This window comes from Mobula hypostoma, chromosome 2 (assembly GCF_963921235.1).
Source record: "Mobula hypostoma chromosome 2, sMobHyp1.1, whole genome shotgun sequence".
NCBI classification, from domain to species: Eukaryota; Metazoa; Chordata; class Chondrichthyes; order Myliobatiformes; family Myliobatidae; genus Mobula; species Mobula hypostoma.
In genome coordinates, this window is record NC_086098.1 from 172,738,448 (window position 1) to 172,962,412 (window position 223,965).

The window sequence follows — 223,965 nt, forward strand, 5'->3', positions numbered from 1 at the left end:
CCTGCTCCGATATCTCATGGTCCTATGTAGGTAGAGGAGGGAGACATAGATGTTTCAGACGTCTCACACCCACAGTCTTTTGCTTCCATTAGGGAGAGAATCAGTGACCCTTTTATGGCTTTCACACTCTACCTCATCAAGGCCTCGTACCTGCACACAGCACTGTGTTTGGGATGGGCAACATCTAGGGCCAGAGGTCACAGCTTCACGGTAGAAGAACATCCCTTTAGGACTGAGATGAGGTGGAATTTCTTTGGCCGGAGGGTAGTGAACTGTGGAATCCATTGGCACAGATGACTGTGGAGGCCAAGTTATTCAAATATTTAAAGGGGAGAGTGATAGGTTCTTGATTAGTAAGGGCATCAAAGTTTATCAGCAGAAGGCAGGAGAATGGGGTTGACTGTAAGACATAGGAGAAGGCTAATAAATCAGCCATGATTGAATCGTCTAAATGCCCTAAATCTGCTCCAATGTCTTATGACCTTATGGTCTTAACTGAATCCTCCTTTGTGATACACAAGTGTGTGGAATATCTTTGGGAACTATTTAAAATGTGCTCATTATGTGTGACATGCTTTGTTATTGGACTTGTCCAGTTAAAATTATACTTTGTTCATGTACATTGTACTCAACCCATGGATTTTAAAAGACAGTGACTACTGACTACTTGCGAAATCTGGGTCAAAGCGCTGATACTGTGATTCAGTGTCAGTTCAATAAGTGTTCATGCCTTGTTCCCATATGATGTCATTTCCGTTTCCTTAACCCCTGGCTTGGTTTGTAATCCTTTCAAATGGACACACAAGTACTCTGGAACAAATCTCCAGTGATGTATTGCTACCATTCTCTGAGGGGGTGATTCTGTGCGCTGTTCACCATCTCCCCCTCTTTTCAGAAGGTGGGTGAGCTGGAGTGAGAGGGAAGTTTTCAATCTGATCCCGTTGTTTAGCTTCTCTCGGGTTAGATGCTCCAACGGGAATCGGTGCCTTTGAGTGATGTGGGGTAAAGTTGTTTTGTGACCAGCTCCTCCTTCATCCTGACCTCACCAGCCCTTGCCCCTGATCATTACCCGTTCTGATATGCAGGGATAATAGGACGATCAGGTTTAGCTCTGCAACCAGCTATGAAGGAGATTTAAAGTACAAATCATAAACAGGAGAAAATCTGCAGATGCTGGAAATCCAAAGCAACACACAGAAAATGCTGGAGGAACTCAGCAAGCTAGGCAGCATCTATGGAAAAGAATAGAGAGCTGACTTTTCAGGCCGAGACCCTTCTTCGGAAATGAGAAGGAAGGGGAAGATACCAGAATAAAAAAGTGGGGGGATGGGAAGGTGATAGGTGAAGCCAGGTTGGTGAGAAAGGTCAAGAGCTGGAGAGGAAGGAATCTGACAGGAGAGGAGAGTGGACCGGGGGAGAACGGGAAGGAGGAAGGGACCCAAGGGGAAGGTAATAGGCAAGTGAGAAGCGGTAAAAGATCAGAGTGGGAAATGGTGGGGGGGGGGCGTGGGGGAGTGGGAATTTGTTCTCTGGAAGGAGAAATCAATATTCAAATGATAGTTAGGTTGCAAAGCAATGGGGATAAATTATAAAGTGAAAATTACAGACAAAAAATGCAAGATGAGACCATGCAGTAAACTCTTCACCAAAGACTGTGACGATTTTTGTCATTGGGCCAAGCCAAGACTACTTCTCTCATCTGTAGGGTATGGGTGCCCCCTGTTGGCGCATCCCTGCCACTGCAATGAGAAAAACTGCGTAACAGCAATCACGTTCACAAAACGCTAGAGGAACTCAGCAATGCAGGCAGCATCTATGGAGGGAAATAAACAGTGGACATTTCGGATCCAGTCAACTCAAAACGTCGACTGTTTACTTCCCTCCAAAGATGCTGCCTGACCTGCTGAGTTCCTCCAGCATTTTGCATATGTTGTTCAAAATTTCTAGCAACCGCAGAATTTCTTGTGTGTCTCAATTACAAACGTAGATTTGACCAAAGCATTCTATATTGAGCGTGGGTGAACGTTTTTGATGTTGTACCCTTCAGTGATGTACAGCTACAGTGTCTACTATATAAGTTGCATTAAAGCAACCCAACTAAGCATCTACCATGACCTCTGTTACCCAGGACAAGTGCAGAGAGGTCGTAGAGTCATAGAGCACTACAGTTCAAACCCACACACTTCAGCCCATCTAGTCTGTGCCAAACTGTTATTCTTTCTAGTTTATTTACCCACACCTGAACAATAGACCTTTATTACCCCTCCCATCCATGTACTATACAAAGTTCTCCCTAGTCCCATCGACCCACACCCACCCCTTCTGCTGACAGCTTGTTCCGCACTTGTACCACTCTGTGAGTCAAGACCTTCCTCCTCCGGTTACCCTTAAATATTTCATCTTTCACTCTAAATCCATGACCTCTACTTATAGTTTCACCCAACCTCAGTGGAAAAAGCCTGCTTGCACTTACCCTGTCTATACCTGTCATAAGTTTGTCTACCTCTATCAAATCTCCCCTTATTCTGCTACGTTCAAGGGAATAAACCTATTCAAGATTTGAGTGCACAATACTCCAGATTTGACCTCATCAACATGGTGGAAGTGGTGCCTCTTGAAGGTGGCATCATCACTAAGCATCCTCACCACCCAGGACATGCCAGCTTCTACAGGAACCTGACGACCCACGCTCAATGGTTCAAAAATGGCTTCTTCCCATCCGCCATCAGATTTCTGAACATTCCATGAGCCCGTGATCACCACCATTCTATTCCTCTTTCATGCCTGTGATATTAAACCAGTGATACTTGGGCACCACGATAGAATAACGGGTTAGTGTGGCACTATTACTGCTCGGGCATTCTGGAGTCTCTGTACGTCTTCCCCGCGGAATGCATGGGTTTTCCTTGGGTACTCCGGTTTCCTCCCACAGGATGAAGGTGTACCGGGTAGGTTAATTGGTCATTGTAAATTGTCCCCTGATTAGGTTAGGGTTAATCAGGGTTGTGGGGTTGCTGGGGAAGTGGGGCTCAAAGGACCAGAAGGACATACTGTATCACTAAGTAAATAAACACGATTTTGATTTATTATTGTAATTTATAATAGTTTTATTTCTTTGCACTGTACTGCTGCTACAAAGCAACAAATTTCATGTCATCTAGGTTAGTGATAATAAACCTATTTCTAATTTAAAATCCTTGAAATGTATGGCACAGAAGGAATTTATTCAGTCTGCTTTCTGCATGCCAGCTGAAACCCTTATTCACCTCCAAGATCTTGGAGCTTAAACAGTTGATGTCAAGAGGAAATCCTTCATTTCCAAAAAGGAATATGGGTTTGCAGTTTTAAAGTGACAACTTTTGCCGGTGAAATGTCAGTCATGTGACCTGCGCTGGATGGATGAGCTAAGTTAAACAGTTGGATAATTTTCCCAATAGTAGCTCTCATGTGAAGCATTCAGCAAACAGTCACACGCCATCTGCTGTTACCCAGGGCCAACAGAACAAGCTGGATGTACAGCAGCCTCAGGTCCCACACCACCAGGTTCAAGACCAGTTATTAGCCTATAACCATCAGGCTCCTGAACCAGTGTGGATCACTTCATTCACCTCAACACTGAAATGATTCACAACCTATGGACTCACTTTCAAGGTCTCTACAACTCATGTTCTCAGTATTATTTATTTAATTTCTGTGTGTTTGCACAGTTTGGCGTCTTTTGTACATTGTCTGTCTGTCTGTTTTTGCTCATGTAGCTTTTCATTGATTCTAGTGTATTTCTTTGTTTTACTGTGAATACCTGTAAGAATCTCAGGTTAGAATATGGTGACATATATATACTTTGATAATAAATTTACTTTCAACTCAGTATCACATTTAGCATCCAAGTACATCAGAGCATCTCCCCTGATCTTTGTACCAGCAACATTTGAAGTATTGTGTGCCGTTCTGGTCCACTCTATCTATGTCACTTATCATCTTGTACATCTCTACCAAGTTGCCTTTCATGCTCCTTCAGTCCAAAGAGAAAAGCCCTAGCTCACTCTACCTATCCTCATAAGACATGCTCTGCAACCCAGGCAGAATCGTGGTGGATCTCCTCTGCATTCTCTCTGAAGCTCCTACATCCGTAACTGATCACCATGGTCCAAGTGTGGTCACCATGGTCCAAGTGTGATCACCATGGTCCAAGTGTGGTCATCATGGTCCAAGTGTGATCACCATGGTCCAAGTGTGATCACCATGGTCCAAGTGTGATCACCATGGTCCAAGTGTGGTCACCATGGTCCAAGTATGGTCTAACCAGAGTTTTATGGAGCTGCAACATTACTCATGGCTCTTCAACTCAATCCCTGGACTACTGAAGGTCAACGTATCATATGCTGCCTTAGCAAGAACTTTGAGGAATCTATGGACTTGGACCCCAAGATCCCTCTGCTACTCCATACTGGATGTGAATCCTGGCATTCCTTGTCCAACAGCATTTATGGAAGCAGCTTCCCCCGAAGGACTGAAAGAAAGCACTTCATTCCCCTGAGCGCAGGAAATTTGATAGAGGTATACAAAATTATGGAGGATATAGACAGGATAAACACAAGCAGGGTGGAGGTACGTCGATACCAAAGGAGGTGTAAGGTGCTCCTTCCCTCCGCTAGCCTGCAGGTCACCCTTGGGCAAGGTGTAGCACCTGCTTAGCCTCCCCAATCAGGGTCATGTGAAGCCATGGGAGCAGGTGGTGGATGGTCATGTGAGCAGCTGGTGCAGATCACAAGTCCTGGTTATGCGACCGCTGACGCCAGGCAGACAATCTCTGAAGAGTCACACTCACAAAATGCTGGAGGAGCTTAGCAGGCAGGCAGCATCTATGGAAAAGGGTCAAGACCCTTCATCAGGACCGGAAAGGAAGGGGAGAAGTCAGAGAGAGAAGGCGGCGGGAGGAGGGGAGGAAGAAGTACACGGTGGTAGGTGATAGTTGAAACTGGGAGAGGGGGAGGAGGTGAAGTAAAGAGCTGGGAAGTGATAGGCGAAAGAGGTAAAGGGCTGGAGGAGGGAGAATCTAATAGGAGAGGATAGAAGAGCATGGAAGAAAAGGAAGGAGGAGAAGGAGGACCAGAGCCAGGTGATAGGGAGGTAATGAGATAAGGTAAAAGAGGCAAACAGGAATGGGGAATAATGAATGGGGCCGGGGAATTACCAGAAGTTTGAGAAATTGATGTTCATTGCATCGGAGGCTATCCAGATAGAATATAAAGTGTTGCTCCTCCAGCCTGAGCATGGCCTCATCATGGCAGTAGAGGAGGCTGTGGACTGACGTGTCGGAATGAGAATGGGAAGTAGAATTAAAATGGGTGGCCACTGGGAGATCCCACTTTTTTTGGCAGATGAAGTATGGGTGCTTGGCAAAGCTGTCTCCCAGTCTATGGTGGGTAGAGTAGAAGACCCCAACAAACTCAGAGGTGAAGTGTTGCCTCACCTGGAAGGACTGATTGGGGTCCTGAATGGTAGTGAGGGAGGAGGTGTAGGGGCAGGTGTAGCGCTTGTTCTGCTTCTCAGGGTAAGTACCAGGAGGGAGATTAGTGGGGAAGAAGGAGTGGATAAGGGAATTGCATAGGGAGTGACCCCTGCGGAAAGTGGGGGGAAGAGAAAGGTGCGCTTGGTGGTGGGATCTCGTTGGAGATGGCAGAAGTTACGAGAATCATGTCTTGGATGCAGAGGTTGGTGGGGTGGTGGGGGAGGACAAGAGGAACCCTATCCCTGTTGTGGCACCAGGAGGATGGAGTAAAGGCAGACATGCGTAAAATGGCAGAGATGCGGTTGAGGGCAGCGTTGATGGTGGAGGAAGAAAAGCTTCTTTCTTTGAAGAAGGAGGATATCCCATTTGTTCCGGAATGAAAAACCTCGTCCTGAGAGCAAATGCAGCAGAGATGGTGGAACTGAGCGAGGGACAATAGACAATAGGTACAAGAGTAAGCCATCCGGCCCTTTGAGCCAACACCGCCATTCACTGTGATCATGGCTGATCATCCACAATCAGTACCCCGTTCCTGCCTTCTCCCCATATCCCTTGACTCCGCTATCATTAAGAGCTCTATGTAACTAAGAGGGAGGAACTAACTGAGAGGGAGATGGCATTTTTACAAGTGACAGTTTGGGAAGAGGTATAGTCCAGGTAACTGTGAGAATCAGTGGTTTATATAAGATATCAATTGATAAACTGTCTCCAGAGATAGAGACAGAGAGATTGAGAAAAGGGAGAGAGGTGTTGGAAATGGAACAGGTAAATTTGAGGCAGGGTGGAAGTTAGAGGCAAAGTTGTTGAAGTCGATGAGATCAGCATGGGTGCAGGAAGCAGCACCAATGCAGTCGTCGATGTAGTGTAGGAAGAGTTGGGGAGCGATACCGGTGTAGGCTTGGAACATGGACTATTCTACGTAACTGACAAAAAGAGCAAACATGGCTACACCTTTAGTCTGAGGGAAATTGGAGGAGCCAAAGAAGAAATTATTGAGAGTGGGGACCAGTTCTGACAGACAGAGGAGAGTGCTGATGGGGGTTCTGGTTTGGTCTGTTGTTCAGAAAGAAATGGAGAGCTTTAAGGCCCTCCTGATGGGAGATGGAGGTGTATAGGGACTGCACATCTCTGAAGAGTAATGATAATGGCTGGGGTCCACTGTCTTGTAAAGACACTGCTCAGAAGAAGGCAATGGCAAACCACTTATGTAGAAAAATTTGCCAATGGCAATCATGGTCATGGAAAGACAATGACCGCCCACGTCATACGAAATGGCACATAACAAACCAAGCTATCGAGCAAGCGTTTTCCACTGAGATTGGGTGAGACTAGAACTAGAAGTCATGTGTTAAGGTAGAAAGGTGAAAGGTGGAGGGAAGAACTTCTTCACTCAGAATAAGGAATGAGTTGCTAACAGAAGCAGTGCATGTGGTTCGATTTCAAATTTAAAGAGAGGTTTGGATAGGTTCACAAATGGGAGAAGTATGGAGGGCTATGGTCCAGGTGCAGATTGATGGGACTCGGCAGAACAATATTTTGACACCGACTAGATGGGCTGAAGGGCCTGTTTCTGTGCCATAGTGCTCCATAACTCTAAAGCATTTCGTCAATCCATCCTCCTTGACGAGAGTTCATGATGATTAGCAATTCCCACACCCTACAGTGAATAAACCGACCAGACTGTGCTTCTGACGTGGCAACTCTCCCGCATGCAGAAATTGTCAATGGCTGTTGGAAACTCTGCGAATCCAAGGCTCCAGCAAAATTTTCAATTAGAACTCAATGATCCAGACACAGGTTAGTCTCACAGCCATGTCTAATACAGAAGAAAAAACACACAATTTTATGGGTAATTTATTTTTAATGCGTTTGTGATTTTTAGCAGTGTACAAGGATGCAACCAAGCAGTAATCTTAATCCTATATTAGTTGCCTCCCACCATCTCTTTTCAGCAGAACGCTCTCCAACCGATTCTTACAATTGACATGATTTTTCATTCAATAAAAAAAAATCCTGTTGTTAGAGCACCTTTAAAATTGTAAAACTCGCAAGGGTTCAAAGAAGGATTATCAAAGTACAGTGCATCGACTCAAGTAGTGTTTCACAATCACACAACGCCTTGTAATCTGCTGCTGATCCCTATCCTAAATCATATGTCTCTGTTCCTTTGTAGTGGTTACTCAACCATTGGAAACAGCCTGCTTATCTGCAAACACCTCAGAGAGCAGTGAGTGCCCGTAAGCATCACGCTTAAGGAAGGGGCAATTTCAGAATGCAAATCCATAGTTCAAAGGCGGCAGATTAAAATCCACTTTCACTTCCCAGTGAATAAAATTAATAAATGCAAAACAAGGTGCCGGAACTATAGAGTAAAAATGGAAATTGCTGGAAATCCTCAGGGCTGATGGTATTTGCGGAGAGTGATGCAGTTAACATTCAGGGCCTTTAATCAAAACTGGAAGAAGTTAAAAAAAAAATTAAACCATTTTTAAAGTGAGTGAAAGCAATAGGAGGGAGGGGGATCAAGAAGATGGATTAGAAACTTATTGATGGTGAGAGGCCTCAAAAGAATGGATGTGGAGAGGAAGTTTACTATGGTGGTAGTGTCTAAGACCAGAGGACACAGTCTCAGAATAGAGGGACGTCCTTTTAGAACAGAGGTGAGGAGGAATTTCTTTAGCCAGAGTGTGGTGAATCTGTGGAATTCGTTGCCAAAGGCAGGTGTAGAGGTCAAGTCACTGGGTGTGTTCAAGGCAAAGGTTGATAGATTCTTGATTACAGGTACTCAGGGCATGAAGGGATACAGGGGGAAGGCAGGAGATTGGGGCTGGGAGGGAGAATGGATCAACCATGATGAAATGGCGGAGAAGATGATGAGCCTCTGCTCCTATATCTTATAGAACATAGATCAGTTCAGCATTGCAACGGCCCTTTCAGTCCACCATGATGCCCGGAACCAAATAAATTAGTAATCAAGTGATCAACCAAACTAATTCCTTCTGCCTGAAGAATATTCATACCCTTCCATTTTCCTCACATTCATGCGTTTATCTAAATGTTTCTTAAAAGTTCCTAATTTTTCTGCCTCCCCACCACCCCAGCCAGTGCTTTCCAAGCACACAACAATCCCTGTGTAAAAAAACTTGCTCTCATTATCTCCTTTGAACTGATCTCCTCTCACCTTCAATACATGCCCTCTGTTATTAGAAATTTCAACCCCGGGAAGAAGATACTGTCGGTCTACTCTATCTATGCCTGAGGTTAGCATGAGGATAAGGAGGAAATGACTGAAGGATAACTGTTTAAGAAGAGCTGGTTCAGCTCGCTGCTCCATGAAGTTTACTCATTTCTGAGCTGGACTGTACCCTCTTGCTAAGCTCTGGCATTGACAGAGTAGACAGACAGTATTTCTTGTCCCAGGGTTGAAATGTCTAATATCAGAGGTCATGTATTGAAGGTCTTTGGAATGTGGAAGGAAACCAGGGCACCCAGAGGAAAGCCATGTGATCATGGTGGGAACATGGTGGGAATTGAACCTCGATCAGTGATTGCTAGTGCTGTAGTAACATTACGCTAACTGCCATGCTGCTGTGCCACGAGCGTTTTGGAATGACCTGTATGGAAGGCATGCAAAGTAAGATTTTTCAGTGTATCGCAATATATGTAACAATAATAATTGACCAATGACATGTATGGTCCATTTCCCAGTCATCTCTCTCACCCTAAATGTGCAGACTATGTTCTAAACATAGAGAAAATCCAAAAATCTGAGATGCAAAGGGACTTGGGTGTCCTTGTGCAGTACACCCTAAAGGTTAACTTGCAGGTTGATTTGGTGGTGAGGAAGGCAAATGCAATGTTAACACTCATTTCAAGAGGTCTGGAATACAAGAGCAGGGATGTAATGCTGTGGCTTTATTAGGCACTGGTGAGGCCTCACTTTGAGTATTGAGAACAGTTTTGGGCTCTTCATCTAAAAAAGAATGTGCTGGTATTGGAGAGGGTTCAAGGAGGTTCACAAGGATGATTCCAGGAACGAAAGGGTTATCATACGAAGAACGTTTGATGGCTTTGGGTCTGTACTCGCTGGAATTCAGAAGGATGAGGGGGGATCTCATTGAAATTTTTTGAATATTAAAAGGCCTGGACAGAGTAGATGTGGAAAGGATGTTTCCCATGGTGGAAGAGTCTAGGACAAGAGGGCACAGCCTCAGGATAGAGGGGCGTCCATTTAAAACAGAAATGTGGAGAAATTTCTTTAGCCAAAGGGTGGTGAATTTGTGGAATTTGTTACCATAGGCAGCTGTGGAGGCCAGGTCATTGGGTGTATTTAAGGTGGAGATTGATAGGCTTTTGATTGGCCATGGCCTCAGAGGTTATGAGAAGAAGGCTGGAGAGAGGGACTGAGGAATCAGTCATGATTGAATGGTCGAGCAGACTCAATGGGCCAAATGGCCTAATTCTGCTCCTATATTTTATAGTATTATGGTACCTCTCCTCCCACACAGAAAAAGCACAGTGTTTTCCCTGACCTTGCCTTCCCACTCCACTGGACTACAAAGGATCCTCTTGCACAATTCCCGACAAGTCCTAAGTGACATCCTCCCTTCCCCGCTCCTTTCAGAAAAACTAAGAACTCTGTGATACTCTGGGTTATTCTGGCATCTCCATCAAAATCAATAGGTTTTGCATTTTGGAATCGGGCAGATGGGGCTTGTCAGGCATGGCTGGCAGCTCATCTAGGAGAAGGAAAACTCTAACCTCTGCTGCCTTGTGGCAATACCCACCCATGGGGAAGGCTTTGGGAGTAAACCCCCAGGAAAAATACAGAGCTGGAGTTCCCAAGGCAGTCTTACATTGAGTCCAACACTGACTGGCATCTGCTGCGATTCCGCTGGGGCCAAGCTATATCGGTCCCTGCCGTTCCTTTGGATTCACCGGCTGTGTGGAGAGGGGGAGCCTGCTGCGTGGGTAACAGCTTGCTCTCCATATCGTACCGCCGTGGCTTGTGAACTGGCTTGCGTATCATGTAGGCAGCCAGAGCACAACACCCATGGTCAACCACAAACAAGAGAGGGCCTTGGACTTTCATCTTGGAAGGTTGAATCCAGGTGAGACTTTCACAGTAAATGACAGGGCCCCGAGGAATATTGTAGAACAGAGCGACCTTGGAGTAGAAGAACATGGTTTGCTGAAGGTGGAGTTTCTGATAGACAGGGTGGTGGAGAAGACTAATTCCTTCTGCCTATACAACGTACATACCTCTCCATTCTCTGTACATTCACGTGTCTACCTAACAGCTTCTTAGATACCTGTTTCATATTTTCCACCAGTACCTCCCCTTGCTGTGCATTCCAAGCATTCACTGTAAAATAATCTGGCCTGCACATCTCCTTTGAACTTTCCCCCTTTATCTTAAATGCAGTTCTTCTTTTATTAGACATTTTGACCCTGGAAAAAGATGCTGGCTGTTTACTCTATCTGTATCTCTCATAGTTTTATAAACATCTCTCAACTCTCCCCTCAGCCTCTGACACTCCAGGGAAAACAACACAAGTTTGTCCAGTTTCTCCTGATAGCTCATGCCTTCTAGTCCAAGCAGCATCTTGGTAAACCTCTTCCGCACCCTCACCAAAGCCTCCACATCCTTCCTGTAAGGTGTGGCCATGACTATGTTGCCAGGCACAGCTCAAACACCATCTATTGTTGGCAGAATTTCAGATGGTAGCAAGGGGGTGTACAGGAGCGAGATAGATCTGCTGATTCAGTGGTGTTGCAGCAACAACCTGGCACTCACGGTCAGTAAGACCAAGGAGCCAATTATGGATTTCAGAATGAGGAAGTCAAGGGAACACACACCAGTCCTCATTGAGGGATCAGAAGTGGAAAGGTGAGCAGTTTCACGTTCTGGGTGACAACAGCTATGAGGATCTATTCTGCACCCAACATATTGATGCAATTACGAAGGAAGCACAACAGCAGCTATATTTCATGAGGAGTTTGAGGAGATTTGGTATGTCACCAAAGACTCTCACAAATGCCTACAGATGTACCGTGGAGAGCATTCTAACTGGTTGCATCACCATCTGGTATGGAGGGGCCACGCCATAGGATCAGAAAAAGCTGCAGGAAGTTGTAAACTCAGCCAGCTCCATCATGGGCACTAGTCTCCCCATTATCCAAGGCATCTATAAAAGGAGATGTCTCAGAAAGACGGCATCCATCAATAAGGACCCCCATCACCCAGGTCATGCCCTCTTCACATTGCTACCATCAAGGAGGAGGTACAGGAGCCTGAAGAGACACTCTCAACAGTTCAGGAACAGCTCTGTCCCTTCCACCAATAGATTTCTGAATGGACAGCAAACCCATGAACACTTCCTCTGTATTTTTCCCTCTCTTTTTTTTACTACTTATTTATTTTTTATATATATTTTTCAAAACATATGCCAGTGATATCAAACCTGATTCTGATTCTAATGGAACAAGAAGAACTAAATGGAATACTCCTGGTGTGATTGAAGCAGAGATTTATAAAGCTGCAGCATAACTTCTTGACTCTTTAATGCAATGCCTTGACTAATGAAGGCAAGCATGTCATCTGCTTTCTATAATACAAGACTAGCCTTCACCTCCCTGTCAGCCAGCACCACCACCACTTTGTCACCCATCACCCTCTTGATGTCCAACCAAGCACAGACCTCTCACTATGTGCTTCATTTGCTCTTACATTCCTAACCTCTTCTCCATTCTAACGAAAGGTCACCAATCTGAAATGTTAACTATGTTTCTCTCCTCACAGAAACTGCCTGGCCTTCTGAGTGTTTCCAGCATTTTATTCTAAAGTAAAATTAGCCTTTAAGTTGGAATCTGACAGGTGAAAGGACAATAGACAGGTCTGGAGGAGGTACATGTGAGACCGAGTTGTAAATTATTCAATGACTTGGAAAGAGTAAGTCCATTGCCACAGTTTAAGAATTAGGGGTAGGCCATTTAGAACAGAGTTGAGGAAAAACTTTTTCACCCAGAGAGTGGTGGATATATGGAATGCTCTGCCCCAGAAGGCTGTGGAGGGCAAGTCTCTGGATGCTTTCAAGAAAGAGATGGATAGAGCTCTTAAAGATAGCGGAATCAAAGGTTATGGGGATAAGGCAGGAACTGGATACTGACTGTGGATGATCAGCCATGATCACAGTGAATGGTGGTGCTGGCTCGAAGGGCTGAATGGCCTACTCCTGCACCTATTGTCTATTGTCTAAATCCATTCAAGTTTTGAACAGCAAGACTCCTTCCCCTCTCTTTCTTCACCACTGGAGTCGCCTTCGTTGCTTTTTGGTTAGAGGGAGCAGTTTGCACTGCAGCTGTCCCCAGTTTTGAAAATCTTAAGCACGTTTACAAGCGGAAACATAGTCAGTGCTCCAATCATGGAACCGAGCTGCACTGCTGCTCCACACCACACCAGGGCGCTGTGGCTCTCATCACGGAAAATGATTCCAATCATCACCTTGACATAAGACAAGGTCCCGGTAAATAAAATCCACGATAGGACCTGTACGAACAGGAATCACACCATGTTATACAAAAACACACAAAATAATCAAGAAAAATAGACATAATATACAATAGTTTTGTACTGAAAACAAACACGAGAAAATCTGCAGTTGTTGGAAATCCAAAGCAAGACATACAAAATACTGGAGGAACTGAACAGGCCAGGCAGCATCTATGGAAAAGACGTTTCAGGCCAAGACCCTTCATCAGGACTGGAAAGAATGAAGGGTCTCAGCCCAAAATGCTGAAAATTTACTTTTTTCCATAGATGCTACCTGGCCTGCTGAGTTCCTGCAGCATTTTGTGAGTCTTGTATTGGACCCAGCCTCCCCCGCTATGGACTCCGTCTGTACTTCTCACTGCCTCAGTAAAGCAGCCATCATAATCCACACGGAGACCCCCATCCACATAGGATGCTCTCTCTTCTCCCCTCGCCCGTCAGGCAGAAGGTACAAAAGCCTGAAAGCACGTAGCACCAGGTGCAGGGATAGCTTCTACCCTGTTGTTATAAGACTATTGACTGGTTCCCTAGTATGATAAGCTGGACTCGACCTGACAATCTACCTAGTCGTGACCTTGCACTTTTTTTCCTGCACTGCACTTTCTCTGTAGATGTTACACTTTATTCTGCATTCTCATATCGCTTTACCTTGCACAACCACAGTGCACTTTTGGAATGCATTGATCTGTGTGCACTGTGTAAAATATTCACCTGTACTTAGTGTACCTCAGCCTTGCTTGACCTCACTCATTACAGCAGAAATATTACTTAACAAAGGTCACCAAAAGCAGGCACAACAGTGACGCCACAAAAACGAGGAATTCAAATGTAAGTTGTTGCTGCAAGAAAAATTAGCACCTTGGGATTTTAAAAAAGGAACAATATTATTAAGGCAATCTCCATATTATGGTAAGTGTGATTATATAATTACAGCGTTACTTTACGATGAGAGGTAATATCTCTGTAAACCACAAAAATGCTGATATACTGTATAAATGCATTAAGCAGAAACTAATTAGAATGATGTTTTTATATTATACAAACTTAGCCTCAAGGGAGCAGGGAAGTGCTCAACCACAGCCACAGCGTTGATTTAAAAGTCTCTCTGGATCCAGTTTAACTCGCTATTAATCTATTGAGATACTTGGAAGGAATAGAGAAAGAGAACGCATTCTCACTGTGTCTGACTTTGTGGAACGAGAAAGCAGGGAAGGAGATAGGCACCTTGTCTGCTCTACCAATACCAGCTCTTGCTTGACTCCTCCCACCCCCTCCATTTTAGACCATAAGATCATATGATATAGAAGCAGAATTAGGCCACTTGGCCCATTGAATCTGCTCCACAATTTCATCATGGCTGATCCATTCCCTCTCAGCCCTCTCCCTGTAGTCCATCATGTCTTGATTAGTCAAAAATCTGCCTTACATATACCCAATGACTTGGCATCCACAGATGCCTGTGGCAATGAATTCCACAGATTCACCACTCTTTAGATAAAGAAATTCCTCCTCATCTCCATTCTAAATCAATGTCCCTCTCCTATCAAGGCCTTTCAACATTTGATAGGTTTCAATGAGATCCCCCCCTCATTCCTCTGAATTCGAGTGAGTACAGGCTCAGAGCCATCAAACGCTACTCGTATGATAACCCCCTCAATCCCGGAATAATTTTGTGAACCTCCTTTTCCCACACCCATGGAAATACCAGTGTCCAAGAACAGAAAAGCCTACAGAAAGTGGTTGGTAAGTTGATGAAGAAGATCCTGAGAAGCGGAATTTATGAACATTTGGAGAGGCTTAATATGATTAAGAATAGTCAGTATGGCTTTGTCAAAGGCAGGTCGTGCCTTATGAGCCTGATTGAATTTTTTGAGGATGTGACTAAACACATTGATGAAGGTAAAGCAGTAGATGTAGTGTATATGGATTTCAGCAAGACATTTGATGAGGTACCTCATGCAAGGCTTATTGAGAAAGTAAGGAGGCATGAGATCCAAGGGGATGTTGCTTTGTGGATCCAGAACTGGCTTGCCAACAGAAGGCAAAGAGCGGTTGTAGACGGGTCATATTCTGCATGGAGGTCAGTGACCAGTGGTGTGCCTCAGGGATCTGTCCTGAGACCCCTTCTCTTCGTGATATTTATAAATGACCTGGATGAGGAAGCGGAGGGATGGGTTAGTAAATTTACTGATGACACAAAGGTTGGGGGTGTTGTGGATAGTATGGAGGGCTGTGAGAGGTTACAGCGGGACATTGATAGGATGCAAAACTGGGCTGAGAAGTGGCAGATGGAGTTCAACCCAGATAAGTGTGAGGTGGTTCATTTTGGAAGGTCAAATATGATGGCAGAATATAGCATTAATGGTAAGACACTTGGCAGTGTGGAGGATCAGAGGGATCTTGGGGTCTGAGTCCATAGGACACTCAAAGCTGCTATGCAGGTTGACTCTGTGGTCAAGAAAGCATACGGTGTATTGGCCTTCATCAATTGTGGAATTGAATTTAGGAGCCGGGAGGTAATGTTGCAGCTATATAGGACCTTGGTCAGACCCCACTTGGAGTACTGTGCTCAGTTCTGATCACCTCACTACAGGAAGGATGTGGAAACCATAGAAAGGGTGCAGAGGAGATTTACAAGGATGTTGCCTGGATTGGGGAGCATGCCCTATGAGAATAGGTTGAGTGAACTCGGCCTTTTCTCCTTGGAGTGACGGAGGATGAGAGGTGACCTGATAGAGGTGTATAAGATGATGAGAGGCATTGATCGTGTGGATAGTCAGAGGCTTTTTCCCAGGGCTGGAATGGCTAGCAAGAAAAGGCACAGTTTTAAGGTGCTTGGAAGTAGGTACAGAGGAGATGTCAGGGTTAAGTTTTTTTCACGCAGAGAGTTGTGAGTATGTGGAATGCACTGCCAGCGACTGTGGTGGAGGCGGATACAATAGGGCCTTTTAAGAGACTCTTGGAGCTTAGAAGAATAGAGGGCTATTGGTAACCCTAGGAAATTTCTAAAGTAAGTACATGTTCGGCACAGCATTGTTGGCCAAAGGGCCTGTATTGTGCTGTAAGTTTTCTATGTTTCTGTGTTTTCTAAAGTGGTGGGTGCAATCCAGCTCATCACAAGAAATGCCCTCCCCACCGTTGAGCATGTCTACAAAGCTCGCTCCCACAAGAAAGCAGTGTACATCATCAAGAACCTCCATCTTCCAAGCCATGCTCTCTTCTCACTACCACCATTGGGCAGAAGGTACAGGAGCCTCAGGACCCACACTACCAGGTTCAGGAGCAGTTATTACCACTCAATCATCAGGCTCATGAACCAGAGGGGATAACTTCACTCATCTTCACTGAACCGATCACAGAACACAACCTATGACTCACTTTTTGAGGTCTCTACAGTTCATGTTCTCAGTATTATTTATTTATGTATGTATGTGTGTACGTATGTATGTATTTAGAAACATAGAAACATAGAAAACCTACAGCACAATACTGGCCCTCCGGCCCACAATGCTGTGCCGAACATGTATGTACTTTAGAAATTACCTAGGGTTACCCATAGCCCTCTATTTTTCTAAGCTCCATGTACCTATCCAGGAATCTCTTAAAAGATCCTATCATATCTGCCTCCACCACAGTTGCCGGCAGCCCATTCCATGCACTCACTCTGCGTAAAAAACTTACCCCTGACATCTCCTCTGTACCTACTTCCAAGCACCTTAAAACTGTGCCCTCGCGTGATAGCCATTTACACAGTTTGTCTTCTTTTGCACACTGGTTGTTTGTCAGTCTTTGTGTGTATTTTCACTGTTTCTATTGTATTTCTTTGTTCTATTGTGAATGCCTGCAAGAGAATGAATCTCAGGGTACCACATGGTGATATATCGGTACTTTGATGGTAAATTTACTTTGAACTTTAAAATACCTACATTGTATGAATTGACTGAATTCTCTCTTGAGAACTACCAGTGAACCTACTTCCAATGCCTTCTGGTGACAGCTCACAGCAAAACCAATATTTTTATTTTGGTTGCATTTCATTTGACAATTTCCTCGAATTTCCTTTATCACTGAAATGGGTGGTGGGGTGGAGATATGTCTCTACCAAAGGAGGTGTAAGGCACTCCTTCCCTCCACAAGCCTGCAGGTCACCCTTGGGCGAGGTGTAGCACCTGCTCAAACCCCATCCCCCACCGGTCAGGGTCATGTGAAGCCATGGGAGCAGGTGGTGGATGGTCGTATGAGCAGCTGGTGCATATCACAAGTCCTGGTTATGCGACCACTGACGCCAGGCAGGCAATCACTGAAGAGTGTTAATAATGGCTGGGGTCACCCGTCTTGTAAAGACACTGCCCAGAAGGCAATGGCAAACCACTTTTGTAGAAAAATTTGCCAAGAACAATCACGGTCATGGGATCAAGCTCGACTATGTCATATGATACGGCACAGAATGATAATGATGATCACTGGAAGTAGCTTTCTCCATTCAAAACATTTAAAGGTTTTATGTAATATTAATCCTCCCTTTAATTAACTCTCAGCAATGGAAAGCAAAAAAATTGCAGAAAAGAAGGAAATGATTGCAGGAATGTATGGGTTAATGTATGAGGAGCATTTGATGGCTCTGGGCCTATACTCGCTGCTGTTTGGAAGAACGAGGGGTGATCCCATTGAAACATATTGAATATTGAAAGGTCAGGGTAAAGTGGATGTGCAGAGGATGCTTCCTATGTGAGGAGTCTAGAACTAGGGTGCACAGCTTCAGAAGAGAAGGATGTCCTTTTAGAGCGGGGGTTCCCAATCTTTTTTATACTGTGGACCAAACCCATTAAGGAAGAGGTCCGTGGATACCAGGTTGGGAACTACTGCTTTAGAAGATGATGAGGAAGAACTTCTTCACCACAGGGTGGTGAATCTGTGAAATTCATTGCCACAGACAGCTGTGGCAACCACATCATTGAGTACGCTTAAAGCAGAGGTTCATAGGTTCTTGATTAGTAAGGGTGTCAAAGGTTACGGGAAGAAGTGGGAAGAGTTGGGGAGTGATGCTACTGTGAGCTTGGGACATGGACTGTTCCACGTAGCTGACAAAAATGCAAGCATAGCTTACCTTACACCATTTTTTAAAAATAATACATAAGACCCTTTGGTCTCCTTGCTTACTCTTTGCACCACCTTGAATTCAAGATTCAAAATTATTTGTCATGTGTACATTGAAACTTACAGTGAAATGCATCTTTTGAATTAACAGCCAACACACTCAGGGGTATGTTTGGGGCAGCCCGAATGTGTCGTCGCCATTGTCCCCTCTAATTTGTAATGAGCAATGTGCCCAAAAATCATGTGCTGTGCAATTTTTTGCTCAGTGACAACAACAGGTGTGCACTGAATTTTATGTACAGAGGTATTAATTTTATCAGCTCGCGAAACACTGACAATAACCCATCTCCTCTGGGTTTGATCATTTTCATCTCGTTCATCTGCACTCTCACAAAACACGCGTAGCAGGTAATGAAGGAATTTCTTGCTGGTGCTTTTGCACACCATCCATATGAGATTTGCTTGCTAAATGACGCTTTAAAAAGTCAAGTTTCCAAATATCACTCCATTTCTTCCCACTTGCAAATTTTCCAGCAACTTTTGCATCACGGCAACACCAGTTTCTGTATTGTACGTAAATATTTCTCATAGCTGTGTGTTCCTGACCTCATGAGCTTTCAGTGTAGCAGCTTCTACTGTTTCATTAAGACATTCCGCTTTAAATGAACTAGCAGTTCTTTTGTTTTACACGCTGTTTGGAATTCGACATACTAAATCAATAATTTCTTCTAAAAAAACAGTACAAATAATCTAGTTCTAAAATCTGCAGACAAGTCATAGAAACATAGAAAACCTACAGCACAATACAGGCCCTTCTGCCCACAAAGTTGTGCCAAACATGTCCTTACCTTAGAACTACCTTGGCTTACCCATAGCCCTCTATTTTTCAAAGCTCCATGTATCCATCCAGGAGTCTCTTAAAAGACCCTATCGTTTCCGCCACTGGCAGCCCATTCCACGCACTCACCGCTCTCTGCGTAAAATACTTCTGACATCTCCTCTGTATCTACTTCCAAGCACCTTAAAACTATGCCCTCTCATGCTAGCCATGTCAGTCCTGGGAAAAAGCCTCTGACTATCCACACAATCAATGCCTCTCATTATCTTGTACACCTCTATCAGGTCACCTCTCATCCTCTGTCGCTCCAAGGAGAAAAGGCTGAGTTCACTCAACCTATTCTCATAAGGCATGCGTTCCAATCCAGGCAATATCCTGGTAAATCTCCTCAGCACCCTTTCTATGGTTTCTACGTCCTTCCTGTAGTGAGGCGACCAGAACTGAGCACAGTACTCCAGGTGGGGTCTGACCAACGTCCTATATAGCTGCAACATTACCTCTCAGCTCTTAAACTGAATCCCATGATTGATGAGGGCCAATGCACCGTATGCCAAGTCATTGCAAACTCCATGTTGTCAACACCGTCCAGATCAGAAACTGGAAAAGGAAATGTGGTTGTGTTCGATCATGAAATATATTTAACATGCCAACGAGGTAGAGGGTGACAAGCTTGTGTGTGCAGTTGCGGGCTAGTAGCAAAAGATGTGTGTGTTCGCACATGCGCACACCCTAAAGGGAACACTGGTCGCCACACATTCTGGCACCAGAAAAGCATGTCCATAACACAGAACACCACAAGCAACAAAACAACAGCAAGAACCAGCCTAATTCCTCCTTGCCACCCACACACACACAGTCCTTCAACCCCAGGACAGGACTCCAGCCTGCAGCGGATATGGACTCAAGCATTCAAACACCGCGCTTCGATCTCCTCAGCAGGCTTGCAGAAGCCTGATGTCTGTGGGCCGCCTCAGTTAGCATGATACTATTACAGCTAAGGGTGTCGGAGTGTGAGGTTCAATTCTGGCATCCACTCTAATAAGTTTGTACGTCCTTCTCATGAGCACATGGGTTTCCCCCAGGTGCTCTGGTTTCCTCCCACAGTCCAAAGACATACCAGCACAGAAAAGAGTTAAAGTTCCACTTACAGTTTCTGAATTGAAGCAGGTGGTGCTGAAAGAACTAAGTAAGCTCATGATTGATTTACGAATTGTACTGAGAAATCCATCCTTGTGTGAAAAACTCAGGTCAATTCTCACGACCTCTAGCCTACATGAATCAAGGAAGTGGAGGAAGTGTTCAGATCTTTGACAACAGATGTTGGGTGGGAACGGTCCTGAATGGGAGTGAGTATGAGTGGGAATGAGGGACTCTGCATAATGGGCCATTGTAAAGTGGAGATTTTAACAGCTGAGTTCATCTGAATAAACTCGCAGCCTAGCAGGGTGGCATGGTATCGCAGTGGTCAGCGTGACACTTCACAGTGCTAGTAATCAGAAGTCTGCAGTTAAATTCCTGCTTCTATCTGTAATTTGTTCGGCTGGTAGTGCAGTGGCATCCACACTGGACTTTGAGGCGAGTGGTCACAGGTTCAAATCTGGCCGACTCCTTGCACACTTTCCATTCGCGCTCGGTCTAGTGTCAAGCATCTGATACACCACAAGGTGTGGAGAGGAACAACGACAATCTGTAATCTGTATGTTCTCCCTGTGACCATGCAGGATTCCTCCGGGTGCTCTGGTTTCCTCCCACTTTGCAAAGATTACAAGTTAGGGTTAGGGTTAGGGTTAGGAAGTTGTGGGGAGATGCTTTGTTGCTGTCCAAGTTGCATGCCATCTTGGACAATGTCTCCCATCCACTACATAATGTACTGGATAGGCACAGGAGTACATTCAGCCAGAGGCTCATTCCACCGAGATGCAACACAGAGCGTCATAGGAAGTCATTCCTGCCAGTGGCCATCAAACTTTACAACTGCTCCCTTGGAGGGTCAGACACCCTGAGCCAATAGGCTGGTCCTGGACTTATTTCCTGGCATAATTTACATATTATTATTTAATTATTTATATTGCTATATCTATACTCTATTCTTGGTTGGTGCAACTGTAACGAAACCCAATTTCCCTCGGGATCAATAAAGTATGACTATGACTATGACTATGATGCCGGAAGCATGGCAACATTTGCAGGCTGTCCCCAACGCATCCTCTGACTCTGTTGGCCTTTGATGTGAATCAACGCATTTCACTCTATGTTTCAATGTTTTCATGTTCATATGACAAATAAAGCTCATGTTTATCTTTAATCCAAGACAAGGATGTAATTATGAGGCCTTATAAGGCATTGGTCAGACTGCACTTGGAGTATTGTGAGCAGTTTTAGGCCCCTTATCTAAGAAAAGATGTGCTAGTGCTGGAGAGGGTCTAGAGGAGGTTCACAAGAATGAAAGGATTAATGTACGGGGAGTATTTGATAATACTTGCTGGAGTTTAGAAGAATGAGGGAAGATCTCATTGAAACCTATTAAAGATTGAAAGGCCTAGTTAGAGTGGTGTGGAGAGGACGTTTCCTATGGTTGAGGAGTCTTAAACCAGATTACATAGCCTTATAACAGAGGGACATCTATACAGAACAGATGAGAAGGAATATCTTTAGCCAGAGGGTAGTAAATCTGCAGAATTCATTGCCATATTCAGCTATGTAGGGCAAGGCACTGGATATATTTAAAGCAGGAGTTGATAGGTTCTTGATTAGTTGGTGTGTCAAAGGTTATGGGGAGAAGGCAGGAAAATGGGATTGAGTGGGATAATAATCAGCCATGATGGAATGGTGGAGCAGACTTGATGGACTGAATGGCCTAATTCTGCTCCTACAACTTACCTTTCTGTTCAACAGATGCACTCCTAGTCAGCTTTGCAATGAATAACTAATGCTCTTGTGGGGGGAGCCATTCATTGGAGACTCACCACAGACCTTTACAGCATGGAAATAGGCCCCTCGGCCTACATCATCCAGACCCATCCAGTTATGGCTGACTTTTTTCAACCTCTTTCTCCTGCTTTCTCCCTGTAATCCTTAACAGCCTTACCACTCAAGAACTTATCAATTGCTGACTTAAATGCACCCCCGATGACATGGCCTCCACAGGTATTTCCGGCAACAAGTTCTACCGATTCACCACCCTTTGGCTGGAGATATTCCTCCTCTTCTCTGTTCTAAAGAAACATTCCTTTATTCTGAGTCTGTGCCCTCAGATCCTAGCCTCTCCTACCAATGGAAACATCCTTTCCACATCCATTCTATCCAGGCCTTTCAATATCTGGTAGGTGTCAATGAAAATCCCACCTCATCTTCTGAACTCAACCAAATACAGGCCCAGAGCCATCAACCATGCCTGATATGTTTGAATAAAGGGGACAAACTATTTTTGGGGGACTCTTCTTGTTCCTCAGTATATTTGTTTGCACACTCTACCAATGGACTGTATCAGGAATCCACAGAAATTACACATCCCAAAACAGTGCAATGCACACAAAATGCTGGTGGAACTCAGCAGGTCAGGCAGCATCTGTGGAGAGGAATAAAGAGTCAATGTTTCAGACCAGGGCTCTTGGTGCTCATTGATGCCACATGGGGAGTGAGATGGAAGTGGGTGTGACATAGATTCATATAGCCCAGAGACAGACCACTCATCCCAAGCTGCCCACCTCAGCTAGTCAAAGTTCCAAGTAAGTTTATATTCAAAGTACATATATGTTTTGTGGGCACGTGGCCAAGTGGTTAAGGCATTGGACTAGCTCCCTGAAGGTTGTGAGTTCGAGCCCCAGCTGAGGGAACGTGTTGTGTCCTTGAGCAAGGCACTTAATCACACAGTGCTCTGCGACGACACTGGTGCCAAGCTGTATAGGTCCTAATGCCCTTCCCTTGGACAACATCAGTGTCGTGGAGAGGGGAGACTTGCAGCATGGGCAACTGCTGGTCTTCCATACAACCTTGCCCACTTCCCAGGCGCAGATCCGTGGTCTCGTAAGACTAACGGATGCCTTTACTTTACTTTACATATAAATCACCATATACAACCCTGAGATTCATTTTCTTGCGGGCATACTCAATAAATCCAATAATAGAATCAATGGAAGGCCGCACCAATCTGGGCATTCAACCAGCGTGCAAAAAGACCACAAACTGTGCAAATACAAAGAGAAAGAAAGGATAATAATAAATAAATAAGCAATAAATATCGAGATCTTACAAAGACTGAGTTGCTTACGGTCTGTATTCCTCTTTCCTATCCATATCCTTATCCAAATTGCTTTTAAATATGTTATTGCACCTACCTCAGCTGCTTTATTTATTTATTTAGCAATAAAGCACAGAATCGGCCCTTCCAACCCTTCGAACCAGTCTGACTAGCAACCTCCAACAACCCTGATTTCTGGCAGGAAGCTTGTTCCATAAATCCACCGCCCTTTGCGTGAAGGAGTTTTCCCTCTGATCCATTTTAAATCTCCCCCCCCACCTCATGTTAACCCCCATGCCCTCTAGTTTTTGGTTCCCCTTCCCTAGGAGTAAGACCCTATCTACAATACGCCCTTCATGATTTTATACAAGTCTATATACTTTCCAAGGAATAAAGGCCTACCCTGTCATTATCTCCCCATAACTCAGAATCTCAAGACCTGGTTACATTCTCATAAACTTTCTTCATGTGATGTCAGGAATCGTGCTTTTAACAGGCTCTTGAACTGCATGGACATGACTGCCCAATGTAGCATTATCTTCAGCAACACACACTAGTGCTGGAGGAGCTCAGGAAACATCTATGAAGGAGAATAAACATTCCACATTTCAAGCCAGACCCATCTCTTCTTGTCCCATACTCACAATCAGGGCAGAGCCAGTCCAAGAATGCAGCAGCAAGGGGCAGGGACTCAGGGCAGCTATGGCCATGTTATAGGCACCGAACATCGTCCCAAGCAGAGACAGGGATCCCAGCAGCACTAAGGACCTGCAGAAAGGAGAAGACAAAAGGCTTGGCAACTTTTTTTTGCAACATTTGCTAAAAAACTGCCTCTTTGATTGTAGGTCTAGGCATTCTGATGATCTGTGCTATGGATCTAGAACATTCTTTTGTGACAATATAATCTATGGATTGATAAGAGAAAGAGTTACATTAGTCACAATGTTAATGAGTGACCAGAAAGAATTGGAAATGGAATTGGGTGACTGTCATCACATGTACGAAGGTACAATGAAAATCTTTTTTATTTATATGACATTCATACAGATCATTTCTTTACAACAGTACATTGAGGAAGTACAAGGTAAAACTATAACAGAATGCAGAATGGAGTGTTCCAGTTACAGAGAAAATGCACTGCAAGCGAACAAGATGAAGCAAGGTCATAATGAGATAAATTGTGAGATCAAGAACACATAACACAGGACATTTCAGTACAGTACAGGTTCCTCAGCTTACAATGTTGTACCAGCCTTTAAACCTACTCCACAACCAACCTAACCCTTTCCTCCTACAGAGCACATGACCCTCCAATGTGCCTATCTAAGAGTCTCTTAAATGCCCCTAATGTATCTGTCTCTAACACCACCCGGTAGGGCATTTCTAGCATTCACTGCACTCCATGTAAAAAACCTACCCTCTGTCATCTCGCACCCCCCCACCAAACGTTCCGTTCCTCAGCTTAAAAGAGACCATATTATCATATGAAAGACCACTCAAGAATCTCATAACAGAAATCTTTATAACAATGAAAGTGCTTTATAATCTGGATATTTCCACTCACTTGAGAGTCTAGTGGACATGATAGTCAATAGCTTCAGGTGTGATTAGTGCATTATAATTGACCAGCCTGGAAGTTATTTGAAGCAAGTAATATTTGTGGCAGGGTGGTGGGGTGGAGCTATGTCTCTACCAAAGGAGGTGTAAGGTGCTCTTTCCCTCCGCCAGCCTGCAGGTCACCCTTGGGCAAGGTGTAGCACCTGCTTAGCCTCCGATCAGGATCACGTGAAGCCACGGGAGCAGGTGGTGGAGCATCCGGTGCAGATCACAAGTCCTGGTTATGCAACCACTGACACCAGGCAGACAATCTCTGAAGAGTATTGGTAATGGCTAGGGTCAGCCATCTTGTAAAAACACTGCCTAAAAGGCAATGGCAAACCACTTCTGTAGATAAGTTTGCAAAGAACAGTCATGGTCATGGAAAGACCATGATCGTCCATGTCATACGACACAGCACATGATGATGAGGATAATGGACTACTCAGGAGTCTCATAACAGAAATCTTTATAACTCTGGAAGTGTTTTGTAGTCTGGACGTAGAGCAGATATAATTCCACTTGCTAGAGAGTCCAGTCTAGTGGACATGAATATCAATAATCCTCAGGTGTGATTAGTGCAATGGAATTGACCAGTCTGGAAGTATTTTAAGTAAGTAGTGTTCATGGAACACAAATTCAGCTTCAGATTCATTTACTTATCACACGTACATTGAAACAGACCATGAAATACATCGCTTGCATTAACGACCGAGGATGTGCTGAGGAGCCGCCTGCTGGTGTCGTCACACATTCCAGCACCAACACAGCCTGCCCATGATGTCCAGCAGGACAACAACAGCATCACAAAACAACAAAAGAAAGCATCTGCAGCAAAGCGAGCTCCTTTCCTCCCCCGCACTCAGACTGTCCTCAATCCCAGCACAGGCTGCTTCTGGGTGTCCAGCTTCCAGCAGGCTCATGGACTTTCTGACATCAGGCTGCTAATTTCCCCATTAGACTCACAAACATTGGGTCTACAACTTCTGGACGCAGCAACCCAGGGTGCAAACCATCGCCACTCCACCTCTGACTCGCTGATTTCACTCCTCAGCCTTTGGACTTTCATCTTTGGTATTGACTCCTGAACTCGCTAATCATCTTGGATGCTAGCCTACAAAGTACCCAAGATATCTTTAGGGAATGGTGTCTCAGAAATTATTAAGGACCTCCAGCACCCAGGGCATGCTCTTTTCTCACTGTTACCATCAGGTAGGAGGTACAGGAGCCTGAAGGCACACACTCAGCGATTCAGGAACAGCTTCTTCCCCTCTGCCATCCCATTCCTAAATGGAGATTGAACCCTTGAACACTACCTCACTTTTTAAATATATATTTCTGTTTTTTTGCATGATTTTTAATCTATTCAATATATGTATACTGTAATTAATTTACTTATTTATTTGTTTATTTTTTCTAAATTATGTATTGCATTGAACTGCTGCTGCTGAGTTAACAAATTTTACAGCATATGCCGGTGATAATAAACCTGATTCTGATTCACAAGACTCCAGACTCCAGGCCTTGAACTCTGGACAGGCAAGGACCTCCAACCCCAGAATAAGGGGACGAATGTAATAGGAGGGCATGTAGATAACCGGGTGGAGGAGTGAGAGGAAACTGTTGTGGAGCACAAACACTGCCGATGACCAGCTGGGCCGGAGATAATGTGTCAGAGCCGTAAATTCAATGAATTCTGAGCCAGGCTCCCAATAGTTTTGTTGAGCTATTTGGCCTTTTCATGCCAGTTCTTTTAATGACAACCTTGCATTCTTGGTCAAGTTACAACCTGGCAACAGCACAGTACCAGGGTGGCATAGTGGCATGCGGTTGGAGATCGCGTTACAACACCAGAAGATCATCAGTCTGGGTTCTATTCCTACCACTGTCTATAATTTGTTCTCCCTGTGGCCCCCATGAGTTTCTTCTGGGGGTTCCAGACTCCTCCCGCTTGGCAAAGACATATGGGTAAGTTATGGGCGTGCTAGGTTGGCGCCAGGAGCATGGCAACGCTTACAGACTGCCCCACGCAATCCACTTTGATTTGACGCAAGACAATGCATTTTGCTGTATGTTTTAACATTTTGTTGTTCGCGTGACAAATCAAGCTAATCTTTATCTTTAATGTTCCTCCTTTAACCTTGGGCAATTCACTTCTACAAACCCAGTGCCAGCTCCATCCTGTGAATAGTTCCAGTACTGGCAATCATCCTGTGCTTACATCATCCTTCCAGTCGTAATGTGTTCTTTATACTTGATACTTTATTGTCGCCAAACAATTAGTACTAGAAGGTACAATCATCACAGCGATATTTGAATCTGCGCTTCACACTCCCTGGATTACAAATATTAAATACTAAAAATATTAAAGTAAATATTAAAAAATTAAATTATAAATCATAAATAGAAAATAGAAAAATAGGAAGAAAGGTAGTGCAAAAAAAAAACCGAGAGGCAGGTCGGGATATTTGGAGGGTATGGCCCAGATCCGGGTCAGGATCCGTTCAGCAGTCTTATCATAGTTGGAAAGAAGCTGTTCCCAAATCTGGCCATACGAGTCTTCAAGCTCCTGAGACTTCTCCCGGAGGGAAGAGGGACGAAAAGTCTGTTGGCTGGGTGGGTCGTGTCCTTGATTATCCTGGCAGCACTTCTCCGACAGCGTGTGGTGTAAAGTGAGTCCAAGGACGGAAGATTGGTTTGTGTGATGTGCTGCACCGTGTTCACGATCTTCTGCAGCTTCTTCCGGTCTTGGACAGGACAACTTCCATACCAGGTTGTGATACACCCTAGAAGAATGCTTTCTACGGTGCATCTATAAAAATTAGTGAGGGTTTTAGGGGACAGGCCAAATTTCTTTAGTTTTCTCAGGAAGTAAAGGCGCTGGTGGGCCTTCTTGGCAGTGAACTCTGCTTGGTTGGACCAAGTCAGGTCACTTGTGATATTGACCCCGAGGAACTTAAACTTTTTGACCTGTTCCACTTGCGCAGCACCGATGTAAATTGGGTCATGCGGTCCGCTACTCCTTCCGAAGTCAACAACCAATTCCTTCGTCTTGCTGACGTTGAGGGATAGGTTATTGTCTTCGCACCATGCCACCAGGTTCTTAATTTCCTCTCTGTACTCAAACTCATCATTACCCGAGATACGGCCTACAATTGTTGTGTCATCAGCAAACTTATATATTGAGTTTGATGGAAACTTGGCTACACAATCATGGGTGTACAGTGAGTACAGCAGGGGCCTGAGTACACAGCCTTGTGGGGCACCGGTGCTCACAGTGATTGTAGAGGAGAGCTTGTCCCCTTGTTCTCATATTGTATCTGTGAACCCTGCACCTTCACAGAAAAGGTGAGTCTCTACACTGATAGCAACCAGCAAGAATGGAAAGTACGTTCCTTATTCAGCTGTTTGTATGAAGGTGGAGTGAACCATGGTTTTAACATGGAGTTAACAGGTAACTTAAAACCCGACCAGCACCTGAAGGTTTATAATATCTTACATACAGTACATGACCCAAGTATAAATAGTACTATAAATATACTATTGTTAGCAGAAAGATCTTCAGATGGTGCAGAGAAGGCATATAGGAGCAAGGTAGATCAGCTGCTGGAGTGGTACTGCAGCAACAATCTTGCACTCAGCGTTATTGATTGTGGACTTCAGAAAAGCCAAGATGAGGGAACACACACCAGTCTTCATAGAGGAATCAGATGTGGAAAGGGGGAGCAGTTTCAGGTGTCAACATCTTTGAGGATCTGTCCTGGGCCCAACATATTGAGGCAGTTACAAAGAAGGCACAACCATGGCTATATTTCATTAGGAGTTTGGGGAGACTTGGTTTGTCACCAAAGACACTTGCAAATTTCTACAGATGTACTGTGGAGAGCATTCTCACTGGCTGAATCACTATCGGGGGGGGTCATGGGGGGAAGGGGTGTGAAGTTACTGCACAGAATCAAAATAAGCTGCAGAAAGTTGTGAACTCAGTCAGCTCCATCATGGGCACTGGTCTCCCCAGCACCCAGGACACCTTCAATCAGCGATGCCTTAAAAGGGCAGCATCCATCATTTAGGACTCCCACCACCCAGGACATGCCTTGTTCTCACTGCTACCATCAGCGAGGAGGTACAGGAGCCTGAAGGCACACACTCAATGATTCAGGAACAGCTTCTTCCCCTCTACCATCAGATTTCTGAATGGACATTGAACCTACGAACACTACCTCACTATTTTTTAATTTCTATTTTTGCACGACTTACTTAATTTAACATATATATATTTACTGTAATTTACAGTTTTTTTATTATTATGTATTGCAATGTACTACTGCTTGATAACAACAAATGTCACGATGTATGCCAGCAAGATTATATCTGATTCTGATTCTAAATGTATTAATTGTAAACAACAACTGGAGTATTAAACACCAAACATTGACCGAGAATAGAGAACATATGAAGCAATCCTGAGAAAGTCATCCCAACCTGATAAAGATCCATTCAATTCCAATCCAAATACCAAATGTTTCATCAGAATACACAGCCAGCCAGACCTGACTCTGACGCATGTAGTCAGGGTTAATCAGGATAGGGTCAGGTAGGCAGGCATTAAGTGAAAGTTCAAAGTTCAAATGTACTATCAAAGTACGAAGTATGTCACCATATACTACATTGAGTCTTGTTTTCTTGCAAGGATTTACTGGAAAATAAAGAAATACAATAGAATTTCTGAAAATCTATAAGTAACAAAAACAGACAAACAACCAATGTGCTAAAGAAGAGAAATTGTGCAAATAATGAAAAATAAATACATTATACTGCGTTGTAATGTCCTTGAAAGTGAAGTTGTGGAATCAGTTCAGGGTTGAGGTGAGCAAAGTTATCCACTTTGGTACAGGAGTCTGACGGTTGTACACACAGAGTGATAGGTGCCTGAAGTGGGCCGTCAAGTTGGTGATGGAAGCAGATGTGTTTAAAAAACTGTTAGATCAGGGGTTCCCAGCCTTTTTTTACCAATAGCATGAACCCCTGTGTTAGATAGACACATGAATATGCAGGGAATGGGGGGGATATAGATTGTGTTATTTAGTACAGACTCATATTTGGCACAGACATTGTGAGCATCAGGGCCTGTTCTGGTGCTGCACTTTTCACTTGCTTATTTAGAGAGAGAACGTGGTAACAGGCCCTTCTGGCACAACGAGCCCGCGCTGCCATCATCTTTGGGCTCTGGGAGGACACCAGAGCATCTGGAGGAAACCCTTGTGGGAGAACGTGCAAACTCCTGACGGGCAGAGACAGGAACTGAACCTGGATGGCTGGCACTGTAAAGCGCCACGCTACCGCACCAACCTGTTTTGTGTTACCAGTGCCGCCAGTATTTTTCTCCCAGGGTCAGACTGACTATTACAAAATGGAAGGCATTTAAGGTGAGAAAGTTCAAAAATGATGTGTGAGGCAAATAAGTTGCTTTAACAGCTTTAGAGTTTGGACCCTACCAGGGGTGGTAATGGAAGTAATATGATAGAGGTGTTTAAGAGGTTATTAGACTGGCACAGGAATATGCAGAGAATGGAGGGAACTAGAGATACAATGCAGAAAAGCTACTGTCCAGTAACCTACCTATTAAACCTAGCCTAATCACAGGGCAATTTACAATGACCAATTAACCTACTGACCGGTATGTTTTTTTGACTGTGGGATGTAACTGGAGCACCCAGAGGAGAGACCGTACAAACCCCCAACAGACAGCACCGGTATTGAGCTCTGAAATCCAAATCGCCTCGAGCTGTGATAATGTCACGCTAACTGCTACACTGCCATGGCGCCCATACGGACCTTGTCTAGGGAGTAGGAATTGGGCTTTTACTGACTAGTTTAATTTATCCAGCACAAAACAGTGGGCTGAAAGGGCTGTTCCCGTGCTGTTTATTTCTTTTTTTATTTAGAGATACAGTGTGGGGCAGCCCCTTCCAGCCACAGAACCGCACCACGCAGCAACCCACTTATTTAATACTAATGTAATCACACCTAATTTGTGCTGGGCACGTGGCCAAGTGATTAAGGCGTTCGTCTAGTGATCTGAAGGTCGCTAGTTCGAGCCTCAGGTGTGCCAGCGTGTCTGTGTCCTTGAGCAAGGCACTTAACCACACATTGCTCTAGTGTCTGTGCGAGGAGTGGTGCCCCACACAGACTCCCAATTTTCATGTAAGGCATGAAAATGCCCGACACAGGCCTCTCAAGGTGTGAGTCAACGTTCTCTCAATTTACAATGACCTATTAACCTACAAACCAGTCGGTCTTTGGGCGGTGGGAGGAAACCAGAGCACCCGGAGGAAACCCACGCATTCGCAGGAATAACAGAGGACACAGGAATTGAACTCCAGAGAGCCCCTTACTATAATAGTATTGTGCCAACCGCTACACACAGTGGTGCCCTTATTGGCCTTGTGTAGCTGCCGAAGGGGTTAGGATTTTAGTAACGAGTTTAATTTGTTTAGCACAACATAGTAGACTGAATAGCCCATACCTGAACTATGTTGTATGTTCTAAATCGGCCCTTGCTGAATGATGAAAACACAGAACGCGGCGAAGTGACCGTGACCTGCAGAGTAACAAGGAAGTGCTGACGGAAGAGAAAATCAGCAGCACGAAGGCAAAGAGCAGAGTGCAGCCAACAAAATGCTAATTAGTGCTTTCCACAGGGAAAGGAGAAAATATTATAAATGGTGATTGCTTCCCAATTTGAGACTGCTCTGCATTAATATAGACTTTAACTGTTGCAGCTCTTCTGAAGTGTAAGGGAGATTTGATAGAGGTATATAAAATAATGAGGGGTATAGATTTGGGTGGTGGGGAGGAGATATGTCTCTAACAAAGGAGGTGTAAGGCGCTCCTTCCCTCCGCTAACCTGTAGGCCAGCCTTGGGCAAGGGGTGGCACCAGCTGAGCCCCCGATCAGGGTCATGTGAAACCACGGAAGCAGGTGGTGGATGGTCGTATGAGCAGCTGGTGCATATCACAAGTCCTGGTTATGTGACCATCAGCACTAGACAGCCAATCCCTCAAGAGTATTGATAATGACTTGGGTCACCTGTCTTGTTAAAGACACTGTCCAGAAGAAGGCAATGGCAAAACACTTCTGTAGAAAAATTTGCCAAGAACAATCATTGTCATGGTTAGCAACTCACACAAAATGCTGGAGGAACTCAGCAAGACCTGCTGAAGTGTCTTAGCCTGAAATGTTTTTCCATAGATGCTGCCTGGCCTGGTGAGTTCCTCCAGCGTTTTATGTGTGTTGCTCGGATTTCTAGCATCTACAGTTTTTCTCTTGTTCGTGAATGGTCATGGTTAGACCATGATCGCCCAGGTCATACAATAGGGCACATAACGAACGAAAAACAAGGTAAATTGCATCAGGCTTTTCCCATTGAAACTATAACTAGAGGTTATAGGTTAAGGTTATTTAAGGGGAACATGAGGGGAAACTTCTTCACTCAGAAGGTGGTGAGAGGGTGGAATGAATGGCCAATGCAAGTGGTGAATGCAGGGTAGATTTCAACATTTAAGAGAAATTTGGATAGGTACTTGGATGGGAGGGGTGGGGCGCTCTGGTCCCGGTGCAGGTCAATGGGAGTAGGCAGAATAATAGATCAGCATATACTAGATGGGCCGAAGAGCCTGTTTCTATGATGTACTACTAGACAGGTATATGGAGGAATTTAAGGTGGGGGGTTATATGGGAAGCAGGGTTTAAGGGTCAGCACAACATTGTGGGCCGAAGGGCCTGTATTGTGCTGTGCTTTCTATGTTCTATGTAATGCTCTATGACTAAAACTCTATAGCATATTCAATCCATTGCAGAATCATTAGAGCACAGGAGGAGGTAACTCTGCCATGCATGGTTCCTTGCCTGACTGTGAAAGGATGAGGTTTTGGCATGAGGCTAACAACCCCATCCCATAAAAACCCAGAGCTACAAACACAAACAAGAGCTCCAAACAACTTAATCCTGAGGTAGGAAGGATCTTCAACAACTTGAAAAACTGACTCAGGACAGAGGACTACACCCCAGTAGGGGTGATGGGCTTACTGACTGACCGGAGGCCATTTGGCCCATTGCCAATCCTAGCAATGCAATCCCTTTACCTCCAATCCTTCACTAATTCCCCATCACCCTGCGAGTTATTCCCCCGAGTCCTATTCCAGTCCCTGCCATATGCAATGACAGAGTTTGTTTCTGTAGGCAGTCACTTCTACAGCTAGACTAGAGCCAGGTTAGGGTCACACAGCCCAGAAGAAGGCCCTTTGCCCATCGAGTGTGTGGTGGCCATTACTTTCATATTCAGATTCATTTATTTATCATATGCATATTGAAAAATACAGCAAAATGCATCGTTTGTATTAACAGTCAACACAACCTATGGGTGTACTGGGGGCAACATTCCCTCTAAGGTGAGTGCATGTATGCACGCACACACATATTTTGCTACTAGCACAGAAAGGAATTTAAACTGCGCACAAAAGGTTATCACCCTCTACCTCGTTGGCATGTCAAGTATATTTCACCATCGTACACAATCACATTTCCTTTTCTGGTATCTGATGCGGACGGTGTTGACAACATGGAGTTTGTGATGATTTGCCTGCAGATTTTAGAACTGGCTTATTTATACTGGTTTTATTGAAGGAATTATTCAGTGTGCACATGTAGTTGTCACTGGGCAAAAAATTGCACAGCAGAAGGTTTTGTGCACACTGGTCATTACAAATTAGAGACAGCATTGGCTGGGGGCACCCCACAAGCGTCGGTATGCATTCCGCACCAGCATAGCATGTCCACCATGTTCAGCAAAACAAGCCCATTTCCTCCCTCCCATCCTCCCACCCACCCACTCACACAGAGCCCTGCAAACCCAGGACAGGGTGCCTCCAGGCCTCCAACCTCCATTTGACATAAGGCCTCACAGACTCCAGGCTTCAAACTTCTCCAGTGGACTCACAGACTGACAGACCTACAGCTTGCCTTGACCTCCGGACCTCAAATCAAGCATTGGGCTCCCATTTGCAGGAACCCCTTGATTCTTCCCACCTTCTCATCAATCTCCCTATACTTCATTCACCTACTGTTGTCTGATTACCTCCATGGAGCTCCATGGGGGAACTGCAGCATCGAGAGGAATCTCACTCAGTCACAGGGAGAACGTGAGCAGATGCCAGCAGAGATTGGGATAGGACCTAGATGACTGGTGGCTCTACAGTGCTCACTGTTTACCTCTGAGTAAATATGTTTGTCCTCTCATTCCTTCTTGTGTCTTTCTGCCCAGAATTACACACTCAGTGGTCATTTCATCGGGTACACTGTACACCTGCTCATTAATGCAAATATCTAATCAGCCAATCATGTGGCAGCAACTCACTCTAAAAGCACGCAGACGCAGTAAAGCATGAAACACTGCTGTCTGCAGGGAGTCTGTGCGTTCTCCCCATGACCACATGGGTTTCCTCCGGGTGCTCTGGTTTCCTCCACAGTCCATAGACGTCCTGGTTTGTACTGGTTTTGTAGGTTAATTGGTCATTGTAAATTGTCCTGTGATTAGGCCAGGGTTAAATCAGGGGTAGGTGGGCAGTGCAGCTCGAAGGGCTGGAAAGGCCTAATTCACGCTGGTTTCCTCTACATTCCAAAGGTGGACTGGTTGGTAAGTTAATTGACCATATGGGTGTAATTGGGCGATGTGGGCTTGTTGGGCAGGAAGGGCCTCTTACCATGCTGTATCTTTAAATAAGTATTTCTCAATATAAATGTAAGCCATTCTAATAACAGCAGTCATCCTCTTTTTATTAAAGAGTTTATTCAATTATGAGATGTGAGCAAGGCCACTGCCATCCCCTGATTAAAATATTGTTAATAATATCTGTCCTCACAGTCAGACCAGTGTGGATCAAAACACTGGAAAGTACAAATGAAAAATGCAAGTGACGTTTGCTTTTAGGACATTGATGGTCGGGGACACAGCAGTAACCCTGCTGTTGAATCTCACACGCAGCTGCTTAGGGTTCGCCCTTCAAGTATGAGTTCAAGTTTGTTGTCATCAACCACATTCATGTATACTGTCAGACAAAACAATGTTCCTCCGGGCCAAATTGCACAACGCAGCACGTAACTCACACACAACGTGGTAAAGAAACATTGCCACAAATAAATTAACAAATAATGAAATATATTCCAGGAGATTGACATTTAGCATATGGTGCATTTATGTCTCAAGTCAAAGAGTAAATAGTAAAACTCCACTGACACTTCAGACGTGATGAGATCTGGGTGGTGGCGGGGAGTTCAGTAGGCTCACGGCCTGGGGGAAGAAGCTGTATCCAATCCTAACCGTCCTTGTCCTAATGCTATGGTAACTCCTGCCCGATGGTAGAGGATTGGGAAGGATGGGAGTGATCTGTGAAAATGCTGAAGGCCCTGAGGATGCAGTGTTCCTGACAAATATTTATTTATTTATTGAGATACAGCATGAATTAGACCTTTCCAGCCCTTCGAGCTGCACTGCCCACTGACCCCTGATTTAACCCTGGCCTAATCACAGGACAATTTACAATGACCAATTAACCTACAAACCAGTACAAACCGGGATGTCTATGGACTGTGGAAGGAAACTGGAGCACCCAGAGGAAACTCACACAGTCACAGGGAGCAGTAGGAATTGAATCCAAGTCTCTGGTACTGTAAAGCGTTGAGCTAACCACCATGCTACTGTGCTGCCCCGAAGGGTGGAAGAGAGTCTCTGACGATCCTCACAATCCTTTGTAGGGACTGTCCTTACCCTTGCTCTTGTCCTTAATAATAAAATTGTCAATCATACTTGCAGGCAGGTATTTACTGATCATAACACATCTTTCTAAGAGTGAAGAAATAGCAGGTCAGCAGATCTCTTTTTCAATAACAGGTCTATTATTAAGCTTTCTGCAAAACAGAACATTTTATTCTGATTAAAATGCATATTTGCTTGCAGGCAAATTCCACTGCGTTCCATTTCTGCCTTTCCTGGCAGATTATTGTTTGAAAATTACAGGCTCAGTAGATGCATTAAGACACAGGAGCAGAATTAGCCCATTCAGCACATCGAGTCTACTCCACCATTCAATCATGGCTGATTTATTATCCCTCTCGTCCCCAATTCCCTGTCTTCTCCCCATAACTTTTCATGTCCTTACTAATCAAGAACTTAGCAACCTTCACTTTAACTATACCCAATAACTTGGTCTCCACAGCCGCCTGTGGTGATGAATTCCACAGATTCATTTCCCTCTGGCTAAAGAAATTCCTTCACATCTCTGTTCTAAAGGGACATCCTTATATTCTCAATCTACTCTGATCGTAGGCTCCTCTGATATAGAAAACATCCTCTCCACTTCCACTCTATCTAGGCTTTTCAATATTCACTGGGTTTCAAAGAATCACCTCCTCGTTCTTTTAAACACCAGTGAGTACAAGCCCAGAGCCATCAAACAGTCCTCATACATTAACCCTTTCATTCCTGGGATCATACTCATGAACCTCTTCGGGACTCTTTTCAATACCAGCACATCTCTTCTCAGAGAAGAGACCCAAATCTTCTTACAATACTCGAAGTGTGGTCTGACCAGTGCCTTATAGAGCTTTAGTATTATACCCTTGCTTTTATATTCTCGTGCTCTTGAAATGAAGGCTAAATCTCAGCCACTATAGAGGCACTTCAAGTAATTAAAATTAATCTGTAATGTTTAGAAACTCATAGACAGTACACCTAAAATAGCACACTGGACAACAAAGATTTTACTTCCTGAGTACCTTTAGGTGTATCTTATGAATTTTAGGCTACTGGTCATGAAAATCACCATGAAATTTCCCTATCATGCACCATTTTTTTTAATAAACTTATGTTTTTTTTAGATTATGAGGACACTCAGTCCTCGTTTATTGTCATTTAGAAATGCGTGCATTAAAAAATGATACAATGTTCCTCCAGAACATTGTTCAATTCATAATTCAAGTCAATTAAAATGTTGCCTACAATGTAAGCTGGAAAGTTTCCTATCTTGTCCAGGCATGCTTGGGCATCCTGACCCAGGTTCAGTTCCCGCTGCTGCCTGTAAGGAGGTTGTATGTTCTCCCCCTGACTGATTGGGTTTCCTCCCACACTCCAAAGACCTCCCAATTGGTAGGTTAATTGGTCGTTGTAAATTGTCCTGTGATTAGGCTCGGGTTAGGTTGGGGGTTGCAGTGCAGGGTGACTCGAAGGTACTGGAAGTACCTATACCGCACTTCACCTCTAGAAAAGAAAGCTGCAGAGGATGTAGGCTCGGCCAGCTCCATCACAGGCACTATCTTCCCCACCAGCAAGGACAACTTCAAAATGCAGTGCCTCAAGAAGGTGGCATCCATCATTAAAGACCTTCATGATCTGGGCCATGCCCTCTTCTCGTTACTACCATCAACCAGGAGGAACAGGAGCCTAAAGACGGTGCTAGGAACAGATATTTCCCCTCTGCCATCAGATTTCTGAGTGATATTGAACCCAAAATCACTACTTCACTCTTCAACTTTTGCACTGTATTTATTTACAGTGTTTTTAAAAGTATTGCACTGTAGTGCCACCAGAAAACAACATCTTTCGTGACATAGGTCAGTAATAATAAAGCCAATTCTGATTCTATCATTTCAGTAAAACCCATGGATCGCCATTGTGACTTACCTGTTGGGCAGGAATAAAGCAATTATACAAGCGCCAGGGTTAGCAAAGGAACTCAAGACAGCAGAAAGATGGTAGGCAGTGTTTCCATAAGGCAAACATGAATAACTCTGCACTGGTGGTAGGAAGCCATTAGTCAGTGAATTCACCCAGACCATCAGAAGGTAAAGGAAGAGGAACTGATGCTTGGAATACCCCGCCAGCACTCTGATTGTCAGATTCTGTGCATCAGCTGCAAGCACAGAATTGGCCGTCTGCTTCTGCAGGTTGTTCATACCAGGGTTTTGGACGTCTGCTGGTCTCTTGGAGATGTATTTGCTCAGTTCTGATTCAGTGATGGAGACACAAACTACTTGATTGGAGACTCCTTCTTCGCTGGGATTCTTGTTTGGTAAGCAGGCGACTCGAGTGAGGAGAGCAAAAGCCACCAAGCAGAAGACCATCATGACCGTGAGGAAAACCAGGAAGGCTTCAATGGAGAACTTGGCAGGCAAGTAGCGGGCTTCAATCTGGTGGAGACTTGCCCCATCAGTGAGGTTCGCCATGGTCACATTGGCTGGTGTCGAGACATTCACACACATGATCATCCCTGCACCTTGGCCGATGGCCACTAGACCCGGGAGGAAGCCGCTCAGCCCTTCTCCGATGAAGTAGCTGGTGGTGTACTTGGTCTGGAGCCTCATCATGAATGGGAGGAATGTCACAGAAGAGGTGCAGTCCACCAATGATAAGAAAAATGTCAGGATCAGAAACGCTGTGCTGTGCAACCTGCCTGCCAGGAGTGTGGTTTCTTTCCAAAAGAACACCAGCAACAAGCTAGCCATTATCCCAATGCTGATGATGACATAGATGGTGATAATCTCCTTCATCTTCCCTGGTGCAAACTTGTGCATGAGAGTGACTGACAGAGGCCCCACATTGGCCAGCTGGATGATGACAGTGATGTACGAGGGGAGGTCCCAGCCCTCGGGAAGTACATTCACGATGAGCGGCAGCTCCACCCAGAGCCCGTTGATGGCGATCCACGCACCCGTGCCGAATATACAAGACAGGAGGTGCACACCGAGCGCCATGGTGCAGCCCCGGACTGGTCAGTAAAGGGGACGGCGAGCGCTTGCCTTCGAAGGTGGGCCACTGAAAGTCGCACACGTTTCCTGAAAGCATCAAAGGAAAACAGTTAGCATACAGGGCCTGCTTGGTGCTGCATGAACCAAAGTTTGACAGTTTTAAGGTGAACAGCTGTATCGGGGTGTGGCCGCTGTCACATACAGACAGCTACTTGGAGCCACAGGTGAGAGCTGAGTGTCTGGTGGGGACCAAAGCTTGGCGAGCTGCCCCAGAAGGGACACGAGCCCCTTCACCAGAGGTGCTACCCGTCCCTGGACACCCCATACATCCTACACTACTACACTTAGCAAATAAATAATTACTGCTGCAATGTATGGATCTATTTCATTTAGAGCAATCATTCCCCCCCCACAACCCACTTAGCACTACATACTGATCTGTTGTCTGTGCATGCAGTTTTGTCTATGCATGCACATTGTTTTCTCTCTCTCACTGCAATGTGAGTACACCAGTTAAAGCCATCTCCCACGTGCATGCTTTTATTTAATTGATATGTATTTGTGCACAGACACAACAAATGGGTAATGAGTATGAACCTAAATGTCAGAAAATATCAGGAACTGCACCAAAAGTTACGGAACAAAACAACAAGAGTTAAGCAACACGAGGAGGCCGTCGCAGACACAAACAAACATGTGAATAGAGTGTATAGAGTGAAAGACATGCTGGATTTGAAGTGAAAATAACATGGCATTAGTTTCAGTTGAGAAAGTTGACAAATAATATGGTGCTAATGAAGGCTGGGAGTCATATATTGAGAGGGTTGAGCTGTATTGTAATGCAAACAACGTGGAGGAACAAAAGAAGGTCTCTACACTTCTTAGCTTAATGGACCCAAGAACGTACAGTCTCTTATGCAACCTAGCAAAGCCAGCGAGCAAGACGTTCAATGAAATTGTTACAATTTTACAAAATTACTTGAGTGCTGGTAATAGCTGAGAGATTTAGATTTTATAAAAGGAACCAGTCAAAAGATGAAAGCATTTCTGAATACTTTGCAGAACTGCGCAAACTTTCCCAGTACTGTGACTTTAGAGATGGACTTTCTGATGCATTAAGGGACAGGTCTATATGTGGCATGCATAGTCAAAGCATTCAAAGGAGGCTACTATCCAAAAGAGACCTAACCTTAGAATGGACATTGACCATTGCAATATTGTTAGAAACTGCAGCAAAGGATGTAGCAGATCTACAGAAAAGAAGGTCAGAATGTGAAATGCACAAAATGTCCCTGAATTATGCAAAAAGTCAAAGATGTTATTGATGTGGCAAATCCTCCCATGATGCAAATGACTGTTAGTTCAAAGAAAAGGTCTGCAGAAAGTGTCACAGACAAGGTCACATAGAGAGAATGTGCAACTGAATGAAAAGTCTCAAACACAAAACTAAGCAATTGCATAAAGTTACTGAACGGAAAACAGATTCAGACAATGTAGAGTTTGACAAAGGTCAACTGTCATGCCTAGAACTGCATAGTATAACTGACGCAGATCACAAAATAATTTGGATCACAGTATATGTATCCGATGTAAAACTGCAAATGGAGCTGGATACGGTGTCAGCTTTGTCCATAATTCAGAGGCTGACTACAACAGACTGTTTTCTAAGATACCATTAGAGAAGACCTCTGAGATGCTAAAGACCTACACAGGTGAAAAAGTATCTCCCAAAGGTAAACTAAAGGTGAATATGATGTATGGAGGCCAAACACAGCAGCTAGAGCTTTATGTATTAAAAAGTGGAGCCAGCACTTTTCTGATGTGAATGGTTCAGAAAAATCCAACTAGTCTGGCATTCAATCAAACCCCTCAGTGTGGCATCAACAAGCAACGGGAGCCCAAACGGTAGCACTAACCAGAGACTGTCACAGCTGCTTAATGCTAATGAGAAAGTGTTTGAGAAGGGAATAGATAGACACACTGAAGACTTGGCTAAAAGCTGTTCGGGATGCCAAAAAGTTCAAATGCACCCCCACAGGCAGTGTTAAACCCATGGGAGTGGCCATTGTGGCAAAGGGTACATATTGACTTTGCTGGGCCATTCATATTCCAGATTGTTGTGTATGCTCACTCAAAGTGGCCGGAGGTTATACCAATGAAGTCAACCACCTCAGCAAAGACTGTCTCCACTCTGAGGACTATGTTCACCAGAAACAGCTTACCTGAACAAATTGTGATTGACAACGGACACAATACACGTCTGAAGAGTTCCGACTGTTCAGGAAGGAAAATGGCATCAGATATTTCAAGTCAGCTCCTCACCACCCAGCAATGAATGGATTAGCTGAAAGGTCTATCCAAATCTTCAAGAAGTCCATTGAAGTGATGGAGAAGGAGGAGATTTCTCTACAGCACAAGGTGGCCAACTTCCTTTTTGTGTATCACAACTCTGTTCATGCAACAACAAATCAAATACAGCAATGCTGTTCATGAACAGGAATCTGAGATCTTGCATAGATGTCCTGAAATCCTTTCTGCGGAGGGAAGTGCAGAATAAACAGTTCAGCCAGTTGCCAAGAGAAGACAAGAGAACACCTGGTAGGACAGCTACAAGACCTGGATCACTGATGTACTCAGTGGATGTTGGAGATCAGATATGGAGACATCCTGTGGAGCAGATACTGGATACTGAACCAAAGAACACATTCGAGTCGACTGCATCCAACAAGATTGACACATTCCAGTCACCGGACTGATCTCTCTGTGATGATTGTGTCACTGACAGCAACGTGACATGGGAAGCCGAAAATATTGTCCTAGACAAGACACCGACCAACCCAATGCCACTCCACAGGCCAGAGGTGTTATCCTGCAAGGTAAAGAGCGCCACCCAGTAGACTGATTCTTTAGAACAGTGAAGTTAGTTATGGATTGATATTGGGAAAGCATGTTTAAAAGGGAATATGGGTTTAATAAAGGGAAATTGAATGTTTTGTACCTATACAGTTTTATGTTGCATTAATCTAAAGAAGGAGGAATAACGTTTGGATCTATTTCTTTTACAGCAATGTCCCCTCCCCCACCCCCGCAGCACTAGATATTGATCTGTTGTCTGCACATACACTGTTGTCTACGTAAGTGCATTGTCTTGCTCTCTCTCTCATTACAGTGTGAATTCTGTCATTACATCAGGCTCTGGGACAGCTTCTTCCACCAGGCCATCAGACTGATGAACTCATGCTGATTTGAGTGTACTCTATATTACATTGACTGTTCTATCTACCATAAATCACTATGATTACACATTGCACATTTAGATGGAGACGTAATGTAAAGATTTTTACTCCTCATGTATGTGAAGAATGTAAGAAATAAAGTCAATTCAATACACCCAGCACCCATGTGCGTGCTTTTATTTAATTGTATGTAGTTGTGCACAGACACAACAATTAGTTCATTATTATTATTGTCTCATGTACTGGTGAAAAACTTGTCACACAGACAATTCATATGGATCAAATCATTACACAGTGCGTTGAGGAAGAACACGGCAAAAGTAATCAGAATCAAATCTGGTTTATTTTCACTGACATATGTCATGAAATTTGATGATTTTGTGACAGCTGTACAGTTCAACACAAAGTAAATGACTCTGTTACAATAAAAATAGATAAGTAGTGCAATAGAAGAATAGTGAGGTAGCGTTCATAGGTTCATTGACGGTTAAGAAATCTGATGGCAGAGGGGAAGAGACTGTTCCTAAAATATTGAGTGTGGGTCCTCAGGCTGCTGTACCTTCTCCCTGATGGTAATAATGAGAAGAATCAGAATCAGGTTTGGAAGGAATAATGGAAGAGCAGATTATTATTTAAATGGTGAAAGATTGCAGCATGCTGTTGTGCAGAGGGACTTGGGAGTGCTTGTGCATGAATTGCAAAAAGTTGGCTTGCAGGTACAACAGGTTATTAAGAAGGCAAATGGAATGTTGGCCTTTATTGCTGGAGGGATTGAATTCAAGAGCAGGGAGGTCATGCTGCAACTATACAGGGTACTGGTGAGGCCGCACCTGGAGTACTGTGTGCAGTTCTGGTCTCCATACTTGAGGAAGGATATACTGGCTTTGAAGGCAGTGCAGAGGAGGTTCACCAGGTTGATTCCAGAGATGAAGGAGTTAACCTGAGGAGAGATTGAGTCGCCTGGGACTATACTCTGGAATTCAGAAGAATGAGAGGGGATCTTATAGAAACATACAAAATTTTGACAGGGATAGATAAGATAGAAGTAGGAAAGTTGTTTCCATTGGTAGGTGAGATGAGAACTAGGGGACATTGCCTCAAGATTCAGGGGAGAAGATTTAGGACGGAGATGAGGAGAAACTGTTTTACCCAGAGAGTGGTGAACCTGTGGAATTCTCTGCCCAGGGAAGCAGTTGAGGCTTCTTCACTAAATATATTTAAGATACAGTTAGATAGATTTTTACATAGTAGGGTTATGGGGAAAAGGCAGGAAGATGGAGCTGAGTTTACAGAGAGATCAGCCGTGATCTTATTGAATGGCGGGGCAGGCTCGATGGGCCGGATGGCCTACTCCTGCTCCTATTTCTTACGTTCTTACGTTCTTATTATCACTGGCATGTGACATGAAATTTGTTACTTAGCAGCAGCAGTTCAATGCAACAGATAATCTAGCAGAGAAATAATAATAAATAAAATAAAAATAATAATAATAATCAATAAACAAGTGAATCAATTATGTATATTGAATAGATTTTAAAAAGTGCAAAAACAGAAATACTGTATATGAAAAAAAAGTGAGGTGATGTCCAAAGATTCAAAGTCCATTTAGGAAACGGATGGCAAAGGGGAAGAAGCTGTTCCTGAATCGCTGAGTGAGTGCTTTCAGGCTTCTATACCTCCTACCTGATGGTAACAGTGAGAAAAGGGCATGCCCTGGGTGCTGGAGGTCCTTAACAATGGACGCTGCCTTTCTCAGACACTGCTCCCTAAAGATGGAGCTGACTAGATTTACAACCTTCTGCAGCTTCTTTTGGTCCTGTGTAGTAGCCCCTCCATAAAAGACAGTGATGCAGCCTGTCAGAATGCTCTCCACGGTACAACAATAGAAATTTTTGAGTGTATTCGTTGACATGCCAAATCTCTTCAAACTCCTAATAAAGTATAGCTGCTGTCTTGCCTTCTTTATAACTACATCAATATGTTGGGACCAGGTTAGAACCTCAGAGATCTTGACACCCAGGAACTTGAAACTGCTCACTCTCTCCACTTCTGATCCCTCTATGAGGATTGGTATGTGTTCCTTCGTTTTACCCTTCCTGAAGTCCACAATCAGCTCTTTCGTCTTACTGACGTTGAGTGCCAGATTGTTGCTGCAGCACCACTCCACTAGCTGGTATATCTCACTCCTGTACGCCCTCTCATCACCACCTGAGATTCTAAGAACAATGGTTGTATTGTCAGTAAATTTATAGATGGTATTTGAGCTATGCCCAGCCACACAGTCACGTGTATATAGAGAGTAGAGCAGTGGGCTAAGCACACACCCTGAAGGTTCGCCAGTATTGATTGTCAGCATGGAGAATATGTTATCATCTATCCTCACAGATTGTGGTCTTCTGGTTAGGCAGTGGAGGATCCAATTGCAGAAGAAGGTATAGAGCCCCAGGTTCTTCAACTTCTCAATCAGGATTGTGGGAATGATGATATTAAATGCTGAGCTATAGTCGATGAACAGCATCCTGACGTAGGTGTTTGTGTTGTCCAGGTGGTCTGAATCCGTGTGGAGAGCCATTGAGATTGCGTCTGCCATTGACTTAATGCGGTGATAGGCAAATTGCAATGGATCCAAGTCCTTACTGAGGCAGGAGTTCAGTCTAGTCATAACCAACCTCTCAAAGCATTTCATCACTGTAGATGTGAGTGCTACCGGGCGATAGTCATTAAGGCAGCCTATTTTATTCTTCTTAGGCACTGGTATAATTGTTGCCTTTTTGAAGCAAGTGGGAACTTCTGCCTGTAGCAGTGAGAGGTTGAAAATGTCCTTGAATACTCCCGCCAGTTGGTTGGCACAGGTTTTCAGAGCTTTCGCAGCATCTCTAGGAAGAGGTACAGTCGACGTTTCAGGCCGAGACCCTTCGTCAGGACTAACTTAAGGAAGAGCTAGTAAGAGATTTGAAGATTAGTAAGATCCCTTACTAGCTCTTCCTTCAGTTAGTCCTGACGAAGGGTCTCGGCCTAAAACGTCGACTGTACCTCTTCCTAGAGATGCTGCCTGGCCTGCTGCGTTCACCAACAACTTTGATGTGTGTTGCTTGAATTTCCAGCATCTGCAGAATTCCTCGTGTTTGCGTTTTCAGAGCTTTACCAGGTACTCCAGCGGGACCTTCCACCTTGCCAGGGTTTGCCCTCTTTAAAAACAGTCTGACCTCGGCCTCTGAGATGGAGATCACGGGGTCATCAGGTGCAGCAGGGATCTTCACAGCTGTAGTTGTGTAATCCCTTAGAAAGCATGCATAGAAGGCGTTGAGTTCATCTGGTAGTGAATCATTGCTGCCATTCATACTATTGGGTTTCGCTTTGTAGGAAGTAATGTCTTGCAGACCCTGCCAGAGTTGCTGTGCATCTGATATTGCCTCCAACCTCATTCGAAATGGTCACTTTGCCCTTGAAGTAGCCGTCCACAAATCATACCTGGTTTTCTGGTATGGGCCTGGGTTGCCAGACTTGAATGCCACAGATCTAGCCTTCAGCAGATGATGTACCTCCTGGTTAATCCATGGCTTTTGGTTTGGGAATGTACCGTAAGTCTTTGTAGGCACACACTCATTCACACAGGTTTTAATGAAGTCGGTAACAACTGCAGCATACACATCCAGGTTCGAAGACAAATCCCTGAATACAGTCCAGTCCACCGATTCAAAGCAGTCCTGTAGGCACTCCCCTGCTTCCCTTGTCCGTACCTTCTTGGTCCTCACTGCTGGTGCTGCAGTCTTCAGTCTCTGCCTATACTCAGGGAGTAGTAGTACAGCCAGGTGATCAGACTTCCCAAAGTGAGGACATGTTCTGGGTGATAAAGGTCCTTAATTATGATCAAATAATAACAATGCAAAGTAAAATGTAACAGAACAAAGAACACTACCACAAAGTACCAGCCCTTTGGCCCATGATGATGTACTGACCTCTTAACCTACAATCTACCCCTTCCCTCCTACATAGCCCTCCATTTTTCTTTCACCCTTGTGTCTAAGAGTCTCTTAAATATTCCTAATGTATCTGCCACTACCATCACCCCTAGCAGGGTGTTCCACACACCCGCAACTCTCTCAGACATGCCCCAATTTCCTGTATTAGCCATTTCTGCCCTGGGAATAAATCTCTGCCTGCTCAATCTATCTTTGCCTTTTATTATCTTGTAATCAGAATCAGAATCAGGTTTAGTATCACTGGCATATGTCATGAATATTTTTTAGTTTACATTGCAATACATAATACATTGCTGAGGGAGGGAGGAGAAGATGACAGCACGCGCAGCCCTTCCGGATGAATTTCGATTATATGTAACTAGGGGGCCGTGCTCAATCTGGATTTGATGGAGACAGCCGTGAGAAGCACGGAGGAACACCTGGAGTAACTTCTGAAATGCCCGCTTCGCTGCCATTGCTACTGCACGATGGAGAATCTCTGGAGTCCCAAATCCTCGGCTTTGCCTATTGCCTGTTGCCGGGGCCGGGGTCGGAACGCTCGGTAGAGATGGTGCTCGGTGTCGGAGAGGTGGTCGGAGGCTCGGAGTTTTCGGACGGACTTGGAGTCGGACTGTGGTCGGATGCTTCCAGTATGCTGCATCGGCAAGTTGGCGGTGCTGGAGGTTTACCGTCTGCGTGAGATGATGGGACTTTCGAGAGACTTTGAGACTATCACCGTGCTATGGTCTGTTCTTATCAAATTACGGTATTGTTTGCACTGTTGTAACTATGTGTTATAGTTAAGTGGTTTTTGTTAGTTTTTAAGTTGGTTTGTCATGTGTTTCCCTGATATCATTCTGGAAAAACATGGCATCATTTCTTAATGCATGCATTACTAAATGACAATAAAAGGGGATTGTGTGTCGTCATAATCTAATCATAAAAACTCTAAATTACAATAAGAGGTATGTCCTCATCAGGGAATTAGAGGTGGAGAAGGTTAGCAACTTTAAATTTCCCTGTGTTATCATTTCAAGACAGTACCTTTACTTTCTTAGAACTTTGCGAAGATTCAGCAAGTCATCTAAAACTTTGACAAACTTCCACTGATGTGCAGTGCAGAGTATACTGACTGATTGCATCATGGCCTGGTATGGAAACATCAAAGCCTTATGGAAAAGCCTAGAAAAAGTAGTGTATACAGGCCAATTCATCACGGACAAAGCCTCCCCATCACTGAGCACCTCTACATGGAGTGTTACCACAGGAAAGCAGCCCCATCATCAGGGATCCCCATCACCCAGGCCATGCTCTCTTCTCACTGCTGCCATCAGGACTCACACCACCAGGTTCAGAAATAGCTATCACTCCTCAACCATCAGGCTCTTGAACCAGAGGACAAGTTTGGAGAAAATTAGAAGTCAAACCTTTGAACCTTTATTTGATTTTGAGAAAAGATGGGGCTCATTTGCTCGTTATTATCATTTGAGTTAATTGATATAATTTTTCCACGATCTAATTGTAACTTTTTTTTAGTATATTTTCTTTTCTTGCTGGCGGTTTGATGTTTATTTTTAGAAGATTTTTCGTATGACGCATGGCTCCGGGGTTGTACACCTAATGGGTACCTTTTCCCTCACTTTTCTGCTTAGTAGGTTTTTTTTGTTATCACAAATTTTTTTTTCACTCTTTAAGATAATGGTTTTTTTGAAGCATTGTAAGTGTTGTTACTTCAATGTACTCGTGTTATTTTTCCTGTATATACAACAAAAAGATTTGAAAAGAAAGAAAGAACCAGAGAGGATAACTTCACTCAACTTTACTTGCCCCATCGCTGAACTGTTCCCACAACCAATAGACTCATTTTCAAAATCTCATGTTCTCAAATTTTATTGCTTATATATTTATTTATTTATTACTATTTATTTTGCTTTCTAGCTTTTTCTATTTGCAGTCTGTTGTCTTTTGCACACTTGTTGTTGGAGTCTTTCATTGATTCTATTATGGTTATTGAGTATGCCTGAAAGAATACGAATCTGGAGAAGGCTGGAGAAACTCAGCAGGCCAAGCTGCATCTATGGAAAGGAATAAAGAGTCGACATTTCAGGCCAAGACATCTCAGTCCTGATGAAGGTTCTTTACCCGAAACGTCGACTCTTTATTCCTCTCCCTGATGCAGCCTGACCTGCTGAGTTCCTTCAGCATTTTGTGTGTGTTATGTCAGCATTATAAAAAGTGGCTTAGAGTGTCTACAGTGCATTGCCGTGATGGGGGTAATTTGAATGGTGGATCAGAATACTGTCTGGAGGAAGAAACTTTTAAGATGGGGTGAAGCTTTTGTTTTAATAGCCCTACAACGCCTTTCAAAAGGGAGATTTAGGAAAAGGCAGTTTGCTGAGTGAGTAGTGCCTACATTGGGTTTTTGTGTCCATTTCTTTATCCTGGACATATACAAGTCCTGCAGTGATGGAACACTGCAGCCAATGGCCTTTTCTGCTGATCTGACAGTTCGCTGTAGCTTTCAGATATTTTGTGAGGATGCTGCACCAAACCAGACAGTAATGGCTGATGTGAGGAAGCTCTCTGTGATGGCTGTGTAGAGTTGTACCAGAATGTTCTGGGGAGGATGGAATTCTGCATTCAATTCCATGCTTTTTAAAACTGTGGTAAACTTTTTATGTAAGTAAGAACTTGCTTTAACAAGTGTGTCACACACAAAATGTTGGAAGAACTCAGCAGGTCAGGCAGCATCTATGGAGAGCAATAAAAAGTCAATGTTTCAGGCTGAAAGTCCACTATACACTGCAAAAGGAGGAGGGTTGGGCATGGGGCTAGCAACCCCATCCCACAAGCCCAGAGCTACAGAAACTGCAAACATCTCAACCCTGATACACCAAAAAGATGGGCTCCACCTGGAGACAACATGAAAGACTGGCCCAGAACAGAGGACTCTGGCAAACTGCTGTTGGTGGCCTGTGTGCTCCAGCAGGGTTGAAGGCCTTAAGAAGTAGTAGATTTAGGTTGAGACCTTTCATCAGGACAGCAGGGCCTGATGAAGTCTCTCAGCCTGAAAAGTTGACCTGCTGAGTTCCTCCAGCATTTTGTGTGTGTTACTCTGGATTTGTAGCATCTGCAAAACCTCTTGTGTTTACCAAATATGCTGGTGGAGTGAGCAGACAGAGCTGGTGCTACATTGTACTTTCAGTTACTTAGGAAGCAATGCAGTCACACAAGACCCGGATCCCTTCATTTTAATTGCAAGATAAACTCTCCAGCACCGGCCACATATCCGTCAGCTCCTTCATTCCCCCAGCCTCCCTTTATTTATTTCTTTAGATTATTAGGACACTCAGTCCTTATTTATTGTCATTTAGAAATGCATGCATTAAAAAGTGTTCCTCCAGAAAGATATCGCAGAAACACAGGACAAACTAAGACTAAAACTGACAAAACACATTTCATTCCTCTGTCAACTCATTTATTCATTCATTCATTCATTGCGGTGTCCTATGACTTGGGCGATAATAGTCTTTCTGTGACCATGATTGCTCTTGGCAAATTTTTCTACACAAGTGGTTTGCCATTGCCTTCTTCTGGGCAGTGTCTTTACAAGATGGGTGACCCCAGCCATTATCAATACTCTTCAGAGATTGTCTGCCCGGCGTCAGTGGTCACATAACCAGGACTTGTGATCTGCACCGGCTGCTCATACGACCAGCCACCACCAGCTCCCATGACCCTGATCGGGGAGGTGGGGGATTGCTAAACAGGTGCTACACCTTGCCCAAAGATGAGCTGGGCGCCAGGCAATCAGTTACACATCATTTGGTAGAGATCCCGCCACTTACCTCCTTCAACATTCTCTTCTAAACCTACTACCTGTCCTGAAATCTGAGGCGTCCCAGTTTCATACTATGCATTTTACTGTCTTTCATTCACTATGTAAGTGCGAGATTTTTTTTTGCATTACTGAAAGTCTCTGACACACACATTCCAAGTTCCGACGGCAACGTGTTTGAAGAATGTCAAACCTAATGAAATTTAGCATTACTTTCCCGCTTCGTCCACGGTTACGAACCGGCATAAACCGGTACTCTGAACAATGGCCACTAACAGGAAAATCAAACACCGAAACAGGCTCAGATTTCCGCCGTAGACAAGTTATCAGAGTTTCCTACCTGCAGAAAGAAGTCAGCACTAAAATTCCTGCGCCCGTAGCTCAGAGTAAATTGTGATCGAGCTTTCAGCCTATTCTGTTCCCGTACTCAAGGGCATATCTCCAAAGTTCAGCCCCAAACACTGCCTTGTACAATAACATTCTCCACCTCCCCCCCCCACAGAATGTTGTACTTTGGTCTTCCTCCTACAGCCGTCCCACTTTGATCTGAGTAAGGTGTGTTTTATGAGCAGAACTGTCTTTGTCTTCATCTCACATTTGCACACACTATAAATCAAACTTTTATCTAAAACAATGGTGAATGAATTGCTTGTGAAGTGTGAATGAATCCCAGGGTACATATGGTGACATATATGTACTTTAACAATGACTTCACTTCGAACTTTGGTTGAACAGCAAAAACACCCGAGGCTACAACGTACAAACCCCCACCCCCCGACAATGCAGTTCCGATTTCATAGTTCAAACATCAGACTTCTGCTAAGAAATTGGAATCCATCTAACCATCTGATATTTTAAATGACATAGGTAGTTTAGGATTTAGTGCTTTAAACGTTTTTGAATTACCAGATAATTGAGATTCAGTAACTTTTAACACTTGTCGGTATTCTGTAGACTTCTCCCAGTTTACTGTTGATCAGTGGCCCCCTCTACTGCTCAAAGAGAGGATGTGCAATTATTTAGGCTGTAGTAGAACGCATTATTACAATATAAAATTATTTAATTTCACTATTTATTTATAAAACAAATAATATTATTCAACTTAAATAATTATTAAAAATAAAAATTGTATATTTTACTAAACATAAAAACTAAATAATAAATACAGCAAACAATTGCGGGCTGCCCCCTGCACATCCTCTATGTTGGCCATTGATGCAAAATAACACATTTCATTGTGCACGTGACAAATAATCTTTACATCATTATAATAAAACACTGATAATTCAGATGATTTAGGATATTGGTGGGTCTGGGATTGGCAGATTATCCGGGCTACTCGATGGGATGGATGGGAGGGCTATGGTACAGGTGCAAGTGATGTTAGGCAGAATAATATTTCAGCATGGACTGGATGGGCCAAAGGGACTTGCTTATGTGCTTTAGTACTCTGTTATCTTCATTAATACCTCAACACTACCTTTTCACCGTTTAGATGTTATACAGTATTAAATATATAACCATATAACAATTACAGCATGGAAACAGGCCATCTTGGCCCTTCTAGTCTGTGCCGAACTCCTACTCTCACCTAGTCCCACCGACCTGCACTCAGCCCATAACCCTCCATTCCTTTCCTGTCCATATAGCTATCCAATTTAACTTTAAACGACAACATCGAACCTGCCTCAACCACTTCTGCTGGAAGCTCATTCCACACAGCTACCATGCTCTGAATAGAGAAGTTCCCCCTCATGTTACCCCTAACTTTTGCCCTTTAACTCTTGACCCCTGTCCTCTTGTTTGAATCTCCCCCACTCTCAATGGAAAAAGCCTATCCATGTCAACACTATCAGTCCCCCTCATAATTTTAAATACCTCTATCAAGTCCTCGACATAGTTTTTAGTATAATAAATATTCCTGTGTAATAAATATTTCCAGTGCAGCAGTTAAGTTGAAAGGAAGGGCAGGAGAAGGAGCCTTGTTGTGTGGAAGGAGAGCACAGCAAACATTACATGGAGAGACAGATAACGAATATGGAAATCTCCGAACAGTTCGACATCAGATGACGGGCATTTGATTGCTGCCGCTGTACAATTGCACATTTTTTCTCTTGGATTGTGGAATCGGTTCAGAGTTGAGGTGAATAATAATGTATTCATTAAGGACTTATCACAGTATTTGTAGAATAGAGAACAGAGAAATCTACAGCACATTAGAGTACCGTTCAGCCCGCCATGTTGTGCTGACCACGTAAGCTAGTGTTTGTTAGGTTTATTATGGGTAGTGTAAAGGTGATGAAAGCATTAAGGCAAGTGTACGTAGAGTGAATCAACATGAGCAGATAGAAGTGACAGATGTTTCTAACTTACGGAGAAGTTACAGAAGTTAGCTCTCCTATCAGATTCTTTCTTCTCCAGCCCTTGCCCTTTGCCACCCACCTGGCTTCACCTATCTCTTTCCAGCTATCCTCCTTCCCCTCCCACTATCTTTTATTCTGGCATCTTACCCTCTTCCTTCTCGGTCTTGAAGAAGGACCTCGGCACTAAATGTCTATTCCTTGCCACTGGCGCTGCCTGACCTGCTGAGTTGCTCCAGCATTGTGTGTGTGTTGCTTTTGGAGAAATCAGCGTACGGGCAGTACTCAGGAATGCAACCATTATGTAACACGTACTCCCCTTGACAGGTGGTGTCTTCCATCAATCCCATGGCCAAGGAGCTGCCCAGACATGCAGCTAGGATAAATCAAGAAGAATGTGGCATTTGGTTATTTTACAAGACTAGGGATTCTGACAGTGAGCACTCCTGCCCCAGAAATCTGAAATTTACCAGTGCCTACATTCCTGCACTCCCTTTAAACTTACCAGTTTCACTGAATAATCTATTATTATCTACAGTATAATATCCAAAAGAAATTAAAGTGAGTGTAGGAGCCATGCATCTATTCTCTATCTGCTTTGCAATCTGTGTTGATCGATGGGACTCTCTTTGCAGACTTCAGTTCAGGATGGTATTTACTGTTTGCAAGATGTGTTTTTTTTCTCAGCACTTTGGGTGTTTGAAGGTCTTTTTTTAATCTGGCTGCTTTTGGTTACTTTGTTTTGTGGCTGCCTGTTAGGATATGTGTCTGAAGGATGTATAATGTATACATGCTTTGATAATAAATGTACTTTGAACTTTGTGCTGTGTTGATTATGTTTATTACGGTAGCTAGTCATGAGTGGGGTGTGGTAAAAGTGAAGGGAATAAGTTCCACCTTTGTGCTTTGTTCATGACAGTTTGTAGCTGGGGATCGATAGATGTATCTTTTGTTCACCACTCAATCACACTTAATTTCCCTTAAATTTCATCGCTTCAAGATTGTATGGTTCCTAATTGCTGACAAAGGATCAAATACATCTTTGACTTCTGGAACAATCATTATTGGAGCTGAGGGCACATCATACAAGTATAACAAATCCATGGGGGTTGCCAGCAGTGGCAATCTGGTTTGGTTCAAATTGCCCACTACAATGAGTTAAGGCTTTTCCCTTTGGAGTGAAGGAGGAAGAGAAATGACATGATTGAGGTATACAGGATGATGAGGCATAGTGAGAATGGATAGCCAGAGACTTTTTCCCAGGGTGGAAGTGGCTAACACCAGCGGACACAATCGTAAGGTGATTGGAGGAAAGTATAGATGGGATGTCAAAGTTAAGTTTTGTTTACAATGAGAAGGTGGGTGCATGGAATGCCCTGCCAGGGTGGTAGTAGAAGCAGATACAATAGGAGCATGTAACAGACCATTAGATAGGCACATGGATGATAGAAAAATGGAGCATTATATAGGAGGGAAAGGTTAGATTGATCTTGGAGTAGATTAAAAGGTTGGTACATCACGATCAGAATCAGGTTTATTATCACCAGCATGTGACGTGAAATTTGTTAATTTAGCAGCAGCAATTCAATACTCTGCTGTAATGCACTGTGTTCTAAAATTGTGATATTAATAATTATTATTAACACTTTTTTTAGAGATACAGAACAGTAACAGGCCCTTCCAAACCAACAAACCTGCACTGCCCAATTACACCCACGTGAGCAAATAACCTGCTAACTTGTATGTCATCGGAAAGTGGGAAGAAACCGGAGAATCCAGAGGAAACCCCAAATATGAATAGCATTAAATAGTCTGTAAAGTCTTAGTCTGACATGACCAGAGTGCTGAGTGTGCTGGATTATTGGAGTTTTACCAAACTAATTAATGAAAAATAACCTTTAAACAAACACACATCTCGAGGCAGGAAGTGTTCTCAGGCAGACAGCTGTAAAAGAATGTCTTTATTCAACAAATGCATAACTTCTAACATACAAAACTTCAAAGTTCAAAAGTTTAAAGTGAGTTTATTATATAAGTACACATATATCACCATATACAACTCTGAGATTCATTTCTTGCAGACATCCACAGCACATCCAAGAAACACAATAGGATTACTGAAGACCGCACCCAACAGGACAGACAAACAACCAATGTGCAAAAGACAACAAATTAAGCAAAACCAAAAAGAAAAGAACAAACAAAATAATATTAATAAACATCGAGAACATGAGATAAAGAGTCCTTTAAAATGAGTCCATAGGTTGTGGGAACAGATCAGTGGTGGGGTGAGTGAAGTTATCTCCTCTGGTTCAAGAGCCTGATGGTTGAGGGTAATAACCGTTTCTGAATCTGGTAGTGCAGATGTGGGTTCTGAGACTCCTGTACTGTATTGATGGCAGCAGTGAGAAGAGAGCCTGGATGTTGGGTGGGGGGAGGTCCTGATGAAAGCTGCTATCCTGTGACAGCACGCCATGTAATTGTGCTCAGTGGTGGGGAGGGCTTTACCTGGGATGGACTGAGCTGTAGCTATTTCCTTTTGGAGGCTCTTCCATTCAAGGGTATTGGTGTTTCCATACCCAGGCCGTGATGTAGGCAGTCAACATAATCTCCACCACATATCTGTAGAAATTTGTCAAAGTTTTAGATGACATGTCAAATCTTTGCAAACCTAAGAAAGTAGAGGTGCTGCTATGCTTTCTTTGTAAAAGCACTTATGAGCTAGACCCAGGACAGATCCTCTTACATATTAACACCAAGGAATTTAATGTTGCTGCCCCTCACCACCTCTGATCAGCCATTGAGGACTGGCTCATGGACCTCTGAGTTCCTCCACCTGAAGTCAATAATCAGCTCCTTGGTCTTGCTGACACTGAGTAAGTAGTTGTTGTTATGGCACCACTCAGCTGGATTTTCAATCTCCCTCCGATATGCTGATTCATCACCACATTTGATTTGGCCAATGACGTGATGTTGTGACTGCCTAGCCACACATCTATAAGCATAAAGGGAGTAGAGCAGAAGGCTAAGCACACAGCCTTGTGGTGCACCTGTGGAGGAGATATTGTTGCTAATCCAAACTGACTGGTGTCTGTAAGTGAGGAAATTGAGGATCCAATTATACAAGGAGGTATTGAGGCCAAGGTCTGGAAGCTTATTGATTAGTTTCAAGGGGATGATAGGATTGAATGCTAAGTTGTAGTCAATGAAGAATATCCTGATATATGCACCTTCACTGTCCAGATATTCCAGGATTGAGTGAAGAGTCAAAGAAATGAAATCTGCTGTGGACCTGTTGTGACGGTAGGCGAACTGGAATGGATCCAAGTCACTTCTCCGTTATTTATAATCCAATAATAGCTAGTCATGATATCTGAAAAATGGCCATAGGTTAGCCAATGAGAAAAGGCCCTTAGCATGAAGTCAAAAGAGACAGTTAATGCTGGAATCTGGAACAAACTGTAAGAACTCTCACTTCACCACACATCCCACCACCACTACTTTATCATCTCCTGTCAGTCACCTTATGTACAGACACTTTGTGGACATACAATTAATCAATGTATTAAAAGCTAATCTTATGTCTTTATATTCATTGAGCCCTTTATCCTTATTGTTTATTTATGCTGCATCAGATCTAGAGAAACAATCATTTTGTTCTCCTTTATATTCAAGTGGGTGGTGAGGTGGATATACATCACTACTAAAGGAGATGTAAGGTGCTCCATGCCTCCACTAGCCTGCAGGTCACCCTGGGGCAAGGGGTAGCACCTGCTTAGCCCCCGGTTCAAGGTCATGTGAAGCCATGGGACCAGGTGGTGGGTGGTCGTGTGAGCAGCCGGTGCAGATCACAGGTCCTGGTTATGTGACCACTGACGCCAGGCAGACAATCTCTGAATAGTATTGATAATGGCTGGGGTCACCACCTTGTAAAGACACTGCTCAGAGGCAATGGCAAACCACTCTGTAGAAAAATTGGCAAGAACAATCATGGTCACAAGACCATGATCACCCACATCATACGACACGGCACATAACAAATGAACGAATTGAGTTTCACTCAATTACTGAAGAATGACAAACAACTTTGAATCTTGAACTCAGTGGGTCAAGCAGTACCCATGGAGGTAAAAGATATAAGCTGACGCTTCAGATGCTGCGTGTCCTGCTGAGTTCTCCTGGTTTCCCGTTTGATCTACCAGACCTGTTCTGCCAAATCCGCAAGACGTGGCTGATCAAACCCAGACTTCAAGGTTTTAAAATGCAACCATGCAGACGCAGGTGAACGCATTGATGAAAGTCCCATTCCACAACAGTGTACTACAAGTTACAAACACATGCAGAAACTTGCGGAGAATCCCACTAGAAATGAATTAAGACTGAATTCCGAATTATCGCTACCCAACCCTCCTGCTAAATTACTAAACATATTTATTTATGGGAAGAACTCAGCAGATCAGGCAGCATCTATAGGGGGAGTAAACAGTCGATATTTTGAGCCTAGACCCTTCATCAGGGTTACTCTCCAAATTGTTGACTGTCTATTCCCTTCATAGATGCTGTCTGACCTGTTGAGTTCCTCCAGCATCTGCAGAATATCTTGTGTTCATGTTCATTTATGATTGTTTTAACCAGAAGGAAGAGGTCAATTTGAATAAAGACACATTTTCCAGGCAACATTCAAACAAAACTATACCCTGCCATCCTACATTGTACAAATTTCAGGGAGCAGCAATCCCTTTTTGCCACTCTGCTTTGAAGCAAGCCGTAAACACACAAAAAAGTACATTTTTTATCAAATTATGTATACTTCATACATACTTTGATCTCCTGGTGGCCACCTATTTCAATTCTACTATGTCCACACGTCAGTCCAAGGCCTCCTCTACTGTCGCGATGAGGCCACATTCAGGTTGGAGGAGCAACACCTTATATTCTGTCTGGGTAGCCTCCAACCTGATGGCATGAACATTGATTTCTCCAACTTCTGGTAATTACCCCCCAGTTCTCCTCTCCTTCACCATTCCCCATTCCTGTTGCCCTCTCTCACCTTATCTCCTTACCTGCCCATCACCTCCCTCTGGTGCTCCTCCTCTTCCCTTTCTTCCACTGTCTTCTGTCCTCTCTTACCAGATTCCCTTCTCCAGCCCCTTTCACCAATCAACTTACCAGCACTTAACTTTACCTTCTCCCCCACCTCTCGAGTTCACCTATCACCTACGACCTTATACTTCTTCCTCCCCTCCCCCACCTTCTTACTCCGACTTCTCCTCTTCCTCCAGCATTTTGTGTGTGTTGCTTTGGATTTCCAGCATCGACTGATGTTCTCATGTTTGTGATACTTTATACAACCAAGATTTATCTCCTTATAGACAGCCACAAAACAAAGAAACCCAATAGAACCCATTTTAAAAAAGGACCATTAAACACACAATGTGCAGAGAAAAAAAAACAAAACAAATCGTGCAAACGGTAGAAGTAAGCTAATAGCATTGAGAGCTGGAGTTTACGAAAGCAAGTCCGTCCACAGATATGAAGACAGGCATCACTACAACTGATCCAAGAACTGGCCACAGCCTCAGTTCTGCGAAGGCAGGGGCCAGTAAACATCGCGGAGCAATGAGCTAAACTGGCCCGTCCCTCACCTCCAGCCCCGACAAGCTGACCTTTTCAATTTGGCCTGTTCTCTTCTTCTATCTTTATCTCTGACACTCAGTGGAAAATCTGAAGCCCAAAGATAAAGTACATTACAAAATTCAAGGGGTCTACTCATAATTAGCAGCCTTTCTTTGCGTTGCGGCAGACTACTGGCTCAAATTTTCGAGACTTGGAATTATCTACCATGTCCAAAAAAAGGCAACAAGACATGGGAGCAGACCAGGCCATTCAGCCCATCAAGTCTGCTCGGCAATTCCATCTTGGCAGGTTTATTCTCTCTCTCAAACCCATTCCCCTGCCTTCTCCCCGTAACCTTTGACTAATCGAGAGCCTATCAACCTCCACTTTAAATACACCCAATGACTTGGCATCCACAGCGGTCTGTGGCAATGAATTCCGCCAATTCACCACTGGCTAAAGAAATCCATCTTCATCTTTGTTCTAAAGGGATGCCCTTGTAGTGGGAGGCTGTGCCCAGACATCCTCTCCAATTCCACTCTGTCCAGGCCTTTCAATATTCATTAGGTTCCAATGAGATCTCCCCTCTTTCTTCCAAACTCCAGTGAGTACAGGCCTAGAGCCACCAAAATCTCCTGATACATTAACCCTGTCATTCCTGGAACCATTCTTATGAACTCGTCTGGGCCCTCTACAATGCTAGCACATGTTTTCTCAGTTTCCATTAAGAAACTACTGACCAACAAATTTTTGGCATGTGTAAGGAAACTGGAGCGACACTGGAGTGAAGGGTCTCAGCCTGAAACATCAACCATTTATTCCTCTCCGTAGATGCTGCCTGACCTTCTGGGAGCTCCTCCAGCATTTTGTATATGTTACTCAAGAATGTATCTTCTGAGAGAACGATTAAGGCATTGAGATGCTAACTACACCACTTGCTGTGCTGACGGTTGGAATGAACACAAGTGAGTGCTGCCAGATATAAAATTCTCCAGACTAAATACTCATATTGAGCAGAGAGCAATTGACAGATACTTAAGCACGTTTTGGTGCAGACCTGATCAGATTGCTGAACAGTAGATGAATCTGACCTTGCCCCAGTATCACAGCTACAGTCAATCGTTACATAACTGTGCTCCAAATCATGATTGCAAAATTGTTGTAAACTGGTGAATGTATGCTCTTTATCACAGTATTGCACAAGGCATGAAAAATGAAAGATGTTTGCTTTTGTGCTAGTGGGAGAATGCTGAGGAAGAAAGAAGAAACACGTTAATAAGTTGTTTGCTGCAAAACTTCCACTGACATTTGTTCAGACCAAATTTTGGGTGCATGCAGAAGTTCTAGTTGCAATAGAAAATGAACAGGTAAGACACAACATAGATTCGTGGGGGTGATGTCAGAGCATAGAGGCTACAATTATTAATGAAGAGTAGAATTCCTTCTTTAAGAAAAGAACTGTTTAATAGAGTATCCACAGCAGAACAGGCCACTCAGCCCAACCTGTCTATACTAGCCACTGATACAGACAAACCTTTCACGCATAACATATCCTTCTATTAGTCCTGACGAAGGGTCTCAGCCTGAAACGTCGACTGCGCCTCTTCCTATAGATGCTGCTTGGCCTGCTGCGTTCACCAGCAACTTTGATGTGTGTTGCTTGAATTTCCAGCATCTGCAGAATTCCTGTTGTTTGCGTTTAAATATCCTTCTATTGCTTATTCTCTCGCCTACACAACTAGGTTTTTCCTTAAGCGGTATCTCCATTTCAGTGGCACTGGTAGCAAAACTAATCAACGCTAATTTATTTATTTTATTTAGAGATACAGCCCTTCCAGCCCAACGAGCAGCGCTGCCCAGCAACCCACCTACTTGACCCTAGCCTAACCACAAGGCAGTTTACAATGACCAATTAGCCTACTAACCGGTAGGTCTTTGGACTGTGAGAGGAAATGGGAGCACCCGGAAGAAACTTATGCATTCACGGGGAGGACGTACAAACTTTTTGAAGAGGACGCTGGAATTGAACTCCAAACTCAGACACCCTGAACTGTAATAGCGTAGCACTAACCACTATGTTACCGTGGCAACCAGCCATGGTAATAAGCCAATAAAAAGCATTCAATATGCTGAAGGGCCTTAATTCAGTAGATGTGGATGTTTTGATTGTGGGAAAAGGAAACCAAAACAAGAACTGAATGAAGAATTAATCCAGCTGGAAGAATTTATTTAACATAAGAATATCGGGTTTGCTACAAGCACCACTGAAATGGAGACACCATTTAAGGAAAAGCTAGTTATGTAGATGAGAGACTAAGACACAGAAGGATAAGTTCTGTGTGAAAGGAGGTTTGTGTGTATCAGAGACTAGTATAGACATGCTGGGCACAGCGGCCTGTTTTAACTGCTCTACTTACTGAATTCCAGCTCACTGAGTTGGCTACACTGAAGCCATCCACTAGTCTCATTTTCCAGATGTTCCCACATTGTTAGCACAAAACCGCTGGACTTAATGTCCAATCTATGGACATTTACAAGGATGCTTTATCTCATTCTCAATATTTATTTTTTTTAATATTTGCACATTGGTTGTTTGTCCATCCTGTTGGGTGTGGTTTTTCACTGATTCTATGATGGCTCTATATGATTTACTGAGTATGCCTGCAAGAAAAACAGATCTCAGGTTTGTTGCAACACACATCAAAGTTGCTGGTGAAGGCAGCAGGCCAGGCAGCATCTCTAGGAAGAGGTACAGTTGATGTTTCGGGCCGAGACCGAAACCGAAGGGTCTCGGCCCGAAACATCAACTGCACCTCTTCCTAGAGATGCTGCCTGGCCTGCTGCGTTCACCAGCAACTTTGATGTGTGTTGCTTGAATTTCCAGCATCTGCAGAATTCCTCGTGTCTCAGGTTTGTTTATGGTGATATTATATTTCTTTGAGTGGCCTGATGCAGTACTGCAAATTCGGCACAATGCAACCTCCTACTCCCAAGATCTTCTGCAGTAAAGTGGAGACATCCGACACCCGAAATGTTACGGCTATTCCAGAAAAGGCTGAAGCTTCCTAGAGGTGGGGCCTGGGAATTACCGCATTTAGAAAGTTTGAACGTAAATAAATAAAAAGAAGCGAGACCGGTACACATTGCAATTTAAGAAAAATGCTTTAAAGTCTTTGGGTTGCACCTTAAAATATTTCTCCACTGTATTTACATTCTGCTTTAATTCTCAATCTGAGTTACTAATATTGAAACAGTTACCTAAAGTAAACAGATTATGTCTGAATTATTGACATTGCTTAGCTCTGCTGTGGTGGAATTTTATCTTTTCTAGATCGCTCAAAATCTAGGTCATTCCAACACTCGTCTTTTTAAAGTATTCTATGCTGAGCAATACCTGATGGATCATATGTTTAACTAAAACTACATTACACCTGGTTGTGGCAACAAGAATATTAACTGTGCAGTGTCCCGTCGCTGCGAAAACGCACTTCACACTCTCAGCAAGGTTTCAGGTGATTCAGCAACAAATCCTGCATCATCACCGCTGTGACCACTTGCATAAGCAGCCGGTGTTGAAACCAACTGTCCTTCAACTACATCTGATTAAACACATTATCCCAAATCCTAAAGGCAAACATTCACTAAGGTAATCCTGTAAACCTGGTCTCACTTTTCCTCCCTCAACACCACAGACTTTTTCAAACACTGGAAATCCAGTTGCTGGAGGAACTCAGCATTGCTCCAACATTTTCTGTGTGCTACCACGGATGATTTTATATTTACTTATTGAGCTACAGAGGGGAATCGGTCTTTCAAGCCACGCTGCCCATCAATAGAGCAATTATACTCTATTCTTGGTTGGTGCAACTGTAACGAAAAACAAATTTCCCTCGGGATCAATAAAGTATGACTATGACTATGACTAACCCCCGATTTAATCCTAGCCTAATCACGGGACAATTTACGATGACCAAGGACCCGGGGGAAACCCACACAGTCACCGGGAGAACGTACAAACCCTTCACAGGCAGCGGCAGGAGTTGAACCTGAGCCACTGATACTGTAAAGTGTTGTGCTCAAAGTATATTCACCTGAAAATGACAGACGTTTGCGAAAGGCACCTGAAATACAGTGGTGTCATTTTTAACATGCAGTATTGCATTTCATTTTGAATGGCAGTTTGTCATCCATGTATTTATTTTTAATTTTTATTCAGAGATATAGCACGTAACAGGACCATCTGGCCCAATGAACCAGTGCAGCCTAATTCTATTAGGCCGCACGTTGGAATGTAGGAGGAAACCAGAGCACCTGGAGTAAACCCACATGGTCACAGCGAGAATATACAAGCCTTTTACAGACAGTTGAAGGAACTGAACCTGGGTAACTACAACCGCATTACGCTAACTGCTTCACTACTGTGTCGCCCATTGAGAATTACAATTAAGTGTCCACTCCAATAGCTTAGAAGTACCACGTGGTTTTACTCTTCCTGACTGATGAAAGATGCGACTGTGGCACGGTAGTGCGGTGGTTAGCACAACCCTTTACAGTTTCAGCGACCTGGGTTCAATTCCTGCCACTGCCTTTAAGGAGTTTGTACGTTCTCCCGGTGACTACGTGGGTTTCCTCTGGGTCCTTGGTCATTGTAAATTGTCCCTTGATTAGGAGTTTGTACGATCTCTTCGTGACCACTACGTTTCCTCCAGATGTTCCGGTTTCCTCCCACAGTCCAAAGATTGGTAGGTTAATTGGACATTGTAAATTGTCCTGTGAGTGATTAGGCTAGGCAGCGTGTCTCAGAGGTCTGGAAGGGTCTATTCCCTGCTGTATCTCAATAAATAAATGAATAACCAAAACATTTGCAAGGATTAAAATGCTATTCCTTACAGGCACAAGTGACCACAATACCAAACCCCTTACAGGGAATGACCTGATCTGTTTTGAGTAGTTGCCAGGAAAACTATTAAACATTTACAGTAGCACAATGGTTTCAAGATGGTAATATAAAAAAATCCAAACCACTTAATCCAGGTTAATAAGAACACACACAAAATCAAATGGCCATGTACGTATTTGTTGAAATGCATCTTGCATTTTAGGATGCTCACATGCATCAACAGCATAGCAGGTCCATAATGCTTCTAAATCTCCCTTTGTCACAGAAAGAAGCCATTCTGCCATCAAATCTATACTGGCTTCCCAGGCAGTCCCATCGCCATTTCTCACTTACTTCCCCATAGTCTGTTTGCTTACACATACCTAGTAACATTCCCCAACTCTAAAACCCAACACTAATGAAACTACCAACCAACATGACTTTGGATGTGGAAGGAGCCACACACACGCACGCCAAGTAACATCCCCTAATTCTACTACTCAATGCCAAGGACAATTGACCTTATGAATCTACTGGCCAACAAGTGTTTGGGCTGCGAAAGGAAGCAAAGACATGCCTAGTAACATCACCCAACTCCACAATCCAATACCAAGGACAATCATCATACAGCCATAAGATGAAGGGAGCGGAATTAGGCCATTCACCCCATTGAGTCTGCTCTGTCATTGCATTATGGTTGATTTATTATCCCTCTCAAATCCATTCTCCTGGCTTCTCCCTGACTAATCAGGAACATATCAACCTCCACTTTAAATACAATCAATAACTTGGTCTCCATAGCCCCCTATGGCAATGAATTCCAGACTCACAACCGTCTAGCTAAAGAAGTTCCTCCTCATCTCTGTTGCAAATGACCATTCCTCTATTCTGAGGCAATGCCCTCTGGTCCTTAGGTTCACCCACTGTAGGAAACATCCAATCTATCCAGGCCTTTAAATAGGTTTCAATGAGATCTCCCCTCATTCTTTTACACTCTCGTGAGTACAGGTCCAGAGCCATCAAATGCTCCTCATATGTTAACCCTTCAATCCCCAGAATCATTCTTGTGAACTCCTCTGAACCCTCTCCAATGTCAGCACATCTTTTAGAGACATAGATTCATAGCAAAGTACAATACAGAAACAGGTCCTTCAGCCCATCTAGTCTGTACTGAACCATTTTAACTCTATTCCCATTGACCTGCACCAGGACCATAGCCCTCCATATCCCATCATCCATGTACCGATCCAAACTTCGCTTAAATATTGAAATTGAGCTTGCATGCACCACTTGTGTTGGCAGCTCGTTCCACACCATCACAACCCTTTGAGTGAAGAAATCTCCCCTGATATTCCCCTTAAACTTTTTACCTTTTACCCTTAAACTATTCCTCTGGTTGTAGTTTCACCCAATGTTGATGGAAAAAGCCTGCTTGCATTTACCCTATCTATACCCTCCATAATTTTGTATACCTCTATCAAATCTCCTCTCAATCGTCTACGTTCTAAGTTATAAAGTCCTAACTTACTCAATCTTCCCTTATAACCCAGGTCGTCCAGACCCCACAACATACTTGTAAATTTTCTCTGTACTCTTTCAATCTTGTCTTCATCTTTCCTGTAGGGAGGTGATCAAAACTGGACCCAATAGTCCAAATTAGGCCTCATCAACGTCTTATACAACTTCAGCATAACATCCCATCTCCTGAACTCAACTATTTGACTAATGAAGGCCAATGTGCCAAAAGCTTTCTTTGCGACCCTATCCACATGTGACACCACTTTCAATGAATTATCACCTGTATGCCCAGATCCCTTTGTTCTAACACACTCCTCAGTGCCCTACCATTCACCATGTAAGACCTACACTGGTTGGTCATACTAAAGCTCACACTCGTCTGCATTAAATTCCATCAGCCATTTTTCCAGCTGATCCAGATCCCCCTGCAAGAAATGATAGCCTTCCTCATTGTCCACTACACCCGCAATCGTTTAAAGCTCCACCAAGTACAGGCGCAGAGCCATCAAACGCTCCTTACAGGTTAACCCTTTCATTCCAAGAATCATTCTCGTGGACTCCTCTGGACCCTCTGCAATGCCAGCATATCTTTTCTTAGTTTCTCTTATGAAACTTCCGACCAACAAGTCTTTGGCATGCGAAGGGAAACAGGAGCACCCAGGAAGCCTACACTCTACAGGAACGCACAAACAGCACCTGAGATCAGGGGAGCCGTGAGGTTGCTGATACAACCTGCGCTGAAAGAATGGAAGTTTGTTCAAGAGCACTGCTAGGGCATTACATGGTCTACCTGAAACACCAGTGCAGAAAGGTTTAATTATGTTTGAAAATGATGCATTTTGAAAGCTGAGGTGTCATGTACCCCGTGACGGGAATAAGGAAACCAGCAGAAATAGAAACCACTTTGGAGTCTAGTATTGCTAATAATGAATAATATTTATTAATAACTACGCAATACAGTAAACTAAGTGAAGATAAATCAAACAGGTTAGCAAGAATTACATAAGTAAGTAAATCAGTAAGTGTGGGAAAATATGTATGAAAACCAAGCTTCTTGAAGTCTAGGGGTAAAAGGATACAGTCTTATGATGTTGAGTAAAGTTCAGTTCAGTTCGTGGTATGTAGTTGAATAGCGATTGTGGGGGGAGGAGAGAGAGAGAGAGCGAGAGAGAGAGAGAGAGAGAGAGAGAGAGAGAGAGAGAGAGATATGAGTCTCTTCAGGTGAGCCAATGCCGTCGATTTTCTCGTCGTCCTCCGAAATCCTTCACAAGTCACCGACTGTGACTTAACAACAAAGGGGACCGTACTTCGGTGTGGTTGAGCTGTCTACCCAGGCCAGGGTTGGACACATGGACAACTCCCCACCGGTCTTGCCTTTGCATTTTCACTGGCAGAGCACTTGGATCAATCCGCCTGATCGATCCTCCAAAACCCACTTTCCCTGCGGGCACAACAATGCTCACTCAGTGTCCAGATCATGTGTCTGAGGTCTGTACCATCTGACCTCCTATTTATTTCCCTGTGTTGAGCATCACCTGTCATTCAAAGAGTCCCTCCTTCCTTTGTCTGTAAAGGAATGCGAGCAGGCAACTAGCCCTTGGAAGTAACATCAATAATGTCCTGTTGGTCTCTATAACAACCTTCGAGCTGCTCAGTTTTTATCTCCAAAGTAAAACTCCAAAGTTACCTCCCGTGACAGTCCAACCGTCAATCTTCGTCTCTCTCTCTTTTCCAAACAATCAATGATAAATGACTCTCTCTGTCTCTCTTCAAACAGTTAATAGGGGCACTCCTGGATCCCCTCACAGAGGAAACAGCAAAATGGACAGTACTTTAAGAATTGTAGCCAAGACTGTGAGCTGCATGCAATTAGTTTTTTTTATGTCAAATGCCTTTCATATCAGGGTGTTACAGTGGCATAGTAGTTCGCATGACACTTACAGTGACCCAGGTTCAATTCTCTTTGTTGTCTGTAAGGAGATTTCAAGTTTGCATCATGACAGTATGTTTCCTCCAAAGATGTATGGGTTAGGAAGTTAATCGTTCACGTGTGTGTGGGCTCACTGGGCCGAAAGTGCTCTATCTCTAAAAATAAGAAATAAAAGCCACTGTATCTTCCCCCACTCATCATGTTGCAAAGCGTTTCTCTTCAGTATGTGCAATTATACATTGTACAGAAATGCAGAATGGCTTTTTTAAATCTTAGCTTTTACAATCTCTGGTCAAAATGTTGGCCACAGTAAAGATTCTGCCGAGAGTTCACAGTGCAAGAACCTGTGTGGCCAGCAGATATACTTCAGCATTTAACCACCTTCTCTGAGGTCATGGAAGAGATAAATTCTCCAATAAAACTCACTGAATAAAATACTTTTGTTGTTGATGAGAAAACAAAGATGTTCCCCAATGAAGTAAGGAAATACTGACCCTGTTTCAACAGTCACCCGGAATGGCTGAACTAAACAACAAAAGAAATGAGATGGATGATGCAATTGGACAGGATTTCAGGCTGTTTTTAGTCTTACAAAAACAATGATTTAAAAAATTCGTAATCTTTATCCCTATGTTTAAGGGTAAATAATCTGCACTGGATAGCCTTGTGCACTGGCATTAATACTGCAAAAGTAGTTCTTAGAAATTTTAAGAGTACCTAGAGTTTATAATTCCCAGTAAAAGCACGATAGTTAAATGGACAGACAGCACTCTACCTAGGAGCAGTAGCAACGGATGCCACAAAATGGAGGTATCTTGCAGGCTGGGTTTACCTTACAATATTATGACCATATCCACTATCACCAGCCTATACAACTGCCACTGAACTCCCAGGGTATTGCTGTGTTGGGGTGGCAATATTTCCAGTCGATCCTGCAACACAAGACAAAGACCATCTGATTGTCCCCAACATCTCAGTTGGGTTAAGTAGAATGCTACTTTTGCACTGATACATTTTTAAGCCGAAAGAGATACAACATATTGAGCAAACAAAAAATCCAGAGCAACATTCTCCCCCAACCAAGCAATAATTAGGTAGATCCAGGACATTTTTGTGATTAGCTCCGATTAGCACAATGACAAACACCTTGAATAACAGAATAGGGACTTGATTTTTTTTTGGCAGTTTTTAAAGGTTTTTTTCCTGCAAGCAGCAATCAGTGATCCATACCACCCTTTGTAGAAGCAGTCAATATGCATTATCCCAATGGCAGACTTTCACAGTTCCAGTTGTCACTTGGTGAGGAAGAATCCAAAGAGACTGCAATCAAGAGTTTCACCTTCTTAGATAATCACAATCCACTCCCTTCAACACAAGTATAGACGCTGCTTTAAATGTAACAGGCAACGTGGTTCACAGCCTAAGTTTAGATGTCAACTAGAACTGGAACGGTCATTTATGAAACAACTGATTTTGTAAAACCATCCGATTCTGACTTTGAAGTCATTAGGTGAGTACTTCTTTACAAGAAGATCGCATTTCTCTATCTAAAGAATGGTCTATAATTTGGATAACACTTGGGGTAAAGTAGCATGTGGAGATTATTGTGCTCACACAGGAATGAAGATATTAGACTCGAGGAAAAATAAATCACAAAATAAATCTTTTTCTTCCTAACAGAAAAGCTTTGCCTTGGATCTGTGGCTGTTTGCATGGTGATACGGTGGGAGCACATCCCTGGAGTTACAGTCGTCGCTCTCGCTGTCACTGTTGTTCCAGTCAGGCTTCAGTGGCGTTAGCTCAGGGGCAACAACATCGCCATCCTGCAGGCAGGTACAAAATGTGCTACAATTTATTACTGGTTCGAAGGGTAAGTGGTACATTTAAACTTCACACATTTACGTTACACTTCTTTGCACTTCCAAGCATCCTCTCAGCCATAAAATCCACATTTCAAGTCACCTTTCAACTAACACTCTCTCCAACTGTGTGTGACAGACCATCCCAACCTCAACATTTTTTCAAGGAACAGAAGAGTACAGCACAGGAACAGGCCATTCAGCCCACAATGTTGTGCCGAACCAGCTAAAAAGCAAATCACAAGACCCAAACACTAATCCCCCCTACCTAAACCACGTCCATCTCTCTCCATCTTCCTCACATCCATGTGCCTGTCCAAAATTCTCTTCAGAGCCTCTGATGTATTTGCCTCTCCCATCATACCAGGCAACACATTCCAGGCATCCACCACTTTCTGAACAAAAAAACTTACCCCTCACATCCCCTTTGAACCTACTCCCTATTACTTTCAATGCATGCCCTCTGGTATTAGATATTTCAACCCTGGGAAACAGATACTCTCTGTCCACTCTAGTTATGCCTCTCATAATCTTATAAACCCCTATCAGATCTCCCCTCAGCTTCTACCACTCCAGAGAAAACTTCAGACATCACTAAAGAAAGTCCTGGTCATAGTCATAAAACATGGAAATAGGTCCTTTGGCCCAACTGGTTCATGCTGTCCAAGATGCCCCATCTAAGCAAGTCCCATTTGCCAACATTTGGTCCATAACCTTCACTGTCCAAGCGCCTATTAAAAGTTGTCAGTGTAACTGTCCCAACCACTTCATCTGGCGGCTCATTCCACAAAAATACCATCCTTTGAGTAAAAAAAAATGCCACTTAACTTCCTATTAAATCTCACCTTAAACCAATGCCCTCTAGTTCTTGATTCCCAAATTTGGGGGTAAGAAAGTGTGCATTCACTCTACCTATGTCCCGAATGATATTATACACCTCCATAAGGTCACCTCTCAGTCTCCTGTGTTCCAAGTCCAAACTCTCTCTAGAGCTCAGTCCTGGCAACATCTTTGTCAACAAGCTGTTGTTTGTGGGAGCTCACTATTGCAAATGATCTCTCCTTGATTTTGAGGACCTGAGCTGCAAGGAAAGGTTGTATAGGCTTGGACTTCATTCCCTAGAACGTAATAGATTGAGGGTATACAGGTCATGCTTGGACAAGGTGTAGCACCTGCTTAGCAAACCCCCCCCCCCCCGCCCGGATCAGGGTCACACGAAGCCATGGGAGCAGGTAGTGGATGGTCCTATGAGCAGCCGGTGTCATGGTTATGTGACCCATGACACCAGGCAGACAATCTCTGAAGAGTATTGATAATGGCTGGGGTCACCCGTCTTGTAAAGACACTGCCCAGAAGAAGGCAATGGCAAAACACTTCTGTCGAAAAATGTGCCAAGAACAATTATGGTCTTGGAAAGATCATGATAGCCCAAGTCATACGACACGGCACATAACGAACAAGCAATACAAAATTACAAGGGTTATAAACAGGGTAAATGCAAGCATGCCTTTTCCACTGAGGTTGGGTGAGACTACAACTAGAGGCCATAGGTTAAGAGTGAAAGGTGAAATGTTTAATGGGAACATGAAGGGAAACTTCACACAGTGTTGAATGAGCTGCCAGTGGAAGTGGTGGATACAAGATTGATTTCAACATTTAAGAGAAATTTGGATAGGTACATGAATGGGAGAGGTATGGAGGACAATGGACCAGGTGCAGGTTGATGGGCCTAGGCAGACTACTGGTTCAGTAAGGACTAGATGGACAGAAGGGCCTGTTTCTGTGCTGTAGTGCTCTATGACTTTACATTGCAGCAATGGCTAAACTTCAGAGTCTCTTCATACTGTGAAGACATCATGAACGTGCAATACGAAGACAAGTCTGAGTTTTTAAACATTACTAAGGCACCTGGAATCTATGACCTGCTCATATCACTGCCAGTATCTTGATCTGTCACCTGAAGCTTTAGCTAATCACAGTCAATGAAAAAAAATTGGCCAGGTTTACAGAGATGGGCCCAAATGCAGCTCAGGTAGGCAACTCGGTCGGCATGAACGAGTTGGGCTGAAGTTTGTACAATTTTGAGACTCACAGACAGGGAAGACAACTAGAAACCTTTCCCCAGGATAGAAATGTCAAACAGCAACAAATTTCACAACATATGCCAGTGATATTAAACCTGATTCAGAAATACTGAAGGACATGCGTTCAAGGTGAGGGGGTAAGTTTAGAGGAGATGTGCAAGAATAATTTTTTTTAAAGACAGAGTGATAGGTGCCTGGAATTGGTTGCCAGGGATGGTTATGGAAGCAGATGTGACGGTAGCATTTAAGCTTTCTGACATACACGCAAAAATGTGCAGAGAATGGAGGGACATGAATCACATGCAGCATGCTAGTGTAGGGGTTAGCACAATGCTGCACAGTACCAGCGACCCGGGTTCAATTCCCGCCACTGCCTGCAAGGAGTTTGTCTGTTATGTTCTCCTTGTGACTGTGATGGTGTGGGTTTCCTCCCACAGTCCAAAGAGGTACCGGTTGGTTGGTTGGTCATTGTAAATTATCCCATGATTAGGCTAGGATTAAGATTGCTGGGTGGCGTGGCTCGAAGGACCGGAAAAGCCTATTCCGTGCTGTATCTCAATATCTAAATAACGAAACATGCAGGCAGAAGAGATTTAGTTTAATTTGGCGTTGTGTCCAGTCCTGACATCGTGGGCCAAGGGACCTGTTGCTGTGTTGTACTATGTTCTAAATGTGTGGCAAGGGGATCTCACACACCTACAACAGGTGGAAGACAATACCAGGCTCTTATCAGACCCCTGATCTCCAAGAGGACCACAACCTTGTCGTAGGGTTTGGAGGCTTGCGTGCTTCAATGACCCGGAGAGCTATGCTGGCTGGGGTCAGGGCTTTATGCTTTGGGTAAGGTCACCCATGCCAAACAGGTCAAAGGGTGGAGGCCAGACTAAGAGCAGTCTACCGGTCCTCCAGGCTCTGGGTTAACAACCCTGACTGGTAAAACAAAATTGTTACAGAAACAGCAATGAAGAATCCTTCTACATCTGAGTGTGACAGTATTTCTGAGTCTCCTTCCGGGACTTGCCTGACTCAAAACCGAGAGGAGGCTACTGACATGATGAAGGAAGCCCAGAACACAGCCAGCGATGGAGGACCTTCATTGCTGCACTAAACACCAGAGAAGTAATGGGCAGTAAGACTCCTGAACAGATGATAAGCTAGATTCTTCACCTCACAATCTACCACGTTATTATTTTGCACTTTATTGTTGACCTACACTGCATTCGTATGGTTGCATTTACACTTTATCCTGTATTGTTGCTTTACCCTATTCTCTGGAATGATCTGCTCTATATGAACAGTATGCAAAACAAACTTTTCACTGTACCTTGGTACATGTGACAACAATGGATATCGATACCACTAACATCATCGAAGTACAACACAGCCAAACAAAGAAGGTCCATGACAATGAACTGCAGAAGCTATTACAGTAACACCGAGGCATCTCCCTCTCCCTACCCTGGGCTTGGTAAAGTTCCTGTTGATGCACCACTGGACAAAGTGCTTCCGTGCAGCCTGCACACTTCTCTCGTCTGTCTTCTTACAGTACACTTGGATCAGCTGCTCTGTAAACCTCTCGGGCAGCAGCTGGGATACCTGGGTGGGCACCAGAGAGAGAGAAATGGTCAATATCCACAACCACACGGAGACCAAAATGAGGCTTCATGAGTAATGTAGCTACCAGCTCCGTCACCCCCCAAGGAACAGGAGGATCCCAGCTCAGATCTGGAGAGACCCTCACTTTCTTCTCAGTATTACCACTGGGAGGGAGGTCCAGAAGCCTTAGGTTCCACACCACCAGGTTCAATAAGTTATTCCCTACAACCAGCAGGCTCCTTAACCAGAGTGGATAACTTCACTTACCACAACTCTGAACTGATTCCACAATGATACTTATTTCTTACACTACTTACTTAACTTTTTAAAATATATATACTTACCATAATTTACAGACTCCTTTTTAATTATGGATCACAGTGTACTGCTGCCACAAAACAAATTTCATGACATATGCCAGGGATATTAAACCTGATTCTGAACCTACAGAACAACTTTCAAGGACTCTTTACCACTCAGTATTTTGTTTTATTTGCACATTTGGTTATTTTTTGTAAACTCTATTGAATTTCTTTATTTCCTGGGAATGCCTGCAAGAAAATGAATCTCAAGGTAGTATATGGTAACGTATATGTACTTTGATAACAGATTTTGGTGAGTATTACTCTGCATCTTTTACCACTTCATTAATCATTTTTCTTGCTTTTTGTACTTTATTCAGCACGATAGCGTAGCCATTAGCGTAACCGCTATAACAGCACAGCGACTCGGGTTCAATTCCCATTGCTGTCTGTAAGGTGTTTGTACGTTCTCCCTGTGACCGTGTGGGTTTCGTCCCATAGTCCAAAGACATACAGGCTAATTGGTCATTGTAAATTGTCCCGTTAGGCCAGGGTTAAATCTGGGGATTGCTGAGCAGCACAGCTTAAAGTGCTGGAAGGGCCTATTCTGTATCTCAATAAATTTTGATTGATAGATGATAGATAGATACGGAAATAAAAGTCCCCTAGTTGCTCCGGTTTCCTCCAACATTCCAAAGACGTACAAGTTAACAGGTTAATTGGCCACTTAATTGGTTAATTGTAATTGGGCATGTGGACTCAGTGGGCTGGAAGAGCTTGTTACCGTGGTGTATCTCCAAATAAAATACCCTGTACATGTGTTATTATTAAATAAAATGAAGTAATTTCTTGTAACCTTTAACACATGTACAGTGCCTCTGTTGTTTGCAGATTCTTCTTTCTATTGAATCAGAAAAGAACAAGGAAAGAATTTTTAAAATGCTCATTACAGGAAGTTACCTGATCCTTACGGATTTTGATTGTCCAGTTGGGGTTATTCTTGCAGTAGAATCGGACCTTGTTAATGGGATCTTTCTCTGCCATTCCATAGTCCATTTGAACAACCTAAGGAATATTAAATAGTTACTTATTTTGGAAAACTCGAATGCACTCTCCTCTACAAATAAAATAACTTGTAATTCTGAGGAATTTAGCACAAAATCCCAGGACGCCTCAAAGCCAAGGCAATCAATGACATCCATTTGAAGATCATTCGCTGTTGTAACACAGGAAGCAAAGCATAAAACACAGAACACTACAGCACAGCACAGACCCTTCAGCCCACAATGTTATGCTGACCTTTAACCTACACTAAAATCACCCTTCCCTCCCACACAGCCCTCCATTTTTCCATCATCCATGTGCCCACCTTAAGAGTTCTGAAATGTCCCTAATATATCTGCCTTATAATTAAGGTAGATACACCTTAAAATTAATATGCCTCGTTGTATTGGTCACTTCCACTCAGGAGAAAGTTTCTGGCTATCCATCTATGCCTCTTGTCATCTTGTACACCTTATCAAGTCACCCTTCATCCTCCTTCACTCCTACGAGAAAGACCCTAGCTAGCTCCACCTATCCACAAGACATACGAGATTTAGGCCATTCGGTCTGATGAATATGCTCCAGCGTTCCATCATGGCTGATTTATTATCCCTCTCAACCCCATTCTTCTACCTTCATTCCATAACCTTTGACTCCCTTAATAATCAAGAGCCTATCAACTTCTGCTTCAAGTACACCCAATGACTTGGCCTCCACAGCTGTCAGTGGCAATGAATTCCACAGCTTCACCACTCTGTGGTTAAAGAAATTCCTCCTCATCCCTATTCTAATGGGACATTATTCTATTATGAGGCTGTGCCCTCTGGTCATAGACTCTCCCAATTTAGGAAACATCCCCTTCAAATCCACTTTATCCAGGCCTTTCAATATTGGATAGGTTTTAAAATCCTCATAAGATATGCTTTCTAATCCAGGATGCATACTGGTAAATCTGCTCTGTATCCTACCTGAAGCATCTACATCTTCATTCTTCCTCTAATGATGTGAGCAGAATTGAACACAATACTCCAACTGTGGTCTAACCAGAGTTTTATAGAGCTACAACGTTACAGCAGTGGAGATGTGCACCACAGACGCTGGATGAGATATTTTGAAGTCCTTGCAGACATGGTGTACGCATCAGTAAACAGTTACAATAACCACATAGAAGCATGCACGTGGCCAAGTGGTTAAGGCATTGGACTAGCTACCTGAAGGTCATGAGTTCGAGCCCCAGCCGAGAGAATGTGTTGTGTCCTTGAGCAAGGCACTTAATCACACATTGCTCTGTGACGACACTGGTACTAAGCTGTATGGGTCCTAATGCCCTTCCCTTGGACAACATTGGTGTCGTGGAGAGGGGAGACTTGCAGCATGGGCAACTGCTGGTCTTCCATACAACCTTGCCCAGGCCTGCGTCCTGGAGAGTGAAGACTTTCCAGGCGCAGATCCATGGTCTCGCAAGACTAACGGATGCCTTTACTTTATAGAAGCATGCATCTCTTCTGATAACTCCATAAACAAACATATCGAAATAGATGCCACCCACACACCCCTAAGAGCCAAAAAAAAAATGAGCCGGTATAATTCAAAGGTCAACTAAAGTGATAGCCAATCAGAACCAAGGCAAGCAAACAGGGGCTATATAAACACAAGCACCCCCAGAGAGAAACACAAACAACTACACACTGAGGGTGTCACCTCAACCAGTGATGAAACATCTGCAAGCTAAGCGTGGTGAATGCCACAACATCAATAACTATACTATTCAGAAATGATGTTATTTTCAATTGTCTTTTTAAAAGATTAGTATTTTATTACAGGTTTCCAAAAAATGCTTCATTTATTTTAATCAATTTAAGGGAAATAAATCAGCCATGATCAAAAAGGGTGGAGCAGATTTGATGGACCCAATGGCCTCATTCTGCCCCTTTGTCTTATGTTGTCTTACAAAAAAGATTAGCTTTATCTGTCACATGCACATTGTAACATCGAGTGAACTATGCTGTCAGTATCAATAACCAACACAGTCCAAAGATGTGCTGGGGGCAGCCGGCAAGTGTCACCATACTTTTGGCACCAACGTAGCAGTCCCACAACTTACTAACTCTAGCAGCTTCGGAATGTGGGAAGAAACTGGAGCACCTGGAGGAAACGCATGTGAACAAGAGGAGAACATACAAACTCCTTACATGCAACGGCGGGAATTGAATAATGCTGTGCTAACTGCTATGTTACTGTGCTGCCATTGTGGAAGCAGTGGTGCCCAGGCGTATGGAGAATTCTCCAATGCATCATTAAATAGCCGTTACTCACATTTACAATGAAATCCTCTGCCCGGAGCTGAACGTCCACCAGTGTTGATGGGACTGCTGCGACCACTTGATCAGCCAGACTGTCAAACTCTTCCTGAAGGGGGAAGAACAATGCAATTGGTTGGATTAAGGTCAGCTTATGTTATGCACAAAACTAAATCTACTGTACACACCACAGTGTGTGGCAGTGAAACCCCTATAGTGATGTTCCCAAGGTCCACCTTGACCAGGGTTTCCCAACTTTTCTTTATGCCATAGACACTTTAGCTAGTCCAGTAAAACCTACAGGACCCTTCTCAAGGTAACGTATTTAAATATATCAAATAAAATGATAATTACAAAAGAAACCAATTATATTGAAATACAGTTATCAAAATACAAAAAAAAACAATTTTGTGATATCATAATATTGTGCTTCTTTATTAACACCTTAAGTAACAAGACTATACACTGGGTGATGGGTTGGCGAAACGTCTCTGTCAAAGGAGATGTAAGGTGCTCCTTCCCTCCGCTAGCCTGTAGGTCACCCTTGGGGCAAGGTGTAGCACCTGCTCAGACCCCCCACCCCCCACCGGTCAGGGTCACGTGAACCCATGGGAGCAGGTGGTGGATGGTCGTATGAACAGGTGATGCACATCACAAGTCCTGGTTATGCAACCACTGACACCAGGCAGACAATCTCTGAAGAGTATTGATAATGACTGGGGTCACCCATCTTGTAAAGACACTGCCCAGAAGGAAACGACAAACCAAGAACAATCAAGGTCATGGAAAGATCGGTCACATCATATGACATGGCACATAACAAGCAAACATTTAAAATACAGGCAAGTTAAAATTAAATTTTGTTTTTTAAAGTCCTATCAGTGTGAGGGATACTGTTGCTTAGCTTGAAAAAGAACACTATGACTGAAACCCTCGCCCTGATCGTCCGTGAGAAACTGTCTGAACCCTCACCCTGACTGTACGTGAGGAACTGACTGAACCCTCACCCTGGTCATCCGTGAGGAACTGACTGAACCCTCACCCTGACCGTCCATGAGGTGCTGTCTGAACCCTCACCCTGACCGTCCATGAGGAACTGTCTGAACCCTCACCCTGACCGTCCGTGAGGAACTGTCTGAACCCTCACCCTGACCGTCCATGAGGAACTGTCTGAACCCTCACCCTGACCGTCCGTGAGGAACTGACCACCCCCTCACCCTGACCGTCCGTGAGGAACTGACTGAACCCTCACCCTGGTCATCCGTGAGGAACTGTCTGAACCCTCACCCTGACCGTCCATGAGGTGCTGTCTGAACCCTCACCCTGACCATCCGTGAGGAACTGACCGAACTCTCACCCTGACCGTCCGTGAGGAACTGACCACCACCTCACCCTGACCGTCTGTGAGGAACTGTCTGAACCCTCACCCTGACAGTTCCGTGAGGAACTGACCGTTCCCTCACCCTGACCATCCGTGAGGAACTGACTGAACCCCTCACCCTGACTGTCTGTGAGGAACTGACCGAACTCTCACCCTGACCGTCTGTGAGGAACTGACTGAACCCTCACCCTGACCGTCCGTGAGGAACTGACCGTTCCCTCACCCTGACTGAACCCCTCACCCTGACCGTCCGTGAGGAACTGTCTGAACCCTCACCCTGACCATCGGTGAGGAACTGACCGAACTCTCACCCTGACTGTCCGTGAGAAACTGACCGAACTCTCACCCTGACCGTCCGTGAGGAACTGTCTGAACTCTCACCCTGACCGTCTGTGCGGTACTGACTGAACCCTCACCCTGACCATCTGTGAGGAACTGACTGAACCCCTCACCCTGACCGTCCGTGAGGAACTGACTGAACCCCTCACCCTGACCGTCCGTGAGGAACTGACCGAACTCTCACCCTGACCGTCCGTGAGGAACTGACCGAACTCTCACCCTGACTGTCCGTGAGAAACTGACCGAACTCTCACCCTGACCGTCTGTGCGGTACTGACTGAACCCTCACCCTGACCGTCTGTGAGGTGCTGTCTGAACCCTCACCCTGACTCTCCGTGAGGAACTGACCGAACTCTCACCCTGACCGTCTGTGAGGAACAGACTGAACCCTCACCCTGACCGTCCGTGAGGAACTGATTGAACCCTCACCCTGACTGTCCGTGAGGAACTGACTGAACCCTCACCCTGACCGTCCGTGAGGAACTGACTGAACCCTCACCCTGACCGTCGGTGAGGAACTGACCGTTCCCTCACCCTGACTGTCCGTGAGGAACTGACTGAACCCCTCACCCTGACCGTCCGTGAGGAACTGACTGAACCCCTCACCCTGACCGTCCGTGAGGAACTGACCGAACTCTCACCCTGACCGTCCGTGAGGAACTGACCGAACCCTCACCCCAACCGTCCGTGAGGAACTGTCTGAACCCTCACCCTGACCGTCCGTGCGTTGCTGTCTTAACCCTCACCCTGGTACTACTAACACTACTGTGGTTTGTTGCCTACATTCATCATTGAAGGAAATACTAAATTTCAGCTAGAGGTTACTGAAAGTAAAGATGTAAATTTTTTCCCATCCAAGTTCCCAGAGACCCTGGAGTCTATGCGCAGACCCAGGACCCCAGGTTAAGAACCAGAGTTTACTTAACAGTTCCACAACCCTACCCACTGGATCCTCACCCTTACAATTATTGCAATTTATATTTGCAAAGTCAAGTTTATTTTCAGAATCACAAGTACAGGTCTGCACAGGTGCTTGCAACATCTTCACAGGCACAAAGGAGCTGAGACAGAACATTCACAAACATCCACAATTTAAACGTCACTTTTATAAAAGAATACAAAAACAACAAACAAAAAGGAAATCTGCAGACGCTCGAAATCCAAAGCAACTCACAGAAAACGCTGGAGGAACTCAGCAGGTCAAACAGCATCTATTGTAAAGAATAAACAGTCAATGTTTCAGGCCAAGATCCTTCATCAGGACTGGAGGAAAAGGATGAGAAGTCAGAGAAGGGGTGGAGGGGAGGAAGAAATACAAGGTAGTAGGTGATAGGTGAAAGAGGGAGAAGTAAAGAGCTGGGAAGTTGATTGGTGAAAGAGATAAAGGGCTGGAGAAGGGGGAATCTGATAGGTGAGGACAGAAGGCCATGGAAGAAAGGGAAGGGGAGAAGCACCAGAGGGAGATAATGGGCAGGGAAGGGGATAAGGTGTGAGGGAAATAAGAATGCGGAATGGCGAGGGGGGGTGGGGTTCATTACTGGAGGTTCGAGAAATCAATGTTTGCGACATCAGGTTGGAGACTACCCAGATGGAGTATAAGCTGTTGCTCCTCCAATCTGAGTGTTACTCATCACGAAATAGAGGAGGCCATGGACTGACACGTTGGAATGGGAATGGGAAGTGGAATTAAAATGGGTGGCCATCTGAGATCTCGCTTTTTCTGGCAGATAGAAAGTAGGTGCTCCGCGAAGTTGTCTCCCAATCTACATCGGGTTTCCCCGATATACAGGAGGCCACACCTGGAACGTGAGATACAGTAGATGACCCCAACAGACTCACAGGTGAGGTGTCGCCTCACCTGGAAGGACTGTTTGTGGCCCTGAATGGTAGTGAAGGTGGAGGTATAGGGGAAGGTGTGGCACTTGTTCCGTTTGCCAGGAGGGAGGTCAGTGGTGAGGGATGAACAGACAAGGGAGTTGCATACGGAGCGAACCCTGCAGAAAGCAGAAAGTTGGGGGGGGGGCGGAGAGAGGGAAGATGTGCTTGGTGGTGGGTTCTTGTTGGAGAAGGTGGAAGTTGTGGAGAATAATGTGCTGGGCGCAGAGGCTGGTGGGGTGGTAGGTGAGGACAAGAGGAACCCTATCCCTGGTGGGGTGGAAGGTGAAGATAGGGTGACAATAATTAATAACAACTTCAATTGTAGTACAAAGTCGTCATAGTGTGGCTACACCGAGGTAGTGATGAGGGTCGTGGTTCAAGAACATAATAATTGAAGGGAAGTGGTTGAATGAACGTTGGAGAACTAAACCTCACGCATCATTCCTCTAGGTGAAAAAAGCTGAGACATCTCTTTAAAATGGAGAAGGTCAAAGTTCAAAGTATTATCAATGTACATATTCATTATACAACCTTCAGATTCGTCTCCTTACAGGCAGCTACAAAACAAAGAAACCTAAAAGAAACTGTCATAAAACCCATTAAAACCACAAGAAGACCATCAAACACCCAACATTCTGAGAAAAACAGACAAAAGGTGCAAACAATTAAAGCAAGCAAAAAGCATTCAGCATGAAAGTGAGTGCACAGACACGAAGCCTGGAGCAGCCAGAGCAGGCCACAACCACAGCTCAGTGCAGAGCCATGGAAACATAGAAAACCTACAGCACAATACAGGCCCTTCGGCCCACAAAGCTGTGCCGAACATGTCCTTAACTTAGAAATTACCTAGAGTTACCCATAGCCCTCAATTTTTCCTGAGTAAAGGTCGCTGGGCAGCAAGCAGAACTGGCCCGAACCCTACTTCTGCTCATAACACCTTGCCTTTTCAATCTGGCCCAACGTTTAAGTCACCCAAATACTGGGTCATTCCTTCCTCTACGACGTGGGCCCTATCACTTCAATACGACTCTTCCTCACCTTCACCTGCCTCACCATTGTTCGCCATAAATTTCACCATAAAAGGTGCTATTAATAAAGCATTTAATTCTACTCATTGTTTTGTTTACCACCAGTAAGTTGTTGCTGGGCTTCACCAGCACCATCTTAAACTGGGTCAATGGGTCACGTACGATTTACCGGCATAATCTAGTTAGGTAAGTGACCTACTTATCCCTATTCTCTCGACCAACACGTGTAACGCTTACCTGCTGAATTATTGTCTCTGCTGCAGGCTGCGTCTGCCCGATCCATTTATACAGACGGCGGCAAATGACATTGTTCAAGATGTGCCTCGCTTCCTGCAGCTCGGGCTCATAAGAATGCAGGATCTGTTCAAAGATACTGTCTGGACAAAACAAGATCAGAATCGGGCTTACTATCACTAACATGTGTGGTGAAATTTGTTGAGTAACACATACAAAATGCTGAAGGAACTCAGCAGGTCAGGCAGCACCTACAGACATAAACAAACAGTTAACGTTTCGGGCAGAGACTTTTCATCATGACTGGACCTGCCAAGTTCCTCCAGCATTTTGTGTGCGTTACACTGGATTTCCAGCATCTGCAGAATGCCTTGTATTTGTGACTGTTGTTTTGCAGCAGCATTTCAGTGCAATACATAATAAAACAAATACTAAGAGTTACAATAAGAGATATAAATAAATAATGTGAAAAGAGAGCAAAAGGAGATGGCGACGTGATGCTGCGCACGCGGCCTCCCCGGTGAATGGTATTTGTAATCTGTCAAGTAGGGGACCGTGCACAATTCTCATTTGATGGAGACAGACATGAGAGTATGGAGGAACATTTGGAGAAACTTCTGAAATGCCCGCTTCGCTGCCGCTGCTACTGTGTGGTAACCGGAAGCTCCGGAGCAGAAGGCCCCAAATCCTCGGCTTTGCTTGTTTTGGTGGCCGGGGCTAGGTCGAAGGCACTCGGCAGAGGATGGCGCTCGGGAGGCTGTATCGGAGGGGCTGGTCGGAGGCGCGAAGTTTTCAGGTGGACGGATTCGGTGTCAGCTGCTTCCAAGGCATCGACAGTTGTCGGTGCCTCGGAGGTTTATGGCAGGGAGTTTCTCCCTTTTGCCACCTGCTATCAGGGACTCGGGACTTTGAGACTTTTTTTTACCGTGCCCATGGTCTGCTCTTCATCAAATTATGGTATTGTTTTGCACTGTTGTAACTATATGTTATAATTATGTGGTTCTATCAGTGTTAGTCTTTGGTTTGTCCTGTTTTCTGTGATATCACTCTGAAGGAACATTGTATCATTTCTTAATGCATGTATGCATTTCTAAATGACAATAAAAGAGGACTGAGTGTTCTCATAATCTAATCTAATCGTGAGGTAGCGTTCATGGTCTGTTCAGAAATCTGATGGCGGAGAAGAAGAAGTTGCTACTAAAATGTTGAGTGTGTGTCATCAGGCTTCTGTACCTCCTCCCTGATAGTATTAATGAGAAGGCGTGAAAAGAAAAAGGTTAGACTGTACATCTACACTGATCTTCCAAATAATGCAACTTTGGGGAGGCAACAACACCATTGCCTCCTTCTACAGTATGGGTTCCCCATCTCTTTTTATACAATGGACTCCTATCATTAACCGGGGGTTCTGTCCAACCCTTGTCCTGCAGGTTCACTATAACCAAGCTTCCCCAAAGGACCAGTAGCCCCAGAAATAAATACAGCAGAATGAACAGCCAATCAGAATCAGAAACAGGTTTAATATCACTGACATGACATCAAATGACACACACAACATGCTGGAGGAACTCAGCAGGCCAGACAGCATCTATGGAAAAGAATACTGTTGAGGTTTCAGTCCAAGATCTTCAGCAGGACTGGAGAAAAAAGGATAAAATGTACTGCTTTGCAGCAGCAGTACACTACAATACATAAAAAAATACAATATAGAACATAGAACAGTACAGGCCCTTCGGCCCACAATGTTGTGCCGACCCTTAAACCCTGCCTCCCATATAATCCCCCACCTTAAATTCCTCCATATACCTGTCCAGTAGTCTCTTAAATTTCACTAGTGTATCTGCCTCTACCACTGACTCAGGCAGTACATTCCATGCACCAAACACTCTCTGAGTAAAAAACCTTCCTCTAATATCCGCCTTGAACTTCTCATCCCTTACTTTAAAGCCATGTCCTCTTGTGTTAAGCAGTGGTGCCCTGGGGAAGAGGCACTGGCTGTCCACTCTATCTATTCCTCTTAATATCTTCTATACCTCTATCATGTCTCCTCTCATCCTCCTTCTCTCCAGAGTCTGATCATAATGCATACTCTCTAAACCAGGCAGCATCCTGGTAAATCTCCTCTGTACCCTTTCCAGTGCTTCCACATCCTTCCATTAGCGAGGTGACCAGAAATGGACACAATACTCCAAGTGTAGCCTAACCAGAGTTTTATAGAGCTGCATCGTTACCCCGCGACTCTTAAACTCTATCCCTCGACTTAGGAAAGCTAACACCCCATAAACTTTCTTAACTACCCTATCCACCTGTGAGGAAACTTTCAGGGATCTGTGGACGTGTACCCCCAGATCCCTCTGCTCCTCCACACTTCCAAGTATCCTGCCATTTACTTTGTACTCTGCCTTGGAGTTTGTCCTTCTGAGGTGTACCACCTCACACTTCTCCGGGTTGAACTCCATTTGCCACTTCACAGAGCAAAAATGGTGAGGTAGTGCTCACTGTCCATTCAAAAATCTAACAAAGGAGGGGAAGAAGCTGTTCCTAAAACACTGAGTGTGTGCCTTCAGGCTCCTGTACTTCCTCCCAGGTGATAATGAGAAGAGGGCATGTCCTGGGTGATGGGGTTCCTTAGTGACGGATGCTGCTTTTTTGAAGCATCACCTTTTGAAGGTGTCCTCAATGCTTGGGAGGCTAATCCCAGGATCGAGCTGGCTGAGTTTGCAACCCGCTGCAACGTTTTCCGATTCTATGCAGTGGCCCCTCCTTACCAGACGGTGATGTAACCAGCCAGAAGGCTCTCCCTGGTACATCTGGCGTCTTCAGTGACATACAAAACCTCGACTATAAAGTCGTTCTTAAACTGGGTTAATCATGGATCAGTCTTTGGCTGGCAAATTTCACATTTCACCCGTTCAGAGTGCGCCTTAACGTCAGCTAGCACTGCACTTCAGCTGCAATAGTAATTGTGCCACTACGTTCCAATCGAAAGGCACTATAGCAAAGAAAGAGGCCCTTTGGCCTATCTAGTCCATACCGACCTGTACTCCTGCCTAGTCCCATCTACGTGCATTTAGACCAATGCCCTCCCAACCCCTCTCATCCATGTACTTGTCCAAACATCCAGCATTTCTGCTGGCAGCTCATTCCACACTCGCACCACCCTCTGACTAAAGAAGATCACCATTAGGTTCCCCTTAAATATTTCACCTATGAACCTCTAGCTCTAGTATCACCAACCTCCCGGGAAGAAGCCTTCATGTATTCATCCCATCTATACCCCCATAATTTTGTATACCTCTATAAGATTTCCCAGCATGCAGCCCAGTCCATCACAGACAAAGCCCTCTCGTCCACTGAGCACATCCACACGAGAAAGCAGCATTCATCATCAAGGACCCCCTCGAGCCAGGCCATGCTTTCTTCTCATCGCTGCCATTAGGAAAAGGGTACAGGAACCTCAGAACTCGCACCGTCAGGTTCAGGAACAGTTACCATCCCTCAGCAATCAGGCTCTTGAACCAGAGGGGGTAACTTCACGCAACACATCACTGAACTGGACTCACTTTCAAGAACTCTTCATCTCAGGTTCTCGATACTTATTTATTAGTATTGTTATTATTCATATTGTTTTTATTTTTCTGAGGTCAAGCTAGTAAAAGGTGAGGTAAGGCCATGGCTAACCATACTTAGTTCTCAATTGCTAGGAACTTTCAGACTATCCTGAAACTTACAGTCAGCATGGCTTTGTGAAGGGCAGATCATGTCTAACAAGCCTGATAGAGTTCTTTGAGGAGGTGACCAGGCATATAGATGAGGGTAGTGCAGTGGATGCAATCTACATGGATTTTAGTAAGGCATTTGACAAGGTTCCACACAGTAGGCTTATTCAAAAAGTCAGAAGGCATGGGATCCAGGGAAGTTTGGCCAGGTGGATTCAGAATTGGTTTGCCTGCAGAAGGCAGAGGGTCATGGTGGAGGGAGTACATTCAGATTGGAGGATTGTGACTAGTGGTGTCCCACAAGGATCTGTTCTGGGACCTCTACTTTTCGTGATTTTTATTAACAACCTGGATGTTGGGGTAGAAGGGTGGGTTAGTAAGTTTGCAGATGACACAAAGGTTGGTGGTGTTGTAGATAGTGTACAGGATTGTCAAAGATTGCAGAGAGACATTGATAGGATGCAGAAGTGGGCTGAGAAGTGGCAGATGGAGTTCAACCCGGAGAAGTGTGAGGTGGTACACTTTGGAAGGACAAACTCCAAGGCAGAGTACAAGGTAAATGGCAGGATACTTAGTAGTGTGCAGGAGCAGAGGGATCTGGGGGTACATGTCCACAGATCCCTGAAAGTTGCCTCACAGGTGGATAGGGTAGTTAAGAAAGCTTATGGGGTGTTAGCTATCATAAGTCGAGAGATAGAGTTTAAGAGTCGCGATGTAATGATGCAGCTCTATAAAACTCTGGTTAGGCCACACTTGGAGTATGTGTCCAGTTCTGGTCGCCTCACTATAGGAAGGTTGTGGAAGCATTGGAAAGGGTACAGAGGAGATTTACCAGGATGCTGCCTGGTTTAGAGAGTATGCATTATGATCAGAGATTAAGGGAGCTAGGGCTTTACTCTTTGGAGAGGAGGAGGATGAGAAGAGACATGATAGAGATGTACAAGATAATAAGAGGAATAGATAGAGTGGATAGCCAGCGCCTCTTCCCCAGGGCACCACTGCTCAATACAAGAGGACATGGCTTTAAGGTAAGGGGTGGGAAGTTCAAGGGGGATATTAGAGGAAGGTTTTTTTTACTCAGAGAGTGGTTGGTGCATGGAATGCACTGCCTGAGTCAGTGGTGGAGGCAGATACACTAGTGAAGTTTAAGAGACTACTGGACAGGTATATGGAGGAATTTAAGGTGGGGGCTTATATGGGAGGCAGGGTTTGAGGGTTGGCATCATATTGTGGGCTGAAGGGCCTGTACTGTGCTGTACTATTCTATGTTCTATGTTCTATCCTAGTGGTGTTTAGAATTGTGGCTTTCTGGAGATTTATGTAAATATTGTTGAGTCTAATTATTTAATGCCATTGTGTAGCGACTTTGGGATGATACCAATTGTAGATATTACTATCAGGACAATGTTTCCCCTGGTCATGGTCCATAGTCTTTCAATTTCCTCTTTTAACTCCGCTTATTTCTGGTGTTTTTCACTTTTTGATTTCTGTATGTTATGTGTGTTTGGAATGGCTAGATCTATTAAGTAAGTTGTTCTTGCTTGTTTATCCTGTCTCCTTGATCACAGCGCCGTGTTCGATACTGTGGATCACGCCATTTTAATAGGCCATCTCCAATACGGGGTTGGTGTTGATGGCACTGCCTTGAACTGGTTTATATCCTACCTTAAAAATAGCTTCTCTGTCAACATAGGCAAATTTTCTTCTCCCCCAGCAAGTCTCTCCTGCAGGGTCCCACAAGGTTCCATCCTGGGTCCCATTCTTTTCTCTATATATATGCCTCCCCTCAGCCAAATCATTTAAAAATACGACATTTCTTTTCACTGTTATGCTGATGACACACAGCTTTATCTCCCCCTAAAACCAAATGACCAGTCAAATCTAGTCAGCCTCATGAACTGCCTTAAGGACATAAAGTGTTGGATGGCACAAAACTTCCTACAGCTGAAAGAAGGCAAGTCTGAAGTTGTCCTATTTGGCCCCCCTGACTCCATCAAAGTGATGACCAACAGTCTTGGTAACATGTCCACCCTTGTCAAACTCCATGTCAAAAACCTTAGTGTGATATTTGATTCCGCCTTTAAGTTTGACAAGCAAGTTAATGCAGTGGTAAAAAGCCAGTTTTTCGAGCTTCATACTATTGCCAAAATCAAGCAGTTTCTCTCTTTCAAAGATCTCGAGAAAGTCATCCACGCCCTTATACCCTCCCGCTTGGACTACTCCAGCTCCCTGTATACTGGGATTAGTCAGTCGTCTCTGTCCCATCTGCAACTGGTCCAGAATGCCGCAGCCGTCTCCTGACAGGTGCCCAGAAGAGAGACCTATTACTCCTATCCTGGCCTCCCTCCACTGGCTGCCAGTACAGTTCAGAATTGATTTTAAGATTCTCCTGTTTGTTTATAAAGCCCTAAATGGGCTGGCTCCCCCTTACAGCACAGACCTTCTACCCCTTATTGTACTTCCAGGTCCCTCAGGTCAGCTGACTTCGGGCTCCTGGCTGTCCCTCGATCTGAACTTAAGCTCAGGGGTGACCGCGCCTTTGCTATTGTAGCCCCTAAACTGTGGAACAGCATTCCCCTCCCTATCAGGTCTGCCCCCTCCATCGACTCTTCTAAATCCAGGCTCAAAACTTAACTTCTATTCACTAGCGTTTGAATCCTCCTGATGTGGCTGATTTTTGGCTTGTGCCTAGGCCCTTGTGTGGTTTCTTTTGTGCCTATAAGCTGTTTGCCTTGTTGGTTATGTCTGTGTTTCTCCTATTTGTAATTTTAACTATTCTGCTCTGATCTGTACAGCACTTTGGTCAACGTGGGTTGTTTTTAAATGTGCTATATAAATAAATTTGACTTGAGTGTATTATTATATTCCGATGGTTATTATGGATTGTCCTATCTACAATAATGGATTGGTCATAATATAACTTCTTGGACTCTGACTCTAAACTGGATCAGGCTTGGTAAGGTACGGTGTCTTTTAAGAGTTTGTACTTTAAAGGAAGATTTTGGTGAATGATGTTTGCCACTTGATTGTGCCTGTGTCAGTAAGCAGATTGAGTTAAACTGCTGCAAGATCCTGGAATATGTTGGATTGTTTCTGGTTTATCTTGGCATTTACTGCATTTACTGTCTTGAATTTGTTGGTGTTTTATTATGTATTTTTGATATTTTTTGTGTTAACCACCTGATCCTGTATTGCCACAGGAACCCCTCCGTTTCTGGGAAAAGGTGTCCAACTCTAAGTCAGGCATTCAACACTTCCTTGTTGACATCCAGTCTGCTCAGATCATGGGGACGTCTTCCATGGAGGGTCATGCTCCTCCATTGGTTAACCTTTTCTTCAATGGTGATAATTCCTTTATTTTCCTGGGTTGTGCTTTCTTTCAAGTTTAGTGATGTATACTTACCAGAATTGCATATGCTCACATGGAGTGCTGAATCCTGTTTTTGTTAATGAAAACATAACCTCAAAAACTTTATCTGACCTTTGTGTAAATTTTTTATGTCTATTATTCTTCTTCCTTTTTCTGTTCTAGGCGGTGTTAATATAAGTATGTTCCAGTGTTGGTCCAACCAATCAGTCTCCATGCTGCAGGACTGCTTCGATGACATCAAATGGAATGTCTTCCATGATGAGGATGTCTCCGAGTTCCATGGTTGGAGTCACGTGCTTCACCTGGAAGTGCATTGACTATGTGTCCCCCAGAAGTCGCTCAGGGTATTCCCGAATCAGAAACCCTGGACCAATAGTTCCATACGAGCAGCAGTTACCGCATGACATAGAACTTACATTGCTGGCAATCAGCAGGAGCTCAAGAAAAGCAGCTACGATCTGCACAAAGCTATCAAGGCTGCAAAACAACAATACAAGGACAAGATTGAGTCAAGATTCACTACAAGTAGCACAGGTGATTTGTGGTGAGGATTGCATACCATCGCAGACTTCCAAGCCAAGTGTCGTGGTGCTGCCAACGTCACGGCCTCTCTCCCAGATGAGTTCAATTCGCTTTTACGCTCAGTTTGATGTCGCTAACTCTGAGCCTCGGAAGAAAGCCAGCTACAACCTGCAACCTGGTCATCTCTGAGGCTGAGGTACGCAGATGTTTCCAACAAAGGCTGTGGGACGGACGGCGTCCCAGGGCGAGTACTCAGGATGTTTACAGACATTTTTAATCTTACCCTCTCCCAGTGTAGAGTGCCCTCCTGCTTCAAGTTATCCACCTTTGTCCCTGTACCAAAAAGGACCAAGGTAACATGCCTGAACAACTGGGGTCCTGTCGCACTCACCTCGATAATAAGCAAATGCTTTGAGAAGCTGGTCAAGGATTACATCTGCAGCTTGCTACCACTCAAACTGGACCCCCTACAATTCGCCCACTGACACAACCGATCGACAAATGACACAAAAGCCACTGCTCTACACACTGTCCTTACACATCTGGAGAAGGAGGATGCTTATGTGAGAATGCTGTTCTTGGACTACAGTTCAGCATTCAACACCATAATTCCATCCAGGCTCGACAAGAAGCTCAGAGACTTCGGCCCTGCCTTGTGCAGCTGGATCCTGGACTTCCTGTCAGATCGCCAGCAGGTTGTAAGAGTGGGCTTCCTCACCTCTGCGCCTCTATAGAGGAGCCCCTCAAAGGAGTCCCCTCCTTTACTCTCTGTATACTCATGACTGTATTGCCACCCACAGCTCCAATCTGCTAATTAAATTTGCCGACGACACAACATTGATTGGCTTTATCTCAAACAATAACGAGGTGGCCTACAGGGAAGAAGTCATCTCTCTGACACAGTGGTGTGAAGAAAACAACCCCTCCCTCAATGTCGCAAACACAAAGGAGCTGGTTGTGGATTACAGGAGGAATGGAGACAGGCTAACCCCTATTGACATCAATGGATCTGGGGTCGAGAGGGTAAACAGCTTCAAGTTCCTCGGTATCCACATCACCGAGGACCTCACATGGTCTGTACACACAAGCTGTGTGGTGAAAAAGGCACAACAGCGCCTCTTCACCTCAGATCTTTCTTGTATGCTATTAGTACAGTGCATTAAGGGAGAACAAGGCAAAACAATATTTGCAGAATAAAGTAACATCTACAGAGAAAATTCATGCTGATGCATGATCATAATGAGGCAGACAGTGAGGTATTGCACTAGGGGACTTTTCGATTGTTTTCTAACAGCCGGATAGAAGCTATCCTTGATGTTGGTGGAACATACGTTCAGGCTTTTGGATCTTCTGCCAGATAGCAGAGGATAAGAGAGAATGTCCAGGTGTCCAGGAAAAAAAGATTCACTAGAAGGGAATTGGATCAGTAAATGAAGGTGAAGGATAATAGGGAAAGACCAGGGCACTGGGATTTATTGGTGGGCTCTGACAGAGAGATAGCACAGTTACAAGACAATAAGATAAGATGAAAAGATATAGGAGCAGAATCAGGCCATTTGGCCCAACGCGTCTGCTCCACCATTTCATCATGGCTGATCCAATTTTCCTCTCAGCCCCAATCTCTTGCCTTCTCCCCGTATCCATTCATGCCCTGACCAATCAAGAATCTATCAACTTCAGCCTTAAATATACATAAGGATTTGGCGTCTACAGCTGCCTGTGGCAAAGAATTCCACAGATTCACTGCTTTCTGGCTAAAGAAATTTCTCCTCATCTCCGTTCTAAAAGGACAGCCTTCTATTCTGAGGCTGTCGCCTCTGGTCTTAAGACTTCCCCACCATAAGAAATACCCTCTCCACATCCACTCTATCAAGGCCTTTCACTATTTGAAAGGTTTCAATGAGGTCACCCCTCATTTTTCTGAATCCTGGTGAATACGGGCCCAGAACCATCAGATGCTCTTCATATGACAAGCCATTCAATCCTGGAATCATTTTTGTGAATCTCCTTTGAACCGTCTCCAGTTTCAGCACATCCTTTCCAGGATAAGGGACACAAAACTGCTCACAATAAACAAGGCCTCACCAGTGCTTTATAAAGTCCCAATGTTACATTGCTTTCATTTTCCAGTCCTCTTCAAATGATTGCTAACAGTGCATTTGCCTTCCCAACCTCAGACTCTACTTGCACATTAACCCTTAGGGAATCCTGCACAAGGACTCCCAAATCACTTCGCGATTCAGATTTTGTATTTTCTCTCCATTGAGTGCATGACCATACAATTCCCGACACTATATTTCCAATGATTTGATTTCATTTTTTAGCATTTTACCATTTTTACCATTTGATTTCATTTTTCATTTGTGTCAGAGCAACACCGCCCCCTCTGCCTTCCTGCCTGTCCTTTCGATACAAAGTCTATCCTTGGACACTTAGCTCCGTACTGCGTGCATTCAAATATAAAGCCTTCAATCCTGTATTCACCCTTTTCCATTTTGCCACCTTTTATGTTGCAACTCATCCTGTTGACTGTAATTTTTCCCTATCAATAGCCTCTCCTCACTACACATTGTTTCTGTTTGTAAACCAACTACCTCATCTTCAGCACTATTATCTGCCTTTCCTATGATACTCAATGTTACACTGAAATACACACAGCTCAGGACACCAGTTGCCATGCTCAACCTTTTGATTCCTAACTTTGTCTGAGGTCTTACCAACATCTGCCTCCACAACCTCTCCACTAACTGTTCAGGCACTCTGGTTCCCATCCCCTGCAGCTCTATTTTAACTGTGCAACATTAACAGACCTTCCTGCTGGGATATTAGTTCCCCTCCAGTTCAGGTGCAAGCCATCCACTCTGTACAGGTCCCACCTTCCCTAGAAGAGAGCCCAATGATCCAAAGTTGTATGCCCTCCCTCCTACGTCAACTCCTTAGCCACGTATTAAACTGTATAACCTTCCTAGCTGTGGCCACGAGAATGTCACACGGATAGCAATCCTGAGCCATGTGCTAGTGAGGCCAGAACTAGGAGGATTATACAGTTTAGTGGGCTGAATGGCCTCATCCTGTGCAATGAACATCCAGCATTTTAAAGAGAAACTTTAGGCCAAATGTAAGGACAGGAGTACTGACCTGTGAGCTTGGTGTAAGCCTCCATGTCATCAATGGATGTTGACATTGTATACGTCTTCCCATTTGCTCCGCTAATCTGGATATGCGGATCTGCCAACACCATCGCCTCCATGATCCTGAATGGATTAGACAGAGAAAGGGTTGGAGTCATGAAGGCCCTTCAACCCACCAAGTTCCTGCTAACCACCATGTACCTATCCGATGGCAGCATTTACCATAGCCTTGCACACCACAGTGATTCAAGTTTTTGTCCAGATATTTCATAAACGTTATGACAGTACCGACCTCCACAACCCCCTTCATGTGTTCCAGATTCCCATCACCCTCTAGACAAATTAAAATTGCTTCTCAGAGCTCAACTAAAGTGCTTATCACTGAGCCTAAAACTTTGTCCTCCATTTTGTTATGATGGAAAATCCAAGCCCTCATAATTTTGTATGCCTCTGAATGGACATCGCCTTCCACCTCCTCAACTGCAAGATAAACAAATCCAGGCTTATCCATTTTCTCCTCATAAATGGAGCGCTCCATACTGGGCGACAGCCTGGTGAATCCCCTGCACACCCTCCCCAATACCATCGTGTCTTTTCAATGCAGAGTCAGGTTTATTATCACTGACGTGTGTTGTGAAATTGGTTACTCTGTGCAGGAATACATATAAAAATACTATAAGCTACTATAGTCGACGATTAACTAGACTCAGAAAACTCACCCTCGTTCCTCAATCACACTCCCTTTACTTGTGCATAGGAACAGCCTGGCCTCAGTCACTAAACTTTGTTCTGACGTCAGAACAAAGAAATGCCAGCTTTATCTGATTTGACTAGATAGATACAGAAAGCACAGCAGTGCCTCTACATCCTTAGGAGTCTGCAAATATTCTGCATGACATCTAAAACTCTGACGAACTTCTACAGATGTGTTGTGCAAAGTATACGGACTGGCTGCATCACAGCCTCGTACAGAAACACCAATGTCCAGAACGGAAAATCCTACAAAAAGTAGCGGATACAGCCTTGTCCATCACAGGTAAAGCCCTCCCCACCAAAGACATGCTCCCTTTTCACTGCTGCCATTAGAAGAGCGGTACAGGAGCCTCACGACGCACACCACCAGATTCAGGAACAGTTATTACCCCTCAACCACCAGGCTTTTGAACCAAAGGGGTAACATCACTCAACTTTACTCGCCCCATCAATGAATCGTTCCCACAATCGATGGACTCATATTCAAAGACTCTTCATCTCATGTTCTCAATATTTATTGCTCATTTTTTTTCTTTCTTTTTGTATTTGCACAGTGGTTGAATGCCCAAGCTGGTACTTTCATTGATTCTGTTATGGTTATTATTCTATAGATTTATTGGGTATGCCTGGAAGAAAACGAATCTCAGGGTTGTATATAGTGACATAAACGTAGAATGATAATAAATTTACTTTGAACTTTGATACTGACCAACTGGCAACCTTGTGTACGTTCAAATTCCTTGTATGCATAATCAATCACCAATCACACTACGATAATACAGATATTAACAGTCAACAGAATCTCCACATTAAGGGCCAATAATACTTCAGAATTAGGAAAGTAACTAAGGCTACGTCCACACTACGCTGGATGATTTTGAAAACAAAGCTTTTTCTCTTCGTTTTGACCCTCCGTCCACACTAAAGCGGCATTTTCATCCCCCGAAAACGGAGGTTTTCAGAAACGGTCTCCAGAGTGAATAAATCTGAAAACGCCTAATATGCATTGTAGTGTGTATGGGGTAACTGGAGAGATTTTAAAACGCTGTCATGACAACACCACAACAACAATGCTTCTTCTGCTTCTGCTCGGTACTGCGCAAGCACTGCTGGACGGCTGTTATAACGCGCAGTCGGTGTGAACGGCGTGAGAGTTAGATTGTGAAGTAAGCTTTTTTGACTATTTAAAAACACTGTCATGACGTGCTGGAACAGATGGCCGCAGCACGGCATTTCGTTATTTTCTTGAACGCACCCCCCCACATAACCTAACAATTCCAGAAGACGGCAACGAGACTGAAGCCAGAAAAGTTAGAAATGTACTCACCAAATACTTTGACCCATAGCTTACTGAATAAATAAGTATACTCACTTTGCCCTGTTTTCTGTCCTTGCTTGTATGAAGGTGCTTTACCTATTTATGCAAGTACTTCTCTGACAATAGATGTGTAACAGCCTAATGTAACATTGTATGGAAATACAAGATAACGCTGATGCAGACGTTTTATACATTTAACAAGGTGCTTTATTAATGCAACAGAGTTAGTCAGTTTTTCAATGTTCATCGTCGGCTGGGTCATACTGTCCGTGAACTCCCTGTCGGTTGCCTCCATACGCTCCAGCATTTGTTTTTTTTTTAGTTTTAAGTCTTCCTGCGCGAGAGCCAAGAGCAATTCCTGTTAAGTTTTTCTACTCTGTAACTGGACAAATGCACACCAAGTATACTGTTTCCTCTTCGCTTGTTTTCTGTGTGTCCTGCGCATGTCCAGTAGGAGGAGATTTGCCTAAATATCCGCCTAATGTGGATGGAGATATTTTGAAAAATGCCTAGTGTGGACGCCTGTCGTTTTTACTCGAATCCGGCGTAGTGCAGACATAGCCTAATACCAGTGTCACTCTAGAACCCTTCATTTGCATCTTCATCTTATCTCGGTAGGCCAGATGACTCCAACTCCATGAAGTGTACACGGGAGCTATGCTCTTCAAAGACCTGTCTTGTCTGGCTAACCGCACAGTATCTGTGAACTGTCCTTGCCTGGACTTTACCTTAACCCATGCTTTGCTGCAACTTCCACATTACAATAAGAAATAGTGCAAAAAGATATCACAACTGTGCTGTAACGTTTACGAACCGTTCAGAAATCTGACGGCGGCAGGGAAGAAGTTGCTCCTAAAACACTGAGTGTGTGTCTTTAGGGTCACAGATTGCAGTAATGAGAAGAGGGTATGTCCTGGACTGTGAGGGTCTTTAATGATTGATGCTGCTCTATCAGGTTTGTTATCAGTGTCTTACATAATGTGCAGTCTGTTGTTTTGTGGTAGCAGCACAGTGAAAAGACGTAAAATTGCTATAGATTACAAAATAAATGAACGGTGCAAAGAGAAAGGGGAAACATGTCCTTTCAATGATGTGTGGGCCAAACTCTCCATCCCAGGCAATCTTCTGGTGTCCTTATAAACTCTGTAACAACGGAAGGGAGACACTGGATTTTTTGTTCAAAAAAAATTGCCAATTCTTTGCCAAATTTTGACCCTAATGATTCATGGTGCCTTAGGACATAACTCACACAAGCTAATAATGCCTTACAGTACCAGTGACCCAGATTCAATCCCCGCCTTTGCCCGTACGGAATTTGTACGTTCTTCCTGTGTGGGTGAGGGTTTCCTCCAGGTGCTCCGGTTCCTCCCACAGTCCAAAGACATACTGACCGGGAGGTTAATTGGTCATTGTGAATTGACCCGTGATTAGGCTAGGACTAAATTAAGGGCAGCGTGGCATGAAGGGCCGATTCCGTGCCATATCAAATAAATTAATAAATGTGTTCAGTAAAGGTTGAATAGCTTCGGACTTTATTCTCCGGAGCTCAGGAGAATGAGGGTCGATCTGAAGGAGGACTTTGAGGGTGAAAGCATACAGGCTTTTTCTCCTTGGGTTGGATAGGACCTGAACTAGAGGTCAAATTTTTAGGATGAAGGTGAAATGTTTCAGGGGAATCGGAGGGGAAATTTCTTCACTCAGAGTGTGGTGGATGCAATATTATCTGGATGCAGGTAGATGGGACTACGAAGATGATCAGGGTGGCATGGAGTAGATTGGCCAAAGGGCCTGTTTCTGTACACAATGACACTTATAATGGGGGTTCTCAACCTAGGGTCTGCGGATCTCTTGGTTAACAGTAGGGGTGCATGGCATAGAAAAGACGGGAACCCCGGCTCTATAATAACCTTTGAAGCTTAGGGTGGGCAGTGAGGGAATAGAAAGGGGAAGTACACCTCACCAGCCTATAGGAGGTATGGTCACACTGCAGGAATACTCACATACAACCAACGATGTTGCCCACTCTATGCTGATAGGCCCTGCGATGCAAGGTGTTGCGCGTGTGAAACATGTTGTACAGGTCACCAACCTCCTGCAGGGAAAGGTGGAAAAGGAGAGGGAGAGGTCATTTCACCCTTATCATTGTGCGTATGTCAGGAACTGATCCCAGCAGTGAGCAATTCTGTCACTATGACACTGCAGGCACTGAAGAGCATCAACCTACAAATAATTCACTGATCTCAAGACAGTGACATTGTGGATGCAAGTTAGCTCATCAGATTACCAATACCAATGTTCCATCAATTTACTCGTGCCAGTGTTCTCATCTCCATTTACTGGTAAACAAATCATGACACCAAGATAAGGGGCGTAGGGGACAGTCAGGAAGACCAGCAGAGCTTGCACTGGGATCTGGAGCAGCAGGAAAAATGGCAGATGGAATTTAATGCAGGTAAGCAAGTTCAACGTGTTGCATTTTGGTAGAACTAACGAGGGTAGGCCTTACACAGTGGATGGTAGGGCACTACGGAGTGTGGTAGAACAAAGGGATCTGGGAATACAGGTAATAATTCGTTGAAGGAGGCAGTAAAGGTAGATAGGGTCATAAATTAAGCTTTTAGAACACCGGACTTCATAGTCCAAAGTATTGAATACAGGAGATGGGATGTTATGTTGAAGTTCTACAAGACATTGGTGAGGCCTAATTTGGAGTATTGTGTGCAGTTTTGGTCACCTACCTGCAGGAAGGATGTGAATAAGGTTGAATGAGTACAGAGAAAATTTTCAAAAGATTAGAGATATACAAAATTATGAGGGTATAGATAGGGTAAATGCAAGCAGACTTATCCCACTGAGGTTGGGTAGGACTACAACCGGAGGTCATGGATTAAGGGAAAAAGCTGAAAAATTTAAAGGCGACATAAGGGAAAATTTCTTCACTCAGAGGCTGGTGAGAGTACAGAACAGGCTGCCAGCACAAGTGGTATATGCAAGCTCAATTTCAATGTTTAAGCGAAGTTTGGATAGGTACATGGATAGTAGAGTTATGGAGGGCTATGGTCCCAGTACAGGTCGATGGGAGTAGGCAACTTGAATGGTTTCAACATGGACTAGATGGGCTGAAAGGCCTATTTCTGTGCTGTACTTTTTTATGACTCTATATAGCAAGGGCACATGGAGGGGAGAGCTCCTTTACTGAGTTATTTAATATCAGCAGAATGCAGTGTTGTACAGAACCTTCAGCTCATCTCCTTCAGGCTGACCAAGGTGCCTTCATAATCTGATCCCACTGGCCATTTGCCTGCACTTGGCCCATATCTCTCTGAACCTTTCCTATCCAAGAACCTGGCTGGGTCTCTTCTGAACTATTACAGTAAGGTTGCTGGAACCAAGGCTCCAGAAAACACACAAGAAACGCATCGCATCCATCACCTTATCTCGGGTGCATATGAGGTTCATTTTGCCGACTTCACAAACTCGAGCAAACTTGAGGAAGCGTTCAAAGTCAAAGTTGTTTCGGATTCCCAGATGGTGACAGTCCCTTCAGAAACAAGACAAGATACATCAATGCCACCATCCATTACATCAGGGCTAAAGCAGCCACACGTACTGATGAACATTCACACTGACTGCTGAGATCACTATATGGGCACACATGTAAGTGAGGAAAAAAGCTGCATGCATCTTAAAATTTCACTTCCAACCAACAACGGGTTAATTTTATTGCGGCTTCCTGTCAATTCAGGAATGGTCACTTTAAAGGGTAGCATGGTGGAGATAGTTCTCTACCAAAGCAGATGCAAGGCACTCCTTCCCTCTGCTAACCTGCAGGTCACCCTTGGCCAAGTTGTAGCACCTGCTTAGCCCCCGCCCCACCCAATCTGGGTCATGTGAAGCCATGGGAGTAGGTAGTGGTTAGTCGTGGGAGCAGCTGGTGCATATCGCAAGTGCTGGTTATGTAACCACTGACGCCAGGCAGGCAATCTCTGGTAAAAACACCGCCCAGGAGAAGGCAATGGCAAACCACTTCTGTAGAAAAATTTGCCAAGTACAATCATGGTCATGGAAAGATCATGATCGCCTACATCATATGATATGGCACACCCAGTGAACGAATGATCACTTTAAATTGGAAAAAGCTGTCAATTTATGGAATTCCTAAACACAAAAGGTTCCACAGATGCTGGAAATCCAGAGCAACACGGGCAAAATGCTGGAGGAACTCAGCAGGTCAGGCAACATCTACAAACAGTCGATGTTTTGGATCAAGACCCTTCAGCAGGATTGAAAAGGAAGGGGGAAGAAGCTAGAATAAGGTGGTGGGAGGAGGTGAAGGAGTACAAGCTGGCAGGTGATAGGTGAGAACAGGAGAGGGGGAAGGTGGGTGGGTGTGAGAAGCTGAGAAGTGATAGGTGGAAGCAGTAAAGGGCTGAAGAAGAAGGAATCTGATAGGTAAGGAGAACAGACCATGGGGGAAAGGGACGGAGGAAGAACGGTCAAAAGCAGGAGAGGAATGGGTACAAACTGGGAGAGCAAGCTTGCAGGAACATGGTGGGGGGTCAGTATGCAAGTGGTAAGGGAGAATATGGGATCCCACAGAAGAAATCTGAGAGAAAAGAAGTACACATAGTCACTACAGTAGGGCAGAAATTGGAATGTTCCAGTGAACACTTCGATGTACGATCTGGAAATTTGAACTGACCACAAGATGCCAACACGTATTTGTAAACAAAAATCATACCAAGAACAACATAGTTGAGGTTTATTACGAAAGTCACCAGGATACTGCCTGGATTAGAGAGCACGTCTTACGAGGAAAGGTTAAGCAAGTGAGGGTTTTTCCTCTCTGGAGTGAAGGAGGAGATGATACGAGGCATAGATAGAGTGGATAGCCACATTTTACCCCCCAAGGCGGAAATGACTAATATGAAGGGCATGATTTTGAGGTGATTAGAGGAAGTTATAGGGGCTGATGTCAGAGGTAATTTATTTTAAAGACAGAGAGGGTTGAGTGCATGGAACTCATGCAGGAAGTGGTGGTAAAAGCAGAGACACTGAGGACACTTAAGAGACTATTAGATATGCACATGGTGATAGAAGAATGTAGGGCTATGTAGGAGTGAAGGGTCAGATTGATCTTAGAGTGAATTAATAGGTCAGCACAATATCATGGCCAAAGGGGCTGTACCGAGCTCAAGTGTTCTATGTTAATTCTTAATATTCCGGAGGGGTCTATGGACCTGGCCTGGGAACCCGCGTTAAATGGACTTTCCTGCTCTCCTTGTTCTGTTGATAATTAGCTAATCTGTTTATATTTACATAATTATTGACATTTGCACATGAGACCGTTCTAATTGTTGATTGCTCATGGATGTTTGCACTATTGTCTTGTAAATTGTTGGTGTTTTATTCTTGGCAGCCCTCAACCATCAGGCTCTTAAGGCAAAGGGGATAACTTCACTTGCCCCATCATCGAAATGCTCCCACAACTTATGGACTCACTTTCAAGGACTCTTCATCTCATATCCTTGATATATATTGTTTATTTATTATTTTATTTCCTTTTATATTTGCACAGTTTGTTGTTTGTTGCACACTGGTTGAATGCCCAATTTGGAGTGGTCTTTCATTGATTCTATTATGGATTTATTAAGTATGCCCTCAAGAAAATGAATCTTAGGGTTGCAAATGGTTACATGTATGTACTTAGATAATAAATTTATTTTGCACTTTGATACTGACCAATTGATAACCTTGCGGAAGTTCAAATTCCTTATTTGCCAAAGGATTCACCAATCACATGACAGTAGTACAGATATTAATAGCCAATAGAATCTCCACATTAAAGGCCAATATACGTCAAAATTAGTGAAATAACTGACCATAGTAAGTGTCACCCTAGAATTCTTCGTTTGCATCCTCATCATGGGGGGGCCAAATGGCTCCAACTCCATGAAGTGCAAGCAGGAGCTATGCTCTTCAAAGACCCGTCTTGCCTGGCTAACTACACCACTTGGAACTACAATCAATTCTGGTATGTTTCACATACTGTCAATAAAGTGATCCTGATTCTGAATGTTCACGGGTCGGCCTAGGTCCAGCATGGGCAATGGAGCCCATGCTGAGAAAAAAAGAAGAGCCCAAGTTCGGGAGAGACACAGGAGCCAAAAGAGCTGCACCTCAATGAGCAATCGTGACTTCAGGAGCAACATAGATCACAAGACTCCTGGTTTGCTGCTCAAATACAGAGCAGTCAGAAACAGTCGAGCTTGCGAGATTAGTTTACCGTGATCATTCCAATTTCCAGGTGAGCGTACACTGAGGAAAGACATGGCTGAAGGAACACTCACAGCCAGCTGATGAAGACCAGAGGGAGGGTGACTTACCTGGCCAGGTAATCCCACTTATCAACATCAATCCCGGTTCGTTTGTTGGCAACGATTTCATACAGAAAGCCTTTCTCTTGAGGACGGCCTTTGTATGGCCACTGGGGAGATAAGATGGCAGAATTAGTGATAGGAGCAGCACACAGGAGAGTGAAGATGGAATCACCACTCCCTCCACATGACGCAGCTGGAGAGTAACACTAGTGAGCAAACCATACCATGTTGGCCCAGGATGAGATGTGGCACCTTGCCCAACAGAATCCATCACCTTCCACAGGATCTTCTCCTTCCCTTTATTCCATGGTCCCTCTCCTCTCCTATAAAATTCCTCCTTCTTCTGCCCTTTACGTTTTTCCACCTATCACCTCCTAGCTTCTCACTTCATCCCCCTCTCCTACCCACCCAACTTACCCCTCACCTAGTCTCTCCTGCCAGCTTCCCTCTACCCCCCCCCCAACTTCTTAATCTGGCTTCGGTCCCTTTCCTTTCAATCCTGATGAAGTCTCAGCCCAAAAAATCAACTACTTTCTCCCCTGCATAGAAACTGCTTGACCTGCTAAGTTCCTCCGGCATGTTGTGTGTGTTGCTCAGCTTCTCTTACGCAGGGCAGACAGTACAAAACTCTTCACCATGGTGGTTGCATCATGGCCAGAGGACTTTGGTTTTAGGTGAGGATGAAGAAGTTTGGATAGGACTTGAGGAAGAATTTCTTCACCCAGAGAACTGCTGGAACTTGGAACACACAACCTAAACAGGTGGTGGAGGGGTAGGTTCTCTCAGGACATTTAAGAAACAGCTATAGACAAGCCTCTGAATCAACAAAAACACAGAAGGCCACGGACGTTCTGGTAAAAGGGAGTGAGGGTGATGGTTATGTGATGGCCTGTAAGGCACGATGTGCCAACGAGCCTGGTACTGTATCACAGGCTGACACGATGGCCAGGATGGCAAACCTGTGGCATGCTCCCAAGATGGCACAAACAAAAATTTTGTTGGCACCCAGCATGCAGTGATGTCCCTTGATTCTTTAAACCACACCCATAATATAACGATACAAGATGATTATTGTTACTGCCAAATGAAGTGGTGAAGGACTCGTTACAACCTGAGAGAGTGGGATGTTTTCACAGGAAACTTCTCACCCCTGCTTGGCCCCAACTAGAAGGTTGTGAGAACAAGTGATATAGGACGATAAGTTTTGAGATCCTCGCAGATCTGGTGTACGTATCACTATTTGGATAGTAAATAGTTACAATAACAATACTATATAGGAATGTAATTGTTCTAATTGTCTTGCAAAAATATAATATTAATAATTTTTGAAGAAATTTTCTAATTCATTTATTTCAATCAAGCTGTTACACTTTTATTAATAGCAAAACAATGAATACACATAAATAAGCAACAGGGCTCATCTGTTTTCATTAAAAAAGTCCAAGGTTACACTGGAAAATAAAGAATTTGCTTCCTGAATACTTTTCGGTGTATCTTATAGATCTTGGGCCACTGATCATGAAAATCGCCATGAAATTTCCTATCACGTGCCATTTTTGTCTGATTGTCTACATTTGTTATTTCAATTCATAATTCCAGTCAGAATAACTAATGCCAAAATTAAGGAAATCATTTTTGTTGGTCCACAAATCAAACAGATTACCAATGACAGGCAATTCAAAGAAGTTTTAGTGGGACGATGTTGTTGAAAATTGTCTTGGCAAACCAAACAATGTGCAGCTGATTGACGACATGCTTCAAGCATGCAAAACCATGAAGTGCAACATGTCCCTAAAGATTCATTTTCTGCATTCCCATTCAGACTTCTTCCCTGCAAACCTTGGCGCTGTCAGTGACGAGCACGGTGAAAGGTTTCACCTGAACATTGTGGTCATGGAGAAACAGTATCAGGGCAACTGGATTTCATCAATGCTGGCTTGATTATTGTTGGACACTTAAGCAAGAAGCCTCAGACATGGAAGTCAAACAAAAATCATCAAAACATTTTTAGCTTAGTTGAACTATTGCAAAGTGGCACAGTTATGCATTATATTCAATAAAAGTTAATTTCTTGTTTCCCCAAATTTCTTCATGATACAAGTAGTCTGAAATTATATTTGTGTGCAGTTTCAAGCTGTCTATTAGAAACAAAAAAAAATCTAAGAAATCAACAGTTTCGAAAGAATTTGTTGTTTAGTGTTAATGATACTAGTGCCATGGATATCTCTGCTCAAAATTACCACGGCACAGGAGAAAATTATTATTTTTTTAAGAAGTTAATCACCAAATATGGAAAAACACAATCAAAAATGTTCGCTGCCCCTCCCTTCTCCGACCTGTTGCCATTCTGGCCATACTGCCCCATGTGGTGACTTGATATGTCTGACCTCTTTGGGCTGTGCTGTTTGTGACCTTTTTATCATACAGACCAGTATAGAAGGATCTGCAGGTCCTCAGTATGGCCCTCTGTGCGGATATTACTTAGCAGTCCTCTTCATTAAGGCTGTAGGTTACAGGGCTCCCCTGAGAACCCCTTGTAAGAAGCATGAGCACACCTCATCCTGTTCCACGGTACAAACCCTGGTATCTTTCTATCTGTTCCTTGGTTCAACATTGGCACTTACCACCGAACCTTTTGGAGGATTGCCCTCTCCATGAACCAATGTCGCTGGACCTCGGATCTGTTCCTTTATAAACTCCAGATCTTCTGGCAACACCAAGCCATAGCTCTGCAGTACCCCTTCCAACTTATTGGAGGAGATCAAGTGCTGGAACATAGCTATCGAACCATCCTCGTGCTGCACGAATAACAAATCAGAGGAGAGAGTGAATCATCATTTTATGTAAATGAATAACAAATAAAATTAACACTTTTATTGTCCTGGAACAAATGCTTAGTTTACCCCCTGTAGCAAATCTCAGATTGAAAGATCCTCAGATAACCAGGTTTATCTGAAATCCGTGGTTTCTGCTCAGAGTTAGGCTTTTTCACTGGCTTGGTCTGAGGTATTTGAAGGACTAAGTCAAAGCTTTCCTCATGGAATGGAACTTAACCAGAGGGGAAGTGGAAACAGGTGAGAAAGAAACACGGTTTCACACAGCAATGGGAGCAGGCAAACTACGGTCAAAGAGAGGAATTTAAGGACACATTACCCAACCACAAAGGTACATGGAGGGGCAAATTGTGTTGAGGAAGCAGAGAATCTGCAGAAGGGCTTGGACACTATAGGAGAATGGGTAAAGAAGTGGCAGATGGAATACAGTGTAGGGAAGTGCATGGTAGAAGGAATAAAGGTGTAGACTATTTCCTAAATCCTTCAAGAGGACCTCAACTTTGTCATAGAGTTTGGAGGCTCGTGTGCCTCACTGACCCAGAGAGCTATGTTGGCTGAAGTCAGGGCCTTGTGCTTTGGCTCTTGATAGGATCACCGATACCAAACAAGTCAAAGGGTAGATGTCAGACTAAGGATGGTCCACCAATCCTCCAGGCTCTGGGTTTCAGCTCAGGGTTAACAACACTGACTGGTTAAAAATAATTGCTAGACACACAGCAATGCTCCTATATCTGTGTGTGGACAGACAGAGATGGAGGACCTTCATTGCTACCCCAAATGCCAGTGGCGTAACGCGCAGTAAGTACGTACTCACTAAATGGGGAGTAAATTCAGAAATGAGATGTGCAAGGTGACTTGGGAGTCAAAATGCAGGATTCCCTAAAAGTTAACTTGCTGGTTGAGTCAGTGGTAAGGAAGGCAAGTACAATGTTAGCATTCATTTTGAGAGGACGAGAATACAAACCAAGGATGTAATGCTAAAGCTATACAAGACACCGTCAGACAACATCTGGGGTTCTGTAAGCAGTGTTTAAGAAAGGATGGCTGGCATTAGAGAGCGCCCAGAGGAGGTTTACAAGAATGATAGGGTTAATGCACGAGTGTTTGATGGCTCTGGGCCTGTACTTGCTGGAGACAAGGAAGAATGTGGGGTAGAGCATCATTGAAACCTAGTGAATATTGTAAGACCTGTATGACATGGGAAGATATCCCCTTAGTGGGTGAGCTGGGACCAGAGGAGACAGCCTCATATTAGAAAGTTGCCCCTCTAGCTCAAAGATAAGGAGGAATTTCTTTAGCCAGAGGAGCGTGAATCTGTGAAATTCATTGCCACAGGCAGCTGAGGAGGCTAAGGCACTGGTTACATTTAAAGCAGAAGTTGAAAGGTTCTTGATTAGTAAGTATGTTAAAGGTTACAGGAAGAAAGCAGGATAATGGGGTTGAGAAGGAAAATAAATCAGCCATGATGGAATTGCAGAGTAGACTTGGTGAGCTGAAAGGGTTAATTCTGCTCCTATGTATGTCTAATGATCATTAAAACTGAAGCTCACAGATGAAGCCATGGAGATCCCAATATCAGTTCCAGTCCTACATATGGATTCCAAGATGTGGTAGAGTGGGAAGATTTTATTTAAGCCTTCATGATTAACTGAACTTCATAATTGCTTAATTCTATTTTTTTTTTAAACTGAGTGCCTTCGTCAAATATATTCTATTCATACAAGACAGATAGGAAGAAAACTAATTCTTCATCAAACCCAGAAATGGCAAAGAATCATTGTGGCATTCTCGTTACTGGAAACCTACAACTTCACACCAACACACATCAAAGTTGCTGGTGAACGCAGCAGACCAGGCAGCATCTCTAGGAAGAGGTACAGTCGACGTTTCAGGCCGAGACCCTTCGTCAGGACTAACTGAAAGAAGAGTTAGTAAGAGATTTGAAAGTGGGAGGGGGAGGGGGAGTTCCAAAATGATAGGAGAAGACAGGAGGGGGAGGGATGGAGCCAAGAGCTGGACAGGTGATTGGCAAAAGGGATACGAGAGGATCATGGGACAGGAGGTCCGGGGAGAAAGACAAGGTGGGGGGGGGAACCCAGAGGATGGGCAAGGGATATATTCAGAGGGACAGAGGGAGAAAAAGGAGAGTGAGAGAAAGAATGTGTGTATAAAAGTAAGTAACAGATGGGGTATGAGGGGGAGGTGGGGCATTAGCAGAAGTTAGAGAAGTCGATATTCATGCCATCAGGTTGGAGGCTACCCAGACGGAATATAAGGTGTTGTTCCTCCAACCTGAGTGTGGCTTCATCTTTACAGTAGAGGAGGCCGTGGATAGACATGTCAGAATGGGAATGGGATGTGGAATTAAAATGTGTGGCCACTGGGAGATCCTGCTTTCTCCGGCGGACAGAGCGTGGGTGTTCAGCAAAGCGGTCTCCCAGTCTGCGTCGGGTCTCACCAATATATAGAAGGCCACATCGGGAGCACCAGACGCAGTATATCACCCCAGCCGACTCACAGGTGAAGTGTCGCCTCACCTGGAAGGACTGTCTGGGGCCCTGAATGGTGGTGAGGGAGGAAGTGTAAGGGCATGTGTAGCACTTGTTCCGCTTACAAGGATAAGTGCCAGGAGGGAGATCAGTGGGGAGGGATGGGGGGGGGACGAATGGACAAGGGAGTCGCGTAGGGAGCAATCCCTGCGGAAAGCAGGAGGGGGGAGGGTAAGATGTGCTTAGTGGTGCGATCCCGTTGGAGGTGGCGGAAGTTACGGAGAATAATATGTTGGACCCGGAGGCTGGTGGGGTGGTAGGTGAGGACCAGGGGAACCCTATTCCTAGTGGGGTGGTGGGAGGATGGAGTGAGAGCAGATATACGTGAAATGGGGGAGATGTGTTTGAGAGCAGAGTTGATAGTGGAGGAAGGGAAGCCCCTTTCTTTAAAAAAGGAGGACATCTCCCTCGTCCTGGAATGAAAGGCCTCATCCTGAGAGCAGATGCGGCGGAGACGGAGGAATTGCGATAGTGGAGGTAGGGAAGCCCCTTTCTTTAAAAAAGGAGGACATCTCCCTCGTCCTGGAATGAAAAGCCTCATTAGTGGAGGAAGGGAAGCCCCTTTCTTTAAAAAAGGAGGACATCTCCCTCGTCCTGGAATGAAAAGTCTCAGTGGCCACACATTTTAATTCCACATCCCATTTCCCAGTGGCCACACATTTTAATTCCACATCCCATTTCCCAGTGGCCACACATTTTAATTCCACATCCCATTCCCAGTGGCCACACATTTTAATTCCACATCCCATTCCCAGTGGCCACACATTTTAATTCCACATCCCATTTCCCAGTGCCCACACATTTTAATTCCACATCCCATTTCCCAGTGGCCACACATTTTAATTCCACATCTCATTTCCCAGTGGCCACACATTTTAATTCCACATCCCATTCCCAGTGGCCACACATTTTAATTCCACATCCCATTCCCAGTGGCCACACATTTTAATTCCACATCCCATTCTCCCGATGTGGCCTTCTATATATTGGCGAGACCGGACGCAGACTGGGAGACCGCTTTGCTGAACACCTACGCTCTGTCCGCCAGAGAAAGCAGGATCTCCCAGTGGCCACACATTTTAATTCCACATCCCATTCCCATTCTGACATGTCTATCCACGGCCTCCTCTACTGTAAAGATGAAGCCACACTCAGGTTGGAGGAACAACACCTTATATTCCGTCTGGGTAGCCTCCAACCTGATGGCATGAATATCGACTTCTCTAACTTCTGCTAATTCCCCACCTCCCCCTCATACCCCATCTGTTACTTACTTTTATACACACATTCTTTCTCTCACTCTCCTTTTTCTCCCTCTGTCCCTCTGAATATATCCCTTGCCCATCCTCTGGGTTCCCCCCCCCACCTTGTCTTTCTCCCCGGACCTCCTGTCCCATGATCCTCTCGTATCCCTTTTGCCAATCACCTGTCCAGCTCTTGGCTCCATCCCTCCCCCTCCTGTCTTCTCCTATCATTTTGGATCTCCCCCTCCCCCTCCCACTTTCAAATCTCTTACTAACTCTTCCTTCAGTTAGTCCTGACGAAGGGTCTCGGCCTGAAACGTCGACTGTACCTCTTCCTAGAGATGCTGCCTGGCCTGCTGCGTTCACCAGCAACTTTGATGTGTGTTGCTTGAATTTCCAGCATCTGCAGAATTCCTGTTGTTAGCTTCACACCAAAATGAATTTCCTCAAAAACACGTCCCACTGATGGGACCCTGGCACTCAGCCTACTACCCTGGCTCTGCCAACACACACCTTTACCCAGAGTCTTCGGAGAACTTTACCTTCCATTTCAAGCCTTTCCGCATCTGGGGGATAAATTTTCCATCAAACATGTGTGAAAATGGCCCGTGACCTGTGAAACAAAACATCTGAGTTACAATGGAATGACACTGGCCTGGGTCTAAAATTGTATCAACAAGAAGTCTTCTCCAAAAGCAATACACCTTTAGCAGTACACAGGAATGCCAGGACAGATCACTGCCTCAAGCAATGTGACCTGCACCTGTAAAACTGCTTAAAGGGACTGGGTACGTAAGTATTTGAATAGACACGGACTGATTAGGGATAGTCAGCATGGCTTTCTGTGTGGTAGGTCATGTCTAACCAATCTTATAACATTTTTCGAGTAGGTTACCAGGAAAGTTGATGAAGGCAAGACAGTGGATGTTGTTGACATGGACTTTAGCAAGGCCTTTGACAAGCTCCTGCATGAGAGGTTGGTCAAGAAGGTTCAGTTGCTCAGTATTCAGGATGAGGCAGTAAAACGGATTCAATATTGACTTCACGGGAGAAGCCAGAGAGTGGTAGTAGATGGTTACCTCCCTGACTGCAGGCCTGTGGCTAGTGGTGTGCTGCAGAGATCTGTGTTGAGTCCACTGATATTTGCCATCGATGTCAATGATCTGGATGATAAGGTGGGAAACTGGATCAGCAAATTTGCAGATGACACCAAGATTGTGGGGGTGTAGTGGACAGCGAGGAAAGCTAACAAAGCTTGCAGTGGGATCTGGACTAGTTGGAAAACTGGACTGGAAAATGTCAGATGGAATTTAATGCCGAAAGTATGAGGTGTTACACTTGGAAGACAAACAAGGGTAAGATTTACACAGCAAGTGGTAGGGCACTGAGAATTGCGGTGGAACAGACGGATCTGAATACAGGATGTGGAATCCTTGAAAATGGCATCACAAGTAGTTAAGATCGTAAATAGGGCTTTTGGCACATTAGCTTTCATAAATCAAAGTACTAAGTACTAATGTTATGATGAAGTCGGTGCAGCCTAATTTGGAGTATTGTGTGCAGTTCTGGTCACCTTACAGGAAAGATATCAATAAGATTGAAAACGTTCAGAGAAAATTGACAAGGATGTTGCTGTGACTTGAGTACCGCGGTTACAGGGAAAGGTTGAAGAGTTTAGGATTCTATTCCCAGGAGCACAGGAGAGTGAGGGGAGATTTGATAAGACACCTACAAAAGTATGAGAGGCATAGATAGACTGTGTAAAGGCAGGCAAGCTTTTTCCACTGAGGTTGGGTGAGACTAGAACGAGAGGTCATGGGTTAAGGGTAAAAGGTGAAATGTTTAAGGAGAACCTGAGGGAGAAATCCTTCACTCAGAGAGTGTTGCGAGTGAGGAACGAGTTACCAGTGGAAGTGCTGCACATGGGTTCAACTGCAAAATTTAAGAGTAGTTTGGATGAGCACATGGATGGGATGGTCCAAGTGCGTGTCGGCGGGGACTGGATAGAATAACAATTCAGCATAGACTAGATGGGCCAAAGGGGCTGTTTCTGCGCTGTCGTGCTTTAGTCCCATGCTTAATAGGAACACATCGCAGTCCAATTCAACTGCCCTGCTCCTCCTTCCCAAAGGCAATAGTTCCTCCTGCTTCACTGTGGGTGCCACCATATCTACCACACCTCACCAAGTGCATAATCTTCACGTACAACTGCCTCCAGCCAGTGTCATGAGATATTTGACAGTGAGCCCACGCACTCACTTTCAAGACTCTCCAACTCAGGCTTTCAATATCTATTACTTATTTATTATTATTTTGTTTTTGTTCATTTTTGTACTTGCACAATTAGCTGTCTTTTATACACTGCCTTTTTGTCCATCTTTGTGTGCAGTCTTTCACTGATTCTATTGTGTTTTTTTGTATTTACCGTGAATGTCCACAAGCAAAGGAACCTGAACCGTATATCAAAATAAATAAATGTACTTTGAAAATAAATTTACTTTGAACTTTGAAGAGCGTCATGCCAATTCTACCTGTACTTGACAGGTCTTCTTTCCTAAATGGAGGAATTTAAGGTGGGGGCTTATATGGGAGACAGGGTTTGAGGGTCGGCACAACATTGTGGGCCGAAGGGCCTGTACTGTGCTGTACTATTCTATGTTCTATGTTCTATGTAAATCAGACTCTGGATACGGGACAGGAACCTGGATGGACTTTGCCCAGGAATCCATCCTCCAGTCACCACCCTTCTTTACCTAATTACTTTTGTCTGGATGAGCACCAATATCTTGGACTCTATGGTCAAGCTAATTAAGTAATATTACACTGTAGTTATTCATCATTGGCTTGCCTGAACATGATGGGTTGAATGGCCTTCTCTGCTATACATGCCTATGACTGGGAGACAAAATCAGAACTTCTCAAAATGCAAGATCTACCATTCCTTGGGCAATGTCACCAAACACTAACCCCTTTGGGTAGAAAACTGCCATGCCCCTTTGCTTCGAGGCCATGTGTGAACAACCTACTCTTTACAAAAATATAGTGGGGCCTCACCAAACCAAGCCCTCCATTGCCTGTGTGGTGCCTTAACCCGTGAGGCAGTTCTACCGTGATAGAGCTGCGCACGCTCACCTAGATCGTGGCAGAGTCCGGCAATCTGAACACACAGGATGTCCCGATGGTTAATCCGAAGTTCCGGTTGGCGCCCAGACAGGGCTTTCACCAGTTCTCCTGCCAGATGTGCCACACTGCAGGGCAAAGAGACAGTAATAAGTAAAAACAATCTTTAATTCATCATCTGCCTTCAAATCTTGATTATCCTGAGAAGACCTTAAGACAGGGGCTTCCAACCTTTTTTTACGCAATGGCCCCCTACCATTAACTGAGAGGTCTGTGGACCCCAGGTTGGGAATCTCTGCTTTAAGACACAGGCTCAGAATAAAGCATTCAGCCCATCGAGTCTGGTCCGCCATTTGAGCATGGCTGATTTACTTTCCCACTCAACCCCATTCTCAGCTTTCTCCCCGTAACCGTTGACACCCTTCCTAATCAAGAAACTATCAACCTCCGCTTTAACTATACTGAATGACCTGGACTTCACAGCCGCCAGTGGCAATGAATTCCACAGATTCACCTCCCACTGGTTAAAGAAATTCCCCTTCGGCTCTGTTCTAAAACCCACAATTAATCTAAACGAATACAGTTGCCCAGTCACAGACCGCAGAAGTTCATCACCACCAAATTCTTCAGAACGATGGTATCTTAAATACAAGTACCTATGACATCCACCAACAGCAGCCCACTTGCCCAGGTTAGTCTGACAGCAACTCCCTCCAACCCAGGGGTTCCCAACCTGGGGTTCACGGACCCCTCAGTTAACGGTAGGTTGGGAACCCCTGCTCTAACCATCACTTCTACCATGGCCACAGATACCTACAAACAGTGGCATCTCTAAATCACACCCCTTCCCAACTGGGGAAACCTGTCACCAGCCATTCATCATCACAAGGTCTGAATTCTGGAACTTCCTTCCTGGTAGCAGTGTGTCTCTGTGTCTCTCTTCAATGGAGGAAAAATAGCAATTTAAGAACATGGTCAGAACTACTATTTCAGGGTAATTTAGAGTCAAACATAAATGCTGTGTGAAAGGAGGAGGGTTGGAAATGGGCGAGCAACCCCATCCTATAAAAACACAGTGCAGAAACGGCAGCGGAAGCTCTAAAGGCCTCACCCAGTCCAGAGGACTCTAGTGAGCTACAGCTGGCAGCCAATGCCCCTGTATGGGTGATGAGGCTTCATAAAATAATAACAGTCGCTACAGAACCATCACCCGGTAGAGAGGGTGTGCCTTGTTAATTGGTCTGATGAGAATGCCAGACTTAACCAAACAATTAATAAAATTAAGGCTAGTAGAAAAGATATAGAACAGTTAAGATTGCAAGACTGATCCAATGCTCTCCAGATTAGAGGTCCATTGAAAACGAAATTCATAAACAAAGAGTCAACATACAGCTGGGTTCAGTGTTGCCTTCTCTGTTCTGATCTCAGTTCTGAACTTTGCCCACTCCCCACTTTGCTCCACACAGTCTCGTGGGTGTCCATCCCACTCAGTTATACATGTCACTGTCTGCCTGTCAGACAATGCACTCTCTCACAATCAATATCAGGAAGCTCTTTACAAACCAGAGTAAGCACAGACTGAGAGCCCCACGGAACACAGACAAAGAAGTCGCATCGTATTTCATCAGAGTTCAGTTGGAGCATTTCACAGATACTAGAGTGGTTGGTAAGGGGTAGTGGGTGGAGGAAGCCCTGGATTTGCCTTGGTGTTCCCTGGCTCTCAGCTACAACAGGACACTGATCTGTGACTTGGTTGCAATGCTCACACAGCGCAGAGACCCATTGCATCCCTAACAAAAGTGGAGTCTGTCTACTGTCGGGAGACGGAGCTTGCCTTGGAAGAAGACCCACAGTTGACAACTCATCAACTGATCAGGCTAACTTACTGGATTGCTCTCCCAATCCTTACCCAATGAAGAGCTTGAATCTCCCCAAGTCATTACCCGATGGGGTGCTCAAATCTCCCTGATTCCTTACCCGATGGGGTGCTCAAATCTCCCTGATTCCTTACCCGATGGAGTGCTCAGATCTCCCCCAATTCTTACCCGATGGGGTGTTGGAATCTCCGAGTCCTTACCCAATGGAGTGCTCGAATCTGTTGTGGGAGGCCCCAGGATACACAAAGTACGTCGCCCCGAGCTGCTTAATGAAGCGGAGACGCTGGAACTGCGGCGTGTCTATGATGCGGACGAGCAGTGGGTGCACCTCAATGTGGCCGTGGATCGGGTCGTTGAACACCTGTGGGGGAATTGAAAGATCTCTGTTCACATCGCAAGGCACCACCACAAGTACAGCTGCAAACTGCGCAAAACAAATTTGGTAGCCGCTGCAAGTCTGAGATGGAAACAATGAAAGCTCCAAACAGCCCAGCTTACTGCAAGATTATTGGAACTCATTTTTCCTCACGAGAGCCCAGAAGATCAGAGTTATTGTTGACAAAAAGGTCTGCTGGAGTCTAGAGCATAAAACAAACAACTGGAGGAACTCAGCACGTCAGGCAGCATCTGTTGAGGCAAAACTGATTGGCTGATGACTCAGTCCAAGACCGTGGTTCAGGACAGACTGAACAAAGACAGACATTCAATGTTTTAGGGACAATTTCTTCCCCTCGTGCACAAAGTTTTGAACAGTTTGAGAACCCATGAACATTACCTTAGTACTTTTGCTCTGATTACTTTTTGTCAAGTTTCTTATCATACCTTGTAGCAATTTTTTTTAAACATATTGCACTGTCCTGTTGCCACAAAACACCAACCTCTATCTGATTTCAACCCATGGCAAACCCTTAACACTCCTGTGACTGAACATGAGTGATAGTCCACAGAAATCTGGTGACCTCTTATCCCCCACCACCAATGTTCTCCCTAATTTGTAATGACCAGTGTGCACAAAAATCTTGTGCTGTACAATTTTTTTGGCCGAGTGACAATAATATGTGCACAGTGAATAACTTCTTCAATAGAAAACAGTATAAATAAGGCATTTCTAAAATCTACAAAGAAATCATTGCAAACTCCACGTTGCCAACATCAGATACCAGAAAAGGAAATGTGATTGTGTATGATCGTGAAATATACTTGACATGCCAGAGGTAGAGGGTGACAGCCTTTTTGCGTGCAGTTTACATTCCTTTGTGCGCTAGTAGCAAAAGATGTGTGTGTGTGTGTGTGTGTGTGTGTGTGTGTGTGTGTGTGTGTGTGTTTGCAATTGCGTGTGCACCTTAGAGAAAACTTTGTCCACCAGAGGTGTTACCTTACCTTCGCGTCAATAGGGCTCTTCCAGAGGGTATCAATACAGTTGATAAGTTTTATTCGATCTCCCAGGGTGCTAGATGGAAATTAGAAGAGCAACCACATCAGTCATCTCCCTAGCAACAAGGGGACAGTGATACACAACAACGTCCACACAACGTCCAACACAGCTCGAACTCCCACCAACCTACACACAGAGAGCATTTTATCAGGTACTACCTGTGCCTAATAAATGTGGCCAGAGTGTATGTTCGTGGTTTTCTGCTGTAGCCCACCCACTTCAAGGTTCGATGTGTTATACGTTCAGAACGCTCTTCTGCATGCCACTGTTGTAACATGTAGTTATTTGAGTTACTGTCACCTTCCTGTCAGTTTGAACCAGTCTAACCATTCTCCTCTGATCTCTCTCAATAACAAGACACTGATGTCCACAGAACTGCCACTCAGTGCATGTTTCTTTTTGCTGTTCACACCATTCTCTGTAAGCTCCAGAGACAGTTGTGTGTGATAATCCCAGGAGATCAGTAGTTTCTGAGATACTCAAACCACCCTGTCTGGCACCAACAATCATTCCATGGTCAAAGTCACTCCGATCACTGAAGTTTGCTCTGAACAACATGTAAACCATTTGGCCATGTCTGCATGGTTTTACACATTGAATTGATTCCATATTATTACATAAGAACAGAAGAAATAGGAGCAGGAGTCGGCCATCTGGCCCATCGAGCCTGCTCCGCCATTCAATAAGATCATGGCTGATCTGACCATGGACTCATCTCCACCTACCAGCCTTTTCCCCATAGCCCCCAATTCCTCTACTATGCAAAAAACTCTATCCAACCTTGACTTAAATATATTTACTGAGGTAGCCTCCACTGCTTCATTGGGCAGAGAATTCCACAGATTCACCACCCTCTGGGAAAAGTAGTTTCTACTCCCCAGAATCTTGAGGCTACGTCCCCTAGTTCTAGTCTCACCTACCAGTGGAAACAACTTTCCTGCATCCATCTTATCTATCCCTTTCATAATTTTATATGTGTAAGGGGGTTTCTTTTTTTTGTCACTGTGTAGTCTAATTAAAATGGCTTCTTCGTTATGTTATAATTGAAAGGGCTTCTTTATTATGTTAACGGCTGAGAAAGTCGTCCCGCTAGCAGTTTGTTTTGGATTATCTATTGATATGATGACGAATGAACCAATTGCGAGAGTAGTTATGCTTTTGGTGTGTCTGAAGATATTGTATGCGCAGGGCTTTGGGACAGAAGGTGGGAGAGAGAGACAGAGGATGGACCAGGTGTTGTGAGTCCACTATCGGGGTCGGACCCCGAGCGAGGTGTTTGGCGAGGAGAGGAGACAGAGACAGACTCCTGCGCAGTGTCTGGTCGACCACCGTTGTTGGACCCAGGCGCCCGGTCGAGGTGGTTCGAGGGCTCGCAGGGTGAAGAAGAAGGGTCCTGAGCTCCAACTGTTTGTGCACGAAGAGATTGAACTTTGATAAGTGTGGCACCTTTTATTTTCCTTTTATATTTTATTCTCTATTAATTATATAGTTCTAGTAATATCTATAAACTGTAAAGCATTTAATCATATCTGGTGTATTGTCTGTTATTTGGGCGGGGTGGGTGTGGGGTGCATCACACAGTATCCACACAAACTAATTACCCAGTTTGGCGGGGCCGAGGGCTGTTTCCCTGGACGACAGCGAGCCGAGTGATCCTGAGGCTGGCCAGGGGGGCTATATATGTTTCTATACGATCTCCTCTCATCCAACCGACAATCTCTCCTCATAGTCTAACCCCCTCATCTCTGGAATCAACCTGGTGAACCTCCTCTGCACTGTCTCCAAAGCCAGTATATCCTTCCTCAAGTAAGGAGACCAGAACTGCATGCAGTACACTAGATGCCAGTACCTAATAATGCCTTACCAGTACCCTATACAGTTGCAGCATAACTTCCCTGCTCTTAAATTTAATCCCTCTAGCAACGAAGGCCAACATTCCATTTAACCTCTTGATAACCTGCTGCACCTGCAAACCAATCTTTTGCGATTCATGCACAAGCACTCCCAAGTCCCTCTGCACAGCAGTATGTTGCAATATTTTACCATTTAAATCATAATCTGATCTTCCGTTTTCCCTTCCAAATTGGATGACCTCGCATTTACCAACATTGTACTCCATCTGCCAGACCCTTGCCTACTATCTATATCTCTATGCAGACTCTGTTTCCTCTGCACAATTTGCTTTTCCACTCAGTTTGGTGTCATCAGCAAACTTAGATGCACTACACTCTGACCCTTCTTCCTGATCGTTAATGTATATCATGCTCATTAGATTAATGCTTAGTTTTTTTTCCATTAACAAGATGTACAGGTGTACCTAATAAAATGGCCACGGAGTGTACGTACTGCTTTTGCAACTAACATAATTCAGGGATCAAAATACATTGACTACATTAAACCAACAACACAACAGTTGGACACATAAAAGTTGCTGGTGAACGCAGCAGGCCAGGCAGCATCTCTAGGAAGAGGTACAGTCGACGTTTCGAGCTGAAACCCTTCGTCAGGACTAACTGAAAGAAGAGCTAGTAAGAGATTTGAAAGTGGGAGGGGGGAGGGGGAGATCCAAAATGATAGGAGAAGACAGGAGGGGGAGGGATGGAGCCAAGAGCTGGATAGGTGATTGGCAAAAGGGATATGAGAGGATCATGGGACAGGAGGCCTAGGGAGAAAGAAAAGGGGGGAGGGAACCAGAGGATGGGCAAGGGGTATAGTGAGGGGGACAGAGCGAGAAAAAGGAGAGAGAGAGAAAAAGAATGTGTGTATATAAATAAATAATGGATGGGGTACGAGGTGGAGGTGGGGCATTAGCAGAAGTTTGAGAAGTCAATGTTCATGTCATCAGGTTGGAGGCTACCCAGACGGAATATAAGGTGTTGTTCCTCCATCCTGAATGTGGCTTCATCTTTACAGTAGAGGAGGCTTCATTGTCAATTAATATTGACTTCTCAAACTTCCGCTAATGCCCTACCTCCCCCTTGTACCCCATCCTCTCATATCCCTTTTGCCAATCAGCTGTCCAGCTCTTGGCTCCATCCCTTCCCCTCCTGTCTTTTCCTATCATTTTGGATCTCCCCCTCCCCCTCTCAAATCTCTTACTAGCTCTTCTTTCAGTTAGTCCTGACGAAGGGTCTCAGCCCGAAACGTCGACTGTACCTCTTCCTAGAGATGCTGCCTGGCCTGCTGCGTTCACCAGCAACTTTTATGTGTGTTGCCTGAAATTCCAGCATCTGCAGATTTCCTCGTGTTAACATAACAGCTGGAGCAGGTGTATGGTTCTTGTCACTATAGTCATCTAATTCTTTCCCAAAAGGTTTTACCTTTCTACCCACCTGACTTCACCTATCACCTTCTGACTATCTTCCTTCCATGTTGACGTCTTCCTCCTTTCTTTCCAATACAGCTTGAAAATTCGACTGTATATTCCCCTCACAGATGCTGCCTGACTTGCTGAGTTTGTGCATTTTAATCTAGTTCTATCTGCCCGTACTCCTCTAAGTCTTTCCTATCATCTCCCTCTTTCATTACTGCCATCGAGGAGGAGGTACTGTGGAAGATAAATTAAGAGGAAAGTTAAACTTTGAATTAAATTTTGTGTCAAGCTTGATTAGCAAATTATTGCTCAAGGCTTGGGTCATGAGGATGATAGGAAAAGATGCAGACACTGCTTTGCTTGTGCTAATTAACAATAGCTAAAAAAAAGGAAAAACTTTTTTTAGTTATTAGGGGTTTTCTCTGTTTTAGTTAGTAAGGGTTCTTTTTTTCTTTCTTTCCTTTTTTCCAAAAAAAAGCTTTAATACTTTGTTTTTTGATTATTATTGATATATTGCTCAGCCTGGTTGATAGTTTAACTTTGACTTTACATATGGATATGTTATCTTGATTATTTCGATGTTTTTTTTCTGTTGTTGATTTTCAATAATAATTAATAAAAAGATTTAAAAAGAAACAATAGCTATCAATAGGTCACGCTAGTGATGAGATATTGTTAACCTTTGTCCGAGATCATAGAGAAACTGACCGTAGACGTGCAATTCTAATTTTGCGTATTGTGCGGGAATATTGGTAGACTTGCTGATACCTAACAAGTGCTTCTTGAAATCGCTGACCAAGTACGTCTGGCTGTTGGCAATTACCCAAAATTTACTGCATAAATTTAAGCTCTACCCTGACATTGACGGGGTCATAAGCAACCCTCAGAGCACGAGAGCACAGGAACAAGCCTTTTGGCCCATCTAGTTCATGCCAAGCTGTTGTTCTTCCTAGTCCCATCGACTCTCACGTTAACTCCTGTACAATCGGTAAGTTATAGAGGACATTAAACCTACCAACCAGCTGGTCTTTGGGGCTGTAGGAGGAAACTAGGGGTGCTCAGGGGGAAATGCACGCAGTCCCAGGGAGAACATGCAACTCCATATAGACAACACCCGAGACAGAATTGAACCTGGGTCACTGAAGCCATGAGACCTGGGTCTGTGCATCAGCTGGAGGACCACTGCATCAACCAACCAGGCTGCAGCCAGTGCCAATGAGCACAGGGTTGAGAATTCCAACTTCCTTCACCCTTTCGGGAAAGTTCTTTTGCTGCATCCATCACTTCTCTCATCCCTGGGAATACAAAGCCTAAGTCCTTTACAGGGGACTGAAGAGAGTACTTGGCACATCGGGCTTCACAAATCAAAATATTGAGGACAGGAATTGGGGTGTGACTTTGAAGTTGTACAAGATGCTGGTGAGACCAAATTTAAAGTACTTGTAGTATTGCAATTCCGGTCACCTACGTACAAGAAAGCTATCAATAAGATTGAAAGAGTGCAGAAAAAAAAATACAAGGATGATGCCAGGACCTGAGTAACGGGGAAAGACTGAATAGGTTAGAGAATGAGGGGAGATCTTACAGAAGTATACAAAATTGAGGGATATGGACAGGGTCAATGCGTGCAGGCTTTTATCCCTCAGGTTGGGTGAGACAAGACCAAGAGGTCATAGGTCTAGTTTGAAAGGTGGAAGATCTAAGGGGATTCTGAGGAGGGGAAATTCTTCACTCCGAGGATGGTGCAAGAATGGAAGGAACTGCCAGTGGATGTAATAGATGCAGGTTCAATTGCAACATTTAAGAGAAGTTTGGCTAAATACATGATGGGAAGGGTATGAAGGATTCGGGTGCAGTTGGATGAGACTATGCAGAGGGCTAGGTTGGAATGGACTAAATGGGCTGAAGGGCCTGTTTCTGTTCTGTATACGATTCTATAATTTCACTTCCTTGGGACTCGGACTCAGGTACACAATATACATGACACAATTGTTTTGCTCACCTCACACCCAGCTGTGCCAGATCACGTTCCGCCAGATAGGGCAGTGCAGCACCAGCTAACTTTTCATCTGGGGAGAGACGATGGATGGGGGACAACAAAATTCAAAGTTCGTTCAATAAGAAACCTCAGAACTCACATCATTTCATAGACATCTATACAGATACATACAGCAACAATTAAGAGACTCTTATGATGAAAGGGTGCAACAGTGGTATAACAGTTAGCATGATGCTAATACAGTTCGGGGTGGAGTTTGGAGTTTAATTCCAGCACCATCTGTATATCCTCCCCATGGAATGTGCGTGTTTTCCCAGGTGCTCCAGTTTCCTCCCACTGTCCAAAGACATACCCGGTAGGTTAAATTGTCCCATGATTAGGTTAAGGATAAATTGGGGTTGTCGGGGATGCTAGGACGGTGTGGCTTGAAGCGCCTACTCAGCACTGTCCTGTTAAAAAATTTTAAAACTAAAAAAAATGAAGGCCCATGAGGGAGGTGTTGGAAACCACTGTTTTTTTTAAATAATACTTTTTATGAGATTTGTACTTTTTAAACAAACTCACATTTTTCACATTCACTAGCAGAAAATGGTATAGCAGGCAGACTAACGGTTCATCACCTTTCTAATCTTCCATTGGCTAAGTATAAGCACATTACCCATGTGACACAATTGGTTTAATTATGTAAACTATTAACTAATTTATCCCCAAGGAATTTCCCTCATCTAAACAAGTGACGGATGTTTCAGAAGTGCCATCTTTATTCCTTTGTCTTACACCTCTTAGCATTGTTTCTCAGATCTTTATTTAGTTTGCTTAGTATTCAGATGTTCGTTTGTACTCTGAATAAACTGAGATCTTGTCATTCCTGATTCCCAGAAGAGCCCCAAGGATCAGGAAATAAACAGCAATCCAGAGGGAAAGGTTAGATTGATCATGGAGTACGTTAATATCCTGGAGGTAAGGGCCTGTACTGTGCTGTGATGTTCGATGTCCTGTTCTCTCAAATGTCTTGTTTGCCTTCTAACACAAACCCCAACCTCTCAAATCTCTCTCTGTAACTGTAGTCCCTCGCCACACTATTAAAGATCGTTGTTGGACCCTCTCTTAATGCCTCCACTTTCTCCACGTACGGTGGCCAGATATGAAGTGAGGATACTTTATAAAGTTCCATCATGAATTCCTGCTTTTATACGCTACGGACCTTTGTTTAATGATGGAATTATGTTCAACTTATTCAGGACATTCTCAACCAGCCTTGTCAGTTTCAATTTTTCCATTTCAAAGACTCTTGCAAATTTCTCTCGATCAGGAGTTCCCAATCTTTTTTAATGCCACAGACCCCTACCGTTAGTGGAGGGGTCTACGGACCCCAGGTTGGGAACCCCTGCTCTGCATATTCTGTGCACTCTTCTGACTGCCTGCTTCATCACCTGATGTGGAGCCTCCAATACACAGGACTGTAAAAGGCTGCAAAGGGTTGTAGACTGAGCTAGTCTCCACAACCCCCCATCATCGAGAATGTCTTTAAAAGATGGCATCTCAAGAAGGGGTGGCATCTATCACTAAGGACCATCAACATCTGGGACATGCCCTCTTCTTGTTACTACCATTGGGAAGGAGGAACTGGAGCTCGAAGACCCACACTCAATCATTTAGGAACAGCTCCTTCCGCTTTGCCAGCAGATTTCTGAGTGATCATGAACATTACTTAGTCACTTTTTTTTGCACTACTTGTTTTGTAATGTATGATAATTTTTATATCTTGCTCTGTATTATTGCTGGGAAACAACAAACTTCACAATCTACAGATCAGCGAGAACAGAACAGATTCTGTCTGATTCATTAATCAGATTTATTATCAGACAGAGATCACCAAATTTGTTCTTTTGTGGCAGCAACAGAATACAAAACAAAAAAATTACTATAATTTACAATAAGAAATATGTCTCTCAAAGTCCAACCCTATGGTCCGGTTGCGAGAGGTGGAAACGGGTAAGGCTAGCCAACATGGATCTGGGGAAGCTATCTAGACCAGCAGTCCCCAACCACCGGGCCGCAAAGCATGAGCTACCGTGCCGCGAAGAAACCTTTCCTCATTCCTTGTCACGCCCACTGTTGAGCAATTACGCACGCGAGGTCATTACCCGCACATCGTCCATGTCAGTGCGGGAAGGAGATCAACTCCTCAAGCTTGCAAATGACGGCAGGCTGAAAAATATGTTTGACATAACATCTCTGCCGGCATTCCAGATCAAAGTCAAGGCTAAATATCCTGAGATAGCCACGAAAGCACTGAAAACGTTGCTTCCATTTCCAACATTTTCCGGCGAAGTGGAGTTTTCTGCAATGACTGCAACGAAATTTAAATTGCGGAATAGACTGGACATAAGGAACCCCCTTCGAGTATCGCTGTCTCCCATCACCCCTTGATGGGACCGTCTTGTTGCAGGGAAACAAGCCCAGGGCTCCCACTGATTCAGCGACATTGGTGTGTTGGAATGATTTTATATGTTCATACGGGGAAAATATGTGCTGTGTGTTTAATATCCAAACGTTACTTAAAACGTTATGATGCTATTGACTTACTTATATAACCATATAACAATTACAGCACAGAAACAGGCCATCTCCGCCCTGCTAGTCCGTGCCGAACGCTACTCTCACCTAGTCCCACCGACCTGCACTCAGCCCATAACCCTCCATTCCTTTCCTGTCCATATACCTGTCCAATTTTTCTTCAAATAATAACATCGAACCTGCCTCTACCACATCTACTGGAAGTTCGTTCAACACTTACTTCAAGCTCCCTTGTCCTCCCCTGATAATTGACTTATCACTATATTCATGCGAGGAAAATATGCGCTGTGTGTTTAATATTAAATTCGTTATATAAACCCTTTTAGAAATGAAATTAAGTGTATTAGCCACTTATCACCTATATTCCGGTCGTGATTAACACTCCCCCACAGAATCGGCAAAAACGATTTGTGGAAGGAGAAAAATTGGCACGTACACGTATGCGCACCGGTGCCCGCGCAAGGCTTCATGGTCATTGTAGTCTTTCTAGGGGTAAACCCAACGTATTTTGCCTCCAACTTTCACCCTGCCCTCAAGTTTACCTGGTCCATTTCCGACACCTCTCTCCCCTTTCTAGATCTTTCTGTCCCTGTCTCTGGAGACAGCTTATCTACTGATGTCTACTATAAGCCGACTGACTCTCACAGCTATCTGGACTATTCCTTTTCTCACCCTGTCTCTTGCAAAAATGCCATCCCCTTCTCGCAATTCCTCCATCTCTGCCACATCTGCTCTCAGGATGAGGCTTTTCATTCCAGGACGAGGGAGATGTCCTCCTTTTTTCTAAAGAAAGGGGCTTCCCTTCCTCCACCATCAACTTTGCTCTCAAACACATCTCCCCCATTTCACAAACATCTGCTCTCACTCCATCCTCCCGCCACCCCACTAGGAATAGGGTTCCCCTTGTCCTCACCTACCACCCCACCAGCCTCCAGGTCCAACATATTATTCTCTGTAACTTCTGCCACCTCCAACGGGATCCCACCACTAAGCACATCTTTCCCTCCCCACCCCTCTCTGCTTTCCGTAGGGATCGCTCCCTATGCGACTCCCTTGTCCATTCGTTCCCCCCATCCTCTCCACCGATCTCCCTCCTGGCACTTATCCTTGTAAGCGGAACAAGTGCTACACATGCCCTTACACTTCCTCCCTTACCACCATTCAGGGCCCCAGACAGTCCTTCCAGGTGAGGCGACACTTCACCTGTGAGTCAGCTGGGGTGATATAATGTGTCCAGTGCTCCCGATGTGGCCTTCTATACATTGGCGAGACCTGACACAGACTGGGAGATCATTTTGCTAAACACCTATACTCTGTCCGCCAGGGAAAGCAGGATCTCCCAGTGGCCACACATTTTAACTCCATGTCCCGTTCTCATTCTGATATGTCTATCCACGGCCTCCTCTACTGTAAAGATGAAGCCACATTCAGGTTGGAGGAACAACACCTTATATTCCGTCTGGGTAGCCTCCAACTTGATGGCATGAACATTGACTTCTCTAACTTCCGCTAATGCCCCACCTCCCCCTCATAGCCCATCCGTTATTTATTTATTTACACACATTCTTTTTCTCTCTCTCTTTTTTCTCCCTCTGTCCCTCTCACTATACTCCTTGCTCATCCTCTGGGTTTCCCCCCCTCCCCCTTTTCTTTCTCCCTAGGTCTCCTATCCCACAATCCTCTCATATCCCTTTTGCCAATCAACTGTCCAGGTCTTGGCTCCATCCTCCCCCTCCTGCCTTCTCCTATCATTTTGCATCTCCCCCTCCCCCTTTCAAATCTCTTACTAGCTCTTCCTTCAGTTAATCCTGACGAAGGGTCTCGGCCCGAAACGTCAATTGTACCTCTTCCTAGAGATTGCTGCCTGGCCTGCTGCGTTCACCAGCAACTTTTATGTGTGTTGCTTGAATTTCCAGCATCTGCAGATTTCCTCGTGTTTACGTATTTAACTGCTACTGTTGTCCGTTGGCAACCCTACCCCTCCGCCGCACCCCCCCCTGCACCCGCCCCCCCCCCCGGTTGGCCGGTCCGCAAGAATATTGTCAATATTAAAGCAGTCCGCAGTGCAAAAACGGTTGGGGACCTGTGATCTAGGCCAATCCCCCGTACAGCAGATACAATGGATTGCAGAAACATTGATGAACTCCAGCCATACCGTCCACTTCAGAGGTCGATGGAGATGAGAGGTCAGTGCTCCAGTGGGGGCTAAGGGCCCAAGTAAGTAACAATAAACAATATACTAAATGGTAAAAAAGAGCAAAAAAATAGTGAGGTAGCACTCATAGTCCATTCCAAAATCTGATGGCGGAGGGGAAGATGCTATTTCTGAAATGTTAGGCTCCTGTAGTTCCACCCTGATGGTAGTAATGAGAAGAGAGCATCTCCTGGGTGGTGAAGGTCCTCAATGGTGGATGCTGTCTTCTTGATGCATCGCCTTTTGAAGGTGTCATCAATTTAATATTTTTAAATGAAATGTATTGCACCTTGTAATTATCTATTTTGCAGTCCATTTAAAACAAAATACAGGAGTTTCTATGCTAACATATTTTAGCACTTTAATTCTCCCACTCTTCCCTGTTCCAGCAAAGAAAGCTACAAAGAGGTCCCAGAGAAATTTATCAAGGCTTCCTGATGAGTTTGAGGAGATTTGGTATGTCACCAAAGACACTCGCAAATTTCTACAGATGTACCACAGAGAGCATTCTGACTCTGCATCACCATCTGGTATGGGGGGTGGGGGAGGGGGCTACTGCACAGGATCGAAATAAGCTGCGTAACATCGTAAACTCATCAGCCCCATCATGGTTACTAGCCTCTGTAGCCTCCAGGTTGCCTTCAAGGAGTTGTGTCCATCATTAAGGACCTTCACCACCCAGGACATGCCCTCTTCTCATTGCTTGAAGACACACACTCAACAAATCAGGATCAGCTTCTTCCCCTCTGCCATCCGATTCCTGAATGGACACTGAACCAGTGAACACTACCTCACGTTTTTTAAATTTCCTTTTTTTTGCACAACTTATTTAATTAGTAACCGTTACATAAAAAAGCACCTGGTCCACCAACAAAAAGCAAAGGAGATCTTAAACACAATGAGTTCTGCAGATGCTGGAAATCCAGAGCAAAACACACACACACACACACACACAATGTGGAGGAACTCAGCAGGTCAGGCAGCATCTCTGGAGGGGAATAAACAGTCAACGTTTCAGGCTGACTCTTCAGCAGGAATGCAGTCCTTAAATACTCTGACTCACGTGGCTGTTGACAAATCCCACTGGTGGATTCTTACAATATTCAGGATTGTTTAATGTCATTTCCAATATACAAGTGTAAAGGACAACAAAATAGTTGTTACTCCAGATCTGATGCAGCACAAAGAACAGAATCAGAATCAGGTTTATTATCACCGGCATGTGACGTGAAATTTGTTAACTTAGCAGCAGCAGTTTGATGCAATACATAATCTAGCAGAGAGAAAAAAAATAAATGAAATAAAACATAATAATAAACAAATCAATTACGTATATTGAATAGATTTAAAAGAATGTGCAAAAACAGAAATACTGTATTTTAAAAAGTGAGATAGTAAGATAAAGAACACAACTTTTAAAAATACACAAATATAGATACATAAAATAGCTTATACATAAATTAACTGTATGTCCATAAAGTGACGCGAGGCACAAGAGTGTCTGTACATCAGGTTACTGACAGGAAATGATAAAGTAGTAGTGGTTGGAGTGTGGAGGTTTTGATTAGCCTTACTGCTCGGGGGAAGTAATTGTTTTTGAGACTGGTGATCCTAACGTGGACGCTACGTAGCCTCTTCCCTGATGGAAGCAGGACAACAGACCACGAACAGGGTGGGTGGGATCCTTCATATTACTGGCCCTTTTCCGGCCCCTTTCCGTGTACATGTCCTTGACGGCGGGTAGGCTGGTGCCGGAGATGCGTTGGGCAGTATTGACAATACTGTAATGGTCATCTAGTTCAAAGACAAGTCGGAATGCTGGTCTTAGCAGTGACGTTCAGATTGCTCATGGTGAATAAAAACGGCACTGACGATGCCAAGTTATGCAACCACACCGTAGTGCGTTCATTCATTATGTTACTGACATTACACCGAATAGAAAGGTTCGCAGCAGAACACATGAAGGGATGACAACCACTCTGAAATGATCAGTGCGGTGAGAGAGAAGGCTTCCGCAAGGTTTGCAAGAACTCTAGGTGCATCTGGTCCACTATACACAGGAAAAGGATGAAGCATTGGGAGGAAGTGCCGGCCTCTGTGCCTTTGGCACGTGGTGAAACTATTCCAAGGAGTGGCTCTCTAGCGAAACACTGCAGGGTTTTTCCCAAAGAGCCGGCACAATCAGGGGCTTGTTCGCACGTTTCTCTGATTCCATACTTGCCTCTGAACAATTGCTCAAACGTTTCCAAGCCTTGCATCCGCAGGAAACTGCAGACATCCTCCACGTCCCATTCCAGGTAATTCGATTTTTTACAGAGGAAATCTTCCCTCTCATGGGTCGAGGACCTCCGTCTCTTGCGCATTTCGCCCCGGTTCATCTCGCTCCTCCGCGAGTCCCCGGCACGGAACAGGCTGATGCCGTCTGCGCCTGCGCATTGCCCGTGATGGACAGGTCCGACGCCCCTCCCCGACCCTTCTGTTGTCAATCAAACTCGCTCAACGTCCTGCCCAATTCAACGCTTATATCATCACCATGGCTTGGCTTTGCGAACGAAGAGTCAGGAAGGGGGCTGCCCACGCCTGCTGCAGGCTCGCTGATGGCTGACAAGGCCAATACGAGACAGGCAGGCCCGGCCACAGCGGCTGCAAGGGAAATTCTGCTCTGGGTTTGGTGCTGCGGTGTCACGGTTCTTCCTTTTGTCCTCAATGCCAGCCCTGCGTGCGCTCTCGAAGGAGGAGACAGGCTGGTGAATGGTGTGTCGCCAGGCTTCGCGATCGGAGGCTAGATTAGACCACTGGCGGTGGTCAATATGACAGGCACCAAGGGATTTCTTCAGAGAGTCCTTGTACCTCTTCTTCGGTGCCCCTCTGTCACGGTGGCCGTACGGCACAATCTTGGGCAGGCTATGATCCTCCATCCTGGAGACATGTCCTGCCCAGCGCAGCTGCGTCTTCAACAGCATGGCCTCGATGCTGGTGACCTCCGCCTGTTCGAGGACTTCGATGTTGGTGACAATGTCACTCCAGTGGATGTTCAGGATGGTGTGGAGGCAGCGCTGGCGGAAACGCTCAAGGAGTCCTAGGTGGTGAGACCATAACGACAGAGCCAGGAGAAAATCTGCAGATGCTGGAAATCCAAGCATCAAACACAAAATTCTGGAGGAACTCAGCAGGCCAGGCAGCATCCTGGGGAGAAGAACCAGAGGGAGTTGATGAGGAGAAGTGGGTTTGAATTCATGGGAAATTGCCACCAGAATTGGGGAAAGAGGGAGCTGTATCAATGGGACAGGCTGTACCTGAACCATGATGGGACCTGGATCATAGTGAACCACATAACTAGGGCTGTGGATAGGGCTTTAATAGTAGGGGGTGGGTTCAACAGACTGGAGAAGTATGGATAAAGTAAAAATGAAAATTGTGGGTAAAGAAAAAACATCCCTGCAGAAAGCAGAAAGTTGGGGTGGGGGGGGAGTTGTGCTTGGTGGTGGGATCCCATTGGAGATGGCAGAAATTACGGAGAATTAGGTGCTGTGCATGGAGGCTGGTAGGGTGGTAGGTGAGAACAAGAGGAACCCTTTCCCTGTTGAGGTGGTGGGAGCATGGGGTGAGGGGGATGTGAACAAAATGGAAGAGTTGCGGGTTAGGTCTGCATTGATGGTGAAAGAAGGGAGGCCCCTTTCTTTGAAGAAAGATTACATCTTCTTAATGGGAACACATGGAGAATAAAATAGATTAGGGTAGGATTAGATAAATAGTACACAATAGTTGGCCAAAGAGCTTGTTTTCATATGATACAATCTGCCAAATATATAGTGAACTCTCCTCTCCATCATTAACGACCCAGCACTCACATTTACAATGAGGTTTTCTGCCTTGAGTTGATCAGCTGTTGGTGGAGCAGCTGCAACCATTTCAGCAGCCAGAACATTAATCTTGTTCTAAAAGAGAGAGAACACTGCAATTAGGTTGGATTAAATTTGGATAAGTACAAGAAAAATCCAATGTGCAATAAGGCACCCACCACAGTCTGTGATAGTACACCCCTACCATGACAGTAAGATACCAATGGGTCTGTTTAGGGAAAGAGTTATAGAAAGATACTGCAGAGATACAGGCCATTTGACCTATCTGTTGAAACATTTAAACAGCCTACTCCCATCGACCTGCACCAGGACCACACCCCTCCATACCCCTCCCATCCATGTACCTATCCAGACGTCTCTTATATGTTGAAATCAGGCTCGCATGTGTAAGGGGTTTCTTTTTTTTAAGTCATTGTGTAGTCTAATTAAAATGGCTTCTTTGTTATGTTAACTGCTGAGAAAGCCCTCCCTTTAGCAGTTTGTTTGAATCACATTACTGATGAGAAGATGTTATGAACCAATTGGGATAGTTGTTATGTTTTTGGTGTGTCTGTAAGATATTGCATGCGTGGGGTTTTGGGGGGAGAAGGCGGGAGAGAGAGAGAGACAGAGGATGGACGATGTACTGTGATGTCCGCTAACGGGGTCGGACCCTGAGTGGGGCGTTCGGCGAGGAGAGGAGACGGAGACGGACTCGTGTGGAGCGTCTGGCTGACCACTGTTGTTGGTCCCAGGCGGCTGGTCGAGATAGTCCGAGGGGATCACAGGGTGAAGAAGAAGGGTCCTGAGCTCCAACTTTTTGTGCATGAAGAGATTGAACTTTGATAAGTGTGGCGCCTTTGATTTTCCTTTTATATTTTATTCTCTATTACTTATATAGTTCCCGTAATATCTATAAACTGTAAATTATTTAATCGTATCTGGTGTATTGTCAGTTATTTGGGCGGGTGGGGTACATCACACAGCATCCACACAAACTAATTACCCAGTTTTTCGGGGCCAAGGGCTGCTTCCCTAGACGACAGCGAGCTGAGTGACCCTGAGGCTGGCCAGGGGGGCTACACATGCATCATTTGTGCTGGCAGCTCATTCCGCAACTCTCACAACACTCTGCGTGAAGAAGTTTCCCCTCACGTTCCCCTTAAACCTTTCCCCTTTCACTCCTAACCCATGACCTCAAGATGTAGACCGCATCTCAGTGGGAAAAGCATTTACCCTATCTATAACCCTCATAATTTTGTATACCTCTATCATATCTCCCCCGAATCTTCTATGTTCCAAGGAGTAAAATCCTATACTATTCAATCTTTCTTATAACTCAGGTCTTCCAGACCTGGCAACATCCTTGTACATTTTCTCCATACTCTTTCAATCTTATTAACATCTTTCCTATAGGTAAGTGGCCAAACCTGCATGCGCTTCTCCAAATTAGGCTTCACGAAATGTTTTATACAACTTCAACATAACATCTCATCTCCCGCAGTCAGTACTTTGATTTATGAAGGCCAATGTGCCAAAAGCTTTCTTTTACGACCCTGTGCTGCCACTTTCAATGAATTATGGACCTGCATTCCCAGATCCATCCTTTTCTCCTACTGCCCTCCTCTCCCTACCTTGGTTGGTCTTACCAATGTGCAACACCTCACACTGTCTGCATTAAATTCCATCTGCCATTTTGGAATGGGAATGGGAAAGAGAATTGAAATGGGCGGCCACTGGGAGATCCTGCTTTTTCTGGCAGACAGAGGGTAGGTGCTCAGTGAAGCGGTCTCCCAGTCCGCTACAGGTCTCTCCGATAAACAGGAGGCCATGCTGGGAACACCAGATATAGTAGGTGACCCCAACAGACTCGCAGGTGAAGTACCGCCTCACCTGGAAGGACTGATTGGGGCCATGAACGGTAGTGAAGGAGGAGGCGGGGTAGGGGCAGGTGTACCTCTTGCAAGGATAAGTGCCAGGAGGGAAAGATGTGCTTGGTGGTGGGGTCTTGCTGGATCGCACATCTCTCCCTCCCCCTCCCACTTTCTGCAAGGATCGCTCCTGACTTGACTCCCTTGTCCATTCATCCCTCCCCACTGATCTCCCTCATTCATGGCACTTACCCTCACAAGTGGATCAAGTGCCACTACACCTCCTCCTTCACGACCATTCAGGGCCCCAAATAGTCCTTCCAGGTGAGGCAACAATTCACCTGTGAGTCTGCTGGGGTCATCTACTATATCCAGTGTGGCCTCCTGTATATCGGTGAGACCAGACATAGATTGAGAGACTACTTCACCAAGCACCTACTCTCTGCTGAAAAGAAGGATCTCCCACTAGGTGCCCATTTCAATTCTACTTCCCATTCCCCTTGCAACATGTCAGTCCATTGTCTCCCATACTAAGGTTGCAGGAGTAACACCTTATATTCCATCTGGGTAGCCTCACACCTGATGTTATAAACATTGATTTCTCGAACTTCTAGAATTTGCCCCCCTTCCCCATTCCCATTTCCCCTTCTCACCTTATCTCCTTACCTGTCCATCATCTCCCTCTGGTATTCCTCCCACTTCCCTTTGTACCATTGTCTTTTATCCTCTCCTGTCAGATTTCCCCTTCTCCAGCCTTTTATCTCTTTCACCTATCAGCTTCCCAGCTCTTTACTTCTCCCCTCCCCCTCTCTTGGTTTCACCTATCTCCTATCACCATGCACTTCTTCCTCCCTTCCCTCCACCTCCTTGCTCTAACTTCTCATCTTTTTCTCCTGGCCTGACTAAGCACTGGCGTGACGTTTTGCCTGTCAACTGTTACTCTTTTCCATAGATGCTGCCTGACCTTCTGAGTTCCTCCAGCATTTTGTGGTTTGCCTAATCAGTCCCCGTCTATCCAAATACTCATACTGTATATCCAGAACCTTAGAATACCTTCCAATACCTTTCCCATTACTGATGCCAGACTCACTGGCCTGTAATTTTCTGGTTTATTTTTAGAGCCTTTATTAAACAGCGGTACAACATTAGCTATCCTGCAATCCTCCCATACCTTACTTGTTGCTCAAGATGATTTAAATATCTCTGCTTGGGCTCCTGCAACTTCTGCACTTGCCTCTCACAGGGTCCAAGGGAACACCTTGTAAGTTCTTGGGGATTTATCCATCCTGATTTTCCTCAAGACAACTAACACCTCCTCCTTTGTTATCTCTATAGGGTCCATTGCCTAGCTGCTGCTTTTCCTTACTTTTATAGACTATGTGTTCATCTCCCAAAGGTAATTTCTAAGGTAAGGACATGTTGGGCACAGCTTTGTTTGCCGAAGGGCCTGTATCATGCTGTAGGTTTTCTATGTTCTATGATTTCTCCAGTCTGGTCTACTGTGACATTTTCTCTGACCAGTACACCACACTTCCCCCCCCCCCAATCTCTCCCACTCTGTCGCGTCTAAAGCAGCAGAACCCCGGAATATTGAGCTGCTAGTTCTGCCTCTCCTACAAGCAAATCTCACTGATGGCTGCAATATCATAATTACATGTGTAGATCCATGTCCTAAGCTTATTTGCCTTTCCTACAATACTTCTTACTTTGAAATAGACGCAGATCAGGACATTATGCGCACCATCTCAACCTTTTGATTCTTGACTTTGTCTGAGGTCTTAACCACATCTGTCTCCACTAACTGTTCTGGCACTCTGGTTCTCCTCCCCCTGCAACTCTAGCTTAAATCCTGCCCCCCACCATGCAGCATCAACAAACCTTCCCACTAGGATATTAGTCCCCCTCCAGTTCAGGTGCAACCCCTATCTTCTATACAGGTCCCACCTGCCCTGGAAGGGAGCCCAATGATCCAAAAATCTGATGTCCTCCCTTCCATACCAACTGTTTAGCCATGAGTTAAACTGTATGACCTTCCTGTTTCTGGCGTCACCAGCACATGGCACAGGTAGCAATCCTGAGATCACAACTCTGGAGGTCCTGCCCTTTAACTTAGCACCTAACTCCCTGAACTCCATATGCAGAACCTCGTCACTCATCCTACCTGCATCATTGGTAACCGATATGGACTATGGCTTCTGGCTTCTCACATTGCAACTAAAGAATGCTGAAAACTGGATTCAGGATGTCCCAGACTCTGACACCCGTGAGGCAACATACCTTCTGGGAATCTCATTCTCGTCCACGGAATCTCCTTTTTGTACCCCGAACTAATGAATCCCCTATCACCACAGCTTGCCTCTTCACCCCTTCCTTCTGAGGTACACAGCGAGGCTCAGTGCCAGAGATTCGAACGCTGTAACTTCCCACTGCTTGGTCATCCCCCCAAACCGTATCCAAAGGGATATAACGCAAACACGAGGAAATCTGCAGATGCTGGAATTTCAAGCAACACACATAAAAAATGCTGGTGAACTCAGCAGGCCAGGCAGCATCTATAGGAAGAGGTACAGTCGATGTTTCAGACCGAGACCCTTCGTCAGGACTGAAGTGATATACCTGTTGTTGAGGGGATGGCTACAGGGGTCCTCTGCATTGGCTTCTTAACCCCTTTGCTCTTTGGGACAGTCACCCCATCTCCTGTGTCCTGCACCCTGGGTGTATCTACCTCTCTATATCTTACCTATCACCCCTTCAGCCTCCTGAATGATCCAGAGTTCATCCAGTTTCAGCTCCAGCTCCTTAACGTGGAGTGTTAAAACGTTGCAGCTGGATGCACTTTTCACAGGTGTAGTCATCAGGGACACTGGAGGTGTCCCTGCCTTCCTACGTGCCTCAGTTCAACTAACCTACCTGGCATCCCCACTGCTCTAAATGTGCAAATATAAAGAAGGAAAACAATAAATAGACTGGCGGCGGGGGGGGGGGGGCGTGAAATCTACCTATATGTTTCTCACCTTCTCTCACTCAAGCCAGGAGTGGCTCATGTTGTTCCACTGTTTAAGAAACACTGTAAAACTAAACCAGGAAATTATAGGGCAGTGAGCCTGACATCAGTGGTGTGAAAGATGTTAGAAGGTATTCTAAGAGACCAAACTTATGACTATTTGGATAGACATGGACAGATAAGGGATAGTCAACATGGCTTTGTGGGTGATATGTTGTGCTTAACCAATCCTTTGGAATTTTTTGGGAAGTTGTTGAAGGCATGGTAATGGATGTTGTGTACGTGGACTTTAGTAAGGCATTTGACAAGGTTTCGCATGGATGGTTGGTCAAGAAGGTTCAGTCGCTTGGCATTCAAGATGAAGTAGTAAACTGGATTAGACATTGGCTTTGTAGTAGAAGCCAGGGAGTGGTAGTCGATGGTTCCCTCTCTGACTGGAGGCCTGTGTCAAGTGGAGAGCCGTAGGGATCAGTGCTGGATCCTTTGTTGTTTGTCATCTATAGCAACAATCTGGATGATAGTGTGGTTAACTGGACCAGCAAATTTGTGGATGACTCCAAGATTTGGGGTATGGTGGACAGCTAGGAAGGCTATATTGGCTTGCAAAGGGATCTGGACCAGCTGGAAAAACGGGCTGAGCAATGGAAGACATAATTTAATGCAGACAAGTGTGAGGTGTTACGCTTTGGTAGGACAAACCAGGGTAGGACTCACACAGTGAATGGTAGGGCACTAAAAAGTGCAGTAGAACAAAGGAATCTGGGATACAGATCCATAATTTCAAGCTTGGGCTGTATTCCCTGGAGTTCAGGAGAATGAAGGGGGATCTCATAGGAACATTCTTAATGTTAAAAGGCCTGAACAGATTAGATATGGTGAAGTTATTTACCATGGTAGGGGATTCTAGGACAAGAGGGCACAACTTCAGGATTGAAGAATGTCCTTTTAGAACTGAGATACAGAGAAATTATTTTAGTCAGAGGGTGGTAAATCGGTGGAATTTGTTGCCATGAGTGGCTGTGGAAGCCAAGTCATTGGGTGTATTTAAGGCAGAGATAGATAGGTTCTTGATTAGCCAGGGCATCAAAGGGTATGGGGTGAAAGCAGGGGCGTGGGGATGACTGAAAGAATTGGCGTGGGGATGACTGGAAGAATTGAATCAACCCATGATTGAATGGCGGAGCAGACTTGATAGGCCGAATGGCCTACTTCTGCTGCTATATCTTATGGTCTTATAATTCATTGACAGTGGCAGCACAAGTAGATAGAGTCACTAAGAAAGCTTTTAACATAGAACATAGAACAGTACAGCACAGTACAGGCCCTTTGGCCCATAATGTTGTGCCGACCCTTAAACCCTACCTCCCATATAACCCCCCATCTTTTGGCACATTGGCCTTCATAAATCAGTGCATTGAGTACAGAAGTTGGGATGCTCTGCTTAAATTGTATAAGATGTTGGTGAGGCCTAATTTGTAGTATTGTGTGCAGCTCTGGTCACCTATGTAAAGGAAAGATGTAAATAAAGTTGACAGTACAGAGAAAATTTACAAGAATGTTGCTGGGACTTGAGGGCCTGACTTATAAGGAAAGATTGGATAGGTTAGGATTTTATTCCTTGGAACATAGATGACTGAAGGGAGATTTGAGAGGGGTTTACAAAATTATGAGGGGTATAGATAGGGTATACCCAATCTCCTCTGAGATTGAGTGCGACTACAACTAGAGATCATGGATTAAGTGTGAAAGGTGAAAAGTTTAAAAGCAACATGAGGGGAAACTTCTTCACTTAGAGGGTTGAGGGAGTGTGGAATGAGCTCCCAGTGCAAATTGTGCATGCAAACTCAATTTCAACGTTGAACAGAAGTTTGGATAGATACATGGATGGTAAGAGTATGGAGGCCTATTGCAGGATGATGGGAGTAGGCAATTTAAATGGTTCAGCACAGACTAGATGGGACGAAGCACCTGTTTGTGTGCTGTATTTTTCTGTGACCTGTGACTGGAGGATCCAAAAAGAAACACTGCACCATCCTCAGGTAGGGAAGGGGAAAAAGGTAGGGTGATGTGGTCCCGTTGGATCAGGATGAGAGAGAAAAGAATAAATGGGAGGAAGGACAGAGGGGGAGCAGTTACTGGGAGTTTGAGAATTCCATGTTCATGAGCCAGGTTGAAGATTACCCAGATAGATAACGAGGCGCTATTTTTTGACAAAATGCTACAGGCTGTAGTGATGACCTGGTTTGCCCAGAAAACCATGCAAAACAGAATTTGAGCAACACACACAAAATACTGGACAACTCAGCAGGCCAGGCAGCAGCTATAGAAGAGAGTACCGTCGATGCTTCGGGCCGAGACCCTTCAGCAGGACTGTACTCTTTTCCATAGATACTGCCTGGCCTGCTGAGTTCCTCCAGTATTTTGTGTGTGTTGCTCGGATTTCCAGCATCTGCAGATTTTCTCTCGTTTGAAAATGGAATTTGATTTTCAAATAAACAGCGAAAGAATGAAGGCCAACAGGGGAAAGACCAGGGCAGTGGGATTTATTGGTGGACACTCACAAATAGGTAGCAATGGCTGGATGGCCTTGTCCTGTGAAGTGAACATCCAGGACTAAGGAGTAAATTCTGATCAGACTTAAGGACAGGAGTACTCACCTGTGAGTTTGGTGTAAGCCTCCATGTCATCAATGGCTGTTGACATTTTAAACTGCTTCCCACCTGAGCCGCTGATCAGGATGTGTGGATCTGCCAACACCATTGCTTCCGTGATCCTAATGGATGAACATGTTTAGAATCGTGTCAGTACTGTTGTCCCACAGCCTCCTCATGATGTTGACAGCAAACACAAGAAATGGATGTGGGAATGGCCTCAGCATACTTGGGCTATGGGAGAGGAAGGTGAAGGAAACACGTCTTCAGATTCACCACTCATCAGCAACACCCGAGTAAACACTGCAACAAACACACCATGTTCTGGTTAGTAAAGGACGTGACCAAATTATCTGTCAGTTAGTAGCCAAAGGCTGACCCATGTGATTACAGTGCCTTTCACACAGGCCAGTGCCTTTCACCAACACAAGGGCTGGGAAAAGATGCGTGGGTGGACACAAGGGTGTAAAATGAGTGAAAGCACCGTACCAGCCACACTGCAGGAATACTCACATGCTCTCAATGATGTTGACCACTTTGTGCTGATAGGCCCTGCGATGTAAGGCATTACATGTGTAAAACATGTTCCACTAGCTGCCCAGGCATTCTAGTTTCTGTTCCCTGCAACTCTAGTTTAAACTCCCCAGAGCAGCACTAGCAAACCTTCAAGAAAGGATATTGGTCCCCCTCCAGTACAGGTGCAAACTGACCTCTGTATACAACTCTCACCTTCTCTGCAAGAGAGCCCAATGATCCAGAAATGTGAAGCCCTCCCTCCTGCACCATCTCCTTAGCCATGTGTTAAACTGCATTATCTTTCTAGTTCTGGCCTCACTAGCACGTGGCACTGGCAGCATCCTGAAATCACCACCATGTAGAACCTCCTCTTTAAATTAGAGCATAAACACTTGAACTCTCCCTAAACGACCTTGTCACCCCTCCTGCCTATGTTATTTCTATCGACATGGGATAGGACCTCTGGATGTTCACCCTTCCCCATAAGTATGCTTTTGACTCATTTCAAATGTCCCTGAGAGGGAATATACAATACGGAAACCACATTCTCACCACCAGAACCTCCTCTCTGTTCCCCTAACCAATGCCTCCACACTATGTCTGAGATTGACTCATTACTGCCTCCTCAATTCAAGGTCTACTAATATTGGACAAGTTCAATGACGGCAGTGACAAATGAATAGTAGTGATCGGGGGCAAAAAAATTAATTCAATTATTTAGCTCTTTTGTTTGGGTGCACATAAACCCAGGTAAAATTTCCAGCTTATATTCCAATTCCATAGTTCAACAGTGTCACTTACCTTTGAGCCCTTAGAATCTTTTATTTATTAACAAAATATACTTTAATCACAAAAAAAAATTTATAGTAAACTATTTAATAACTCTAAACACTACAGACATTACCATTACATTCTATACAGTTTAAAAATTTCAGCCACTCACGTGGCACTCTGCTGATTCATATTGTACAATACAATCATAGTTGAGAGGTCTCCTCCCCGCCACCCAACCCCTCCCACTCCCGGGGAGAAGAACCCTAAACCGTGGTCCTTCCCCACCGGGCCCTTACAGTGGCTGCACCAAGTTTCAGTGCGTCCCTTAGAACGTACTCCTGCAGCCGAGAATGTGCCACAGACATCTCAATGTGCTGGTAGACCATCAAGTTTTGGGCCGACCAGAGGATTGCTGATCTGCCAGCAGCACCGGATGTTTGTCTCTGTGTGCTTCCCCGGGAACAACCTGTAGAGCAGAGAGTCCTCTGTTACGCAGCTGCTGGGGATGAAACCAGCCATTTCATCCTCCTCCTCCACACCTTCTCTGCAAACCCACACTGTGAAAAGAGGTGGGTTACTGTTTCCTGTTTCTGACTGTTTCCTCCTCACTGCAGTCCTCCCCGTGGGCAGCGAGATGTGGAGATGATCTTCTGGGCATACAGGAGAGATCTGACTGGGAGGGCCTCTCTCACCGCCAGCCTGGTAAGGTCCTGGTGCCTGTTGGTGAGATCAGGCGATGAGGCATTTTGTCAGATGACCTGGATAGTCTGCTCTGGGGAACCACCCCACTGTGTCCATCACGTCCTTCTCCTGCAGTGCCTGCAGGACATTCTGTGTTGACCACTGCCTGATGGCCCTGTGGTCAAAGGTGTTGTTCTGGAAGAACTTCTCCACCAAGGACAGGTAGTGCGGCAACAACCAGCTGACAGGGGCTTTGCGCGGGAATGAGCCAGACCCATCCTTCGTAGCCAGGGCAACAGGTAGAACCTGGGCACATAGTGGTACTTGGTGCCCACATATCTGGGTTCTACACACAACCTGATGCAGCCACACATGAAGCTGGTCATCAGAATGAGGGCGACATTGGGAATGTTTTTGCCCCCATTGTCCAGGGTCTTGTGCATGGTGACACGTCTGACCCGCTCCATCTTCGATCACCATATGAACCTGAAGACGGCTCGGGTGATTTTCGACCTGCAGGAGTGGGGGATGGGCCACACCTGTGCCATGTACAGCAGTCCTGAGAGCACCTCACACCTGATGACCAGGTTCTTGCCTGTTATCGATAGGGAGCACCCTCCCCACAGTCCCAGTTTCTGCCTTATCTTGGCTCGCCTTGCACCCCCCCCCACCGCCCTGAACCAGATCCCCAACACCTTCACGTGATCAGACCTAATGGTGAAGCGGACACTGGATAATCGGTCAGGCCAGTTGCCGAATAGCATGGCTTTGCTCTTTGTGTGGTTGACCCTGGCCCCTGATGCCAGCTCAAACTGGTCGCAGGTGCTAATCAGCCTGCAAACTGACCTTGGATCAGAGCAGAAGATAGTGACGTTGTCAATGTACAGAGAGGTTTTCACTTGGGTTCCTCCACTGCCTAGCAGCGTCACCCCTCTTATGCCCTCATCCCTCCTGATGGCTTCAGCAAAGGGTTCTATGCAGCACACAAGCAAGACAGGGGAGAGAGGGCAGCCCTGCCTGACTCCAGACCTGATGGGGAAGCTGTCTGTTTCACACCCATTGACCTGGACTGCACTACAGATATCTGTGTAGAGCAGTTTGATCCAATTCCGGATTCCCTCCCCAAATCCCATTTTGGAGAGTACATCCACCATGTACACGTGTGATATCCTGTCGAAAGCCTTATCCTGGTCCAAGCTGACCAGGCAGGCGTCCACCCCACCCCCCATCCTGCACATAGGCTATGGTGTCCTTCAGCAGCGCGAGGCCGTCCGAGATCTTCGTGCCCAGTACAGCACAGGTTTGGTCTGGGTCCTATCCATCTACATGTGCAACTATCTTTCAGAATTTATTAAATTGTACCTTTGTCAACCAATTTCTCTATCAGCTCATTGTACATGCATACCTCTCTCTGAGTAAGAAACAGTTGCCCAAGTTTCTATGAGATCTCACTCCTGTCACCTTAACCCATGTCTTCTAGTTCTTGAATTCACCCTATCTATGCCACTCATGATTTTATACACCTCTGAATGATCAGCCCTCTTTCGCTTGTGCTCTGATCAATGAAGTCCCAATCTGCTCACCTCTCTCACTCTCTCAAGTCACAGTGACATCCTTGTAAACTTAGAAGCATTTATTCTGAGACCAGGTTGACTAGAAAACTGAACACAACATTCCCAATATGGCCTCACCAACATGTTATACAACTGCAACATTATGTCCAACGTCTACACTCAAGTCCCTGAATGATGAAGGCAGGTGTGTGAAATGCCTCCTTCACCACACAGTCCAGCTGTCACCCCACTTTCAAGTAGACCATCTTATTGCCCAGATCTTATTCTAGAAACAGATGGTAAACACCACCTCTGACCACAGCTGTCTGCTTCAAGGATGGCCAAGTTTAAGGCTGACTGCTCCAGAGGGCAATAGACAACAACATGGCTGCAACTCCAGAGTCACAAATGGACCAGGCTATGAGCACCATGATCATGGCTTCCTGTCCCACATTTAATCCATTTCAAATTATCCTACCACTGTGAACCTCTGGATTTCTTGCCGTGTAACCAGCCTTTATGTTACCATCTCTTCTACATGACACACGCAGTTCTATGACACAGAGCCATACCGTCGGAAGCTGGGTTGAAATATCTCACTCAGAATGCAAACAGACACATGGGACACTGATATACACTCAGTGACCCCACTTTATTAGACACCTAATTATGTGGCCACTGAGTGTATGTTTATGGTCTTTTGCTGTTTTAACACACCTACTTTAAGGTTTGGCATCCTGTGCATTCAGAGATGCTCTTCTACAGGGTGGTTATTTGAGTTACGGTTGCCTTCCTGCCAGCATGAACCAATCTGACCGTTCTCCTCTGTCCTCTCTCATTAACAAGGCAGTTTTCTCCCACAGAACTGCTGATTACTGGACTTTTTTGTTTGTTTTTTTGACCATTCTCTGTAAATCAGAGACCATTGTGTGTGAAAATCCCAGATCAGCAGTTTCTAAGATACACAATTCACCCCATCTGGCACCAACAATCATTACACGGTCAAGGTCACTTAGTTCACATTTCTTCCCCTTTCTGATGTGCACTGGTGTATCTAATAAAGTGGCCACTGAATATATCAACAGCAAGGTGAAATGAAATAGATACCAACCCCAGAAGTGGTAGAAGAGTCATTGTGATATTCCCTTTACTGGAAATCTGCTGTTTCACTCTGAGTGAATATCCTTAAAAACAAGGTCTGCATTAATGGGATTCTGGCACCTAACCCACTGCCTCATCTCTGCTAATACACACCGTTACTCAGAGCGTATGGAGAGAGTTACCTTCCATTACAAACCTTTCTGCATTTTGCAGAAAATTTTTCTTTCAAACAAGTGCAAAAATAGTCCATGAACTGGGAAATGAAGCATCAGTGTTACAGTGGAAAAACACTCAATTGACCAGAAGGGCCAGAGAAGGACCTCAGGATTAAAATCTCATCAACATGAGGTTACCTCAAAAGAGCAATACACCTCCAGCAAATCACTGCCTCGATTATTGTGACCTGCACCATCACTCCCTGGTAGACCGTGAGCTGGGTTTGAAGTCTTTCTGTTTGACATCCCTCTTTGCACCGAGCCCAATCTCTGAATATACAGTATTTCTGTTTTATGCACGTTTTTAAAATCTATTCAATATACATATACTGTAATTGATTTACTTATTTATTTATTATTATTATTATTTTAAATTTTTTCCCTCTTCTATACTATGTAATGCATTGAACTGCTGCTGCTAAGTTAACAAATTTCACGTCACATGCTGGTGATAATAAACCTGATTCTGATTCTGAACCTGAGGTAGTATTACAAGAAAGAACCTTTTCTGGTTGGCCGCCAATGACTAGTGGTCTTCCACAGGGGTTTGTGTTGGGGCCGCCTCTTTTTGCATTATATGTCAATGATTTGGATGACGGAATTGATGACTTTGTAGCCAAGTTTGTGGACAATATGAAAATAGGTGGAAGGACAGGTAGTATTGAGGAAGCAGAGTGGCTACAGAAGAACTTAGACAGATTAGGAGAATGGGCAAAGAAGTTGCAGATGGAATAGTGTTGGAAGGTATGGTTATGCACTTTGATAGAAGAAATAAAAGTGCAGATTATTCTTGAAATAGAGAGAAAATTCAAAAATCTGAGGTGCAAAGGGACATGGGAGTCCTCATGCAGGATTCCCGAAAGGTTAATTTGCAGTTTCAGTTGGTGGTGAAGAAGGCAAATGCAATGTTAGCATTCATTTCCAGGTGCCTAGAAAATAAAAGTAAGGATGTAATGCTGGGGCTTTGTAAGGCATTGGTGAGGCCTCACCTACAGTATTGTGAGCGGTTTTGGGCCTCTTATAGGTGCTGGTGTTGGAGAGTATTCAGAGGAGGCTCACGAGAATGATTCCAGGAAAAAAACAAATCCAGTTAAAGTCTGAGGATGGCTCTGGGTCTGTACTCACTGTAGATTAGATGAATGAGAAGGAATCACGTTGAAACATATCAAATATTGAAAAGCCCAGATAAAGTAGATGTGGAGAGGATATTTCCTATAGTGGGGGAGTCTGGGACCGGAGGGCACAGCCTCAGAATAGAGGGATGTCTATTTGGAACAGAAATTTCATTGACCATAAGATATAGGGGCAGAACTAGGCCATTCGGTCCATCAAGTCTGCTCAGCCAGTTCATCATGGCTGATCCAATTTTCCTCTCAGCCCAATCTCCTACCTTCTCCCCATACCCTTCCACACTGTGACCAATCAATAATCTGTCAACCTCTGTTTTAAATATACATTGGTACCAATGACATAGGTAGAAAAATGGAGGAGGTCCTGAAAAGAGAATTCAGAGAGTTGGGTAGGAAGCTGAAAAACAAGACCTCCAGGGTAGTAATCTCAGGATTGCTGCCTGTGCCACGTGCTAACGAGCGCAAGAATAAGATGACCAGGCATATTACTGCGTGGCTGAGAGGCTGGTGTAGGGGGCAGGGCTTTATGTTCCTCAACCGTTGGGGCCTCTTCTGGGGGAGGTATGACCTGTACAAAAAAGGACGGATTACCCTGAACCCAAATGGATCTAATATCCTAGCAGGTAGGTTTAGTACAGCTGTTAGGGAGGGTTAAAACTAATTTGGCAGGGGGATGGGAACCAGAGTGATAGGACTGAGGAAGAGGAAAACAGAAATAAATCAAAGATAGCGTGCAACAGAGATGATAGAAAGGACCGGCAGCAGACAAGGCATAATCACAACCAGTGCAAAGATCTACAGGGCAATAGAGGTGTGGTGCAGTTAAAACAGAGAGCAACAAATACTGGACTGAAAATGTTATATTTGAATGCATGCAGCATGAGAAATAAAATGGACGATCTTGAAATTCAGCTATAGATTGGCAAGCATGACATTGTAGCCATCTCTGAAACTTGGCTAAAGGATGGCTGCCATTGGGAGCTGAAAATCCAAGGATATACGGTGTATCAGAAAGATAGGTTAGTAGGCAGAGAGGGTGATGTGGCCCTGTGTGTAAGAAATAATATTAAATCATTCGAAAGGGATGACAGAGGATCGGAAGGTGTAGAGTCTCTATGGGTTGAGTTAAGAAATGGCAAGTGTAAAAGGACCCTAATGGCAGTTGTATATAGGCCTGCAAACAGCAGCTGGGATGTAGATTACAAATTACAGCAGGAGATAGAAAAGGTGTGTCAGAAGGGCAATGTCATGATAATCGTTGGGGATTTTAACATGAAAGTGAATTGGGAAAACCCAGGCCAGTAGTGGACCTCAAGAGAGAGAATTTGTAGAATGTCTAGGGGATGGCTTTTTAGAACAGCTTGTTGTTGAGCCCACTAGGGGATAAGCTGTGCTGGATTGGGTGTTGTGCAATGATCGGGAGGTGATAAGAGAGTTTAAGGTTAAGGAACCGTTCGGGAGCACTGATCACAATATGATCCAGTTCACTTTGAAATTTGAGAAACATAAGAAAAATTAAAATATCGAAAACCTACAGCACAATACAAGCCCTTCAGTCCACAAAGCTGTGCCAAACATGTCCATACCCTAGAACTACCTAGGCTGGCAGAATAAGAATCCGAGACTGGGTAAAATACATTTACAGAAAGCTAAGAGAGATGGAGGTTTAGCATTACCTAACTTTAGATTTTATTATTGGGCTATTAATATTCGACATATGAAATTTTGGTTACTTGACCGGGACATACTATCTATTCCTAAATGGGTAGCATTGGAATTACAATCTGTTCAGGGTTATACACTTGGTTCTATTTTAGGTTCCTCTCTTCCTTTTGATTCGAAACGTCTTAAGCAGGTCTCTAACCCGATAGTTAAATATGCTTTGCGCATTTGGTTTCAATTCAGAAAATTTTTTGATCTTAATCAATTCGGGTTAGCGATTCCTATTTTAGGTAACATATTTTTTCCTCCCTCTTTTACGGATCGCGCTTTTCAAACTTGGAAGACTAAGGGTATTTTACGGTTTTTGGATTTATTTTTAGATGGTTCCCTTATGTCTTTTGAACAATTATCTAATAAATATAACTTATCAAGAATACATTTTTTTAGATATTTACAAGTTAGAAATTTCCTAAGTACTATACTTTCTTCCTTTCCAATGCTTCCTCCTATATATATTTTAGATTCGATAATTAACCTTAATCCATGTCAGAAAGGTGCATCGGCTATGATTTATAATATTATTATGAAACTTAGGAAAGCTCCATTTGATAAGATTAGGGTAGATTGGGAACAGGAATTGGGGCTTACCATTTCTGTGGATGATTGGGGGCAGATTTTACAATTAGTTAATACTTCCTCTATTTGTGCTAAACATTCCCTAATTCAATTTAAAGTGGTTCATAGAGTACATATGTCCAAAGATAAGTTAGCGCGTTTTTACTCGCATATTAATCCTTTCTGTGATAGATGTTCGGGGCAGATAGCCTCTTTAACTCATATGTTTTGGTCTTGCCCTACTTTGGAAACTTTTTGGAGAGATATTTTCAATATTATTTCTAAGGTATTAAATATAGATATCTCTCCTCACCCTATTACTGCTATCTTTGGACTACCTAAAATTTCTAGTAATCTTTCCCCTTCAGCCCGTAGAATGATTGCATTTCTTACTTTAATGGCGAAAAGATGTATTTTACAACATTGGAAAGAGCTTAATGCTCCAACTACCTTTTTTTGGTTTTCTCTCAGACGATTTTATGTTTGAATCTGGAGAAAATTAGAAGTAACCTTTATGATTCTTCATTTAAATTTGAACAGATTTGGGGACCTTTTATTCGATATTTTCATTTAATGTAATATTTACCCTTCTTGTTTTTTCTTCACTGTTTTAATGGAGGTCGGGATTGAGGACGTGATTTTAAGTTTAACTCTGTTTGGTTTCAAGTTAGCCCATTGCTTTGCTTTGCTTTTAGTTAGTTGCACGGTGGGTTTTTTTTTGGGGTTTTTTTTTCTTTTTTTTTCCATTGATATATATAAAATCTAGTATACTATTATGTTATCTTGGTTTCTTATGCTTAAATTACATTGTTTGTAGTATTTTCTTTTTGGTATTGTTATCTTTTGGAATTTTATTATACTTTAACATTGTATTAATGTTTATATGGCTTACCTTTTTTGTATACTTACTCAATAAAAAGATTTAAAAAGAAAGAAAAGAACTACCTAGGCTTACCCATAGCCCTCTATTTTTCTAAGCTCCATGTACCTATCCAGGAGTCTCTTAAAAGATCCTATCGTTTCCGTCTCCACCTCCGTTGCTGGCAGCCCGTTCCATGCACTCACCACTCTCTGCATAAAAAACTTACCCCTGACATCTCCTCTGTACCTGCTTCCAAGCACCTTAACACTATGCCCTCTTGTGCTAGCCATTTCTGCCCTGGGAAAAAGCCTCTGACTATCCACACGATCAATGCCTCTCATCATCTTATACACCTTTATCAGGTCACCTCTCATCCTCCATTGCTCCAAGCAGAAAACACCGAGTTCACTCAACCTATTCTCATAAGGCATGCTCCCTCATTCAGCCAACATCCTTGTAAATCTCCTCTGCATCCTTTCTATGGTTTCCACATCCTTCCTGTAGTGAGGCAACCAGAAATGAGCACAGTACTCCATGTGGGCTCTGACCAGGGTCCTATATAGCTGCAACATTACCTCTCGGCTCTTAACTCAATCCCATGGTTGATGAAGGCCAATGCACCATATGCCTTCTTTACCACGGGGTCAACCTGCGTAGCAGCTTTGAATGTCCTATGGACTCCAATCCCTCCCCCTCCTGTCTTCTCCTATCATTTTGGATCTCCCCCTCTCCCTCCCACTTTCAAATCTCTTACTAGCTCTTCTTTCAGTTAGTCCTGACGAGGGTCTCGGCCCGAAATGTCGACTGTACCTCTTCCTAGAGATGCTGCCTGGCCTGCTGCATTTACCAGCAACTTTGATGTGCGTCGCTGTATAAAGCTGTCTTCTTTTTAAACTCTTCTCGCTGTTCTCACTGGCTGACCTCCACCCACTTGTGCAGCCATGCCCTTCAAACCGCTGAAGAAATTTGAGCAGGAGAAACTAAATTCCAATGTGTCGGTATTTCAGTGGAATAAAGGAAATTACAATGGCATGAGAGGGGAACTGGTCAAGGTTGACTGGAAAGGGACACTAGCAGGAAGGACAGCAGAGCAGCAATGGCTGGAGTTTCTGTGAAAAATGAGGGAAGTGCAAGACAGATATATTCTAAAAAGACATTTTCGAATGGAAGAAGGGCACTACTGTGGCTGACAAGTGAAGTCAGAGCCAAAGTAAAAGCAAAAGAGAGTTCATACAAGGAAGCCAGAGCTAGTGCGAACATAGTGGATTGGGGAGTTTTTATAAACTTGCAGAAGGAAACTTAAGAAGGTAATTAGAAAGGAAAAGATGAATTATGAAAGGAAGCTGGCGACTAATATCAAAGAAGATACTAAAAGCTTTTTTAAGTATATAAAGGGTAAAAGAGAGTTGAGGGTATATATAGGACCAATAGAAAATAGTGCTGGAGATAACGTAATGAGAGACGCAGAGATAGCAGAGGAACTGAATGTGTATGTATTTTGCATCAGTCTTCACAATGGAAGACATCTGCAATATACTGGACATTCAAGAGTGTCAGGGAAGTGAAGTATATGTATTGAAAATTACGACTGAGAAGGTGCTCAGGAAACTTAATAGTATGAGGGTGGATAAATCTCCTGGACCTGAAGGAATGCACCCTCGGGTTCCGAAGGAAGTAGCTGGAGTGATTGCAGTGGCATTTCAAGAATCAATAGATTCTGGCATTGTATCAGATGACCGTAAAATTGCAAATATTACTCTACTATTTAAGAAGGGTGGGAGGCAGAAGAAAGGAAACTATAGACCTGTTAGCCTGACATCAGTGGTTGGGAAGATGTTGGAATCGATTGTTAGGAACGAGATGACGGAGTACCTGGAGGTACATGACAAGATAGGCCAAAGCCAGCATGGTTTCCTGAAAGGAAAACCCTGCCTGACTAACCTACTGCAATTTTTAGAGGAAATTACAAGTAGAGTAGGCAAAGGAGATGCAATAGATGTGGTATACAGTACTTGGATTTTCAGAAGGCCTTTGACAAGGTGCCGCACATGAGGCTGCTTAGCAAGATAAGAGCCCATGGAATTACAGGGAAGTTACTAGCACGGGTGGAGCATTGGCTGATCGGCAGAAAACAGAGAGTGGGAATAAAGGGATCCTATTCTGGCTGACTGCTGGTTACCAGTGGAGTTCCACAGAGGTTGGTGTTGGGACCGCTGCTTTTTACAATGTATGTCAATGATTTGGACTATAGGATTAATGGATTTTTGGCTAAATTTGCCAATGATACAAAGATAGGTGGAGGAGCAGGTGGTGTTGAGGAAACAGAGAGCCTGCAGAGAGACTTAGATAGTTTAGGGGAATAGGCAAAGAAATGGCAAATGAAATACAATGTTGGAAAGTGTGTGGTCATGCACTTTGGTGGAAGAAATAAATGGGCAGACTATAATCTAGATGGGGAGAGAATTCAAAATGCAGAGATGCAAAGAAACTTGAGTCCTTGTGCAGATTACCCTAAAGGTTAACCTCCAGCTTGTGTCAGTGCTGAAGAAGGTGAATGCAATGTTGGCATTCATTTTTGAGGTATAGAATATAAGAGCAGGGGTGTGATGTTGAGGCTGTATAAGCACTCATGAGACCACACTTGGAGTACTGAGCGCAGTTTTGGGCTCCCTATTTTAGAAAGGGTATACTGACATTGGAGAGGGTTCAGAGACAATTCACAAGAATGATTCCAGGAATGGAAGGGTTACTGTATGAGGAAAGTCTGGCAGCTCTTGGGCTGTATTCCCTGAAGTTGAGGAGAATGAGGGGGGATCTCATAGAAACATTCCAAATGCTAAAAGGCCTGAATAGATGAGATATGACAAAGTTATTTCCTATGGTAGGGTTGTCCAGGACAAGAGGGCATGACTTCAGGATTGAAGGATGTCCACTTAGAACAGAGATGCAGAGAAATTACTTTAGTCACATGGTGGTAAACCTGTGGAATTTGTTGCCACGAGTGGCTGTGGAGGCCAAGTCATTGGTTGTAGTTAAGGCAGAGATAGATGAGTTCTTGATTAGACAGGGTATCAAAGGGTATGGGGAGAAGGCAGGACAATGGCGGTGCAGACTTGATGGGTCAGATGGCCTACTTGTGCTCCTATATCTCATTGTCTTGTAAAGACTTGGCCTCCACAGCTGCCTGTTGCAACTAATTCCACAGAGTTAACACATTTTGAAGAAATTCCCCGTCTCCGTTCTAAAAGGATGCCCTTCTACTCCGAAGTTGTGTCCTCTCGTTTTAGCCTCTCCCACCAAAGGAAACATCCTCTCCACATCCATTCTATCAAAGCCTTTCACCTTCGATAGGTTTCAATGAGGTCACGACTTTGGGTATTATTGGGTATATTTAAAGCAGAGGATAATGGGGATAAATAAATGGGGATAAATAAATCAGCCATGGTGGAATGGCGGAGTAGACTTGATGGGTCGAATGGTCTGCTTCTGCTCTTGTGTCTCCTGGTCAACTGGGAAGGATCAGCTAACCCGCTGTGGGACTGTATACCTGTCTCCGCGCACCCACGCCTCTCCGACGCGGCACGATCCGCACCGATACCAGCTCCTTTGGTTTCTCCGCCAGCCAGCAACTCGCTGATTGGGCAGATCTGCAATGTTTCATGTTCTTAATGTTCAGCAGGTCTTGAGGTGGTGAAAATATGTCTTAAAAAAAGATAATGACACCTTTGTTTGGCCGCCTAGAAAGCTGCAGCGCTCGAGCTTACCGGAAGTTAAGAAAGTGAACTGCGGAACCAGAACTGGCACCCAGCCTTTTAATCCACAAGCGGCAGAGAGGGCAATTGGAATCAGCAGAAGAACATCTAATAAGTTAGGGGTGTTTACAGTGGAGATGCTGGCAGTGTTGGTTGCGTTGCAATGGGTGCAGAAAGCCAGACAAGCCAAAGCATTGATATGTTCAGATTCATCCTCAGTTCTAGCAAGTTTAAAGTCTTTTCACACAAACAGTCGGCAAGATGTACTTTATGAAGTCCTTCAGTTACTTACAAGAATTGCAAATCAGGGAGGTCAGGTAAAATTTCTATGGGTTCCAGCACATGTAGGGGTGAAGGGGAATGAGAGGGTGGATGAGTTGGCAAAGTGGGCGTTAAAGAAAGAAAATGTGGAAACGCACATTAGTATCAGTAAAGCAGAGGTTAAGTGTGTAATCTGGGAAAAAGTCAACCGAATGTGGCAAGAAAGATGGGACAGGGAGGGGAAAGGGAGGCATTTATATCAAATACAAAAGAGTGTTGCAGAAACTAGGGTAGGTAATGGAAACAGAAGAGAGGAAATTGTGTGGACGAGGTTAAGGCTGGGGCATTGTGCATTAAACAAAACATTGAAAATGATAGGGAAACACCAGACAGGATTGTGTGAGGAATGTCAGGAAGAGGAGTCAGTAGAACATGTAGTTTTGTGTTGCAGGAAGTATGGGATACAGAGAGAGATGATGAGAAATAAATTAAGGGAGTTGGGGATGCAGGAATTCACATTAAAAGGGTTGCTGGGCATGGGTGAGAGAGCACAAGTCCGGGTATTTTTTTAGCGTTTTTAAGGGGTACAGGGGTTTTTTATAGAATATGATGAATAAACAGGAATAGGATACTAGGATGGTCAAAGATGGGAGGGTGAAGTGTACGTTTGTGTGTGTGTGTGTGTGTGTGTGTGTGTGTGTGTGTGTGTGTGTGTGTGAGATTGGGTGAAGGGATTTAGAATGTATGTCTAGTGCACATTCCGGAGCAGAGGGTGGCGGTAATGCACCATTAAGCTGGATCCAACCGCTGTAAAACAAGATACAGACAGACAGAGGGCAATGGGGTAGGAGTGGGCAGATAAACTGATGGATTGGTGAATATGGGACCCGTGAACATTCAAGTGCAGACAAATACAGAGATGAGGATTCTATCTTTCTTCGCGGTGCCCCACACCCAAGAGAAATAGTCATGACTGTCTCTGTTCCGATGCCTCATTCCTCCAGTCATTTCAGTCCCGCCTACTACCACTCCCCTCACTGACACGGGTTATGCTTACCTCACGCCGATGCTTTCCAATTTATCCATTGTCAGTTTCGGCAGGGTCGTGCCAGATATGTTTTTATCTGTTGAGAGAGTGTATACAGAAAAGCAAAACCAAAATTCAGTAAGAATCATTCCTTCTCTCGGACCACAAAACCTACACGGTGTTTTAGAAAGACTACCAGCACCCTGTCGATCAGGAGCAGCACGGAACACACGGCTTTTGCCAACAACTTGTGAGCAGAATTTAAGCTTTCTATCAATAAAATTCGCAACCTTAACATCTGCCGACCCGAGCCCGGCAGCAGAGCACCATCTTTCTCCCAGTGACGCCGAATACGCAGCTCACGGCAAACTGAGAACGTTCGGTATGTTACTAATAGAGCACAAGTTCAGTTTTTTTTAGACAACTTCGGAAGAAATTACACGTGTACCCGGAACGACTGCATGCCTCGCAAACCTGCCTATTGCACACACCTGAAGTCACCTATCACCTTCTGAACTGTCCCTCTTTCCCTCTTGCTACCATTTCATTCTGGCCGCTTCCTCCTTCCTTTGCAGTCCTGAAGAAGGGTCTCGGTCCGAAACGTCAATTGTTTATCCATTTCCATAGATGGCACCTGACCTGCCGAGTTTCTCCGGCAGTTTGTTTGGGTCTTTCTCGATTCCCAGCATCTGAACAATCTCATGTGTTTATGAACTTCTGTCTGTGTCCCTGGGGAACACTCGCCCCGCTTGTTTAATACCAAGAAAGGGAGCTGATCTAGGAGACGCCGCCCCTCTTCCTGTGTTTGGCGTGTGGCTGAACTGTTGTGAGGAAATCCACAGGGAAAGACTGGGATGAACAGTAAACACCACATGTTCCTTCATCAACTCTATTTCTCGGTATCAAAGTTGTGAGGCAGGTGTTCGCCAGCGAGGCAGGGAGAAGTCTGTTCATCCCGCAGTCGTTGTGGGTACACATGTCACTGCTTGCTAAGTCGTCCTCAAAAAAACCTTGACATCAACCTGACGTGTGTAATAGCAATTACATACCGAATGGATGCTTATTCGGAATCATTGACAATCGGAATGGAGCGTGCTTTTCTGCCGAGCTCGGGAACCCTGATATTAGGGTTGAGAATTTAATAATGGAAAGCTTAAATTCCTCTGTCAAATTATATTCCAAGGTCTTGTCTCCCTGATGCTCCCAATTGACAGAGGATTTCTTTTCTTCTAAAATACTTTCTGGGTTGGCATGAACATCGATTTCTCTAAATTCGGATAATTTCCCACCCTCGCCCTTTACCCCTTCTCCATTCCGCATTTAGTTCACCTTTTATCGCTTCTCTCCTCCTCACCTGCCCATCAGCTTCCCTGGTTCCCATCCTTTTTCCCTTTTTTCCATGGTCCACTGTCCTCGCCAATCACATTCCCTCTTTACCTCTTCCCCTTCCACCGCCTCCCAGCTTCTGACTTCATGTCGCACTCCTCCACCCATCCACCTTCCCCCTCACCTGGTCTCACCTGCTACCTGCCATCTTGTACTCCTTCCCCCTCCCGACCTTCTTCTCTGCCCCATCGAAACGTCGACTGTTTATTCCAATTTACAGATACTGAGTTACAGCCGCATTTAGCGTGTGATGCTCTGGATTTCCAGTACCTGCAGAATCTCGTGTATCATTGATGAAATAAGCGCAGGAGGAAAGGTTTTGGACGTTTCTCTGATTCCATACTTGCCTCTGAACAACTTCTCGAACTTTCCCAAGCCCTGCATCCACAGGAATCCGCACACATCGTCCACGCTCCATTCCAGGAAATTCGATTTTTTCGGCGGCAAAGCTCTGCGCTTCGCGGTACTGCTGCCCGCGGCCTCTCCGTCAGAGGTGCAGGACCTCTGTCTCTTCCTGCTCATCTCGCCTCTCTGAGTGTCCAACACATCGCACAGACTATATCTGCACACTGCCCGTGACTGACAGGTGTGGCGTATCTCGAGGATTGACGCCCTCTTCCCCATCACTTAGTCATGGAAAAGTACAGCACAGAAAGAGGCCCTTCGGCCCATCTGGTCCGTGCCGAAACACTTAAACAGCCTGCTCCCGTCGACCCGCACCGAGAACATAACCCTGCATACCCCTACCATCCATGTACCTATCTAGACTTCGCTTAAGCGCTGAAATCGAGCTTGCGTGCATTACTTGCGCTGGCAGCTTGTTCCACAGCCTCACACTCCTCCGAGTGAAGAAGTTTCCCCGATGGTCCCCTTAAACTTTTCACCTTTCACCCTTATCCCATGACTTCTAGTTGTAGTCTCACCCATCCTCAGTGGAAAAAGCCTGCTTGTATTTGCCCTAACTATAACCCTCATAATTTGGGTAGTTTAGATGGTATGAGATGTTCACTTCCAATATTTTTATTAATGTTATATAAATTGCATGAATACAAATACAAAATTCATAAGGATACAAGTAAGTAATACAAATTACATTACATTTAAATCACAGTAATATCATCACAGTATCCCATATTCCAAATCAATCATGTAGAAAAAAGATTGAATTATGAAATGAAATAAAATAAAATAATTATATTTTATTTAAAAAAATCTACCCCCACTACCAAAATGAGCTGGTTGGTAAAAAAAGAGAAGAAGAAACCTTACCATATAATACTATAACATTATAATAATAATGGCTCATATCCATACTTTAATAAGTTCAAAGATTATGAGAATACCTCAGAAAGGGTCCCCATAACATTAGAAAATCATGTTTAGAATCAGAAATTGAACAATGAATCTTCTCTAGATCACGGCACAACATAACTTCAGAAAACCATTGAACATGAGTGGGCTGGCGGCATCCTTCCACTTGAGCAAGATCACCCTCCTGGCCATAAGAGACATAAAGGCCAATACCCGCACATTAGATGGCTTCAGTTTTGTAGCACTATCCTCAACAATACCAAACATGGCAGTCAAGGGATTGGGCTTAAAACTGACATTGAAAAGTACAGAAAAAATTTGAAATACATCTTTCCAAAATTTTTCAAGGCTCGGACATGTCCAAAACATATGAATTAGTATGACCACTCCATTAGTACCTCTATCACAGTAAGGGGAAATATCTGCGTAGAAACAAGAGAGCTTGTCTTAAGACATATGAACTCTACCACTTTGAATTGTAATAAAGAATGACGAGCACATAGTGATGAAGAATTAATCAATTTTAAAATAATCTTCCAGCTCTCTTCAGATATGAAAATCTGTAAATCTTTTTCCCAGTCTCCTTTAATTTTATCTAAAGGGGTCTTTTTCAGTCCCAATAGCAGACTGTAAATGTAAGATATTGAACCGTTGTCAAAGAGTTTCAGATTAAAAATTGTATCTATTATATTCTTATCTGGACTTGTAAGAAATGTATGTAATTGAGATCTTAAAAAAATCTCTAATCTGTAAGTATCGAAAAATGTGGGTATTGGGAAGGTTAAATTTCATTGAAAGTTGCACAAAGGAAGAGAGATTCCCTCCATCAAACAAATCCTGAAATCATTTAATACCCAATCTAGCAACATACATCAAAGTTGCTGGTGAACGCAGCAGGCCAAGCAGCATCTATAGGAAGAGGTGCAGTCGATGTTTCAGGCCGAGACCCTTCGTCAGGACTAACTAAAGGAAGAGTGAGTAAGGGATTTGAAAGTTGGAGGGGGAGGGGGAGATCCAAAATGATAGGAGAAGACAGGAGGAGGAGGGATAGAGCCGAGAGCTGGACAGGTGATAGGCAAAAGGGGATACGAGAGGATCATGGGACAGGAGGTCCGGGAAGAAAGACAAGGGGGGGGTGACCCAGAGGATGGGCAAGAGGTATATTCAGAGGGACAGAGGGAGAAAAAGGAGAGTGAGAGAAAGAATGTGTGCATAAAAATGAGTAACAGATGGGGTACGAGGGGGAGGTGGGGCCTTAGCGGAAGTTAGAGAAGTCGATGTTCATGCCATCAGGTTGGAGGCTACCCAGATGGAATACTTTGATGTATGTTGCTTGAATTTCCAGCATCTGCAGATTTCCTGTTGTTTGCGTTAATACCCAATCTATCCCATTCTGTCATGGTCTGGTCCGTGAAATCCGTATTCCGGTTCACGGTCTGGTTCATGGTCCAGTCTATAGCTCCTTATTCCAGGGTTTCTGGTTTTCCCCAGTTTCTGTTGTAGGCACATGATTCTTGGTTTGGGGCTGAGACATAAATACCTCTGCAAACCAGGGATTCCCTGCTGGACTGTCTGTTCCCCTCTTTGTCTTTCCCCCCTCGCCTGACTCTCTGTCTGGATACCTCACCTGTATCGCTGAAGTTTTACCGCCGGAACAAGACCGGAGCCTTATTAGGTCAAGATGAGGAACTGTCTTTCATTGTGTGGAATTGTCTCTTTGTGTCCACACCTTCGCTACGTAGGTCTGGCCATTTGCTGCTACCTAGTGTTGGGAACTGTCTCTGTGTCCTCGCCTTCACTAGGTGGGTCTGGCTGTTTGCCGCCACTTTGTGTTGGGATCCGTCTCTTCATGTTCAGTGTTCTGTGTATCAGTCCCGGCCCTATGTCCTGTTCCCAAGGAGGGGTCCCGGCTCTGTGTTATGTGTATGAGTCCCAGCCCTACGTCCTGTTCCCAAGGAGGGGCCCTGGCTCTGTGTTCTGTGCTCCCGTCTCTTCTAGTCCAAGGCTCTGTGCTCCCATATCTTCTAGTCCAAGGTTCCATGCTCCCGTCTCTTTTAGTCCAAGGCTCCGTGCTCCTGAAGGCCCTCGTCCAGTCTGTGCCTAGTCCAGTCCTATCCGAGTCCTGTCCACATGCCTTTACCTGTCCTTGTGTCTCGCCCTACCCAGGAGTTCCTTACCCAAGCCATGTCCAGTCCTGTAGCCTTGTCTTGTCCTCGTCTAGTTCTGGAGTCCAAGCCGGAGTCAAGTCCCTGGTTCTGGGTCCTTGCCCAGTCTTTGGCTCGGAGTCCATACCCAAGCCTCGAAATACCCTAGACCCAAGACCTAAGGCCCCAAGCCTTAAGCCTCAAGCCTCTAGACCCCAGCCTCCAGTCCTGCAGTCATGTCATGTCCTTGCCTGATTCTGGGGCCCGAGCCCGAGGCAAGACCCAGGTTCTGGGTCCTTGTCCAGTCTCTGGCTCGGGGTTCAAGCTCAGGCTCCTAGTTCATAGTTCCTTGTCCCGTTTCCCTGTTTCTTGTCCATGTCCTGCATCCTTGTCCTTTTCCTAGTACTTCAGTGTCTGTGTCTTGCATTTGGGTCTGTTTCCCAACACCCCCCTTTGTGGCACATTCTTTAAAAGATAAGTCAGTTAAAGATGGTTTAAAAAACAATTAGAAAAGATGGGACTCGAGAGGGAGAATCTCAATAAACCAAAATGTTTTCTAAACTATAACCAAATCCTCAAAGTACATTTGACCACCACATTGTCAGTTAGTTTATTTAAAGATAAAGGAAGCGAGGATCCAAGTAAAGAAATAATGGAAAATTTCATAACAGATTTGACTTCCAAAGAAACCCATATAGGGCAATTCTCACGGTTAATATATCCAGAATGTAATATTTCGTATATTAACTGCCCAATAATATAACCTAAAATTGGGTAAGGCAAAGCCTCCATTTTGTTTGGTATTTTGAAGGTGAGCGTTTTTTTATTCTTCCATATATAGGAGGAAAGAATTGAATCCAAAGAGTCAAAAAAAGATTTAGGAATAAAAACAGGCACAGCTTGAAAAAGGTATATAAATTTAGGTAAGATATTAGATTTAATTAGGCCAATCAGTGATAAAGAGCGAGGCGACCAATTAGAAAGTGTTTTTTTTAACATTATTCATTAAAGTTAAAAAATTTTCCTGAAATAAATCTTTATTATTCTTAGTAATTGTTACCCCTAAATACATAAATTGTTTTCTTAAAATTTTAAAAGGAAGGTTAATATCAGTTGGTATTAAATTGTTTAAAGGAAACAATTCACTCTTATGTAAATTTAATTTATATCCTGAGAACTGACTAAAGTTAGTCAGTAAATGGAACACAAATGGTAAAGAAGTTGTAACATTAGATATAAAAAGCAATAAGTCATCAGCATAGAGCGACACTTTATGAATAGTACCTCTCCTTAAAATACCAGTAATCTCTTTAGACGCTCGAAAAGCAATTGCTAAGGGTTCTAATACCAAATCAAAAAGCAGAGGGCTCAATGGACAAACTTGTCTAGTCCCACGTTGGAGTTTAAAGGGTTTAGAATTCTGAAGATTAGTAAGAACTCGAGTAGAGAGAGATAAATAAAGTAATTTAATCCAATGAATAAAATTAGGTCCAAAATTAAATTTTTCTAAGGATGTAAAAGGATAATTCCATTCAACTCTGTCAAAGGCCTTCTCCACATCCAAAGATATCACACATTCCGATATTTCCTTAGATGGAGAATGCATAACATTTAACAAATGCCGTATATTAAAATGGGAATATCGATGTTTGATAAATCCTGTCTGATCATCCGAAACTAAAGAAGATATAATACTTTCAAGTCTGCGAGCCAACACTTTAGATAAAATTTTAGTATCAAAATTGAGTAAAGAGAAAGGTCTATACGAAGAACATTCAGTAGGATTCTTATTCTTTTTGAGAATAAGCGAAATGGAAGCTTCATAAAAAGACTGTGGTAATTTTTCTACCTTGACGGAATCTGTAAGGGTAGAACATAAGTGTGGTATAAGCAAGGAGGAAAAAGCCTTACAAAACTCTCCAGAGAATCCATCGGGTCCTGGGGATTTCCCAGAATGCAATTCTCGTATAGCCTGAGCAATTTCCTCCTGGGAAATATGTTGATCTAATTGCCTACGATCATCTATTGAAAGATTAGGAATATTTAATTGATCTAAAAAATTATTCATTGCAATATTATCATTAACAGAGTCAGAACTATACAATTTGGAATGAAATTCCCTAAAAGTGTCATTAATTTCAAAGTGGTTAATTGTCATGTCCCCATTAATATTACATATTTCTTTAATTTGCCGCTTGACTATAAATGGCTTCAATTGATTAGCCAGTAGCTTATCAGATTTATTTCCGTGAATATAAAATTGACTTCTATCTTTTAAAAGCTGGCTTTCAATTGGATACGTTAAAAGAAGATCATATTTAGTTTTGGTTTCTGTACGTCTCTTATATGTTTCAAGGTCAGGTACAGAAGCATATTTATGGTCCAGTTGTTTTAACTGATTAGCTAGTTCGTTTCTGTTTGTTAACTTTTTTAATGATGTTTGCAGTATAAGAAATAATTTGACCCCGGATATATACTTTAAAAGTATCCCATATAATAAGACTAGGTGTCTCCCCCAATGTATTTTCTTCAAAAAAAGAGTAATTTGATTCTCCATAAATTTTAAAAAGTCCTCATTGGATAACAGAGTTAAATTAAATGGCCAAAATCTACTCATAGGGATAGGACCAGAAAGATTTAAAGATAGAAGTACAGGAGAATGGTCAGAAGTAGCAATCTCTTTATATTCGATCGATCAAACCAATAGAATCATTTGACTGTCAATTTAAAAAAAAAATCAATCCATGTATGAGAATGATGGACATGAGAGAAAAAAGAAAACTCCCTGTCCTTTTGATGAAGAAAACGCCAAGCATCAACTATACCACATTTAGTTCGAAAGGATTGGATAAACAAAGCTGATTTATTAAGTGTGGCTGGTTTGACAGACGAGCGATCTAATACTGGATCTAACCAGCAATTAAAATCTCCTCCCATCACAAGAGAGCAAGTACACAAATCTGGCAAAAACGAAAATAGACGTTCAAAAAATCCTGGATTGGTTCCGGTGACGTCATCGTCCAGAATGGCAGCTTAAATCAACAGCTCCTCTGTAAAAATGCATATTTTGCCCCATTTAATCCATCAAGTATAAGATCTTCCGAAAATATCTGAATTGATAAGGGGGGCAAGAATGGGGAAAAAGAATAGAGATAAAAAAGCATCACTGCGGAGCCTATGGAAGAGAGAGGTACAACTCGTGGCTCTCAATGGACAAGAGACAATAGGTGCAGGAGTAGGCCATTCGGCCCTTCAAGCCAGCACCGCCATTCACTGTGATCATGGCTGATCATCCACAATCAGTATCCAGTTCCTGCCTTATCCCCATAACCTTTGAATCTGCTATCTTTAAGAGCTCTATCCATCTCTTTCTTGAAAGCATCCAGAGACTTGGCCTCCACAGCCTTCTGGGGCAGAGCATTCCATATATCCACCACTCTCTGGGTGAATAAGTTTTTCCTCAACTCCGTTCTAAATGGCCTACCCCTTATTCTTAAACTGTGGCCTCTGGCTCTGGACTCGCCCATCAGCAGGAACATGCTTCCTGCCTGCAGCGTGTCCAATCCCTTAATAATCTTATATGTTTCAATAAAATCCCCTCTTAGTCTTCTAAATTCCAGAGAATACAAGCCCAGTCACTCCAATCTTTCGACATATGACAGTCCCGCCATCCCGGGAATTAACCTTGTGCACTCCCTCAATAGCAAGAATGTCCTTCCTCAAATTTGGAGACCAAAACTGCACACAGTACTCCAGGTGTGGTCTCACCAGGGCCCTGTACAGCTGCAGAAGGACCTCTTTGCTCTTATACTCAATTCCCCTTGTTATGAAGGCCAGCATACCATTAGCTTTCTTCACTGCCTGCAGTACTTGCATGCTTGCTTTCAGTGACTGATGTACAAGAACACCTAGATCTTGTTGTACTTCACCTTTTCCTAACTTGACTCCATTTAGATAATCATCTGCCTTCCTGTTCTTACCACCAAAGTGGATAACCTCACATTTATCCACATTAAACTGCATCTGCCATGCATCTGCTCACTCACCCATCCTTTCCAAGTCACCCTGCATTCTCATAACATCCTCCTCACATTTCACACTGCCACCCAGCTTTGTGTCATCGGCAAATTTGCTAACGTTACTTTTAATTCCCTCATCTAAATCATTAATATATATTGTAAACAGCTGCGGTCCCAGCACTGAACCCTGTGGTACTCCACTGGTCACCGCCTGCCATTCCGAAAGGGACCCGTTAATCGCTACTCTTTGTTTTCTGTCAGCCAGCCAATTTTCAATCCATGTCAGTACTCTGCCCCCAATGCCATGTGCCCTAATTTTGCCCACTAATCTCCTATGTGGGACTTTATCAAAGGCTTTCTGAAAGTCCAGGTACACTACATCCACTGGCTCTCCCTTGTCCATTTTCATAGTTACAGCCTCAAAAAATTCCAGAAGATTAGTCAAGCACGATTTCCCCTTCGTAAATCCATGCTGACTCAGACCGATCCTGTTACTGCTATCCAGATGTGTCGTAATTTCATCTTTTATAATTGACTCCAGCATCTTTCCCACCACCAATGTCAGGCTAACCGGTCTATAATTCCCTGTTTTCTCTCTTCCTCCCTTCTTGAAGAGAGGGACAACATTACCCACCCTCCAATCCACAGGAACTGATCCTGAATCTATATTACATTGAAAAATGATTACCCATGCGTCCATGATTTCTAAAGCCACCTCCTTAAGTACCCCGGGATGCAGACCATCAGGTCCCTGGGAATTATCAGCTTTCAGACCCAACAGTCTATCCAACACCATTTCCTGCCTAATATAAATTTCCTTCAGTTCGTCCATTACCCTAGGTCCTTTGGCCACTATTACATCTGGGAGATTGTTTGTGCTTTCCCTAGTGAAGACAGATCCAAAGTACCTGTTCAACTCGTCTGCCATTTCCTTGTTCCCTATAATAAATTCACCCGTTTCTGTCTTCAAGGGCCCAATTTTGGTCTTAACTTTTTTTTCCTTTTCACATACCTAAAGAAGCTTTTACTATCCTCCTTTATATTCTTGGCTAGTTTACCTTCGTACCTCATTTTTTTCTCCGTGTATTGCCTTTTTAGTTACTTTCTGTTCCTCTTTAAAAGTTTCCCAATCCTCCAGTTTCCCACTCATCTTTGCGACGTTATACTTCTTCTCTTTTATTTTTATACTGTCCATTACTTCCCTTGTCAGCCACAGCCTCCCTTTAGGATCTTTCTTCCTCTTTGGAATGAACTTATCCTGCTCTCCTACACGTGCGCGTGATGGCGAAGCTGACGCGGGGCCTCGTTCAGGCAAAGCGGCAAATATGATAAGGATTTTGGAAGAGATAAGGGAAATCCAAAAAGATATAAAAAAGCAACTCAATGCTATCAAGTCAGAGCTCGCCAACGTCAATCAGAAAATAGCGGTGGCAGAGACTTGAATTGAGAAGATGGAAGATTGTGTGCAAAACGTGGAACGGATACTAAGTAAAACGATAAAAATATTAAATCAACAGGAAAGTAATTTGCTTGACCAGGAGGGAAGTTTGCAACAGAAAAATATCAGGATTTATAATGTTCCCAAAGGAGCGGAATGATTGTCGATGACGGAGTTTGTAGAAAAGTTGCTGCGGGAAGCGCTGGAGATTCCCCCGACTATGGAGATTGAAATTGAGAGGGCGCATTGTGCGCTCGTCCCAAGGCCTTCCGGAGACAGAGAAAGTAGGCCACGCTCAATAGTACTTAGATTCCTTCGATTCAAGAGCAAGGCGGAGATTCTACAAAGGGCCTGGGGTAAGAAGAGGGTGTTTTGGAACGGGAAGTTAATATACTTCAGTTTTATTATTATTTAATTATTTATGGTGCAACTGTAACGAAAACCAATTTCCCCCAGGATCAGTAAAGTATGACTATGACTATGACTATGACTAATGATTACCCCCCGTTGTTGGTCCCAGGCGGCCAATTGAGGTGGTCCGAGGGGGTCGCAGGGTGAAGAAGAAGGGTCCTGAGCTCCAACTGTTTGTGCACGAAGAGATTGAACTATGATAAGTGTGGCGCCTTTTAATTTCCTTTTATATTTTATTCTCTATTAATTATATAGTTCCAGTAATATCTATAAACTGTAAATCACTTAATTGTATCTGGTGCATTGTTTGTTATTTGGGCAGGGTGGGGTACATCACACAGCATCCACACAAACTAATTACCCAGTTTGGCGGGACCGAGGGCTGTTTCCCTAGACGACAGCGAGCCGAGCGACCCTGAGGTTGGCCGGGGGGCTATATACATGACCGTGCACCTATATATTTATCTGTTGATTTTGACCTAAAACCAAAGAATACTATTTGGAAACTAAATTCAAGTCTACTCAATGACTCCTATTTTAAGGAACAAATTAAAAAAGAAATTGGTCTTTACTTAGAATTCAATGATAATGGAGAGGTTTCACCTCCCATTCTATGGGATACTATGAAGGCTGTCTTAAGAGGGAAAATTATAGCGATATCTTCATATAAGAAAAAATAAGTAATACTGTAAAACATTAGAGGAATTACAAAATAAGCTGAAGGAACTTGAAAAAAAAACACAAATTGAGTTTGGCACAGGATACACTGGAGGAAATTTTAAAAATTAGGAATGAAATTAATAGTTTGGCTGCACAAGAAATTAGAAAAAATTTAATGTTTCTGAAACAGAGACACTATGAAAGTGGATCTAAATCTATGAAAATACTGGCGTGGAAACTGAAAAAAAAGATAGCAGAAAATACAATTCATAGAATAAAGGATCCAAGAACAAAAGTGATTAAAAAAAAAAGCTAAGTGAAATTCAAGAAGCTTTTGAAATGTTTTACAAAACTCTATATTCCAAAGTTCCAGAGGGAAGCATAACCCAAATTGACACCTTCCTGAATTCTTTAGAGTTACCCACTTTAAGCAAAGAACAAAATAGAACGATGACTGCTGACATAACTGAAGCTGAACTAAAAACTGCGCCAGGTGCGCTGAGATGCAGCTCCTAAGAGATCTCGTTAGGGAACTGGAGCTGCAGCTCGATGACCTTCATCTTATCAGGCAGAGTGAGGAGTTGATAGAGAGGAGTTACAGGCAGGTGGTCGCACTGGGGCCACGGAAGGCAGACAAGTGGGTCATGGTTAGGAGGGGGAAGAGGAAGAGTCAGGTAATAGAGAGTACCACAGTGGCTGTGCCCCTTGAAATAAGTACTCCTGTTTGAGTACTGTTGGAGGGGACAGCTTACCTGGGGGAAGCAACAGTGGCCATGCCTCCAGCACAGAATCTGGCACTGTAGCTAAGAAGGATAGGGAGTGGAAGAGGAGGGCAGTAGTAACAGGGAACTCGATAGCTAGAGGGTCAGATAGGCAATTCTGTGGACACATTCCGGAGACCCGGATGGTAGTTTGCCTCCCTGGTGCCAGGGTCCGGGATGTTTCTGATTGTGTCCAAGATATCCTGAAGTGGGAGGGAGAGGAGCCAGAGGTCATGGTACATATAGGTACCAATGACATAGGCTGGAAAGGGGAGAGGTCCTGAAAGAAGAATATGGGGAGTTAGGAAGGGAGTTGAGAAAAAGGACCGCAAAGGTAGTAATCTCGGGATTACTGCCTGTGCCACGCGACAGTGAGAGTAGGAATGCAATGAGGTGGAGGATAAATGCGTGGCTGAGGGTTTGGAGCAGGGGGCAGGATTCAAGTTTTTGGATCATTGGGACCTCTTTTGGCGCAGGTGTGACCTGTACAAAAAGGACACTTGAATCCTAGGGGGACCAATATCTTGGCGGGGAGATTTGCGAGGGCTACTGAGGTGACTTTAAACTAGAATGGTTGGGGGCTGGGAATCAAATTAAAGAGACTAGGAGAGAGGAGGTTAGTTCACAAATAGAGAAAGCTAGTAGACAGTGTGTGAGGGGGGATAGGCAGGGGACAGAGAATGGGAGCACCCACACCGAAGATGTAGGGGACAAGGAAGAAAAAGATAACAAAGTTGTTTGCTCCATTAAGGATAAACAGAGAGTAAGAGGTGGAGAGTTTCTTAAATGCATCTATTTTAATGCTAGGAGCATTGTAAGAAAGGTGGATGAGCTTAGAGAATGGATTGATACCTGGAAATATGATGTTGTAGCTATTAGTGAAACGTGGTTACAGGAGGGGTGTGACTGGCAACTAAATATTCCAGGATTTCGTTGCTTCAGGTGTGATAGAATCGGAGGGACAAGAGGGGGAGCTGTTGCATTGCTTGTCAGAGAAAATATAACAGCGGTGCCCTGGCAGGATAGATTAGTGGACTCGCCCAGGGAGGCTATTTGGGTGGAATTGAGGAATAGGAAAGGTGTAATGACGCTTATAGGGGTGTATTATAGACCACCTAATGGCGACCGAGAACTGCAGGAGCAAATTTGTAAGGAGATAACAGATTTTTGTAGTAAGCACAAAGTTGTGATTGTGGGAGATTTTAATTTTCCACACATAAACTGGGAAGCCCATTCTGTAAAAGGGCTGGATGGTTTGGAGTTTGTCAAATGTGTGCAGGATAGTTTTTTGCAGCAATACATAGAGGTACCAACTAGAGAAGGGGCAGTGTTGGATCTCCTGGTAGGGAATGAGATAGGGCAGGTGACGGAGATATGTGTTGGGGAGCACTTCGGGTCCAGTGATCACAATACCATTAGTTTCAATATAATTATGGAGAAGGATAGGACTGGACCAAGAGGTTGAGATTTTTGATCGGAGAAAGGCTAACTTTGAGGAGATGCGAAAGGATTTAGAAGGAGTAGATTGGGACAATTTGTTTTATGGGAAGGATGTAATAGAGAAATGGAGGTCATTTAAAGGAGAAATTTTGAGGGTACAGGATCTTTATGTTCCTGTTAGGTTGAAAGGAAAGGTTAAAAGTTTGAGAGAGCCATGGTTTTCAAGTGATATTGGAAACTTGGTTCGGAAAAAGAGAGAGATCTACAATAAGTATAGGCAGCTTGGAGTTAATGAGGTACTCGAGGAATGTAAAGAATGTAAAAAGAATCTTAAGAAAGAAATTAGAAAAGCTAAAGGAGGATATGAGGCTGCTTTGGCAAGTAAGGTGAAAAGAAATCCAAAGTGTTTCTACAGTTATATTAATAGCAAAAAGATAGTGAGGGATAAAATTGGTCCCTTAGAGAATCAGAGTGGATGGCTATGTGCGGAGCCAAAAGAGATGGGGGAGATTTTGAACAATTTCTTTTCTTCGGTATTCACTAAGGAGAAGGATATTGAATTGTGTAAGGTAAAGGAAACAAGAAGGGTAGTTATGGAAAGTATGATGATTAAAGAAGAGGAAGTACTGGAGCTTTTAAGGAATATAAAAGTGGATAAGTCTCTGGGTCCGGACAATATATTTCCTAGGACCTTGAGGGAAGTTAGTGTGGAAAGAGCAGGGGCTCTGACAGAAATATTTCAAATGTCATTAGAAACGGGGATGGTGCCGGAGGATTGGCATATTGCTCATGTGGTTCCATTGTTTAAAAAGGGTTCTGAGAGTAAACCTAGCAATTATCGGCCTGTGAGTTTGATGTCAGTGGTGGGTAAATTGATGGAAAGTATTCTTAGAGATAGTATATATAATTATCTGGATAGACACGGTCCGATTCGGAACAGTCAACATGGATTTGTGCATGGAAGGTCATATTTGACAAATCTTATGGAATTTTTTCATGCGGTTACTAGGAAAGTTGACGAGGGTAAAGTGGTGGATGTTGTCTATATGGACTTCAGTAAGGCCTTTAACAAGTTTCCACACGGAAGGTTAGTTAGGAAGGTTCAATCGTTAGGCATTAACATCGAAGTAGTAAAATGGATTCAGCAGTGGCTGGATAGGAGACACCAGAGAGTAGTGGTGGATAACTGTGTGTCAGATTGGAGGATGGTGTGTAGCGGTGTGCCTCAGGGATCTGTACTGGGTCCAATGTTGTTTGTCATATATATTAGTGATCTGGGTGATGGGGTGGTAAATTGGATTAGTAAGTATGCAGATGATACTAAGATAGGTGGTGTTGTGGATAATGAAGTAGGTTTTCAAAGCTTGCAGAGAGATTTAGGCCAGTTAGAAGAGTGGGCTGAAAGATGGCAGATGGAGTTTAATGCTGAAAAATGTGAGGTGCTACATTTTGGTAGGACTAATCAAAATAGAACATACATGGTAAGTGGTAGGGCATTGAAGAATGCTGTAGAACAGAGGGATCTAGGAATAATGGTACATAGTCCTCTGAAGGTGGAATCTCATGTGGATAGGGTGGTGAAGAAAGTTATTGGTTTGCTGGCCTTTATTAATGAGAGCATTGAGTATAGGAATTGGGATGTAATATTGAAATTGTATAAGGCATTGGTAAGGCCAAATTTGGAGTATTGTGTACAGTTTTGGTCACCGAATTATAGGAAAGATGTCAATAAAATTGAGAGAGTACAGAGGAGATTTACTAAAATGTTGCCTGGGTTTCATCTCCTAAGTTACAGAGAAAGGTTGAACAAGTTAGGTCTTTATTCTTTGGAGCATAGAAGGTTGAGGGGGGACTTGATAGAGGTGTTTAAAATTATGAGGGGGATTGATAGAGTTGATGTAGATAGGCTTTTTCCATTGAGAATGGGGGAGATTCAAACTAGAGGACATGAGTTGAGAGCTAAAGGGGAAAAGTTTAGGGGTAACTTCTTTACTCAGAGAGTGGTGGCTGTGTGGAATGACCTTCCAGCAGAAGTGGTTGAGGCAGGTTCAATGTTGTCGTTTAAAGTTAAATTGGATAGCTATATGGGCAGGAAAGGAATGGTGGGTTATGGGCTGAGTGCAGGTCGGTGGGACTAGGTGAGAGTAAGAGTTCGGCACGGAGTAGAAGGGCCAAGACGGCCTGTTTCCATGCTGTAATTGTTATATGGTTATATGGTTAATTAGTGGGCTTAAATTAAGCAGGTCACCAGGATCAGATGGATATACGGCAGAGTGGTAAAAGGAATTTAGAAATGAGTTAGTCTCTGTTTTGCTCCCCACACTGAACTGGGCTCTAAGAAAGGTGCAAATGCCATCCAGCTGGAAGGAGGCGATAATCTCAGCTATACCGAAAGAAGGCAAGGATAAAATGGAATGTGGGTCATTTTGACCAATATCTGTTCTTAATGTGGATTATAGATTATTTACCTCCATCATGGCCAAACGATTAGAAGAGTTTCTATCTACACTGATACATAATGATCAGACAGGTTTTATACAATAACGCTAAACACAAGACAATATACAAAGGACACCTCACATTTTGAATCATATTTTAAAAAATGAAATTCAAGCAATAGTGATAAGCGTGGACGCTGAAAAGGCATTTGATTCGGTTAATTAGAATATTCTTTACAGAATTTTACATAGATTTGGTCTACATGACACAATTATTAAAACTATTCAGGCACTATATAACAATCCTGCTGCCAGGATTAAAATCAGTGGATATTTATCTAATAGTTTTACCCTAGAAAGGGGCATGAGACAGGGTTGTGCAAGGTCACAGCTACTCTTTGCATTATATCTGGAACCATTAGCTCAATACATCAGACAAAATGAAGATATCAGGGGAATTACTATTAAAGGGGACAGAACATAAATTGGCCTGTTACGTGGATGACATTTTGATCTATGTAGAGCAACCAACATACTCTTTACCTAAATTGATGCAATCCTTTGAACAATATGGCCAATTATCAGGATACAAGACCAACATAGATAAAACCCAACTACATTCATATAACTACAGCCCACCAAGAGAAATTGAAAGTAGATATCCTTGGGCATGGCAAACAGTCTGTCAAATATTTGGGCATCATTATGCCAAAAGATTTGGCAAAATTATCAGAATGCAATTATCAGCCTATATATCAAAAAATTAAGGAAGGTATAACAAGATGGAACCTAATTCCTTTTCTTGTTCTCAGTTCAAGGATTGAATCTATTAAACTGCCCAGACTACTATATCTCTTTCAGATCCTACCAATAGAGATTGACCAAAAACAATTCAACGAATGGAAGAAGATGCTATCAAGATATATATGGCAAGGTAAAAGGCCTAGAGTTTGTCTCAAAACTTTGCAATTAGCCAAGGAAAAGCGGGGATGGGGCCTACCTTCCCTTAGAGATTACTATTTTGCAGCACAGTTGAGAGTTGTGATATGCTGGTGTAACCCATCATATGACGCTCAATGGAAAAACATTGAGGAGAGGATACTTTCCATCCCCATACAGGCAATTTTGGCTGATAACAACCTACAAAGTTACATAAATACTATTGATAACCCATGGGTGAAATGGACTCTTAAAATATGGAAAACTATTATGAAAGAATATAAACTAGAGAGAGACATTGCAATTCTTAAATGGTGTGCATATGACTCGGATTTTACGCTGAATAAACTGGATGCTAGATTTAAGGACTGGACAGCTAAAGGAATAACAGCTATTTGCAATATAATGAAAGAAGGAACACTGTTCAGTTTTGAAATGCTCAAAGAGAAACACTTATTAGAAAAACAAGACTTTTATCGATATTTACAGATGCAACAGTATGTTAATAGGACGGTTAAAAATGTAACCAAGGCAAGTACATGTCTGATAGAGCTATTTAGAAAAGCATATTATTCAGATAACGGTAGTAGAATAATTTCAAGTGTGTATAAGAGTTTGTCAAATCTTAAAACTCATTCGACTTCATACATTAAAACAAAATGGGAGAAGGAAGGAGGGATAATAATATCTGAGGAAGACTGGACAATAACATGGAGGTATCAATGGAAGTGTACCAGTTCACAGAAATGGATGGAGTTCGGGTGGAAAAACTTGATAAGATATTTTATTACACCCTCTCAGAAATCCCATTATGATAGTAACCTCCCTGTTTGCTGGAGAAATTGTGGAAATCAAAATGCAAACCATTATCATATTTTCTGGGAATGCCCCGTTATCAAAGACTATTGGAGTGGGATATATAATGCCCTACAAGATATCTTTAAATGTGAAATACCCTAAAAGGCCATGTATTTTGGGTATACACCTCAACAGTATTTGAAAAGAGATAAATATTTAATGAATATACTGCTGATGGCTGGTAAAAAGACCTTTACCAGGAAATGGTTATCACAGGAGAGCCCAACTTTAAATGTATGGATGGAAATTACAATGGACATTTACAAAATGGAGAAGATAACAGCATCTGTTAATCATAAGTTGGAACAAATTGACTCATATTGGGGAAAATGGTTTAACTACATAACACCTCATTGGCCTGATTTTATTCTCGCAAGTCAATGAATATGTTGTAAAAAAAGAGATAATTCCCTACTTTGTACAAAGTTTTCTTCTTTTGATTGTTCTTCCTTTCCTCTCCTTTCTATAAGTGTATACCTCAGATAAATATTATGTGGAGATTTGTGACAAATTTGACTATATGATATATTTGTACAGTATCTGAAATACATCTTATGGAATGTTTTGTTTGATGATGAACTTCAATAAAAACTAAATTACAAAAAATCCTGGATCGTCTACGTTGGGGGCATATACATCAGCAAAAACAATCAATTTACTGTCTAAACTCCCCGATACAATAACAAATCGACCATTAGGATCCGAAACAACTTTATGCTGGGCAAAGAATTATCTACAAAAATCGAAACTCCATGTGATTTTGCATTAGACGAAGAATGGAATTGCATATATTTCCACCGAGTAAAGAAATGTAAGCTATCACAGCTGCGTATGTGCGTTTCTTGTAAGAAAATAATGGGTGCTTTTAATTTTTTAATATAAGCAAACACTTGGTTCCGTTTAATGGGGTGATTCAGTCCTTTCACATTCAAACTAAATAAGTTAATATTTCGAACCATTTTAAATACAAATCATCATGTAATTAAAGGATTTGGCCATAACTTAAAATTAGAAAGCAAACCGTAAGGTAAGGTAGTCAAACAGGCAATCATGTAATCAACCCAACACAGCTCCCAGAGAGAAATAGGTCCTAGTCCCTCCCCTACCCAAAGCCAGAAGGCTGACCAATAGACAGTCAGCGAGCTAACAACTAAAAAGTTCCCTCCCCAAAAAATCCTGTTGACAGAAACTCCGGTCCTTCAAGGTCAATTATGTCCCTACCAAGCCACAACATAAAAAGAAAAATAACTCAGTGTTCAAAAATATAAAAGGATCAATTTAAACAGATTCAAAGCTATACTAAAATGAAGCCTCAAAAAGGGATATAATAAAAAAGTATCAAAAAAAACAAAAAAATATGAACAGCCAGAACGTAAGCTTATTGAAACATTATTTCAAATTCTTATTAACAGAAGAAAAAATTGATCAAATAAGAAATATAACAGTTTTAGACTTCAGCCTTCAGAAACTCTTTTGCATCTTCAACCGACTTTATTCTTTTTTGTAATCCAGTCTTCTAAACAATACTCAGACGGGCGGGAAATCGAAGGGATGGTTTAAATCCTTTATTGTAAAATTCCAATATAACTTCTTTATATTTCATATGATCAGCCATATCTTCAGGCGAATAGTCTTCCACAAATCTGACCATGTAACCATGGAAATCGATCATTCCTTGTCGATGGGTATGGTGAATTAAAAGGTCCTTAATATGAAATTCATGAAAACTTAGAATGACTGATCTGGGTCTCGCTGCCGATGACAATGGCTTCGAAGTCAGCGAGCGATATGCAGGGAATAGCTGTTTCAGAAAGTTTGCAAAGAACTTCGTAGGGTCAGCACCTTCAATTCATTCTTCAAGACCCAGAATCTGCAAATTATTTCTCCTGCTTCTATTTTCTAGATTGATAATCCTTTTCACCATTTTCTCATTGGATAAGGATAACTCTTTGCAGAGTTTAATTGTATCTTCAACATCCTCAAGTGTCACCAGCTTTGCAGTATTTTCCTGAATTCGGTTCTCATGCTCAGTTAAAGTTTGTTGGATTGTATCCAATTTGCCATTAAGTCGTTGAAACTTCTCAGAAAATTCCGATTTTTGCCATTTAAGGAAGTCACTAATTGAATCCAAAGTGACTGGAGATTCATCTTCTGTTTCCCTTTCTTTTGCAGAAGCTTTTGTTCTTTTCCCAGCCATAGTAGAGTAGTACTAAAGTATTATAATAAGGTTTCAAAAAAGAACTGGTCGGAGACAATAAAGTAATTAGGGTAGGAGCACTCTGAAACAATGTTACTCCATCAGCAACCAACAGGGCTCTCTTATGAGATGTTGACACTTTGATAGCCTGGAACATGAAACTGTTCACTGCTGACACTCCATGATGACTGGTGTATATTCCCTCGACTTCCCCTTCCTGGGATCCACATTCAATTCGATGGTGGCCACTTTTGGTTGGGTGTAGAGAGAGTGGCACATAGTGACACACTATGAGAGTGGTACTACATAGGCCAGATAACAACACTTCACACTGTTGGTTCACGCCAAAGATCCCATTTTAGAAGGAAGGCCATAATTGCAATTAATGAGATTTGGAGAGTTATCAGTGATAGGAACATTACACATTGTTCTCTAAATCCAATCCCAGCCCACGTCTTTGCAGTAACAGACTTTGCTCTGATCCTCATCGTCAGAGCTGGGGATTTTTGCAATGCCTTCTGGGAAGGTTGATACCATCCTTCAAAGCATTTGCATTGGCAAGAGGCATTTCTGTGCACAGTGCAGTCTCCTACTCCCTTCACAGCTCAGATCTGGTTATCAAAGTAGAAATCAGAATCAAACTCTGTACCTTTTGGGGATATATTCAATGGCAACCCATACGACTATAAGACCATAAGACTTAGGAGCAGAATTCGGCCATCTGGCCCATCGAGTCTGCTCTGCTATTCAACCAGAGCCAATACTTTTTTAAAATCTCCTCCTCAACCCCAGTTCCCGGCCTTCTCCCTGTAACCTTTGATGCCATGTCCAATCAAAAACCTATTAATCTTTGTCTTAAATACACCCAATGACCTGGCCTCCACAGCTGCATGTGGCAACAAATTCCACAAATTCCCCACCCTTTGGCTAAAGAAATTTCCTGCATCTCTGTTTTGAAGGGGCACCTCTCTATCCTGAGGCTATGCCCTCTTGTCATAGACTCTCCCATCATGTGAAACATCCTTTCCACATCTACCCTGTCTAGGTCTTTCAACATTTGAAAAGTTTCAATGAGATTGTCCTGCATCCTTCTGAATTCCAGCATGTACACACCCAGAGCCATCAAACATTTTTCGTATGATAACCCTACAATTTCCTTGAATGATGACAGTTCCTTGTTGGATTGTACTCCTGTGATCTGTAGTAATTAGAACAGGAGAAGGGTATTTGGACCCTCAGACCGCATGATTGATCTGATTTTGGCCTCAGCCCCTTTACTCTCCACCCTGAGGCCAAAATCTATCTGAGCTTGAATCTATTGAATGGCCAATTCCACAGGTCTCCAGGTAAAAAGTTCCTGAGATCCAGGAACCTCAGAGGGTGAAACAGTCCTGTTCACTGTCTTTAGTAGTAATTCACTTCATCTGACTGATCATGTTAAATGACTCTGTCGTCACTGCTACAACACAAGAACTGTACCAACAAAGTTACACACAATAAGATAGTGATCAGATTAAACTGAACTTTATTGATATTCCAGAGTCATAAGATTCAAGAAACAGGCAAAACATTAAAATATTGCACTGTTGACAAAGAAAACCCAATTAAAGGGTAAATGATTATATACCAAACAAGAGAAAATCTGCAGATGCTGAAAATCCGAGCAAAACACACAAAATGCTGGAGGAACTTAGCAGGCCAGGCAACATCTATGGAAAAAAGTACAATTGACATTTTGGCACGAAACCCTACTGAAGGTACATTTTTACAATGATCATATAACCTCACACCAGGAGAGACATCTTAAACAGGGCTGACAGTGCTATGAGTTCCAAAGTCAAATGTCACAATAGGTAAATTCAAATCAGAATAAAATTATTATCAAAGTACCTATAGGCCATTTTCATGACATTCATTGACCAGCAAAGACTCCCTGAAAGTGAGTCCATAGTTTATACTTTCAGTTCAGTGTTGGATAACTTCACTCACCCTACCTGATTCCAAAACCTATGGAAACACGAGGAAATCTGCAGATGCTGGAAATTCAAGCAACACACACAAATTGCTGGTGGAACACAGCAGGCCAGGCAGCATCTATGGGAAGAAGTACAGTCGACATTTCGGGCCAAGACCCTTCGCCGGTCTGATTGCAAGTCAATCACAGAATCAGTTCTGTCCTTCCATATCCCCACCTCCATGAAAATCACAAAAGCCCAAAACATCTTTCTTCTCTTAACTGTGGATTTACATTGGCAAGAGTAATTTCTGTGCACAGTGCAGTCTCATACTCCCTTCACAGCTCTAGTCTTCTTATCAAAGTAGTATACAGAATCAAACTCAGTACAATTCAGGGATATATTCATTGGCAACCCACCTTCTCAATGTATATAGGCCCTCGAGAGCACACCCAATGACCTCACCAGTTAGAATGTGGCACAGTGATACCCCAAACAAAGAAAAGTGAAGTTTGTTAATGTCATTTTACAGTTCTGTGCTTAGGCAGAAAGCAGAAACATAGAATACACAGATTATCGGAAGCAGTAATAATCGGACAATTCAGATAGTCAGTACTTGTTTTTCTGGTTTTTCAGGTTTTTCTGTGTCCTTGTATGTGATTATGTTTCTGGCAAATCATACCTGTCATCACCACTTTACAGAACCTCTGGTTTCTACAAAAATATGCAGATTGGTAGATTAGGTTACTCTGGTAAAATTGTCCCTTGTGCATAGGATTGCAATAGAATCTAGGAGAGGTTATTGAGAAAGTGTGCGGGAAAAAACAGGCATGGATTCTGTGCAAATATTTGCTTGATGGTTGTTCTGTGTCCACGTTGTACAACCCTAAATACACCATTAATTGTTAGCTAATTATGTACAGTTCTAATAATTTAACTAGTCAGAGAGTCAAATCACATGAATGACATCAAGGTATCAGCTACAGAAGCAGGTCATTCCTCCACAGGGAGTATTTTCATCATACCACATATCCACAGATTGTGAAGTGGTCATGGCTACAGAGAACCTTTAACATCCTGTCCCAAGTCTAGCTTCCCTTCTGGAACTGATACCGGAACAGGGACAAAAGTCCTTTTTGAGAAGATGGCAGTCTGTTTCTAATTCTGGGCCAGTGGGCTGGTCCTGGACTTATTTCTGTCTGGCATGGTTCACATATTATTATTTGATTGTTTGTGGTTTTGTATTGTTATGTTTGTACACTGCTCTTGGTTGGTGCAACTGTAAGGAAACCTAATTTCCCTCGGGATCAATAGAGTATGTCTATCTATCTATCTATCTATCTATCTATCTATCTATTATCAGAACTGCCAGTAAAAACCTGAACAAATATGATTAATAGCAAGGCATGCTGAAAATATGCAAAGCATATGACAAAATCAACTTAAGAACTGGTTGATGTCGTAACCAGCAGAAGTTGTCAAGGTAAACTCTGAGACCAACTTACAATGCAAACTTCATTCCTGCTTGTGTTTAAAGGGCTTCCAATTTAAATCCATACAGGAATGAGGCAGACAATGTTTTCCAGAATAACGTGCCATCAGAAATAGAACGACCACGTAGCTATAATAATGACCTCTGTGAGTGCAGGATTGCAAATTAATAGTCAAAGGAACTCAGCAGGTCAGGCAGCATCAAGTTCAAGTTCAGATTTATTGTCCTTCGACCATAGACAAGTCTACCACCGAATCCAGACCAAGGTGCACAACACAGTACATATAACTCACACGTAACACATAAGGTAATATTAGCACAAATAAATTAACAATTAATAAGGTGCATTTATGACACAAGTCAAAAAGTAAACAATATAAAACTACTGGTGCTTCGTACGTGATGTGGTCTGGGTGGTGACAGGGAAGTCAGTAGTCTCACACCCTGGTGGAAGAAGCAGTTTCCCATCCCAATGGTCAATGCCAATATGATACCTCCTGCCTGATGGTAGGTGGTCAAAGAGTTTCTTGGAAGGATGGGAGGAATATATACGCTGCGCTCCTGATAAATATCTTGGATGTTTAAAATGAATGAATATTTGTGGACCTAATTAACAGTCAGAGAGCAGAAGAAACCTTTCTTCGTCATGCAGAGGTCTGAGCATAAATATTTTGTGAACCGAACAAAGAGGAACGCAGGGCTGGGCTTGGGGCATTTATGAGAAATCAGTAGTGTTGTGAAACTGAGCACATTGGCAGAGCAGGAAGGGATCGGCTCAGGAATTTTGTACTGAATGCAAAGACAACAATTTTCCCTCTTGGTATGGTGCCAATACAACTGAAATATCCACCCATGCTGAGTCAAGCGAGAGAGCATCAGAGACAGAAGTGACAAACAACACTTTAACAAGTGACAAAGGGTGAGTGAACAATGGTGCACCAGTACGTTGATGAACTAATGGACCAATAAATATGTGTCCCGTGAAGCTTCAAGTACAGATGAGCACAGAGAATGGCCACTAAGTGTATGTTTGTGGTCTTCTGATGCTTCCCATCCACCTAAAGGATTGATGGATTGTGCATTCAGAGATGCTCTTCTGCACACCATGGTTATGACACGTGGTTATCTGAGTTACTGGTGCTTCCCTGTCAGCTTGAACCAGTCTGTCCATTCACCTCTGACCTCTTGCATTAACGAGGTGTTTTTCCCACAGGACTGCCACTCATTGGATATTTTTTGTTCTTCTCACCATTCTCTATAAACTCTGGAGACTGTTATTTGTGATAATTTCAAGAGATCAACAGTCTCTGAGATAATCTATCTCGTCTGGCACCAACAATAATTCCATGGTCAAAGTCATTTAGGTCACATTCTTCCCCATCCTGATGTCTGGTCTGAACAACAATTTAACTTCCTGAAACTGATCCAATCACAAACAAGAGAAAATCTGCAGAAGCCGGAGATCTAAGCAACACAAAATGCTGGAGGAACTCAGCAAATTTTCCTGTGTTACATCGGTGACTGCATTGGTGCTGCTTCCTGCACCCATTCGGAGATTGTCGACTTCATCAACTTTGCTTCCAACTTCCATCCTGCCGTCAAATTTACCTGGTCCATTTCTGACATCTCCCTCTCCTTTCTCAATCTCTTTGTTTCTATCTCTGGAGACAGCTTATCTACTGATGTCTATTATAAACCCACAGACTCTCACAATTACCTGGACTATACCTCTTCCCACCCTGTTACTTGTAAAAATGACATCCCCTTCCCTCAATTCCTCAGTCTCCACCGCATCTGCTCTCAGGATGAGGCTTTCATTCTAGAACGAAGCAGATGTCCTACTTCTTCAGAGAAAGGGGCTTCCCTTCCTCCCTCATCAACACTGCCCTCACCTGCAACTCTTCAATTTTGCATTCATCTGCCCTCACCATATCCTCCCACGACCCCGCCAGGGATAGGGTTCCTCTTGTCCTTACCTACTACCCCACCAGCCTCCGTGTCCAGCACATAATTCTCCATAACTTCTACCATCTCCAATGGGATCCCGTCACCAAGCACATCATTCCCTCCCCCGCTCACTTTCTGTTTTCCACAGGGATCACTCCCTGCCAATCTCTCTTGTCCATTTGTTCCTCCCCACTGATTTTCCTCCTGGCACATATCCTTGCAAGCGGAACAAGTGCTACACTTTCTCCCTCACTTCCATTCGAGGCCCAAAACAGTCCTTTCAAGAGAGGTGACACTTCTCCTGTGAGTCTGTTGAGGTTATTAGACCATAAGACAAAGGAACAGAAGTCGGCTGTTCGGCCCATCGAGTCTGCTCCGCCATTTTATCATGAGCTGAACCATTCTCCCATTTACTCCCACTCCCCCGCCTTCTCAGCATAACCTTTGATGCCCTGGCTACTCAGATACCTATCAATCTCTGCCTTAAATACACACAATGACTTGGCCTCCATTGCCACCCGTGGCAACAAATTCCATAGATTCACCACTCTGTGGCTAAAAAAATTTCTTCGCATCTCTGTTCTGAATGGGCTCCCTTCAATCCTTAAGTCATGCCCTCTCGTACTTGACTCCCCCATCATGGGAAACAACTTTGCCACATCCACTCTGTCCATGCCTTTCAACGTTCGAAATGTTTCTGTGAGGTCCCCCCCATTCTTCTAAACTCCAAGGAATGCAGTCCAAGAGCGGACAAACGTTCCTCATATGTTAACCCTCCCATTCCCGGAATCATTCTAGTGAATCTTCTCTGTATCCTCTTCAACATCAGCATATCCTTTCTTAAATAAGGAGACCAAAACTGCCCACAGTACTGCAAGTGAGGTCTCACCAGTGCCTTATAGAGCCTCAACATCACATCCCTGCTCCTATACACTATTCCTCTAGAAATGAATGCCAACATTGCATTCGCCTTCTTCACTACCGACTCAACCTGAGGTTAACCTTAAGGGTATAGAAACATAGAAACATAGAAAATAGGTGCAGGAGTAGGCCATTCGGCCCTTCGAGCCTGCACCGCCATTTATTATGATCATGGCTGATCATCCAACTCAGAACCCCGCCGCAGCCTTCCCTCCATACCCCCTGATTAGTAGATTGTGGGCGGTAAGGATAGGTGAAGTGATGCTTACCCTGCAAGACGTTTGCCAATTGCCTGTGGAGGGTGGCCATTATCATTTGATGTCTTCTCAGGGATTCCAAACGATAGATGAAATTCTCATGAGGAAAGGTTAGCAACACCTAGAGCATAATTTCTACTAGTTCGATAATTTCAACGATTTGTCACACCACATATCCACAGATTGTGAAGTGGTCATGGCTACAGAGAACCTTTAACATCCTGTCCCAAGTCCGGCTTCCCTTCAGGAACTGATACCGGAACAGGGATAAAAGACCTTTTTGAGAAGATGGTAGTCTGTTTCCAATTATCAGAACTACCAGTAAAAGCCTAAACAAATATGACTAATAGCTTGGCATGCTGAAAGTGTGGAAAGCACACGACACAATCAACTTAAGAACTGGTTGATGTTGCAACCAGTAAAAGTTGTCAAGGTAAACACTGAGAACTACTTACAAGACAAACTTCATTCCTGCTTGTGTTTAAAGGGCTTCCAATTTAAACCCATATAGGAATGAGGCAGAACAGGAAAATGTTTTCGATGATAGCGTGCCATAAGAAGTAGAACGAACACGTAGCTATGATAATGACCTCTGTGAGTGCAGGATTACAAATTAATAGACAAGGGAACTCAGCAGGTCAGGCAGCATCAAGTTCAAGTTCAGATTTATTGTCCTTCGACCATAGACAAGTCTACCACCAAATCCAGACCAAGGTGCACAACACAGTACGTATAATTCACACGCAACACATAAGGTAATATTAGCACAAATAAATTAATGATTAATAAGGTGCATTTATGACACAAGCCAAAAATATAACACTACTGGTGCTTCGCACGTGATGTGGTCTGGGTGGAGACGGGGAGGTCAGTAGTCTGACAGACTGGTGGAAGAAGAAGTTTCCCATCCCAACAGTCAATGTCAATATGACACCTCCTGCCTGATGGTAGGTGGTCAAAGAGTTTCTTGGAAGGATGGGAGGAATATATATGCTGCGCTCCTGATAAATATCTTGAATGTTTAAAATTAATGAACATTTGTGGACCTAATTAACAGTCAGAGAGCAGAAGAAACCTTTCTTCGTCATGCAGAGGTCTGAGCGTAAATATTTTGTGAACAGAACAAAGAGGAACACAGGGCTGGGCTTGGGGCATTTATGAGAAATCAGTAGTGTTGCGAAACTGAGCACATGGGCAGAGCAGGAAAGGATCGGCTCAGGAATTTTGTAATGAATGCAAAGACAACAATTTTCCCTCTTGGTATGGTGCCAATACAACTGAAATATCCACCCATGCTGAGTCAAGCAAGAGAGCATCAGAGACAGAAGTGACAAACAACACTTTAACAAGTGACAAAGGGTGAGTGAACAATGGTGCACGAGTACGTTGATGAACTAATGGACCAATAAATATGTGTCCCGTGAAGCTTCAAGTACAGATGAGCACAGAGATGAGGATTCCACCTTTCTTTCTGCTGCCCGCGATTCATAGAAATTTTCTTGCTGTGTTGGACCCTGAAGTTTCTGCGATAGAACAGTTCTTTAGAAGTCAAGAATGAGGCATAAAAATTATTGCTTATGGCTGTTTTATTGAGTGTTACAAGAGCAAAGAAAAAGAAGGAGAAGCTTTCAGACAAAAAGAGACCAATCTAAAAATAAGTCATGGTATTCTCATACCATACTGAGTTAACAGAAACTCTGTTGAACCCAGTTAACCAATAAGATAGCCAGATTGAAGTAATGTGACACTGTTCTGACTGCCATCAAAGTCATCAGAGAGACAATAAAGCTGCTGATAAAGAAATCTTTCTTCATTACAGGAAGCAGGCATTCTTTTGGAAATGCTCAAAGTAGTCTGTCAAATCCAAAAGTACATCAACGTAACGAAGGGCTGGATCCTCCAAATGTTTCTCATAACTACTTCTTTCACTTCTCTTAAGTCTTCTTTTTCTTTGAAACGTGTTTCTGCCACTGTTGGAGTCTGTATCCTATATTTTGGTGGTGAGTTTTTGGGCCTATTAGATGATCCGGTACTTTGCTGTCTCTGAGAGGATTCCGCAAGGCTTCAAGCAAAATGTGTGGCCTCAAGGCCAAGAAGCCTGGAGATGGGCACAAACTCGTGATTGGCTCCATTTCTCACCGATATTGCAGATTAAAACACTGAGAAATCATCGAGGTGAGAACGGAAGGCAAGCAGGTGTTCAGCACTACCTACCAGCCTCTCTCTCTCTAAGGAAATTCCTGTCTTCAAATGGTCTTTCTCCATCAAAACTATTGGAGGATAGTGCCAGGCTTCTGGATTTTGGACAATATTTAATCACTGCAGTTTGTACTTCTGGTCACATGGACCAGATGGTGAGCACCACAAGGTTTTGAAAGAGATGACTGAAGAGATTGGGGAGGCATTAGTAATGGTATTTCAATTGTTGGGAAGATGTTGGAGTCGATCCTTAAGGAGGTGGTTTTAGAGTACTTGGAGGCACATGATAAAATAGGCTGTAGTCAGCATGGTTTCCTCAAGGGAAAATCTTGTCTGACAAATCTGTTAGAATTCTTTGAAGAAATAACAAGCAGGATAGACAAAGGAGAGTTGAATTGAATTGAATTGACTTTATTTCTTACATCATTCACATACACATGGAGTAAAAATCTTTATCTTACGTCTCCGTCTAAATGTGCCATGTACAATCATAGTAATTTATAATAATTTATAATAAATAGAACAGTCAATGTAATATAGAGTACACTCAAATCAAGCATGAGTGCATCAGTCTGATGGCCTGGTGGAAGAATCTGTCCTGGAGCCTGTTGGTCCTGGGTTTTATGCTGCTGTACTGTTTCCTGGATGGTAGCAGCAGGAATAGATTGTGGTTGGGATGACTTGGGTCCCCAATGATCCTGTAAGCCCTTTTTACACACCTGTCCTTCTAAATGTTCTGTATCATGGGAAGTTCACAACTACAGATGCGCTGGGCTGTCCGCACCACCCTCTGCAGAGTCCTGCGATTATGGGAGGTACAGTTCCCATACCAGGCAGTGATGCAGCCAGTCAGGATGCTCTCAATTGTGCCCCTGTAGAAATTTTTTAGGATCTGGGGACCCATATCAAACTTCCGCAAACATCTGAGTTGAAAGAGTCGCTGTTATGCCTTTTACACCACACAGCTGGTGTGTACAGACCACGTGAGGTCCTCGGTGATGTGGATGCCAAGGAACTTGAAGCTGGTTATCCTCTCAACCCCAGATCCATTGATGTCAATAAGGGTTAGCCCATCTCCACTCCTCCTGTAATCCACAACCAGCTGTTGATGTACTTTTGGATTTTCTGAAGGCCTTTGACAAGGTGGCACACATGAGGCTGCTAAACAAGCTATGAGCCCATAGTATTACAGGGGAAATTCTAGCATGGATAAAGCAGTGGCTGATTGGGTGGAGGCAAAGAGTGGGAATAAAGTGAGGCTTTTCTGGCTGGCTTCTGGTGACTAGTGGTATTCTACAGGGGTCTATGTTGGGAACAATTCTTTTAACATTACATGTTAAAACTGCCCAGCAGATTATCAGCACCCAGTTGCCCACCATTTGAGAACACCTACCATAAATGCTGCCTGGGCAAGAGGAAAAGCATTATCAAGGATGCATCTCACCCCAAACATGGACATTTTACTCTCCTGCCATCCGGTAGGTGCTACAGGAGCCTCCGCTCCCGCACCAGCAGACACAGGAAGAGCTTCTTCCCTGAGGCTGTGATCCTGCTGAACCTCACATCACAGCGCTAAGCAGAATTGCACCCACATTGTACTGTCTCAGTACTTTTATATTTGTGTGCTGCAGCATTTACTTTTTATTCGCAGTTATTTTGTAAATAATACTATTCTTTTGCACTTTTGGTTAGATGCTAATTGCATTTCATTGGCTTTGTATCTGTAGTCGGCACAATGACAATAAAGTTGAATCTAATCTAATCTTAATCAGTTGGATGAGAAAGTAGAGACGTTACATAAGGATTTGGACAAATTAGGAGAATGGGAATGGAATGGCAGATGGTATACAATGTCAGGAAATGGAAAGTCATGCACTTTGGTAGAAGAAATGAAAGGGTTGACTATTTTCTAAATGGAGAGAAAATACTAAAATCTGAAGTGCAAAGGGATTTATCTGGGAGCCCTTGTTCAGGATTCCCTGAAAATTAATTTACAGTTTGAGTCTGTGGCAAGGACGACAAATGCAATTTTAGCATACATTTCAAGAGAACTGGAACATTAAAGCAAGAATGTAATGTTGAGATTTTATAAAGCACTGGTGAGGCCTCACTTCGAGCATTGTGAGCATTCCTTTCGAAAAGATGTGCTGAAAATGGAGAGGGTTCAAAAGAGGTTCAGGAAAATGACTCCAGGATTGAATGGCTTGTCACGTGAAGAGTGTTTGATGACTCTGGACCTGTATTTCCTGGATTTCAGAAAAATGAGGGGTGACCTCATTAAAACCTATCACATGGTGAAAGGACTTGATAGAGTGGATGTGGAGAGACTATTACCTACAGTGGGAGAGTCTCAGACCAGAAGACACAACCCCAGATTGGAGGGGAATTCTTTTTGAATGGACATGAGGAGGAATTTCTTGGCAGCTGTGAAGGCTGTATGTATATTTAAGGCAGAGGTTGATAGATTCTTGATTGGTCAGGGCATGAAGGGATATGGGGAGAAGTCAAGAGATTGGGGTTGAGAGGGAAAATTGATCCACCAGGATGGAGTGGCAGAACGGAATTGATGGCCAAATGGCCTAATTCTGCTCCTCTATCTTCTGGTCTTATATACATACTTCAATAATGAATTGACATTGACTCTGAATTTACTTTGGACAGCAGGAAACATTTTTGTGACATTTGACCTTGGATCACATGGCTCCATCAGCCCGTTTCAAAGGTTTCTCCTGGAGTGAGGTTTCATAATTATTGAGCCGTTAATTGTGTTTTCTTTGCCATAGTGCTATATTTGATGTTTTGAGAGTACGTTTATGGTCTTCTGATGCTGTACCCCATCCACCTAAAGGTTCGATGCAGTAGCCGATCCACCTAAAGGTTTGATGCATTGTGCATTCAGAGATGCTCTTCTGCACACCATGGTTATGACACGTGGTTATTTGAGTTACTGGTGCTTCCCTGTCCATTCACCTCTGACCTCTTAACAAGGTGTTTTTACCCACAGAACTGCCACTCATTGGATATTTTTTGTTCTTCTCACCATTCTCTATAAACTCTGGAGATTGTTATTTGTGACAATTTCAAGAGATCAACAGTTTCTGAGATAATCTATCCCATCTGGCACCAACAATAATTCCATGGTCAAAGTCATTTAGGTCACATTCTTCCCCATCCTGATGTCTGGTCTGAACAACAACTTAACTTCCTGAAACTGATCCAATCACAAACAAGAGAAAATCTGCAGAAGCCGGAGATCTAAGCAACACAAAATGCTGGAGGAACTCAGCAAATTTTCCTGTGTTACATCGGTGACTGCATTGGTGCTGCTTCCTGCACCCATTCGGAGATTGTCGACTTCATCAACTTTGCTTCCAACTTCCATCCTGCCGTCAAATTTACCTGGTCCATTTCTGACATCTCCCTCTCCTTTCTCAATCTCTTTGTTTCTATCTCTGGAGACAGCTTATCTACTGATGTCTATTATAAACCCACAGACTCTCACAATTACCTGGACTATACCTCTTCCCACCCTGTTACTTGTAAAAATGACATCCCCTTCCCTCAATTCCTCAGTCTCCACCGCATCTGCTCTCAGGATGAGGCTTTCATTCTAGAACGAAGCAGATGTCCTACTTCTTCAGAGAAAGGGGCTTCCCTTCCTCCCTCATCAACACTGCCCTCACCTGCAACTCTTCAATTTTGCATACATCTGCCCTCACCTCATCCTCCCACGACCCCACCAGGCATAGGGTTCCTCTTGTCCTTACCTACTACCCCACCAGCCTCCGCGTCCAGCACGTAATTCTCCATAACTTCTGCCATCTCCAATGGGATCCCTCCACCAAGCACATCATTCCCTCCCCCCCGCACTCACTTTCTGCTTTCTGCGGGGATCACTCCCTGCCAATCTCTCTTGCCAATTCGTCCCTCCCCACTGATTTCCCTCCTGGCACTTACCCTTGCAAGCGGAACAAGTGCTATACTTTCTCCTTCACTACCATTCGAGGCCCAAAACAGTCCTTTCAAGAGAGGTGACACTTCTCCTGTGAGTCTTTTGGGGTTATCAACTGTATCCAGTGGTCCTCGTGTGGCTCCTGTATATCAGTGAGACCTGACGAAGATTGGGAGACTACTTCACCGAGCACCTATGCTCCGTCTGATGAAAAAAAGCGGGATCCCCCAGTGGCCATGCATTATGATTTCACTTTGCATTCCCATATGTCAGTCCACGGCATCCTCTACTGCCGCGATGAGGGCACACTCAGGGTGTAGGAGCAACACCTTATATTCCATCTGGGTAGCCAACATTGACTTATCAAATATCTCGTAATTCCCCCCTCCCCACTCCTACCACGCCCACACGCCGCACGGTTCCCCATTTCCTTTTCCCTCTTCACCTTATCTCCTTACCTGCCCATCATCTCCCTCTGGTGCTCCTCCCCTTTTCTTTCTTCCATGGCCTTCTGTCCTCTCCTGTCAGATTCCCCCTTCTCCAGCCCTTTATCTCTTTCACCAATCAACTTCCCAGCTCTTTACTTCACCCCTCACCTGCCCACCCCCCGGTTTCACCTGTCATCTACGACTATTTGTGCCTCCCTTCCCACTCCCCCACCTTCTTACTCTGACTTCTCATCTATTTTCTCCACTTCTGATGAAGTCTCTCGGCCCGAAACGTTGACTGTTTACTCTTTTCCATAGATACTGCCTGGCCTGCTAAGTTCTTCCAGCATTTTGTATGTGTTTTCTGACAATGTCTGCAGGTTTTCATGCTGCCACATGATTGTCTGATTAGACAGTTGCATCAATGAGCAGTGGGCTGTGTGTACCTAATACAGCAGCTGCTGAGTGTTGATACGAGGCTCCATTGGATTTTGGTTTCAGGGTGGAGAGTTAAGGGGCTGAGACCAAAATCAGATCAATGATGAGGTTTGAGGAGCAGAACAGGCGACTCCTGCTCTGATTACTACTGGTCTCAGGAATGCAATCCAACAGGGAAATGTCATAATTAAAAAAAAGACAATTATGTTTATTACTAGGCAGGGCAGCACTGTGAGGATCGTGTGTTTTTTGATTTCTCAAGCACCTTTAACACCGTACAGCCCTCATTGCTGGGGAGAAACTCTGTTCAATGCAGCTTGTGATTGCATCGTAACCTGGGTAATGGACTGGCTGACTGGAGTTTGTGCTTGTGTGTTAGTGTGGCTTCAGAGCTGTGTGTCAGGAATGTCTATAAGCAGCACTGAGGCCCCACAGGGGACCGTATTGGCTCCCTTCCCCTGTTTACCCTTTATACCTGGGACTTTAAATTCAACACTGAGTCATGTCAAATAGCAGAAATTCCCTGGTGACTTAGCAATAGTTGAGGGAGGACAGGAGGATGAATACAGGGTCCTGATGGAGGACTTTGTCAAACGGTGCAAGGTGAATCATCTGTAGCTCAACATCTGTAAGGCAAAGGAGATGGTGATGGACTAAGCCTGCACTGCTCCCTGTTACTGTTGATGGTGAGGATGTGGATGTGGTGAGGAACTTCAAGAACCTGAGGGTGCACCTGGTTGACAGACTCGAGTGGAGCACCAACACAGAGGCTGTGTACAAGAAGGGCCAGAGTCGTCTCTACTCCCTGAGGAGACTGAGGTCTTTTGGAATATGCAGGCCTCTTTCACATGTTCTACCAGTCTGTTGTCACCAGTACAATCTTCTATGTGGTGGTGTGCTGGGGCAATGGCATCGACATGGGTGATACCAACAGGCTCAATAGCCTGATTAGAAAGGCTGGCTTTTTCGGAGTCAAACTGGACACACTGGAGGCTGTGGTAGAACAGAGCACTGTACTGAAAATCCTGGCAATTCTGGACAATGTTTCTCATCTTCTGCATGCCATCTTGGTTGAACAGAGGAGCATTTTTTGGTAATAGACTAGGACAACTGTGCTGCTCTAGAGAGTGCTATATGAAGTCATTCTTACCCTCGGCCATGAGACTCTGTAATGAGTTAACCTGTCGCCGGGAAGTGATGCCTCCCTCCTGTTAGGCTGTTTGAGGTAACTTATTTTTTATTCTTTCTACTTCTTTTCTAATATTTATAGCTGTGCACTGTAACTTCCTTTGTGATCAATAAAGTATCTATCTTATCACGTACATACATCATGAAATTTGTTGTTTTGTGGCTGCAGTACAGTATAATACATAGAAACATAGAAAAACAGAAACATAGAAAACCTACAGCACAATACAGGCCCTTTGGCCCACAGTGCTGTGGTGAACATGTACTGAGTTCAGAAATTACCTCAGGTTACCCATCGCCCTCAATTTTTCTAAGCTCCATTTACCTGCCCAGGAGTCTCTTAAAAGACCCTATCATATCCGCCTCTATCACCATCGCCGGCAACCCATTCCACGCACTCACCACTCTCTGCATAAAAAACTTAACCTTGACATCTCCTCTGTACCTACTTCCAAGCATCTTAAAACTGTGCCCTCTCATGTTAGCCATTTCAGCCCTGGGAAAAAGCCTCTGACCATCCACATCTTATACACCTCTATCAGGTCACCTCTCATCCTCCGTTGCTCCAAGGAGAAGAGGCCGAGTTCACTCAACCTATTCTCATAAGGCATGCTCCCCAATCCAGGAAGCATCCTTGTAAATCTCCTCTGCTCCCTTTCTATAGTTTCCACATCCTTCCTGTAGTGAGGTGAACAGAAGTAAGGACAGTACACGAAGTGACGTCTGACCAGGGTCCTATATAGCTGTAACGTTACCTCTTGGCTCCTAAATTCAATTCCACGGTTGATGAAGGCCAATACACCGTATGCCTTCTTAACCAGAGAGTCAACCTGCGCAGCAGCTTTGAGTGTCCTATGGACTCGGACCCCAAGATCCCTCTGATCCTCCACACTGCCAAGAATCTTACCATTAATACTATATTCTGCCATCATATTTGACCTACCAAAATAAACCACCTCACACTTATCTGGGTTGAACTCCATCTGCCACTTCTCAGCCCAGTTTTGCATCCTATTGATGCCCTGCTGTAACCTCTGACAGCCAACGACACTATTCACAACACCGAGAACCTTTATGTCAGCAGCAAATTCACTGACCTATCCCTCCACTTCTTATCCATGTCACATAATGAAAAAATGTTTTAGAAGATGCAAAACTGAAATAATTAGTGTTCATGAGTTGAAATCTGATGGTGGAGGGAAGAAACTGGTCCTAAAATGTTAAGTGTGCATCTTCAGCCAGCTGCAACTGCTCCCTGATGGTAGAAGTGACAGAGAGCAAGTCCTGGGAGATGAGGGCCCTTGATGATGGATGCTGCCTTCTTGAGGCAATACCCTCAATATCCTCAATATGCTGACCAAGTCTGCAAACATTTGCATCCTCTTGCAAACACAGGATTCTCGGTTGTAGGATTCGAAGCTTTTTTATCCAAGGTTCTTTTGGAAGTCAAGAAAGAGGCATGAAACTTGTTACTTCACGAACATTTGATTGCGTGCTGAAAGAACAAAGGGAACTGGAAATTCTAGTAGGTGAATGAAAAGAAGAGGCAAAGACTTCAAGAATAAATGTGGCAAGGTAATGTGTTCAGCTCCTTTTATACCATAAATAAGAAACTTTGCATACAAATCTGCAGATAAGAGTTCAGCAATATGTTGGGCTCCTTTACACTCATGTATTGAAGAAGTACAATAAATAATCTTGAATCTTGAAAAGCACCAAAAAGTTGGGGAAAAGTAAACTCTGGATAAAGAGAGCCACGGTCAGTAGAAAGAGAAATAAACAATAGGCTGGAGGAACTCAGCAGGCTGAGTAGCATCTGCAGGAGGTGGTGGTGGAGAGGAAGGAATTATGTATCTGACAATGGAAGCTTTTTGACTGGTTAGCAAATCCATCCATACTATCTTTTGGCCACACACTTACAGATACTGATCGGAATGTTTCAACAGTAAACCTGATCCATGCCCTGCTCACTTAAGAGCGTCTATGAGGAGGAGTCCCGAGGGGGACATCATTTGACTAACTTTGCCCTGAAGAAGACGGTCAGGTTTATAAGACTATAAGATATAGGAGCAGAAGTTGGCCGTTCGGACCATGGAGTCTGCTCCACCATTTTATCATGAGCTGATCTATTCCTCCATTTAGTCCCACTCCCCCGCCTTCTCACCATAACCTTTGATGCCCTGGCTACTCAGATACCTATCAATCTCTGCCTTAAATACACCCAATGACTTGGTCTCCACTGCTGCCTGTGGCAACAAATTCCATAGATTCACCACCCTCTGACTAAAAAAATTTCTTCACATTTCAGTTTTGAATGGGCGACCTTCAATCCTTAAGTCATGCCCTCTCGTACTAGACTCCCCCATCATGGGAAACAACTTTGCCACATCCACTCTGTCCATGCCTTTCAACATTCGAAATGTTTCTATGAGGTCTCCCCTCATTCTTCTAAACTCCAAGAAATACAGTCCAAGAGCGGACAAACGTTCCTCGTATGTTAACCCTCTCATTCCCGAATCATTCTAGTGAATCTTCTCTGTACCCTCTCCAACGTCAGCACATCCTTTCTTAAATAAGGAGACCAAAACTGCCCACAGTACTCCAAGTGAGGTCTCACCAGCGCCTTATAGAGCCTCAACATCACATCCCTGCTCCTATACTGTATTCCTCTGGAAATGAATGCCAACATTGCATTCGCCTTCTTCACCACCGACTCAACCTGGAGGTTAACCTTAAGGGTATCCTGCATGAGGACTCCCAAGACCCGTTGCAACTCAGAACTTTGAATTCTCTCCCCATTTAAATAATAGTCTGCCAGTTTATTTCTTCTGCCAAAGTGCATAACCATACACTTTCCAACATTGTATTTCATTTGCCACTTCTTTGCCCATTCTTCAATCTATCCAAGTCTCTCTGCAGACTCTGTTTCCTCAGCACTACCGGCCCCTCCATCAATCTTCGTATCGTCTGCAAACTTAGCCACAAAGCCATCTATTCCATAATCCAGATTGTTGATGGATAACGTAAAAAGTGGACCCAACACAGACCCCCGTGGAATACCACTGGTAACTGGCAGCCAACCAGAATAGGATCCCTTTATTCACACTCTCTGTTTCCTGCCAATCAGCCAATGCTCTATCCACGTATGTAACTTCCCTGTAATTCCATGGTCTCTTATCTTTTTAAGTAGCCTCATGCATGGCACCTTGTCAAGGGCCTTCTGAAAATCCAAATATACAACATCCACAGCATCTCTCTTGTCTAGCCTACTTGTAATTTCCGCAAAAAATTGTAATAGGTTTGTCAGGCAGGATTTTCCTTTAAGGAAATCATGCTGAGTTCTGCCTATCTTGTCATATGCCTCCAGGTACTCTGTAACCTCATCCTTGACAATTGACTCCAATGACTTCCCAACCACCGATGTCAAGTTAACAGGTCTATAATTTCCTTTTTACTTCCTTGCCCCCTTCTTAAATAACGGAGTGACATTTGCAATATTCCAGTCCTCTGGAACAATGCCGGAATCTATCGACTTTTGAAAGATCATTGCTAATGCCTCCGCAATCTCCATAGCTACTTCTTTCAGAACACGAGGGTGCATTCCATCTGGTCCAGGAGATTTATCTACCCTTAGACTATTCAACATCCTGAGTACTTTCTCTGTCGTAATTGTGACTGCGCACACTTCTCTACCCTGCCACCCTTGAGTGTCCGGTATACTGCTGATGTCTTCCTCAGTGAATACTGAGGCAAAACACTCATTCAGTTACTCCGCCATCTCCTTATCTCCTGTATCTGTTATTTACTGTATGTGGTGGTCCTGGTGTGGCTCCTGTATATTGGTGAGACCTGACGAAGATTGGGAGACTACTTCACCGAGCCATCTCTGCGTCTGAACGAGGATCTGGCCCTCTAGTTGTTTGCTGTAATAGTGTGCCTCCTTCCAATCTTTTCAGTGACATTTTCCTATTGCAGAAATACCAGATCATCTACTGCACCACATGGGGAAGGTGCGTTGTGTGATGGAGCACTGAGTGGAGGGAGAGATGGGAGAAGGGGTAGTGCATACACTTCAGAACAGAGAAAGGTGTCCATCATTTTGCAAGATATTGTGTTGTGACAAGACAAGGATTGCATATGATGACATATATATATATATATATATACTTTGATAATAAATTAACTTTGTACTTTGCAAGATAATGTACAGATAGTGTACAGTCAACCTAGGTATGAAATCGCTTAGAAGAGCCAATTGTTTACCAAGACAAGGTAAAGCTGCAAACAAAGGACTCTAGGGTGTTGGATTTGATGCTTTTTATCCAAGCTTCTTTTGGAAGTCAAGAAAGAGGTGTAAAACTTGTTACTTCATGATCATTTGATTATGTGCTGAAATAACAAAGAGAATTGGAAAATCCAGAAGGTGAAGGAAAAGAAGAGGCAAAGACTTAAAGAATAAATGTAGCAAGATAATGTATTCAGCTCCTTTTATACCATAAATAAGAAATATTGCATTCAAATCTGCAGATAAGAGTACACCCTATCCAAATAATGTGATGCCCAAGAACTTCATAGAATCATACAGAATTGTAACCACTAGGGGGCAGACTGAACAACTGCACATACACACACTAGGAAACATACTAAACAGTTACTTGCATATAGGCAGCCACTGTATATGAAATACAACCAGGCAATTATTTGTTAAACTGCACAAAAATAGATATTTTACAGGCTATTCCAACAAGAGTGACATTTGCTATGTGTCAGTTATTTTACTAAATCTGTAGTATTATTTGCCTTTAACACGTGGATTCTGTTGGGTGTTAACACTTGTAATACCATGGCCTACCACGGTGTCTTCATACTTAGGGTGTTCTCTTTCAAGTGGCCACAAACTGGGACTCATTGTCAGATGAGAGATCTCCACTTCCTCAAAAAGAATGGGATAAATTTCTCAGTTCCATCACCTGAGTCTGCAACTTCTTTATCAAAAGGAAAAATGATTAAGGTGGTGTATCTCTGGTTGCTCAAAAGTTTTAAGAAAGAACATAGCAACGACTATAGACTATAGAACGCATCCAGCACATCTTTAAGAAAAAGCAGAAATAAACAAGCTAATTAATTAGGTGCCGCCCGGCACGTAAATGTCGGCCCAGATCAGAGGCGATTGCCGATTGCGTCAGGTGGTTATTCGTATAAGCAAGTGTTTAACTGTGACGAAACTGCAATTTATTGGCGTCTTCCTGATTCCGGTAAGTGAAACTACACTGTACATACATTATTTCTACTTGAAATAGGCTGCGTATTTTTATGTGTTATTTGGTATGATTTGGCAGCTTCATAGCTCAAAGGTTACTGGAGAGAGTGTTTCTGCCAAGAGCGCTTCCGCAAGATTGTCGCTGCACTATACAGTGCTGCAGAAAAGTATTTCTACTTTATATAGGCTGTGTGTTTATCATATTGTTCCTGCTTTTACTATATGTTACTGTTATTTGAGGTTTTATGTGTTATTTGGCATGATTTTGTAGGTTATTTTTTGGGTCTGGGAACGCTCAAAATTTTTTCTCATATTAATAAATGGTAATCGCTTATTCACTTTACGACATTCCGGCTTATGAACTGTTTCTTAGGAACGCTCTAACTTTGGATAGCAGGGGAAACCTGTATTGATCAGATTAAACCCAACTTTATTGATGTTCCACAGTCCACATTATTCCATAAGAATCAAAAAAAAGGCAGAACATTAAAATATTGCACTGTTGACAAAGAAAACCCAATTAAAGGGTAAATGATTATATACCAAAGAAGAGAAAATCTGCAGATGCTGAAAATCTGAGCAACACACACAAAATGCTAGAGGAACTCAGTGGGCCAGGCATCATCTATGGAAAAATGTACAGTCGACATTTCAGACCGAAACCCTGCTGAAGTTACGTTTTTTCCAATGATCATGTAACCTCACTGCAGGAGCGACATCTTAAACTGGGCTGATGGAGCCGTGCGATCCAAAATCAGATGTCACAAAAATATTTCCCACTATCCAAAGTAAATTCAAATTAAAGTAAATTTATTTTCAAAGTACCTATATGCCATTCTCATGAAATTCTTTATCCAATAAAGACTCCCTAAAGTGAGTCCATAGATTGTGGATTCAGTTCAGTGTTGAATAACTTCACTCTCCATAACACTGAACTGATTCCAAAACCTATGGACTCCCTTTCAAAGACTCTTACTCGTATTCTCGACATTTACTATTATTGTTTTGTTTTCTTCTTTTGTAGTTGCAGTACTTGTTGTCTTTTTCACACAGGTTGTTTGTCAGGCTTTGTAGTATGCACATTTTCATTGATTCTATTGTGCGTCTTTATCTTGACTGTGACTGCCTGCAAGAAAGTGAATCTTGAAATGAAGAAAAAATACAATGAAAAGGAGTGAGGTGACAATTACAGAAAACTTATACATTCATACTACCCTGAAATACCCCAACAAGGCAATTTATTGCACAGAGTTGCAGCCTGTGCCCCACCGGAGATAATACCCTCCCACTTCCTGCAATAAATTGTGCAAACAGAATGGCAGGATCCATTCTTATATATATAAAAATATCTCGCGCAGTCTCGCTCTCTGTCTCTCTTCCGCAGAGCACAGCCCGGCTTCACCTGGGGAACCACCTGAGCTCCAGTAAACAACTCCCATTTATACAGTAGAATTAAATTCACCTGAGATCATTTGATATGGGGAGGGGGAAGTCAAAATAACTTCAGGTCTCCACTAAATGTCAACAGAGCCATGAATAGCATGAACACAGACATTACCAGCTCCTCAGTGATCGATTGTACACCACAGTGTACTTGCATTGTCTACAAACCTGATCTGTTATCGTTCAGACCACCCACAACATCTTGTGTTGGCCAATCTGCACATTCTCCTTTCTCCCACATGCTTTGCCAAAGCAACTAAATGAACTTCCATGCTAATCTGGGAAAGAATGGAGTGGGGAGTGGTTGTCCATCATTAAAACCCATCAGAAATTAGCAGTTGGGACACCAAACTTCCTAGGTTGCAAGTCAACCACAGAATTAGTTCTGTCCTTCCATTTGGTGGTATGATGGGATGTCTAGATCCATATCAGCTTTGTTTAGACCTTCAGAGCAATATATCTAGTTAGCATTACTTGAAGTGGGCCTTCCCACTGAGACTTGAGACAATTCTTTCGTTGGCAGGATCTCACCAGCACCCCTTCTCCTTCCTGGTAGGTCTGACACACTCTAGTGAGCATGATCTCCTGGACTTCAAGTACCTATTGATGGGAAACCTTTAATGGTTTGTATCAGTGTCACACAATGCAGCAACATGCTTTCACTCATGGTATGGAGGTCATGTGCTTAACCCAGAGGGGAGAAGCAACTGGTAAGAGCATGGTACTATCACACATGGATTTGGGCCTGTTACGTAGTTTGCAGCACAGTGCATTCTGATGAGACCCAGTTGAAGCCCCGCTGGCCACTTCAATCCAGTTTCCTCCAACAATTTAGTCAACTTGTTTTTCAGGGTTCCGTTCTGACTTTCAACTTCATTAGTAGATTGTGGGCGGTAAGGATAGGTGAAGTGATGCTTACCCTGCAAGACGTTTGCCAATTGCCTGTGGTGGGGGGCCATTATCATTTGAGGACTTCTCAGGGATTCCAAACAATGGATGAAATTCTCATGAGGAAAGGTTAGCAACACCTAGAGCATAATTTCTACGAGTTTGATAATTTCTATGATTTGTCACACCACATATCCACAGATTGTGAAATGGTCATGGCTACAGAGAACCTTTAACATCCTGTCCCAAGTCCAGCTTCCCTTCAGGAACTCATACCAGAACAGGGACATAAGTCCTTTTTGAGAAGATGGTAGTCTGTTTCCAATTATCAGAACTACCAGTAAAAGCCTAAAGAAATATGACTAATAGCAAGGCATGCTATTAGTGGCTCACCTGAGGACTGGGAGAAATTCAGAGTTCAGCAGAGGAGGACAAAGGGCTTAATTAGGAAGGGGAAAAAAGATTATGAGAGAAAACTGGCAGAGAACATAAAAACGGACTGTAAAAGCTTTTATAGATATGTAAAAAGGAAAAGACTGATAAAGACAAATGTAGGTCCCCTGCAAACAGAAACAGGTGAATTGATTATGGGGAGCAAGGACATGGCAGACCAATTGAATAATTACTTTGGTTCTGTCTTCACTAAGGAGGACATAAATAATCTTCCAGAAATAGTAAGGGACAGAGGGTCCAGTGAGATGGAGGAACTGAGCGAAATACATGTTAGTAGGGAAGTGGTGTTAGGTAAATTGAAGGGATTGAAGGCAGATAAATCCCCAGGGCCAGATGGTCTGCATCCCAGAGTGCTTAAGGAAGTGGCCCAAGAAATAGTGGATGCATTAGTGATAATTTTTCAAAACTCGTTAGATTCTGGACTAGTTCCTGAGGATTGGAGGGTGGCTAATGTAACCCCACTTTTTAAAAAAGGAGGGAGAGAGAAACCGGGGAATTATAGGCCGGTTAGCCTAACGTCGGTGGTGGGGAAACTGCTGGAGTCAGTTATCAAGGATGTGATAACAGCACATTTGGAAAGCGGTGAAATGATCGGACAAAGTCAGCATGGATTTGTGAAAGGAAAATCATGTCTGACGAATCTCATAGAATTTTTTGAGGATGTAACTAGTAGAGTGGATAGGGGAGAACCAGTGGATGTGGTATATTTGGATTTTCAAAAGGCTTTTGACAAGGTCCCACATAGGAGATTAGTGTGCAAACTTAAAGCACACGGTATTGGGGGTAAGGTATTGGTGTGGGTGGAGAATTGGTTAGCAGACAGGAAGCAAAGAGTGGGAATAAACGGGACCTTTTCAGAATGGCAGGCGGTGACTAGTGGGGTACCGCAAGGCTCAGTGCTGGGACCCCAGTTGTTTACAATATATATTAATGACTTGGATGAGGGAATTAAATGCAGCATCTCCAAGTTTGCGGATGACACGAAGCTGGGTGGCAGTGTTAGCAGTGAGGAGGATGCTAAGAGGATGCAGGGTGACTTGGATAGGTTGGGTGAGTGGGCAAACTCATGGCAGATGCAATTTAATGTGGATAAATGTGAAGTTATCCACTTTGGTGGCAAAAATAGGAAAACAGATTATTATCTGAATGGTGGCCGATTAGGAAAAGGGGAGGTGCAACGAGACCTGGGTGTCATTATACACCAGTCATTGAAAGTGGGCATGCAGGTACAGCAGGCGGTGAAAAAGGCGAACGGTATGCTGGCATTTATAGCGAGAGGATTCGAGTACAGGAGCAGGGAGGTACTACTGCAGTTGTACAAGGCCTTGGTGAGACCACACCTGGAGTATTGTGTGCAGTTTTGGTCCCCTAATCTGAGGAAAGACATCTTTGCCATAGAGGGAGTACAAAGAAGGTTCACCAGATTGATTCCTGGGATGGCAGGTCTTTCATATGAAGAAAGACTGGATGAACTGGGCTTGTACTCGTTGGAATTTAGAAGATTGAGGGGGGATCTGATTGAAACGTATAAGATCCTAAAGGGATTGGACAGGCTAGATGCAGGAAGATTGTTCCCGATGTTGGGGAGGTCTAGAACGAGGGGTCACAGTTTGAGGATAGAGGGGAAGCCTTTTAGGACCGAGGTTAGGAAAAACTTCTTCACACAGAGAGTGGTGAATCTGTGGAATTCTCTGCCACAGCAAACTGTTGAGGCCAGTTCATTAGCTATGTTTAAAAGGAAGTTAGATATGGCCCTTGTGGCTACAGGGGTCAGGGGGTATGGAGGGAAGGCTGGGTTCTGAGTTGGATGATCAGCCATGATCATAATAAATGGCGGTGCAGGCTCGAAGGGCCGAATGGCCTACTCCTGCACCTATTTTCTATGTTTCTATGTTTCTATGCTGAAAGTGTGGAAAGCACACGACAAAATCAACTTAAGAACTGGTTGATGTCGCAACCAGTAAAAGTTGTCAAGGTAAACACTGAGAACTACTTACAAGACAAACTTCATTCCTGCTTGTGTTTAAAGGGCTTCCAATTTAAACCCATATAGGAATGAAGCAGAACAGGAAAATGTTTTCCATGATAGCGTGCCATAAGAAATAGAACGAACACGTAGCTATGATAATGACCTCTGTGAGTGCAGGATTGCAAATTAATAGTCAGAGGAACTCAGCAGGTCAGGCAGCATCAAGTTCAAGTTCAGATTTATTGTCCTTCAACCATAGACAAGTCTACCACCAAATCCAGACCAAGGTGCACAACACAGTACGTACAACTCAGACGCAACACATAAGGTAATATTAGCACAAATAAATTAACAATTAATAAGGTGCATTTATGACACAAGCCAAAAAGTAAACAATATAAAACTACTGGTGCTTCGTACGTGATGTGATCTGGGTGGAGACAGGGAGGTCAGTAGTCTCACAGCCTGGTGGAAGAAGCAGTTTCCCATCCCAACAGTCAGTGTCAATATGACACCTCCTGCCTGATGGTAGGTGGTCAAAGAGTTTCTTGGAAGGATGGGAGGAATATATATGCTGTGTTCGTGATAAATATCTTGGATGTTTAAAATTAATGAATATTGGTGGATCTAATTAACAGTCAGAGAGCAGAAGAAACCTTTCTTCGTCATGCAGAGGTCTGAGCATAAATACTTTGTGAACAGAGCAAAGAGGAACACAGGGCTGGGCTTGGGGCAGTTATAAGAAATTAGTAGTGTTGCGAAACTGAACACATGGGCAGAGCAGGGAAGGGTCAGCTCAGGAGTTTTGTACTGAATGCAAAGAAAACAACAGGTTTTCCCTCTTGGTATGGTGCCAATACAACTGAAATATCCACCCATGCTGAGTCAAGCGAGAGAGTATCAGTGACAGAAGTGACACACACCACTTTAACAAGTGACAAAGGGTGAGTGAACAATGGTGCACCAGTAGGTTGATGAACTAATGGACCATTTAATACGTGTCCTGTGATAGTTCAAGTACAGATGAACACAGACATAAGGATTCCACATTTCTTTCCACTGCCCATATTTCAGAGAAATTTTCTTGCTATGTTGGACCCTGAAGTTTCTGTAATAGAACAGTCCTTCAGAAGTCAAGAATGAGGCATAAAATTTATTGCTTATGGCTGTTTTATTGAGTGTTACAAGAGCAAAGAAGAAGAAGGAGTAGTGTTGAGAAAAAAAGAGACCAGTCTAAAAATAAGTCATGGTCTTCTCATAGCATACTGAGTTAACAGAAACTCTATTGATCCCAGTTAACCAATAAGATAGCCAGATTAAAGTAATGTGACACTGTTCATCAGAGAGACAATAAAGCTGCTGATAAAGAAATCTTTCTTTGTTACAGGAAGCAGGCATTCTTTTGGAAACGCTCAAAGTAGTCTGTCAAATCCAAAAGTACATCAATGTAAGCAAGGGCTAGATCTTCCAGATGTTTCTCATAACTACTTCTTTCACTTCTTTAAAGTCTTCTTTTTCTTTCAAATGTGTTTCTGCCACTGTTGGTGTCTGTATTCTATATTTTGGTGGTGTGTTTTTGGGCCGATTAGGTGATTTGGTGCTTTGCCGTCTCTGAGAGGATTCCGCGAGGCTTCAAGCAAAATGTGTGGCCTCAAGGCCAAGAAGCCTGGAGATGGGCACAAACTAGTGATCGGCTCCATTTCTCACCGATATTGCAGATTAAAACACTGAGAAATCATCGAGGTGAGAACAGAAGGCAAGCAGGTGTTCAGCACTATCTACCAGCCTCTCTCTCTCTAAGGAAATTCCTGTCTTCAAAATGGTCTCTCTCCATCAAAACTATTGGAGGATAGTGCTGGGCTTCTGGTTTTTGGACAAGATTTAATCACTGCAGTTTGTACTTCTGGTCACATGGACCAGATGGTGAGCACCACAAGGTTTTGAAAGAGATGTCTAAAGAGATTGGGGAGGCATTAGTAATGGTATTTCAATTGTTGGGAAGATGTTGGAGTCGATCCTTAAGGAGGTGGTTTTAGAGTACTTGGAGGCACATGATAAAATAGGCTGTAGTCAGCATGGATTCCTAAAGGGAAAATCTTGTCTGACAAATCTGGTAGAATTCTTTGAAGAAATAACAAGCAGGATAGACAAAGGAGAATTGAATTGAATTGACTTTATTTCTTACATCCTTCACATACACATGAAGTAAAAATCTTTATGTTACGTCTCCATCTAAATATGTCATGTACAATCACAGTAATTTATAATAATTTGTAATAAATGGAACAGTCAATGTAATATAGAGTACACACAAATCAAGCATGAGTTCATCAGTCTGATGGCCTGGTGGAAGAAGCTGTCCTGGAGACTATTGGTACTGGCTTTTATGCTGTGGTAATGTTTCCTGGATGGTAGCAGCTGGAATAGATTGTGGTTGGGATGACTTGGGTCCCCAATGATCCCGTGGGCCCTTTTTACACACCTGTCCTTGTAAATGTCCTGAATCATGGGAAGTTCACAACTACAGATGTGCTGAGCTGTCTGCACCACTCTCTGCAGAGTCCTGCGATTAGGGGAGATACAGTTCCCATACCAGGCAGTGATGCAGTCAGTCAGGATGCTCTCAATTGTGCCCCTGTAGAAAGTTTTTAGGATCTGGGGACCCATATCATACTTCTGCAACCATCTGAGGTGAAAAAGGCACTGTTGTGCCTTTTACACCACACAGCTGGTGTGTACGGACCACGTGAGGTCCTCGGCGATCTGGATGCCAAGGAACTTGAAGCTGGTTATCCTCTCAACCCCAGATCCATTGATGTCAATAAGGGTTAGCCCATCTCCACTCCTCCTGTAATCCACAACCAGCTGTTGATGTACTTCTGTGAAGAAATCCTTCTCCAGAGAAGCCTCTCCCAATTGAATGCATAAAACTGTTGGACTTTCGAAATTATCGCTTTAAGAACTATATCTGACTGTATCACTTTAAGAACGGTTTTCGCATTTAACGCTTTAAGAACCAGAGCCGAGTGGAGTTGGTGAACGGCTGTGTACCTGTTAATCTTCAGTTAAAGTTTTCCTTTGCTTGTTTTTTTCCTTATCTTTTATACGTGTTTAATAAATGTTTGGTTGTTTTTATATAACCTGTCTCGATTAATATTCATTGTTTCCGGTTACGTAACAGCGGCACACATAAGGCTGCTAAACAAGCTTACAGCCCATCGTATTACCGGGAAAATTCTAGCATGGATAAAGCAGTGGCTGATTGGGTGGAGGCAAAGAGTGGGAATAAAGTGAGGTTTTTCTGGTTGGCTGCTGGTGACTAGTGGTGTTCAACAGGGGTCTATGTTGGGAACAATTCTTTTAACATTACATGTTAAAACTGCCCAGCAGATTATCAGCACCCAATTGCCCACCATTTGAGAACACCTACCATAAATGCTGCCTGGGCAAGAGGAAAAGCATTATCAAGGATGCATCTCACCCCAAACATGGACATTTTACTCTCCTGCCATCCGGTAGGTGCTACAGGAGCCTCCGCTCCCGCACCAGCAGAAATTGTGCCCCTGTAGAAATTTTTTAGGATCTGGGGACCCATATCAAACTTCCGCAAACATCTGAGTTGAAAGAGTCGCTGTTATGCCTTTTACACCACACAGCTGGTGTGTACAGACCACGTGAGGTCCTCGGTGATGTGGATGCCAAGGAACTTGAAGCTGGTTATCCTCTCAACCCCAGATCCATTGATGTCAATAAGGGTTAGCCCATCTCCACTCCTCCTGTAATCCACAACCAGCTGTTGATGTACTTTTGGATTTTCTGAAGGCCTTTGACAAGGTGGCACACATGAGGCTGCTAAACAAGCTATGAGCCCATAGTATTACAGGGGAAATTCTAGCATGGATAAAGCAGTGGCTGATTGGGTGGAGGCAAAGAGTGGGAATAAAGTGAGGCTTTTCTGGCTGGCTTCTGGTGACTAGTGGTGTTCAACAGGGGTCTATGTTGGGACCAATTCTTTTAACATTACATGTTAAAACTGCCCAGCAGATTATCAGCACCCAATTGCCCACCGTTGAAAACATCTACCATAAATGCAACACACATCAAAGTTGCTAGTGAACGCAGCAGGCCAGGCAGCATCTCTAGGAAGAGATACAGTCAACATTTCGGGCTGAGACCCTTCGTCAGGACTAACTGAAGGAAGAGCTAGTAAGAGATTTGAAAGTGGGAGGGGGAGGGGGAGATCCAAAATGATAGGAGAAGACAGGAGGGGGAGGGATGGAGCCAAGAGCTGGGCAGGTGATTGGCAAAAGGGATATGAGAGGATCATGGGACAGGAGGCCCAGGGAGAAGGAAAGTCGGGAGGGGGGTAGAAAACCCAGAGGATGGGCAAGGGGTATAGTCAGAGGGACAGAGGGAGAAAAAGGAGAGAGAGAGAGAAAGAATGTGTGTATATAAATACATAACGGATGGGGTACGAGGGAGAGGTGGGGCATTAGCAGAAGTTTGAGAAGTCAATCTTCATGCCATCAGGTTGGAGGCTACCCAGACGGAATATAAGGTGTTGTTCCTCCAACCTGAGTGTGGCTTCATCTTTAAAGTAGAGGAGGCCGTGGATGGACATGTCAGAATGGGAATGGGATGTGGAATTAAAATGTGTGGCCACTGGGAAATCCTGCTTTCTCTGGCGGACAGAGCGTAGATGTTCAGCAAAGCGGTCTCCCAGTCTGCGTCGGGTCTCGCCAATATATAAAAGGCCACATCGGGAGCACCGGACGCAGTATATCACCCCAGTCGACTCACAGGTGAAGTGTTGCCTCACCTGGAAGGACTGTTTGGGGCCCTGAATGGTGGTAAGGGAGGAAGTGTAAGGGCATGTGTAGCACTTGTTCCGCTTACATGGATAAGTGCCAGGAGGGAGATCAGTGGGGAGGGATGGGGGGGACGAATGGACAAGGGAGTTGTGTAGGGAGTGATCCCTGCGGAATGCAGAGAGAGGGGGAGAGGGAAAGATGTGCTTAGTGGTGGGATCCCGTTGGAGGTGGTGGAAGTTACGGAGAATAATATGTTGGACCCGGAGGCTGGTGGGGTGGTAGGTGAGGACCAGGGGAACCCTATTCCTAGTGGGGTGGCGGGAGGATGGAGTGAGAGCAGATGTACGTGAAATGGGGGAGATGCGTTTAAGAGCAGAGTTGATAGTGGAGGAAGGGAAGCCCCTTTCTTTAAAGAAGGAAGACATCTCCCTCGTCCTAGAATGAAAAGCCTCATCCTGAGAGCAGATGCAGCGGAGACGGAGGAATTGCGAGAAGGGGACGGCATTTTTGCAAGAGACAGGGTGAGAAGAGGAATAGTCCAGATCAGGATGCTGTTTGTTGTGTTAAGTGCTGAAATATAGTCAATCATTCCGACAATTCTGTTTAAAAAGTTCCCGAGAGGTAATGTTGCAGCTATATAGGACCCTGGTCAGTCCCCACTTGGAATACTGTGCTCAATTCTGGTCGCCTCACTATAGGAAGGATGTGGAAACTATAGAAAGGGGGCAGAGGAGATTTACAAGGATGTTGCCTGGATTGAGGAGCATGCCTTATGAGAATAGGTTGAGTGAACTCGACCTTTTCTCCTTGGAGCAAGGGAGGATGATAGGTGACCTGATAGAGGAGTTACAAGATAATGAGAGGCATTGATTGTGTGGATAGTCAGAGGCTTTTTTCCAGGGCTGAAATGGCTAGCACGAGAGGGCATAGTTTTAAGGTGCTTGGAAGTAGGTACCGAGAAGATGTCAGGGGTAAGCTTTTTATGCACAGAGCGGTGAGTGTGTGGAATGGGCTGCCAGCGGCGGTGGTGGAGGTGGAAACGATAGGGTCTTTTAAGAGACTCCTGGATGGCTACATGGAGCTTAGAGAAAATAGGGGGCTATGGGTAAAGCCTAGGTAGTTCTAAGGTAGGGACATGTTCGGCACAGCTTTCTGGGCCAAAGGCCCTGTATTGTGCTGAAGGTTTTCTATGTTTCTATATTGCTAACCAGGGTCCCTGTATCTCCCTCTCCAGCTGGAACCTTGACTTCCTCACCAGAAGACCACAATGTGTACTGATCGGAAAAAACATCTCCACCTCGCTGACAATCAACACTGTCGCACCTCAAGGATACGTGCTTAGCCCTCTGCTCTACTCTCTCTACACTCATAACTATGAGGCTAGGTATAGCTCAAATACTGTATGTAAATTTACTGATGATACAACTATTGTTGGCAGAATGTTAGATGGTGTACAGGAGTGAGATTTGTACTGAGGTAGGCAAAGGTTTGGGCACCCCGGTCAAAATTTCTGTTACTGTGAATAGCTAAGTGAGTAAAAGATGAACTGATTTCCAAAAGGCATAAAGTTAAAGATGACACATTTCTTTAATATTTTAAGCAAGAAAACTTCTTTTATTTCCATCATTTACAGTTTCAAAATAACAAAAACTAAAAGGGCCCGAAGCAAAAGTTTGGGCACCCTGCATGGCAGTACTCAGTAACACTCCTTTTGGCAAGTATCACAGCTTGTAAACACTTTTTGTAGCCAGCTAAGAGTCTTTCAATTCTTGTTTGGGGGATTTCTGCCCATTCTTCCTTGCATCAGGCTTGTTTAGATGTTCCTTTGAACCTTTTGAATAGAACTTTTTGGCCGCAATGAGCAAAGGCATGTTTGGAGAAAAAAGGGTGCAGAACTTCATGAAAAGAACCCCTCTCCAACTGTTAAGCACAGGGGTGGATCGATCATGCTTTGGGCTTGTGTTGCAGCCAGTGGCACGGGGAAAATTTACTGGTAGAGGGAAGAATGAATTCAATTAAATACCGGCAAATTCTGGAAGCAAACATCACACTGTCTGTAATAAAGCCGAAGATGAAAAGAGGATGGCTTCTACAACAGGATAATGAACCTAAGCACACCTCAAAATCCACAATGGACTACCTCAACAGGCGCCAGCTGAAGGTTTTGCCAGGGCCCTCATAGTCCTCTGACCTAAACATCATCGAAAATCTGTGGATAGACTTCAAAAGAGCAGTGCACTCAAGACGGCCCAAGAATCTCACAGAACTAGTAGCCTTTTTCAAGGAAGAATGGGCAAAAATCCCCCAAACAAGAATTGGAAGACCCTTAGCTGGCTACAAAAAGTGTTTGCAAGCTGTGATCCTTGCCAAAAGGGGTGTTACTAAGTACTGCCATGCAGGGTGCCCAAACTTTTGCTTCAGGTCCTTCTCCTTTTTTGTTATTTTGAAACTGTAAAAGATGAAGTTTTCATGCTTAAAATATCAAAGGAATGTGTCATCTTTAACTTTATGCCTTTTGGAGATCAGTTCATCTTTTACTCGCTTAGCTATTCACAGTAACAGAAATTTTGATCAGGGGTGCCCAAACTTTTGCATACCACTGTATGTCAGTTAGTTGAGAGATGCTGCAGCAACAACCTTACACTCAACGTCATTAAGACCAAAGAACTGATCATGAACTTCAGAAAAGGTAAGACTAAGGAACTCACAACAGCCCTCATAGAGAGATCAGAAGTGGAAAGAATGAGCAATTTCAAGTTAGTGGCTGTCAATATCTCTGAGGATCTATCCTGGACCCAACATATGGAATATGTTGCAACTGCAAAGAAGGCACGACACCAGCTATGTTTGATTAGGAGTTTAAGGAGATTTGGTATGTCACCAAAGATACTTTCTATAGATTTCTGCAGATGTGCCATGCAGACCATTTTAACTAACTACATCACCATCTCCTATTGGGGTGTGGGGGGCCTACTGCACAGAACTGAAATAAACTGCAGAGAGTTATAAACTCAGTCCCCTCCATCATGGGCACTAGCCTCCGTAGTATCCAGGAGATCTTCAAGGAGCGATGTCTCAAAAAGGTGGCATCCATCATTAAGTACCCCCATCACCCAGGTCAACATTGTCCCCATTGCTACCATCATTGAGCTGGTACAAAAGCCTGAAGGCACACGCTCAGTGGTTCAGGAATGGCTTCTTCCCCTCTGCCATCTGATTTCTGAATGGACATTGAACTTATGAACACTTCCTCACTACTTCTTTTCCAAAGACAACAGATTTCACGACTTATGCTGGTGACGTTAAACCTGATTCTGATAATAGTCATCTTAGAATCAAAATCATTATCACTGACATATGACATGAAATGAGTCCCCAACCATCCAGGCCATGATTTCTTCTCTCTCCTACTATGAAGAGAAGGTACAGAAGATTTGGGTCCTGTTCAGTAACAGTTATTAGCTTATAGCCATCAGGCTCCTAAACTGGCGTGAATAATTTCACTCACCCCAACTCTGAACGGGTAATGATCATGGGTTTGTGGACTATTCACAAATCTGGTGATGGAGGAGAAGAAGCTGTTTCTGAATTGTTGGGTGCGAGTCTTCAGGGTCCTGTACCTCCTCTCCAATGGTAGCAACAAGAAGAGAGCATGCCCTCGATGGGGAGGTCCTTAGGGATGGATGCTGCTGACTTGAGACACCGCCTCTTGAAAGTGGTGGGGAGGGTGGTGCCCGTGATGGAACTGGCTGATTCTGATTCTTCATGGAATGAGTTATTCAGTAGGCATTTCTGTCCAACTGGTCCATGTCAACCAAGAGGTCCATCTGAACTAGTTCCATTTGCTTGCATTTGGAGAGAGAGTGAGAGCAAATGAATACGTGCATTGAACAGGGAGGGGGATAGAGACAGAGGGAGAATGAACATGTTCATGTGACAGAGAGAGAGAGAGAGAGAGAGAGAGAGAGAGAGAGATAGGGAGAGAGATAATGTTGTGGGTCACCGACCTTTTTTCAGAACTCCATTTTCTCTTGCCTAATTTGCTGATTATTCCCACTGTACTATATTTTAATTCAGATTTTCATTTTCTTCTCTTCCTCATTATGTAACTGGGTTTTGGATAAGAAAAAAAACCTGACCAATTGGTCCTAGTGCCTGTTCTGATCCAAGCTTAGCCTAAACATCACTTTATTCTCCTTCCGTCTCCTCGTGACATTTAGTTCAGATGTCACACTCCATGATTCGGAATCAGTTTTATCCCCCTTCCATCAGATTTCTGAATGATCCAGGAACACTTCTTAACCCACCACTTCTACTGGGGCATAGACCGCTGACACCAACTCACCAGAGTCCTCTGTCCTAGGTCAGTCTTTCAAATTGTCCCTTGGTGTAGCCCTTTTTTGAAGATCTTTCCTCTCCTAGAGATGAGGTCTTTGGAGCTTCTGTTGGTGTTTTTGTAGCACCTGGTTTTTAGGGATGGGATTGCTGCCCATACCCAACTCCCTCTGCACATTGGGTGTTTGAATCGCTCTTTTTTTATGGATTCTCTTCAGTTTCTTTGTTTGGTGCCTGCCTTTTAGAAGATGAATCTCAAGATGTTCACATACTTTAAAAATAAATGTACTTGGAACTTTGTGATACAGCGCAGAATAGATCCTTGTGGCCCTTCGGGCTACGCAATCCAGCAATTCCCCAATGTTATCTTAACCTAAACATGAATTTTAATAATCGTTTACGAATTATAAAACTTAACTGAATAAAAGGAATAATGAGGTAGTGTTCATGGAAATTTGAAAAGCTGTTTCAGATCCATTTGGATATGGATCTTTAGGCTTCTATACCACCTCCCTGTTGGTAGTAACGAGAAGAAGGCATTTCCTGAGTGGTGATGATCCTCAGTGATGGATGCCACTTCCTCAAGACTCCCCCTTTAGAAGATATCTTTGATGGTGAGGAGGTTTGTACCAGATATGGAGCTGGCTAAGTCTCTGTAGCCTCTTCTGATTCTATGTACTGGAGCCTCCATATCATTCTGTGATGCATCAAGCTCTTTACCATGATTGTTCTCCATTGCCTTCCGGGCAGTGTCTTTACAAGACAGGTGACAGCTGCCATTATCAATACTCTTCAGAGATTGTCTGCCTGGTGTCAGTGGTCACATAACCAGGATTTGTGATATGCACCAGCTGCTCATACAACCATCCACCACCTGCTCCCATGGCTTCATGTGACCCTGATCGGTGCAGGGGAGATCAAAGCCAGATACTACACCTTGCCCAGGGAAGGAGCACCCTCTAACTCCTCTGGAAGAGATACACTTTCACCCCACCATCCGAAATCTGTGACACAACCAGTCAGAATATTCTCCACTGCACATCTGCAGGAACAGAGTCTTTGTTGATCTACCAAATCTCCTGAAACTCCTAATGAAGCAAAGCCACATCAAATGAAGCATTGTGTGACTTTAGTGCAGGGTAAAGAGCTCAGGCTGCAGGAGTTGTTAGATGCGAAGCGGATCAACGAGTCATAGACCAAGACATCAAGACATTATAGACCAGTTTGTAGGTTACAGCACTAGCCCCTGAGGCAGTTAGTATTTGTTCATGCCTTAACAAGTTTGTGTTGTGGACATAACTTCAAGTCCACATTGGGTAAATCTTGAATGCAAATCTTTACAAGGCTTTTCATTGGGTTCTATTTCAGGGACTTTGCTTCCCTTTACTCTTTCTAAATTGTATAAACAAATGGACAATTCAATAGTAAAATATAGATTGCGAGTATTAGATTAGATTAGATTAGATTATGAGGACACACAGTCCTCTTTTATTGTCATTTAGTAATGCATGCATTAAGAAATGATACAATATTCCTCCGGTGTGATATCACAGAAACACAGGACAGACCAAGACTGAAAAACTAACAAAAACCACATAATTATAACATATAGTTACAACAGGGCAACAATACCATAACTTGATGAAGAACAGGCCATGGCACAGTAAAAAAGTTCAAAGTCTCTCAAAAGTCCCACAACTCACACAGACGGGAGAAGGAAGAAAACTCTCCCTGCCATGCCCAACCACAGTCCGACTCTGAGTCATCCGAAAACTTCGAGCTCTGATCAGCCCTCCGACACCGAGTACCGAGCACCATCTCTATCCGAACGTTTCGACCTCAGCCTCGGTCACCAATAGCAGGCAAAGCCGGGGATTTTGGGGCCTTCCCTCCAGAGATTCTTGACCGCACAGCAGCAGCGGCAGTGAACCAGACATTTCAGAAATTTCTCCAGATGTTCCTCTGCTTCTCACGTCTGTCTTCATCAAATCAGAATTATGCACGGCATCCTACTTACAGATACGATATCATGGTATCAATTTCGAAAATGTTTTGGGTTGAATCAATTTATTCTAGCAAGTCCTATTAGATCTAATTTCTTCTTTCAACCCTCTATTATGGATCAAGCCTATCTGGCTTGGAAAACTAAAGGTATAGCTCAATTTTGTGATCTATTTTTGGATAATTGTTTCATGTCCTTTGAACAATTATCTAATAAATACAACTTGCCTAGATCCACTTTTTTAAAGATATTTACAGATCAGAAACTTTTTAAATACTGTTCTTCCTACCTTCCCAAATTTATATTTAATGGATATTTTGGAAAAAATTTTAGATTTAAATCCTTTTCAGAAAGGTGTAATAGCAACTATTTATAATATAATTATGAAAATACATCCAGACATATCTAATAAAGTTAAGACTGATTGGGAAAGGGAACTTATGATTACTTTACTGATTGAAAAATGGGGAAAAATTCTTCAATTAGTTAACTCATCCTCTATATGTGCTGATACAGTTTAAAGTAGTGCATAGGGCTCATATGTCTAAGGATAAATTAGCCCGTTATTACTCTCATATAAATCCTGTATGCGATAGATGTCACTCTGAGATAGCTTCTTATATGTTTTGGTCATGTCCTTTTTTGAAAAGATATTGGAAAGATATTTTTGATATTATTTCAACTGTTCTGAATATTGATTTACAACCTCACCCTATTACTGCAATTTTTGGGTTACCGATGATAGAATCAAGTTATTTAACCTCTTCAGCTCGTCGGATGATTGCATTTCTTACATTAATGGCTAGAAGATCCATTTTGCTGAATTGGAAAGAGATCAATTCTCCCACCACATTTCATTGGTTCTCTCAAACTATGTTGTGGTTAAACTTAGAAAATATTAGAAGTGTTATTTATGATCCCTCTATTAAATTTGAAAAGACTTGGAGGCCATTTATTCAGTACTTTCATATGATGTAATTTGACCTTTTTCAAACCTATTCTGTTTCTTTTTACTATATGTTGAGAGGAGCGGAGACGACGACACTAACGTTTCTTTTTTTTTGATGTTACATAACAGCCCATGTCTTTCTTTTCTTTTTTTTAGTTTAGTTGGCTAGTATTGTTTAGGTTAGATTTTCTTTTGGAGTATGTATATATACACATATTCTTTTCTTTTTTCATGTTATATTTTTTCATTATTTTGTATATTATATTTGTATTTTGTATGATTGGGAGGTTTAATACCCGTGTGTCAACTGGGATTATACTTAAATATGTTAATTACAACAATATAATCCCAATAATTTTGTATCAATACTATGTTATGTTTATCATTTTGAAACCAATAAAAAGATTGGAAAAGAAAGAACAAGTTTGTGCATTGCTGAGCATCTATGAGAAATAGCGCCAATGTTTCAAGATGCAAAATTGTTTCATGTCATTTCCAGTATACAAATGTAAAGGTGAATGAAATAATTGTTACTCAGGATCTGATGCAGCACAAGAGAAACCAACAAGATAAAGAATACAATAATAAAAAATAAATATAAATCCATAAGGTAGCTTATATACATTGATTGTATGTGCATAAAATGGCACGAGTGACAGGAATATTTGTACATAAGATGACTGCCAGGACATGGTAAAGTAGTGGTGGCGGGACAGTTCTCCTCAAATACTAACTTGTTTTGCTCTTCTACCTGACCTGTTGAACATTACCAGCATTTTCTCTCTTTATATCACATTTTCGGAATCTGCATTTTTATTGCTTTTTTTTTATTACAAGTGGTCAAAAGTAGATTAAGTTTCAACTGCGTGAAATGTAAGTTGACAGAGGATTAGTAACATTTTCTTAATCACAGTATGCAATGATGAGGACATTGCCACTTTCAATTTAAATATTGATTGATCAATGGATTCTGCCATTATCAACTCAGCAGGCCAGGCAGCGTCAATGGAAAACTACACAGTCGAAGTTTCGGAAGGAGACTCTTTGGCATGAATCAAGGAATGAATAGCTGCACACAAGATAGACAAGCCACCAATGTGCAAAAGACTCTGCAAATTCAAAAAATATTGTAATAATAAATGGATGGCAATAAACATGGACAACATGAGATTAAGAATCTTTGAAAGTAAGTCCATGGGAGGTAATAACTGTTCCTGAACCTGATGGTGTGGGTCCTGGGGCTCATGTTCCTCCTTCCTGATAGAATCTCTGAGAAGAGGGCATGACCTGAATGGTGGGAGGTCCCTGATGATGGATGCTGCTTTCCTTGTAGATTTGCTCAGTGGTAGTGACAGCTTCACATATGATAGACTTGGCTGAGTCCACTACTTTCCATCCAAGGGCATTGGTGTTTCCACACCTGACTGTGATGCTTCCAGTCAGTATACACTTCACCACACATCAGTAGAACTTTGTCAAAATTTTAGATGACATACCAAATCTTTACAGATTTCTAAGTAGAGGCACTGCCATGTTTTCTTTGTAATGCATCTACATTCTGGATCCAGGATCATATGCTCTGAAATGGCAATACTAGCAGCTCTAGCAAACTATCAAGAAAGGACATTGGTCCCCCTGCAGTGCAAATGCAAAATGTTCTATTTATACAACTCTCACCTTTCCTGCAAGGGAGCCAATGATCCAAAAATCTGAAGCCTTCCCTCCTGCACCATCTCCTTAACCACATGTTAAACTGCATTATCTTTCTGTTTCTGGCCTCACTAGTGCGTGGCACAGGTCTCAGTCCTGAAGTTACCCCCATGAAAATCCTCTTCTTTAACTTAACACATAAAAGTTTGTATTGAGTTGTTCTCCGATCTTGGCAATTTACTTGCAAACGTTTCATCACCATATAAGGACACATCATCAGTGTGCTGTTAATTGTGGTGTATCATCCAAATTCTTGGCATTTATAAACTTATCAACCTGTTGCTTGGTCATCATTTTGAAACTGAATTGTGATATGGGGAGGAACTCTCCTCACTGATTGTTTGCATGGCAAACTTTGTGCGTTGAGGTCTGGACTTTCATCTGCATTGGCTTCTAAATAGGATCAAGGTCTACATGTTGTTTATAAAATTGTTCATGGAAAACAACAATTCTAGGAATTCTCTTGCATGCTGTGGGTTTGCTTGTACCTGACTTTCAGTGATGGCCAGTCAAATTTGTACCCCTCTCAATCTTCATGGGTAGCAACGAAGGTGAGTTGGTTATGCTGCTTTACCATCAGTTGATGTTCATGAATCATTGTCAATAGTTTTCTCCCAGCTTGGCTGACGTAATATTTGCTGCAGTCCCTGCATTGGATTTTGTGGTCCAAAGGTTGGGGATGTTGTGGAGGGCTGTCAGAGGTTACAGTGGGACATCGATAGGATGCAAAACTGGGCTGAGAAGTGGCTGATGGAGTTCAACACAGATAAGTGTGAGGTGGTTCATTTTGGTAGGTCAAATATGATGGCAGAATATAGTATTAATGGTAAGACTCTTGGCAGTGTGGAGGATCAGAGGGATCTTGGGGTCCGAGTCCAGAGGACATTCAAAGCTGCTGCGCAGGTTGACAGTGTGTTTAAGAAGGCATACGGTGCATTGGCCTTCATCAACTATGGGATTGAGTTTAAGAGCCGAGAGGTAATGTTACAGGTATATAGGACCCTGGTCAGACCCCACTTGGAGTACCGTGCTCAGTTCTGGTCACCTCACTACAGGAAGGATGTGCAAACTGTAGAAAGGGTGCTGAGGAGATTTACAAGGATGTTGCCTGGATTGGGGAGCATGCCTTATGAGAATAGGTTGAGTGGATTTGGTCTTTTTTCCTTGGAGCAACAGAGGGTAAGAGGTGACCTGATATATAAGATGATGAGAGGCATTGATCATGTGGATAGTCAGAGACTTTTTCCCGGGGCTGAAATGGCTAACACGAGAGGGCACAGTTTTAAGGAGCTTGGAAGTAGGTACAGAGGAGATGTCAGGGGTAAGTTTTTTACGCAGAGAGTGGTGACTATGTGGAATGGACTGCCGGCAACTGTGGTGGAGGCGGATACAATAGGGCCTTTTAAGAGGCTCCTGGATAGGTACATGGAGCTTAGAAAAATAGAGGGCTCTGGGTAACCGGAGGTAATTTCTAAAGTAAGTACATGTTCGGCACAGCATTGTGGGCTGAAGGGCCTGTATTGTGCTGTAGGTTTTCTATGTTTCTATGTTTATCTTTTAGTTCCACCATGTTGCAGTGTGTTTCTGCTCTTTGGAACAAGGTTTTGATACAGCTCTTCTTGTGTACATGTGGGTCATTGCGGTGACAATTTAGGAACTGATCTGTATGTGTTCTCTTATGGTAAATAGAAGTTTCCAAATTTGCATTTGTGTTTCTATTCTGTAAACAAACATGTAGACCTTGATCCTATGTATGAGCCAATGCAGGCAAAATTACCGACCACACGCACAAAGTTCACCACGCATCCAGTCAGCAAAGAGATTTCCGCCTCATGTCATAATTGAGTTTCTGAAATGACGATGAACCAGCTGATTGATAAGTATATAAAGGCAGAACATTCGGAGGATATCTTTCACTTGGTGCTGTAACAAAGAACCAAAAAACACAGAGTCGATCTGCTCATAAGTGTGTTTTTACCTGCAAAGTGAAAACTGCCTCTACTCCTCAGAATGGATAGCAGATAACTTCTGTTTTACAGTTTACAATGTTCATTTTATATATACAAGTTTTCAGCCTATTCTTTGGCTGTTATTTGTTCTGGGGTCAGGTCCTCCAGTTAGCAGCTGGAATAATTTTATTCAAGGCCATGCAGGAAATCGGACCTCCCTGCCCCGCCAGTTACACACCGAACAATAGTCACAGCATGGTATGCCTCCTGCCACATACACACTTAGCATATAGCAAAGCACTCTGGGATTAAATAGGTTCCATTTTGGCACATTACAAAATTAAATACATAAAATATCTCAAAGTTTCAAATATATTTTCACAACACACCACAATTTACAGCGTACTGATGATATCTTCCAATTGCCAAAATCGGAGAACAACTCAACTCAACCATCAACTCCATGAACCCCCCCCCACCCACCCCTCTCACCAAGCTATACATTTTCTGAATTGTTTCTAGCACATAATCTTTAGAACTCACCCTACAGGAACTGGTTACACTTTCTGCCTACTGATAATGACATGGAACATGACCTTTGGATGCTCTCTCTTTCCTAATAGAATGCTGTGCACTTGTTTCAAGATGGCCCTGAGAGGCAACATACCTCAGATCAACTCATTCTCATCCAGAGATCCTCTTCTAACTAATGTCTCTTTATGTATGACTAAGATGCAATCACAAACAGGGTGAATACATAGTATTTTTCCCAGGATTGAGGACATGGGTTTGAGGAGAGAAGGGAAAGGTTTACTAGGAATCTGGTCAATATATAGAACAAACTGCCGCAGGAAGTGGTTAAGGGAGGGACATGAACCAGAGGCTGACTCAGTTCTCTCCAGGTTAGAGGAGCATTGAAAAAGGGAAGTTCATAAACACAGAGTCGACATACAGCTGGGTTCAGTCTTGTCTTCTCTGTTCTGATCTCAGTTCTGACCTTTGCCCACTCCGCACATTGCTCCACACTCATTAATACTGTATCACTGTCTGCCTGTCGGAGGATGCACTCTCTCACTCAGTCAACATTAGGGAACTCTTTACAAACCAGAGTAAATACAGACTAAGAGCACCACAGATCACAGACAAAGAATTCACATCGTATTTCATCAGAGTTCAGTTGGAGTGTTTCACAGATACTAGAGTGGTTGGGAAGGGGCAGTGGGTGGGGGAATCCCTGATCTTTCCTTGGTGTTCCCTGGCTCTCAGCAACAACAGGACACTGATCTGTGACTTGGTTGCAATGCTCACACAGCGCAGAGACCCATCGCATTCCTAACAAGAGTGGGGTCTGTCTACTGTCGGGAGACGGAGCTTGCCTTGGAGGAAGACACACGTGGTGACCAGGCTAATTTCCTGGCTTGTTCCCTGAGTCCTTGCCCGATAGTGAGCTTGAATCTCCCCCAGTCCTTACTCAATGGAGTGCTTGAATCTCCCCAAATCCTTACCCGATGGAGAGCTTGAATCTCCCCCGGTCCTTATGCAATGGAGTGCTTGAATCTCCCCAAATCCTTGCTCGATGGGGTGCTCAAATCTCTGCAAGTGCTTACCCGATGGAGTGCTCGAATCTGTTGTGGGAGGCCCCAGGATACACAAAGTATGCCCCTCCGAGCTGCTTAATGAAGCGGAGACGCTGGAACTGCGGCGTGTCTATGATGCGGACGAGCAGTGGGTGCATCTCAATCTGGCCATGGATCGGGTCGTTGAACACCTGTGGGGGAATTGAAAGGTCTCTGCTCACATCACAAGGCACCTTTCTGTCCCTCTGTCAGAGACAATGCCTGACTCATTGGATACTGTCAGAATTTTGTGTTTAATTCCGCTAAATCAACTAGTGAGCCTGACATCAATAGTGCGAAAGTTATTGGAAGTTATTCTAAGGAACTGGATATATAAGTAATTGAATAGAAAGGATTGAATAAAGATATTCAACGTGGCGTTGTGAGTGGCAAGTCACTTCTAACCAATCTTATGAAGCTTTTTGAGGAAATTTCCAGGAAAGTTGATAAAAGCAAGATAATAGATGTTGCCTGCATGGACTTAAGCTAGGTCTTTGACATGGTTCTGCATGGGAGATTGATCAAGAACGTTCAGTCGATTGGCATTTGGGATGAAGCAAATAATTGGATTAGACCTTGGCTTCGAGGGAAAAGCCAGAGGATGATAGAAGTTGGTTGCCTCTCTGAATGGAGGCCTCTGAATAGTGTTGTGCCACACGGATTAGTGCTGGGTCTTTTGTTTGTCTTATATATATCAATGATCTGGATGATAATGGTGTGTTCTGGATCAGGAAATTTATGGATGACACCAAAATTAGGGGTGTTAGTGGATAATGAGGAAGGCTATCAAAGCTTCTAGGGGGAGCCGGACCAGATGGAAAAATTGGCAGATGGAATGTAATGCAGACAAGTGTGAAGTGTTGCACATAATGAGGACAAACCAAGGTAGGCCTAACAAGATGAGTGGTAGAGCACTGTGAAGCACAGGAGAACAGAAGCATCTGGGAATACAGATACATAATTCGTTGAAAGAAGCATCACATGTACATGGTCATAAAGGGAGCTTTTGGTACATTGGCTTTAATAAATATGTTGAAGTTGTGTAAGACATTTGTGAGGCCTAACTTGGAGAATTGTGAGGATTTCTGGTCACCTACAGACAGGAAACATATCAATAAGATTGAAAGAGTGCAGAGAAAATTTACAAGTATTTTGGTAGAGCTTGAGGAACTAAGTTATAGGGGAAGTTTGAATTGGTTAGGATTTTATTCCCTAGAACGTATAAGATTGAGGGGATATTTGATAGAGAAAATTATGATGGCTATGGTTAGGGTGAGTACAAACAGGCTTTTTCCGCTGGTGTTGGCTGAGACGAGAAACAGATGTCATGGTTTCAGGGTGCAAGGTGAAATAGTTGAGGAAAACATGAGGGGCAACTTCTTCATTCAGAAAGGGGAGAGAATGTAGAATAAGCTGCTAGTGGAAATGGTGGACGCAAATTCAATGTCAACATTTAAGACAAATTTGGATAGGTACGTGGATGGGAGAGGTATGGAAAGCTATAGTCTGGGTGTAGGATGATGGAATGAGACAGATCAATATTTTGGCATGGACTGGATGGGTCAAAGGGCTGTTTCTGTGATGGTATGCTCTTTGTCTCTAAGCCTGTGGGTACAAGATCAAAAATTTAGGGGAGCTCTCTTTTTCTCAACAGGATACACCAGGTCATAGTCACTATAATGGGTTTACCCCCTACTCAACACACCTGCTGTCTAAACCCCACCTACACCTCCTCCCCTAAACTATCTGTAAATCCTTCCACACCCACCCTCCCCTACCTCTTGTGTTAATGAGTTTCCCAGGGAATAAATCTAGAATGTAGATCTGAAACATTGGCCATCCCTTCCGACAGATATTTGGATCAATCCTCTGAATTTCCCCACCATTTTCTTTTTCAGCAACTGCATCCTCGATTTCCTCACTTACAGACCACAGTCTGTTTGCATTGGCAACACTCACTGTCAGCACAGGTGCACCACAAGGCTGGGTGTCCAGCTCCCTGTTTTACTTACTTTAAATCAGAGATCCCAGACTTTTTTTTACACCATGGACCTCTACCTGTAACCGAGGGGCCCATGGACTCCAGGTTGGAACCCCTGCTTTATATCTATGATTGTGCGGCTAAGTACAGCTCCAATGCTACAGTGCCTCCTCTTTCTGAGAAGTTTGCATAGAAATTTATTTGGAGCACTGCATACACAGGGCCTTTGCATCTTCAATGATCCTTCCCATCACTCCAACAATCTCTTCGGCCCCCTACCATCAGGCGGGAGGTACCATAGCGTTAGGACAAGGACTGTTAGGATGGGAACCAGCTTCTTCCCCCAGGCCCTGACACTACACAACTCCCTGCCACCACCCAGGTTTCATTGAATATGGAACACTTGTAGAGTAGATAGTTTACCTTGATTTGTGCTGTATTATTTGTTAATTTAAATATATATCACACAGAACAAATTAAGGAAACATATACTGTGTTGTGCACTTTGGTCCAGAGGAATGTTGTTTCATTTGATGTTATACCTGTGTATGGTTGAATGACAATAACATGAACTTGAACTAGATTTAGCATGTCATCTAAAACTTTTGCAGACTTCTAAACATGCACAACAAGACCATAACACCTTAAGATATACAGTGCAAACGTTTGGGCACCCCTGGTCAAAATTTCTGTTACTGTGAATAGCTAAGCAAGTAAAAGATGAACTGATTTCCAATAGGCACAAAGTTAAAGATGACACATTTCTTTAATATTTTAAGCTTCAACCTCTGTTAGGGAGATGATTCGTACAGAAATTATGGGCTTTGTTAAAGACCTGATTCATATGGAAATCTCAACTAAGTTCCAGAAAATTGCCGATTTAATTGATAAGATGCAAACATGTATTGCGGAACATCAGTCGGCTATATCTGGTCTTCAAAAATCCGCGCAACAAAGTGAGCTTAAGATGGGGAAAGTCGAAGAAACAATTAATGTAATGAAGAAGAAACTTGACTTTTTGACTTTTAAAAACTCTGACTTGGAATCTAGAATGCGACGGCAGAATTTACGAATGATTGGCGTCAGGGAAGCCGTGGAAGCTAACAACCCTATGAAATATTTCTCCCAACTTTTAAAAGATGCATTCCCTACTGTATTTCCTGACCAACCACCGCTACTGGATCGTGTTCACAGAATCCCATCATACTCGTCTAGGTCAGATAGACCTAGGCATGTTATCTTACGTTTTCATTACTTTCAAGATAAGGAGAGACTGTTTCGATTCGCTCGATCTAAAGGTTTCATTGATTTTTCGGATCTTAAGTTCCGATTCGTGGAAGATTTCAGTAAACCAATCTGGGACCAACGGGTCCGTTACAGATCCGTGATGTCGGAATTCTATAAGATGGATTTAAGACCAGCGCTGCTGTACCCTGCACGTCTAAGGATTCGCATGTTAGATGGAGCTCTTCGTTTTTTTGATTCTCCATCGGATGCCCAGAGTTATCTGGATCAACTTTCATCTTCAACATCTTAATTGCCTTTTTTTAATTTTCTCCGTTGATCGGAGGCTGTGAATTGGTTGGTTTTAACTTTTCTGTGTCCTATTTGGGCAGAAAAGTTTACTTTCGATTTCTTAATATGGCTGCTAAACTTTCTTTTTAACTGCGTCATTTCTTTCTTTTCCCAGGGGATTCTGGGTGGTTACTTCCCTTTTGTCATCTTACGTATTTCCTGTGCGGCCTTAAATTTTGTAGTTTTTTTTAAATTTTATTCTGTTTTGCTTTTTATAATCATTTTATGTTAATAATCCTATTTTTTTTGTTGCTGTGTCTATTCATGAGTTTGAGGTTTATTGTGGTTTTTTTTAATATATACTTTCCGGCTTTTGTTCTGTTCTGTGTGTATTTTAATTGAGCTAACTTTTTTTTACTTATTTTTTTTACTGTTTTACAATTAGCTGATCCTTTTCATATTTATACCTTTTTTTTAGGGAGCGTATACCGGAAGTCATGGGGGTAGTTTTAGCGCTTGCTTCTTTCTGGCGGGTCTGCTTTAGATTTCGCCTTGGGGTCCTGGGGTGGGGGGCGGTGGGAGGGGCTTCACGTTTTAGTTTGTTTCTCTTTGGGCTATATACATTATTGAAGTATTGGTTACGTCCTTTTCCCCGGTATCTTTTGTATGTTCTGTTTCCTCTCCGGGTCTGTGGGTCGCGCCTATTGTCAATCCTCCTTGTTATGGGTTGACTTTAGGATTTATGGAGTCTATTATTAATTTTGTCTCCTGGAATACTAATGGTCTTAATCATCCTATTAAAAGGAAAAAAGTTTTTAAAGTGTTCCGGAGACTTAAAGCACAAATTTTATTTTTACAAGAGACCCATGTACGGAGGGGGGACAGACTACGTTTTTTCAAATTTTGGAAGGGACAACAATTTCATTCGAACTCCAATGCTAAGATTCGAGGCGTCTCTATTTTTATAGACTCCTCAGTTACTTTTATACAACAGGATATTATCTCTGATCCGAATGGTAGATTTTTATTGGTTAGTGGTTTATTATTTAATAAAAAAGTAGTTTTGGTTAATGTTTATGCTCCTAATATGGATTGTCCGGAATTTTATAAATCATTGTTTGATCAGTTTCCGAATTTGAACGAGTTTTCATTGATTTGGGGCGGAGATCTTAATACCTGTTTATCTCCAGCTTTGGACCGTTCGGCTCCTTTACGGACTTTACCTAATAAATCTGCAAATTTGATTAATTTTTTCCTTTCTGATTCTGGGTCGACGGACATTTGGCGTTTTCTGCATCCTCAGGAAAAAGATTTTTCCTTCTTTTCACATGTTCATCATTCCTATTCAAGAATTGATTATTTTTTCATTGATTCTCGTCTCATTCCTTCAGTGATTAAATGTGATTATGATTCTATAACCATTTCGGATCATGCTCCACTTAAGCTTTCTATTAAAATTATGGCCAATATACCAAACAATAGACAATGGCGTTTTAATTCGCTGTTGCTTCAGGACTCGGACTTTGTTAATTTTATGAATGAACAGATTGAGCTTTTTTTTACAATTAACCATACAGAAGATATTTCGGTTAACACTCTTTGGGACACTTTTAAAGCCTATATTCGGGGTCAGATTATTTCGTATTCCGTTGCTTTGAGGAAGAAACAGAAGCAGGAGGAGATGGTAATTGTGGACAAGATTAAAGAAATTGATAAGAAATATGTTATGGCTCCTTCTGAGGAGCTATACAAACAAAGAACTGAACTTCAAATGGAACACAGTTTATTACTCTCGTCCTCGATTGTAAACCAATTAAAGAAAACAAGAAGTGATTTTTATGTTCACAGTGATAAAATTGGCAAGCTGCTGGCTAATCAATTGAAATCTAATTATGTTAAATCTCAAATCAATCAGATTTATAACCAAAATGATCGATTGATATTGGATCATGTGGGGATTAATCAAACCTTTTGTGATTTTTATTCTTCTTTATACCAATCAGAGTCTCCTCGAGATTCTAAATATATGAATGATTTTTTAGATAAGTTAGACTTCCCTCTGATTTCACAGGATATGTCTTCTTTATTAGATACTTCCATTACAATGGATGAGATTAAGAATGTTATTTTTTCTATGAATCTGGGGAAAGCTCCTGGCCCTGATGGGTTTACCGTTGAATTTTATAAATGTTTTGCTTCTTTATTGATTCCTTGGCTCTATAAGGTTTTTGAGGCTTCTTTGAAACTTGGTAAACTTCCGGAATCTTTTAATAGAGCATCAATTTCTTTAATACTAAAGAAGGATAAAGACCCTGCTCAATGTGCATCTTATAGACCAATATCTTTATTAAATGTTGATTCTAAAGTTTTTTCTAAGTTATTAGCAAATAGACTAGAAAAAGTACTTCCTTCTATTATTTCGGAAGACCAAACGGGTTTTATTAAAGGTCGTTACTCTTTTTATAATATTCGTACATTGTTAAATATCGTTTATACTCCCTCACAAAATGTTCCTGAGTGTGTTATTTCTTTAGATGCCGAGAAAGCTTTTGATAGAGTAGAATGGCCTTATTTATTTAAGGTGCTTGAAATGTTTAATTTTAGCTTGAAATTTATATCCTGGATTAAACTGTTATATTACTCCCCTGTAGCCTCGGTTCGTACTAACTCCTTAAACTCACCTTTTTTTCCTCTCTTTCGTGGTACTCGACAAGGCTGTCCTCTTAGTCCCCTATTATTTGATATTGCATTAGAACCTCTTGCAATTGCTATTCGAGAATCTTTAAATATTACTGGGATAACTCGGGGATTAAAGTCCCATAAATTATCACTCTATGCTGATGATTTACTTTTATATATTTCTAATCCTGAGAGATCCATTCCTGCTGTTTTAGAGTTATTAGCACAATTTGGTCTTTTCTCAGGTTATAAATTAAATCTTAGTAAGAGTGAACTTTTTCCGATTAATAAACATCTTCCCTTATATTATAAATTTCCATTTAAATTGATTAATAATTACTTTTCATATCTTGGGATTAAAATTACTTGTAAACATAAAGATTTATTTAAGACTAACTTTTTACCATTAATAGACCATATTACTCAACTTTCATCTAAATGGTTTCCCTTATATTTAACTTTGATTGGTCGTATTAATGCAGTTAAGATGTTTTTTTTGCCAAAATTTTTATATGTGTTTCAGGCATTACCAATTTTCGTTCCTAAATCTTTTTTTGATAAAGTTGACTCTAAAATTTCTTCATTTATTTGGCAGAACAAGAATCCGAGACTGGGTAAAATACATTTACAGAAAGCTAAGAGAGATGGAGGTTTAGCATTACCTAACTTTAGATTTTATTATTGGGCTATTAATATTCGACATATGAAATTTTGGTTACTTGACCGGGACATACTATTTATTCCTAAATGGGTAGCATTGGAATTACAATCTGTTCAGGGTTATACACTTGGTTCTATTTTAGGTTCCTCTCTTCCTTTTGATTCGAAACGTCTTAAGCAGGTCTCTAACCCGATAGTTAAATATGCTTTGCGCATTTGGTTTCAATTCAGAAAATTTTTTGATCTTAATCAATTCGGGTTAGCGATTCCTATTTTAGGTAACATATTTTTTCCTCCCTCTTTTACGGATCGCGCTTTTCAAACTTGGAAGACTAAGGGTATTTTACGGTTTTTGGATTTATTTTTAGATGGTTCCCTTATGTCTTTTGAACAATTATCTAATAAATATAACTTATCAAGAATACATTTTTTTAGATATTTACAAGTTAGAAATTTCCTAAGTACTATACTTACTTCCTTTCCAATGCTTCCTCCTATATATATTTTAGATTCGATAATTAACCTTAATCCATGTCAGAAAGGTGCATCGGCTATGATTTATAATATTATTATGAAACTTAGGAAAGCTCCATTTGATAAGATTAGGGTAGATTGGGAACAGGAATTGGGGCTTACCATTTCTGTGGATGATTGGGGGCAGATTTTACAATTAGTTAATACTTCCTCTATTTGTGCTAAACATTCCCTAATTCAATTTAAAGTGGTTCATAGAGCACATATGTCCAAAGATAAGTTAGCGCGTTTTTACTCGCATATTAATCCTTTCTGTGATAGATGTTCGGGGCAGATAGCCTCTTTAACTCATATGTTTTGGTCTTGCCCTACTTTGGAAACTTTTTGGAGAGATATTTTCAATATTATTTCTAAGGTATTAAATATAGATATCTCTCCTCACCCTATTACTGCTATCTTTGGACTACCTAAAATTTCTAGTAATCTTTCCCCTTCAGCCCGTAGAATGATTGCATTTCTTACTTTAATGGCGAAAAGATGTATTTTACAACATTGGAAAGAGCTTAATGCTCCAACTACCTTTTTTTGGTTTTCTCAGACGATTTTATGTTTGAATCTGGAGAAAATTAGAAGTAACCTTTATGATTCTTCATTTAAATTTGAACAGATTTGGGGACCTTTTATTCGATATTTTCATTTAATGTAATATTTACCCTTCTTGTTTTCTCTTCACTGTTTTAATGGAGGTCGGGATTGAGGACGTGATTTTAAGTTTAACTCTGTTTGGTTTCAAGTTAGCCCATTGCTTTGCTTTGCTTTTAGTTAGTTGCACGGTGGGTTTTTTTTTTTGGGGTTTTTTTTTCTTTTTTTCCATTGATATATATAAAATCTAGTATACTATTATGTTATCTTGGTTTCTTATGCTTAAATTACATTGTTTGTAGTATTTTCTTTTTGGTATTGTTATCTTTTGGAATTTTATTATACTTTAACATTGTATTAATGTTTATATGGCTTACCTTTTTTGTATACTTACTCAATAAAAAGATTTAAAAAGAAAGAAAGAATATTTTAAGCAAGAAAACTTTTTATATCCATCTTTTACAGGTTCAAAATAACAAAAAAGGGAAAGGGCCTGAAGCAAAAGTTTGGGCACCCTGCATGGTCAGTACTTAGTAACACCCCCTTTGGCAAGCATCACAGCTTGTAAACGCTTTTTGTAGCCAGCTAAGAGTCTTTCAATTCTTGTTTGGGGGATTTTCGCCCATTCTTCCTTGCAAAAGGCTTCTAGTTCTGTGAGATTCTTGGGCCGTCTTGCATGCACTGCTCTTTTGAGGTCTATCCACAGATTTTCGATGATGTTTAGATCAGGGGACTGTGAGGGCCATGGCAAAACCTTCAGCTTGTACGTCTTGAGGTAGTCCATTGTGGATTTTGAGGTGTGTTTAGGTTCATTATTCTGTTGTAGAAGCCATCCTCTTTTCATCTTCGGCTTTTTTACAGACGGTATGATGTTTGCTTCCAGAATTTGCTGGTATTTAATTGAATTCATTATTCTCTCTACCAGTAAATGTTCCCCCTGCCACTGGCTGCAACACAAGCCCAAAGCATGATCGATCCACCCCTGTGCTTAACAGTTGGAGAGGTGTTCTTTTCATGAAATTCTGCACCCTTTTTTTCTCCAAACATACCCTTGCTCATTGCGGCCAAGGAAAATTCTATTCAAAAGGTTCAAAAGAACATCTAAATGAGCCTGATGCATTTTGGAAACAAGTCCTGTGGACTGATGAATTTAAAGTAAAACTTTCTTGCTTAAAATATTAAAGAAATGTGTCATCTTTAACTTCATGCCTTTTGGAAATCAGTTATCTTTTACTCGCTTAGCTATTCACAGTAGCAGAAATTCTTACCGGGGTGCCCAAACTTTTGCATGCCACTGCAGGAGTAGAATTGGGCCATTTGGCCCATTGAGTCTGCTCTGCCATTTTATCATGGCTGATCTATTTCTCCTCCACCTTAATCTCCTCCCTTTCCCACATGTACCTTCATGCCCTGTCCAATCAAGAATCTATCAACCTTTGCCATAAACATACTTGAAGACTTGTCCTCCACAGCTGCCTGTGATAAAGAATTCCACAGATTCACCACTTTCTGGCTGACAGAGTTCCTCCTCATCTCATTTCCAAAGGGATGCTCGTCTATTGTGAGGCTGTGTCTTTTGGTCTCAGACATCCCATCTTAGGAAACATCCTTCCCATGTCCACTCTACCATTCTATAGGTTTCAATGAGGTCACCCCTCATTCTTCTGAACTCTAATTAACACAGGCCCAGAGCTATCAAACGCTCTTCATATGACAATCTGTTTAATCCTGGAATAATTGTCATGAATATCCTTTGAACCCTGTCCAGTTTCAGCACATCCTTTCTAAGCTAAGGGGTCCAGAACTGCTCACGATACTCCATGTGAGGTCTTATCAGTTCTTTATAAAGTCTCAACAGTACATCCCTGCTTTTATATTCTGGTCTTTTTGAAATGAATGCTAACATCACATTTGCCTTCCACAGACGCAACCTGCAAATTAACCATTAGTGAATCCTGCACAAGGACTCCCAAATCCCTTTGCACCTCATTTTTCTGTATTTTATCTCCATTTAGAAAATAGTCAACCCTTTCATTATTTCTATCAAATTGCATGATGATACACTTCTTCACACTGTATTCCGTCTGCCACCTCTCTACCCATTGTCCTAAACTAAGTCTTTCTGTAGCCTCCCTGTTTCCTCAAAACCATCTGCCCCTCCACCTATCTTCATATCCTCTGCAAACATTGCAACAAAGCCATCAATTCCATCATCCAAATCATTGACATAGCACATTAAAAGAATGAGGCCCAACACAGACCCCTCTGGAACATAATTCATCACCAGTAGCCAACCAGGAAAGGCTCCCTTTATCCCCAGTCTTTGCCTCCTGCCAATCAGCTACTACTTTATCTATGCCAGAATCTTCCTGTAATACCAGGGCTTGTAGCTTGTTATGCAGCCTCATGTGTGGCACCTTGTCAAAGGCCTTGTGAAAATCCAAGTACACGACGTCAACCAATTCTTCTTTGTATATTCTGCTTGTTATTTCTTCAAATAATTGCAACAGATTTGTTAGAGAAGTTTTTCCCTTGAGCAAACCATGCTAACTGGGGCCTATTTTATCATGTGCCTCCAGTGACTCCACAACCACATCCTTAACAATTGCCATCAACATCTTCCCAACCACTGAGGTCAGACTAACTGGTCGAAAATTTCCTTTCTTCTGCCTTTCTCCCTTCTTGAAGAATGGAATGACGTTTGAAATTTTCCAGTCTTCCAGAACTATTCCAGAATCTAGTGCTTCTTGAAAGATTACTACTGCCTCCACAATTTCTTCAGCCACCTCATTCATAACACTGGGGTATATACCATCTAGTCCAGGTGAATTGTCTACCTTGATAGTTTCAGTTTCCCAAGAGCCTTCACTCTAGTAATGGTAACTCCACACACTTCATGCCCCCTAACACCTGGACCTTCCACCATACTGCTGGTGTCTTCCACAGTGAAGACTGATGCAAAATACTCATTCAGTTCATCTGCTATTTCCTTGCTCTTCTCCAGTTCGATATCCACTCTTGCCTCTCTTTTACACTTTATGTATCTGAAGAAACTTTTGGTATCCTCTTTAATATTAATGGTAGTCTACTTTTATATTCCATCTTTACCAACATAATGACTTTTTTTAGTTGTTTTCTGTTGGTATTTTAAAGCTTCCCAATCCCCTAACTTTCGACTAATATTTGTTCCATTATATGCCCTCTCTTTGGCTTTTATATTGGCTTTGACTTCCCTTGTTAGCCACAGTTGTATCATCTTGCCTATAGAATACTCCCTCTTCCAGAATTTCCAGCAATTGTTGTTCTTCCGTCATCCCTGTCAGTGTTCTTTTCCAATCAATTGTGTTGAATTCCTCTCTCATACCTCTGTAACTTCTTTTACTCCACTGTAATACTGATAAATCTGACTTTAACTTCTCCTTCTCAAATTTCAGGGTGAATTTGATTATAATATGATCACTTTCCCTTCAGTGTTCTTTTACCTTAAACTTCCTAATCAATTCTACTTCATTGGACAACACCCAATCCAGAATACCTGATCTCCCAGTGGGCTAACCACAAGCTGCACTAAATTGCAATCTCATAGGCATTCTAGAAATTCCTGCTCTTGGGATCCAGCACCAACCTGATTTTCCCAATCTATCTGAACATCGAAGTCCTCCATGACTATTGCAAACTATTGCATTTAGGCTTGAATTTTCTATCTCCCATTATAACTTGTAGACCATATCCTTACTACTAACTGGGGGCTCGCATACAACTCCCATCAGGGTCTTTTTATCCTTCCACTTCTTTAATTCTATTCAGAATGATTCAACACCTTCCGACCCTATGTCACCTCTTTCTAATGATTTAATTCTTTTTTTAAACCAACAGAGCCATGCCACCCTCTGCCTTGCTAAATGTCCTTTAATTACAATGTGTATCCTTGGACATTAAGCTCCCAGCTATAATCTTTTTTCAGCCATGATTCAGTGATGCCTACATCATACATGCCAATCTTTAACTATGCCTCAAGTTCATCGACCTTATTCCGTATACTGCGGACATTCAAATATAACACCTTTAGTCCTGTAGTCACCTATTTCAATTTTGTCCACCTTTTACATTGCAACTCATCCTATTGACTGTGATTTTGGCCAGCCATTGGCCTTTGCTTGCTAGGAGTCTCACTACACATTGCCTCTGTTTGTTAACCAACTACCTCATCTTCAGCACTATCACTCCGGTTCCCATCCCCCTGCCAAATTAGTTTAAACCCACCCAAACAACTCTAGCCAGCCTGCCCGCAAGGATATTTGACCCCTCGGGTTTCTGTATAACCCTTCCCTTTTGTTCCCCAGAAGACATCCCAATGAACCATAAATCTGAACCCGACAATGAAGAGTCTATGGTTACAAAAAACACCAATGCCCAGGAATGGAGATGTCTACAGAAAGTGGTGGATACAGCTCTGTCCATCACTGGAAAATCCTTCCCCACCATAAAACCATAAGATAGAAGAGCAAAATTAGGTTATTGGGCCCATTGAGTCTACTCCACTATTTCAACATGGCTGATCCATTTTTCCTCTCAGCCCCAATCATTTGCCTTTTCAATGTACCCCTTTATGCCCTGACCAATCAAGAATCTATTATCTTCTGCCTTAAATATAATTAAATTAACATTGGCCAGGACTGGGACCAGAGCCCTCCATACCACTATCATCCATGTATCTATCCAAACTTCTGTTAAACGTTGAAATCAAGCTTGTTCCACAGTCTCATGAACCTCTGCATGAATAAGTTGTCTGTATGTTCCCCTTAAGCATTTCATCTTTCACCCTTTACCCATGACTTCTTATTGTAGTTTCACCTAGCCTCAGTAAATACAAGCAGGCTTTTTCCATGATCTGTACTGCTCATAATATGGGCTCAGTTTATATCATCAGAGATGTTTACACCTTTGAAACCCAGGAACTTGAAGCTGTTCAGCCTTTCCACTGCTGGCACTCAGTGAGGGCTGGTGTGTTCCCTTGACTTCCCATTTCTGGGGTCCACATTCAATTCGATGGTGGCCCCATGTGGTTAGATGTAAAGAGAGTGGCACATATATGGTAGATAGGTCAGATAACACCACTTCACACTGTTGGTTCACGCCAAAGATCCCATTTTAGAAGGAAGGGCACAAGTACAATTAATGAGATTTGGAGAGTCATCAGTGATACAAACATTACACATTGTTATCTAAGTCCAGTCTCAGCCCACGTGGTTGTCTGATCCTCAACTTCAGGGCTGGGGATTTATTAAGTGCGTATTGAGAAGGTTGATACAATCTTTCAAGGCAATTGCATTGGTAAGAGGCATTTCTGTACACAGTGTAGACTCATACTCCCTTCACTGCTCTGATCTTATCGTCAAAGTTGAAAACAGAATCAAACTCAGTACATTTTGGGGGTATATTCAGTGGCAACCCACCTTCTCAATGTATGTTGGCCCTCTAAAGCACAACCTCAATCACCACTTCTAACATGTGGTCAAAAGTAAGATAAAGAAAAGTGAAGACTGCTAATGTCACAGTGATCTGTGAAATAAAAATGGAAGAGAGTGTAGTGCCATGATACAGTTCTGTGCTTAGGAGAAAACAGACACACAGAATACATTAAACTTAGCACAAGCAGTAATGGACAAAAATTTTAGTCAGTCCTTGTCAAAAAGGGTTTTCTGGCCATTGGTTCTCTGCTTTGTGACACTGTTTCCTTAATGTGTGATGTGCGGATCCTCATCGGCTTCACTTGCACCTTCAGAGCAATGTACCTAGTCAGCTGTACTTAAAATAGGCCTTCCCACCAAGGCTCAAGGCAATGGTTTCGTCAGTTCGATCTCACCAGTATCCCATCTCCAGGCTGGTAGGTGTGACTCTCTGAAGCCAGCACAATCTTCTGGCCTTCAATACCTGTTAATGAAAACCTTTGAGTGTGTATCAGTGCCACAC

General features: G+C 43.4%; 2 protein-coding genes across 5 annotated transcripts; both read right to left on the reverse strand.

The window, feature by feature from the left end:
* Positions 1-7,337: 7,337 nt before the first annotated feature.
* On the reverse strand, positions 7,338-50,602 carry slc52a3 (solute carrier family 52 member 3). Of its 3 annotated transcripts, XM_063041083.1 has the most exons (5): positions 50,015-50,148; positions 40,861-41,172; positions 37,575-38,725; positions 23,884-24,007; positions 7,338-13,061 (listed from the first exon to the last, which is right to left on the reverse strand). In XM_063041083.1, exons 3-5 carry the CDS (start codon positions 38,642-38,644, stop codon positions 12,849-12,851), a joined length of 1,407 nt encoding a protein of 468 aa, XP_062897153.1. In that variant the 5' UTR covers positions 38,645-38,725; positions 40,861-41,172; positions 50,015-50,148; the 3' UTR covers positions 7,338-12,848. The 3 variants fall into 3 exon arrangements, with proteins under 3 accessions (XP_062897153.1, XP_062897154.1, XP_062897152.1); XM_063041084.1 differs by lacking the exons at positions 40,861-41,172; positions 50,015-50,148 and adding an exon at positions 50,581-50,602; XM_063041082.1 differs by lacking the exon at positions 40,861-41,172.
* Positions 50,603-66,071: 15,469 nt separating this feature from the next.
* LOC134342677 (deoxynucleoside triphosphate triphosphohydrolase SAMHD1-like) lies at positions 66,072-124,738 on the reverse strand. Of its 2 annotated transcripts, none has more exons than XM_063041086.1 (16): positions 124,582-124,738; positions 117,590-117,656; positions 112,220-112,289; positions 111,040-111,200; positions 108,975-109,090; positions 106,385-106,455; positions 101,840-102,013; positions 99,222-99,322; positions 96,268-96,376; positions 94,836-94,927; positions 90,772-90,887; positions 80,026-80,165; positions 75,179-75,271; positions 72,779-72,883; positions 71,379-71,516; positions 66,072-67,800 (listed from the first exon to the last, which is right to left on the reverse strand). In XM_063041086.1, the coding sequence occupies exons 1-16, from the start codon at positions 124,736-124,738 to the stop codon at positions 67,651-67,653; spliced, it is 1,860 nt and encodes a 619-aa protein (XP_062897156.1). In that variant the 3' UTR covers positions 66,072-67,650. The 2 variants fall into 2 exon arrangements, 1 of the variants encoding a protein (XP_062897156.1); XR_010017068.1 differs by having other exon boundaries at positions 67,663-67,800; positions 72,790-72,883.
* Between the last annotated feature and the right edge of the window lie 99,227 nt (positions 124,739-223,965).

Bases quoted from the DNA above. Each gene is read 5' to 3' on its own strand.
- slc52a3 (XM_063041084.1), bottom strand. From the start codon at position 38,644: ATGGCGCTCGGTGTGCACCTCCTGTCTTGTATATTCGGCACGGGTGCG. The intron at 24,008-37,574 runs GTAAGTCACAAT...TCCTTTCTGCAG, and splicing joins GCTTTATTCCTGCCCAACAG to GTCCTTAGTGCTGCTGGGAT. The intron at 13,062-23,883 runs GTGAGTATGGGA...CTGTTCGTACAG, and splicing joins GGACTGGCTCTGCCCTGATT to GTCCTATCGTGGATTTTATT.
- LOC134342677 (XM_063041086.1), bottom strand. From the start codon at position 124,738: ATGAACCGGGGCGAAATGCGCAAGAGACGGAGGTCCTCGACCCATGAG. The intron at 109,091-111,039 runs GTAAGGACTCGG...TTTGCCCTGCAG, and splicing joins AGATTCGAGCACTCCATTGG to TGTGGCACATCTGGCAGGAG. The intron at 96,377-99,221 runs GTAAGTCACCCT...TTGTTTCTGAAG, and splicing joins AAGTGGGATTACCTGGCCAG to GGACTGTCACCATCTGGGAA.